Below are 253,927 nucleotides of genomic sequence, written 5' to 3'. Positions count from 1 at the left end.
GGAAGCTTTGCCTCCTGCATTGAAAAAAAGTGCCATAATAGATTTAAAAACATATGTCAATCCAGGCCAAAATAGCACAGATTAGATCTGAATTATTTGAGCCAGATTCACTGCTGGCATAAGAGGGCCTAATTCTATTCACTTCTTATGCCAACTGTGAATCTGGTCCCCAATGGCTTAATCTCTCATCAATACACATGAGGAATTTAAAATCAAAACTCACTATCTTTAACGCTCAGAATTCCAAACCTAAACTCCCAATGTGTGGCAGTACAGAGATTTTGAATTCTTGTGCAGGTACAATAATGTTTTCTTATCAAAACACTCAACCCTCTTTATCTTTCGGGGAGACAGTTGAGTAAGGATTTCAACATTTACACCTTTTCGTTGAAGAAACACATTCAAGAATAAACATCTTTGCTGTGACCAGAGCATAAACCTTACCATGGAGCTTCTCATCTGTGTTTCTGTGATAAAAATAGGGGTACTTTGTTGATCAAAATAACCAAAGAGTATAATGGGTTAGATATGCAAACTGCTGAGACAATGAGCTACTCAGCAGGGTTCAGAGAAAGCTAGTCCAGTAATGAAAGTATCGCTCATCATTCTGCTGCCTATCCCACCTATCTGATCTTCTTTCTCTTTGCCCAGAATATCAAGTCTGAACTTCTTGTCCCTACCTTTGAAGCCCTGCACAAATCAGTCCTCGGCTAGACTTCATCACTGAGCTTTTTTAATAGTGCCCTCTCTCCATCCCTTCCATTCACCAATGAAGCCAGTTTTGATGTCCCCTACACTTCTTTCCCTGGCTCATATCTTTGTGCCTGCGTAAGTGATGCCATATTTGTGTGGAACTTCCAATATGCCAGGCACATTCCATTTCCCTCCCAAAGTCTCACTTCTCCGACACTGCCCCCAAATACTAACCCATGCCATTTTCCTCAAATTAATCAGCAAAGAGAATCAGATGAAGAAACTGCAAGCAAAACAAGATCCTTTAAATCCCATACTCTTTGGTTTCTCAGGGATCCTTGTCTGAGCTATGTTATTCAGACTGCAAGCTCTGCAGGGCAGAGCTCACCCTTACATTTGTGTCCTATACAGCACAAAGCACATTGCTGGTGCTTACCTAAGTAACAACAAGCAACATACCCCACTCTAAACTGGTTGTTTATGAAAGAAAACTTGTCCACTACAAGGCTTTGAAGATTCCCTGAGGGCTTGTCTACACACGCTGTAGTGCATCTGGTGAAGATGCTCTCTATGCCGACAGGAGACAGGCTATCCCACCAATATAGTGCTGTCCATATGAGGGATATATGTCAGCATAACTTATGTTGCTCGGGGGCGGTTTATTCACACCCCTGAGCAACGTAATAATGCCAACATAAGCTGTAGTGTAGACATAGCCTAATCTTGTTGTGAAGATAGGGTCTGAATGCTAGAGTAACTGGGCAAACAAATTTGCAAAACCAAACATACAAAGTGAATGGCCAGTTAGATCCTTTGTACTGTTATTTTTTCAGCCTCGGCTATGTATGCAATACATACTAATCAGCTCTTTGCCTGCATTCTTGACTATCTAGGCTAATAAGTCTTCTGGTGCATATAGGAGAGTTCCAAATTCCTGTTGCTATTTAAAATACATTACTCAGGTTATAGGGGAAATAAGAATTTGGGGGTGGAGTGGGAGGAGGGCTACAGAGATATTTTAAAATACAAGTGTTCGTCCTTCACTGAAAACTGCTTACTTTATTAAATTTATGTCCTTTGTTCTCACACGCCTCTGAGCTTGGGCTCTCTTCCTCTCACAGGCTGTACTAGCCAAAGAGGCTTTCTGACATTGGACAATTGATATCAATGCCTCAATTTCCACATGCACAAGATAAGCACTATACTTACTTCATAAGGGAACCTGTGGACTCGCTGATGAGTTTATAGAATACTTAGATATTTCACTTCCGAAAAGCAGGGGTTAATCACACAACAGTCAAGTTATTAGCAGGTTCCTTAAGTTTTCATTTTCCCATTTGTTGATTCTGAGATGCCATTTTTCTGGCTTTGTCCCCTCTTCACTCTTCTCCCACCAGCATGCAGACCCACATCCACAGCTTAGGTTAAAGGCTCTCTCAAGAGGAACCTTAATATTCTGTAATCTGCACAGTGCTGGGATGGGACTGGTTTACAACTTGCCCTTTCTCAAAGTTTAGTCTGTGTACCATATTACAGGTGATGGCTTGACCTGGCTTTCAAGCTACAAGTCATTCTTGCTAGGGGTCACTCTCCCAAAGCAGTAATGTAACGTGTGACCTTCAGCAAGATTGTGTCTTTTTGCCTAGTTTCCCCATCTTACATCTGCTACTTTACATTTCTAAAGCACCAATATCTATGGATTAAAATTCCAAGTATGTTGTATGCTGGCTCCCATATGAATCTATCACACTGGAGTGAGCAAGTGCTCAGGACAGAATGCAGTATACTGGCTTTGCCCAAGGAGGACACAAGGGACCTACTCCTCCTCTCAACTCAGAGAGATCTCATTTAGACTCAGAGGTCTGTATTTGTGGATTTGGAAGCCCAGAGTTCTAGCCCCAGCTATTCAGGTGTGCGTCAACTGTGCTTGCATCACATCAATTCAAGCCAATGGTTGAGTCAGCCACCTAGGTAAAGTGCTGCTATCATTTCTTGAATCATGAGTTCCCTTCCCTCAAACTTATGTGGAGGGTGTAGATGGAGATGAAGGAGAGGGTTTGGTTACCCCAGGCCTTTTTGGGGGTTTCCAGAGCAGGAAGGAATACTTGCTGGACCTATCAGGTCTAAAGGATTGTGTATTTAATGAGATGCTAGAGGGGAAGCCCTGAGTGCATGTAGCTAAGAAACTGAAGTTTCAGGCAAAGATTCTGAAGTCTCATTCTTCGATGGAATGTATATATTGGAACAGAATTTTCTCACCTACTTTGACACCTGTAGACATTCAACCTTTTTTTAAATCCATCCATCAAAAAATAAATCGGGAAAATATTTAGGTGAATATAAGCAGATAGTAATTTAAGAACAGTATATGAAAAGTATGTGTAATAGAAAAATACACTTCAGGTTAAGTTATATCAGGATCATTATCTGTGTATTGTTGCCCCCCTGCCCAATTTATTTGTAAATGGTTGGAAATGTGCATGTACATAGAAGTGGCTTAATTTGGTGTATTGCAGTTCCTTGAAATAGTTCACTGACTTAAATGACAAAACTTGAAATGCCAGCATCCTGTCCACATCTCTAGTATACTGATTTTTTAAAAATGCATAGCACAGAGTTTTAATGTAAATGAATTCCTTGTACTATTTAATGTGGAAGCTATATAATATATGCAAATTATGTCCTTTTTTAAAATTAACGGTCAAGCTACATTAAGGCAAAGTGAAGTATAGATGCAGATTATATACTGTACAGTGTGTGTTACACTGTTAGAGAATGTCTTAGGAAATAACTTTGATTCAACAAAATGGACTAGTGGTTTGTTCACAGCAGGGCAGTATGAGCACTGATTGACTTTTCACAAGGTCTGCTAAGGACTATGGAGAAGATAAACTGGACACCATGCCTCCTTTTACTTTGTATATCTGTGCCACAGATGGTTAGTTTCACCATCATTTTCAAATGAAAGTTATTTAATAAGTGAAATTTATACTCTTTATGATATGGCATGTTAGACATTGGAACACAGATTTGCTTATCTATTCTGATGAAGGGATCTACCATAATAATCTTCTCACTATGATAATAAGCTCAAATCTGTTTGGACTGAATGGGGTCACAACATCAACATTTCTGTCTACCTTGCTTCTTACGGCCTTCTTCTCTTACGTGTAAATGAACGAAATTTTTGGTGGGAAACACGTTTACCTGCCCTTTTAGTTAAAACTGTTGTTCTTCGATATGTGGTTGTTCATGTCCATTTCAAAAGTAGGTGTGCGTGCGCTGTGTGCCAAGCTAGCCGGAAGATTTGCCCCTAGCAGCATCCGTGGGGTCACTCCCGTCCACTCCCAGTGCCAACTAAGGGACCCGCCGACCCTCCACCCTCCTCAGTTCCTTCTTGCCAGCAACTCAACAGAAGGCCAGGAGGGTGGCGTATTGGAAGGGACTATGAACCAATCTTAAGAACAACAGACTAAAAGGTGGTAACTGTTTTTTCTTCGAGTGGTTTGTTCCTGTCCATTCCAAGTCGGTAAAACTCACGAGCCCCTAACCTCTAGCGTGGCGAGGTGGATTCACTGCTGACTGGAATACTGCACCGGCCGAAGGCATTGTATCATCCCGTAGCCTGGATGCAGTTCAGATGGCGGTAGCTATGGGACGACGAGACGTGTGGATGGAGAGCACCACGATGGCCGCCTCTAACAATCTCTGATGTCGACAGATCTGAGCCAGGAACGCCACAGAGGGGCCTGGCCCCTAGTGAGTGGGCCGTGACCTGGAGCGATACGGGATCTTAGGCTGTGCGGTAAGCAATTCTCGGAAGCAGGTTGCGATCCATAAGAGATTCCCGCTGAGAGGAGACCGGGAAGCCCCTTCATCACTCCGCCACTGCCGTGAGAGAGCTGTCGTTTGAGCGTGCTTGAATGGCTTGGTTTGATGCTCACTGTAAAAACGCCAAGGCCCTGCGGACATCCAGGGACATGTAACCTCCGCTCCTCATTGGGAAGAGTGTGGTTTTGGGACTAATTTACACCGGGAAGAAAAAGTATCTTTTACCCCATGTGGAAAACTGTAGAGACGACCCTTGGGTAGAAAGCCCAGGTTGAGGGTCTTAAGTTGACGCTTGTCCTTATGTAGAAGACAGTATACGGGGGCTCGGATGTTAACGCCAGCTGAAGCTCTGACACCTCCTGGCCGAGGTGAATCGCCACCAGGAAGGCGGTACTTATATATCACAAGTTACAACAGGAGCAACGAAGTCACGAGGCTCAAAGGGAGGTCCCGAGAGGGCCGACGAGGACCAGATTCAAAAAAGGTCCCGCCAAGCAAAAAAGGGGGGCTCCCTATGGCTGCATGAACAAATGTGGAGAATATTAGCCTGTCCAATACCTTGAGGAAAACGCAAAAAGGTTACCGAAGCAGTGTGGGTTCGCAACACCAAGGTACCGGCCTGCTTCTCCCGCATGGCCTTCCGAGATGGCGCCAAGTGAACACGACTCGAGAGGAGATGGGAGAGGCCCAGTTGCTCTGAGGTGGAGCAATATAATCTAGGTGACAACGGGGTATTTTGGGATCTCCTGCGGGATTGTGACCTCGCGACCTCGACCATAACAGAAGAAGCGTTCATTGGCCAGGTAGGTTGGCCCTAGTATAACCGTTTTCCTACTACCAGAGCAGCAATTGTCTGACCTGCTGGGAGCACTGCATCTCCACCAGGTTCGCCATGGAGCATCCATGCTGTGAAATGAAGGGATTCCAGGTTTGGTGAGGGAGGAGCCCCGTCCTGCGTAGATCAGGTCCGGGATCGCAGGGGCAGCGTCAGGGCGTCTGAATACGGACATGTGCAGGAGTGATGTGTACCATGTCTGGCATGGCCACCGCTGGAGCTATCAGGAAGGACCCAAATGTGCATGGTCCCTGCTAATCTTCAAAATCACCCTGTGTGTCAGGGGGATCGGAGGAAAGGCGTAGAGCAGACCGACCCCTCCAAGACTGTAGGAGGGCGTCCGACAGTGACCCCTGACTGCGGCCCAGGAGGGAGCAGAACCGTCGGCACTTTCTGTTTTCCCTCAAGGTGAACAGGTCTAAGCGGGGAAAGCCCCAGAGCTGGAAAATTGAGCGTACCACATCCCACTGGAGTGACCACTTGTGACCCCGGAACGAGCGGCTGAAAGTGTCTGCCAAACCGTTCTGCTCCCCTGGAAGGTAGAACGCTGTCAGGTGGGTCGTATTGTGGACGCAGAAATCCCACAGCGCGAGTGCTTCCCTGCACAGGGGAAAGGAGCGTGCACCCCCGTTTGTTGATATAAAAGACTGCCGACGTGTTGTCCGAGAGGACTGAAACACATCTGCCGGCCAGGTGGGACCGGAAGGTCAAACAAGCCAGGCGAACTGCTCTCAGCTCCCTGACATCGATATGTAACTCGAGGTCCTCCGGCGACCATAAGCCCTGTGTCCTGAGGTGCCCCAGGTGCGCTCCCCAATCCCGATCTGAGGCATCTGTTACCAGGGAGAGGGAGGGTTGAGGGGCAGCGAAGGGGACACCCATGCACACTTTCTGCGGGTCGAGCCAACACCAGAGTGAGCTTAGCACCAAGTGGGGAATGGACACCACTGAGTCCAAGGGGTCCCTGGCCGGGCGATATACTGTCGCTAACCAGGACTGTAGCGGGCTAAGCTGGCGTCTGGCATGGTTTACCACATAGATGCATCCTGCCATATGACCCAACAGCCGGAGGCAGACTCGCGCCATGGTAATCGGGGCACGGTGCAGTCCAAGGATAAGCTCGGAAATCGCACGGAACCTGGATTCCGGCAGGTAAGCTCTGGTGGAGTCCAGAACTTCTCCTATGAACTCTATTCGTTGCGTCGGGTGGACTTGGCTTCATTCAAGAGGAGGCCGAGATTGAGAAAGGTCCGCCTGATGAACAACACCTGGGTCTCCACCTGCTCCTTAGAGTGGCCCTTTATGAGCCAGTCATCCAAGTAGGGGAATACCTGGATGCCCCGCCTGCCATGCACTTTGTGAAGACCCTTGGAGCAGCTGACAGGCCGAACGAGAGCACCGTGAACTGCAGATGGGCATTGGCCACGACAAACCTGAGGTACTGACGGTGTCAGGGAATTATGGCAATGTGGAAATAAGCGTCCTTTAAGTTGAGGGCGGCGTACCAATCTCCTGGATCCAGGGAGGGGATAATCGAGGAGAGGGAGACCATGCGGAACTTGAGCTTTCGTACAAACTTGTTCAGCCGCCACAAGTGTAGGATGGGCCTCAGGCCCCCTTTGGCCTTCAGTATTAGGAAATACCAGGAGTAGAAGCCTTTGCCCTCGAGCTCCCGAGGGACTTCCTCCACTGCCCCTGCCTCCATGAGGGACTTAACTTCTTGACTTTGAAGTTGCTTGTGAGATGGGTCCCTGAAGAGGGACGGGGAGCGGGCTGGTGGGTGGGAGGGAGGAGAACTGGATAGAATATCCCCTCTCTACCGTGCAGAGCACCCAGCTGTCTGACGGGATTCGGGACCAGGCACAGTAGAACGGGGACAGACGTGACCCAAAGGTAGGGGTAGAAGGATCCATAATCTCGATAGGTAGGCCGCCCTTGACCGTACCATCAAATAGGAGGTCTAGGCCCCAATGGTGGTCTCAATTGGCTGGACGCCTGGATGGAGGGGTGGCGTTGGTGACGCCTTCTGCCATTTCTGCCCTGCCTCCGCCCCAGCTCCTGGCGAGTCTGAGGCTGGTAGGGGCATGGGGCCGTCTGCAGCCTAAAGTGCCTGCGCTGGGTTGCAGGGGTATGCAAGCCCAGCAAGCGAAGCGTGGCCTGCGAGTCCTTTAGGCTATGCAGACGCTTGTCCGTCTTTTCTGAAAACAACATCTGCCCCTCGAAGGGGATGTCTTGAATGGTCTGCTGGACCTCATAGTGCAGGCCCGAGACCTGGAGCCAGGCTCCCCACTGCATGACCAGGCCCGTGGCCAGGGTGTGCAAGGCCGAGTCCGCTGCATCTAGGGCAGCCTGGAAAGAGGCTCGAGAGATCACCTTCCCCTCCTCCACCAGGGCCGAAAACTCTGACCTCGAGTCCTGGGGAAGGAGCTCCATAAACTTCGACATGGCTGAACATGTGTTATGACCATATTGGCTTACGATTGCCTGTTGCTTGGCAATATGGAGTTGTAGGCCTGCCGTGGAGTGCACTTTTCTGCCAAAGAGGTCAAGTCTTTTAGCGTCCCTGCTCTTTGGTGCTGATCCCTGAAACCCCTGCCACTCCCGTTGGTTGGCCGCATCCACCACCAGGGAGTCCGGGTGGGGGGTGGGGCGAGTGTACAAGTGTTCGTGCCCTTTAGAGGGGACGAAATAGCGCTGCTCCGTTCTCTTGGCAGTAGGGGCCAGTGAGGCTGGCGTTTGCCATAAGGTGCGGGATGTATCCGCTATGGTCTTTATTAGCGGGAGAGCCACCCTGGATGGCCCTGAGGGAGCCAGGATGTCTACTACAGGGTCCACGTCCACAATTTTCTCAGCTTGGATTGCGAGGCTCTGAGCTGCTCGCCGGAGCAGTTGTTGGAGGATTCGGGTGTCCTCCAGGGCCGGTGCCTCAGCCGTGCCTGAGACTGCTTCGTCCGGGGGGGAAGACGAGGAAATTACATGGATCAGCCCCTCCTCCGGTGTGTAGTGCACACACTACTTTGGTTGCGTGGCCGGTTCCATTCTAAATGCGGCACAGCGACCGGTACTGGGGTCGCCAGTGAATGGCTTGGCATATCAGGCGGTGCCTGCTGAGCCTGATCTGTAGCCGCTGTCGGTGCCACTGCCTGGATAGGGGGTGCTGAACTTGGATATGGCACACTCCTGCCCGGCGACGGTGCCGGTGGAGAAGGCAGCTGTGGTGGGGCCACCGACGCCGAGAAGACCGAGGCCGACCTTGATCGAGGACCAAACGCCTGGTGGTAGGCTCAGGGAGTCCAAAACGGCCACTGCGAGGGCGGGTGCCATTGCTGCTGCCACTGTGGGTAACGCTGGTGGCTCGCCCCCGAAACCGATCTCCTGCTCCGTGACCGGTTGGAACGGTAGGAGTCTGCCTCTGAGTCTGAAGTCTCTGAGTACAAGGACCTGGGGGAAGCAGCACCTGGTGCCATTGGAGAGCGATGCTGAGGCGGCGGGGAGTCTCTTATTTGGTCCTTTGCCACCTTAGCGGTGCGGTGCGGGGAGGGAGGCAACAGCATTGCTGGCTTGCCCCTCGATTGTACTGAGGGATGGGCTGTGGTAGGCAACTCCCTATGGGGCGGGGAGGCCAGCACCGGGAGTCCCATCAAGTCTGAGGCCGCCTCGAACGCCTCCAGCGTCGAAGGGAAGCGCAAGTCTCCGCTGAGGTCCGGGGATCTAGGCCGGTCTGGACCTGACCGCCCTCTCTGCGGTGCGGGAGTCGACGGAGCAGCCGAGGGCTGTAGCCCAGCCTGTTTGCTTGCACCTGCGGACGGCGTCGGCCTCGAGTCCTGGTGGGGTGACTGTTCCCTCACTGGCTCTCTCTTCTTAGTGGGCACCGGCGATGGTGAGCGGTGCCGCACTGAGGCTGACTTCCTATGACCTGACTCCGTCCGGTGCCGGGTTTTAGATGACTCGGGCTGGGCCCTAAGTCCTGATGCTGGTGCCTGGGCGCTCCGCACCGAGGAAGATGTGCTGGGCACCGCCTCGGCCTGTTCCGGGTCCGGGGGTGGCTGTAGGGCAGCCTCCATCAGGAGGACTCTAAGTCTTTGAGCTCTGTCTTTGAGAGTTCTCGGGCGGAAGCCCCTGCAGATAGAGCACCGGTCCTTTTGGTGGCTCTCTCCGAGGCACCTCAAACAAGCAGAGTGCGGGTCACTCTTGGGCATGAATTTCCTGCAGTCCTTGCAGAGTTTAAACCTGGGGAACCTGGGCATGCCCCAGCGGGCGACGAAACTTGGTGGGGGGGACCCCCCCAACTACCAAGAACAATATACAATGACCTATGTAAACTAACTATAACGTAACTATATACACGGACTATACACAAGGATAGGACACTGCTAACTTGCTATGCGCAAGAGAAGTTCCAGCTAGTCGTCACCAGCGGTAAGAAGGAACTGAGGGGGTGGAGGGTTGGCGGGCCCCTTTATAGGGCGCCGTAGTGGTGCCACTCCAGGGGGCGCCAGGACCGACCCTACGGACGCTGCTAGGGGAAAATCTTCCGGCTGGCATGCATGCAGCGCGCGCACACCTACTTTGAATGGACATGAACAACCACTTGAAGAAGAACTGTTACAGGACATGCTAAAGATGCTGAATTGCTCCCATGCTGAATGGATGAACAAAGCAGCCTTCTCTGAAGTTGTGATGAAACATTACAGCAAACCTCTAGGTGGAGATCAAGAGCAATTTAGATTAGATCCTTCTTCCCTCTAGGAAGGGAATCATTCCCTGCCCCCCATTACTGTTCCCTAAGGCTTAGCAGCAAATACCTAAGCACACTTTCCCACAGTACACTGAGTCAGATCCATGGGGTTGGCTTTAAAGCATTCTTTCAGCTATTTCATCACACAGAACAAGTATTTCTGATCCCAATTTAAATCTTTTAGAAATTGCATTTAAGATGGCATCCCTACCGTTAGACCTCTGCGGCAAAGATCCATTTGGAATTTCCCTGTAGATCTTCACTATAATATTCCCTCTTCACCTCTGAGTTTACTTTTGCTGTACATATATCCAAACTAAACTACAGCTGCAAGAGAGATTTAGTACTCTGAAACTGGAAAGAGTTTACCAAAAGAATAATCTGCATCTTATTTTATTTTTTAATATTTTCATTCATCTCGTCCTGAGATTTGTGGAAGGGTGATACAGTTGTTGGGCTCCTGAAAAGAAATTTCTACATACATTATGAACCACATTTTCTTTTAAACCATTTGGCTTTTTTTCCTTGCTCACATTTGCAATTAATAATGAAACAGTTTAATATATAAATAGAAAACTACCACTTTAAATGGTTTGGAATAGTTTCTAGAGCTACACAGATTTTAACATATACTTTTTTTATTAAATATGTAAAAAGATAAACGCAAGTCAAGTTATTCACATACTCAGAGACAGAAAAAAAAATCTAGTCTACCATGCAACAATTTGTGGGTAATGTAAAATGACTGATACATCTGAATAAGACTTTTTGCATCTATGATGTCATTACTTATCTATTTATAATTAACAATACATATGTTTACATTCCTTTCAGTTTACATTTAATATATAACCAAAGCTTTATGGTGTGCTATTTAGTAAAAGTAATTACAAATGCATATTAAAACCATAACGGAATAATGGTGTTACTCACCCGGGTGGGAGGACAACTCTATCCCCTTCCAGAGTATCACTCCTCAGCACATTTGAGGCTCTCTGGCTTGGGAAGGTAACTACCATTCCTGTGCCCTACATCAATCACTTCCTGCCTGATGCAAAGCAGTGAAAGGGTTATACTCCACGGACCAATTACAAGGCAGAGTAAGAAGAAAGGGAGGAAAGGACTGGTTGGCTTTTTTATACTTATAGCTGAAAGGGGTAGGGCAGAGTAGCCTTGTCAAGAACCACCTCGCAAGCAGAAAAATCTAACCATTGTGGAGCCTCGCAAAAGCACTTTTTAAGGAAGTGCTCTCCAGTGTCTGCTTGCCGATAAATTGAAAGATGATGGAATTGTATCAGGGATCACAATCTGGTGCTGATGCCAGCAGCAGGGTAGGGTCTGATCCTGAATTCCTTGCACCACCAGAACTTCTGCAGATGCTAATGGAAATTGTGGAGAGAAAATTAAGAACTAGGCCCTAAATGCTGATACTTCAGACAGAAAATATCCTGGATCTTCTATGGTGGATCATGGGAATATATTGTATATCCTTATAAAAAAAACTCCTCACTTTTTAATTCACTTTATGTATAGGATTTTAATTGAAACCAAGCAAATCAATTAAGCTAAAAATAGCAATGAAAGTGCTACATTGCAGGGTACAGCTCTTTCACTACCTATTACTGGATAGGAAGTGAGGTCAATGCTGGGGTCAGGGCCAGAAAACTCTTTCAACCCACAGGGACTGGATACTATGCTGCTGAGCTGAGGGAGCAATTGAGGAAATGGAAACACCTGTTCTAATGTTTAAAGGTATTTTATGTACTGGCTGTGGTATGAAACTCAGTAGGAGTAATTGCTCACATTTAACGAAAGTAGATTAACTTTGCTGCAAAAGATTTGAGAATTGAAGATTATTTTTTTTAATTAAAAAACCTTCTGCTTCAGTATAAATTTAGTACTGGAGCTTAATCAGTAAAGCAACTCCATAAAGATTTAAAAAGATACACCATTCAGAAGGTTTTATTGAGCTTTTCAGTGATGGTAGCCTGGGATGAGACTTTTCCTTGTGCCTGCCAAAAAATAACCAAAGTCATAAATTTAGAATTAAAAAATAACGTGATGGAAGCCAGGAACACCAAGTGTAAAAGAAAGGCAGAAATAGATCCAAAATGTGCAATTTTACGATTTTTTAAAAAATAAGGAATGCTTTTAAATGTATTTTATGCTATATTTCTGCCTATAAAATGCCATAATTTAGAACAGGATAACAAGGACCCTAATTAAGAAGGAACACCTGGCACAGAAGTCTCTAAATTCTGGTTCTGCACTGGGCCAACCTATCCAGTAGTAAGGTCAGTCAGCCTACAGAACTGTTTTTGTCCCTTGCAGGTGATCCCCTGCTAATGTGTTCTTTACCTCTAACAGGACTTCTGGCTGGTTCACTAAGCATGCAAACTGGCCTAAGCACCAATGGGGAAAATATCCTTCAATTAGTATTCAAATAATTTCATGTTTAAAAGGAGAATCTCTTAAGAGTTTCAGGACTGGTTCTGCAGCTGGCTTGCTGAAATCAACCTTGGACATGCCTAGCCCCAGTAAGGAAGTCTTCCTCTTCCATATGTGTATGGCCAAGGGGAGAGGAAGCAATAGGAAAAAGGAATGGCTGACCCACTTGATCCTCATTTGTAGGGGGTGGCAGGCAGAACACAAGATCAGAGATGGTATTCTGCAGATGTAGCTGCAAGAGAGAGGAGATTGTTGTCTTCTGAATCAGCACTGAGCTGGAGGCAGCGACAGAATTTCTAATAAATACAGGTCTTTCAAAAGAAAGCAGCAGGTAGAGCTTCTGTTGAAAAGTCAGGAAATTGAGAAGACTTTCCAACAGTTAAGCAGACATGTATCTTCCAGAAATAAAAACATATCATGCAGCTTTCTAACATGCTTTGGTGTAAAACACTCAGGGGGTTTTAAATCTTTATTAGGGAAACTGTTGCTTTGCTTTCTGTTTTGTGAATACAGGATAGGAACGATATGGGTCACATAAGCCTTTTCCCTCCACAACACACACCTCCTCATTATAGCTTGAGTATCACTTCTAATGTATCCCTTTGTTCCAATTGTTTGACCAAATTTATGTCCCAAGGCAGATGTACTTGAAAATACCAAAGCACCACCAAGTGACAAACACATCTGTGGTACAATACTTCTTGCCACAAGAGATGCCAATATAAACATTTTAGAACAAATTACAAATGTATCATACTTAAGACAAAAAGAAAAAATAAATATATATATTTTTTAAAAAGCAGAACAAATCTCAAGCAGCCAAGTGGTGAAGCTGCAGTGATGTACAGTAGGTGATGTAGCCCTACGATCTCTCAGGTAGACACATTGAAAGAAGACTTCTGCAAATGCATCTTGGCAAAATATGGGTACAGAATGCAGTGGTTTGCTGGCACTCGCTATGGTACATAAATGTTAATGGCAGACTGGGAGTGACTGGTTTCGAGTTTGAGGCCACACATGTTCCTTTCTCCAGAAGAAAGTTCCCACACAGAATGAAAACTGTCAAAGATGTTGGACAGGTCAGTATTCTTCCTGCTGCTGGGGCTGTTCATGAACCTGCTCCTCGCCTTCATGCTCATCTGCGTGGCTCTCCTGCATGTTTAAAAATAAAAAAAATAAAAGACTTCAACAGAACACACTCCTGATTTGATATATTACCATAGCACTTAACCTAGTCTATGTTTTTGCTTCTAATTTTCATTCAAGTATGAGGATAACAACAGGTAGCCATAATTTCAAGCCTATCAAGGCAAGACATCTCTGTTGGACACTCCCACGTCCCTTTTATTCTCAATATCCAAACTATTTTGCAAGTATGTCTGTTAAATGTAACGGGATGAACCTTTGGGACTAAGGGGTTAATATTTGAAGAATTTCATTTCCAGTACAAAAGACACTCATTCAGCGGAATAAATGTTGCATACTAGGTAACATGACTCATAACAGTTTTATGGAAAAATAAGTTTCAGAGCACTTTGGGAGAGCTTTTCTTTTTTTACTTAAAGACTCTGAAGACTGGGATAAGACCATGTTTAATACAGTCTGCTGCAGTGGCCTGTGGTATATGATTGTGGTAAACAAGTTAAAACTGCATAACTGCTCTTAGAGAACAATTTAGACAAATCCACTTGAACATGGGCTGCAGCCAATAGCTTGGGAAAGCACAGATTCATCATGGAATTACATTATAATTAGGGCTGTCAAACGATTAAAGAATTGCAATTAATCATTGTCATGGTATAATTCCCCACTCTGAACCTTAGCGTCCAAAAGATGGGGTACCAGCATGAATTCCTCTAAGCTCAATTACCAGCTTAGTACTTGTACCGCTGCCACCAACCAGGAATTCCAGTGCCTGGTACACTCTGGTCCCCCCAAAACCTTGCCCGGGGGAACCCCAAGACCCAGACCCCTCTGGATCTTAACACAAGGAAAGTAAACCCTTTCCCCACCGTTGCCTCTCCCAGGCTTCCCCTCCCTGGGTTACCCTGGAAGATACTGTGATTCAACTCCTTGAATCACAAAACAGAGAAGAAAATTCACCTTCCCTCCCTCCTTCTCTCTCCCCCTCCCAGACTCTCCCTGAGAGAGAAAGTAATCCTAACACAGAGAGAAAATTAACCTTCTCTCCCCCTTCCTCTCCTTTCTCCCACCAAGTCCTGGTGAAATCCAGACCCAGTCCCTGGGGTCTCACCAGAAAAAAAACAATCAGGTTCTTAAACAAGAAAAGCTTTTAATTAAAGAGAGAAAAACAGTAAAAATTATCTTTGTAAATTTAAGATGGATTAGGTACAGGGTTTTTTCAGCTATAGACACTGGGAATACCCTCCCAGCCTAAGTATACAAGTACAAATTAAAATCCTTTCAGCAAAATACAAAATTTGAACTCCTTCCAGCCAAATGCACATTTGCAAATAAAGAAAAACAAACATAAGCTAACTCGCCTTATCTACCTAGTACTTACTATTTTAAACTGAATAAGAGCCTGTATCGGAGAGATTGGAGAGAAACCTGGTTGCACGTCCTGGTCACTCTCAGAACCCAGAGAGAACAACAACCAAAAACTAACAGCACACACACAAAACTTCCCTCCCTCAAGATTTGAAAGTATCCTGTCCCCTGATTGGTCCTCTGGTCAGGTGACAGCCAGGCTTACTGAACTTGTTAACCCTTTACAGTCAAAAGAGATATAAAGTACTTCGGGTTCTATTAACTCCTTTCATTACAAATATTTGCACTGTAAAAAAATAAACAAAAACTGTTTTTATCAATTCATACTCATACAAGTACTGTAGAGTGCAATCTCTTTATTCGTTGAAAATGCACACTTACAAATGTAGGAATTATTATTTTTTATATAACACAAATTTAATTAACACATTATTCTTTCAATGAGCATCATAAGCATGTCATCTGGAATGGTGGCCAAAGCATCAAAGGGCATACTGTGAATGTTTAGCAAGTCTGGCATGTAAGCACCTTGCAATGCCAGCTAAAAAAGTGCCATGCAAATGCCAGTTCTCATTTTCTGTTGACGTAAATAAGAGGAGGGCAGCATTATTTCTTGTAAATGTAAACAAACTTATTTGTTTTAGCGATTGGCTGAACAAGAAGTAGGACTGAAGGGACTTGTATGAGATGAATTGAAAAATACTATTTATTTTGTTTATCTTTTTTTACACTGCAAATATTTGTAATAAAAATAATATAAAGTGAGCACTGTACACTTTGTAATCTGTGTTGTAACTAAAAATCAATATTTGAAAATGTAGAAAAACATCCAATATTGGTATTCTATTATTGTTTAACAGTGCTATTAAAATTGTGATTGTGTCTTTTAAAAATCTAGTTAATTTGTTTTATGTTAATTGCATGCATTAAGTGTGATAAATTGACAGCCCTAATTATAACAGATTAACCCATTTACTAGTTAACACATGAATTTTATTTTAACCAGTTTGTGCTTGACGGGAACTGGGATTATTCCTCCCAAAATGCTGTTGATTTGAACAGCATTAAGTGACATACTGTTCCTATGAATAGGCATTAAAGAATAGATAGTTTATCTGTAAGCTAGAGTTTGATAAGGGATGTGGCCAAGTAGCTAAATGAAGAGCTCCTGATACATATTCCCTGATTTGTCATTCACCTACACTGGTCAAGTCTCTTAAAATTCAATGGTAGCTCATAAGAGTCTGAGCAGTGTTGCCAACTCATGATTTTACTGCAAGTACCCCAATATTTGCTGTTTTTCATAAAGCTTCAGTTATATCATTACACGAGTACCTAGGCTTAGGCTGAAGGAAAAAAAAGTCTAGCCTTCATGGCTAGAAGCTTGAAAGGCTCAAAAGCCAGAAAGCGTATTTAAAAAGAACCCAACATTTAAAAAATTCTCATGATTTTTTGGGCCTGACTCATCACTTTTGAACATTTAGGGTTGGCAGTAATATTAACCAAACTGAGGAGAGAAAGGAAGCACCATACCCACAGGTGCAATACTCTCCGGGCACTGGGATCAGCACTGGCCAGAACAATATGTTACCTTTCGGAAGAATTTTCCCCAATGTAGCTCTGAGAATGCTTTGGGGGCAGCGCCTGTGGGGCTGGTTAGCACAGATGGCAGATCTAGTTTTTCTTCCTCCTTTCCCCTACAATACAGTATCGCTGCCTCTTGCAGAGGTGCACTAGGGAGCAGATTTTCTTGCCTTTCCCCAGCACAGCAAAACTAAGGGTATGTCTATACTATGAAATTAGGTCGATTTAATAGAAAATTTAATAGAAGTTGATTTTTTAGAAATTGATTTGATAGTCGACTGTGTGCGTCCTCACTAAGCGCATTAAGTCGGCGGTGTGTGTCCACAGTACTGAGGCTAGCAGCGACTTTCGGAGCATTGCACTGTGGTAGCTATCCCACAGTTCCCGCAGTCTAAGCATTATCACATAAGCATGATCTGCTAAATTACATTATAAAATGCACAAGGTTCAGAATGCTTTACAAATGAAGGAAATACAGTCTCGTGTTCAAAAACTGGATGCACTTCAGGAAACAGATATTTTTATTTTCCCTAGTTGTTTTAGTCACGATTCTGCTAACCTAAATCAAAGTTTAAAAGGATACCTAAACTTTGTTGGGAGTTTTAGTTAATCCACCAAATGCACCTTAAGAATAATTAAATAGAAAAAAGTATTTATCTTCTTTGAACAAATCTCAGTTTGGCATTCATTGATTTCACTGGCTGTTGTTAGTGACACTGTCTGACCTTTTTCGTGTTCCCATTGACTCTAGCACCATTACAAGCTATGCTTTGTCTCAGCAGATTTCATCATTCTGGAGAACGATTTTACTGAAAAGATCCTACACAGTTCATCCCTGCCCTACATTAGTGATAGCTAGCTGACTAAGCCTGGGGCAGGAGGGGGGGGCGACAACTCTGCTTAGCTGCCATTCAAGTTGCACCATCAATAATGCAATAGCTCTGCAGGACCTGCTATCTCCAGACAATTTTTATTAGACGTGATTGGTGTAAATAACTCTCCAGAACGGATATTGTTAATTTTCAAATTTAGAGGCTAGGGGGGAAAAAAGAGGGGAGGAGAGAGGGGAAGAGTCTGATGGAGAGAATTTGAGGCTTCTCAATTTAATTCAAAGCAGGCTATGCAATAAAGTGTTTCCATTTTAGCAGGTTAACTATAAGTTTCTAGAGGATAGGGGAGGCATAATAAGGCTTTTTACATTTGGTGTCAATGCCTAGTTGGTTTCCAAGAGCAAGAAAATTCCAAATTGAATAAACCGAATCATCCTTCATTTAGGAAGCTAAAGGAAAAGCAATTTTCAGGCAGATACCAGGTGTCGATCCAGAGAATTATAGCTTAACACTTCGGGACCCCTTGGGAGAAGTGGTCTTAATACATATATTATTGGTACATCAGGCCAAAATGGCTTTTAACATTAATATGAAATAGCCCATTGTCACAGACAGAATTTAAAGGGTTCGAGACTTATAAAACTTTAGGACTACATTAAGTAAAACTGGGCTGGGAGCTGTACATACGAGTTCCCGCAGTACAGAGACACAGCAGCCTCAACTTTCCCCATCTATCTACAGTTACACGAGACATCTCATGTAGGAATGGTCCTTTTCCGATGGGAAGTTAAACAAAATAAAAACAGAATGGTACACAAAAGTCAAAATATTACCACTGATGCTCCTAGTCTTGGGTGTTAAAGTGACCTCCCTGTGTGTTTGTCTGATAAGATGTGAGGGTAAATTAAAATCAATGATTTTTTTTTTAAAAATCAGCTTTCTTCATTATTTAAATTGGATTTTATTTAAGCTAAATACAGGGATGTGTTGTTTTTTTTAAATGCACCATTTAAAATTAAATTTGAAATTGACAACCTATGTTGAGGCCAAAACTTATTACAATCTTAAAATTATTTAATTTAAACATTAAAATATTAAGCAGTACATGTTTGCTGCCAAATTTTAAAGACGGTCAAAACCACTGTACTGGTAGATGTCACCTGAGTTTGTTGAAGTGCTAAACCAGTTTTTGATAGCGGTAGCCCTCTTTTGCTGGTAGAGACAGAATATCTTCTTCACTTCAGTTTATTCAACTAGTTCAGTTCAAAGACTAGTTTATTTCAAGTTAAGAAAGCAGATGGGAGTTAAAAAAAGCAGGAAAGCTTGTTTTTCCTTTATCAATCTGTGTATAAAAGCTAAACATGAGAGGATGAGATCTATAAATTCTAAAATCTTGAAGGACATAATGACCAGAAACAATTAGTTCAATTTACTAACTACAGACAATACAAGTTATAAATCGATTAGTTTTAAATACAAAACACGTTTTGATAAACTTTTTTGTCTTACATATCCAGCATATTTAAAGCAGTTTTATTTAATAAAAAAAAATGCTGGTTTTGTGCGTTTTTAATTGCATTTGAATTTCCATCCAAATAGAGCAGTGGTCCCAAACTATGGAGGGAGCACGGAGGGGGGGCACGGAGGAATGTTTGGGGATCGCATCACAGGGCTTGGCCAGCCCCCATGGGAGAGAGGGAGGGAGTGCCACCCAGCCCCCTCTGCCCCCAGCTCCACTCGCCGCCCCGCTGCTCTGCCCCAGCCCAGCTTCAATCCCAGCCGCTAGCTTCACTGCTGCCCCCAGCCCAAGCTCTGCCCTCATTCCCTCTTTGTTTCCCAGTTGCCAGCTCTGCCTCTAGCTCCAGCTCCTCCTCTGCAGCTCCAGCTCTGCCCCCGGTGCTCCACCTTCAGCCCAAGCTCATTCTAGCTGAGAAGCCTTGGCTAGTGCTGAAAAACGGAAGGCGGGAAAATGTGGACAGAGATCTGATTACTTGTTAAGATGGGGGGGTGTGACAGGAAGCAAGTTTTCGGGCACCAACTGAAAATAGAGCTTAACACAACAACCAAGCAAAAAATTAATGAATATAATTGCTTAAATAAAAATGTATAGGTATCCCCCTGAATAACACAAACACCAGATTTAATGTAAGGACTATATTGAGTTTTTTTTTTCAAATCAAGATGTTGTTAATGATTACCAAGCAACAGAAATCAACTTTCTTCAGGAAAAAGAAAGCTTATGTTAACAGTATAAACAACTTTATGAAAGCTTATGTTCAAATAAATTTGCTAGTCTCTAAGGTGCCACAAGTACTCTTGTTCTTTTTACAGATACAGACTAACACGGTTGCTACTCTGAAACCTTTCTTCAGGAAAATAACTAAGAAGTATGAATGTAAAACATGATTTAAATCACATTTCATGGCTGCTGATTTAAATCAAGATTAAAATCATTTATTTGAATACATTTGATATAAATCAATCCACCCTGACTTGCTGATTTTTATAAGAGGCACCAGTTAAAAAATACAGCATATTATTATAAACTTGTACATACTGATCTTGTACATGTGCTGGGGAAAGCCGCTAATCATGAGCTAAGAACTGGCTTGGGAACCTACTCTGGTGGTCTTCTGTCTGCCTGAGGAATGGTTTCCTTGGGCTGGAAATGGCAAATTCCCCCCGTGCCCTGGCCACTCCTGAAGAAGTTCTGAAATATGGGCATTAATTTCTCAGTTTAGACAGTCTGTACCTATACAAATGAAATAGGAAAGTCAGACTTTCACTATGCACAATCACTTTGGGACTGTATAGTCTATTTGAACAACACCCCTAAAAAGTATTTACTTGTAACTTATATCGTAGGATTGTGTCACCTCAGGCTTCCCTTAACAGAGATGATAGCTTTCCAGTTGTGAATAACCTCACTCTTCAATCTATCTGACTCATACAGTGAGCCATCTAACTGCTCAGGTGTGACTGCAGGCAAAGTCAGGTATTATGAAGCCCAACTACTTCAGAAGTGTCTCTTTCAATAGGAGTTTCTTTCTGAGGGACTGGAGCAGTAGGGTGCTAAAATTTACTAAGTTTAGACAAACTGCTAGAGAACCTTGAGCTGAGTGACTGACAGGGATAGATATGTACTAAAGTATTTAATAACAGCAAGCCTTTAGCTTCCATTGAATTGCAAGAGACTAGACTATTTAGGAGAGAAAACAGAAGCAGCAAATTTTTCACTACAAGCCAGAATTGCATGGCTCAGGGATTCATAACTGGATATGAAGCCTTTCACTCAGGATATGAATGAAGCCTTTCACCTTCTGGATTACAAGACTGAATTACCCCCCAGTTTCAAAAGTGACTGAAAGCTGTTAGGCTAAACAGACTATCAAATGTTTACTCTTGCTAACTGAAGTTCTCAGTTCAGTTCTCAGCAGATCCATGACATCAGCCAGGGGTAGGCAACCTATGGCACGTGATGTCTCGAAGGCGGCACGCGAGCCGATTTTGTCAGTTGGCACTTACACTGCCTGGGTCCTGGCCACTGGTCTAGGGGGCTCTGCATTTTAATTTAATTTAAAATGAAACTTCTAAACATCTCTGAAACCTTATTTAGTTGACATACAACAATAGTTCAGGTTATATATATATAGACTTCTAGAAAGAGACCTTCTAAAAAAGGTATAAAAATGTTTTACTGGCACACGAAACCTTTAAATGAGAGTGAATAAACGAAGACTCAGCACAAGCTGGAGCGCACTTCTGAAGAGGTTGCCGACCCCTGTCATAAGCAATACATTTACTAAAAAAATAAAAATAAATAAATAATAAAAAAAATGACCCAGTATCTGTCTTTCTTAAATGCTCCTGCGACTTCCTTGCTGAAGTCTTCGAAGTCTTTCCTCTCCTCAGCACTCTGCCTCCTCAGCTATCTTTATATCCAGCTTTGTTCTTAAAGACATAAATAAATGATTTTACTTGCTAATATTATTTACTTTTCTCTGGTGATCTGTTTGTATTCCCTTCAGGTCTTTTGTTATGCTGATAAGGATAAAATTCTTATAAACAAAGATTAAACAAACCAAAAGAGAAAAAACAACACTTTCTAAGTTGGTGCCTGTCTCATCAATCTCAGCAGAGAAAGTCCACAGACTGAAGAATGGAAGCTGCTTTATTCGTACCCTAAAATTATTATCTCCAATTCAGTACAGAGGCAAACATAATAGAAGCTGATAACGCCACTGACCACATTGTGCCTTATGGATTATTTATAGGGTTTCCAGGTCTGTCATGGAGGTCACGGAAGTCACAGATTCAGTGACTTTTCTGCAACCTCCGTGACTTCTGCAGGCAGCTAGTGTGGATGACCCCAGGGCCAACCAAGCAGCTGGCCCTGGGACAGCAGTTCGGGTGGTCACCAGCCAGACAAACATAAATGTTAGGCAAATTGTTAGGCAAAAAGTCAACAATTGTTAGGGCATAAAGAACATAAACTGCTAGGCAAAGTTAATATGGTTTTCTGTAAAGGGAATTCATGTCTTACTAAATCTATTAGAATTCTTTGAAGGGTCAACAAACATGTTGTCAAGGAGGATCCAGTGGACATAGTGTACTTATTTTCAGAAAACCTTTGAACAGGTCCCTCACCTAAATTGAGTTGTCATGGGATAAGAAGGAAGGTCCTTTTTTCATGGATTGGAAGAACTGGTTTTTAAAAAAGACAGGGAACAAAAGCTAGGAATAAATGATAAATTTTCAGATTGGCAAGGGGTAAACTAGTGGTGTCCCCCAACGGGTCAGTCTAAGACCAATCCTATTCCGCTATTCACAAATGATCTGGAGAAAGGGGTAACGCTACAGTGAGGTGGCAAAGTTTGCAGATGATACTTAACTGCTCAAGATAGTTAAGACCAAAGCAGACTCTGAAGAACTTCAAAAAAATCTCACAAAACTAAGTAACTGGGCACAACAAAGTGGAAAATGAAATTTAATGTGGATAAATGTAAAGTAATGCACATTGGAAAAAATAACCCCAACTACACATACAATATGATGGGGCTAATTTAGCTACAACTAATCAGGAAAGAGATCTTGGCGTCATCATGATAGTTCTCTGAAGATGTCCCATGGAGTGCGCAGCAGCAGTCAAAAAAGCAAACAGGATGTTAGGAATCATTAAAAAAATGGGATAGAGAATAGACAGTGAATATCTTACTGCTCTTATATAAATCCATGGCATGCCCACATCTTGAATACTGTGTACAGATGTGGTCTCTTTCATCTCAAAAAAGATATAATGGCATTAGAAAAGGTTCAGAGAAGGGCAATTTAAAAACGATTAGAGGTTTGAACAACATGAGAACATAAGAACGGCCCTACTGGGTCAGACCAAAGGTCCATCCAGAACCTCAGTATCCTGCTCTAGGACAGTAGACCAAAGCCAGGTGTCCCAGAGTGGAGTGAACCTAACAGGTAATGATCAAGTGATCTCTCTCCTGCCCTCCATCTCCACCCTCTGATCAAACAAGGCTAGGGACACCATTCCTTACCCATCCTGGGCTAATAGCCATTAATGGACTTGGGTCCCATATGAGGGAGAGATTAAAGAGGCAGGACTTTTTCAAGCTTTGGAAAGAGGCCATTTGAGGGGGGATATGATGGAGGGTATTATAAAATCATGAGTGGTGTGTGAGAAAGTGAATAAGGAAAAGTTATTTACTTGTTCCATAATATAAGAACTAGGGGCCACCAAATGAAATAATGGGCAGCACATTTAAAACAAATAAAAGGCAGTTCTCTTAACACAGACAGCGCACAGTCAATCTGTGGAACTCCTTGCCTGAGGCAGGTTGTGAAGGCTCGGACCGTATACACAAGGTTTAAAAAGAGAACTGGATTATTAATTTCATGGAGGTTAAGTCCATTAATAGCTATTAGCTAGGATGGGTAAGGAATGGTGTCCTCAGGAAGTGCTGGGGGGCAAGGGGGAGAAGTTGGTAAGCCCTAGGCCACCTGGGTGAGAGATGCTGGGGGAGGGGAGGAGAGCCTGGTGCCAGTGGGTGCTTTGCACCCACTAAATTTTCCCTGTGGGTGCTTCAGCCCCGGAGTACCCACCCATGGAGTCCGTGGCTATGACTGGGACAGCAGGTAAGAGCGGGTTGGCTCCCACACACACAGCACGTGCTGCAGTCTCCTTACTAGGCAGAAGGCAGGGGCCATATTCACAGAGCCAACCTAGGGGCATCAGTTGCCCTGGTATAGAGGCACCAGCATTCACAGAGCTGAATCAGCAGCATAGGGGCACCAGTTTAATAATACTGCATAGGGCCCCATAAATCCTAAGGATGGCCCTGCTTAGGGGGTAGCTGATCTGAGAGGTGAGCTCCAGTCTCCAATGCTGTCAATTCAGAATTTTTCACAAGAATTAAGTTTATTTTAAAAAAAGAGCTATTAAAAATAGGGATTTGTCAGTCCTGAATAAAAACAGTTGGCATGTCTGAATAGGGCATGCTCTCTAGAAAGAATACAATTATGCCTGTAAAATTACAGCTTAAATGAACCAGGGCATGTGAGTGCTACCAAAAGGTTACTGGAAATATGAACTGAAAACAAATTTAAGTCAACAATGATATTTCAAGCATGAGGCCTTTGCCAGGAATGATTTGTACAGTTTGTTCTAAGTATAATTTTTTGCTGAGGAGAGCCTCATGACTCTTGATATCTAAAATGCACCCTGAACACTAAGTTAACCCTTTCGCTTCACTGACAGCCCCTACACTCCAGCTCTTTCATTAGCAGTTTGGGACTTTCTGAGCCAGAGGTTAAACCAAAGCTGGATTTAGCAAGAACTCAGCAAGAAACCAGAAATGTTGGAGCTGCTTGTAGCTTTGGGAGTTGGGGCTCTCTTTCATTGGGGCTCAGGAAATCCTAACTGCTGTTACCAACGGATTAGCCTATAAAATGCTCGGTGATAGAAAGAAAATTTAACTTGGAGATGAGGAACAAATTCTGCACAGACAGAAATGGAACTCAAAGAACGCAAGGCAAGCCAAGGAAAAGAGAAGAAATTGCAAAAGAAAGAGTAGGCAAGCTATGCAAGTACCCTCTCCACTGTTAGCATCAGAGCACCTAGATCTTCGCTCTAAGTGCTAGTGCGCTGATGTCTTGCCTCAATAAACCAGCACTGAGCACCAAAGAGCTAAGGAGAAAAGACACCCAATAAAGCAAGGGGCTCAATTTTCCCATTGCAGAATATGAATAATTCTGTGGAAGTTATCTGTACCCAGATGTGGGAGAACAGGGCTGTAATAGTAAGATGAAACCCGCAGACTCCGCTTGGTCACAGACTTCAGGTGAGGATGCACTGTATATGCTAGATGTTTTTGTGCAGCTATTAGTTAATGACATTCTTAGTGGGGAGGATGGAAGGAACCAGACAAGGGGCTCAGAACTACGGTCTGAGGTAAGATGAATTTTGTGATGTGTTTTGCCAATAATGAAAACTAAAGAAAAGGGAGTCAACAAACATTCTTTAGCTGGGAAGTTGCTTAACAATTCGAGCCAAACAAACATACAGATGTGATATGGATATGAGGAGAAGGGATTTCTCCGGCATCCCTTTACAAATAAATTACTGTTCTTGCATCCAGACATTTCCTTTAACCACTATATATGTGCAGTTCCTATGACTTTGCTCAAATGTCTGGTCAAGTATTTTTTTTAAATGTTTGCTCCTATCACTATTGAAATAATGGTTTGTAAGGAAACCTCCATGTATCCCTCCCACTTCCAGTCACTTTTAGCTGTGTGTGGCCATCAAGATCATAATTACAATTTTCAAGTTCTTAATAGTGTTTTTAAAACTACATAAGGTAAATTACTCTAGCCTTCCTTTTAATGACCCAATAATCTTATCTCAAGACAACTAAACCAACTACTACTGAAATTATCATCTGAGAATAGCTACTAAATAAGGAAGTGACAACAAAACCATAGTACCAGTGAGAGTATGTTGATGCCAATACATTCTGGAACCAAAGCTACAGTCCACTGGAGACTGAGGGGTGGGATGAGTCCATCTGTCAATCTTCAGAGTAGTGTACACAGGGATTTAGCTAACATGAATGGGAAAAGTTCCAACTAATTTCTCATGGAGTCATTACCCCTGAATACATCTAAGGAATTTGGTCAGTATCCTTTGTCAGACCTCTTCTTCCCGCTCTATTAAATGTTTACAGTGCTATGTTTATAATACTAGTGAGATTCTTGCTTAATCGTCCAGATAAAATAATTCTGAAATACTGGAAGACTGAAAAGGACAAAAGATTATTGGGTTTTGTGCACTGAAGATTCTGCCTACAGCAACAGGACAAAAATGATAAATAAAAAAGCAAATATGTTCCTTGTACCAGAATTAATCACAGTGTATACAGTGTGCATGTGTGCAAACCTGTGAACGTGTCTATACGGTCTTCAATTTAATATTCTGAGATATTTAAGAACTTCTGTATTTCAGCATATTTATACAATCTGACTTTCAAGAAAATGTCAAGGTACAGGATTACAAAGCAGAGGCAGGAACAAGAATATATGAAAATACTTCAAAATGCTTATGACGTCCCTTTCTGTTTCAGATTAACATCTCAACAAAATTAGATCACATAAAATTTCACAACTGTGCTAAAAAGCTATCAGCCCCTTCAGTGCATTCACCAATAGCAAAAAACTATTGGTTTCTAGATGCAAAGTGTTTTTTTTAATTGACATTTGTTAAAAAGACTAGGTTGCAACAGGCTGTGCTGATCTACCTAGAGAACTTGACCCAATATAGTGCCAGTGATTCTTCAAATCAAATTAAGCCTGTTTGTTTTCATTATGGAAATGCACGAGAATAAAGAATATCTTGCACTTACATGTTCTTCTGAAGCATAAAGGACTTCCATTAGCCTTTGGACAAGGTCATTATTTTCTTGCCCATGTTCTTGGCAGAGAAGTTCAATCTCCCTTAATTTTCCAAAGTAGAAGTCCCTTTCCTTCTCCACACCTTCGAGTGTAAGTTTTAATGGTATGTACCTGTGAATACAAACTACATGTTCCATAACAGGGAACAGCAGTATGCCATCTGTGAGATTGATTATGTTGGTTTCCTACAGAACAAGACAGTGCACAACAGGCACACTCTTAATATACATAGCTTTTTTTTACAACTCTTTAAATATAGGTGCAGCTTTAGTATGTTGTTAAAGGGTGCCCAAGATTGTCTGAATAAAGATATCCTTGTTCACCAAGCAGTATAGCAAAGCAGTGTAAACTTCCCCATAATACCCACCAATGCACCTCAACCCTGACCCTAGAGGGACCATTTATTTACAGAATTTTCAGTGCTGGTGGTAATACATAGCAATAGCAACTACAATGACAGAGTGTGCTCTGGATCTATGAATAAAACCTGGCTCCTGTTAGACTGCTATTAGAAGTGCCATGCTGTGCCATTGTAATGGCACATTAACACAATATTCATATGGCTGCATTTCTACTTCAACTGAATAATGTACATTTGTTGGTATTGTTTATCCTAAAATTATTCTACGTCCTTAAAAATATTTAAGTTTTGTTTCCTGACATTTTTTTTTTTTTTTAGTGTTCTGTCATCCTGCCTTGGCAGAATAATAATTAGATGAGACCTAATCCATTTTTTTTTTTAATTTTTGAGCCCAAGTACTGTGGGGCTGCTTATCCTTTGTTTCTACTTGTTTAGACTGTCTTGGTGCTGGGTTTTCAGAATTTCTTACACTTGGCATAAAATGTCAGTGGTAGTTCTACATACCGCCTTTTCAGCTGGTTGATCGGTGCTCCGTTTGCATGCGGGGTTCTCACAACATGCTTTTCTGATGGCCGTGTAGTAGACGCACACTCAACTCGTGTGCTCGGTGGCCCACTCTAACAAGTTCTCTCCCTACACCTACTTATTTAACTTTAGGAAAAACAACAATATAGCTAGCGACATAATCATAGTCACCGTAATCATATGGCCCCTAATTTATTTAGGCCTGAGTTGGGTTTTTTGTTTTGGTGCGAAACTCACAACTCAATAAACTCATGCCAATTGTCTGCTATTTCTATCACCGGACTCTTACCACAGAATATGAATACAAGTGTCCATATTCTCGACTCCGTTCTCCTCTCTTGTGTGCTGTGCTAGGGTTTTTCTGGTGAGTTTCTTTAGTGGCTTTTTGGTCTTTTTTTATTAGACTTGCTAGCTCTTAAGTCTGCTTCCTTGTGAAAAGTGATTATTTGTGATGTTTTATATATAGAAGAGAGACTGCTAGCTAGCTGGGAGGCAAGTTGAAAGTGACATTGACGATACAAACATTACTTGCAAAGGATGAGTCTAATAAATCTGCCTAGTGGAGAGCTGGCGTGGACAAATCTAAGGAGCTGAGACCCTCTCGGACCTCTCCAGGATGAGGTTGAGGTAGGGCAGGGCATTGATCATGTGCGACTTGATGGCAGGTCACCGGCCAGTGTGAGCGCCAGGCCAGCACGCCACCAATGCAGTCTGGACGCCGCAGAGTTGCAGCTCCCGGGTACCCTCGGACTGCCTCCAGCAGCTTTACTGGAGGCCTGTGGTCTGCCCACCGCCAGAGGACCAAGTTGAAGCGGAAGCACCGAAGCGTTCCGCAGGTACAGTGGACCCCGGCATGTGGATAGGATAGCCTCTGGCATGTTGTACTCCAGAGTGGGGCAAGGGCCTGAAACCGCCTTCACCTAGCAGGCCTGTGGAGGTGCAATGAGCACATGCACTATTCTGCGCTCCCTCTCCCCCGCCCACCCCCAATACTGCGCCAGGAGTGTAGTGTGCCAATAAAGCCCATGATGCCACAATGATAGAAGAACGCTGAAAACTGCTTCAGTTTCAAGAGTAAACTTCTCTTATTTGACACCTGTAGAATGAGGACTCTACGCGTTTCAATTATACATCTTGGCAGCTTTGTTTCAACCACTATACCTGTTCATCATTTGGCTAAGCACTCATTTTTATGACGTTCATCCTGACTAGTATAGTTACAATAACAGATTCCTGTATACTACGAACAGAGCCTCAAATACTTTTTTGAAAGAATAACTTTATGTGAATGAAAGTCAGAGTATCAAATATTCTAGCTGCTGTATACTTAACTCTACAAATAAATGTTACCACTCCATTCGGTCATTGGGATAATTAAGGAAGATCTTAAGCAGTAGAATAGGCAAAGGTGAGGACCATTCAGGGTAGCAATTGCCAAATGGTAAATACACGGGTTTACCTTATCATATTCAATTCAGATGGTGAGAACATCAAAATTCTAAGTCAGTGGTTCTCAACCTTTTCCAGACTACTGTTTCCTTTCAGAGTCTGATTTGTCTTACACACCAAGTTTACCTCACTTAAACACTACTTGCTTACCAAAACTAGCATAAAAATACAGAAACGTCAGCAGCACATACTATTACTTGAAATTGCTTGCTTACCATTTTTCACCATCTAATTAAATAAATTTTGGATTGGGAATATAAATATTGTACTTATAGTTCAGTGTATAGTATATAGAGCAATATAAACAATTACATGTTTGTATGAAATTTTAGTTTGTACTGACTTTGCTAGTGCTTTCTAGGCAGCCTGTTGTAAAACTAGGCAAATATCTAGATGAGCTGCTGTACTCCCTGGGAGACCTCTGTGTACCCCAAGGGGTACATGTACCCCTGGTTGAAAACCACTGCTCTAAGTCAGCAGTTCCTGAGACTCAAGTTATCTCTATAATGAAAGAAACTAAATTAATATTTTCAATAACCTGACAACATGTCAGCTAGTAGAAAATTAGTGATGATGTACCAATAAGTTCCCTTTCGATAGCCCACCATACTAGAACACAAACCAGTTTATTTCCTCCACTAGTTAGTACCCCAAATAACAGAGCTGAAGCAATGACTACAGTCTAGCAAGTTCTGTTCACTCCATCTTATCATGGTTACATGGCTAGCTGCACCTTGACCCCTTTTCTAGCTTCTGTGTGCAATCCATTCAGGTATCAGGCCTCATGCCTGAACCCTTCTCAGTGTGGAAGGGGAACTGGGCACTTTTGAAAGTCAGGCCACTTATTTAGGCTCCTAACCACAGACTTCAGTGCCCAACTTCAGAGACCTATAAGCATGGATATGGTGCATAATGTTTGAGCCCTGTTCTACATTTTTCCTACATACAGCAATCTAGTAGAGATGATTTAGTTTATAGTTTGGTTCATTATAGACCTTTAAAAAAATATTTACAGAGGATCCAATCAGGATCCAGCCTCTGTTGTGTTTAGCCCTGTTCAAACAGGCACACAGTCTCTACTCTGAAGCACAAGGGGGAACAGCCTTTGTAATTCTGTCCTAGTTAGTAAAATTATAATTCAGGCCTGATTCTCATACCCACTAAGGGCCCTGTACACCATTTTAGTAGTGTGAAGAGACCTCAAAGCAGATGTAAATGGAATTTATGCCTAATTTAAGGCCTCTTTAAGGTCAAATAAGTGTAAAGAATCTTTTGTGGAAATAAAAATCAAGCTCTCTATTCTTAATATAAAAGTCTAATTTTTAAAAATCTTAGTTTAATCTTCAATAACATCCTGTAACAAAGTTCTATAGGTCACTGGTTCTCAACTCGGAGTACACATACACCTAGGTGTATGCAGAGGTTTTCATGGTACATCAACTTATCTAGATATTTGTCTAGTTTTACAACAGACTACATAAACAGCATAAAAAAGTCAGATCAAATTAAAATTTCATACAGAAAACTATTTGTTTATACTGCCTATATAGTGTTCACTGAAATGTAAGTACAACATTTATATTCCCATTGATTTTATAATTATATGATAAAAATGAAAAAGTAATCAATTTTTCAGTAATTATTCTGTGACACTCTTGTATTTTTATGTCTGATTTTGTAAGCAAGTAGTTTTTAAGTGAGGTGACACTTGAGGGTACACAAGACCAATCAGACTCCTGAAAGGGGCACTATAGTCTGGAAAGGTTGAGAGCCACTGCTATAGGTTAGTCAATCACTATGTAAAGATATATCCTTTTCTCAGTTGAAAAAGGTATTTTGCCTTTGTGTTGTCGTCCTTCCAGATAGCAAAGTATATTGACCACCACCAAACTTCCAATTCTACTACAGATCCATGGCACCCTACTATTAAACCTCTTTCCCTGGTGAAAAATGTTTTTTGGGTTTTTTTATTATTATTATTCCTCCTATCAGAAGCTTTAATCCATAAGGATAGACTTAACTCACAAAATGTTACTGGATTCTTCATAACAGGGCAAAATAATTACCAAGATACCCTTTAAACTCTAAATATATAAAATCCATCAATTCTTTCGTTCTTTCTAAATTCTCATGCAACATGTTGGAGGGACTAGAATTTTTCTTATAAACCATGCAGCTATGTATTCAAGTAAAACTGTAATATGCATATTCAAGTACAACTAGCTTTAAGGCAGCTCTCACACTGCAGTATGATTCACCCAAAATCATCCTTAGCATCTTTTTAAAATATGGGTACAACATTGGCCATCCTACTGCCATCTGCTAGAGGAGTATTTTTTAATGACATCACTTTTTTGTTCGTAGCTGAGCTATTCCATTTGTTAGATCCTTTACCATTGTGAAGTGAATATAATCCAGACTGAAATCGGAAGTTCATTTTTCAGTTGTTCAGTGTTTTGCTCTGTCTCAGTACAATCTTCAGTTTCATGACTTTTCATCTTTCCTAGTGCTTCTGATTACTATGGCCCTACCAAATTCACAGCCACGAAAAAATGCATCACTGATCGTGAAATCGGGTTTCTCCCTGTGAAATCTGGTCTTTTGTGTACTTTTACCCTATACTAAACAGATTTCACAGGGGAAACCAGCATTTCTCAAATGGGGTTTCCTGACCCAAAAGGGAGTTGCAGGGCAGTCACAACATTATTTTAGGGGGATCGTGGTATTCTTGCTCTTGTGCTGCCTTCAGAGCTGGGCGGCTGGAGCGCAATGGCTGTTGGCCGGGCTCCCAGCTCTAAAGGCAGCACCTCACCAGCAGCAGCGCAGAAGTAAGGCTGGCAATGCCACACCATGCCACCCTTACTTCTGCGCTGATGCTGGCAGGGGCTCTGGCTTCACAGCAGGGCTCTTGGACAGCAGCTGCTGCTCTCCAGCTGCCCAACTCTGAAGGCAATCACCGTCAGCAGCAGCACAGAAGTAAGGGTAGCATTACTGCAATCCCCCTACAATAACCTTGCAGACCCGCACCTCTGACAACTTCTTTTTGGTTCATGACCCTTACAATTACAGCATCTTGACATTTCAGATTTAAATAACTGAACTAATGAAATTTATTTTTAAAATCCTATGCCCGTGAAATTGACCAAAATGGACCATGAATTTGGTAGGTCCCTACTGATAACTAATTCTGTGGTTGAAGCAAAGTTACCTGTTCACTGAGTTGTATGACCTGTGTTTCCAAATCTTTATCTGATTTGGACGCTGAGCTGCTTGGTGTGGCTTTTTTTGCTGACGATGGACGAGAAGGTGTGGACCCTGGTTTAGAAACTGGACTGGATTTAGCAGCACCTGAAAGCACAAGAATAAAATTGTTTTGAGAACACACTTTTAAAAATCAGATTTAAGTATTTCTGTCCAGTGTAAGTATTATACTCCAAATAATTTTGAATTTTTACCTCTTCCAGATACAGAAAAAAAGCTATTTAATTTGTATATGACCATTAGTGCTGTTACTTCCCAGTTGTAAGTAGAAAGATGATCACTTTAGTGCAAAATATTAAAAAGGAAAGTAAATACCATAACAAGAATGTTACTTTCAGTTTAAAAGGACAAAATAGCTCACTGATACTCAAAGAAAGGTGAATAAATAATATAATTTCTTTAATTACTACTACTTAACAGTTTTAAAGATGACACGGCAACAACTAAATCATTTAGCTTAATATTTAATATTTCTTGATTTTAAAAATTTAGTGTAGAATGTCAAGTTAATTTAAATTTGTGGTGATTTTATTTGTAAGTCTATCTGCTTCTATGATTTAAAATGGAGAAGAAACTAACACCATTACTTGTACAATCACACTGAAATTCAGCAGATGCAAACAGAATTAAATCCATCAGTGAGCACTTGGTTGGTGCAGTGGCCAAAAGATCATGTTTCTGATCAGCTAAGGTGGTTTTTGGTACATCATGTGAAAAGCAAAGCTGATAATGTACCCAAATGTACAGCAACACTTTTGCCTACAGAAAACAGCACCCATACCAAGCACAGATAGGTACTCTACTTTCACAAGCATCAAGCACTCACAAACGCTTAAGTACACACACAAGAAAATGTTGTGCTAGTGCTATCTTTATATGCACTTAGGATTGACAACTGATATGGTGCTCTTCCCTTCTCCTCTCTTCTTTACGGTTTGAGTGATTATTAAAGTCCCATCTGGGCTCTGAGTTTACCATTTGTGGAAGGAGATGCCCACGCTTCATGTACTGTAATGAGCAGCACCAACTCCCAAAGCACAGGACATTCCACTCCAATTATTCTTCAGAAGAGACCACCCACTTAATGGTCTCTACCTAGCCTGCCATCCTAAACCGTCACTTATACCACATACTCCTAATTCCTGCCCTCCCTCTTTACATGCACATACATTGTGATGTGATTACATCAATGTGGCCTAAGGTTACCAGTTTTTAAAACAAAAATGCCTGAGCAGAATTAAAAAGCACAGAAATGAACTCCCTCGACCTCTCTGCCTACCTGAATTATACTTAAGGCTTGAGGAGGAAAAGTTAGGCTTGTTAGGTTGCCTATTTTCCTTCAAGGAATGGAGTAAAGAGTAAAAACCTAAGAAACTCAAATAATCCACAAATAAGCTTTGATGTAGCAACCCCCCACTCCCATTACCCCCCCCGCCCCGATCCCCACAAGATGCCCTCAGGCTCCTCAGTCAAGAAGCTCAAAAGCTGATTGGGAGGAATTGTAATGATTGGTGATTCAGTCCAGCTTGTTAGGTTCTTGTGATTTAGTCACAGACTGCACTGGCTATTGTACCAAGAGTTATCTTTTCTCATCACTTTATATTCTCCAGTGAATGCCCTGAGAGTATAAACAATTATACAGTTCATCTGCTTTTAGTGGACACCATTTTGGCTAAAATTCCACCATACTTTTTCATTTGTTACAAATAAAATTATTGATATATGCCAACAGAAAGTTAAAACTCCAATCCGGCCAAAATATAGCATCTTCCATCCTGAAGTCCTTAAAAGTTACATACATGGACCACATCACCCCTTGATAACAGAGTTCAGGTACAATATACAGAGTTTGTAAAGACGAAATTTACACTGTTCACATGCCTAAAATTACTTATTCTTTTGAAAGAGCACTTAGTATCTCGAACAATAAAATTTGGTTCATGAGGCTAACATGAATCAATACACACCAACGGTGCCCTACTGCTCTTATACAAACAAAGAAGTAAGTCTTTTTGGTAAAGTACTCTGACAATAGAGTCAGATCTTTAGTTGCCATTTTTTCCTTTGTCAGAAACCAGCAGATCTTTGTGTATAATCTTCACTAACATTTTCCCCAAGGGCCAGGACAATACTTTAAATACAGGTGAAATCACAACTCATTAAAACAAATCTTTTTTTAGGATACCAGCAGCCTTCTCTGACATTTAAGTGATCCCTGCATCCCAAATGACAATAAGCTTCATTTTTCATACAATACCTTTTATATACACATCGCCACCACATATTTCACATAGGTAGAATAGGAATGCTTTCATCAGCGTTTCTAAATCTTACTCTTCACTAGAGCCAGATAAATAATCTCCTCAGATACATGGTAAGTTTTGTAAAGTGGGAACAAAGGTGCATATTTTAAAAGCTAGGGCAAGGGCAGCCTGTTTCTTTTCCTTCCTGGCTTGTTTCCACTTAAGAGTTCAGCAAAAACTTCTTGAAGACCAAGGTGTTAAAACATAAAGAAGGGCCATATAAAGGAAACAAGCTGTGCAATTCTATCACTTGAGAGAGGTTCCAGACTAGAGGATAGAATGCCACCGTAAGCAGACTTTAACTAGGTGCAATCTCATTCTTCCTGTCAATGCCGTTCTGAGTGGGACTGCAGGCAACATAGCCAAGTGGGATCAGCCACAGTGCATTCAACTGGCTCAGATTGCCCAGACTTCTGAAAAGCTGCTAGTAAAAGCAGCCTTCATGGAACCTGGAGCTCTACCGCTGTGTCTGACTTCAAATGCACGTACCGAGCATATTTCTTACAGAAAGGGTTAGGCAAGGGGAAAAAAATCTTCTTCATTGTCCCTGGAAAGATATTAGACCCTTTGCAGGGAAGTTGACCCCCTTATTAACAAACACTGCTTCATCAAACTTGGTACAGTGACTCATAAAACTTAAAAACATAAAGAGAAAAAGTAACAGAAAAGAAAGATGAAGTTTCTAAGTTCTGAAAACAAGTCCAGTATGTATCTTTACAGACTAGTCAATCAGAGGACAGAAATGCAGCATGTGAAGACGACAGGCAAGGCGAGGATGATTTAGAGTCACAGGTTAAAGTGAACAAAGGTTTTGAAAAGATTTGAATAGCTTGGAAAGGAGGAGTTCCAGAAACTAGTCACTTTTTCACTTCTATAGTAGGGTACAATGCACAGAATAACTAATATGCAGCACTAGTGTAGAAATTAGGTGGATACATGGTCAGATGTATAGGAAGCAGTAAGTTCATGTCTGTTTAACCCAAGAGGGCATTTCTAAATTGCATTTACAGATGAACAGGAGACAGCAGAAGTGACAAGACAGTGCAATATGGACACACTTTGTCCAGTAATGTCTTGGGTTACAACATTCTAGACCAGAACACAATGAACGGAAGAAGCCACCCATTGAAAAAACAACACGCGCACACACACTTAGATAGCTGTTACCAGAAAATAACTGAATATGGCTTTTTATGCATATCAAGACCAAGGATCGAGGCTTATTATCTCCTACTGCAGCCTACAATGGCAAAAACTAATACCATTAGAATACCAACTTAAAAAATGGTGGTATAACTTTAGGAATTAGTAATAGGGTCTGGCTAGGGACATATCAAATTCATGGTCCATTTTGGTCAATTTCACAGTCATAGGATTTTTAAAATAATAAAATTTCATGATTTCAGCAATTTAAATCTTAAATGTCATGGTGTTGTAATTGTAGGGGTCCTGGCTAAAAAAAAAAAAAAAAAAAAGGGGGGGGGGGGGGGGGGCATTTCCACAAGGTTATTTTAGGAGTGGTTGCGGCACTGCTAATCTTACTTCTGTGCTGCTGCTTCTGGCGGTGCTGCTGCCTTCAGAGCTGGGCGGCTGGAGAGCAGCAGCTGCTGCTGGCTGGGAGCCCAGCTGTGAAGGCAGAGCCGCCGCCAGCAACAGCGCAGAAGTAAGGATGGCATGGTATAGTATTGCCACCTTTACCTCTGCAATGCTGCCTGCAGAGCTGGGCCCTCAGTCAGCAGCTGCCGCTCTCCAGCCACCCAGCTCTGAAGGCAGCACAGAAGCAAGCACAGGAATAACATAACCCCACTAAAATTACCTTGTGATCGCTCTGCAATTCCTTTTCGGGTCAGGACTCCCAATTTGGGAAACACTGGTCTCCCCTGTGAAATCTGTATAGGAAGGTAAGGGCCCGCAAAAGACCAGATTTCACCGGACACGGAGGACCATATTTCACAGTTCATGACGCGTTTATCATGGCCATGAATTTGGTAGGTCCCTAGGTATGGGATGTGAAACATGTAAATCACTGGACAGAGAATATGATGATATGACCAGAAGTTAACATCTGATGTTATATAGCCTGAGTCCACTTCATAAAACTTCTAATTATAAAATCGCATGTACTGAATATGAGCAGAGAGGACGAACTGAATAGGCACAGTCGTCTACCTACTCTCTCACCTCTAGATGTTCTCTTTCAATTGCAATTTGAGGCACCATAGTGGGGTATTCTGCGAAAGCTCAGACTGTTTCCTGCCTGTTGTTAGAGATCATTTGATAACACTGCTCTTGTTATGTATAACACTGCTATATGTTATGCTCATATAGCATCTTTCACAAGCATAAGAGTTATTAAAGGACTATGCTTTAAAATATTAAGTCTATGGCTTTTTTAATTCCTTATGCTGAATGACACTATGCACGTCAACCCCACTAAAGTCAGCTGGAGTTAGGTATGCGCCTTACTGCTCAGGATCAGGCCCTAAATGAACAGGATGTTCTGATATCCATAATCAGTAATGTAGTTTAAAAAAAGCTAAATAATCTGAATGCTCCAGATGGCACGAGCTAGAGACAGCTGAAAATGAAATTCGAATAGAATTTGCTGGGCATCCTCTGCTAACTGAAAATCTTTTGCATTAAAGTAAGTTTTATCTCCATGTCTATTCTTTTGGTTTGGCCTCAGGGAAAGCCCCTGGGAGGAAATGAATTTCCAACAGAACCGTAATTTTATAAAAAAGTGTAACCGCTCCAATCTGGAACGATGATTAAATGCAATATTTCAGCCCAGATCATTTTTAATCAGTTAAGTACCTGTAACTTGGGACTCACAATGGGAAACTTTGATAGACTTAATAGCTGCACAATTGAACACTAGGAGTGCAAATACTGCACTTATTTACACCACTGTAAATCTGGAATAGCTCCATTAATTCTGTGTGGAGAGGCGCTATATTTTCCATACACAAATAGCCAATATGTTCTTCCAGTCCAGATGACTTATTTTAGCATGAGGATTCCAAGCCAGAATCCCATGGTACTGAGTCTCTCAGATCCTCCATCTTGACCTGCTCTCAACACTCTTCCCACCTCCCTTCATTCTCCCAGCAGACTGGCAAAGTCCTTACGTTTAAAGATGCAGTACACAGAAAATAGGATAGTATCTCCTCAGAGCTGAATAGCAGCAGACTTTCTTATTTCTTATTGAGAAAAAGAGTATTTTACTTTCATTATTAATTTTTGTCTGTGCACTTAGTCCAGCCAATGTGATTTAATTATTATTTATTTGTATATTATGGAATCCAAGGGCACCAATCAGATATCAGGCCCACACTGTACTACATATTCTCTGGACAGATATGCAGCAAAGAGGACAGTCCCTGCCCCAAACAGCTTAACAAGATACATGCTCTGTGTATGTCTTTGTTCATTAATGTAGTTTTAATTGCCTCTGATCCCCAGTCTGCTCTGTGTCAGTATGTTGTCCATTTTAACTATACATTTATTCGTTTGGGTAACAGGGATATCTTGTTACCTGCAAAAGTACCAGACACTTTGCTAGTGCTATGGAAATAAATAGCAATATCTATTATACATTCCTGTCTAGGCAGAAATCCATGACAGTTTCAACTGTATTTTCAAAAGAATGATTCATGAAAACAATCAAATGACTCCCCTACATATCATGTCATGTAATAGTTCCTTTCAATCATCACTGGCATATGAGGCATTTCATTATCAACAGATGGGATGCTAACAGGCAGTCTCAACTCCCAGTCATACAGGGTTAACTTTAGATGTCCAAAACTGACAGTTTGTTATGATTTTATGTTAGTTCACAGCTCAATTTTAAATGTACCATGTCACTGAGCTTGTTAGCAGCATCACAGCTGCCTGAATTAACACTCAGTTCATTTTAGTTTGTACCTGGCCATACAACCCCCACCGGTGTAAGATCATTTAATATACTGTTTATAAAGACAGCAATTATTTTTATCTTGACAATGTAATATAAATTGGATAGAGCAGATATTAAAAACATTACAATTCTCAAGCAGTATATTAATGATGCCCTAAAAAACATGGGCATCATTCTCAAACTATCAGTCTCATTATGCCAAAGAATTTCCCACTACAACTTCTATTTTCTTTCCTTTTTGCTAAACAGGAGTTTTTATGTCCAGATTTAAAATGTTTACATTTTGTATAAACTGCTACAATCCCAAACTTTTCATTGCTGATTACAAAAATGTGGGATCAGAATGTCAGGTTACTTAATACTCTGAGTAGATGTATTCAAATTAAAGGGTACAGGATTCTGTCTAAATATGACTTCTGGGCTTTATTTGTAGTTCTACAGACAAAATACTCCAACTATTGACTGCCTCATGGGCAAATTGTCTCTGAAGCTATGTCAGTAATTAGTAACTTGCTTAATATTTGTGGAAAATGGTATGAAGTTCTGCTCATGCGACAACAACATGAATGCAGTGAGAAGGGCCACACCAAAACATTGTACTCTGCTTCATCATTCATGGTCATTGCTTGAGTGGAATCTGAGACTCACTCACATTAACTGCAGTATTTCTTCTGTCAAATTCACTAAAAAAAAAAAAAAAAAAAGGGCTAAAATAAGAAATTACACTGGTGACATGCTCCTGAGAAGAAAATCTTTCAGGAAGATTAAGCTTTAGACAAGGTCATTTGAATTAACAGCTTCCCTATGAACTAAATCATTACTGAGAGAATCTCTCTTTCCCACACATTTGTTTTAAAGACAAGGGAATTAGTGGTCATGCACGCTTCCCCTCACAGCTCAGTGGACATGCAGGAGCCTGCTCAATTGTGTGGCGGTTTGCGTGGGGTGGGGGGGATGACACCCTCCCATCCTCCCCGCTGAATGGGATCAGAGACTTAACGCATTTCATTTGTGACCCAAGACAAAAATCTAATCCTTGGTCTTCAGAAGAACTGTAACCCTACTGCATTGTTTAGGGCCCCTTTTTCACCCACTGACATCCTCAGACCAAACTTCTTAACTATTGCTAAAAAATTAAATTTTGTTTCTTAAGTCTGCCCCATATCTAAAGGAAATGAGCTTGTGTAACTCAAGGTCCGTCTATACTGCCTCACAGTTTGACCTAAAAGGGTATGAATAGCAGTATGCATCAAAATGATGTGCTGTATCTCTCCCATGTGGGTGCTGTAGGCAAGAATCATTCACTTCCACAGTGTCTGCATGGGAAAGTTACAGAGCAGAATTTTAGTGCACACTGCTATTCTCAGATCTGGAAACCTTTATATCAGGTTGGCGAAAGTGCAGCCTTTGTGCTAGACGTAGTCCACTGGAGGTCTCTTCGATCAAATTGGAGCACTATCTATGTAGATTGATAGTCTGATTTCCACCTTAGCATTAAAGAAGGGTGGCCACAATTTGCTTAATATTAGACAAATTAGATATGCTCCTAGGCTAGCAGCAAGCTGCCAAAGCAGCTTTAGCTGGGCAAAGTGTGACCACTCTGCTTAAAAGTGTATCATAAATGAGGCTCAGCATTTCACTCTTGAACGTTGGCCATGTCTCTGAATAACTCATTTATGTTCTATATTATAGACACTATGTAAGAGGCCTAGAGCTATATATAATTAACCACTTCAGCATGTGTATAATTAGAACGTAACATAATAAACATTAAGCCCCATATATTTTTTGCAATGCAGTTTCAACTCCTTTCATTAGATATTAATCAAAGAGCACATATGCTCTGCTTGCCACTTCAGGCAGTTTTTTTTTGCTGTTGTTGAAGCAGCTGAATCCATCAGGAATGTAAATTACAAGGCATCGTGGAGGGATTTGTTGGAAAAAAAAATATTGTTTCCAGTAAAACCTGTAACTTATCATTCAAAAAGTAGAAGGCATAAATGGAGGCAGCTGGTCTAAAACAAATGTTACATTCAAAGTAGTAAACCTTAACAACATACTGGTAAGTAATATGCTGAACTACCATGGTTGTACACTCCAGTAACTTAGCAGAGACTAAGGATCTTTTCTCCTCTGGATCATGTGAAAGTCAGATCAGTAATGGGATATAGATGTGGTTCTCAAACTTCCATATTGGTCAGAACTTAAGACAGGGAGGGTTCAGAGAACTTTTTCTCCCATCCCTTATCCATACCTTCCATTCCATGTGGTGGCTGGATGACTCAGTTACATTAAATAGTAGGACACTATTATAGAGACCAGTTGAAATAAACTTGCTTTAATGCAGTAGATTCAGCTGCTTGACGCTAGCTGTGCTATTTATTTCCTCTCCATGGGTGTAGGACTTAACATTAGTAACAAATCTCTTCACCTTGCCTTCAGCGCTCACTGCCCTTGGCCTCTTTGCAGTTTGAGTCTGCCCTCTGAATTTAATAAACCCACACTGACTGTGTTTGCCATGAAGCTGACAAAGAAAGTCTTTGTAAACAGACTCCAGCAACCTAACAGGACTACATACTGGAATATCTCCTTGTAATCCAATATATGCACAGTAAAAGATTTCTGGGATGGGGTGTGACTGATGGAGTTCAATTATACATACTTCCCCCTTGTGATGGAAGAGGCTCTGTAGACCACAATTTGAAAATGATTGGGAAGGCCATTTAGGAAGATATTACCACTAGAGCTAGCTGGAAAATGATTATTGCCCTGTGGAAAATTTTGACTTTTGATCCTACAACCAAAAATTCAATCATAAACCATAAGCTTTTCTGGTTTAGATTTTTCAAGGAAAAACCTGACATTTTTGAATGTCATGAAAAAATTGTTTAACTGAAAATCCAATTTTCCACCAGAAAAAACAGTTTTGATGGAAAACTTTCACCTGGCCTTAATTACCACCCGATGGCTTAGGTAAAATGGGTTCAACCACTTTGTAGCAGCAGAAGGAGCCATTTTAAATTGGTCATTATGTCTTGTAAACCGATATCTGTGGGGTTTTGTTTTTGTTTATATATTCAGAATTTAGCAATGTGCATCAATAAAGGGAAGTCTGAAAAAAAAACTGCCCAGAGGGAAAGAGAGTTTATTAACAAATTTTCTCAATTAGAACTACATTGACATACTGGAGATTAGAAAAAAGAGTAAGAGACCCAAGACTCATGTTAAATGCACAGTTTATAGCATCTTCATAGTGCCATATTTTTCTAGGTTTTCAGCCCAGTTTCTAGAACAGTAGTCCATGTCACCTTGGAACAAGCTTGCTGGCCCTCTAGTAGAGGGTATCACCAGTACAGACTATGCCCCCAAAGCATTCTACATCTTCTGCAACAATATAACATGAGAAAGGGTTAAAGAACTACATATTGAAATGAAAACAGATGTGATTATACAGTTGTGTCTGACCCATAGGAAGGGTGGCAACAGGGTTTGGTGGGGAAGGAAAGAGGAGAGAGAAAAGATGACAGAAATTAATTCTTTGAGTAATACCTGCTAACTCAAGTTTCCATGCTTGTCAGCATATCACTAACACCTACATTTAAGTTTTATTACACTAAGAATTAAAAAAGAAAAAATATTTTATCCAAAAATTAATTTACAGCACACCTTGCATTGTATGATGCTATAACCCATGCAAACAGATCTCACATATTTCTCTTTCCATACAGCATTATAAAAAACACCAGTTCTCCTTGCACAAAAGGCCTCAGATGGCTGTTTCATTCTCTGTAAACGTTCACGGACAAACAGTTAATTCTGCTCTGGTTATTTTCCCTGTCATAGATGTGCTTATTTTTAGCCATCATGTGATTCTCCAGTATTTTCCAGGCACTGCTTTAGCCATCCAATTCTCACAGGATACTTCAAAGCAAAAGGCAAAACATTCTTCAGACTGAAGAATCTTCTGGAATTTTAACCTAATAAAAAATTATTTCCATACTAAACTGTCTTTTGTCCACAAATTTTTGATGCTCCCCACCCCAAAAATATGGTGGCCTATTGAGGTGTGATTTACATTTGGGAATGCTTGCATAAGCTTCCTGAGCTGAAATCCCAACAACCTGATCAGACTATTTCATACAGGCAGAATTAAAATTGGCACAAACAACAAAAAAAAGTTGTATTTTAATCCCTCACAACAACTTTGAGCCTACATCTGTTGACCGTTTACTACACCATAAGGAAAAACAAGGTATAAGAGAATATTTAAAGGACCTGAGCAATATCGAGCTGGCAGATGGCACTATATATGAGGAACCTGTGGTGCTGGCGGCAAGCCTGTAATGGAGTATATACTGTTGGTACCAATCCTTATGAAAACAGGTATGTGTATTCCCCTTGTACAGTGGAATAGTATGTGATGAAGTGGGGCTTCTTATTCCAGAGAACTGCCACTTCATGTAGTCTGAAAGGTACAATTATCAAATTCCATACACAGATCATACTATATATCAGTTCTTTTTACAAATTGGCTCTGCCTTACCAAGGAATGAAGGCAACATGAGAGTGGCACAGAAGACTAGTCCCAGGGAACTATTTATGCTACAATTTCCAAGCTGCATTATCCTTGACCTGCCCTGACTTTTAAGAGTGACTGCTCTTTGAAGGTGTCAGAGAAAGCTCCTTGGAACACTCATTTTTGAAACAAAGTTAATATTTCTCCTTATTCTTAATTTTTACAAACAAAACAAACAAGTTGCTAAATGCAAGTTGGGGAGCAAACGCAGCATTTGCACAGATATGGATAAACATCTATTTACAGAAATGGTAAACAGATGCCAAACTCCATCTGGCTCTGAGGGTTTGGCATCAGATTAAGGCAGACTGAAAATAATTCTAGCTTGTTACAACTACCTTTTAGGGGTAAACATTCAAAGCAGCCTTTAGGGATTTAGCAGTTTAATTTTGTTAGTGAGAGATTCCCAGCTAAATCTTTTTGTACTTCTGAAAAAAGAGAACAAAATGTTAGGAAAAGCATTAACTAGTTAGGAATAATAATTAAAAGATTACATTATAAGTGTCTGATTAAAACACAAAATGTTATTTTGTGGAGCAAATCAATATTAACGTCTCTGCCAACTAGGCAGATATACATAATATTTCAATCTATCTATATAGATTTATTGGTGGCTAAATATTAGGACTGTCAAGTGATTTAAAAAATTAATCATGATTAATCGCACTGTTAAACAACAACAGAATGTCATATATTGAAATATTTTGGATGCTTTCTACATTTTAAAATATATTGTTTTCAATTACAACACAGAATACAAAGTGTACAGTACTTACTTTATGTTTATATTTGATTACAAGTATTTGCACTGTATAAAAACAAAAGAAATAATATTTTTCAATTCACCTAATAGAAGTACCGTAGTGCAATCTCTACCATGAAAGTTGAATTTACAAAAGTAGAATTATGTACAAAAAAACTGCATTCAAAAATAAAACAAACAATCTAAAATTTTAGAGCCTGCAAGTCCACTCAGTCCTACTTCTTGTTCAGCCAATCACTCAAACAAGTTTGTTTACATTTGCAGGAGATAATGCTGCCTGCTTACAATGTCACCTGAAAGTGAGAACAGGCATTCTCATGGCACTGTTGTAGCCAGCACTGCAAGATATTTACATGCCAGATGTGCTTAAGATTCATAGGTCTCTTCATGCTTCAACCACCATTCCAGAGGACATGTCCATGCTGATGATGGATTCTGCTTGATAACGACCCAAAGCAGTGCAGACCGACTCATGTTCATTTTAATTATCTGAGTCAGATGCCCCCAGCAGAAGACTGATTTTCTTTTTTAGTGGTTTGGTTTCTGTAGTTTCTGCATCAGAGCATTGCTCTTTTAAGACTTCTGAAAGCTTGCTCCACACCTCGTCCCTCTCAGATTTTGGAGGGCACTTCAGATTCTTAAACCTTGGCTCAAGTGCTGTAGCTATCTTTAGAAATCTCACATTTGTACCTTCTTTGCGTTTTGTCAAATCTGCAGCGAAAGTGTTCTTAAAATGAACAACATGTGCTGGGTAATCATTCGAGACTGTTATAACATGAAATATATGTGGCAGAATGCAGGTAAAATAGAGCAGGGGACATATAATTCTCCCCCAAGGAGTTCCGTCATAAATTTAATTAACATGTTTTTTTTTAAACAAGCGTCATCAGCATGGAAGCACGTCCTCTGGAATGATGGCCGAAACATGAAAGGGTATACAAATGATTAGCATATCTGGTACGTAAATACCTTGCAATGCCAGCTACAAAAAAATGCTAGGCAAATGCCTGTTCTCACTTTCTGGTGACACTGTAAATAAGAAGTGGGCAGCATTATCTCCTGTAAATGCAAACAAACTTGTTTGTCTTAGCGATTGGCTGAACAAGAAGCAGGATGGAGTGGCCTTTAGGCTCTGAAGTTTTACATAGTTCTGTTTTTGAGTGAAGTTATGTAACAAAAAAAAGCGACATTTGTAAGTGGCACTTTCACGACAAAGAGATTGCATTACAGTACTTGCATGAGGTGAACTGAAAAATATTTATTTTGTTTCTCATTTTACAGTGCAAATATTTGTAATAAACAATATACACTTTAATTTCAAATATAACACAGATTATTATATCAAAACGTAGAAAAACATCCAAAATATTTAATACATTTCAATTGGTATTCTACTGTTTAAGAGTGCAATTAAAACTGTGATTAATCACGGTTATTTTTTTAATTCTGATTAATTGTTTTGCATTAATCGCATTAGTTAACTGTGATTAATTGACAGCTCTACTAAATATATATTACTCACATTTCTTCGAATTATTTGACTAATTTATAAAGAATATTAGCCAGAATTAAAAGGAAACATACTTGTAAAATTTTTAAAAATTTAGTTTTAGTGTCCACACATCTATCCTGTTCTTGACACTCTAAGCATTATATATCGGCATTCACACACAGATCTGCATCCTCAGGACCCTCTCTGAACCAACATAATTCAAACTTTCAGAAGGGACCTTTTACACTGTATCCACAAAAGTTTTTGTATGTGCTTACCTGCACACTCATAGCTTGCAGAGTCTAATTAGCATTTTTGTACCAGATGTCACCTTCAGTTTTGTGAAATGCTGAAAATTTGAGATACTATAAAATCAATGTTTCTGCATCTACAGTGGTTATCTTGATTTGCAAACAGATAATCATACAAGTGCAGATATTACAGAACAATTTGAGAGCATTTTTGAAAATCTGACCAATGAAGTTTTCACACACATTTGGAGCAGTTTTAGTCCTGTAGAAGAGTGGGAGAATACTCATTGTATAATTTAGCATTTTGCTAGCAAACTAAAGTCAACAGTCAAAACGGCATCTGCTTTGTTTCTAAATGCTTTTAAAAGCAGCTTAATACAATGTACTATGCATGCAAAGAGCATTAAAGGTAGAGTTTTCAAAAGCACTCAGCACTGACCCAACTCTGCCCCCACTTAAGTAAATGGGAGTTTTACCACTGACTTCAACAGGAACAAAGTTAGACCAGTGCTGACTGCATCTGAATATCCCACAAAATTATTTGATTGCAGTGGACAGAATGCAGCTATTAATATTCATTCACACAACTACATCCTCAGGACAGTCCCTGCACTGACGTGATCCAAGAGATCACTCCGCTGCCTACCTACGTCAGGAGAGCATCAGAATGGGACCAAGAAGCTCTTGTAGCTTCTTTGCCAGGTCCTAGTATCTGCAATTTTAAGTTTCTCATCCTAGGTTTCATGGGCGGTGGGTGAAGCTTCTCCTTGGGGAGCTTAGCCTCTGCCCACCTTTTCCAGCTGAGGGCCTGGCCTTCCTGCCCCATGGCCCTGGCCGACCGGAGGGGGGTGGGAAGAAGGGTGAGAGCTCGACTGCGGTCAAGCTCTCTGCCCTGGCTAAAGAGCCGAGTCAGGAGTCCCTCCCCCTTCAACTGCAGCCCCAACCTATTCCATCCATCCATCCATGGGCCTGCCCCCATTCCAGTCTCATTCTGCCTCTTCACCTGTGAGGCTAGGCCCTCCATGAGCTCCCCCCTCACCACCTCTGTCATAAACAGATAGCTAAGGGTTAATGTTTCTTTTACCTGTAAAGGGTTAACAAAGGGAACCAAACACCTGACCAGAGAACCCATCAGAAACTCTGGATTTTTAAAAAGCTCAGCGAGGGGTGTGGGTTCTTTGTTCTGTCTGTGCTCCTTCGGCTATGAGAGTGATCTCTATCTCCAGGCTTTCTAAATCTCTGTTTCCAAGTTGTAAGTACAAAGGTAGAAAACAATAGCCTTATATTGGTTTTGTATTACGAGAGTAGTGCGAATGTTTAAATTGTATTTCTTTTTGAATAAGGCTGTTTGTTCATGTTTTCTTTTAAGAAATTGACCCTGTATATTGTCATCTTGATACAGAGACCATTTTATGTCTTTTCTTTCTTTTTATATAAAGCTTTCTTAAACCTGTGAGTTTTTTCTCTGGTTAAGGCTAAGGAACGAAGGGAGGGGAAATCCCTTTGTGTTAGATGGACTAAGCTTGAATTTGCATAGCCTCTGGGTGAGGGGGAGATACACAATCTCTCTGCGGTTTGTGTTTCAGGAATGGAAGCAGGGAAATCTCACTGTACCCAGGGCAGGAAAATCTGGGGGAGGTAAAGAGGAAGAAGGAAGTGGGTTTTTCCCTTTGTTGGAGACTCAGGGCATCGAGTCTTGGGGTCCCCAGGGAAGGTTTGGAGACCAGAGTGGACAGGCACGGATTCCTGTCTGGTGCAGCGCTATCAGATCCAAGCTGGTAATTAAGCTTGGAGGGTTCATGCAGGCACTCACATTTTGGACGCTAAGGTTCAGAATGGGCTTATGCTATGACATGACCGGCAGTGGTGGGGATACGACAAGAATCCAGAAACAGTAGGATAATTATTTTCTTTTCTCTGCTAGGCTTTTAAGCAGAGAGAAAGGTGTTTGAAAAGGAGCCAGAGAGAAATTTTTTTCTGTTCTCTCAGTATGCTCAGTTGCTTGCATATAAGCAAGGAACGATTAAGGTGACAAAGGGCTTTTGTTAAACAATTGTGAGTCAGTCCCCCCAGCAAAACAACATGAAAATAAGTGTTTTTTTTTTTTTGTTTAATTCCATTTCAAGGAAAAAAAATGGCTAGCAGTCTGCTAGCAGAACTCGAAAAAACAAGTTTGGTACTAAGCAACCCTAACTACACCCTGCGAAGCATTCCAGGCACTGAGCACAGAGGGCACCCAACACACAAAAGCAGGAACCATGAATTCAAGGAAAGCCTGAAACGGAACGACCCCAACAAGCCATAGACAGAAGATAAACATAGGAGACGGATAGAACTATAAGGCAGAACTAGCCAAAGAAGAGGCAGCCCACCAAAGAAAATACAGAAAAAGGTACCCCACAAAAGGAAAAACTACAAGAAGAAAAGAGGCAGCCCAAAAGAGAACACGCTGCCAAAGATGCAGCCTCCACAGGAGAGGGAGAAACACACCACAGAAATGAAAAACAACAAAAAGAAAGTGGACGAGAGGAAACAGAGAAAGCATGAACTGGAATAGAGCAGGCTAGGCGAAATGCTGCAGCCAATCCTAACACACCTTCGCCAATATCTTCCCACAGCACAAGAAATATTCCCACCTACAGGCAGGTGTGACACTGAGGCCTTCTTAGAAATTTGAAAGGGCGTGCCTTGGGTACACATCTCTGACGACCATTACGTGGTAGAGCTGAGGTCAAGCTCAGTGGACCCTTAGCAGAGGTGGCGGCTGAAATGCCAAAGGACAGAATGAACGATTATAAACTGTTTCAAACCAAGCCAGATTCAGAATGGGGATAACCCGGATCATGCCGGTCGGCGTTTCAGAACCCAAAAGTGAAATCAGATGTGTCATTTCCCAGACACGCCTACTACGTGGAAAGAATTATGAGGTCTGGATATCAGACCAATGTTAAATCCCTGACGAACGCACACTGCCCTCCTCATACAAATGGACCAGTTCTTGATGGTGTTCCTGAGGACATAACACGGTACATACAAGATGGAACCCCAAAAATCTCACCGGAGGCGGGGGAGATGGAGCCAAATGATGGAAGTGGCAGAAAAGCAAGAAAGCTACTGTCAAGGGGAATGAATACCCCAGGGGCCACACCGACAATAAACCATACAATGAGGGCAACCCAAGACCACCTACAACCCAGACACAAACACAACACCTATCCTTCACCTCACCAGTCTCCAGTAACTCCAACTCGACCAGTGACCCGTCAGCTGGAAGATGTTTTAAGTGTAATGAACTGGGACACATAAGGCCAACTCAAAGACCCACCCGGGAGCAAGTCATTACACCACCATCACACCAAAGATCCCAGGCCCAGATACCTCTCAAATTCTTGGATGTAAGGGAAAATTTGAAAGTAGGCGGAAATGAAGGTTACCGCGTGGAGAGACACGGGGCACAAGTGTCAGCTATCCTCCAATCCTCGTGGATCCCAAACTCATCAACCAAAGGCCAAGTACCATTTACCCCTTCATGTCAAAAGCTGTAGACTTGCTACAGCTGAACTACCTGTCCATACAAAGGCTGGCCAGGAATGTGGACTTTGCAGTCTATGACAATTATTCCATCCCCAATGCTACTGGGGAAGACTTGCCAACAGGTGAAGCAGCAAGAGAGTGGGAATGGTTACACGCAGCCAAGCAGGCAAGCTACCGACCCATTCCTGTTCCTGAGCCGTCCACAAGAACCCGTCTGTGTTACCCGAGACCAGACAGAGGTAGTGGACCCGGATTCCTGCCAACACGACGAACAGCCCAGCACTTCCAGTCCCAGCCCAGAACTTGAACAGCAACCAGCACAAGCACAGCAATGCAACCACGTCTTCAACCTAAACGCCAGAGGGCGCCAGCGGCCAGACTGGAGACAACAGACAACCATACCAAAGAGGCTCAGCCAGAGCTCAGCAAGCCTGAAATACACCAGTTGCACCAGCGAGAGGTGTTCACCAGCAACAAACAATCCCATACACCACACCTACATCGCTCCAGAGGACCAAGCCCAAGTCCACGTCTGAGGAAACACTGGTGGCCCCAACCCAAAGGAACAGTCAGATCAGGAACAGATGACAGCCTTCGAAAGCTTGCCGGCCAGCAGGACACCCACCACCTCTCTCTTTCTAACGATCCCGGTTTTTAGACCAAGGACTTTTATCAGAAATCTTTCGGGTGGACACCAGGAAGAATGGCAGACGCAAAACATTGGTGTTCCAACTAAGTACCGGGGAAAGCTCTTAAGCTTAGCCCACATCATCCCAGTGGCCATGCTGGAGGTAACAGAACCAAAACACAGGTGGAAGTCCTTCTACTGGAGGGGATGGGCAAGGACGTTGCCAGTATATCCGGTTCTGTGAGGTGTGCAAAGAGTGGAAAGCCCCAAGATCTGGACAAGCCCCTCTCCAGCCACTCCCCTATAATTGAGGTCCCATTTCAGCGAGTAGCTGTGGATATTCTGGTTCTTTCCAAGAAAGACACCCAGAAGGAAGCAGTATGTACTGACTCTGGGACTTTCTACCCGATGGCCGGAAGCAGTAGCTCTAAGGCAACACCAGGGCTAAAGCTGTGTACCAGCCCTAACAGACATTTTTTGCCAGGGTAGTGTGCCCTCCGATATCCTTACGACAGGATCTAATTTCCTGCAGGCACCATGAAAGACCTGTGGGAAACTCATGGGGGTGAATCACTTGGTTGCCACCCGTACCATCATCAAACCAATGGCCTGGTCGAAAGGTTTAATGAAACTTTGGGGGCCAATGATCCAGTATAATTCGTGAATGAACACCCAAGACGGGGACCCTAGTGTTGCAACAGTTGCTTTTGCCTACAAGGCTTGTACCACAGCCCAGTTATTAGGTTTTCACCATTTGAACTTCTGTATGGCCACGAGATTAAGGGGCCATTACAGTTGGTGAAACAGCAATGGGAGGGATTTACACCCTCTCCATTCCATCCATCCATGGGCCTGCCCCCATTCCAGCCTCATTCTGCCTCTTCACCTGTGACGCCAGGCCCTCCATGAGCTCCCCCCTCACCACCTCAAGATCAGAAAAGGCCTATGCCCCCACCGCAGCTCTGGAGCTGTAGTGGGGAGCAAGAGCCCTGGGGCTGTGATGGGGGGGAATTTTTCAGGGGGTCTTAAATCTTCCACTGTTCCCCCTCACCCGAATGGTGCAAGGTTTGCGAAGACTTAGCCTCCCCCTGCCTCCACTATGCACCACCTGTGCTAGGTTTCATTACTTCAAAATTTGAGATGTGCCAGCAATCAAATGATCAATCATTCAAACAAACATACTGGCACCTTGATTTTACTTTTCATTTAATTCTTTTATGTTTGGTTAATGAAAGTAAATATAAACCTAAATTAATATGACATTATGTTTGAAATTTTAAAGAGTTCATATTTCAGCATTCAAATTTTTACTCAGTGATGAAACGACTTAGGACCAAAAATTAGGAAATCCAAACTTTCTTTTCAATAGTAACTGTTATTTTGCCACATATACTGACCGGCAATTAATGTTAGTTACTTAATATAACTAGCTAAATCCTACTAATCTTACTCACACGAGCAGTCTCGTTTAAGTCAATGGGGTACAGTACTTGCATCAGTAATGCAGGTAGGATTTAGCTTGGGTGTGTAGTATTGTCAACTTACAGCTGCTACAGAAACTATAAACCTTGAATTTCCTGATTTTCATTGCATCTAAGACTAATCATAGTACATGAATGTATTATGTGTTTATATACCATCTACACACTGTTCAGAGGTATACATATACCTGATCTCTTATGATCGCTATCTTCAGTTGCCAAGAGAGTCATTGTTCATACCACTGTAACTTGCTTCCTAGTCCTCCTGATTTATGGAGATAACAGGTCAAAAAAGATCAGTCACAAAATGCATATATACTAGGGCTGTCGATTAATCACAGCTAACTCACACAATTAACTAAAAAAATTAATTGTGATTAATCGTACTGTTAAACAATAGAATACCAATTGAAATTTATAAAATATTTTGGATGTTTTTCTACATTTTCAAATATATTGATTTCAATTACAACATAGAATACAAAGTGTACACTGCTCACTTTATATTATTATTTATTACAAATATTTGCTCCATAAAAATAACAAACAAAATAAACTGTATTTTTCAGTTTACCTCATACAAGTACTTTAGTGCAATCTCTTTATCATGAAAGTGCAATTTACAAATGTAGATTTTATTTATTTATTTTTTTATAACTGCACTCAACAACAAAACAATGCAGAACTTTAGAGCCTAGAAGTCCGCTTCTTATTTACAATGTCACCAGAAAGTGAGAACAGGGGTTCACATGGCACTTTTGTTGCCGACATTGCTGCAAGGTATTTACATGCCAGATATGGTAAACATTCATATATCCCTTCATGCTTTGGCCACCATTCCAGAGGAGACGCTTCCATGCTGATGATGCTTGTTAAAAAAATAATGCGTTAGTTAAATTTGTGACTGAACACCTTGGAGGAGAATTGTATGTCTCCAGCTCTTTTACCCGCGTACTGCCATATATTTCATGTTACAGGAGTCTCGAATGATGACCCAGCATGTTGTTCATTTTAAGAACACTTTCACTGCAGATTTGACAAAACGCAAAGAAGGTACCAATGTGAGATTTCTAAAAGATAGCTACAGCACTCGAGCCAAGGTGTAAGAATCTGAAGTGCCCTCCAAAATCTGAGAGGGACGAGGTGTGGAGCAAGCTTTCAGAAGTCCTAAAAGAGCAACACTCTGATGGGGAAACTACAGAACCTGAACCAGAAAAAAAAAAAAAAAAAATCAACCTTCTGGTGGCATCTGACTCGAATGATGAAAATGCAAATGAGTCGGTCTGCACTGCTTTGGATTGTTATTGAGCAGAACCTGTCATCAGCATGGACGCATGTCCTCTGGATTGGTGGCTGAAGCATGAAGGGACACATGAATCTTTAGTGCATCTGGCATGTAAATATCGTGAGACGCCGGCCACAACAATGCCATGAGAACACCTGTTCTCACTTTCAGAAGACAAGAAGTGGGTGGCATTATCTCCTGCAAATGTAAAGAAACTTGTTTGTCTGAGCGACTGGCTGAACAAGAAATAGCACTGAGTGGACTTACAGGCTCTAAAGTTTTACATTGTTTTATTTTTTTAATGCAATTATTTTTTGTACAGAATTCTACATTTTTACATTCAACTTTCATGATAAAGAGATTGCACTACAGTACTTGTATTAGGTGAATTGAAAAATTCTATTTCTTTTGTTTTTTACAGTGCAAATATTTATAATAAAAATAAATATAAAATGAGCATTGTACACTTGGTATTCTGTGTTATAATTGAAATTAGTATATTTGAAAACGTAGAAAGTATCCAAAAATATTTAAATAAATGATATTCTATTATTGTTTAAAAGTGCGATCAATCGCACAATTTAATTGTGTGGTTAAAAAAAACATTTATGATTAATTTTTTTAACCGGTTGACTGCCCTAGTATATACATGCATGATAGATTCCTCTTGGGACTCTATTGGTAAGTGCAAGTATTCTCATCCAGTAAGAGACCTTATTCCTTTAGACAGTGCAATTTACATGAGTTAAGACATGACGTATTCGTGAAACTAAAATACACATTACTAAATGGGTTAAACCCACTCTCCAATGAACTACCAACACTTTTGACTAAACACAGAATCTTGTTCTAGATATAATGGACAACTGATGTTGAAGTATACAAAAATTCTCCATTTGGAATCTGGTAGAAAAAAATACCTAAACAGCTTTACAGATAAACACTAATTCCGGCCTAGATTTAAATTAATGGAAAGAAAATCAATGTACTTCCTGAGTCTTCAAAGCCTGTCTAGAAATTGTCAGAAGACCTTTATTTGTCCCAACCAGCACTTGAACTGGGGAAATGTCTTATGTGTCTCAGTTTTTCCTCCAGTGTCGCTTTTAATTTTTTTCTTCAAACTAGCAGCAGCCTGAAGACTGAGGATATGGCATTACCACCCACACCTCTCTTGCCCAGTTCAAATACTGAAAGCTATTCCATTTCTTCAGAATCTTCCAGCTATTAGCAACACTCACTAATTCCCTCTGCAGATGGTCTGATTTGCCATCCATGTTAAGCTTATACTTAATAAGTATTTTTAAAACCATTCACTTTAAATTAGCAATAGAGCTTAGCAATCTTCCTTTGTTGAAGGGGGTAGGGAACTACCACTCAGGGAAGTGCACACAGAGATGTCTATCAGGGTTGTTGCCCTGGGTGCTAAACCATTACCAGGGATGACCTGGGGTGTCTGTGCACCAAATCAGCGTTGTTTTTTTCGTTTAGCCGTTCAGGAAGCATCAAAAACATGTCCTACCTATGTGACAACACACCTATGGCCATCCCTAAGTACACAAAAGACACCAGCTCCTCAGAAATTCAGAACGAAAGGTTAAAAATATAGGAGGTACAAAACCAAAATGTGGCCGTGTTACAAACCCGGCATAAGAGGCTGGCAGTGTTTTCCTGAAACACTCCACTGCGCTAGCAGGCGTTGACCTTGCTGGGAAAGTGGATTAAGTGAGTGTTGCTAATTCATGGAGGTAGGTGGTTCAACCCCACATGGATATAAAGGAAAGTAGGGAGCAGCATGTTCCATCTCTTGGATCTAGGCTTTAGACTGAGGAAGGAACTATAGAAGCAGCCAAGCCTAGGGTAGAGTTTTGAACTGAACTTTATGTTATTGTTAATTTAAATGCTGAAGGCAAACTCCAGGAAAAGGTGAGTATTTGACTCTACACAACGTGTGGATTTTATTTGAGAGCAGGCTGGGAAAGGACTTACTCTCACCCCCAAAACAGTGAAAAACAGATTAAAGCAACGAGATTGCACTACATGCTTAGGGTTACTTTTAAGATGTTTCTGCTGCCCTCTTGTTCCCTGGTTTAGTAAAAGTGATAAAAAAAATCTGTTTTGTGATCCATACTCTCTATGGACAGTGTAGGAACAATTGAGAAATGGATCTTTGGTGCTTATTCCCATTTCAGATACATGCTGAGTAATAATAATAAAAAAAAAAAAAATCAATGATGCCTCTGAAGATATAGGACATTACTTCATGTGGTCCACTTAGAAGATTACTGTGTCTGAACGATCAGCACATTTAAAAATACAAATCAATCCATTTTCTGCTTTTGGGCCAGCACTTAGGATCTGGAAACATTCCAGATACCAGAAAACCGGACTATGCTATCAATTGTATGTGGGGGAACTATTTGTTATATTCTTGAGTAGTTTCTATCACCCAGGTTCAGCAGCAAAACAGTCAGTTGGCTTTGTCTCCAACATTAGGTACACTGGAATCATAGGATTTATCTCCCAGACCGTAAAATCTTCAGTAATAATGTGGCAGGTCAAAACACACCAACAAAATGAATGCCCGGAAAAAGTCCATTTATGTAATCTAGATGGTGAGCCCCAGATAGCGGGAAGTACAAACACAAAGAGCATGGTGGCTACATGTTGAAACCCCATTTCTAATTTGATCCCATATTTATATAAGCTATTTACAGCAGATTAAGACATTACTATACCATTATCTGTAAAATGGGAATGGAAATCTCCAAGATTTACAATACCTGCAGTGGGAGAGTTTGCATGATGGGACTTTTTTGGTAAGTTAAAGATCTGTTCACCGGGATCTGGTGGGGGAAGAGCATCTTGGCCTTGTCGAGCCATGACAGGATCATACTCTTTACCGTCATAGTTGGCATCAAAGAACTTCTTAAACCATTGGATAAAATCTAAGTTGTCTTGGAAGCGCCCTTTCACCAATTTCTCCACTGGAATCACCTATAAAATACAATGGTAAAAGGTTCCAGTAACACTGCATTGCCAGTACATACATAAATTGTTAGATAATCTGAGAAATAACTACCAATGTGATCTCTCCTGCATCATTCTGGATTTAGAGTGATATGATTTGTGCTTAGTTATATATAAAGCCCCTTTAAATACTCATTTTCTAGCACCATTTTACCATGAACAACATTAACTTAACCTCTCAATAGTGCATGTTCTTCTAAAAGGTAGAAGTACCAGTACTATGATACCATAGTACCGAGTCTTGCAACCTGACCCAAACCCCATGATGCCCCATCTCCAAGTGTCGGGTTCAGCTCAGGTCTGAAAACAATCCAACACATTTGGGCATGACTCGGGTAGTCTCTCATCATCTCCTCCTGCCCATGGTGAGGTAACATGGCAGAGGCTGCTAAGTGCCCTGCTCCTGCTGGCCATGGTTGTGCTGAGCTTTGTGCACCATGGAGCGAGCGTGCTAAGGAACTGTAACATCTATTATGCTGTAGAACGTACAGTGCAATGAGGTGGGGCAGTCAGCTGCACTGGTACATGTAGACACTGCTGTGACGACTCCACAAGCAGGAGGTGTATGGAGATGGATTGTGGGCGTGGGGAGCCCCCACCAGAACAAACCTTAAGGATGAGATGGCAGCAGTGTTGACACAGGTTGGAAAAGTGGGGAGGAGTGTCAGGTTTCGGTTGGGTCAGGTCTGAAAACAACTTGACACTCAAGTTGGATTTGGCCATGCGCTAGTCAAGTTTGGGACGGGCTTTAAAATTAGGCCTGTGCACACCTCTACCATTGTACATAAGCCTTTACAACTGTTCTTCTTCAGATACGCTCCTTTTAGCTTTGAGTGGTTGCATGTAGCCAGTCTGAAACTACTGTAATCTTTAACAACAAGTAACAGGGAGTCTGTTGGAGATTTTAGTTAACATATTTCATGAGATTAGATGTATGTCCTAAAAATGAATAATTTCTTCAAAAAGCAAAGGGTCAGATTCTGGCCTGCATGGAGTAGGTGTGCAAGGAGCTGTCGGAACACAGGAAATCCTCTTTCACACTTCCCTGTGTACGCATGGTGGGGAAACAGAATCTCAAGCGTTCTCATTAGACAAACTTATGTAAGCACCGTTAGTGCTAGTAGTGTCTGCCAAAGGCTCACAGAATCATAGAAGTGTAGGGCTGGAAGAGACCTCAAGGTATCATCTAATTGCTCCCCTGTCCTGAGGCAGGATTAAGTATACTTAAACCATCTCTGGCCGGTGTTTCTCTAACCTGTTCTTAAAAACCTCCAGTGATGAGGATTCCACAGCCCCTTGAAAACCTATTCCAGTTCTTAAAAGTTCTCCCTAATAGCTAATCTAAATCTCCCTTGCTGGACACTTATTCAATTACTTCCTGTTCTACTCCCAGTGGCCAGGAATACAATTGGTCATCATTCTCTTTATAATAACCTTTTTCATATCTGAAGACTTATATCGTCCTCCTTCAGCCTCTCTTCTCTAAACATGCCCAATTCTTTCAACTTTTCCTCATCATTATCTCCTGGAAATGTAAACAAACTTGTTTGTCTGAGTGATTGGCTAAATAAGAAATAGGACTGAGTGGACTTACAGGCTCTAAAGTATTACATTGTTTTTCATCATTCATGTTTTCTGAAAATTTTTTTTTTTTGGTGCTCCCCACTGGACTCTCTCCTATTTGTCCTCATCTTTCTTAAAGTGGGGTGCCCACGATACTGTACATCTCCAAAAGGGAAAGAAGCTGTTCCCTGGTGCACTCCCATAAAATCCTCAGAAGCATTCTGCTCACCTGTGTCCTACTCAAGAAGATTGTCACCAACCAATACTACTATGCCCTGGCACCCTTTACCCTGCCTCTGTAGTGAAGCAATGGATTTAAAAGCCACAATGGAGTTCAAACTTATCTATATTTTTGAAATACACACTCATTCTAATACTGAGGTACTAACCTGATCATTCCCACCCCACCTTCCCCACATGCTGTATACAGAATGGTTTGTTTACATGCAAGAGTTTGGGAAACTGCCCATGGAGTTTTAGTGAGCTATAATGGAGACTGTGAGGAAGTCTCTTCTGTATCAATATCTTGTGAATTCTTCACCAATGTGAAGACTCTAATGAAACTGATTAAATCCCAGTACTGCAGCATAATGATAGGGTTCTGCACTGCTCTCTGAAGATCAGGATTCAATTGCCATTCCCTGTTTCAGTGGGCAGATAAGGACTACTGTAGGAATGCTGGAAGTGCCACCTTGGCTTAGCAACAATTCACATTTTCTTCAACTGGAAAAGGGGTGCCTAGAGTCTCAGGTAGAATGGAAATTACAAGGCTAAGCCGACAACATAGTGTTTTAAAAAACCAAGAGCTAACCTGTACATCACAGATCATGTCACATTTTGTACAATATCCCCTCAGTCTATTGTGCTTGTATTTTTAATGATGCACTGCCAAACAATGAGTTTATTCCCTATAAAATAAGACATGACCGTCAACTTTATTAGGCTTTTCAGTGCTTTGCCAAAACAATCCATTTTAAATAGAAGCACCTACTGCATTATGGTAATAATGAATTAGTATTAAAAAGTCCTATAACATTCATTCAAAATATAGTGCTTTCTAAAACAGATTAAGATTCAGAATAAAGAGGTTAAAAGCAGGCATAAAACTATTTTTTTAAGCTAAACCTTTACAAATATAGATATTTTGTATGTGTAAAACTGAAACATGACAGCATTTTAAACGTATTCACTTTTATTCAGTTTAGTTTATGTTGTTACTGCTTACACAAACTGAGCAAATTCATGTTGAGAAACAGTTAATCTTATACCACTTCAAATTTAGTCTGAGTAAAATGTGTGATAGGAACCTATCTGCACACAGAATATACACCTGATTGTATCAAGGGGAAGTAGCCTGGGGAACACAGAGGATGGGTCAACATGATTGATTAAAGTCAGGGAAAGGAAAGGTAAAGACGTATTTAGCTTTACAGAACAAATAATGCACAACAGGTGAGAGACTAAACACCACAAAGAACAAACATTGAAAAAAAGCTTCATTTGTCAATGTGTATTTTGCTAGGAAAGTCGACCCGCTTGGACAAAATGCTGATTACATATTTTATAAGTTTTCTACATTTAAGACAGGCAGGGCATGGTTTGATTTGTTCACAGGTAATGTTCAAAGGTAAATTCTGGATAGATTGCATGGTTTCGTATGTTTTACGGCCAGAAGGGACTAGCAGGATCATCTTTTTAGAACTCCTTCATAACAGACCATAGAAGCATCAAGCCTATATCTTGTGGTTAGGTCTTCTGTTTATTTAAAGAAAGACATCCAATCTTGATTTAATGACTTACTAAGCAATATGGTTCAATCATTTGGAAAGTTGTTCCAATAGTTAAAAATGTACAACTCCTCATATCCTACCCTGAGTAATTAGTATTCGGAATGCTTATTGTTTACTTCTATTGGGAATTCTGGGTGTCACCACACATGATCTTGAGTTTTCCCCTCACCTTCTGAGGATCCCAGTATTTATTCATTTTAAGGATCTTCCAATGGACAGCATTTTATCATGAGGCCGTCTCGTGAACTTGGGGACCTAACGAGTGGCAATTTTTAAATTACTGACAACTAACTATTTTGGGCCCAGTTTTTCACCTTGAGCATTAAGGGTACCTGTTTGCACATTTTCTGCCTTTGTACCCAAATACCCATTTTAGATGTCAAAATGCCAGTGAGAGCATCTAAATACAGAACTGGGATCTCCAATTCAGGCTTTAGAATTTGAAAAACTGGGTCTGGTTACTTACCATTTTGGTTCTCAATGTCCATTGTACACTACCCAGTATAGAAAATTGTTTTGTAAAACATTACAATTATTTAAATATTAAAAACGTACCTTATCCACATTCATTCTTTTAAATGATGCTTGCAGAAGTTTGAAATTGTGAATGTACTCATGCTCCAGCTTTGCCTGAAATTTTACTTTCTTCAAGCTAATGCACCCTGGGAACAACATGTCCATGAACTGGCAGTAAGCTGCTCCTATAACAAGAAAATGCATTGACATTAATCTTGATGCACCCAGCTATAAATAAGTGGCATTTATAGTCAGAAAAGAAAGTAACCATGCTTAAGAGCTACTGCTGTAATTCATTTCTAGTGCCATGTACCCGGTGCCTATCTGTCCACTACAATGTTGAATAGTGTAAGTGGCCTATTTATATCTATATTATTTTCAGTCAGTCTGGATGCACCAAGCACTGTTGTGTAACAACTAAAAGATGACCATGACTGAGGCAAAGTAAATCATTCTTCCATTTACAAGTGGTGTTGTACTGAAGTAGAATCCCTATGCACAGCAGGGCTGCCTGTACAGCAAATAATACAGTCCCTAGGTGTCAGTTTAAATGGAAGCCACCTAATAAGTGTCTTCAGACCCCTACAGTTTCCCGAAGTTAAATCAAGGCAAAAGATTTTTGTTTCCTGGAACCAAAGAAATCAATGACATTGATATAAGGTAGCTTGCTCAGTTCGCAGCCAATCCTATTCAGTGCCCTCATCAATAGAGGCTGAAAATGAGAGAGCAGAAACCCAAAGTGACATGAATACAGGCTGGGAAAAAAAAGAGTTTCAGAATTATGGTATCTAAGGCCATTTCTCCCCTCCCCCCCTCCCGGCTCCCCCTTCCCCAAAACAAAATCCTGCAATTTTTCATCTCTAAAGCTCAAAACATAAATATTTGTATAAGGAGACACCCAGAGTCACCTCACTGCCAAAGCATTCAGATATTGGGCTTCTCTTATTGCTGCGAGTTTTAATTCTGTCACAAAACAGGGTTACTAAATTTAGCACGAGGGTTCAGTAAATTTAGATACCAGACACAGGGGATAAAAATGTGCAACTACACAAATGTGCAGGGAAATTTTACGAAAAGGTGAACTAGCTAGGAATATATAGGTAGCACTTTGTTACACCTAGTAACCTCTCTCTTAAAAGGTCCTTATGTCACACCAGCACCATCATTGGGGAAGGGGTAATCTTTACTATCGAGACATGAAAATGTCATGATATTTTGGTGAAGTGCTAAAAATGTGGGATGGGGAAATTAGGGTGGGGTGGAGGGCTTGAAGAGAAAACAACTCAGATTCTTTGTGGAACAATGATGTCCTTTACCTTGAGAGAGTATTCCACTGTATTAGCATATTTAAGGTCAATTTTCAGATGTGCATAAGCTCAACCACCTATATACCTGCATATGCAAGTCAGATAACTGCACATTAAAAACTATTTGCACAATAAGTTTTTAAACTTTTTGTGCTAATAGTATTTATCAAAAGGGCTGTTTTGTGCAATCAACTGATGTATGGGGCAGGTCTAACAGTCACAACTTGGGTGCCTGCTTTTGACAATTTGGCTCAGTGTCACACAAATAGTCTTTTTTAACCAAAGTTTTAGAAATCGTTAGTACTCTTACAAGGTGATAGATGTGTTGGATCCTAGATTATCCTCTATTTATCCACAGGACAGATATAGAACAGATAGCAACAGTTGAAACTCTACTGCACTTTTCTATCAATATGCCTCAAACATGTTCTGGAGGGCCCATTATTCTTTATACTCAGTCAACCATCATATGAAAGGAGGCAGAGGGTATCTTCCCAGAAAAGAAAAAATAAAACAGTCTGAGCTAGAGTCACAGGAAAACAAGTTACATAAGCTACAAATGACGCTTTCATGTGACTTATGTCAAGGCTGTGACAACAGCCAAGACTTTGTGCTAGAAACTGCTGCCATTTTTAATACCCTCTTTGCACAGCATTTCTTAGGAGGTATATTTACACTTACTGACTTTGTGGGTGGAGTTTATAAGAAAGATTTGAATTTCCAAAGAGATCTTTTATTTAGCTACTTGCAATAGCTTTGGTATGCTTAGGATGTAAAATAAAGAATCCCTGTAGAACAGGAGCCTTGTGGCAAGTTAAAAACCTCAGATAATGTATCATACAGAAAGCTTTGTAAAGCAAACTAATTGCACAGAGCCTACAATTATATCACATGGGAACTAGTAAATAAATGCCCAGCAATAGAAAGTATGTGAAATATTATTGCCAAAAAGGAAGATGGGTAGAGTGATACAGTATTGAATGGCTTGACTTGATTATACCATATTATTTATTACTATGTGGATTTATTTAGTATGCAGTGTTGTCCTAGCCATGTCAATCCCAGGATATTAGAGAGACAAGGTGGGTGAGGTAATTTTTTTTTTTACTGGTGAGAGAGAGATGCTTTTGAGCTACACAGAGCTCTTCTTCAGGTCTGGGAAATGTACTGAGAGCAACACAGCTAAATATTAGATTCAACAGATAGTTTAGCATAAGTAGTTAGCATGTATGCTAAGGGGCCATTCAAGGTGAAGTAGCCCACTAAAACCCCTGCAGTCATAGGACAAAAAAATGGGGAAGGGTCTAGTTGGTTACAGATTGTTGAAATAAAACCTAAGTCCAGTGTCTTTATTAACACCATGCTTTTTAGTGTCTAGCAAAGTTATGAATTTAAGCTCTTAGGTGCGTCCTTTGAAAGTGTTGTGCAGATTTCCTTTGAGGATGTGGACTGATAAGTCAGATATAAAGTGATCGCTTTGTTCAATCTACGGGGTCAATTGTGTAACTGATTCATGGTATAAAGGGAGTTTGCGCCAAACTTTCTCTCCCTACCTCTTCCCCACATATAAGCTTATACTCTAATATACCTAGGTAATTGCCAAGAATCCCTGAATACTCACTGCACAACCGCTTGTGTTAAAGATATTCACAGTGCTGAGGTTCTCACCATTTTATCTATAGCTGTCATTTTGTAAGTATATACGTGTTTGCAAAGTCATCTTTTATTGTTTCTGCTGGTAACAAATTCCTTGAAACCCTGGTGATGACACTCCTCGTGTTCTCCTTTCCCTCTCATGTTGGTAGTTGTTTTTCTTGTATTTCATATCAGCCAATAGGATGTTCTGGTTCCGTGCAATACCCGCATGCCAGAAACACTGAGTACATCCACTTTACAGTACTGACCTGAACTGTGATCTCTGATGGCAGCACAGTTTGCTGCCAGAACACTTCCTCTACAGTACGTTTCATTACAGTAACGAACATAAAAGTGCAGTGGGATGGGCCAAATTTGACATCAAAGACTAACTCACATCAAGTCACAATCACCAGCTGACGTATTTTAGGAACTCTAGAAAGGAGAGTGGTGTCTTAGCTCAAATATGTGTCAGGACAAGTGTCAAGAAGAAATTTCATACATAGCTAGCACGGTGAATGCTGCTATCTTGCCAGATAATACAGGAAGTAAGGATGCATCCTATGTTCCTTTGCTTCCCAGTGCAGTGTTGTACCAAAGATTAATATTTGGTCTTTTGTCCCTAGTTGGTTTAGTCACTTGCCCACAATGTTGGAGAGTTCTGGCACAGCCAGGGGCGAGAAATTAAAAAAACAAAATAAAATAAAAAAAAAAATCACAAAATATAGCAAGGGATACAGGTGCAGATAAAAGTTGTCAAGTATTAATTGACTAGTTTAAGTTAACTGTGTCCCTTCAATGCAACTGAAAATTCTAATAATGAAACTGTATTAAAAAAAATTATAGCTATTATGTAATTTACACGAACAAGGCTTCTGCAGCAGATTTACCACTCGTCATTTACTTTATTTTAAAACTTTACCTTCTCTGCTCTAGTTTACAAAGCAAAAAAGTGGATGTTGGAAACAGTACAGCAACAACCACAGTAGGACTGTCTCTCATGGCTAGTCTGTCTCTGTCCAGCCACAACCACATCAGACCTATCATCTCTCATGGTTAATCTGCCTCCAACTACCCCCTACTATATTTCCCTCCACATATTATTTTTTGAAAATATTACCAGGGACTCCACTTTTTTTTTAATTGAAATTATAATCAGTAGTATACCAATAGAGAGGTTACTGGATTTTGTAGATGCACCAGTGCTGGAACAGAATAAGAAAAAGTTTTTAACAATTATTAAAATCAGTTCTGAATTTCTATGTAAATCTTATATTTGTTTTTCTGGCATATTGATCTGGTCATTGACTTCTTTAATATTCTGAGGCTAGATCACAGAAAGTATTTGCAAGCATGGTTGTGCTGATTACACACGAACAGTCACTACTTTTGATCCAATTAGTATGTAGAAATTCTATACCCATTTTAAAATTAAGTGGCATAGCAACTAACTTTTTATACACAGCAGCATTGCCTACTTCTGTTGTTGTAAACAGCTGGCAGAAAGACACAAAGTTGATTTGTTTTAAGTATTTATATTTAGAAGAAAATAACTAGTTCCCCATATAGTGAAGTTACAATTGATGGTTTCTATAGTCCTGAATCAGGCTAACATGCCAAAGTATTACTGCTTCTGGCCCATGGGAGGCTTATGAATAATATTTTCCTTCCCTCCAAGAGAGAAGATTCCATTGTGATTAAGATCTAAAAGCTGAACATCACTAAGTCTTCATAACTTGGGTGTGGAAGTGTGTGCTGAGTTGCTCTGCCAGCAAGCCCTTTACACTGAAGGCTTTTTCTTGGTTTCCTGCATAGAGATTACTACACAGCATGCCTCAAAATGTAATTGACAAGACTACACGCACAATGCTAACTAGGATGACTACAACTGTAGTAGGGGAGGGAACTGGCAGTTATGGCAGAATAAAGGCATGGAAGAAGAAACTGCTAATTGTAAAAGTGTCAAATGATTAAATTTTAATTCAAATGTTTCAGTACATTGAATGTTAAGGCTGACATTTGTTGCTGATTGTACATTTCTTTAAAATCAGAACTACAGTTAAAATAGTAGTAAATGGTAGTTCTTAGTAATGTTTTCAAAGCTGCATACATTCATTTTCTTCATAACTCAAGTTTTCTTTGTCTTCAGCACAGTGCTTCCAGGTCCCCTCTTGCCCTTTCTCTTCTCCTGAGAAACCATCTGCACTCTTTCTGTTTAACACCTGGAGGCTGGGAGCCTTTTGATCTTTAATATGGCCCAGAATCTTGTGTCCTGGGATTTGTGGCCTTTCAAAGGGACAATGAATACATCACTTACTTTCACTAACACAACTGGACATGAGCTGCTGTTGTTTAATATGATTCACATACAACTTAGCCGCATTAGAGAGTGAAGCATTATCACCATGATATCCAAGCACTGAATGGGAGCCTTGGTGCACTTACTATTATTAGTATTATTATTAATTATTAAATAGTCAATATAAATCCAGAGTTTACAATGGAAACATTGAGAGATCGATTGCCAAAGGAGCAAGAACAGTGGAGAAATGGTTGAAAATGAGAACCATCTCCAGGAAGGAATTTCCAAAGTTGCTCATTTGTTTCCTAATGAAATGGCACCTTGCAACTTTACTGTTCAAAACTTTATGCAGCTCTCGGTTTGCTTCTCTAAATAATTCCAGGTGGAAGTGGAAATCGGTCATCTGACTCCTGCACAATTGTACAATAGTATTTATCATCAGGTTTGCACATGTGGAGACGATAGTTTTGTTGATAAAAAACAACCTAGTTATTTTTATACAAAATGTCCTTGATATAAGCCAAACATGTCCTGTCCATTTTTCATCGCCTGCAGCAGAAGCCAGGTCAACTCCTCTCCCCACTGAGAGACTCTTTACCTCATGTTGCGTATTAACAGGTTCTGCCCACCTCCTAATGACCCAATATTCTTATAATACTAGCTCACCTCCATGCATGGAACCCCTGCCAGCACTTGACTATCCCAGTGGTTCTGTCCTCCCAATACTGTTCCATCTCTCTTTTCAAGTTTCTAGCCTTAGAGGATTACAGGGGTTAAACAGGGCCTGGGACTCTGCTGCCCAGAGTTCTGATATGACAGCCAGAAATTCCTCCTCCTGACAACACTACTGACAGACTCTCACAAAATCCTTGGAAGTGGGATAACCACTGGGCATGAAACGCCTAGTAATACATGCAGTGTCCTGAAACTGAAAATGACGTGGTTGTAATGATTATGTTTATAATAAAGGCAAAGGACATTTCAAAGACAAAGCAGGCCCAAAAAGATAATGGAATATAGGAATAAGTATAAATTTGAGTGTCACGTGTTAGTTAAGCAAATAATATTGATTTTATTAATGAGACTGTGTACCTGAAGAAATTTCTTTTTAATGGACCTAGATATTTTTGATGATTGGGTCAGATAGCTGGTGATGGTTTGGAGATGATGGGGCTTGATGGATAGTTTTAAAAAGAGGTAAGTCTGGGTAGTGACGCAAAGAAGAGTTGATGAAGTCAGTTGTTACTGAAAACAAGACAGTTTTGCAACTCTTTTCACATATTAACTCCGTAGCACCAAGTTAAAAATTAGTCACTCCAGTGCAAACCTACTGAAGAAGTAGGCTTCCACAGATGTTACTCGGGGTATGATTTTGCCTGCAGAATCTCTATTACTAATGATGATTAGAGCCCTGCATGGATACAAAATTTGGATCCCCATCTGATCCACAAATATGGTCTGTGGATATCTGCATCCACAGATGTGGATATCCACAGATATAAAACTGATATCTGCATAATTGCAGGGCTCTAATGGTGATGTATAATATGCAGGAAACCTGCTTTACTTTTTAAGGTGCAGGATTGGCAGAGAAAACATCTTTTAAGTTTCATCCTGAGGACATCACAGCACCCCACAGTGTCTGTTTACAGTGTCACTTCTCAGACTAAAACAGCACTGCAGGGGAATGCAAAGAAGTTATTAACTGATGTCAAAACTATGGTGAAAGAAACTCGATCCTGAACTGGTAACTAAACAAATAAAGAAAGAACTGATTTGATTTGTTCTAAAATGTAGTTTAGAGGCAACATTTTTTAATGTGTTTAAGAGACTTCAGAGCCTAAGTCCCATTGATTTGCAGTGAGAGATAGGTTTCTAAGTCCTCTTGTGAATCTAGCCCTTAAGAACCTAACAGCCACTTTAGACTCCTAATTCTCAGAAGTAGATCCCACTTAAATCCATAAAATCTCCACTCGTCTGCCTCAATTAAATCAATTTGATTTAAATCAAATCCACCCTGCTCTCCTGGGAGTTGGACGACCTTTGATCCAGTCCCTCTGCTTCAATGAGTTTTTAAAATTATTTATCCACAGTGGGACAGCCTCAACAGGAGAGATTGAGGGATGCCCATATCAGAATAGCACATAGCCCACTTGTTAGGGCACTCACCTGAGAAGCATTAGATCCCAGTTCAAATCCCTTCGCCATCTCAGACAGAGGGGACCTGGACTAAGGGTTCCCACATCCCAGACGAATACCCTAAGCCCTGAACTGAAAATTATGAGGAAATTCTTCTCCCTCCTTGCTTCTTGCTAAAGAGAGGTAGGTGTCAAACTCCAAGAGAGGGTTTGCAGCTGAGAATTCCAAGCAGAGGGAGGCACTTAAGCACAGATCTCCCAAGAGAGACGTGGCTTAGGACACACCCTTCAGCGTGGCCTCCCTCAGGCTAGCTTAGGCGAGAAGCCACCCAGTGTGCTGGCTTTTTGAGAGTCCTGAGACACCCTTCCCTCCCCATTTATTGTAAAGAGAGCAAGGTACCTACCTCGAGCTTTGTGAATCCCAAAGATTTTTTGGGAACCTAAAAGTTAGTGTCACCACATCTAAGTGTCTTTGTCTGAAAATGGGACTTAGGCACTTTAGAAAACTTAGCCTTAAGGTCCAGATTTTTTAGAGGTCTTTAGGTGTTGCTGTGCCTAACTCATTTAAGATCCTAAACCTATTTTTAACAGATTTAGGCACTCAGGAGCCTTAAAACCCATTGACAGTTGATAGGATTTAGGCTCATATCTGCCTTAACCCATTCTGAAAAGAGACTGAGGCTTCTAAATCAGTTAGGTATTACAACACTGAGCATAGCAATGCCTACATGGCTTTAAAAACCTGTGCCTAAGTATCTCTACATATTCTACTAATAAATTGGATGCTTGAGGTTTTTTTCTTTAAAGATTTTTCAGATAATTCTTAAATTAAAAAAACCATGAAATTAGATGCAAACTCCTGAAAATTATATTAACAATGAAGTTGTGACAATCTGACCATGTAAATACAAAATTTAAGATTGATAATCCTCATGCTTTATTGGGAGAAGAAAATGGGCACTGAACACACAAAGTAATACATTAAAAATGAAAGCCCAGCATTAATTCTGTATATATTAGTCATTAAACACTTCAAGTCATAAAAATTATGGGTGTTAACATTGATGGGAAGGGACACACCTTGTCTGTTAACTGATGGGTCAAAAAGAAGCATCTTGTAATGAGCATGCATGACATCATAGTTTTGGTGAGAACAGAAAAAACTGCAGAGTACAGCAATGACTGTTATAGAGCTACATAGCACTTGAAGCTTAAGTTTCATATTTTTAGACTTCCTAGAATTGCTTCCTGGAACATGATTTTTATGTTCGTATTTTCAATGGCTACATTGCATGTTAGGTATTAACTTTCCATCTTTAGATAAGATTTAGTTACTAAGAATTTTGAGAACAAGCAAATGGTTTTTGTTTAGTTTTGTTTTGAAGAGGCTTAACGGAATATTTCATCTATTCCCATGCACCTTCATGCCGCTCTTATGATGCTTTTTAAAACATCTTTGGCACTAGTAGCATGGAAAAGTCATGCTAAATGTATCCATGTGTTTAGGAATTTATTATACTGCATGCAGTCCCCATGGAGTAATAGAAGTTATTAAATGCACATCAAAAGCACTTAAGTGACTTAGGAGCACAAGTCCCATTGCAAATTAATGAAACTTGTGCTTCTAAATCACATAGGTGCTTCTGAAAATCGAACTCCGTATGTCTAAAAGTTTGTGTGATGCAATCCAGGTATTCACTGAACACTTGAATGAAATAATGCATTCTGGATTGCAAGACCTCAAACTCTTCTTTCCTTGAATAATGTGTGCTAGCCTCAAGCAGTCAGTTAAAAAAAATCCTGCTGTTAGGCTTGCCAACTTTCTAATCCCACAAAATCAAACACCCTTGCCCCGCCTCCTGCCCTGAGGCTCGCCCGTGTCCCACCCCCACTCACTCCATCCCTCCACCCTCTGTCACTTGCTCTCCTCCACCCTCACTCATTCATTTTCACTGGGCTGAGGCAGGGGTGTGAGGGGGCTCAGGGTTGGGGGTGCAAGCTCTGGGAAGGAGTTTGGATGTAGGAGAGGGCTCAGGGCTGGGACAGGGTGTGGGAGGAGGTGTGGGGTGCAGGCTCTGGGAGGAAGTTTGGCTGCAGGAAGGGGCTCAGGGCTGGGGGTGCGGGCTCTGGGAGGGAGTTTAGATGTGATAGGGGGCTCAGGGCTGGGGCAGGGGGTTGGGGCGAGAGAGAGGGTGCGAGGAGCGGGCTCCAGGTAGCGCATACCTCAGGGGGTTCCCCAGAAGAGTGACATGTCCCTTGGTTCCTATGCGTAGGGGTGACCAGGTAACTCTAAACGATGTGCACTCCCTCTGCCTGCAGGCGCCACCCCCGCAGCTCCCAATGGTCACAGTTCTTGGTCAATGGGAGCTGCAAAGCCAGCACTCAGGGCAGGGACAGTGCGCGGAGCCCCCCCCCCCCCCCCCCCCTCAGCTGACCCTCCTCTTAGGAGCCAAGGGCCGTGTCGCCACTTCTGGGGAGCTGCATGAAGCCAGTGCGGCCCACCCCAGCCAAAAACCGGACACCGGGCAACACTGCCTGCTGTGCTTATTCAGTACTTCAGTATCAGTAACATTTATTCTGAATTCATTACATTAAATTTGTTTTTCTAAATCATCTCCTGTCTAAAAACTCATTTTAAGCATTTTGCTCTGGACATAATATGTTCCATGATAATTTTAAGCTAAAATTAATAAATAAAGGACAAGTAATGAATGTGGATAAAAGTCAATTTACCTTTAACAGTGACAGTTTGAGAAGAAACACAAGTAAATTTTAACAGAAATATGCAAGGTGGTTGTTTTCTTTTAAAATTATTATTCCTTGTGAGTTTTTGCTGAACTACTATTAATGCCCATGAAAGAAAATAACTGGTGTCTGTTTAGAGTTTACGAGTAGCTGCTTGGCAAGCTTCCTCATGAAGCTCAGCACATGGTCTTAAAAACTGATTGTCAACATCCACTGCACTCTAATGCTAAACATCATATGGAAGACATTAAGGAGTCACTTACACTGAGAGTCTCCTGTGTAGCAGGACCTCAATACAGCATGGTAGTGCCTTAAAACATGGTTCAGTTTCACAGCGCAGACAGGATCAACCTATGTTTTAATCATGTTTTCAAGTCACATTACAGCCTTGATTTTGCAGTGTGATTAGAGAACAATGCTGAAATATGTTTGAGTTCTGCCTGCACTGCCAACCAAATGTTTGGGAAGAACTAGTCTAAAAGGGTCCCACAGCACAGGCTTTCATAGCGTGTACACAGGAATCTTATTTATTTGGCTTAAAATAAACACATTAATCAATATGTACCCAAATATTTATGTATCCTTTTCCATCAATTAAAAGCAAAACAAGCACATTTCCCTCTTGTATACAACAACAAGACAGCAAAACACACTTCTTCCCACTTGTAGAATCCTCAAATAAACTTCACCTCAGCCTTGCTCATAAGGAGGGCCCTACCAAATACTCGGTCCATTTTGGTCAATTTCACGGTCATAGGATTTTAAAAATCATAAATGTCATGATTTCAGCTATTTAAATGTGAAATTTCATGGTGTTGTAATTGTAGGCATACTGACCCAAAAAGGGTGTGTGTGCGTGTGGGGGGGCAGTTTGCAAGGTTACTGTACGGGTGGTTTCAGTACTGCTACCCTTACTTCTGCTCTGCTGCTGGCGTCGGCTCTGCCTTCAGAGCTGGGTAGCTGGAGAGTGGTGGCTGCTGGCCAAGAGCCCAGCTCTGAAGGCAGAGCTGCTGCCAGCAGCAGTGCAGAAGTAAGGGTGGCATGCTATAGTATTGGCACCCTTACTTGTGTGCTGCTGTCTGCAGAGCTGGGCCCTCAATCAGCAGCCACCTCTCTCTGGCCACCCAGCTCTGAAAACAGCGCAGAAGTAAGGGTGGCAATACTGTGACCCCCCCTAAAATAACCTTGCAAACCCCCTGCAACTCTCTTTTGGGTCAGGACCCCCAATTTGAGAAATGCTGGTCTCTCCCATGAAATCTGTATAGTATAGGCTAAAAGCACACAAAAGACCAGATTTCACTTGGGGTGGGAGGGGAACCACACTAGATTTAACGGTCCGTAACGCATTTTTCATGATCGTGAATTTGGTAGGGCCCTACTCAAACATGGTCTTTAAAGCATGCTCTGAAGGTAAACAAATTTGTGTGGATCAGACCAAAGGAAGTATTAGGGGAGCAGATTCTAAAGTTGGTTTCCCCACAGAAAAGCCTGGCTGACACTTCCCTTTATGTTAACACTGAAGGATCTTTAGCTTAAGCACTTCCACTGATTTTCCATTGTGGCAAAATAACTTCCAGGGGAAAGCCTGTCTCAAGTAGTGTGGTTCCAGACACAAGGAGAATAACATTCAGCAGCACCCTGTGGACTGCATGAGAAATATGAAGCTGAGTATTATGCTGAAAACACTTGGTAATAGTTGGATGGATTGTCTGTGGCAAGAGACTTTCTTTGAACAGAGGACCAACATGTACTTCCTTTAAAACAACTGGCATCCTGCCCTACTCAAAGGAGATGGAGACAATCTTCACCAGCAAAGGATCCAGTACTTCCCCACTGGACTCCACAAGTCAGGAGAGACAAAAGATCCAAAGCACAGAATACAGCATGAAATTCTCCCAACACATCCCAAACCTCCAGCTGTAATGACCTAATTTTTGTCGTATTCAGATGTTACTCTGCATCCATGAACAAAGCAAACATTTTGAGTACCAACAATTTTATCTGCAATGTGACCAGAAATGTCCTCAGAGAGGAAGGGACTTTTTAAACAATAAAGCAAAGAAAACGCAGATTAACCAAGCTATTCATCACTTGAAATAAGTTTCCTGATCAAGACTTTGCAGATACCAGGGTGAAGACAAATGGCACGGTACAAAAATTCCAGAAGTCAAACTGTGTGTTTGTTTTACAATATGGACTGGCATTCATTAAAGACAAGGAAGAGAATTATTTATTTTATACACACACATATACATACATATATAACTCATTTATATACACGTCCTTTCTATTTTCATATAACCTTGCATGACTCATTTAGAACAAACATTCCAACACCACAGCAGTACATTCACAAGCGACCCTATAACAAAAAATTCAATCAACTGTGCATACACCATGGAGGAAAAACAATTTTAGTCAAGACAAATTAGTTACAAATCTTATTTAAAATCTATTTTTACTCATTACAAAATTAACTAGACCCTTGGGAAAAGTATGACAATGGAGTTTGCCTTCTGTCTGAAGTAATGTAACTTAGAAATAAGGCTGCTACGTTTAAGGATACCAATTCATTAAAGCCTGTTAAGTTGGTTTTTTGGTTTGATATACAGGAATGACAGTCTACAATGTTCTAGATCCTTAGGAGAACATTATGACAGTAGATTGACATGCTATACTGACACATGTACTTGAAGATACACATTTTCATATTCAACTCAACAATCAAATGCAAAACCAATTCAACCTTTTTGGCTAGACAACAAGAATGACAAAATACTGCCCCCGCCTCCAAAGTTAAGATTATTCCAATGCTTTTATATATTTGGAAAGTGTTCCTTGTCTATGTTGTCAAAACTAAATTATCAGGGCTGCAGACTAAATTTAGATTCTCCAGGGCTGAATTCATCCATAACCCAGTCCTTTTGGCACATCACTACTACAGCAGGCATTCTGAAAGCCCAGGGGACGCTATGCTGCACTCGACCTACTTAGCAAGGACAAAAACACATCCAAGACTCAAGATGAATACAAATACTATATAACTGTAAAAGCAGCCTCTTCCTTTGCTACTTCTCATCCTAGCTCTATTAATCTAACCAGCTACTGAGAAACAAGCTGGTCTCTCTATAGTACATACACTATTAATACCACTCCTTAACTACTTAATAGCAATGAAAAATGAAGACAGACTCCAGTGGCCTTAGCTGTTCTTCCTTCCATTAAAAATTGTCAATTGTCACCTGAAGCTTTTCACTGCAATATTTATTTAGAACTCAAAAACGTACCTAAAGGCACAGTGTCATTCTATTGTTTTCCTTTACACTCAAAATGTTTAAAACTGTTTCTGAAGCATGTGTTTTACTCCAGTGTATGCAGAACCTGAGTGCCATTATTTCAGCTGGCATCAGTGGGAGCCAAGGATGTTCATCATTCTACAAAATGAGGCCTTAGTGTTTTCCACTCAAACAGTAGATGATTTTTCCTTTTTTTTTTNATAACTAGACCCTTGGGAAAAGTATGACAATGGAGTTTGCCTTCTGTCTGAAGTAATGTAACTTAGAAATAAGGCTGCTACGTTTAAGGATACCAATTCATTAAAGCCTGTTAAGTTGGTTTTTTGGTTTGATATACAGGAATGACAGTCTACAATGTTCTAGATCCTTAGGAGAACATTATGACAGTAGATTGACATGCTATACTGACACATGTACTTGAAGATACACATTTTCATATTCAACTCAACAATCAAATGCAAAACCAATTCAACCTTTTTGGCTAGACAACAAGAATGACAAAATACTGCCCCCGCCTCCAAAGTTAAGATTATTCCAATGCTTTTATATATTTGGAAAGTGTTCCTTGTCTATGTTGTCAAAACTAAATTATCAGGGCTGCAGACTAAATTTAGATTCTCCAGGGCTGAATTCATCCATAACCCAGTCCTTTTGGCACATCACTACTACAGCAGGCATTCTGAAAGCCCAGGGGACGCTATGCTGCACTCGACCTACTTAGCAAGGACAAAAACACATCCAAGACTCAAGATGAATACAAATACTATATAACTGTAAAAGCAGCCTCTTCCTTTGCTACTTCTCATCCTAGCTCTATTAATCTAACCAGCTACTGAGAAACAAGCTGGTCTCTCTATAGTACATACACTATTAATACCACTCCTTAACTACTTAATAGCAATGAAAAATGAAGACAGACTCCAGTGGCCTTAGCTGTTCTTCCTTCCATTAAAAATTGTCAATTGTCACCTGAAGCTTTTCACTGCAATATTTATTTAGAACTCAAAAACGTACCTAAAGGCACAGTGTCATTCTATTGTTTTCCTTTACACTCAAAATGTTTAAAACTGTTTCTGAAGCATGTGTTTTACTCCAGTGTATGCAGAACCTGAGTGCCATTATTTCAGCTGGCATCAGTGGGAGCCAAGGATGTTCATCATTCTACAAAATGAGGCCTTAGTGTTTTCCACTCAAACAGTAGATGATTTTTCCTTTTTTTTTTTCTTTTATTTTTAATTTGACCCCAGCTTTTTCTGGCATTTGAATTGCTTCTTGTTGCCAAAAATGAGCACAAATTGAAAATGCATAAGACTGCATGACAAATCTTAATGCTTTTATTTTATTTTAAAGGAAGCAAAATGCCCATACAGTTTTATATTAGGCGATAAAATCGAGTTATGTTAGTCACTCTGTAGCTCACTATAATACTGTGAAATGCTTCCAAGTGTTACAAAGTTTCCCATATCCTCCTTCCCTTTGAAGTCTTCCAGAAATGCTCATATTTTATGGAAACTAACGCTAAGCTGCATGAAGGTTGCAAATGCATTAAGGAACGATGGCCAAAAGAATGTTAGAATGAATGAATTAGATCAGCCATTCTCAAACTGTGGTCCGTGCAGCCCTTGCTGGTGGTCCACAAACAGCTCGCTGGTCACAGGGTGCTAGCTTGCCTCCTTCCTTTCATCTGCTAAACTGCATTAAAAGACAACTAAAAAAATACAAGTGCTTCCTTAATATTACTTTGCCATGTAAACAAACACTGTAGCTGCCACAGGGGTTTTCTTTAATAACACAGGCGGAGGACGGGGGAGGGAGACGGGTCTGTGCAATCACAAATGGCAAGGGAAGTGGTCCATCAGACTGCTGTAGTCCACATTATGAGAATTGTTTGCGAGAACTTGAATCGGTGTCAATATTTCAGACATTGAGATCTTTTTGGACTGTAGAAACTTGGAACTCTCTCACACCAAAAAATGCAAGATTGAATCCTTGATTGGATTCTTACATGAGCATTTAGGCAGTAGAATAAGAACACCTCTGGAAAAAAATATAAAGCTAAAATCTCAAACTGAATTGGTAAATAAATGTAAAGCAATTTGGTCTATTAATATTTGAATATAAAAATAACATGGAGAATGGAAAAAATATACAAAGACAGAATCTGCAAGTTAATACAATCCTAGATTTCATTTAATACTAAGTACAGAAAAGGTGGGGATGAGAACTCTGATAAAGCAGCCTTGTTTCAGTTCCCCCCCGTGGTATACCCTAAAATCCTTCCCTGAAGACACAGAAAGAGTTCCTATGAGAACTTCGCATGGGTAATAAAAGAGGATAATGAATTCATGACATTTTTCCTGACAACTATGGACAATCCAGATTTAGAGATTTAAGATCTCTAACTTTCACTGCATTCTCCACATTTAAATTTTCTTCCATTCTAAATTATCAACTATTTTTATTTTTGGTTATGGAATTATATCATGAAAGCTTTTATTTAAATCTGCAAACATTCAAGATGATGGGGTGTTAGCTCTGAAGCTTAACTGCAGACATTTCAGAAGCATCTGAATGGCCATACAGGAACAAATCAATAGCTCATCCTGTCCATTATATTTCCTGTCTTAAACAGTGATAAACGCTGGAAGTTTTGGAATCAGGTGTCTATCCTTATGTACCTTGTTGTGTCAAATTATATGTTTAGATGCTAATACTTTGAAACAATTTGCCAAAAGCAATATTCAGACAAATGTATGAAACCTAATTAAAACACCAGCTAGATGTAGTGTTTTTGCTTCAACTATACACTCACAAAAAAAACCAACCCAAGAATATCTCGGTTCAGCAAAAATAACATGCTATGATGCGATATTTTTACCTACTCATCTTATGTTTGCAACTATATTAGTTACATTGACCTGCACTGTAGCAACACAACTTTCACAAGTCCTGTAGTGAAATTTGCTTATGTATGGAAAGTAGACAGATTTCTGCAAGGTTGTTCCTTCATATCAGTTTTTAATTGTTTGACTACTCTGTGGAGCTTATATTCAGATAATTTAGAATCACAGAAATGTAGGGCTGTAATCTCAAGAGGTCATCTTGTCTACACTCCCCCCTAACCCCCTGGCCCTGAGGCAGAACCATGTATACCTAGACCACCCTTGTTAGGCATTTGTATAACTTGTTCTTAAAAACCTTCAATGACGAAGCTTAACTAGCCTTATAGTTAGAAAGTTTCCTTAATATCTACCCTAAATCTCCCTTGCTACAAATCAAGCCAATTACTTCTTGTCCTACCTTCAGTATACATGAAGAGCAATTGATCACCATCCTCTTTGTAGCAGCCCTTAACATATTTGTAGATTTATCAGGTCCTCCTCAATCTTCTTTTCTCAGGACTAAACATGCTTAGTTTTTTAAGGTTTTCCTCATAGGTCATATTTTCTAACCTTTTACTTTTGTCACCCTCCCCCCCTCTGGATTCTCTCCAGTATGTCCACATCTTTCTTAAAGCGTGGTTCCCAGAACTGGACATAATACTCCAACTAAGGCCTCACCACTGCCAAAAAGAGTGGGACAGTTACCTCCCATGTCTCACACACAACCTTCCTAACAATACACTCCAGATCTATATTAGCTTTTTTCACAACTGCATCACACTGTTGATTCATTCAATTTGTGATCCACTGTAACATCAAGATTCTTTTCAAAGGTACCATTCCCTACACAGTTATTCCCCATTTTGTAGTTGGGGGGTTGATTTTTTTTCCTTATGTGTAGTTCTTCACACTTGTCTTCACTGAACTTTATCTTGTTGATTGCTGGACTAATACCATCCTACCAAGCGCTTGCAATGCCACTCAGGTTGGTGTCATTGGCAAATTTTACAACTATACTCTCCACTCCATCATCCAAGTCATTAAGGAAAATATTGACAAGTTCATGACCCAAGATAGACCTCTGCAGGACCCCATTAGATATCATCCTGGTTTGAGAGTGAACCCTTGATAATTACTCTTTAAGTATGTCAAGTATCAGACGAAGGTGCATCTGATGAAGTGGGTATTCACCCACAAAAGCTCATGCTCCAAAACGTCTGTTAGTCTATAAGGTGCCACAGGATTCTTTGCTGTCTTTAAGTATGGTCTTTCACTCAATTATGCAGCATCTTATAGTAATTTTATCTACATCACATTTCCTTACTTTGCTTCTGACAATGTCACGTGGGACTCTGTCAAAGCCTTACTAAAATCAAGCTATATCAAGCCTAGACCTTCTCCTCTCTGCCCCCATCCATTGGGCCAGTAAGAGGATCTTGACAAATCCATACTGGCTATTACTTATAATCCTATTATTCTCTAGATACTTACAAAATAATTGTTCAATAATTTGTTCCAGTACCCAGTAAGCTAGCATTTTGGAGGACATGATTTACCATATCTTTCATGAAAATCTGACTGAAATGGACATCTACACAAGAAGTGGTAAGTAAAAATCAAATATCTAAGATGGATCATCATTCTTACAATAAAATTTCACCTTGGTCAATGGATCTAATTTTTGATGAAGTGGTTACATGGATTCAGTTGTACTGCACCCTCAAAGCACTGTCTTAGCAGATATGAAGTCACAGCATGCCAGGTAAAGAGTTTGGAGCAATGATCTGAATAGATCTCCTTCACAGAAACACTTTTCATTTTGAAAAACTACAAACAGAAGCCATGATGCAATCTGACACTGCTCACTGTCCATAACTTCCACTTTCCTAGCTGCCATCTAGTTACAGAACCTGCTGTTTTACAGACAGCTTGCAACCTCCACTTTTATTAAATCATGGAATTCCTCAAAACATCTTCTCTATTCCTAGTTCTCATTGACTGCATTGCCTACAGCAAGGGTCTGTCATATATGCAGAGGAAATAAGCAGATGTGCCTGACACACTTCAGGAACATCTTGCAGCAGTTAAATGACGATTTCTTCAAACTCACTATGTCTCACTTCATTTCACATCGTCACTTATCTGTGATTTTTTTGTGTGCCCTCCAACAAGGATTTCAGGACACTTACCTCTAGTGAATAACTCTTAGAGTATTTCATTCATCTGGGTACCCACCATTCCATTAGTGTATAATGTTGCTTTCAGTAAGGTTGTCACTTTTCAGATAATATAATTCCCAGTTTTGTACCTATGTTTGAAAGTTACTTTCTTCAGTAATTGTACTATACTTTTTAATACAGAAATTCTCTATTGCATTCCTTTCCTTTGCTGCTTAAAATCTAGTAATAAATATGATTTATCTGCAGCTTTATCTAGACTCTTCGTGTTCTGCATTCATTTTGCTTCCTCAAACAACCTTATCCTTCCATAACTTATTTTTAACTCAGCTACATAAAACACATGGTTGGATATATTCTTCAGACTGTTTTCTCTCAAAACAGCTATCCTCTGACACAGACGGCATTAGAGATATACATTTTCATGAAATCAGATTTTTAGATTCAACAGTTTTTTTATGAATATACAGTATTTTAAAATATTATCTTACCTGAACAAAGCTGTTCGACTTTTGTGTAGTTTAAAGCTACTATGTCATTAACCCAAGCAATGATGTCATGTCTGCTCATAGTCTCTTGGGTTATAGAGGTAGAATACACGTTGACCGCCATTCCCCAACTAGAAAATAAAAGTTAAATAAATAAGTCTGCTTGGCATTTGAATGAACGTATTTGATAAACAAATATTTTAAAAAGAGCAAGTTTCATGTAATTTCAATCAGTGCTAGAGAAGGAAACAAAATTCCACAGTCTATAAGAAAGAGCCTGTATTAAACACACCTTTTCTCTGTTCTGGAGAAAGGAGGCTAACTCCACATAAATTTTATAACCCACTTTGGCAAGGGGTTATCTCCCAAAGGTCGTCTCCTATGCCAACTACAGCAGAAGGGCAAAGGGCAAACTTTAAAGAAGAGAATATCATACAAAAGTTTATGGCATTCAGTTAGGATGGTGACAATTCTTTTTAGTGTACATCTATTAGGAGCAAAGCTGAAGTGTAATTCAGACAAAGCATGGTCTAAAGGAGTTTGAACAGGACTAGGATCTGAAACTCTGAGGTTCTAGATCTGTTTGCCACTTACTGCTGTGTGACTCTGCAGTCATTTAATATCTCTGTAGCTGTTTCTCCAGCTAGAAGTTTCCTTATCTAGGTGCTGTGATTAGTTAATATACATAAAGCACTTTGAAGATGTATGATATTCTACAGGTGCTGCAGATTAATAAATATATTAAACTACAAAGATCATAATAGTTAAGAACATGACATCGGCTCAGGACAACTATTGTAAAATAAAACAGTCTGAATACTCTGGAATGTAATGGAAAACAAAAAATTGTAAAAAACATGCAAAGAAAGAAAAGCTATAAGCTTAAGTGTGGTTTTGTTTATGAAGGTGACTAAAATTAACACCTTTTTATTCAGTATGATAAATATTCCTCAAGCATATTTGGAGCTCAATCTGGTTGCTTTACTGACGAAAATAAGCTTTTCCTACTTTGACTCTGGTTAATTCTACAGACCCAATACAGTTAGCTACAGGGGACTGAGCCAAATTATTTTCTGATTCATGCATAAAATTTCTTTTAATTAAATGCAATATGTTTCCATCGCTGCTTTCGTGCTGAAAAACATATCAACTCAATATAAAGTTTGCCTCCAAATTCTGCGCTTTCTATTTGATACACTGCTGACATGCCTACACAATAGTCACTCGAAGTATTTGCTGAAAGAGGGCATGGTTTGGAGAAATATGGGAGGAGTCACAACCAAGCCTAAATACAATGTATGGTATGTTATCCTGCAAAAATCAAAATGATCTGTCACAGAAAACTGATAGTAAATTAAAAAAATCTCTAAGCAGCAGTAACCTGCCATCAGCAAAAATCCATGTAATAGTGTAGACAAATATATATATTTCCATGGATATCCAAACGGAGAAGCTGTCTGTAAATGGGGTGCACAGGCTTCCTCGCAGACTACAAGAGGACTGGAAAAGCTTGATATATATCCACACACTCTGGAACTTTACTACAGATTTTCCCATATTTGTAATTGTGCAGTGCTCCACATCTTTCCTAAAAGATTATTCATGGTTTAACACACTTTCAGATAAGTGAATGTATTGTAATGTGCCCAGGAGTCTATCAAACATAGTAACATCTAGTGGAAAACCCGAGATCAACGGACTGATGTTGGCTTGATTTGCCTAAAATGCTACCAAAGTAGCCACAGCAATAATGAGTTGAGCCATGAACTACAACTGTCTCGGGAAGAGTAGGACCAGGCCAGAGTTGCCCAGGAAATAGAAGATGGACTAGACTGGAACTAATGCATAATCTTTAACAGTTCCTGGGGATAGTGAGAGATGGTCAGGGCAATTTAGATAGATATCTTTGAGGAGATTGTACTAATGGGAATGCTGTTTGGGAAAGATAACAGAGATTCTGGGTTGGAAGGACCCTGACTTAAGTGATAAGTCACAAGGATCGTGTAAATTGGGAAGTACTTATATTTGAAGTCTAATATTCAATATACTTTAAGATGTTTACTGAGTAAAATGGTTTGTCCTGTTAATCACAAGAGTGGTTCTAGGAATTCTTGTTCTAAGTAAGGCTTGTAAGTTACCCTTTACCAAGAGAGAATGAATCAGCTCAAGATGACATGGGTAAAATTTGTAAAATTCCAGTTTATTTTCCATTTTTAAAGTCAATTTCAATCATTTGTGCATTTCTGAAAGAGCTGGCTATATTAATTGCTACACTACTGGAAACCTGAAGCATTTTCAGAACTGGAAGTTGTACTTAACATGGTTTGCGGGGGACCTACTGTTTAGGCCACAGTGATTCCTTATAGAAAATGCTCAAATTGCTAGTTTAACGGCCAGTCCTGAAATTCAGCCTTGGATCTGATAGTCAAGCTGAGTTCTCTCTCTAATAGTAAAAGTTCAATTTGCCAGATTATGCTCTCAGTGAAACCTGTGTAGTTCCATTATTGTGTTGACTGCACTGGTGCTGAGGGTTGTTCACTTGGTAAACATTAAAACAGGAACAATTTTTCAACATCTGGACTGAGTTGAGGAGCACTGACAAGGATTTAGCAAAAAGGAATGCCTGTTTACTTTTAAAGGGGGGAGGGATAGCTCAGTGGTTTGAGCATTGGCCTGCTAAACCCAGGATTGTGAGTTCAATCCTTGAGGGGGCCATTTGGGGAACTGGGGCAAAGAATCTGAGGATTGGTCCTGCTTTGAGCAGGGGGTTGGACTAGATGACCTCCTGAGGTCCCTTCCAACCCTGATATTCTATGAGTTCTATGAGTCTATTATGGCCTGTTAGAAACTTAACTCCCAAGGCCAGAACTGATGAGAGGTTGCGTAGGCATAAATCTGTGTCCATTACTGAAATTTGAACTTAATTTTTGCCAGCCCTGAGACATGTGGGATTCCTTTTCTCCTTTTTGAATTTAAGAAACATCAATAGAAGATTTTCATCACTGTGGTTTTAGTATTAAAGAATACAGTTGGCCTGTTCACTCTAAAAACAAATAGCCAAAGAAATCTTCAGTGATAATTTAATACGTTAAGCTACTCTTTTTTTAAAATGTGATTAGCTTTTCCAATTACCAGCAGTTTGGGGAGAGCAAATTTAGCCCATGAGAAATACAATTAGACAAACACAGATCTGTCAAGAAGGAAGAACGTAATAAACCCATCTTAGCACTCTTCCAAAAGCTAATACTGCAGAAAAACCCACAATGCTCATCTTCGGTGACAGTGGTAACATGAGCTACATGCTATACTACACAGAAAGCACAACTCCACATAAGGAAAATGTGCAAGGAAATGAACAACCTGAAATTTAAAAGAATGCCCTGGTGTAGCTCTGTAATATTCTTATTTGCATAATGTTGGTACAATTGTAATAAAATATTTTATTACAATCAGGGGTCAAACAATTTTTTTTAAGGTTAATGCTAAAGAGATGACAATTTTATATTTACAAATCTAGATGTATATTTTTGGCCATATCATGCCAGTTTTTAAATATGACCCATTTTAAAATAGAAATTTCCCATGAAGTCAATGAGGGAGAGGGACTGCCACTCAATCAAACACAAGGATAAAGCCTTTTATTTGCAATGGTTTATAGTGCATTCCTGAACCTTCCTTATTATCTTCTTTTGAAATAGTTTACAATGTACCACTAAATTCTTTGTACACCACCCTGGAGTTTATTCCAATGGAGGAGATTTTTTGTTTTTTAAATAAACAAAGGAAAGGCTTAGTTGTAAGATCACGTTTAAAGTAAGTGTGTTCTAAATTGGTGCTCATTTTCTGTATGGATGCTCACACAGACCATCTTCTTATAAATCAACAACTATAAAGGAAAAAACAATCCACTAATGTAGCACAGGCCAAATTTTCTGAAGAGCACAGTATCCAACATGCTAAGGTCTTTTGAGAGTCTGAACCAAATTTAAAATACATTCAGTAAAGTGCAACATAATGGCTAAGCAGGAAGAAAGCTGTGTTCACAACTACTGACCAAGCAACTAAGAACTTGCAGATTTTATAATGTTTGTTACTGTGACTCACCAACCCTTCCCATGCCCACTCATTTGCATTTTCAACCTGTTATGTTTGTCTTTTTAACTGTATGCTCTTTGGGACAGAGACTGTCATTCATTATGTGTCACGACCCAGTTCACTGGGACCCAATCTAACTGTAGCCTTTAGGCAAACCACAATATCAGTGTTCAGCAACAACTAGAGACAGGAGTTAGATCTGGAACTCCATCTTGGGCCTTCCACACCCCATATTTCATAAAAGTTCAGAGCAGAAATTTGCGGCTCACAGACCTCTAACAGCGAAGAGTTAGAAAATGTTGTAGTTAGGAAAAAAAAAGGTCACTTTTCAATTATGAAAACCTTAAACTGAAATCCATGTAATTGCTAATTAATATTTATCAGTTTTCACATTATATACATCCAAGCCCTGTTTCAGCAAGACACTTATGCATATGAGTAACTAAGCACTTGAGAGTCTCACTGACTTCTTCAGGTATGTCTACGCAGGGTTGGAAAAAGGCGGGATGGGGTCCTGAGCTCAGGCTCCAGCCCAAACCCAAATGTCTACACTGCAATTTTTAGCCCTACAACCCAATCCCGAGTCAGCTGACCCATGCCAGCTACAGTTGTGTCACGAATCTTATTCCAGAGTAGACGAACCAGGATTAACCAAGTGCTTAAAGTTATGCATATGCTTACAATAATCTGATGGATCAGGGTCTTACTGGTTTAGCGCATCCCTTGATAATACATACTCTGATCCAAAACAATGCCAGATTTTGTGTGTGGCACAACATACATTACAAGGTATGACAAAAGTGCTCCGGAAATGCTTATAGATAATTATGACTGATAAGAGAAATCATCATCCAGTTATATCTGGGGAGAACTTTTTGAATGTGAAACATTTACTTAGCAACTTTTTTATAATAAGCAAACAATTGCTGGCAGCAGAAGTTATTTCTGCCAAAAGCAGTAGTAGAAGCCAGATAAACGATTAAACAAGTGAGGAGTACTTCCAAATTAGTTTATCCATTTTACTCAATTTATGAAAATCATTTTTCAAAAAACAGAGGATTTTCATAGATACTAGAAGAAAGAGATATGTGGATAAATGGATAAAAAAAATTGTTAAAATGGGAAAATCTTGTTCTGATAATGTCAAGGGAAATCTCTCCAGAAGTTCTCCCCTGACAGTACCCAAGATACACATTTTGAATAAAAGGAAAGTTCTCACAACAAAGCTGTTGAAGCAAAAGATATGAATAGGCCAAGATATAGATGAGTGAGGCTGCCAGGTCTGTGTGAGAAGTCCATTTAAAATGAATAGCTTCTGCTAAAGAATAAAAACCCCAAAGCAGCAGAAAAAAGCAGAAGCTTATGATTCACATTGGCCATTTTTCTATGGGAGAAAAATTATTGAAGTCATCCTGAATTGGGGTGGGGGTGGGGCAAGAGGCTGTTTTAAGGTTAGACCTTTGTTGCTGTCTTAACATAGATTATGTACAGATACAATATTCAGTTTTGATCATTAGAGAGGCCAATTACTCCTCCTGGGGTTCACTGTATTGAAAACACTTTCTGGACACAATTTGTGCAAAAAGCTGCAGCACATCCTGGCAACATATGATGCACACCCCCCAATTTTCAAGCTACAACATATTCCTGTACCAAAAGCTACTGTAACAAAAAAACAACAAAAAAAACCCCAAAATCCAGAATTTTCTCATAGGTCACAGAACCAGTAACTGAAATGAATTATGTTGCAGGTATTACAAATTATCTAGTTTAGTCAATCACCATAAAAGCTGCAAAGATCAAAAACACCCTTCTTACTTGGTATACTTCTCTCCATACCCTAGCCAATACATCAAACCTTTAAAAATGGTGATAGTCAATCTCTGTGCATTGTACTCTCAAGTGTTACCAAACAGATTTGAAATAACATGTTAATTTTTGTATCAAAGCTATGATGTTCTGACCCTGAAAAAAATTAAGGTGTTTGGATTTCAGTGATTGTGTTGAGACCATATTTAATTAAGTACAGTAACTCCTCACTTAACGTTGTAGTTATGTTCCTGAAAAATGCAACTTTAAGTGAAACAGTGTTAAACGAATCCAATTGTCTCATAAAATTTAATGTAAACACGGGGGTTAGGTTCCAAGGAAATTTTTGGGGGGCAGACAAAAGACATTATATACTGTACTGTACTGTGGTTGGGAAGTGCCCCTGGCTTACCCCACACAGGCACAGCCTGCTGCAGGCAAGGATGCCAGGAAGCACCTTTGCAGCAGCAGCGGCAGCTTCCCTGGAGAACAGGCTTGGATTTTGCCAGGAATGCTCCAGGCCCACCTCTTCTTGTTCCCACTCCACTCCAGGCCCACCTCTTTCCACTCCCACTCCACCTCCTCTCCGAAGCACATCACATCCCTCCCTCCCCGCCCCTGCACCCTAAGCGCTGCCAAACAGATATTTGGTGGTGCTTAGGACATGCTGGGAGGGAGTGGGAGGAGCGGAGATGTAGCACTTCCCCACTTCTGCCCCTCCTTCCCAGAAAGTCCTAAGTGCGAAGTGCTGGGAGGGAGGGGGAGGAGCGGAGAAGCCCCCATCTCCACTTCTCCCCTTCCCTCCTAGAAAATCCTAGAGCGCCGCCAAACAGCTATTAGGATTTTCTGGGAGGGAGAGGGTGGATCAGAGAGACAGCGCTTCCCAGCTCCTGCCCCTCCCTCCCAGAAAGTCCTAAGTGCTGCCAAACAGCTGTTTAGTGGTGCTTAGGATTTTCTGGGAGGGAGGGGGAGAAGTGGAGATGTGGGGCTTCCCTGCTCTTCCCCTCCCTCCCAGCACTTCATGCTTAGGACTTTCTGGAAGGGAGGGGCAGAAGCGGGGAAGCCCTGGGAGGGGGAAGCACTGGGGGGGGGGGAGGAGGCGGAGAAGCAGAACTTGTGCAATGCTCCCTTGTAAAGTCGCTGCTCTGCCACAGAATCTTACAAGCAGGCAGCCAAACGACGTTATAAAGGAGCACTGCACAACTTTAAACGAACATGTTCCCTAATTGAGCAGGGATGTAACACTGAAACAACGTGAAGTGGGACGATGTTAAAAGGGGAGTTACTGTACTGTACTACACAAAGTGTAGCATTATACAATAGCAAACTGTTTGCTAGATAGAAAAATGCCATACCACTTTATTCAGACAAGTTTTCCAGGTCCCAAAAGCACACCCCAAAATGTTCAGTCAATACACACCACTGGGGCTTTGCAGCCAAAACCTTTAGAGTAACCCAGTAAATAGTACCTCATTATATTATTTTGCTATTGCTTGTAAGATATTTTTTACTTTAAGTTTGTTCACTGAGCCAATTGTGAAAATATAGTTAATTTGTAATAATGCAAAGAATTAAGTTACAAATTTCACACAAGCGATGAAGTTCTTAAAAACACTTTAGGGCACCTCAAAGAATACAAGCCATGTCCAATGGCTTAATTGAATTTTATATATTTTGCGTTTCCAGTCTCACCTCTGCCACAGATAAATGACAAAATTTTTTCATTCTTTGGCTACTTTCACTATATCTTTTCCTGTCATTTTTTACCACTACAGTATTTTACTGCAATTCAGTAAACTGTACAGACCAATCTGTATCAGACCCAGCTTATGCATAACTACAAACTGTGCTGTTTCTTAGTGTTCATGTCTTTACATATGCACTGCTTGTAGGTAAACAGTTAACAGACAATGGTATAACAAGATCCAATGGTTAGAAGTTGAAGCTAGGCAAATTCAGATTGGAAATAAAGTGTACATTTTTAACATTGGTATTCACCACTGGAACAATTTACCAAGGGTCGTGCTGGATTCTCCATCATTGGCAATTTTTAAATCAAAGTTGGATTTTTTTTTTTAAAGGTCTAGTTCACAAGTAGATATTTTGGGGGAGTTCTATGGCCTATGTCATCCAGGAGGTCAGACTAAATGATTGCAGTGGTCCTTTCTGGCCTTGGAATCTATGAATATGTTGTCATGTCTTTGGAACTAACATGGACTGAACATGTCTGCATTTGATCTGCATAGATAGCTTTGCATATTAACCTTCACGAATGTAGTTTCAGCTAAGTTTGGCTCGTGTAACGGTACTGGAAGACAGCTATTGGCAGTTTGCCCTGAATGGATGTGGGTCCTAATCTTTAGAGACAAGCATCAACTTTACGATAATTGATCCCCAACCCCATAGTGTCCATACTCTGATTAGTTGTGTGATGTAACCTGCAATAGAGCTCGTGCTCACAAACATGATTGGGCTTTGGAGAACCCAAGCATCTTTTTGTACTAGAGCTCACACATTTTATGAGGAGAACGGCAGAAGTGCACCAAAGAGACTCATCATTAAGACAGGAACAGAAAAGTCTAAGGAGATGTATATGTTTTTATATATCTGAGCAGCTTGGAACCAATAATTCACAATATACAATAAAAAACGGGGTCTTACAACGGTGGTTGGATCAATACCCAGTTGGATTTCTGAACTGGCCTTAAGGTAGGAATTTAATGTGGCAAAGCTTTAAGTGTCAATGAGGTAACACTTTCAAAACTGGCCAGACTTCATTTAAAATATTACTGCTGAGGCCTTCTTCAGCTCCAAAAAGTTACGCTTGAATTGCTCCATCGATGTTGTCCTCCAGGACGACGAGATTAAATCTATCAAATTTTCAATGAGCTAGGCATTGGCAATGGGGCTTGATTCCCCTCATTCCAGGGCTTTTCACATTATACATCTGTACATTACTCATTCTCTATGTTAAATTTAAGTTGTAAAATTTTAAAAATCTACATAAAATTTAGATAAGGACACTGAGGATGAGTTCTGATCATCTGTCACTGCAATGCTTTGAAAGAGAAGATTTATTAATCTGTGGTTGATCCCCAATGAAATAAGCTTGAACCCACCAAGAGAGACTTTGGATTTTAGATTGTCTTGGTAAAATTGTTCAACTGCTATTTAAAGAGCTGCTAGGCACACTTACGAAGACAATACAACTGTATATGTGGAGCAATTTACAAAAGGCAAAAGGTATCATGATATAAATACTTTGTTGCTTTATTAGACTCCTGGGTTAGATGCAGCAGACAGCAGATCAACCCATGAGTAGATTATCTGCTGTTCTAAGCAGGGATGATTAGCAGTTACACATCATGCTTTTCACCAGTATGGGACTCAGTTTTTGATGGAGGCTCATGAATTCAGCCTATTTATTTTTTTACCTAAATGTTTTAAGAGATTGTAAAGAGTTTAGGCCTTAACATATTTTATATTAAATTCTAATTTTAAACATGTTTATGTTTAGAAAGAAGAATTTATTATAATTTAAATAATCAAAAACAATCCCATTTTAAAATCCAAGGACTTAAATTAAAACACACCACCACCTTTTTAAAATTTTAATTTTTATCCATCCTGGTCCCAACATTAAAATTGATTCATTGTGCAGCCGCAACAAAGTAGGCTAAGAGAATATTAGCCTGTATAAAGAAGAATTTATTTATTACATAAATCAAATGATATTGAGCAAACAATTTTTACAATGGGCAGTTTATTCCACAAGGGAGCGTAGAGTCCTGTTTTGGCCACCCTATCTGAAGATAATTTGGAAGTTGTACAGTCTGTGCATTTGAAATGAAGAATATTGTTAGAACCAGTAATATCTCTACAACGGGAATGAATTGTTAAGTTTATATAGATATTACTAGTATGTTCTCTAACCAGAATCAGCTTTCCAAGTGCACCCACTGCAGGTGGAGAGAGTATAGCATAGGGCAGTGGTCCCCAACCTTTTCATCTGGCGGGCGCCAAACGAAGGACTGTGGCGATGGTGACGCTTCTCAATGACGCCGCTTGCTGCTGACAAGCGGTGTCATCGAGAGGCGTCGCTGCAGAATTTCGGCGGGTGCTCGACTGCCGGCCAGGACGCGGGTGCATTTAGATGCGCCTGCAGGCACCGCATTGGGAATCCCTGGCATAGCGCAACAAAAATGTGACGAGAGTGATGCGACTGTTTAGTCTTGCAAGGAAACAACTAAAGGTGAGATGACTGAAATATTAAACCCAGATATGACTTTTTATTAATATTGAGCTATTTGAGGTTGCACAGACCAAAAGTAGGAGTTATCAGAGCTAGATTAAGGCCTCCGCTCAGTCATATTATGTCAGAATCCAGGGTTTCATTTAATCATAATCATATATATATTTCTAGTTCTTATTTATATATATTTCTTGGGAGGGAAGGCTTGAAAACACAAACCTAACAGAAGACACATGGTGTGGGCTCTGTGCTGCCATCCCATTATAGCTCTGCTGAGATGGTGTTGGCAGGGACTGAAACTGAGGACTCTGTGGAATCCCCAGTTTTCAGGTGTCTGTGGTGTTGGAAGCCTGCCAAGCAGATGGTTGATCTGTGGGTAGCCCCTGCCACCAGTCCCCCAAGTGTCAGGGCCACAGTACAGAGGTAAAACATTTAGGTGGGGGCTCTGGATTGCTTTAATTTGGCTTTGGGTGGCATGACTATAATTTGAGAGATTATTCATGTAAGTAAAATCCAGAGGTACACCTCTACGCCGCTATAACATGACCTGATATAACATGGCTGCTGTGGGGAGCCCTGCCACTGCTACCCTGGGGCTGTGGCAGCAAGGCTTGCCAGCGATTTAAAGGGCCTGGGGCTCCAGCTGCTGTGGGGAGCCCTGGGACCTTTAAATCACTGCTGAGCCCTGCCGCCACTACCCCAGGGCTGTGGCAGAGGGGCTCGGGCAGTGCTTTAAAGGGTCCGGGACTCCGGCTGCTGCGGGGAGCCCGGAGCTCTTTAAATCACCACCGGAGCCCTGCTGCTGCTACCCCGGGGCTGCAGCACCGGGTCTCACCGGCGATTTAAAGGGCCTGGGGCTCTGGCTGCTGCAGGGAGCCCTGGGCCCTTTAAGCCACTGCTGGAGCCCTGCTGCCCCTACCCCGGGGCTGTGGTAGCAGGCTCCACTGGAGATTTAAAGGGCCTGAGGCTCCCCACAGCAGCTGGAGCCTAGAGCTCTCTAAATCACTGCCGGAGCTCTGCCGACACTACCCCGATATAATGGGGTTTCAGCTGTAACGTGGAAGGAATTTTTGGCTCCCCACGACCACTTTATAGTGGAGTAGAGATGTATATTAGAGAATGATGGATAGTTGGAATTAAATAACATTCATGTATTTAAACAAATATATTAGAAGACCATGTGAAACTACAATCAGAGGTTAATTAAAGATTATCTAATTAAAATTAGATTTGTCTTCGTTGATCATGCTCCTGCCTCCTCTAAGTATAACCCAAGAGTGGCTATGAAATACTTTGTATTGGAGTACTCTTGATCCTCGTCAGGCACAAACCATCTCCTGGTTCTTTATAAGTAGAAACTAAGAATAGAAAATATTTACTAGGATCATCTCTCTGCCAATGAAAGATTGTTCCTTATGAGGACACTTTCTAGTGTCCATCCTAGTTTCAGATGTCTCGAGCAATTTCCCTGGAGAGGCTATTCCATAATCTGATATATCGCACTGTTAGGAAGTTCTTCCCAATATTTAGCCTCAACTTTTGTGAATTTCATCCTGTTCCTTCTAGTCATTCCCTTTGTACCTCTCCAGGTAGTTTCCCTTCCTCCTTGATGCTTACACTCTCATTGAATCTTCACAAATTGTTCTGTTTGTCACTCCTGCTTAGTTATTGCTTGAACAAGCTATATATAGTTAGCTGTTGGCAAATATGTGAGGAGTTTGGAATCTGCTTAGGGCCTCAGTGAGGATGAGTATACAGTATTACAATACCTCATCTTGAAGCCCACATACACTGAGTAAGTGGTTAAGTAGGTCAGGGCTCTGAATATGCAGGTGAAAATTCTGCACAGGTCAAAAATTAAATTAGTTTGGTGATTTTATCCTACTACCTAGCTGAATCTTGTCCATCTGAAAACTACCTTGCAGTTAAACACTATTGGCAGTCTCTGAACTGGAATAGCAGAGTGAGAATTAAAGTTAGAACAGAGGGAAAGCCCGTGAAGTCCCAGTCCTTTTAGAGTGGCTATGTACCGCCAACATCAGTGAAAGCCAGAGACACTGGGAGGTGCTCAGCATCTCTGAAAACGTGGCCTTAGGCATCTCAAGTTTTAGGCACTCATAATTAAAGGCCAATTTTGAAAAGTGGCTGGTTTTCCATTGGTTAAATGGGGATAAAATCTTTATCTCTTTGTTAAAGCACTTTGAAATGCTTGTGCACACAAAGACAGACTCAGGGGGAAAAGACCTAATTTCTGAGTTCAAGCTTTATAAATACGGCATAATAGGTCATGTATTGTATTAAGGGCTTGATCCTCTGGGGGCCCTAGGGGTTGTGTTACTGGATGCAAGAGACCAGCAAAGTCATCACAGGCATTGGGACCTCCCCTCTGACTTCAGGAGACACCATCATGTATCTCATCAGGGTCATCCACTGAGCCCACCTGGATGGTCTCATACTCCTATTTTATAGCTTCTCCCTAGCTGAGCTCTGATTGGCTCAGCTCTCAAATTATGAATATTTATGACTCCACCCACTATGGAAACTTAATTTCCGGTTCATGGAAAAACACTGATTTGCCCAGTAACAACCAGCCCTTGCTTTCGGATCTGGGCACTTCAACTAAATGGCCTTGCTCTGTCCTTGCACATAAACGCAGCCAGATACAAACAGAATTAGTTTCTGAACTGCCCCCGCCCCTAAACAAACAAAATGTTGCAGTGCAAAAGGCACATGGGTTACATGAGCTGAAGTCTTGGATTATTGTTTGTTTTTCTAGTGGTAAGGGTAGGGGTAGGGCAGGAGAGTTAAGTAACAAGAGAGAAAGATCAGAGTATGCAACAAGGAGTAACACTGGTGTTAAGCAGGACAATGTGGGAAGTACGTACAACATTCTTCAGAGTGCAGTCGCTAACGTTTATTTCAACATTAGGGAACATGACAAAAAAACCCAAACCCTGCTCTGGCTGAAAGTTGTAAAATAAACCCTATTTGGGAGTATTTTCAAGAAGTTCCTGTACCTCCGAGTAAAAGAGGAACACGTGTCAAATGTAAACACTGCAAGAAAGAGTTGCAAGGGCTGGTTGTCAAAATGAAACAACATTATGAAAAATGCTCCTCAGAAGGCAATGACTTTGAAGATGATGATGTGGATAAGTCTGAACAATCTATATCAACTAATCAGTAAACTTACTTTTGCACCATTCGTATGGACTGCCTACCAAGTCTTATTATGCTAATAAATGTTAACTTAGATTATTACCATAAATTTATGTTTTGAGTGCATTACTTATGAATTTCAAAATGTTTGTGTTCAAAATATAATTGGTATGTTAGTTTGTTGTAGAAGTATGTCAATGTTTTATTGCTATCGTTGGACTTCTGAAGCGATTTCTTAATTGTTCAATATAATCAAATATAGGTGAAGATTTCCTGTTTAAAAGTAAAGTTTTACTAAGCATTTATTAATTTCAACATTTAAAAACGTTCCTTTTTCAAGCTGTTTGGTATGGTGCTAGAAATAAAGGTTTAACTAGATTTAGACAATCCTTATGCTTCATTATTTCCCCTATAAAACTAAGTTCAGAAAATAAGTTATATCATTGAAACAATGGTACAAGCAGTTGCAGTAGATGGAATCTTTCATTTACAATCTCATTTTTTAAAGCAGTGCACTTAGTAATATGCAGTGAGTGAGAGTGACTTTTTTCCTCATTTTCTTTCAGAGTCCACATTAGACATAAGGGGTTATGACTGTCCATCATCTGAAATGTCTACAACTTCAGAGACTTCTGCTGGTACCACCAACAGTGCTGTAATTAAACTTTTTGCATCAGACAAAAAAATTACTTATATTAAAAAAGACTTTCTTCATAATCCAGTAAAACTATGGATGAATTTATAATCAGGACCAGCAAATTCCATCAAAACTCCATAAATGAAAAGACTGCTCGGTTCCTTTATACAACAAATTCTTTCGTCTAGTTCAGAATAAAACATTTCTATTATATAATTCAATCTTAGGACCAGCATACACTCCTTCAGGCAGAGCAGACATTGCTGGAAGGCTGCTGGATACAGCATATGAGAAGGAAACTTGAACACAGAAAAAAAAAATTAATGAATTTTCCATCAATCTGAGTGTTGATGGGTGAGCATGTACACACTGATCCAGAATATATTCTTGTGTCACAACAGAAGATGGAGTTTCTGTCTTACAGAAATAATTGATACATCAGGAAATGCCCATACAGCAGACTGCTTAAGAGAAGTAGCAGTAAAAGCTATAACAAATTGCAAACAAATACTAAAGTATCAAGTGTATAGCTTTGTTACAGACAATGCTCAAAATGTAGCAAAGATGAGAAGAAATCTAGAAGAAGATAATGAAGAGAACCCGAAACTTGCAATATATGGGTGTAGTTCTCACTTGATGCATCTTTTAGCCAAAGATGCGAGCATAACTCCAGGGATAAAGGAAAATGTTGTTTAAATTGCAAAATACTTCTGTTACAGCTGCTTCAGCTTCACTGAAGAGAGCAGGAAATTAATTCTCTCCCAAGATGTACAATGGAATTCATTGGTTTACTGTTCTGTGCTATTTATTAAGAACTGGCCTATCTTGATGACAATTTGCAAAGAAATTCATGACAAAACAGATGAAACTATCAATGCAGCCAAAGTAGTCAGCATCGGACTAATGTGGAATATATGCTGAATATACTGAAACCTATTTCCATAGCACTGAAAAAAATGCAGAAAGATTGCTGTTGAAATTTGGAAAGAATTGAAGAGACACTGAGGAAATACTCACCAAAGCTAAATTCCAGGCAGTAAAGAGCGGACGGATCAAGCAGTTACTACACCTCATTTTCTTGCCAATATTCTCAACCCAAAGTACGACGATAGATGCCTAACTGCTAAAGAAGAAGATACTACTACAGAATGGGCATCTAATAATCACCCACCAGTCAAGCCAACCATAATACATTTCAGGACTGGAAGTGAACCATTCAAGCACTACGTGTTTGCTGATGATGTTTCACCACTGGTGGAAGTCACTAAATAAGCACCTGGAACTAGAGTTTGTTGAAATGCTAAATCAACTATTAACAGCAGTAAACTCTTCATTCAAATCTGAGAAACTGACTGGGAAACTGACTGGGATTTGAAAAAGCAGGAAAAACTTCTCTCTCTTCCAGTCTATGAATAAAAACGAGACAGGAGGGGATGAGATCAACTAGTTTTAAAAGTTTGAAGGACAACCTAAGCAATTTAGGAGATTCTCACATTTTCAAGAGACTTAAGCAAGTAGGAGCTTAAGTTCCAGTCACTTTCACTTGAGCATATTTGAAAAATTTTCCAGGCTGACTTGAAATAATCAGTTTAATTCACTGACTACAGATAATCCCCCTATTTATTTAAGAAATCAAATAAAGTCGGTAAATGTGAAACATGTTTTGATATGAAATGTTTATATATCCAAAACATCTAAGGTTTGTTTTCTTTAATAAAAATAAATGCTATATGCTGTTTTTTGTGTTTAAATTCCAGTTAACATCCTAGCACAGCTTGACATAAAGCATGACCAAAATTAATTATCTAGTAAACAAGCAATGTTGTTCATCATTTTCTAACATACTAAAAATGTACAATTTAAGAATCTGAAAATACTAAGCTACACCTCTACCCCGATATAACACTGTCCTCAGGAGCCAAAAAAATCTTACCGCATTATATAGAACTTGCTTTGATCTGCTGGAGCATGCAGCCCTGCCCCCCAGAGCACTGCTTTACCACGTTATATCCAAATTCGTGCTATATCGGGTCACGTTATATCGGGGTAGAGGTGTACATAATTGCTTAAATAAATGTATATAATTACAGTGTACCATTCTAGGTAGCAAAAAGATGTGCCAAATCTAGTATAAAGGCTCTATTTAGTTGTAAAGCAACATGTTTTAAAGGTTGCATCAACCAACGAGAATGCAACTTTCTTTAGAAAACTGAAGTAGAAACGGGAAAGTTGATTAAAATCAGTTATTTAAATCATGACTTTCCACTTGGTGATTTAAATAAAACTTTTTATATTGCCTTGATTTAATCAATCCCCCTCTGGCTGAAACTATCAATATCAGTGGTGGGCAACCTGTGGCCTGTCAAGCTAATCTGCTGGTGGGCCACGAGACAGTTTGTTTACATTGACGGTTTACAGGCACAGCAGCAGCAGCAGCTCCCAGGGGTCACGGAATGCCGTTCCCGGCCAATGGGACCTGTGGGAAGCTGCATGGGCCACAGGTTGCTCATCACTGATCACTATGATATGATATTTTTCCCCATATCGCATTTCCCCTACCACATTGGTCTCTGATGGAGCTCCTGCAGTTTTAAAATTATTAGACCATGTAAGTGAACACACAAACTAAAAAGAACCAGCTGTAGTTTGTCTGACAATCCCTCTTTTAGATTGTGCAATTGCCTTGATGCAACTGAATACCCAAGAACAGAATTACCAGTAGCCATTCAGACACACCTCTTATCTGAAAGGGCTAGCAAAGCTGTGCCCTAGTTCACCTTAAGCTAAGAGAAAGGTGGATGTACTGTTTAATAGAGTTTGGCCTTCCTTCATGGAATATTTTAAGGTTAAGTCCTAAAGTACATTCCCATGTGACACATGGTGACCCTGGTGATTTCAATCTCCACCATAAACATTGTAAATAACAAACAAGCAATTTAGTTGAAGACAAATGCATCATGCAACAAATAAACCTCAACATGCAGTAACCTATAGGCGCACTTGGTATGTAAGTTAAGTTACATATTTACAGTATGCATTTATTAAATCCTGGGACTGTCAAACAATCTGCTTACAAGGTCATGTGACAAAACAGGTTACTCTGTAGGCCTGTAAACTAGTCAGGCTCCTCTCCCTCCCCCCAACATTAATCCACGTGCAATAAGATGACATACATCACATGACATTTAGATTTAACGATGTGGCTGTGATCTTTATTGAATTTCTTTAAGGGTTAGAGTTTAAAAAGATAAAAAACTGAATTTTTTAAATCACCTCAAACAAATCCACTGAGTCCTACTTTTTGTTCAGCCAATCACTAAGACAAACAAGTCTGATTTCATTTATGGGACATAATGACAGCTTCTTCTTATTTAAAATGACACCGAAAAGCGAGAACAGTCACTCACATGGCACTGTTGTAGCCGGCACTGCAAGGTATTTACATGCCAGATATGCTAAATATTCGTATGCCCCTTCATATTTCGACTTGTAGGCTCTAAAGTTTTACCTTTTTTTTTTTTAAACATAGCTGCACTCAAAAACAAGAAGTAATTCTGCATTTGTAAGTTGCCCTTTCACTTTAAAGAGACTGCACTACAGTACGTGTATGAGGTTAATTGAAAATTATTTTTTACCTTTTTAAAATGCAAATATTTGTAATAAAAACAAAATAAAATGAGCACTGTACACTTGATATTGTGTTGTAAAATTGCAATTAATATATTTGAAAATGTAGAAAAACATCCAAAAGCATTTATAATAAATTTAAATATGTATTCTATTATTAACAGTGAGATTAAAACTGCAATTAATCATGGCTTTTTTAAAATCTCGTGATTAATTACAATTATTTTTTAAAAACCTTTTGACAGCCCTAAAGAAAAGCATTGTAAAATTTGATGTCATCAGATCATCCGTTGGCATCAAAACCCACTACTTAACTATTATGCAGAAACCCTATACTCCTCTCCCCTTTCCACTGCGCTATGAACTTGTGGTCATTTCTGTATGGTGATATTGTAAAAGAAATATTTCCCTATAATTTGCACACCACTGTCCTGCTGGATGAAATTCGGTGACAACACATTTCAGGAACAGAAGCATCCCTCTGGCACAGCACAAGCTGTCAAAAAAAAAAAAAAAGAACCAACCACTTTTTGGCACATTTACAAGAAGTTATTTACTAATGACATCTCCTGCAAATAATTTTATTCCTTGCAGGAAGGGAGATTGTATGAAACCTACATCTCTTTTCTAATTAGTTACCTTAAATAAGAAGGGTGGATTTCAATTTGGTAGCAGTAAGAGTAATTTGTGACTCTTCTTTTAACTTTTAAGTGTTCTGCTCATTTCATGACCTTAGCCAGGCCGACACAAAGCTTTGCTGGCCTAGGTATGTCTGTTAGGAGTCTGAAGGGAAAGGAAAAAAAAAAAAAAAAAAATCATCATCCCCCTAACAGACTATAGCTATACCAGCAAAGCCTTTGTAGTGAAGGCTAGCCCTTATATGCCTTGCTCTGAATCCAATTAATTTCTATCATTTTCTAACATTTAGTAATTCTTTGTCAGGAAATGGTGGAAGTGCTATTGGAAAGACACACCCCGCCTTTCAGAAAGTACCAATTTTAGCTAATAAACCTAATCCATGGCATGTGACCTAGAGACGACAGAAAGAGCACATAAAGAAGCTACGCTACTTTCAAAGGAGCATTTGGGCCTTTATTTAATGATAGGTGCTGGATAATGAGTAGTGCCAGGCAGTAATGCACAAAGATGTCTAATGGCTGTGCCATTTTGATTTTTGGGATGGAGCAATATGGCAACTGAGAACAATCTGTTTTCAGATTCTGAATCAGAATCTGCATGCATCTTGTGCAATATTTTGTAGGACATTCACAATTTTTAATATTGACAACTGGACAAAAAAGTGTTACAACAGGGCCTGACAAAAATAATTCAAATTTAGTAAAATTTAGTGACTTAATCTCATAGCACTCTCTGTGTACAAGATTCCAACAGAGTTCTGTTATTTATGAGCCAATGCTGTAGTTTCAGTATGACACATCCCTTTTATTTAACCAATTTTAATTTCACAGCCTCCATATTTCCAGCTCTCACTAATGATATTCTTTCTGTAAATGAAACTCCCCCAGGGGCTTCTCTCTCACTGGAGATATATACTCCACCTCCACATACCAAGCTATTACTCAGGATTTTTATAATGGTTTTAATGATAAACTACCCTTTATAAGCTACTGAATACTGTAACTCAAATATTTTAATGGGATATATATTATTTTAATGCATCTCAATCAGGCAGCTATCGCACTGGTTCCACAGGGATTAACCTTAAAAGGTTTTCCTCTTCACAATAATGTATAAACTTACCTGAGGCATATTTTTATTTTTTAGAACACAGTACTGTACTAATAGCCCTTCCGAGAATCCACACTCTGCATTCCAGAGTGACAAACAATAATTTGCATTCAAGTGCATCTCTGACTAAATGTAGCTTTTTAGGTAGCAAACTTGCACTGGACGAAAAGAAGCCCTGCTGTACGAGGAATGCTCATTTTACATACTTCTAATAATATATCTTCTCTGAAATGTCACTTATCAACTGCCCTTTGGACTGACCATCTCCTAGAGCTTTGCCAAGAAATGCAATACTGAAAAATGCATATCTAAAAAGCAGCTGAAATTACATTCACCGTACCTTCCCACACCATTACAAAACAAACAAACAAAGCGCGCACACACACACACACACACACACACACACACACACACAAGCACATATACATTCTTAATTGATTTTCTGCATCTCAGTGAAGTAAAATGATGGGCTGTTCCTTTCTTCAGCTGCGCAACACTGTACTATTGGTGCAGGACCCTGGTTATGCAGACAAAAATCTTGGCTAAAGGTTTTTCGTTTGAGAAACAGTTTCTTGGTCATTCCACTGGCTTTTAAAATATTATTCTACAGCACTCTTAAAACCACATTTACACAAGATCATTCTAATGATCTTTCCCTTCCTTTGCTATCCACGTATGTCCCAGATTCATAACATAGGATTCTTTTCTAACAAGGCAGTAGGTGAGAATTACCCCATTGATCTGAAACAAGTTAACCGGGGTAAAACTAGCATAAATAGGGGCAGGATCTGGCCCGCAGCCTGCACGGAACATTCCTCCCCCAGCAGCTCAATTTGGCACAGTTGTAGGATTTCCTATGAAAGCTACATCCTTAAGCCTCCCTTCACTGATTAATGTTTACATTTCCTCTTGATGAACCAATCCTTTTTGGACAGTGTGACAGAGAAACAGATTTAACTGAATCATAATTCAGTTAGTTTACAGCTATACATGAAAGGAGAATGAAATCAAATTGGTCAAGCCAGACCTTTAAAATACATATATGATTTTACCAGATGGTCCTAGCCTTCCCCATGGTTTGGTGCACACTAAGTGTTGGTCCACAAAACTTACTCTTCAGCAACGCTTCAATAATAAAAGCTTCACAGCCAGATTATTACATGCAGATAGTACATCCTCATTTTGAACTACATTGTATTCATTTTAGTATTAACAAGATCACCAGTTAATGGGATTGACAATATATGTGATGAAACTGCTCATTTTCTATCATGAAACCATCAAGAGGGTTGGTTGGAAAGTCTGCAGGGAGTAAAAAGCTGACACGTGCTAATCTGCTTCTTTACCAAGACTGAGCCATGGCTGCCTTAGAGTGGGAGGAAGAAAGGAGGATGAGTGCAGGAATTTTTCTCCAACAATTGTTACACATTTCAAAAATTCACTTGCATTTTGGAGTGAATAAGTGCTTCAAATATAGCTCTACACTATTTTACTTTTAATTCCCTATCCTCCAACCCATCGTTTACATGGGAAAGGTTACTGCCTGATCTAATTTCATTCACTGCCTCACATTTCACCATGAGTATGAGCATGCGCATGCATCTGGCATGGTTCCCAACCTCCTCCAGTCCCTGCTCTTTCTCCAGCAAGAGGGAGACTATGGTGTGCATTTATATAGGGTGCACCATACTGCAACCTGTCTTCCAGTTCCTCCAGAATCTCCTCCAAAGGTTATTGGCTGCCCTTTTCCCCCACACCTCCTGATCCAAGGACATTCTGTCTACGGCCCTACAAAGTCACAAGACCACCTCATCAGCCTGCTCCTGGCATTGGCCAAGACGGCCATCTATCATACCAGAAGAAGAAAGCTGGATGGTGGGTGCTCTATGACTGTGGGGCCTACTTTCGGTCCCTCATTAAGTCACATATCCAGGCGGAGTTCCTCTGGGAGGTGTCCACTGCCTCCATGGACACCTCTGAGGAGTAGTAGGCACTGTCCGGAGTCCTCTGCTCAGTGTCCTCCTCTGAATCCCGGACTTTATCCCTTTGACCTTCACTCCCATCTCTGTTTTCTTTTTTGTTGTTCCCCAAATTTAGCTGATGCCTGGGTTTGGTGGCTTCTCCCTCCCCTGATGCTGCAGGGGGGAGGGAGCTTTAGAAATGGCCAGGCTGACATTCACCAATCCCCAGTGCCTCAATGGGTCCATTACACTTCACAGAACCTAGGCCTGCACAGAGGGTTCTATTCTTATAGTCTAGTCCAAATGTGACAAGGCAGTTGGACCTCACTCTCTCTACCCACATAGCAAAGGAAAAAGGCCAATTAAGGTTTCTACTTTGCTTCTATCAATTTATTTACTACCTTTCTTCTTGGGTCCAAAACCATGCAGCTCCCCACACCTATGTCCCCCAAACTACCCAACCTTTTTTCCATATAAATTCTGTTAAGACATTTTTCACTGCCAGCTGCAGTGGCGGCAGGAAACGCTAACCGCACCAGCAGGAAAATACTTAGCAACAAGGTCTCCCCACAAGAGGACATGGCTGGGGCAATGCCAAAAAGGTTATTCCTAAAGGATACATCAGGTAAAATTTTCCAATATCTTAAATCTACTCTCCTTTTGCTAGCAGCCACACAACACTGGGCTGGTGATCATATTAATAAGCACCTCAACAAGCTGCACCTTTAAAATAAAACCCATCTAGCCACAGGATGCTTTATAGACCTACAAACACAGCATATATTTCAATTATACCCAAAGCACTTTAGTCAGACAGAACTGGCCTGCAGGCTAAGAAGAGGGTGGTATGTTGGAAAAAGTTTTAGTTTCACTTCCTTACATGACCTAATGCTAGACACTCTTGTAAGTCATAAAGAGATTCTCGTCAACAAGAATCTTAATTATAATCAGAATAGGATCACCAACAATTTCAGGCTGAGGAATATTTATATTTTGAAATGCCAGGGCAATGCTATTGCGCAAATGAGATCAGCCCCTTGCCCTACAGATCAGCTGTAGTGTTGAGTACACTCAGAATACTTGCTTTGCCAAAACAAGTTTTCTTTAAGTAAAGCTCCATGGTGTGCCACTCTAGCTCATTTTTATAAACAGGATCTCTCAAATGGGCTATAGCCACTGAAACAGTGTCTTCAATTTATCCCAGAATCAGAATTTGCTCACTCCAGCTTTTAAGGAGGAGAAAATTGCCTTAACACACACACACAAAACACAGTAGACTCTGTGGAAGGGAATTGGGATGAGAAAGGAATCCAACCTGTATGGGAATAAAGATAAACACAGAAGAAAATCTGTTGTCCAGACAGACAGACAACAGGCAAGAGGTAAGGAAAGATTCTTGCATCCCTCATACAAGTTACATTGGATACTAATTGCTTCCTTTAAGTTACCATTTAATACACACAGCACATTACCAAGGGTATTACCTTACCACAGTGGTAGTATTTTACTTCAGATGGTTGAAAGGCAAGAGGGGTTATCACTGAAGTCAAAGCTAAGACTCCCATAAACTGCAATGGGAGCAAGCAGATCAACACTGAGCACTTTCGAAAGTCTAACCTTTATATCTAATTTATAACAGCACTTGTCATGATTAGTATTTGAAATGTTCAGACTGAAGGGTGTGGTACTGAACTGCAATTCGTCAGCCTTACTTATCCAACCCCATAAAATGAGAGTACTTGTTAATTTAGTATTTTCTCCCATCATTCCTTGCAACAAGACTTTGAGCCCTATTGTACTTATTTCATCCTAGTAGCCTTATTTAAAGTCAATTGAACTATTTGCTGGAGTGTGGCCAACAAGAGTTTGTGCTCTGTCTACTCAAACTAAGATAATGCAATAAGTCCTTCTTAAATACTTAAGTAAAGAATACAGTTATTTTGTACCAAAAGGTAAATTCCACTGCTCTAGACATACAGAAGGAATAGACTTATTCACAGAGTAAAATATCAGTGGACGAAACTACTTTAACAATGCAGAAAAACCCTCTTGAGACATATACTACAGGTTTTCTTACGGATGAATGATTCATGGTCCAAAATTCTCAAGTAGAAAATCTGTCCAGGACTTAATGCAATAGAAACAAAAGAAAATACTGGTAATTAAAATGATGTGAAGTATGATTCTAGACTTCTGGGTCCTAAAACTGTTAACATTCTACCATTAATTTAACTCTAAATAAATTACCGTACCATCTGAAAATCCCTATACCCTGACACCAACTGAAACTCTGGACATATCCTGTCAAACTTTACAGTATTTGTAATCAGTGGATGAGGACACCACCACTTCTGTTCCATATTTGTTATTATGCACAGAAAAGCTACACATCAGCAGTGTAAATACCAGCTTCTCTTTATAAAGAGAGGACACTTACAGTAAGTAAATATTTATAACTAAACAAAGATATTGTGTCAGAAAATTATATATAATCTCTACTCAAGCTGTATGTACTAGCAAAAACCCTGAAAGAGTCCTGAAAACTTTAAATGATCATTCTTAAAAGCTTAGGATAGGGAAGTAAGTGATATGGCTAGTGGTCAAAAGGCCAATTAATAAATCTGATTTTCCAACTGCATGTGGATAAAACAAATTAAGAGTGGCATCCCATGAAAGAGGGTGTAAGACTCCACTATTTTAGTGAATTAAAAATTTTACTTCAGATTTGTAATATGAAACTTGACAAGTACTTTAAATATTTGTGTGTGGCTGGTGAACTGATTGAATTGCCTAGATCGTGGCATAGGGTGCTGTGGGCAGATACCTGTTTAAAAATGTCCCCATCCACCTCTGTCATTCCCGATTTGCTGCTTTACTGATTTACTCATATTTACCTAGAGCGGAGAACTGTAATTATAAGCAAATATGGGCTATTCTCTGGCGGGGGCCAAGATTGATTCTTGGCCATCAAAATTTATTACACCTTAGTTCCAAACCAAATTTACAGCCAAGCCTCCTGAATGAAATGTATCAAACTAACACCCTCTTGTCCTTTCATTCCATTCCAGAAACAGCATTTTAATAAACTAATATAGATTTAATATTTACAATTATTTATTGTAAGATGCAACATGATGTTATGGATTGAGCACAGAATTAGAAACCAGGAATTGCTTCAGAGTTTGAATAGTAGTTCTGTTATTGACTCTCTAGGTAACCTACTGCAAGCCACGTAACACTCTGTATATGTGTTCCCCTATCTGTAAAATGGGGATAATATCTACCTTACAAGGAAGTTGAAGACTATTACATGGCCTAGTGAATAAACCACTGTATTGGGACTCAGGTTCTATTATTTGGTCTGCTCCTGGAATGCTGGACAACCTTGGCCAAGTCACTTTCTTTCAGTTTCTCCATCTCCAAAATGGAGAGGATACTCCCTTCCTTTGAAAAGTGCACTGAGATTTACACACGAAAAGCACTGCACAAGAGTTAAATAATGCCTAACAATATTCTAAAAGCACTAATTTTTCACTAGATTAACAAATATACTTTTGCTTATTATGACCAACTTAATCATTTTCTTTGTTTAAATTAAGATGTGTTTACATAAAAGCATCTAAGGTATATTATGGAGGATAACTTGAGATGGTGTCTAACATTGTAGGAGAAAGAGACACTATTTGCTTTTCATGAAAACATAGTAGGCACAGTCTAACTTGGTCAAACTTGATTGTGAGCAGAATATTTGTGTTTTTTTTTTTTTAACACAAGATTTGCCCAACAATTGACTTCTACTTCTTGTTTTAGGATTTTTTTTAAGAGTACAATTAATCCATATTTCTAAATATTGATGGAACCAACTAACCATCAGAGTCATGCCAGCTTGGGGTATGATTTTATGAGATGTTTGTTCTGGTCACTATTTGAATACGAAAGCTATAAGGAAAATGCTATACAACAAATTGGACAGAATTTTATACAAGGTGCATTTTCTCCCCTCAAATTAACTGAACTAGTACTCCAGCATGATCTTAGTGGATGTAATGCTGCCTTTCAGATTAAACATAATTTACTCGTGTATAAGGACTTTCATCCTACTAGAACTCAGGGTACATCAGAGGCCTAAACCAACTGAGTCTTTAAAGATTTCATGGCAGTTTCAGCAAAATTAAGAATGTGATCTTGTGTCATGATGAAATCCCAATTTAGCTATTTAACTAAATATTTCCTGTAAGTTTCAGTTAAGTAGTGTTCACTTATAGAGCACTTTTCATCTATAGGTCTCAGAACACTTTATGTAAGTATCATTACCCCCATTTGATATATAGGGAAACTGGCACAGACAGGTAAAATGACTTGCCCCAGGTCACAAGGATGTTGTTAGCAGAGCCAAGAACACATTCCAGATCTCTTGAATCCCAGTCTAGTGCTTATTCACTAAATAAAGATGCCATTCTAGCATGCATTTAATTGGATTATTCATTTAAGTATCCTAAAATGATGTATAGTGTTAGTGTTGACAGGTAATGTGCTATATTCCATTCTCACAGGTGGGTGAATGATAAAAAGGCTTTAAAACATCTTGAGGCCTGGATAGTCTCTGGGTAAAAGGCTAAATGTGAGCAATTTTCATGTGAAGTATTATTCAATTGATATATTCATTTCCACCATAATGTTTCCAGTAGTCTTAATACAGCAATTTTTCAAAAATTCAATTTTTAGATTTAGCCTTGTTGATGTGAATATCATTCCAACATGCATTACTGTCAGTCAAGAAAATTGATTATTTTGTTGGTAGGTGCAGAAGTACTAAATGTAAACAGTGATTCCTCTCTGGAGCAATAGTGCTATGGGAGGATCTTATTGAACAAAGGGTTTCAACAAACACTGAAGACAGTGCTATTTTTTGTAAGTCAAACTGGAATGCCTAAAATTAAACTTACTTCTATCAAAAGATTGTTACCAGAGTACAGCCCAACTGCAAAGATGCAGCAAAATGCTTCCATTTAGCCATGTGGTCAAAATCCAGCTGTCCTCTAAAACAAAACTATGCTACATGACAGGAATTTAAATCTACGAAACAAGAGCTTCAGTCTTCCTGCCAGTAGGAATGACTCTACAAAAGGTGAAAAACCTATTGGAAGTTTAATAATGTTGCTTTAAAACTAAGCCCAGTGAACATAAAGGAAATGCCTGTAGAGATCTGAAGGCCTCAGGGAAGCAATAAGATTCTAAGAAAGTGCAGGCTAAATTTGTGTGTGGCATTCAGGGTAGAGTAAGCACTTGGATTCCACAAGTATGTCACCTCACCACATTAATTTGAGTGATAAGCCATGAGATTTTGGGGAACTGTATGGATTCAGCCAAGATTTACTTACAAAGTTAATATTGGCATAACTGAGTTATTAGGGCCAGGTTATTCCTAATAAAAAAATAAACTGAAATACTTTGATTTTCTTTGGCTAACTGAGCAAAACACTCACATTTATTTTGATCCAGTTCTATGTGCAATCAGATAATATACATTACCTAAACATTTAGCTAACATTTTAAGGATAGCATCATTTCCTGTTTCTGGTTTGAGAATATGAGCTTAGAAAGATGTGTGTTCTCTGAAAAGGCACAGCTTGCTGTCATCAAGGCAGCATTTAAAATAACTGCATCTTAACTTTAGAGGAGATACAACTGACCATATTATCACCCTTCAAGTCTCCAGCTCAGAGCACATAAAACTAGTTGCACTCAAGGCTACATTGTTATCTTTATCAAAAAATGCCAACAATTTAATTAGCTTATCTACTGGACCATATTGTCAGATATGTTAATGTAAAAATGGTGCCAACAATACATGCCAAACCATCAATCAAAAATACTTACAACTGCAACAAAGAACACAGCCACCATCCTCAAACCATATACTCAAAAATGTAATGCAATTGCCTCCCTACTGGAAAGAAGGGCTGTGTTCCCTGCAACACACCAGAATCAAAGAAAAGGCATGGGATACGCAGTGTCTTGTAGAAACGGCTACAGTCCACCGTGTCTTTAACAAACCCTCGGTTTCGAGGAGGAAATTTTAGTGAATGCGTGACACCGTGACCTCTGCTGTCAAGCCTTCCACCAATCAGGGAGCAGAATTCTTACAAAGCTCCATCAATCTGGCGCTTTAACATCATCATCACAGACTGCAGTTTAATCTAGAGGATTCCATTTTTCCTGCATGCACACACCAGGGCAGGCACAAGCCGTTTTTACTCCATCCCTTCGCCTTAGCTTTCACGCACAGATGCCCGGCGACCCTGGCACAGCAAGAAATTCGGCGCTGCAACCCGGTTCTCTTTGGAAGACCGCACAGATCTCTCTCGCTTGCATTTTTTATCAATACGCAAGGAAGGAGGGGTCTGTGGGGCTTGGGGGGGAGAGCCCCTACAGGCAGCAAGTCTACTCACAAAATGTTTTCCAGCTGGACAATGCAAACGCTATTTCCAAGAACCAGGCTTCCATGCAGGCGAGGCAGGACCCCAGCTAATAGGTCCCAGCTTATTTTTAACACGCTACTGAGAGCACGGTGTTTTGTTATGTAATCCCCCTGCCTGTCCCTTCGCTGCAATGCCCGCAGCAGCCCCCACCCCAGTCACGCGCGCACGCAGCAGGGCGATCCCTGCAAGCCGGCGCGGGTTACCTGTAGGAACGCTCCCCGCGCACCGTGTGCTTCCTGAAGGGGATGATGGTGCCGTTATCCTGCAGGATGTCGTTGTTGTTCTCGCCATTTGGGGACAGCGTTTGAGTAGGTCCCGGCATTGGCGCGCGCTCCCACCTCCACACGGCTGGCTGCCTGGCTCGCTCGCGCGCGCGCGCGCGGAAGGTCGGCGGAGAGGCTACGCCGGGGCTGCTCTGCTGCTGTGCCACAGCGGCTCGCTCCTCGCGCTCGCTCTCCCCTTGCCTGCCTGCTGACGTCAAACCGCCTGGAGCAGCACCCTGCCCACGTGACACGACCCCCTCACCATGGCAACCAGCTAACTCATCAGATCTGCTCGGTTCGCACAAGGGCTCCGGCGTGGCCGCGCCAGTGCAGCCGAAGAGGCGGGGATGGGGGCGGCCTACATCTGGCTTGCAGCGCTCCAGCGCCCCCCCGCCTCCAAAGCCAGCCCTTCCTCTAACCATTTCCTTTCGGTCCCCTGCGCGGAGCGCAGCTGTGTACACAAAGAGCCCGGCCCGGGCGGGGGGCCGCCCTGGAACCTCCTCGGGGCTGGCGCGTCCCCACCCAGCGGGTGCTTCCATTTCAGCTCCAGCCAGAGAACCGGCCCGGGAGCGGGCGGGCTGCACGCGGGCCGACCCCACGGCTCGCAGAGTCATTGCGAGGCAGAAAATGCAGCGAGCCCCAGCTGCAGTCAGCGGTGGGGTTTTACAAGGAGGCTGCTGCACACAGCCCTTGAGAACACACTGCAGGGAGCCGCCGGGACTTGGGAAAGGAAGGGGACGAGCTGGGATGACTCACGGTCTTTTCCACAGTAGCTTTAACTTTGCCCCCTATGAAAGCCCAATTCTTTTCTGATGGTTGGTGGAGAAGGGAGGGCTTGGCAAAAAGCCATTTTCACGACACAGAGCGCTCTGGAGACGCAGAGATGCAACACGTCTTTTGAGCCCTGCTTCATGTGACTAGGGGAGTCACCAGTGTTTCGACCTACATTTATGAGGGAACAAAACAAGCGTTTCTGAAAGATCATAATCCACCGTCATCTCTTCCCAGTAATAACGCAGTTATTTTTGGTCTCAGGCTTCTGGAATTAGCATGGAAGCCTCACAATAGTCGCACACGATGCCCAGCTGGTAGTGATAAAATCCAAACGTGAAAACAGCGCGCACACGCTCACACATCCACCTTATTTCCCCCCAGTATTTTTCTATTTTAATATGCATGCAATATTTGATCTGCAGTAACGCGAATATTTCCTCTTTCTTCTCCCCATTTAAAACGTTGCCGCTTTTGAGGTTTTTTTGTTTGTTTTAAATAGAAAGTAGATCTGACCCTTATTGGAAAGGGGCTGCATTTAAATGTATGTTATTATGTAATTGCATATCAGAATTGAGCCCCACTCTATAAAGTATTATAAAGGTCTTAAGTTTAATACCTTCCCAGTACCCAGACCTGTAGTTGCTTTCCTCTCCTCTCCGCTACTCAGTCTGGATTTCCCCCTAAACTTGTAACAGGTTTGAGACCCTATCCACTATTTTGTGTCCTGTAGCTTCATCTGAGACCATGCTTAAATGAACATTTTAAGCTTAATTTTTAAGTTTCCAAATTTCTCCCAATATTAGAGTATGTACTAAAACCATTTGATAGCTTCCCTTTTAAAAAAAATCTTGTTGGGGGAGGGTAAAAAAGGGGAAATGGTGCCAACATATGGTGAGAGACTACTGAATAACTAGCATTGCTAATAGAATTAGCAGTTATGCAAATAGCCATGTTAAGTACCTCTTCCTTCCCTTCCACCCCACAGTTCAGAAACAGTTCCCTATCCCCCAGGCTCTTTTGTCCCTTAAACTACTCTGCATATTCACAGATAGTTAAAACTTCCCTGCATATTTTCACATTTCTAAGGTAGTAAGGAAAATGAGCTTTGACTTTAAATAATATGTATTTTAACAAGTAGTATTAATTTCTATACAAGTGGATTAAAAGCTTAATTGAGCACCCACCATTATGAGAGGTTGAACCATGATGGTTCACAGATATGTTAACCAAAATCAAACCATTTAAATGAGTTTCTCTGGCTCTTCTCTAAAATGCACATAAGCAAAAGTGTGCATTGAACTGTGTGGGAGGACAGTCTCTTTTAATTAGGTCTATGGAAACTCAAGGCTGGGAGTTAGAAAAGAGTAATGAGTAATTGGGCAGATACCTCATGATATTTTTGGCTTCAAAATTAAACAAAACACTTACATTTACCCTTTAAAAATCAAGTGTTTGATCAAGTGGAAATCATGAGATATTTGTAAGTGATTAGATCTCAGTGACAGAAGATTTAATAAAAACCTCACAGCTTTCTCAGCTATCATAAAGACAGATTCTGATCAGATTTATATTTTCTGACAGGGTTAGCAATTTCCCCTTCTCTCTCAAAGTAAAATTCATGCACTGATTAAATATAGTTGATTTGTGACCTTTCAGATGGATTTGATGCTTAGGGGAAAAGTTACCTTAGTTTATAGAGTTGCACCTATTGTATAAAGTGAGATTTTTAAAAAAAATCCAGAGAAGTTCAAGTATAGCTAATTTGGCAGGAGCTCAACCACAGAACAAAACAACCGGCTGTGCTGAAGGGAAGCTTACTCAAGTTATGGTGGTGAATTTTGTAATGTGGGCATCTATCTCTGAGGAACTCAGCTGAGACCACCGACTCCTTGCAGGCCACTGAACCGACAGATGGGAACTTTCACTATGGATTCACACTGGATTTGAACTGGAAACAGAAGTGGAAGACTTTTCAATCACCAGTCCAAGGATATACCCAGTTACCTTATGTCCCCACACTTGATTGAAGAATATCCCCGTTGTTAAATTGGTAATGGACTTGAAATAACACGGGAAAGACCAACACATTCATAGTTAGCATTGTAACATTTTTCTGTGCCTTTTTTTAAAGCAAATAAATGCTGCTAAACAGCTCACAGGTGCCTTAGAAGTACATGAGATAATGCAGATGCAAAAGCTGCTATATAGTGATAGACAATATAAAAATAATTTGTAGCAGGTCTTTGGCTGCCAGACATTCCTGTCTGATCCATCAAACCAGAAAGCAGTAAAACATTCAGCCACCTCTAACTTGTAAAAGCATTTTTATTTCTTCACCAACAGCAAAGAACAGAGGCTGCTTTATTGAGGTCACCAAAATAGCTTAAAACATGCACTGACAAAGCTACAGCACAGAGAAGAGCAGATGAAGACAACATTACAGCATTATTTCTCTCTCTTAAGTGTGTTCTCATTAGGATTCCAGTTCAATTCAAATGGCTAGAGAGATCTAGTTTCCCTTTGCAGGCTGTGCCAGGTCTGGACAGGACTACGGTTTTTAATTTGTTTACAGAACAGTGTTTCTACATCTTATCCAATGCAATCGGGGAAACATGTGGGGAGTGATTTGAGTCCTATATGCATGACAGTCCTTCAGCCTGGCTGGCTAAGTCTCCATTTGGAAACACCGCATGTGCTACAAATATAACTCATTTTGTAGGTACAGCAAGCTAACCACTACAAGTGCAGTAAATCATCTTGTAGGTTTCCTCCTCCCACATCCATAGTTCTCTGCAAAGAATTCCCTAGATCTAGACTGACAGGGAACAAAGCTAGTAAGCCATAGGAGTTATGAAATGGCTGTACCATTCCTTGCTGATTTTATTTATAGCTTTCACATTCAGTAAACACACAAACAGAAATGCAGCTTTAAGAATGTAGGTCAAGTCAAAAATCCTACATTTCTATCATCACCAACACAGATGCTGGAACTAGGGGTGCTGCTGCACTCAGTGGCTTGAAGTGGATTCCATTATATAGAGGGTTTACAGCACCCCCACTATAAAAATTGTTCCAGCACCCCTAATCACCAATGAAGATCCAAATGCACTTTTTAATTAAAATGAAAAACCTGGTACTATTGCCACTAATTAAGCAAAGCAAAAGAACCTGGAAAGCCTGATTAATGCTCAAGCTTTTCCTTCTACCACCATCCCTATGTACTGCATCCTTGGAGATTCCACTCCACGTCCCTCTTAACTCCCGCCACAAGGGACTACATTACTTCCGAGTAGAGATTGGGATGCAAGTCCAATCATACTACATTTTAACCAGCCAGCAAGTCACTAAAGCCAATACAAGTCTCTTGTCAGCATTCTACATTCTTACCAATACCAGCATAGGGACTGAGTGCGTGAATGGTAATTGAAACCCAGCTCTCCTGCCTAGCAGCAAAGAGCACAACAAGCAAGACTTAATATTTTTCAAAACACTATTTGCTTCTTTCTACTCAGAACTTTCAGCTCCATTCTAGTTAGTGCTCTTTATCTCATTACTACTATCAAAAGCCCACAGTGTGGATGGGTAAACAACAAAACCAAACCAAAAAAACCCCCCAAAACAAAAAAAAATGTGATATTAAGCCCTTAAAAAACAGGTTTTGGTTTTAGAAATACCTCAAACATACTTTAATCAAGGCTTTAGATCAGAGGTGGGCAAACTATGGCCCGCGGATCACATTCGACCTGCAGGACCATCCTGCCAAGCCTCTGAGCTCCTGGCCTGGGAGGCTACCCTGGCCCCTCCGCTGCAGCCTCAGCTCGCTCCACCGCCGGCGGAATGCTCTGGGCGGTGGGGCTGTGAGCTCCTGGGGCAGCGCAGCTGCAGAGCTGGCCCTGACCTAGTGCTTTGTGCTGAGTGGGGGTGGTGGCGGCGGAGGTGGCAGCGTGCCCCAGCTCCAGCCGGCCGCTGTAGCTGTAGCGCCGCCAGCCACCGGTGCTCCAGGCAGCGCGGTAAGGGGGCAGGGAGCATGGGGTTGGATAGAGGGCAGGGGAGTTTGAGGTGGTGGTCAGGGAGCAGGGGTGTGGATAGGGGTCAGGGTGGGAAACAGGGTTGAATAGGGGCAGGGGTCCCGGGGGGGGGGCAGTCAGGAAGGAGGGGGGTTGGATGGGGCAGCAGAGGGCAGTCAGAGGTGGGAGTTCCAGGGGCTGGGGTCCCAGAGGGGCCATCAGGGAATGTGGGGGTTGGATGGAGCAGGAAGTCCTGGGGGGGGGGGGGGCGGGCAGATAGGAGGTGGGGGCCAGCCACAACTCCCTCCTCTAACCGCGTCCTCCATGACAATGTTACAAAACCAATCGGCCCTTCAGCCAAAATAGATTTGGCCTGCCCTGCTTTAGACCATTTTATTAATGAGAAACAAGACAGGCGCTACACAAGAAAAACTGCCAGTGTCAAGCAGTACATTGCTACAGGGTGATTTTTGGGCAGACATTTATATGCTAACCTGGTATAGATGAAGTGATACTGGCAAAAAAGGTACTTTTGTGAATATAGCTTAAGTGAGGAACTATAAGCTATGTAGGCAGCAGACTTTTTTGTTGCTCTGTGGACTAGGAGGGGTTGCCACTGCTGTATAGCATATACCAGCAAAAAAATTCCCTAAAGTAGACCTGCTTACATCATCTAGTTTATCATACAGATTTGATAATAAGAACGTCCATACTGGGCAGACCAGAAGGTCATCAGTCCATATCTTGTCTTCGTAACAGTGGCCAGAGGTCAGGTCCCCAGAGGGAATGAACCAAACAGGTAATCATAGAGCTTCAAGCAATTAAAAAAATTAATTTGATTAATAATAGAATACGTATTTAATATAATATATTTTGGGATGTTTTTCCACATTTTCAAATATATTCGATTTCAATTACAACACAGAATACGAATAGTGTACATGCTCACTTGTATATAGATGATTTTATTTATAAGATATTTGCACGGTAAAAATTAGTATTTTTCAATTCACTGTACACAAGTACTTTAGTGGCAATCTCTTATATCCATGAAAGTTGAATTACAAATGTAGAGTTATTGTACAAAAATAACTGCATTCAAAATTAAAAATGTTAAAACTTCAGAGCCCACAAGTCCACTCAGTCTTACTTCTTTGTTAAAAGAGTAATGCATTTAATGAATTTGTGGACTAACGTCCTTCGGACAGATTGTATGTCTCCTGCTCTGATGTTTATCCGACATTCTGCCATTATATTTCAAGCTTATACAGGCTTGATGATGGCCCCGCATGGTTTGTCTTAAAATGAAACACTTTCACTGCAAATCTGACAAAAGATGCAAAAGGTACCAAAGTGAGATTTCTGAAAGATAGCGACGAGCACTCAACCCCAAGACTTTGAGAATCTGAAGTGCCTTCCAAAATTCGAGAGGGCATGAGTGTGACACATGCCTTACAGAAAGTCTTAAACACGAGCAAACACTCCAATTGGTGGAAACTTCAAAACCTGAACCTGCAAAAAGAAAATCAATCTTCTGCTAGTGAACATCTGACTCAGATGATGAAAGATAACATGCGTTTGGTCTTGCAACTGCCTTGGTATTATTCAAGCAGAAGCCAATCATCCGCTCAATGGACGCAAGTTCTCTGGAATGGTGGCCAAAGCGTTGGAAATGGCTGATGAATCTTAATAGCATATCTGGCAAGTAATATACCTTGCAATGCCAGCAACAAAAAGTGCCATGGAAGGTTCTGTTCTCACGTTAGGTGGACACTGTAAAATAAGAAGCAGCAGACATTATTTTCCGTAAATGATAAACAAACGTGTTTCTCTTAACAATTGGCTGCCCACAAGAAGTAGAGACTGAGTGGACTTGTAGGCTCTAAAGTTTTACTTTGTTTTGTTTGAGTGCAGTTATGTAACAAAAACAAAACAAAAAATCTACATTTGTAAGCTGCACTTTCATGATAAAGAGATTGCACTATGGTATTGTACTTGTATGAGGTGAATTGAAAAATACTATTTCTTTTATCATTTTTACAGCGCAAACACTATACACTTTGTATTCTGTGTTGTAACTGAAATCAATATATTTGAAAATGTAGAAAAACATCCAAAATATTTAATACATTTCAATTGGTATTCTATTGTTTAACAATGGGATTAAAACTGTGATTAGTCACAATTAAATTTATTTTGAGTTAATCGGATGAGTTAACTATGATTAATCGACAGTCATAGTAATCAAATGATCCATCCCCTATCACGCATTCCCAGCTTCGGGCACAACAGAGGCTAGGGACACCATCCCTGCCCATCTTGGATAATAACCATTGATGGACCTATCCTCCATGAATTTATCTAGTTCTTTTTTGAATCTTGTTATAGTCTTGGCCTTCACAACACCCTCTGGCAAAGAGTTTCACAGGTTGATTGTGCATTGTATGAAGAAATACCTCTTTTTATTTGTTTGAAACCTGCTACCTATTAATTTCATTTTTTTTGTGACTCCTAGTTCTTGTGTTATGAAAGGGAGTAAATAACACTTCCTTACTTATGTTCTGCACACCAGTAATGATTTTATAGACCTCTACTATATCCTCCCTTAGTCGTCTCTTTTCCAAGCTGAAAAGTCCCAATCTTATTAATCTCTCATGACATGGAAGCTGTTCCATACCCCTAAACATTTCTGTTGTCCTCTTCTGAACCTTTTCCAATTCCAATATATCTTTAATGAGATGGGGCACATCTGCATGCAGTATTCAATATGTGGGAATACCATGGATTTATATAGAGGCACTATGATATTTTCTGTTTTATTATCTCTTTCTTGATGATTCCCAACATTCTGTTTGCTTTTTTGACTGCTGCTGCACATTGACTGGATGTTTTCAGAGAACTATCCACAATGACTCCAAGATCTCTTTCTTGAGTGGCAACAGCTAATTTAGACCCCATAATTATATATGTATAGTTGGGATTATGTTTTCCAGTGTGCATTTATCAACACTGAATTTCATGTGCCATTTTGTTGCCCAGTCATCCAGTTTTCCAACATTTCTTTGTAACTCCTAACAATCTGCTTTGGACTTCAATATTTTGAGTAGTTCTGTATCATCTGCAAATTTTGCCACCTCACTGTTTACCCCTTTTTCTAGATTATTTATGAATGTTGAATAGAACTGTCCTAGTACAGACCCCTGAGGGATACCTCTCTCCACCAGGGGTGGCTCCAGGCACCAGCACAACAAGCGCGTGCCTGGGCAGCAAGCTGTGGGGGGTGGCCTGCCGGTCACTCTGAGGGCAGCAATCAGGGAGCCTTTGATGGCGTTTCTGCGGGAGGTCCACCGGTCCCACGGTTTCAGCAATAATTCGGTGGCAAGTACGCTGAAGGCGTGGGACTGGCAGATCAACCGCAGAACTGCCACCAAATCCGCATAACTGGCGGACCCCCCACAGAAACGCCACCGAAGGCTGCCTGACTGCCGTGCATAGAGCAGCAAAGAAACACAGAGCTGCCCCTGCTCTCCACTGTGAAAACTGACCAATTATTCCTACACTTTGTTTATCATCTTTTAACCTGTTACCAATCCATGAGAGAATCTTCCCGCTTATCCCATGACAGCTTACTTTGCTTAAGAGCCTTTGGTGAGAGTCCTTGTCAAAGGCTTTTTGAAAATCTAAGTACAATGTATCCACTGGATCCACTTTGTCCACATGCTTAATCCCATCAAAAAATTCTGGTAGATTGGTGACGCAACATTTCCCTTTACAAAACCTATGTTGACTGTTCCCCAGCAAATTGTGTTAATCTGATAATTCTGTTCTTTACTCTAGTTTCAACCCATTTGCTTGGTACTGAAGTTAGGCTTACCAGCCTGTAATTGCTGGAATCGCCTCAAGAGCCTTTTAAAAAAAACTGGCAACACATTAGGTATCCTCCAGTCATCTGGTAAAGAAGGATCTAAAAGGACAGGTTATTTTCCAAAGTTAGTAGTTCTGCAACTTCACATTTGAGTTCCTTCAGAACTCTTGGGTGAATACCATCTGGTCCTGGTGACTTATTACTGTTTAGTTTATCAATTTGTTCCAAAACCTCCTCTAATGACATATCCGTCTGGGATAGTTCCTCAGATTTGCCACCTAAAAATAATGGCTCAGGTTTGGGGATCTCCCTCACATCCTCAGCCTTGAGTCCTTTTTTACCTTCTCGATTCTCCAGTAGCCCCACTGGTTGTTTATCAGGCTTCTTGTTTCTGACGTACTTAAAAAAATTTTACTATTACTTTTTGAGTCTTTAGCTAGCTGTTCTTCAAATTCTTTTTTGGCCTTCCTAATTATATTTTTACTCTTCACTTGCCAGAGTTTATGCTCCTTTCTATTTTCCTCACTTGGATTTAACTTCTACTTTTTAAAGGATGTCTTTTTGCCTCTCGCAGCTTATTTTACTGTGTTGTTTAGCCATGGTGGCAGTTTTTTAGTTCTCCATGTTTTTTAATTTGGGGGTATACATTTAAGTTAAGCCTCTATTATGGTGTCTTTAAAAGGTAAGGACATCAGAGTATAAACTTTCCTGTACCATCTTCATAATGTGCCTCAACTCCAGCCTGTAGAACTCACCACTAATCACTAGAGATCAAACTCTAGCTACATACCCATTCAATCTTTGGCTCTCTGCTAAGGCTACCAAAGGTGCCAGTTAGTGCTAGGTTTTATGACCAATGTTGTGATATGGACAATTGCCCACTGGGAAGTGGAGTGAGATCAAGATCATTTCATATGAAGTGTTAGATGGTAATATCTCAGTCACTTGTAAAGCAACAATGCACTGAACTTCCAATCAATGCAATTTCCTTAGTTCATTCAACAGTCATTCTTGTTTTCTTTGAATTCACTACAAGGGAATGAACAGTTATGTGAAGAAAAACCAACTGAGACATTTTAAAGCAAAATGAAAGTTCAGAAAATTATTTTTAAAATGATCTTTTAGCACCCTCGTGTTGGGTATTTTTCAAACCTATAGAGATGCTCCTGCTTGAAAGAGCTTACACACTAAATACATGTAAAAAAGGAGTGATAAATGGAAAAGAGAAGGTTTAGGACAAGATTACAATAATAAAATCATGGTTACTCAGTAAGGCATGGACACATCTTAACTGTTCAGCTACACCTGATAAGCTACTTAGGCATATATTTCATTTTAAGTACATGAGTAGTTCCACTAACCTTAGTAGAACTATTCACTTATAATACATATTTAAAGTTAGGCTGAATCAGGATGTATATTTTCTTTCCAAATATCCATTTAGAATGTAAAATTTCTGTTGATGTTTTCTGTTTACTAAATAGTTAAAGAAAATTGTTATTTTGTTAGGGAGCCCACAATAAGATGTCACCTAACTGAAGTGTGAAATAGACAAATGTGATTGTACATCTGTATTATGGGGCATAGATTTGTGCCAGATTACAATAGATTAGAATACTGTACTGATTTAATGACATACATTACACATAAGTGCATAAGTTACATAAATGCTTACTTTAAAGGAATAAATAGCAGTTGACAATAGTGTTACCAACATACTGAGCACACCAAATCAGATGTGACATACTGTGTCGCTTAAATTCATGCTAAACTAGGTTATGCAGAGAGAACTACTCAGCTCTCATTTTTCCATGACGTGTGACCAGCATCACTCTGATTAACTCAAAGGGACAATCCAGTGGTGATGTTAAAGTGGTTGGAGTGAAAATTCAGATCCTAGACCTTTTATGAACTTTATTGGCTTGCAGAGTACTGATAAAATCCCCTTGGGTACTTGCTCTGTTCCTTAATGTTTATGTCACATTAGGTTTAAACACTACCATACCAAAATGGTAAATGCTATTTCTGGCATTATGCAGAAAAATAAATATAGCATGCGATTTACTAAACAGTTCCTTATCCCTCCAGCTATCTTGTAGATAAGAAAGGAGGCCCCCTATTGCCACTTCAGGATAGACCTTAATTATTTGTTTGCTCTGGAGAAAGCAGGCTGCCAAGGACACCATGTGCATGGACTACATTACTATGAGGGAATCAATCTCTATTTTTTGTAAAGATGGGGCATACTGAAATTCCAGGGGTCAGGTTTCGTATTTTAAAAAAGTGTTCTGTGTCTGTAAGGAAAAGTAACAGGAAAGACTCAGCTGCTTGCCACTTAAAGCTGGCTTTTCAAATGTGCTCAGCTGATGATCTGACCCATAGTAGGGAATTCATATACATGCTAATGCTCTTCTCCCTAGCCTGTGGGAACCTATGCTTTTTAACAGCAGCCATCCTTTAGTTACTGCAAAAATCAGTGGATCCAAACATGAACAGATCCAAACATTTTGGACACAGACAGTTACAGAAAACGGTCAACATTAAAAGCATTTTTAAACTAAGTTATTACATTCTGGAGATACTCCCCCGAACTAGAACTATTTACTCAGATTATTAGCAGCAGAAGGTAAATGCATCACCATACAATGGATCACAAGGTAAAACACTATGCTTCAATTAACATGGCTGAAACAAACAAGTTATGGAAAAGATTATGTTTAATTAGACATTCACCAAGCCAACTTGAGCACCACTGTGCCATAAATCCAAAAAGTCCTTTAGCTAAAAAACACCCTCAGATATGGTCTAGAAAGATACAACCTTCAGTGTACACTAAACCTCTCCTGCTTATCCAATTATAAGAAGTCTGCACCAAATGTCCAGTGTATTATTATGAATAAACACTTCACCAGCTACTTAAGAACATAATAAAGCCATCAGCTGAAAGCACTATACAGTACAGCAGAACACACCCAGTGAAGGAAAGTTCAGTCTGATAAATTAAAAAGGATTCTCTTACTTGCATTACCTCCAGACATAGCAACAATCAATGGAATTCTTACAGGGGCATATTACACCTGTGTTCAGTGGTATGCATTTGATTTCAGTTGAATTCTAGGTACAATTTTAAAAGTACTGATTTTGACCTATAAAGTCATAAATGGGCTGAGATCAACTGAGGCAGTAACTTTCCCTCTGTCCCTCACTGTAAATGGAAAAGGACTGGACACAGGACCCTGATTCCCATCTAATTTATACCAGTTTTACTCCAGTGCAAAATCCAGAGTTGCTCCACATTTATGTTGCCATAATAAAGAGCGGAGTCCAGCCCAGTGTGTTTGCAGGGAGGAGTCCTTTACACTGGAACTAGCTTCCTCACTTTGGTTTACCAGTGTCCAAAATTTGAGGATGGTACTCAACATGAAGGGTACATCTACACTGCAATAAAACACCTATAGCTGGCTCAGGCTCACAGGGCTTGGGTTGTAAAATTGGAGGATAGATGTTAAGGATCAGGCTGAAGCCCAGGCTCTGGGACTTTTCTCTCTATGGGTGTTTTACTGCAGTGTAGACATACCTGAAGACCACCTTTAGGGGTGGGAGGGTAACTCAGGTAATCTAGATTCCCAGGCTTTTTCTGGGGATGAGAAGAGCTTGATTGGGTGGGAGGCAGATGGGATGTTCTAGAGAGAGGTTCTTGTTTTGAGCTTTGGTCCAATTTTTAGGTTGTACAGATTTTATTCATTTCTACAGAAATCTACATTTGACAAAATAAAACGAATCTATAAAATAAACGTGGCATCAGGTTGGAAGCCTGAGGGAACAGCAGAGAATATCTGGCAGGGGGAGAAGGTAAAGTATAAAAAGGACTCATGATGGACTTCAAAAACTGTTAAGGAATTTTAGAGCTGCTCTCCACTTCCTAAACACTCAATTTTATCCTTAAGTGGCCCAAGTTGGAGCTGGAAAAGTGCAAAAGGAAAAAAATCAGAACAGATAAGTGGCATGGGTCTTCTGATTTAAGAAACTTCATGAAGTCAAGTCTTGTGTTCTTCAATGGGAGATAAACATGTTCTCTGAGAGCCTTTTAAGCCAACTGGCACTTTTACCAGGCAATGGTTTAAAAAAAGTTAGTTAGCTTTGTGTGACAAAGAAGGGAGCACTTTTCCAAAATGTGAGTCTGGCATCCCTACACCTCACTTGCCCTGGGCCGCCCGGGGGAGGGGCAAGTGGGGCAATTTGCCCCAGGCCCTGGGCCCCACAAGCCCCGCCCCCCACGAGAATATAGTATTCTATGGTATTGCAACTTTTTTTTACGGAAGGGGCCCCTGAAATTGCTTTGCCCCAGGCCTCCTGAATCCTGTGGGTGGCCCTGCACTTGCCTGCCAAAAAGGTAACATACACCAAGTAATCATCTTAATGCTGTAACTCACTTGTTGAATTGAAATAATGAGTTGGCCCTTATGTTACACAATGGATTCCAAAAAAGTGAATGCTGTCTCTTGGGATTGGTAATTCTCTGTTCCTAGTACATTGCAAGATTCTGATTGTGAAATGTTTTGCAGTCAATGGCCATTTCATTTATGCACACAGTAAAAGAAATTTAATCCCTCACACAAATACCTGTTGCACGTGCACAAAGTCTACATAAGGAGCAGAGAACATATAAACACTTTGGAATGTTCAATAAAACTGTTAAATGCATCTCTGAATAAAATTCGACCATTAGAAGCTGGCCCAGCATACAATACTAACATGCCTAGAGTCAGTGGCAGGACTCTGTGAGTTAGAGTTGCACAGGAATTGTAACCTAACACAATAAGCATTACATTTGCCAACCCCTGTCAAGAAGCTGTAACATCACTGCTCAAGAAAAACGAAGCTAGAAGGCTGGCACTTTAAGCAGTGATTACTTCCTTACTGTGAACAAAGAATTCCATGAACAGTTTTCTTATGTTGTTAATACAACAAGCATTTGTCAGAGTCACAAGGTCTGGTCTATGTCTCAGCCTGTACCCAGTCTCCTGGAAGTGACTCCTTTAATGTGGTGGGCCCCAAAAACCCACACAATTCCACAGACCCAAACCCATAGCCTCCAAGACTCAGAGATTGGGCCTTCGGCACCAGCAATCCCTGTCTCTCAGAGAGAACCAGAATCCTATGGGAGGCTGTTACTGTCCCCCTTCAGGGCACAGTGCTCTCAGTGAGTATTGACGGTGACAGTCTTTTTCACAACAAGTTAACCATTTTTAGTCACCTGGCACACAGAATCTGAAAGTCTTTAGGTTAGCAGAGAGGGGTGAACTGAAGCCAGCCCATCCTGGCCAAGCCAATGTCATGATGAGCCAGCCAAGCTATGGCGGACTCCATCTCTGGCTCTCTCCCCATGTCCCCTCATGGCTGGGTTCCTGAGTCCCTCCAAAATATCAGCTCCTTCTTCTAGTCACCTGACACCTTGTTCTCCAGCTCAGTTCACAAGACCTATCTGCTGTGGCTTCCTGTTAGATTTTGATTGTTCAGTCATTGGGGTGTCTGTCTTGCTGAACCCTCTGTTGATTTGAGTTGGTTTGAGCCAGTTCTTTAATTACTATTCATTTTACACAGACAGGGAGGTGACACTGTCTCCCGCACTGTTCCAGGAGCAGTGTTAACCCTTTGGCACCCCCTGGGTAGCCATGCAACATACAGAGGGAAACCGAGGCATACCTAGGATTCAAACAATATTACAGACAATTTCCACTTCCATAAGTCACAGTATTACATATTCTCCCAGAAGAAAAAGGAATCTACAGCAAGTGTTCCACTCCATGGATCTCACTAAATTACACTATCAAGAAATTACACAACATTGTTGTGCAATTTTTTTTAGTGCTTTCATCTTTAGTACTTTACAAAGAATAATGAACTTCACCTCAACACCCCTTGGGCAGTTATCTTCATTTTACAGATGTGAAAACAAACATAGATGTTAATGACCTGGTTCTCTGAGCAACTACGGCGCCTATTAAAGCCCTATGCCTCTCAGGTCACAAGGACTTGCTGATAATCACAAAGCAAACTTGTGCATAGCCAGGGGTAAACCCCAGGTCTCCTGACTCCCAGTTCTGTGTTACAAGTCTAACATTCCTACCACAGAACAGCCACATGAACAACAAAAGGATATAACATGCTTATTAAAAGCAAGTATCAATAATACACTTCAATCTGCTAATATAACCAAAAAAAATCATGATTACTAACCTTTCTGTAACTGTTCTTCAAGAGGTGTTGTACATGTCCATTCCAAAGCAGGGGTTCACATCCTGAGCACAGTTGCTGGAGTTTTTTCCCTTAGTGGTGTCCATCGGGTCGGCTCCAGCATTCTCTGGTGCCGCACACTCACAGAACCCAGATAAAGGGCCTTGCTGACCCTGTGCCCCCTCAGTTTATTCTTACCAGCTGACTCTGATAATACATCTCAAAGAATAACAGTTACAGAAAGGTTAATAACAGTTTTTTCTTCTTTGAGTGCTTGCAGATGTCCATTCCAGTGTAGGTGACTCTCAAGAATCTGCATAGGAGGTGGACATAGAGTTCAAGAACAAGCTGACTGCATGACCAAAATCAGCATTATATCTGGCCTGCTGAGTGATGGCACAGGGCATTGAGAACATGTGGACCAAAGGACCAGGTTGCTGCCCTACAGATGTCTTGAATAGGAAGGAGGGGGGAGGAATAGCTCAGTGGTTTGAGCATTGGCCTGCTAAACCGAGAGTTCAAACCTTGAGGGGGCAATTTGAGGCAAAAATCTGTCTGGGGATTCGTCCTGCTTTGAGCAGGGGGTTAGACTAGATGACCTCCTGAGGTTCCTTCCAACCCTGATATTCTATGCTATTTTTTCTACGAAACTTGTGCTAGGAATACAGTGGAGGAGGCCTCCAATCTTGTAGAATAAGCAGTTAGGTTAGCTGGAGGCAGAATGCCAACCAGCTTGCAATGTGCACAGTGTAATCCAAGACGAGATTCTCAAGGCGGAGGTGGGAAGGCCTTTCATCCTGTTTGCTATTGCTATGAACAGCTGGGTTGATCTGTGAAATGGCTTGATTCTTTGTAAATAGACATGCCCTGGCATTCTAACATCCAAGGAGGGTAGACATTGCTCCTCCCTGTTTGCATGTGGCTTCAGGAAGAAAACCGGTAGAAAGATCGCTTGACTGCAATGGAATTGTGAAACCACTTTTGGGAGGAATGCCAGGTACGGATGCAGCACCTTATCTTTAATGATGATCATATATGGGGGCTCTGATATGAGGGCACAGATCTCAAACCCTTCTGACTGAGGGGATGGCCACTAAGAAGGCCACTGTCCAGGAGAGGTGCACCAATGAACATGTTGCCAGTGGCTCAAACGGGGGAAAAGACAGATCAGTTGTTGACCCAGGGTTGGAAGGCTGAGATTGCTGCTAGGTGGACCTTGACTGAAGAAATAGCCAAACCCTGTTGTTTCTGATGCAAAAAGTACTCCAATATGAGTTGCAACAGGGATTGCGTGGGTGGAACTCTGCGTTGGGAGGACAAGATGGAGAATCACTTCCAGTTTCAAAGGTAAGTGGTCCTAGTAGAGGGTTTTCTACTACCTAGCAGAACTCTATGGAGCTGCTCCAAGCAAGCTTGCTCCTGAGGATTCATCCATGGAGCTTCCAAGCCATCAGATGAAGAGAGCTGGGGTTCAGATGGAGCAACTGACCATGGTCTCGGGAGATGAAGTCTGGGTATAGCAGAAGCAGGAGCAGGGTTTCCATTGAGAGGCCTAACAGGGTGGTAAACCAATGCTGCTTGGACCATCCTGGGCCTATGAGAATGATCGGTGCCCGATCCCGCTTGATTTTCATCAGAACCTTGTGTATCATCAGGGTAGGAAGAAATGCATAATACAGGTGATCTACTCATGATAGCAGAAAGGTGACCATAAAGATCCTGAGCTGTGGCCTCACAGGGAATAGAAGTGGTGGTATTTACTGATGTCGCAGGTAGCAAACAAGTCTATAAGGAGAATCCCCCACTGCTGGAAAATGTCTCTTCCGGCGTCTGGCCAAGGGGACCATTCATGGTGAGAGTAAGACTTGCTGAGGTGAGCCACCAGCTGGTTCTGTGCTCCCAGAAGGTCCAACACTTCGAGATGGATTGAATGGGTTATGCAGAATCCCACAGCTGGATTGCTTTCTGACATGGGGCAGGGAGGAGTGAGCTCCGCCCTGCCTGTTGATGTTGAGCACGGTAGTTGCACTGTCTGAGAACCCAAACGACTTTGTTCGTAATATGGGGCAGGAATAGTTGGCAGGCTAGGTGGACCAGCCTGAGCTCTCTGACACCGAGATGGAGAGAGCGCTCTTCTGGGGACAACAGACCTTGAGTCTTGAGGGACCCTAAGTGGGCTTCCCAGCCCAGTGCTGATGTGTGAGACTAGAGACATTGATGGTTGGGACCATGAAAAGATCACTCTCACTGAGGCCATGGCTACACTGGTGCTTTACAACGCTGCAACTTTCTCGCTCAGGGGTGTGAAAAAAACACCCCCCTGAGTGCTGCAAGGCGCCAGTGTAAACAGTGCCGCAGCGCTGGGAGCGCGGCTCCCAGCATGCAAGCTAATCCCCACGAGGATGTGGAGTACGTGCAGCACTGGGACAGCTCTCTCCCACTTCTGGTGCTATGAACACACTCACACTTCAAAGCGCTGCATGGCAGCGCTCTCGCGGCAGCGCTTTGAAGTTGAGTGTAGCTATACCCACGGACCATGTGTTAGTTCAGCCACCGAGTCAGTAAATCGAGGACTTGAGCAGGCACAGTGAGCACTGAATCCAGATGCCGTGAATGTGAATACACCATGGCCAGCCATGTTTTGAAAGGTCTGAGACACAGCCTTACATGTTACACTACGCAAATGCATATGCCATGTGGCCCAGAAAACAGACATTTTCAAGCAGTCTTGACTGGATGGGTCTGGATGGGATTAATCAAGACTGGCTCCAGAGGGCGCTGGAGCTCTCCCTATGGATACTACTAAGGGAAAGAATTCCAGCAACTGTGCATGAGCCGTGCACACACCTGCATTGGACTGGTCATATGCAAGCACTTAAGAAGAATACAGTACTAGACTATTGGGAACCATGAAACACTGTTAATCTACTTGGTTGAATCACTTCACCATGCTGTATCTAGAGGTTAGATTTTATCATGGATTCTCTTACTGTTAGGTACTTTTTAAAAAAGCATTTCAGGCTACTTATTTGCTTACATCTAATCTGAATTGCATGTCTAGTTCTTTAATATCAGTTAATTTTAAAATCTGTAATCTCCTACCTTGCTGCTTATAGTGTTTACCAATCTGTTATGGCTCAGAGTGCTAGCTGATTAATATTTTGTAAGCCCCAGAGTACACAAGCACTTCCATTATACAAAGCCTTCCACCAAAGAACCTAAAAGCACTTCACAAGCTAGTGAATTAAGCCTCAAAAATACCTCTTAGCTGTTAAAATATCTATAAGGTTTGCCCTCTGAAAGGTTAAAGAAGGCTGCAAAAATAGCACAGAAACAAGACTGCATAGCTTAGCACACTGAAGACTGGTCTGAAAGCCAGGAATTAGAGTTCTAACCACAATTCTACCACTGACCAGTTAAGTCATGCAACCAATGTCTTAGTTTTCCTAACATCTATATAAGATGAAAGTAGTACTTTCCCTTTTCACATGATTGATGAGGATTAATGTTTGAACAACACTAAGATACTGAATAAATGCTAAGTGTTATTAATGAGAAAATTTCAAATGAACAGAAAACAACATTACGGATGAAGAACTTCAGCTCTGTAGTGAAACATTTATGTTAGCACACTGATCAAGACAATGAAAAGGGAAAGTGGGTCATTGGTTAATGAAAGGAAGTAAATCCAGCTATCTTCCCAATAAGATGTATGTACTTTCGGTAGGCTCCTGTCTACTCGAAATGTAGGCACTTACAATACAAAGCTCATCTCTCTCCCCAAAAAGATAGAACTCCATTAAAAGGGGAGTCCCGGGGGTCAGTCAGGGAGCAGGGGGAGGGTTGTATGGGTTGGGAGTTCTGGGGGTCCTGTCAGGGAGCAGTTGGATGGGGTGGGGGAGTCCCAGGGGTCTGTCTGGGGGCGGGGGTGTGGATAAGGGTTGGGGCAGTCAGGGGACAAGGAGCAGGGAAGCTTAGGTAGGGGGTGGGGTTCGGGGGGGCAGTTAGGGGCAGGGGTCCCAGGAGGGGGCAGTCCGGGGACAAGGAGCGGGGGGGGGGTTTGGAGGTTCTGATAGGGCATTTGGGGTGGGAATTGGGAGGGAGTGGATGGGGGCAAGGGCAAGGGCAGGGCTCTCCCCTCCTTTTTGATTGTTGGAATATGGTAACCGTAAGCAAGGAGGGAGCTGGGGAGCGCATGGGGGCTGATGCCCACATACATCCACTGCAGCCTGCAGGAGCCCCCGGGGGGGGGGGCGGCGTCGGGCCGTCGCTGCTCCTTGCTAGCGGTGCCGTTGCCTTTGCAGGGCTGCTGCCCCCCTGCACCGTGCCAGCTGCTCCGTGGCTGGGGCTCGCTGCTGCTGCAAGTGGGACGCTCTGGCTCTCCTGTGCCTCTGGAACGCAGCTTCTCCCTGCCGAGCTGCTGCAGTGGCCCAAGCCCAGCAAAGCCAGTGAGTGGACTCGGAGCAGAGGCCACTGGGGTGGGGTGGGGAGGGCTCGTGGGGGGGGGCTGTGCACCCTCCAGGGGAGTTCAGGGGGAAGGGATGGGGGAACCTGGTCTGGGGAGCAGCCCCTGGGCATGGTTGGCCCCTGGGGTCTATAAAGGCTCATTGGGATTTGCCCCTCAATGAACTGATGTGCGGGAGGGGGAGGGGGGACGCAAGGTAGAAGTTTCCCCTAGGGCACAAAATATCCTTGCGCCGGCCCTGCGCCAGGGCTGCGTGCACCCCAGGTTAAGAACCACTGCACTAAACTGATAAGATCTGCATTTTAATTTAATTTTAAATGAAACTTCTTAAACATTTTACAAAACTTGTTTACTTTACATACAACAATAGTTTATTGACTTATAGAGAGAGAACTTCTAAAAACATTACAATGTATTACCAGCACGCAAAACCTTAAATTAGGTGAATAAATGAAGACTCGGCACATCATGTCTGAAAGGTTGCTGACCCCTGGATTAGACAATTAAAGAGAATGAGCCAAATTGGACCATAATATAAATGGGTAGTACTCCAATGGAAGCCAATTTGCAATCTTAACTAGTAGGCACTATCAGGGTCCTGCTGCAATAAGTTTATAGGGAGTAAAATGATTTTTTTTGGGTAGTTTAGGAATCAAATTACAACCATGCCACTTAAGTTATATAATCTTTTGGAGGGGGATTTTTAAAGTCAAAGAGTACTTTAGGTATCCTGTTCCTATTGAAACATAAAAGGCACTTTGAATATCTACTCCTTTATCTTTGCTTTGCTTTATACCATCTTCTATTGCAATAAAAATTGTAGCCCACATGATAGTGGCTTAGTCACACTATTAGTTATGACAGAACAACTCTATGTAGGCTGAGCAGGTGATTATTATACACAGCATTTAACTTTTTATACATGAAGACAACATTTAGCGTTAACATTAGGTGAGAAATTTGTCACATCCACCTTACCCCAGTGATCCCAACACTTGAGATTTTATTGCGAGTCTCATAATATTGGTGATTTTCTCAAGCCCCCAGCTCCTGGAATGATGTAATTACATGAGAATCTAACCTTTCATTTAATAAAAACAAGCTGCTAACCCTCCTGCCTGCAGAGAACAGTGTGGACCCAAGTGGACCTTTAAAGATTCCAAAACCAAAAAGTCAAATAAAAAGATCCCAAAATGCATTTATCTCATGGTTTGAGGAGCCTGAATCATGATTTCTGAATGTGGGGACTGGCAACACTGAAGTGCTTAATATTCAGTTGCCTGATGCAATTAAATATTGCTCCCTCAACATTCATGCTATTCCCTGGGCATTCTACATTCTTAGTACAGGCAAGCTTCAGTTGCACTGCGGTAATGTTATTTTCTTGCAAGGCAAAACTGGAAATGTTAAAGGCAACTACTATACTTTAGAAGACTCTCCATCTGATGTTCCCTCTACATGTCTTAAAGAATTCATGTAAGAAAGATGATGACTAAAGCAGACTGTCAAACATTCTGTGGAAGGGATTGAACTCCATTTCTAATTATGGTCCTGTGGCAGGAGCACACATTTAGGACTATGTGCTTCCTTCGTTCCACACCTGATCTCCCACAGATGTCAATGAGAAATTTGCACAAAGGGAGGAACAGAAGATAGCCCTTATACAGTAGCTAAATTTTTAGTTACATGTCAAGGTCTTTGTCACACTCATCAAAATCACTTGGGGGGAAAATATGCTCACCTTTAGGACAACTGCTATTTCAGCCCTTTGTTTCTCTTCCTTCCCCATGTTTCTTTCATTTCTCTTCCTATTCCCTTTGTCCCTTCTTTCTTCCCTCTGCATATCCTTCCCTGCAGCAGCTCCCAAAAATCACCCATCACTCCCCTTCCATCTGCTAAAATGATCAACAATTAAATAGTTGATGATATTTTAAGTATCACTAGTATGTTTTGTACCCTCGTACAGTTTTGGGCAACCTACAGCCCGTCAGGGTAATCCGCTGGCAGGCCATGAGACAGTTTGTTTACATTGACCATCTGCAGGCACAGCCTCCTGCAGCTCCTAGTGGCTGTGATTCACCATTCCTATCCAATGGAAGCTGCGGGAAGCAGTGTGGGCCTTAGGGCTGTGCTGGCCGCTACTTCCCGCAGTTCCCATTGGCCAGGAATGGTGAACCATAGCCACTGGGAGCTATGGATGGCTGTGCCTGCAGACGGTCAATGTAAACAAACTGTCTCACGGCCTGCCAGCGGATTACCCTGATGGGCTGCGTTCAGCCTGAGGGCCACAGGTTGCCCACCACTGCTCTAGTAAGATTAATGGGGTTAGTTTGGGGAAAATACTACCCCAGTCTTGTTTCAGGCTGCCTGCAGACTGAGGAAGAAAGCATTGCTTTGGATTAGACTCTGCTCACATTTGGAAGGTTCTCTAAGAGGTAGAAACTTTTTCTAAAATGAAAACTTGTTTCTGCAAAATCTGAGTGTGCCATATTGAGTCACAAATATTTCCAGTGAGCCAGCTCCGGCAAGCAGGTTGGGTTTCTTAAACTCCTGAATCACAGAAGCAGAGCAATCGAAGATTTCTCTACTCAGACTGCAAGAGCACTTAGTCATTGCTTGAAGTATCTTTAATACAGGAATACATTGTTGAAATGGACAAAATGCAATACACTATATTCCAGCTAGAATCTGGCATCCATCTACCAAAAACCCATAAAATGATATAATCCTTACTTTACTGTCCATTTATTTTATGCATATTTTTGAATAGCAACAAAGTAACAAAATTCAATAACCTGAAATGGGTCTTATTACTATGAATTTAGGTTGTTCCATTGTAAAAAGCCCACCTTTTAAGTATTTTAAACACAAAAATATAGCAATGATATTATAATAATATATTTTGTTCACAGTGTTAGAAAATTATGTGCTGATTTTATTTAATGCAAGGTAACTAAAACCCATATATTTAATAGTTATGAGTTATAGTTAACATTGATAGCTTGGCCATCGGAATGGACTGTCATTAACTTTGAACAAAAACATACATATGTTGCATTTAAAAAACAATACTGTGGTGTTTTGTTTTGTTTTTTAAACGAGTCAGTTGCATTGATAAACTCCTGTGGGATAGTTCCTGGTATTAGGACAGTGGGGAAAAAAAGTCACCCTATGGTTCAGAACATTTTCAGACAAGACCATAAAAGGATATTTAGGTTGTTCAATTACTAAGTAAGGCAGGGAAAGGATACTGGTTAGCATGAAGCTATAAACAAACATTCCATTCAAGTTAACTTTGTCCTTTAGGTTCAAAATTTAGATCCAAACTACAGCTCTCTTCTCATGTTAAATCAAAATTGACCATATAATAATTGTGTCTTCATGCAGTTGTGACTGTCATAGGATGTTACCCTGCACTGACTTTTGGGAGACCTAATCAATCAGTTTCCAGAGGATGTAAATGCTGTGAAAGTGATGCATTTAGCCAAAGGAGTAAAGTGACTTGTTTTAGTGACACCCTCTGGCTAATAATGAAGATGCAAAAGAAGCAGAGGAACTTTTTTCCCCTGCCTTGAAGGAAAGACCGTGTTCCTCTACTTTTCCTGCTTTCAAGTAACTATGCATAACTTTTCTACATGCAAGCAGCAGAGCAAATAATGAAAGCCTCTTGTCAAATAAATTTAGAAAGTTTTAGCTTTAGTGAAGCAAAGAAAACTTGCCAGGAGACTGAAATTGTTTTATTGTGTTCCTTTCCTGAACAAATTCTTTTTTCTAATCCATACTGAGATGCGTTTGGCTGCCTGTACTGCTAGCCAGAAAATACTGAATAACTTCAAGTTAACATGTACTCTAAAGCACCATAGAAACATCAATGTTTTTTGTTGTTAGGATGCATTCTAAATGTATTCTTTTAAAATTCCTTGTTTAATGCATTGTATGTTTAACTGCCAATGAAAACTTTTTCTACATATCCTGGGGGAGTATTCTAAATGAAAGTTGTAAAACTGCCTGGATAGTTGAACTTCCTTCCCTATATTGCTATCCCTACAACTTTAACAATTAAACAAAAAACCCACAAACCATCACTGAGATGTCAAAGGAAGCATGAAAGTGCATCAAAATTCCATTGCATATTGATATGTGAAACCTGGATTTGGTCCATGTTCAGCTACAGTGCAGCTACCTTTATAGTAATATGATGAACCTCTGGTATTAAAAAGTTGGCAGCTGGGATTTTATTTTGATATTCAGTGTGCTACAAAGTTCCAGGAATTTTGGGAGGAAAGACTACAGAGTAGGCAGAGACCAGAGGGAATACTCTGGAAAGCTGCCGGTTGGTTGAGGGTGGGACTATTCACTCCAGGAAATCTGTATGTCCAAGATAAGTTTTATTAGGCAATGTGTAGTCACAAGCAGACTTTTGTAAAGTAGACTATATATCCCGGTTGCCTCTACACTAGTAGTTTTCTTCAGATTTCCTACTGTTTCACAACCACCTATGGGAATACTAGTATAATCAGACTGATTGCAGCTGTGAGTGTTTTAACAGTGTCATCCAGACATGTTTTGAGCAGGGTTAGAAAATACGTGATTAAAATGCTATGGTCACTCTACATAGGCACTTCCAGTGGTGCAGTCCTACCACTGTTAAAAACAAGATGCAGGTGGAGGAAATCCATTAGAATTTCTACAGCTTTGAGTCTCAGCTTCTTCATGGGGCCCAGATCCTTTGTTTCATCTTTGACTCATTCCAGGCCTCTTTCAGCTTCTTTTGTGCTATAGCAATTATCCACTGGTCTTAATATGAAAACTCCCAGCTTAAATATACTGCATCTCTCTTCTGGTTCCTCAAATTATCTCAGCTCTCACCACTTCATTCTCACATAGCTTTTAAAGTCTGCAGTTATCCCCTTACAGCTCTCCCTAGCATGGTTTCAGTCTTCTTTTTATAGAAGAATCATAGAAGATTAGGGTTGGAAGGGACCTCAAAAAGGTTATCTAGTCCAACCCCCTGCTCAAAGCAGGACCAATCCCCAGACAGATTTTTACCCCAGTTCTCTAAATGGCCCCCTCAAGGACTGAACTAACAACCCTGGGTTTAACAGGTCACTGCTCAAACCACTGAGCTATCCCTCCCCCCTTTCTCCCTCTCCCCAGCCCCCTGTTAAACAAAGCTCAGCTCCAATTCTTCATTTACCAGGAACTGTTCTAATCCTAACCTATCAACATATCCCAATTCTCTGCAAACATTCAGGTCTCCCCTCCTATTGCTTCGAAAAAACCATTGCCTGCATCTGTAGCACTTTTTTTTTTTTTTTTACAAATATGTCTGAGTGTTTCAAGATATTCAAAACCCGTAATCAACAGCTGAACCATCTCCCTAGTTCCCTTGTGAAACAAGCCTTAACATTGTTTAGAGAGTACAGGAAAAACATGGCTCATCTTTGCTTAAATATACAACAAATAAAATATTCTAGCAAGTGAAACAAGCCCTATGCCCCCATCAAAGTCAGACCTTATAAATGGTAACACTGACAGACTTTCAAGCATTGGCAGGTGGGTTCTAAACTAAAAGTTTCTGAACAGGGATATGTCATTTTATGTATATATTAAGTGCATACCTACATAAAATATAACGTGTTACAAGATATAATGCCATACAGTGAACTGTACTCTCTGTACCTTGCCAAGAGAGACTGCATGTGTGCATATACTTTTGACAGCACCACACCGCATGCTAGAAGATGTTCTTATTTTTATTTTACTTAAAAAAAAAACACTATAATAGTGTAGGTATATAATAGTCTTCCTTTTGGGGAAAGTTTAGAATTCAGGATGTGCAACAAGACAGACACTTGGCAACCATGATACAAAGAGACAGTTAATATGTGACAATGTTTCTTTTATCAACAGCAGCTTGTGTGTTCATCATTTTAAAGACTTTCAAAACATTGCCATCTTGTGGACCTACCTCTAATTGTATCATTGTTCTCTGCTGTTCCTACAGGTGAGTCAAATAATGACTGCAAATTGCAAACATGACAAATTGAGAGCTGGACAGATTAACCTAGCGTCCAATACACAAATAACTGAAAATTTACAAAGAGTTCTTCCTTATTGGATATGCATTATTAACCATGTACAGTAACATTTGGTCTAGCTCTCTTTTCCTCCATTTAAAATTGGGAAGGCTGCCTTATTTAACTGGTAGAGCTGATTACTCAGTGAAGTAAATGAGCATTGAAGAGAGAGCATCAGACAGTTTTCCACCCAGAGTTCCTGAACCAGGAGAGAAGGAGAGACAAGGAATAGGAGAGAGAGAAAAAGATTCCTCTCCCACCTTTGGCTTCCCTCTTTATTAACCCCCTGCCCTTATTCCCTACACATTTGCAATATTTTTTCTGGAAGCAATTTTCATTGGTGCTGCTAGCTGTGAATATGTTACCATTAATTTGTATTGCATGGATAGTACCATTTAAAAAAGGCAACTTATTCTGACTTGTACCTATATATTCTTGCATGCTGGATCGTGCTGCAAAGGAATCTCAGTAACTACCGTATACTGAATGTCACCCAACTGTTGCTTTGATTTTGTTTATATTTTTAAAGAGCAAGTCAACCTTGAAGTCAATACCTCATTACTTTTAGTCAGTCACAACATACTGTACATTTTATCACACCCCACAGAGAGAAATAAAACACTTACTTTGAGCATCCAAGCACTTTCTCTGGTTGCCGGAATGAAGTATTCCTTGCAGCAATTTGGAACTAGAAGGAAAACATGACAACAATTAGCTCAGCAAGGAAATAGGAAAAAATAATGAATAGTCTTTGTCTATATGGGATGTGCAGCAATGCAACAACCATGCCTGTTCTAAAAACGAAACAAGAGCAGAAACCTTTCCTCACAATATCCTAATTCAGCTGAGTTCACACAATAGCACAGTGTCTGATATAACTGCACAACAGTCATATGTGCCTCCTAGATGATAGGAAATCTGTTAGGTCTCTTGCACTGCCACATTCAGAGTTTATTCAGAGTTGCACGTCATATTTCTGCCCCCTTGATTTTGCCAGTCTTTTCTGAGCAAGAACATAATCACAGTAAATTTATGAGCATTCCACCAAACTGATCTTCCTGGCTATGACCCACTTTAAAAAAAAAAAAAATCTACTATTGAGAAGCAGGGCCGGCAACAGCATTCCAAGCAGGTGCTTGGGGCAGCAATCTGCAAGGGGCGGCAGTCTGTGCGTTTTTGCCCCCAAGCAGCGCGCCAAATTGCCGCCGCGGATGGCGGGGACAGTCTGCGTGCTGTTAGGGCAGCATGCGCATTTCCACAGCAGTGGCAATTCGGCAGCAGCTTCTGTCTTCAGCTGGAAGACAGAAGCTGCGCCGCCGCGGACAGCTGAACATAGAAGCTGCCGCCGCATTGCTGCCGCTGCGGAAATGCACATGCCGCCCTAATGGCACACGGACTGCCCCCACTATCCGTGGTGGCAATTTGGCACGCTGCTTGGGGTGGCAAAAACAGTAGAGTCGACCCTGTTGAAAAACATGTGTAATGCAGATAGGTAAAGCTATATTCTTGCTAATGTTACATTACGATGAAGTGGCGTCCCTTAAAAGCTTTCCAGTTTTACCTTACGCAGCTACACATCATTACCTCAGCTTATGTAAATATTTCCTATAATATACTTCCCTATACACAAAGAAGGCAATATCTATGCTATACTGAAAATACGGATATAACATTATTTAATTATCTAAGGCAACTGAGCATCTTTTGAAGGGGACCATTGTATGATTAAATTTTTCATGTAATCCAAGAACACCTTACAAAAACAGTTAAGTTGCACTCTTATAACTCAAAGTGGACTTTAAAAATTATTTCATTTTCTCTTCATAAACTAAAAGCATGAGCGTTGCCTGTTTAATGGCATGTGCTGTTGAACACCACCAGCACGCTAACCATTATAAATGAAGAATGCATTCTATAAAGATTTTTTTGTAATTGTATAAATCAACAATCCCAAATTTTCTGCTCTCTGGACTGCAGACTTTCACTAAGTAGTCCAGTGCAGGTATTTTATGAGATGGGGACCTGTTTTGTAAATCATTTGCCTATTAAGGCACCTACCTATATTAACTCCTTCTACTCTGGCAAGCATGTGGGGGAGACTAACAAATGACTAGAGGGTGGAGAGGAAGCAGGGACATAATCAAGAAGAAGGGAAAGCAAGAGAACTCGCAACAGGAGATGGATGCTTTTCTATCTAGTTCAATTTTCATTTTGTTAATTTAAGAATTTCAGAAAAGCATCTGCAATGAAAAGGGCTGGCTTTAGGAAGCGCGGGGCCCAATTCGAACAGTTTCGATGGGGCTCCGGCAGGGGTGACTTAAAAAAACCAACCTCCCCACCCACCCCCCAAAACCCAAAAACACGTGGGGCTTGTACTCACCGGGTGGTGCTCCGAGTCTTCGGCAGCACTTCGGCAGCGGGTCCTTCACTCACTCCAGGTCTTCGGTGGCACTGAAGGACCCGCTGCCAAAGTGCTGCTTAAGACCCAGAGCGAGCGAAGTACTCGCCATCGAAGTGCCGCCGAAGTCTCGGAGCGCCGCCGGGTGAGTAAAAATTAAAAAGGCACCTCTAGCCAGGGAAGGGATTCTCACTGGGTGCGGGGCCCTCTTAGGCGCGGGGCCCGATTCGGGGGAATTGGTGGAATAGGCCTAAAGCCGGCCCTGGCAATGAACCAAGCGTGTAAGAAAAATGGTCAGGTTAGAAACTCTTGAAGGCAGGAACTGTCTTATTTAACATTTTGTGAAGTACTGCATACACATATTGGGCTTTATAAGAACTTATTGCATTTTTAAAGTATTCCTGAAAAAAAATCCAATAATTTTTTCAAAAAAAAAAAAAAAGTGAAAAAAGGAATAGAATGAAGGGATAAGAAGGCAGGATAGACAAAAGGAGGAAAGTCAAGAAAAGGAAACAGAAGAGAGGCAGAGAACACAATATACTGTACCTTGTGGTTCTATATCCCCTACATTTCACTACATTGCTGTGTTCCACAGCTGTTCATTAGGGGGCTGAGAGGTGAGGTTATGCAGAATGCTGTTAACCAAAGCTGGGTGAATAATGGACTTTTTGGTTTGGTAGCATTCAAAAAAAATAGTGTTTGATGCTGTGTTGAATCGAAACCAACATTTTCCAAATTTTTCAGCCAATTGAAGAGTCAGAAAACACAGAGGGGCCAAACAAAATACTTTTTTTTGACTAAACTCAAAATTGTGCTTCAATTTTGGGCATTTTAATAAAAGCAAAGGACCACAAGGGCTTGTCTATATGAACAGTTAGTGCACTAAAGCTGGGGTGTAAGTTTATCTCACACTAGCCTGCTGCGCACTAACTGTCCATATGGACCCTGTTGCCATGCGCTATAAGATCACTAGTGTGCTTTGATCTATTCCCATTTCAAAGCAGAGTAGATCAAAATGCACTACGGAACTTTTAGTGTGGACTGTTCGTGTGCATCAGGCTAACGCGAGGTAAATTTACACCCTAACTGTTCACATAGACAAGCCTTAGATTCACAAAACAGAAGGGAAGGTGCTTCTCTCTTCTGGTGAACCAATTCCACGTTGCATCAATAGTTACTCATTGGAGCAGGGATTTAAACTTGGGTCTCCCAGATAAGTGCCCTATCACTAGGCTACAGAGTCACGTCTCACGCTTTCCTGGCCAAGTGACTATTCATTGTCATCAGGAATGACTAAATTATTCATGAATTCATTGCCATTCATAAATTCAACCAAAACTGCATTTTTCAGAAAAATAAGCTATTTGCCAAAAAATTTCCCCTAGCTCTACTGTTGATGCAATTCGAATCAGAAGGCATCTTTTACATTTCGGCATGTATTTTTTAAGAATTTAATGACTCAGGAATAGGTATTTTCTTTTGAGTTTCGATCCCTGTGTTCTGCATCTGTGCCTCAGGGGACTGGACACTTCCCATCCTATTAAGCAGATTTTTTTCCCCAAGCACTGAGAATTTAATGCTACATGATGCAATTCTTACAACAAATTGTAATGTGAAAAAGACAGAAGCTCTGCATGCTAGAAAGTTTCCTCTCCTGGCTTTGAATGTCTTCTCCTCTTTTTGCAAAAAGTGGAGAAGACATTCAAAGCCAGGAGAGGAAACAGGATATAAATACAACTTTTAGAAATTGCAAGGGAATTTAAAGGGGCCAAAAGTGTCAGACAGTCACTTTTTGCACAATGAATGAATGACTACCCCAGCCACAACAGGTTGCAGAAATGGATAAATTCAGGGTATGTCTCACTTTAACAAAGAGATGTGATTGTGGCATGTGTAGATATACCTGAATAAGCTGTGATCTTCAGTAGAACCTCAGAGTTACAAACACCAGAGTTACGAACAGAGGCGGCTCCATGTTTTTTGCCACCTCAAGCACAGCAGTCAGCAGCCTTCGGTGGCATTTCTGCGGGTGATCTACCGGTCCCACGCCTTCGGCGTACCCACCACCAAATTGCTGCCGAAGCCGTGGGACCGGCAGACCTCCCACAGAAACACCAGCAAAGGCTGCCTGACTGCCCCCCTCACGACAACCAGCATGCTGCCCCCCTCCCGGCTTGCCGCCCCAGGCATGTGCTTGCTGTGCTGGTGCCTGGAGCCGTCCCTGTTTACAAACTGACCGGTTAACTACCCACCTCATTTGGAACCAGAAGTATACAAGCAGCAACAGCAGAGCCAAAAATACAAATACAATACTATGTTAAATGGAAACTACTAAAAAAAAAATGAAGGGAAAGTTTTAAAAAAAGATTTGACAAGGTCAGGAAACTGTTTCTGTGCTTGTTTCATTTAAATTAAGATGGTTAAAAGCAGAATTTTTGTTCTGCATAGTAAAGTTTCAAAGCTGTATTTAGTCAGTGTTCAGTTGTAAACTTTTGAAAGAACAAACATAACATTTTGTTCAGAGTTACAAATATTTCAGAGTTCTGAATAACCTCCATTCCTGAGGTGTTCATGACTCTGAGATTTTATGTAATTAGCTAGCTAAAGTAACAATAGCAGCGAAGCTGCAGCAGCATCTGCAGCTGCATTGGCTACAGCTGCTTGTCAAGGTACCCTGGTTACATACTTGAGCAGCCACTACCTGTCTTGACGTGGCTTCACTGCTATTGTTACTGAAGGTGTCTTTGATGAAAGCTAGCATGAGTATGTCTATATGCAGGGCTGGCGCAACCATTTAGGCGGACTAGGTGGTTGCCTAGGGCCCCGAGATTTGGGTGCGCCAAAAAGCACCCCCAAATTTTTTTTTAAAATGGTTGAGCAGCCCTGCTCAACCAGGACAGAGAGGGAGTCTGAGCTGCCGGCAGCAGCCGGCAGCCCAAGGTGTCCCCTGGGTCAGGGTGTCGCCGCGGCAGCTGGCAGCCCAGGATGTCCCCTGGGTCAGGGAAACCCTGGGCTGCTGGCTGCCGCGGAGGCGCTCTGACCCTGGGTCAGGGCGCTGCCGCGGCAGCCGGCAGCCCAGGGCGTCCCCTGGGTCAGGGCGCCACTGGAGGGGGCAGCAGGCAGCTCCTATGGAGCTGCCGCACTGGTGCCTGCAGGCGGTCCGCTGGTCTGCGGCTCGGATGGAGCTGCTGCAGTCGTGTCTGCGGGCGGACGGTCGGCTGCTCGCACGGCTCCGGTGGACCGCCTGCAGGCACACCAGACCCTCCGCAGGCACCACTGCGGCAGCTCCACCGGAGCAGTGGGACGGCAAAATTGCCGTCCGCCTAGGGCGCTCAAAACCCTAGCGCCGGTCCTGTCTATATGTGCTGCAATCATACTTTCGACAGCAGTGTGGACACACCCTCGGTCATAGCCATGAAGTGTGAACTAGTAAACATACTGCTGCATGGGATCATTTTGCTGGCTACAAGATAAACTGGTGAAGATTAATTGGACTATCTCAAAACTACAAATAGTATGGGAGCAGGGTTCTGCACAGGTAGGATAGCACTAGCAGTTGTAGGAATGGAGCTGAATTCAGTGTTGCCTTCAATTCCAAAAAGCCCACAAAAGGTATCCCTGTTGACTCAGATCAATTCACAGGAGAGACACTGACAGAGTACACATCTGAAAATTCCAACAAGCATGTGGCAGATTTTTCATGCCTCTTTCTGCCTTAGTAATTTAAAACACATTTTTGATCCAAATCGTTTGATTCTTTTCCCAAGCCTTGATTTCACATTGAACATTGGCATGAATAAAGGCTATAGGCTGCTAAAAAGTTTTCCTCCCCTTGTTTACAAAGCCACCAATAAATCTTCTGAGTGATCAAAAAGAAAAAAGTGTTACACTCTTAAATTCAGTCTTGTCCTGCTGAACGACTTAATAGGCATAGAAGGACAAACATGCACTGTTCCTCACAAGTGGCTAGGGTACGCTCATAGCCCTTACCTCTAAGAAGCATCAGATTTCATCCTCACAGAGCAGCCAGCCAGCTCTAACCCTTGAAATAGAATTCCCTTTTGCTGAGCTCCTCCAAGATGGAGATACATATAGAGATGATACATGGATCCAAGACCTTGGCAATTATGAATGAAGATCCCATCTGCGCTCTCATGAAGACCTAATTCCCCTCCAACGCTTTATAAGCTTCCTATCGCTTTCTGTAAAGGCTTAATGACACCATAACTATCTTCTAACTGGGAGGGTGCCATAGAACTGGCTTCAGAGTCAGTTAATGTAATTTCTGTTACTACTAGTATGACAAGTATTGCCAGCCAATACACTAAGTATCTATGTAAATAGTAGGCCTAATAGTAATTGGGTAAATGAGATTTACAAAGTGTGTCCATTTTGCATTATTGTTAATTTCTAATTTGGTAGCACAGGCTGCCACACTTTCTGCAACTGTTATTTCTTCCAGAGGTTTCTTCCCTTTGCCACTTTAGCAGGCAATGCTACTTTTTGGATCATGAGAACAAGTCTCTCCTTTCTTTTTGTTTGGTACAAAGAAGTAGAAAATGTCTGCGTTTCAGTTTCTCCTGTCACAGTGATTAAAGTCTTTCCTACTTGCATTTTCAATGTGTCTGATATCTGCTGGCTTCTACACCTTGCATGTGATCACTGGATGAGTATGTTAAGCATCTGTCTGTAAGTCTGCTAGTCTGGTACTCCTGCACAGAGGTTATACCAATGGAACATGTTTTGATCTGTTTTTACCAGTAGGCTGTCTGCTATTTTTAGAGTTGGGTCTTGTAGCGGAGTAGTCACCCTGCTCCTGCCTGAAGGGGATAAAGCAGCCCTGGAGAGGGCTGCAGCAGGGAAAGCTAGGCTGATGGGGAAAAGCAGCCACAGCTGTGGTCAGCTTAATCAGGGTCCAGCTGTTCCTTATAAGAGGGCTGTGGGCCAGAAGAACAACAGACTCTCTCTCTAGCTTTGTGAGAGAGAAGGACCTGGCTGCCTGGGAAGCTGAGGAGGGTACCTAGGGTGGAGCAGTGCTGGGGAGGGGCAGAGGGAGCTGGGGAGCTCCAGCCTAGCTAAGCCCCAGGCTGCAGGCCGAGTTAATGGCTCACAAAAGGGTACTAGGGCTGCAGAGGGGCAGCCCAGAAATAGGCAGATGATGAGTGGTTTACAAACTGCAGTCTGCCCCAGGGAGCAGGGGTTAGATGATGACTGGCAGTAGCCACTGAGGCAAGGAGGGGATAGGGGGTTCCCCCTGGAAGGGGAGACCCACATTGAGGGGGTACTGCGGTAGGCAGAACCCCTGGGCAAAGGGCCCTGGGATCCAGGAGGGACACAGGGCCAGCGGCAGGCGAGACACTGGCCTGCAGAGGGCACTCTGGGCTGGAAAGAGTTAATTCCCTGGATGACCAGCAGGAGGCGCTGCACTGGAGAGTCACTGCACTGCCACAGGTCTAGTAATCTGAATATGAATGAAGTTGACCAGATTTCTGGGTCATGCATTAGTGCTGCTTACCAACTTCACGTATTACTTCAGAACCTAAGCGCCTGTCATCACACCATGCTGGTGTTCCATGAGTCGAACAATGAGGCAAAAAGAGTGGGATCTGAACCCACATCTTCCATTGAGGAGTGCACTGAGCTACTACCTTGAGGCTGAACTGAAGTTATATTTTAAACTCAAAACCAAAATTTACTAGATTTAATCATTCCACATTAGACTGTTAGACGTGTTATAATTTGGAAAAGTAACCATGACCATTGCACAGGACAGGACCTGGAGATTAGTGACAAGGTGGGTTAAGGGCATGAGGCATGTCAGTAACTAGGAAATTACCTGCACTTTTATTAGAGGATGGCTGGCAGTAACTGCTATATCTAAGGATACTATTTCCATTATACGCCCCTTTGCACATACTCAGCTTTACAGCACAGCTTTGCTTCTGAAATTTCTCAAGCTCTCTGTGCCATAAGTAGCTTTTTTAAAAAAAAATGGAGTATAAGCAAAATTCTGTAGGTTTTTAGTTTGGCAGAGGTAAAAAAAATAAAAAACTCAGTCTTTCCCATTTAAGAAATTCTACCGACAGTCTAAGTCACAACTATTGCAAAACCTACCACAGTTAGAAACTTAACATGAGGAGAGTCCAATGAGAATTAGCAATTAAAGGCTTTGATGTTACCAAAGTTATATCCTTCAGAAATCAGTTGCTGAATATTGAATGATGGAAAATCTTGTTCAAAGATGTGCTGTATTCTTGGAGATGCACACTATCTGCTGTGAATTAATTTACAATGCAACTTTCAAAATAATTTTGATAGATTTAATATTCCTATCTTTAGAATTACTAGCCTTATTGAAGCAAATCAGTTTGGTAGACTTAAAGGCAGTTATTTAAGTATTTGTAAGCAATTCCTTGAGTCACCTTGACTCATACACTTCCAAATATATCATAACATGCATAGATTAGGAACATGCATAGGTTTAGTTTGTAATTTTAAGATACCAGGCCAATTTTTCACCAATGGTTGCATATTAAGATTACAAGTATGTAGTTTACTGGTAACAGTGAAAAGCACTAATTGGCTTTGGCTGTCTGGTGTGTTATGGAACTGGGGACTTGTTTCATTAACTAATTTTTTAAAATTCTTCAAAATATTAGGGTTGCATAGTTAAGCACTTATGGTCCTAAAGACTGACTATATAAAAATGCCGTCATTGTACTTCAGAGAGCTGCCCACTATCTGCATCTGGAATCATCTTCCCTACCCAGTAGATGGTCTTGTCTTGAGTATTAGTCTAGTGCCTTAACCACATCTGGATTCTATTGCCACCTCTGCCTCAGTCTTCCTGGGTAACCTCTGTGCCTCAGTTTCTCCAGCCAAAAATGGGACTACTTCCCTACCTCACATGGATATTGTGAAGATAATTAAATTAATGTTTGTGGGATGCTGAGATCTCAGGTAAGAGCTATAGAAAATAAACTTGTATTACTCTTGGTAGCACTGCTGAGATAACAGCAGAGTATGAGCAGGATACGAAGAATTAGTTACTTAATTGCAAACAATTACACATGTACAAAGCCACTGAAGACAGACACTACAGATATCAGAGGACTGAATTTGAAGGCCGTAAGTTTGCACAGGTGTGACTGAGCTCATAGAATCGACCAGTAGTTAGAGCGCTCACCTGACACTGGGTGACCTGCCTTTGCCACAAACTTCCTGTGTGACCTTGGGAAAGCCATTTAATCTCTTTGTGCCTCAGTTCCCCATCTGAGGCACATGGCAGGGGGCTGGAAGGGATATACCCTGTTCCACCCCTTCCCCAAGGCCCCGTCTCTACTTCTTTTCTGCTCCCTGTCCCTACCTCTTTTCTGCTCCTCTACAGAGCTGCGTGCACGCTGCCGCTCTTCCCCCTCCCCCTCACTAGGACCATCAGCTGATTGGCGCAGGGAAGGAGAGGGGAGGGGCAGGAAAGCACCACACTGGGGGAACAAGCGGGGGAGGGAGGTAGCTTGGCTGCTGCAAGACCAAGCTTCTGCTTCCTGCCCCCGCAGGGGAGAGCAGTGGGCAAAGGGGCTGAGGGCCAGAACCGCGGCAGCGTACCGCACAAAATCGGCTTGCGTGCCATGTTTGGCATGTGTGCCATAAGTTGCCAACCCCTGGTCTAGATAATACTTAGTCCTATCATGAGTGCAGGGGACTGCACTAGAGAACCTCTCAAGGTACCTTCCAGTCCTTCGATTTTATGATTGCTTGATTCAAATTTTGCTTAGTCTGTAAAGTTAAAATATAAACACCAGTCTAAATTCTATTTCTTAGGTAACCAACTTTTATCTCTATGCCTGCTACTTAAAATAACTGAAAATCTATCTTTCTGTAGTTAATAAATAGGTTTTATATTTTACTTCGAACAGCGTGCTTTGGTTAAATTGCTAAGGCAATCTCAGCTCAGATTACAATGGCTGATGCATGTCCACTTTCCTCTGAAGAAGAGCCCAAGTAAGTAATGAGCTTACACTGGCCAGGCTTCTGACCATTGCAAAGATGGTACAGTTCTGGGGTGCAGGGCTGGAGTTGGGGAGGATTGGCTGAAGCCTCTCTATTGATGGTTCATGAATGGCTGGGAGATCACTCATGTAATTCAGTTGGGTGTGTCCCTGCCTGTGGATGTCTTTGTAAGTGCAGTGCCTGCCAGAGGCTTGTAGCTTGACATCGGCATCACCGTGAGAGAGCCAGCCCAGGTTGGTGGGTTTGGAGCACTCAGTGGTCCTGCAGTCCAAGTTGCATCCTGGGAACCCCATCACATACATGTACCACAGTTTGGGAACCACTGCTCTAGAACATGCAGCCATATTTTTTTCTTGACTGGTAATGCTTATCAAACAAGCTGCAAATGCCTTATACATATCAGTGCCATCATTTTGCCTCAACATGTCAGTCTATTCCTCCTCAACAGAAACCGTCAGTTTCAACACTTCACTACTAAAACATTTAAGGTTTGTTAGTATTCACCTCTCCAGTTCACATGACAAAAAAACATGTGAACTTGAATTTCCAGGATACAAAAAATCCGCTACGTTAAAATTTTGAATGATAAGATACCTAAATTATCCCAGAATAGGAAAGGATATATGCAGTCCCAGAAGACTTATTTCTAATACACAATAACTTACCTTAAAAAAAAAAAAAGCATGTTCTTTTAATTCACATAAATGCTACTATTCCTTCTCTTCCATCAGTAAAATAGAGACCCAGGTTTTAATATGATCATTCTAACAGTGTCACTATTTGCAGAGAGTTAGATCCTCTTTCCCGCTGCCCTCCAGTAACGTGGCACATATGAAATACACATTGATATAAAAGTAGTTCTCTGATAGCAGTGGAAAAAGTCCAATAAATTTAGGAATTTAAGTTGATGATTCTCCTTTTAAAAATTGATTCTGTACATTTGGAAACCCAAGCCACACAGATATTCAGTACTAGAGTGGAGAGTCTGTTCCAGAACATGAACATCTATCTCAGGGGTGGGCAAACTACAGCCCAGGGGCTGCATCCAGCCCTTCAGACATTTTAATCTGGTCCTTGAACTCCTGTCAGGGAGTGGGATCCAGGGCTTGCCCCACTCCGTTGCTCCAGCCAGGGAGTGGAGTTGGGAGCTTACCTCGCTCCATGCATGCTGTTGCTCCACGCAGCTCCTGAAAGCAGCGGCATGTCTCTTCTCTGGCTCCTATGCAAAGGGGCAGCCAGGGGGCTCCACACACTGCCCCCACAGTTCCCATTGGCTAGGAACCATGGCCAATGGGAGCTGCAGGGGCAACGCCTGCGGACAGGGCAGCATGCAGAGCTGCCTGGCCACATTGCTGCATAGGAGCCAAAGAAGGGACATGCCGCTGCTTCCAGGAACTACTTGAGGTAAGCGCCACTAGGAGCCTGCACCCCGACCCCCTCCTGTGCCCCAACCCCCTGCTCCAGCCCAGATCCCCCTCCCGCCCTCTGAACCCCTTGGTCTCAGCCCGGAGTACACTCTTGTACCCACAACCCCTCATCTTCAGCCCCACCCCAGAGCCCACACCCCCTGCCCCATCCTGGAGCCTCCCCCCCCCCAACATCCTGAACTCCTTATTTCTGGCCCTAGTCCACAGCCCACACCCCCAGCCAGAGCCCGCACCCCAACCCCCAATTTCATGAGCATTCATGGCCCGTCATACAGTGTCCATACCCAGATATGGCCCTTGGGACAAAAAGTTTGCCCAGCCCGGTCTATCTGGTAACATGCATGAAGCACAGATATCAGGTGATACCAAAGTAAGAAGATCCATCTCTGGAAACCACATTTATGTTCATATATTTTCACCCATTTTGTTTTGTTAGTTTTCAGAGCACAGGAATATATGCATTATAAAATGCTATAAAAACTGTGTCCACTGGTCTTTAATAGCTCTCCATGCCATGATATGTTGCTTCTCATCTTCAAAACACTTCACCAGCACTCAGCTTGGCTGAGCTCTCATCTCCCATTGATTTCATTGGAAATTGGGTTAAGTCCCTACATGATTTGCTCAACACCATGTGCAAATTAGCTTTAAGGCTGGGATTAGGATTCAGTCCCTCTTTCAGGCTCTTGCTTTGAGCACACCTTTCCTAGGACTTCAATTTTTATAATGTGGTTATTAACTATTAGTGTGCCAACATAACTAAAAGATTTGTAGATATAAAATCTACTATGTATATAGCAAGTGGATTGGGGTCTCCATCTCATTGTCTACATGCATCTGGTAAGATACCCTTTTTGTAATTCTGCCAGTTTGGTTGCAAAACTATTATGAAGCATTTTTCTTTAATTTGTGTAAAACCTCTGATAAAGACAGACAATCACTGAATAATATATTTCTCTTCACAGGTGTTATTCTGTAAATGAATATATGTTTAAGCCTCATGGGGTTATCCATCCACTAATGGGGTGAAACAGTGAGGTAAACAGTGACAATAGCAACTAGGTCTGAAAGAATTTTATAAGGTTTGCTTTATTAAAAAAGTGAGACCTAAACGTAAAGTGTTCCTTTAAATAAAGTTTTCTTGCATAATATATAATACTCACTTATTTCTGAGAGTTTTTATATGGTGCTCATCACCATAGTTCCAAAGCACTTAATTATGGCAAATTATCCTCTTATTCATGGTTAATAAGAGAACCTGAAGGACTCTTGGCAAAGAACTTTCAGAAACTGTTGTGTTTTCCTCAGAAATACTGAAATATTGGAAGAGCCTATTGTATTCAGGCTTCCAAGGACTTGCCACCAAACAGTCGATGTAGTTAAAATGTGATCATGTCATCATTTTTCAGTGAGAAACAGCACAATAATTGAATCATGTTACGTGCTAGAATATGAAGAAGGTGAATGCACAGAACAAAAATATGACTGATTAATATAATTCCAGGGAATTAGAAGAGTACAACCATACCTATGAAAAAGAAGGGACTGCTGAGATACTTGAAAAGTATTAAGGTTTCTAGGTATATTATTTGATACTCAGCTTTTTGTACAGTCCATGCAATTTCTTCCGCCCTGCTTTTCCAAAATCCTCAAATAAGCCACTACATTGAAAGTTAGAACTATTAGGAGATCTAGTCTATCCCACTGCCAGTGGAAGAAAATTGTTTCTCTGAAACAAAGGCTGCAAGCCCAGCAGTCACGATCAGGAGCCACCCAACAACAAACCAGTCAATGTGAGAGCCATGACGAAAAAGAAATGTTCATAACAGATTCCAGCTTCAATGGGATATCAGACATTAAGGGACAGTTTCTGATGCTGTCTGTCAGAAAGAGTAACAGGCTCCAATGATACTAACTGAGCAATAAGGTCCTAAACACTGTGAGCAAGGGTATCACAATCTAGCCCCAAGCTAAAAGGAGTTTAAAATATCCTGAGAGAGTCCCTTAAAGGACCCCCGCAGTACAGGGTAATTAAAAATCAAACTCCACCAGGCAACAGTTTCAAATGACCATTACATTTATGAAATACTCTGATCAGTCTGTTTCTCATGTAAACCAGCTTGCATAACAAGTCATACCAAGTCTACAAGTGACAGAGGTTGCAAATAGACATTAACATCTTAGGTTGGAAACTACTTCTAATAAAAAAATTCCTTATCTGAGCTCTCAGTTCCTAGACAGGATATGAGGAGGAAAAGTTAACATAAGAGATATTTCTCAAGGCTATACCGTAAGGTCAAGAACTAATCTTTGCATTTTTATTTCCTCCATTGAATTAAGTGGAACATAGTACGTCTACGATTCAAGAAGCAAACACTCTAGGAGGTGGTTAGAGTTTTTCTAACTCATTCATAGGGAACACTGTGAGAGATCAGGACTCCTTCCAGCCCTTCTGTGTGACTTATTGTTTTGACCGACAAAAAGCGGTACCAGTAGCTACTAGATCCTTTCAAATAAAGACAAATGATAAAGCTACCATCAATGAGACAAACATTTCTTGTTGCCCAGCAAATCCTCAATTCCATAAGCCACATAATAAGTTCCCTGTCACTGGAGAACTGCATTATAGTATTTCTCTGTCTGACCATGTTCATGTGTCACTTGTAGTCCCTGAACCACAATGAAGAGTTTTACTGCAACAGAGATGATACATCATTCCAAATATTAATTTGCATGCGATACTAGTCACAACACAACCTTTCACTAATGTGGCCTTCAGATTTTTGACAAATACTCTTCATAGGTGTCTCTTGTTAAGCAACATTTCACCAGAGAGCTGGGTGACTGGCTGGCATATCCATTTTTAGAAATTTTTATCCAGTGATATTCAGAGTGGTACTAAATATTTTATAGCCTTGTTTAACAGTGTTGACACCTGCTTTCCATAAGATGCTACAAGGCTGAACTTAAGGATTCTGCTTTGTGATAGGAATATTGGCTTATTTGCATGGCTAGGAGATGGGGAAAAAACGATACTGTCACCAGAATTAAAGTTTTAAAAAAATCCCAATTCTAGTGGCAGTCTGCAACGCCACAAGAGACGGGGGGAGATTGGCTGACATGTTAATCTGGCACCAATCTCCATAAATTTCTATGACTGTCTCAAACACTTCTTCAGGGAGAATAAGAATGTCTTCTCAGTTTTTCTGTTGCTGTTCTCTGAGGGATACTCTTAGGTATCTTTGGTTAGATACACAGGACTCTGAAGTGAGAGCACATCATAAAGTAAAAGCCTCACCAATAGAATGACTGGTCCAATGATGTGACCAGGGAAAATGCAAGAGTCCTCTTCTCATGCAAGTTGTGGGTGAAATAGTAGCACAGTGATAGGACCCTTATATGCTTCAAACACAGCAGGCTTGAAGCACATGGAAAAAGCTATTATTTTAGGAGAGGTCAGTGATATGAAGTAAGCTTTGCTCAAGGTTGAATCCAGAGCTGGCATTAGGATCTGTAAAGTTTCCCTGATTTCGGGACCTAGAAATTTGAAGGACCTTAGATTTCATTAAAAAGGAGAATCAGTATTTTTCAGCTTGGGTGCCTACATTTAAGCAGCCAAATTTTCAGAGGTGTTGCATACTTGCAGCTCCCATTGAAGTCAGCTCAGCACTTCTGAATATAAGGCTACTATATTTAGGTGTGGAAATGTGGATTTAGATTGTGCTCTCATTGGAAAATATTAAGCTAAATTTCTAGTCCTCTTCCTTAGGAAAACAGGGTTGAAAATGTAAAAACAAATGTAAAATATTCACAAGGGTCAGAATTTCACCTCTATTTTCCCCCCCAGAAGATCACAGCATATGAAAAGTCCCTTGTGCAGATGTCAACAAGTCTCTTGATTGCTTTGAGGAATGCAGATCAGCTCAGTCAATGAGAGAGATGGAAAAACCACCCATTTCCACCAAAGGCACTACAGTGATGCAAGCTCTTCCCCTCCTCCGCCCCAAGCTTCATGAAGCTGAGCCAGGTCCTATGCTACATATTAATGTTAGTGACTTTGTCCACAAGGAGAGGCTCCTAAATAGCATGCAAGGCAGTGTGATCTAGTGGACTAAATACAGAAATGAGAGCATGGTACTCCTGTGTTCTAATCTCACTTCTAACACTGGCTTCCACTGTGAGCTTAATCAAATCATTTAATGAGTGTCTCCATTTCTTTAATTCAAAAAATGGGGATAATATCTACCTCTGGGGTGGTTGTGACAATGTGAGACACTTTAGAGATGAAGTTCACCAAAATGCACACAAAGCCCTCCTGTGCTAAGGACCTGGTGTACTCCAGATCTCCAGTTTATTTGGGCAATTGTCCCTCAGAATTGCTTTAACCATTGTCAACCATGCATCGACTCCAGCAAAAGCAGCTGGGCTCCACTTCTGCAGCTGGGGGCTTTGGTAGGAGGAGTATTAACACACACTTCATAAACATGAATCAAACACATTTGGGGTCCAGTCCCAGAGATTCTCATTAACCTTTTCTAAAATCTACAGATTGGCCCTGAACACAGCAGTGTGATCATGATGGACAGAAGTCTCCTTCAATGAAATGGGAGTGGGGGAGGGAAGAAAGAAAAATTGGCTTAAGGGTCCATCCAAAAACACTAAAGCCAGCTCTCCTTGCTTGGATCTTCTGATAGCAAATATTATTATTATTAATATATATTATTATTAAAACATTATTTTAATGTGAAGAGCAGGGTAAATATTAGTATGCAATGTGATTTATTGGGGATAGTCCAGATTGCAAGGTCATTCTTTCAAATTTAATTGTTGTCCTTTGATAGTGCACATGCAATAAGTCATTGTAATCTAAGTTGTCCGGGCTCTTTTTTTCACATTTATTAGTTGGCAAACCAACAGAACAGTTCTCTTGGGCTTTCCTATAATTACCTTGGAGGCTTTTTAGCATCCTCATGAGAAAGAATCATTCAAACATGAAAGTTGTGTACACATTATATAAATATATTTTCAAAAAAATATTTAGGGAAAATATATTATATATATATAAATAAATAAAATTTCACAAAACATGCACCCTAAAGGTGCCAACAAGGCATTCAAGATTTTGAAAAAGATAGACAAGCTTTTATAGTTAGACCTCTTGGGAAACCCTCTTCAGCTCGTTGAAGGCTGCTATCAAATCCCTCCTCATTCTTCTCTTCTGCAGACAAAATAACCCCAGTTCCCTCAGCCTCTCCTTGTAAGTCATGTGCCCCAGCCCCCTCATCATTTTTGTTGCCCTCTGCTGTACTCTCTCCAATTTGTCCACATCCCTTCTGTAGTGGGGAACCCAAAACTGGACGCAATACTACAGATGTGGCCTCACCGGTGCCAAATAGAGGGGAATAATCACTTCCCTCAATCTGCTGGCAATGCTCCTACTAATACAGCCCAAAATGGCGTAAGCCTTCTTGGCAACAAGGGCACAGTGTTGACTCATAGCCAGCTTCTTGTCCACTGTAATCCCCTGGTCCTTTTCTTCAGAACTGCCGCTTAGCCAGTCGGTCCCCAGCCTGTAGCAGTGCATGGGATTCTTCCGTCCTAAGTGCAGAACTCTGCACTTGTCCTTGTTGAACCTCATCAGATTTATTTTGGCCCAATCCTCCAATTTGTCTAGGTCACTCTGGACCCTATCCTTACCCTTCAGTATATGTACCTCTCCCCCAGCTTAATGTCATCTGTGAACATATTGAGGGTGCAAGCCATCCCATCATCCAGATCATTAATTAAGATGTTGAACAAAACCAGCCCTGCGACTGACCCCTGGGGCACTCCGCTTGAAGATCAAGCTGAGCATCCAAAAAGCAGAGGCACCCCAAGTTAACTTGTCACTGTTGAAAATTTAGTGCTATATCAATTTATAGAGCATGTATTGGAAAGCATCTAAGCACTGACTAAAATCAAATACCAGGCAATTAAAAGTGCCCACAACCAACCTAACTGCATTGTCCAAAAGTATCAAGACAGCTGGTACAAGAACAAGCCAACAGAGCTCATCTGCATGGGACTGTTATGCTATTAGACTGATAGTCTACCTTCTCAGCTATTGACATTTTATTACGACAACATTGTGCATCAGCCCTCAGAATAAATCACATATATTAATATTGATGGTAGGGGACAATACTGGCCACATAACTGAAGATAAACACACTAAAAGTTTAATGATGGCATAGTTGGGAAAACAAAAGCAGCACCAGTAAGGTGGATAATGACCTCACTGCAAGGTGAGAGCTGTTGTCTGGCTTGTTGGAAAAGGTGTGTTCCCCTTTAAGGGCTAGAGAGTGACATGCTGCAGCAGCTTCATACCCCTCAGCATGGGGATGCTGACCCATCCCCGCCAGGGGTGATCAGAAAACAGAGGAGACTATTTAGGTCCATGCTCGTGCAAGAAAAGCCCTTTTACCTGGCCCATGCAGAGCAGCACCCTCCCTCTCAGGTTTGTCATGCTCTGCTGAAGGTATTACAATAGTCAGTCCTTTAAGAGGGTGGGGAGGGGGGAGCTAGCAAGGAATTTCCCCTTCACTGACAGATTGGCCAAGGTGAGGTTTTTTCCCTGTCTTCTCCACAGAAAGTTGGGGGCTTAGTGGGGCCAGACATGAAATGGGGGTAGGCTATGATGTTGCCACTCATTACATAAGCACAGGGTGGTTTCCAGGGCACGTGCTCCACAGGAAAGGGACAGGGTGATCAGATAAATTGGATTGGTAGAGGATTTAAAGGAGGTTTTTTTTAAAGGCACAGATAGAAACGGAGGAGTCAGGGCTCCTATGACTGGTATAACAGAGAGTCAACACCCTGCTCCTTTATAGCTCCCCCTTAACCCTCATTAGGGGGGAGGGGTGGGAAGATCTCAGCAGCAGGACTAGGATGGGTAAAGAGGGAGAGCTGACACCAGTCTCTCCACCCCCAGGGTAAATGTAAATGATTATGAAATTATCTTCACTGTACAATTCTATCCATCAGGTACTCCCAGACATTTAGGAATAAAGTTGTGGCCTAATCAAACCACATCCAGTGTCTCCTGTCCTTCCAGCATAGCCAGACAAATATGTTAGTTCAATTATTGCAGTAAAGAAGTGTGCTTGTTTTCTCAAATCCACACCAGCTAAAAACCTGTCAGTCAATGCCACCAAACCACAGCATCTGAGTTTGTAAAGAGGACTTATGGTCTTTAGAACTAACTACACCAATTCATAGATCTATCTACACTTTGAAAATGGCTATCCTATCTTCATGGATAACCACCAAATATTTAAAAAACCCTTCTGTTTATTTTTCTAATGCCCAATAATATGCTAGGAACATAGTAAAACAAGTAAAAGACAGTTCTATTTGCTAAAATGCTTACAATATAGATTTCAGAATTATACAAACCAGGGTAATGACTGACATACAAAAACTACTTCTACTTCTTCCAAAGCAGCAACTAGCAAATGGAAAGAAATATATAATAATTTATTAGTCTCAGAGCCTGTCACCTATTTAAAAAAGAGCACACTACAAGCAAACCCACTGCAAATGTTAGTGAGGCAAATGTTCAGATATGCGTGTTAACTTTTCTTCCAAAAGTATCTGTGGTATAAATATTCTATGTAATGACGGGCAATGGAATACCAGTGAGGTGACCAAACTTTCCTAGAAAAAGCCAAGACATTTCTAAATATTCATAGATTCACACTTCGGGCTGGGACACATAATTCCCATCTTGAGGAGACATACCCATTCTAGCTTGCTAAAAGCAAGAGTGTAGTTACAGCAACAGGAGCCGTGGGAGGGGTTAGCTGTCCCAAGCCTGTGTCTGAGACTCTAGGCATATACTCAAGCTGCCCCCTCCCACTGCTGGTGCCACCACAGCTACTCTCTGTTTTTAGCACACTAGCTTGATGAATGCGGGTATGTCTCCCTTGAGCTGGGAATTATAGCCCCAGCCTGAAGAGTAGAGATACCCCTAGATAATAAAACCAGAAGGGACCAATGTGATCATCTATTCTGACCTTCTGTAAAGCACAGGACACAGGGCTTCTCCAAAATACATCCTGTTTGAATTAGAACATATATTTTGGAAAAGCAACCAGTCTTGATTTAAAAATTAGAATAATAATTGGAGATATACCAATCACCTAGAACTGGAAGGGACCTTGAAAGTCATCAAGTCCAGCCCCCTGCCTTCACTAGCAGGACCAAGTACTGATTTTTACCCCAGATCCCTAAATGGTCCCCTCAAAGATTGAACTCACAACCCTGGGTTTAGCAGGCTAATGCTCAAGCCACTGAACTATCCCTCCCCCCAGTAATTACTAGTAATAAAGAAACCACCACTGTAGGAGCAGGATTTTACATTGGACTATGAGAATTAATGTATGATTTGATTTCATCCTGACAGCCACCCTTTTTTAATAGCAGAACGGAATGACAGACCAGAACAATCCTTATGACTGATTATGGTCGCTCTTTTGTTTTAGGATAAGTTATAATGTCTGCTATGGTTTCCTATATGTATTACAAATTAGGCACTCTAGTTAAATATACATTTCTTTGTTTTAAGGTTTAGAAAGTAAGAAACAGGATCTTGTATTGTGTCTACGTTAAGGAGATCAGAGGAACGCCGAGGGCCTGAAGCCCCAGTGTGAATGTTTTAGTTACAAGATTTAGCAAGGCTTGATTTACAGTGTATTCTGCTGAACATAAAATACTGCTGTCTGTATATCTTTCAAGGTTTCTGTAAGAGATTGTTTGTGTGAATGAGGAATGCATGCATCAGGAAAAGATAAGGTGTGAAAGCCATCACAAATGTCCAGATGGTCAAGAAAAAGAGAGAGACTTGGAAAAACCAGGAGACAATCAGAAAACATCCATTGTATCCAATGCTAAACATGTTAGCAGCATTGACGACCTCAGAGGTGAGGCAGGCACCCCTGAAGGTGAGACAACAAACAGAAGATAACAATGGGAAGCCCGACAATAACCATCAAATGATAACAGCAGAAAACCCCAAGATTAACACCATTTAAGGACTAACGATTATAGGATGACATTTCAAAATGCATGGACTCAAATGGGAATTTACAACTATAAAGCTGAGGTGTTTTGCCATGGAACTCTGAGTTCAGTCCTGCAAAGCCTCAAAGTATCGGAATGCGACTGACAGAGCCCAGCTCCACGCTCCTGCTCAATCTAACTGGCCATTAGATTGACTCAAGCTGCAACAGACTGGTAACTATAAACATCAAATGGCAGGACTCTGTGTGTGTGTATGTGACTGAAAAGCATATGCTAACTGTTGTATTTTCAATAAATGTGGCGTATTTGCCTTTTCCCTCTGAAAAGATTCCGTGTGCTTTGTATAGCATAACACCACAACCTTTGGTAAATTATACTCATTGTTAAAAAGTTGCATCTTACTTCCAGCCTGAATTTGGTTCGCTTCAGCTTTCAGCCACTGGGTCATTAGAAACTTCATCTGCTAGACTGAATAGCCCGTTATCATACTGCTACTTACAGACTAATCAAGTCACCCCTTCCCTTTTGTCATGGGCAAAGCAGAAGGCTTTGGCATCTAGGAGAGAGTTGTTTCTGGTAGCTGAGCAGCATAAGGGGTTCTGCAACTGAAGCCCAGACTTGTTCGGGGAGCGGGCAAAAACGTTCTCTAGCTAGAATGAGGAAAGATGCTTTTTGGCCAGGTTCTGTCATCTTAAGAGGAAACGTTGCTTGTCACTGGTTGCAGGAAGATTTGTAAGCTGGGGCAATGGTTGGGGTACTCGTCAGTGAGGTGTCTGGGAAATGCTTAGTAGTGCTTGTCACTGATGAGTGGATGTAGAAGGATTTATCAGCTAGAGGAGGTCAAGTTGAGAGTATTTATGTGGAGATTGCAGGAAAGTTTTGCAGTTCAGAGCTGGGTAGGAGCATTTTTCACTGGCAGATACAGGTGAAGTCAGGACTAGGAGAAGGACAGGAGCAGACCGCATAACTCTTGCAATGTGTGGAAAGTTTTAGCAGCTGCAAGAAGCTGAAGAAAGGGTTGTTTGCCAAGATCTGTGTGTAGGAAGAAGTGGTGTGAGCATAAGGGTTACATGGGATGCCCTGACAACTAAGTATATAACTGGGAAACAGTGGTCACGGGGGTGGGGGGGGTGCCTGTCCATTCATCCTGCTCTCACAAGCAACCGCTGGCATTTTACCCTATGCCAGGAGCAGTGGAAACCTCCTAGAAGTGGGGGTCCACAGATGCCCAAACTGTGGCCCTGCCCCTTCTCCCTCAAGACTACCCCCCTTCTCACTCCCCTCCACCCCCAACCCCCATTTCTCATCCTTCCAGCCAGTAAAAAGTGGAGGAACCATGGTCCCCAGGCCCCCGCTGTTCCAGCACCCCTGCATGATACAATATTTATATAGTTAGTGAGTAGCAGAGCCACCATGTAACATCCTAGTCAAGTTTTATATACACAACAAAAATGGTACTTTGTATTATGGGGCACTCTAAACAGGGCAAAATGAGCATTCCATGATATACAGGAATAGTTTTGTTTTACAGGTGGCTGTATCAGGAGAGGGTAGAATAGTACCACAGCTCAATTCAGAAGCAGCTGAGTCACCAAATTACTGTAAGATAGGTAGAGCAAAGTACTAAAGAGCTCACAAGCACCCCCTTTTCCACCCACAGAGACTCCCATTTCCATTAGCTGCCCCTTACAGCACTTGATCTCTGATAAACAATTTATTTCTTTGACTAAGGGGCCAAGTCACAAACTATTGTATGTAGAAGTACACAAAAATACCGTGGTACACTCCAGGCCAAAAGTTATCAGACAGCTCCAGGGAAGGATTAAAGAGCACTGACTAAGCTACAATTATGTAATTAGACACAAGACAGATGGAGAAATTACGACTGGAGTATCTCAAGTGTAACAGTCAACAAAGCCACATTAAACTATCTTGATCACATGAGGAGGGTGTTGTGAATTAACCTGCATTCATCCCAGATATTCAGGCAGGGCTTGTGGAAAGTAGAACCCACTTGCAAGTTTATTATGTTAAGGGTTTGGGTTGTTTTTTTTTTTGTTTTGTTTTTTTAAAAAAAAGCTTAAGTTTTGCCCTGAGTTAGCTTTATAGAGAGCAAGGGCTATGGAGAACAAAACTCAAATTCAGGTGGCAGAGAAAATAGAGAGCCTTTAATATATTGTAGAAGGAAAGCCAAGTTGTATTTACTTTTAAAAGACCTGAGGGCAGGGCAATTATTTTATATAAAAAGGGAATGAGAAGCAGTAAAGCAAGCTCCATGACTTACCTTGCATTGCTGACTATTTGAGTTACCTGGGGTGGGGTGAATGAATGAATGAATGTATAAATGTATAGTTTACAGTTACTTGTACTGTGTGCGCTCATGGGGGCAATTTGGGAAGTAATATTAGTTTTGAGGACTGACTATTTTGCAAAAATCAAGAAGTTTAGGGCTAAACTGTAGTTGTGGCTATGGTTATCTCTAGCAGGTTTTATTGTTTTACAGTCTAACTTTTTATGCGCTTTTAAAGAAGCACACTACACGGATCACTTAATGCATCTGTTTGCTTTGTGGTGCTCCACGGTCAACCTCACTCAGCACAGTGTGAAAAAGATCCTCATTAATAAGCTTTTATCTCTATAGCCTGTGATATAAGCAAAATCACTGATATATGCTGCTGAATCATTGCACTGAGCTACTTTGGGAGAAACTTCACCAAGATGGCTATTTTCAGTGGCTTTCTAGTCTAGTGTAACCATATTTCATCAATAATAATATCATCTATCTTTTCAGGACATCTAGTCACCACCACTGTAGTCTTAAATTATCTTCTGTATTCATAGCCCTTTATTTTGACTATTAGTTTATGCTTCTATTAAATAAATGAGGTCATCCTGATACTGCTGCAGGAGATCTGGTGTGAAATCTGAGTCCTTGAGCTGCCTGGCAGGATTCTAGCCATGCTTCCAGAGTGTTTGTGACTATCATCTGGTATGCTTTCAAGGGAGCGATTAGGTGATTATGCACTTGTTAACAGGATCTGAACAACTAATGGCTGTTACAACAGTCAACATTTCTGATCTTTCCTTCTTTGTGTGAAGAAATGAGTTTTGTTTCTGAATTAGTAACACAGTCAGCTCTCTCCAAATTCTTTAGAATTTTTTTTTAAATAAAGCTAGGCTATATATTTTTCTTTCAATCCCTTTCTCAGCAAAAGGACACTGATCATTTCTCTGTAAATGTTAAATTGGCCTTTACAAGTTAATGAAAATTCCAATATGCATTTTTAGGATCAGAGCACTCAACTTAGTGCCCTGCCCTCCCTCCCTCTGAAAGAGCTCTGACTTGAAATGTCAGTTGAAAAAAGAAGAAATCTTCGTGACAACAGGAAGCTCTGCTATGGTGCTAACTTTCACTATCTCTACTGCAGGGTTTCTACAGCAATGAAAAAGTGATGTCAAATACTTTTTTGAATTTAAACCTAATTTCTTATAACACATTCAGCATAGATGATCCACATCTCTCTTTGTGACTGAACGCTCATAATTCGGCCTTCTTTGGTGTCTAAATTATTAAATTCAGCAGAGTTTAACTGTGCTATAAAAGCAGTTCACTTTGTTTAGAGATTGCTTGTTGCTGAATGCTAATTTGGGGGAGGAGACCACATTCTATTGCGCTGTCCCCTGCCAGAAACCGAGCACAGCGTAAGGAGGAAGAAAATGAGTATATAAATTCAAAGGCAGCTTCCCAGATTGCTCTGCAGAGCTATGTACGCTGCCAGTTATGAAACCTTGTTTCAGTAATTTCTTCTTAGTGCTAATGTTTTGAGTTAAATTTGATAAAAGGAAGGCTGATCTAGTGGTTAGGACACTAGCCTGGCATTTGAGACTCTGGCTTGATTCCCTGCTCCACCACATATTTTCTGTGTGATCTTGGCCAAGTCACTTAAACCCAGATCCTCAGAAGCATTTAGGCACCTAACTCCCACTGAAGTCAATAAGAGCTACATGGCAAAATACATTTTAACTAGGTGGGCTCTACCCTCTGTGTGGGTTAGTTTCCAGTCTGTTATCATTATGGGGATGATAGTATTTCCTTACCTCACAGGGGTGTTGTGAAGATAAATATATTAAAATAGTGAAGCAAAGGTAGATAAATACTTTACATACATGTCTGAGTACTGGTGCATTGTGAGAAATATACAAGTTCTTTTGTTTGCCATGGATTTAAGGTTTTCTGACAATGGAGTTGTAGTCCTGGGGCAAGCTTCTTCCCTAGATTTCCCTTTGGAGAACAGATGTTTTTGTTCTGTGTTAGTGCAGGACCTAGCACAATGGGGTACTGATCCATGATTGGTGCTGTGATAGTACAAATAATATGGTGCTGCTGATGTGGGTCAAATTCTGTATAATCAGTGGAATTCCCATTTATTTTTAGTTGCTGTTCTTTCCCAGTGATAGTAGGGGAACCAAATGGGGGTATTTATAGGATTGGGGGAGACATGTTGTGGGAGGAAGGCAAAGTTAAAAGTGAGATGTGGTATAAATATCAATTTTGTTTTTGAGGATAAAATTGTGCACTGTTATGTCTGTTGCTACTACACTATGTAATTGAGGCCCATGCTGTTTGAAATACTAGGCTGGGGAGATCCCGGAACAAATTAGACCTTAATTTGTAATGAATCAACTATTTCTGTTGCTAAAAGCCATACTTACCTTCCATATTTAATGTTTTTAGAGTCATCTTTGGAGACTTTTATAACCTTGATCTTGATGCTAAGGCCAAGTCTTCACTATAAACTTCTATAAATGTTTATTAGGATGATTTTAATGTCACTTTTATAGTGGCAAAACCCCTAGTTTAGATGCTGTTATTTGAGCAAAAGAGTCATGTTGTCGGTATGGCTTATTTCCTTTGAAGACTTGGTAAAGCATTTTTTGTCAGTAGAAGCTGCATCTGTATTAGAAAGCATTTATTGGTACAGCTATAGGCACAAACTTTTTTAGTGTTGACTAAGTCTGAGAATGCATGACAGTAAAATTTAGCATGGAATTCTATTGAAATCAATTTGATTTCTGCTAGCTATCCCATTCAGAGTCCATAGGATTAAGTACAAAACTTCCAGGAGCAGACTAACATTGTAAGAGGATTTAAATACCATCAGAACATTGACCCCATTCGGGACTGTGACAGTGTTTAATAATTAAACTGTAGAACCAACCTAGTACCAAGAGTCTCTATGCCATGTGGAAGATCTAGATTAAATTTCTACTTCCAACCTCCTGCTCCATGGGCCAGTAGGACCTGGAGTGATATGACAGCAATGTGCTTAACTCCTGAATTGGGTAAAGCAGAGCATCCACATGAGTAAACTCCTTGGCCAAGGAGTAGTACTGACAGGTTCCATACCCAGAGGTAGAGTGGGGCCAGGTTGAAAACCCATGCTGTAACCTGAGTGCTCCTTTGTGTGTCTGTTTCCTCATCTGGCAACATGTTCAGGCAAAGCAGCAAGTGCTGATTACCAAGCTGCGCACTAATGGCATGTGCAGGACTATGTGCTGACTAGAAGAAATTGAAGATGGAACTAACTGTGCTGGAAAAGTCACTTTTGAAGTGTTCAAGCAAAGACAGAATTACGAGCAGGAAACTACAGAAGGGAGGTACAGATTGAGGAGGCAAGCTGGAGGGATCCACAGGGAACGATCCATCGGGTGGGATGGGATCAGAGGACTAAATTGTCTCTGGCTCAGAAATGCTGATCTCTAGCTCTCTTTCTGGGGTTTGTCCCTGGATCCCTGAGGTCTAAGCATCATCCTCATGACTAGAGCTCACCCCCCCCCAAACAACTGATAAAACATTTTTCTACTGGAAAAAATGCTGTTGTGCCAAAATCAAAACATTTAGTGGAAACATACCTGTTCAACATTTCATTGGGTTTTGCAGGCCCAGGATATTTGGGAGGGAGGGCTGGAAGAAAGGAAAGACTCTACAGCCTGATGGTTAAGGCATTGGATTGTGCTGTAGGAGACCCAGGTGCAAGTCCTTGTTCTCCCTGACTGAAAAACTCTGCTCTGAAGCAGGGACATGAACTTTGGTTTCCCATTCACAGGCCAATGTCGTCATCCTGGGGATATGGAGCAATTTGGGATGGGGGAAGGGGATGTCCCATTTTTTTCCCCACAAAATATTTAAAGGTCTTATTTTTGTTCTGCACTGGAACAAAAACCATTTTCAAAACCTTGACAAGGTTCACAGAATGGAATTTTCTGGCCAGCCCTAATCACAATCACTTATTTGAACACTGTGACTAGTGCTCCTGTACTTCCAAACTTACTGCTTTCTGCAATGAGTGCAGTCCAGAAAGATTATGGTTGCTGAAGAAGGGCACTGGCAATGTGAGGTGTGATGTGGGTGAAGGGATCCTGGGAACTGGAGAATGCTGAGTCGCAGAGGGGAAAATATCTGATTCTCTTTCTTATGATGACTTTAAAAAGTTACCAAAATTCATACTGATCAAGATCTGACTCACCACAATCAATATCTGGGTTAAAGCTCAAGTTATACAACCTTCTCAAACAAATGAAACCCTTAACTAAAGCAGGTCATCAAACAAATCCTATACTCTTCATCAGTGCCTTGTATATCAATCTTTAAAAATATTTTAAACTATCATTTAGCTTTAACATAGCCCTACCACTTTAATCTATCGATCAGCAATGCCTTGGCCATTAAACCAGCTAGAAAGATTCCGATGCTTATGATGCTATTCAGAGTATTGAGTGCCAGGAGAAGTTATCTTGTTGGAGCAGTCTGGTAACTTGAGTTCCTGTTTCAGCAGTAAGCCTGATAAGGTAGGAGCTCTGAATTAAAAATATCCCCTGTATGCCTACTCTTTTTACGGAGCCTCTGGTTTGGTATCTCCTTGATGGGTTAATTCAGCTCCCATTAACATTAATGGTGGCTGTAGACATGCCCATAATGTTTCCAATTTATTTAGAAAGAAAAGGCACTTACGTGCATACGGTCATGGTGATAGTAGGGAAGTGTATTTATTTGCCCCTTCCTCCCTCCCTCCCTCCCCCCAAAAGTACCCCACAACAAACTTTTGCCACCATAAACAATTTTGTATTTGAGCCTATAGCTGAAAGTAGTCATCTTGTTAACAGATGTTATCTCTGACACTGACAGTTCAGGAATCCAATGGAAAACTAGAGCAGTTTTAAATAATAAATACCTGTTTCACCCCTAAAATGTGAATAATTTATTACTAGTATTGTCAACGTTGAAGCACATTGGGAATCAGTTTAAAATCTCTCCTAGTGGTGTTGCACTGCTGCTGTAATAAATATTAGTTCCTCTGCATGATTTCCAAGACTAAATTTCACATCTACCATCATGAAGCTAGATTCACTGACTCGTATTAATATTTATTCTGAACTTTTAAGCTACTGAGCTGAGCAAAATGGATGCTGTTTTCCTTCTCAGTCTGATTTTAAGTTGTCCCGAGTATTTTTTAGTATCAGCATTGAACACAGTAATCTATGACCACAGAAGGTCAAGGAGCAAGCAAGTCAGTCTTAATAAACCAATCACTGCTCTCCACAATGACAGAACTCATTCTTTTAATGGTATATATTTAACTGCTAGATAAAAGGCTTTTCAGGTGTATGTTTTAAGCTGGGATTTGAATCCACGGGTGGTAATAAACAAGACTGAGATAGTTTCTAACCTAAGGAGTGGTAAGAAGGAAGGCAAGGAGACTAGAATATGGAAACATGCACAGAGAATAGTTAGAAAGGAATCTTGTGCAGAGTACTCTGGGAGAATTCTGTGCATGTGCAGAATTAGTTTCCTGCAGATTTCTTTGCTTCTCTGCAGAAAAATGATTTTCTGACAGGGAAGCAACAAGAGCGGTCATGCAGCCTTTTCCAGCAGTATGTTTCACGTGCCCAGGGTAGCTGGCAGAGAGGTAAATCACTATGGGACAGGGGAAGACCCAGCTGGTGGCTCCTACCCTGTGCCAGGCTCAGCTGCTAGTCCTGGCTGGATGGGGGAGGACAGGATTGCCTCTTCCACTGCATGGGATCTGGGGCTGTGTCAGACTCCCCTCCAGATTTCTCCATTGGCTGTAGGAAGCTCTGGAAACTCCTCCCCCTGCAGCTGAGGAGCAATGGATTCAGGAAGCACGGGGGGCGGGGGGAGGCAGGGGATTACTGTACAGGGAACTGCTCCCCCATCTACCCAACCCTCATGCATCCAGTCTCTCTCATACCCAGGCCCTCCCACTGAGCCTCGTGCCCCCCCCCCACCATGAGCCCATCTCCTCCTGCATCTTAACTACCCCAACAAGCCACCCAAACCTGGATACCCACCCTACTGACCTTCACCAGCTGTTCCTGGATCCCCACCCCACTGAGTCCCACTCCCCCAGCATCTGGACCCCCTAAGCTCCCCATACCCCCCCTTCATCCTCTCACTGAGCCCCAACCACATTCACCTGGACCCCCTGCAAAGTCCCATTACGGTTGCACCCAGAACCCCCTTTCCCACAAGCCCCTGTGCAGCTCCCCTGCATCTGGCTCCCACACTGAGTTACCCGCACCCAGATTTCCCCAGAGAGAACCCTCTCAACCCACACCTAACCCATTCACACTTGGATCCTGCCTTGCTGAGCCCACCTGCCCACACTGGTGCACCTAGCACAGGGGCGGGGGGGTAGGGTTGGTCCTTGTGCTGTGCCAGGTTTGGGAGTAGCCAGTCACCGCAGAGTGTGTCCTGGAGGTGAGGGAGGGGAGCTGCACAGTGATCTCCCACCTCTGTGCAGCCAGACATCTGTCCCTCCAATGCCATGCTGGAACCTCCACATTTGACAAAATTTGCAGAATTGTATAATACTGGGCGCTGAATGTCTAATTTTTGGCACAGAACGCCCTCAACAGTAGCAGAGTAAATAAAGCGAGATGGGGGAATAGAAGGAAACAGTTGCAGAGATATAAGTAGGAACATAGTGTTTGCCTGGACTTGAAGGCTGAGGAAGGGTAGAGTTACCCCCACCTCTCAGATGGGGAAAGCTGAGGTACAGTGAAATGTGACACTGCTTTCCAAGGGTCACCCTGTCTGTCACAACCAGGAACAGATCCCACATTTTCTGACTTCCAGTCAGTCCTATCTGTGAAACTACCCTCCCTCTTATAAATAAATTGGAGTGCAATTTAAGTGAAAGATGGCTATTACACAAAGGCATGTTCTGGATAAGATTCCAGTGGAAGAAAGAGTAGGTCTACAAATCATTATGGTACGCTTTCACTGCCATTTCATATTACACTTTCCAAGTGTTGCACAACTGTAGGAATATGTACTGAGATCAAAGGCAGGTGGTTCTTTTTTTTTTTTTTTTTTTTTTAAAGGGTTTCATGTCTAAGTCCATAAATGGATTTACTTAGCTAGAACAGTTCAGATGTCTAAGGCTCATCTCTGACCACCTTAAGTGTAACACATTCTTCTCACCCCTCAGCTCTGTGCAGGGAATCCTCTTTCACAGCAGTTTACCAATGTTATGTGGTGTTTTCCATGGTAATGGTAAGGTGATAACCAGTACAACTGAATTTGGCACAAACTGAATGCTTGTAATTTCTGTATGTTCTGTACTATTGAGGACTAAAACATTTTTCATGCCTACATTTTTATCCCTTACAGTCTGAATGGAACATTGGTTATAACAGGCTTTTGGACCCTCTAAAATTTATAACACTTACCCAGGAACTAGTTATTTAAAAAAAATTAGCTTCTGCTTAAGCTGCAGAAACTTGAGATAGTCTGCCCATCACATCAGCAGTAGCTGAAGAAGCTGACTTCCCATGAAATACTGACTCTTATAAAATCTGCATCTGAATTCTAAAATTGCAGAATCCTAAAGCAGAAGCCACTTATGCCCCCAACCCACGTGAAAATGGACAAATGCACATTATCCCCATTGCTTAAGGAAAAAAAAAAAAATCAACTCCAACTGAAGTCATAAGAGTCCATGCACTCAGAATAATTGGGCCAGGGCATAGATATGAATGGCTGTCCTCATGGAAAGTATCATGAAACTTTTAATAAGCTAGTAGTCAAGATCTCAGGTAAGCCTCACCCAGAGACAAAACATGTGCCACCACGCCACAGTAGGGCACTGATTCATTAATGACTCCAAGGGAACAGTGCTACCTACAGAATCATCAACACTACCTTTGAGCAACATTTGCATTTTTCTTAGCTGTCTCCTACAAAAACTGACCCAGCCCAATTCTTATGAGACAACTGGAAGCTTAATATGATATAGCATCATTTCCCACTGAATAGCTTGACAAGTTGTTTCTATTTCTTTTAAAGAACTTCAAGCAATGTTGAGGGATTTGACTGTATGGGAGTCACAAGGGAGGAAGTTTCAAACATGTAATTGCCTCCATTTAAGAAGAGGGGGAAGTCTAGAGCACTGGTTACTTTAAAGACAAATACAGCATGAATGACATTTTGTAGCTAAAATTACATTGAGTTTGAAGACCTTTTAAAAGTGACTGATCAAGGTTAAAATTGGAATATGTTTCAGTGGTAGTGAATTCTGTTTCCTGCCCAGAAACTTAACTAGTGATTGGGGAAGCTCAATTAAAGTTGCAGCTGAACTCAGGGACTGGAAGCACTGGCCAGAAGAGACAGATAAGCAGTGGAGATTGTTTGGAATTGTAACAGTCAAGATGAAAAATGAAAGCATGACTCAGAGTTTTAGCTCCAGGTAGAGTCAGATTTAAAGTTTGAAATATTAAACAAATCTGGCAACTAAACACCATCTGGCAAGAGCACTAATGAGAAGCAAAGGCATTACAGAAGACTCCTGTTCCTTATCACTGAAATAGACATAATGCAGGAAGAATTAACCTTGAAAGAACAAATCACCAGACAGATGGTCAATTGCCAAAACCTTAAAAAGAAAAAAGAAAAGACAAGACAGAACTGCAGTTTAATCATATTCAGCATCAAAAAGTTCCAGTCCAGTCAGTTAGAGCTGTTTGCCAAACTATGTCAAATTAAGTCATGGCACACCGCATAAAGTGAGGTCATAGAAAAATACCCACACATCTCAGGTGTCTTTCAACTTAGAGGTACGTAGGTAAGTCATAAACAGGCACCTAGCCATGTTGAATCCAATGCTACAAGGCACAGATGGTGAGTTATATGGGCCCATGGTGCCTGGGCACCAGGAATATTCCTGGCCTGGAGCCCAGCTCCAGCAATGCTTGAGGCTGGGTCTCTCCCTTGGCCCCACCTTCTGCCCCTGGGTGTTCCCCTCCCCCACCCCTTGTGTCCCCCAGGCCATTTATACTGTTATTTAAGCCCATGTGTCTATTTTTACACCCCACAATTTGAAGAGAGGCAGGTAAAAGGAAATATCAGTCCAGAGAACAAGTTTTCATATTTTCACCATTCACCACAAACAATGAGGTCTTCTCTGCATTATTAAAAGAGATCTGTGAATGAAACAAACAGATGAGCAGTGGCAAAATATAGTTAGCAAATGGGAGGAACTATTTTACAAACATCTGATACTCTAATTGCATGTATACTTTGCAGCTTCCATGGGTGTTAATACCCCTACTGTTATTATTGTAACTTTCTATGCTGTGATGGCTAAATGCCTCATCACTGAATGCAACATGCTGATTCATCAGGCTCTCTTAGTTGTATTCCCTGTAATAAGATTTACCTGTCACTGATCTTTCCTATTAATTAGCATTCTGAAGGTTTCCTTTTATACTTCTCTTACCTGAAGTGCAGAAACCTGCCTTGGACAGTAATTATAGAGTTAGCAGCAATGCTCAAATGGATATATACTGCAGTAACTTAAAATTAAATTAATGCAGAAGGAACTAGTCCTCTTTAATGGCACAGCAATGTGAAACCCTTTGAGCCACAGTAAGGAACTAATCATAGACTCACCCAAAATGTTTCCTGTATCATACCAATGGCAGCAACCTTCTCTTAAATGACAAAACTCTTATTTGAATTTCCATGCACCCTGAAACTCAATACCTATGTAACATTCACTATACATTACAATATTTGCCAAATTGCTAGCTTAAATAAACCGCACAGGTTACTGGATAGAGCACTGGACTTGGAGTCAAGTCCAGGAGTGGGGAATTCTGGCTCTTGTAATGATCTATCATGTGTCACAGGATCATTTAGCCTCTGTGCCTCAGTTTCCTCAACTATAATAATACTTACACATCCTTTGTAGAGTCCTTTCAGACCTACAGATAAAGGCTGTGTCTAGATTTTTTAAAAGAGATCTCCCACCACTGCACTAGCAGCATTTTTACCACAGTACTATTTAACCCTGCTTGGAGCAGATCTAGCTACCACAGTGGTAAAAACTAAGTGACCACTTGAGCTCTGTCTACAGTAGCACTCCCACCATTGCTAGCATCAGTGGATGAGCACCAGTCAAAATGGAAGAGTCAGAGGTTTCCCAAAATATTATAATGTAGATAAGGCAGAAAACTACTACGGAAGAGCTCTGATTAGGTTGTTATATGTATAATTACCTTGTGACAAGATGTTCAAGGTCTCAAATCAGATGTTTTATTTTTATTTATTTAAGGACATGAAAGCAATATCAGGGCTCTTTAAATAACCATAGGCAGTTATATTAATCTGCTTGTTTGTTTCCAAGACTACATACCTTTTTTAGAAAGGCCAAAATAGGAGCATAAGAGATCTCAAGCAACCCAGTGATGGTAAAAACTAAATCAAAGCTGAGTCTTTCTGATACCCATATCAGTAGAAGTTACTCTTGTATGCATACCCCATGCTAATGAACATATTGTAAGCCTTCTTTTTAAGTCTAGTATACTCTGCAACATGTGCTGTAGCTGAGTTATTTTTGGACTCACACTTACTCTAAAGAAATGTTCCAGCAACAGTACCCTGCTTACACTAGACAGCCCTAGTACTGTCATCATTGCTATCATTGGTGGGGTGCAGTAGCAGCAGTTGAACAGTGGAGTACTTCCTGAAGAAGTCTAGTCTATACAGACACAGGCTGGGAGAGCAGCAGGGAAGAAGACATCAGCTGTTTCAGCACACAAGGGAATTATGGATGTTAACTAGCTGGTGAGGTCACATCAGTTAATGTTCAAACAGCTGTGTGCTTTATCCACTGAATCTTTTATTACACTCTCTCTCTCTTTGAATGATAAAATCTGGCCACAAATAAAAGCCTTTGCAGGAAACTGACTTCAAACTCAAATAATCCCAACTACTCCTGGGATGCACCTTAGCTCAATACAGCGAAAGATTTGTTTCCCTATCCAGCAGAGCCCTTGATACACAAAGCGTGGCTCTAGCAGCTTAAGTACTGGAATACACAGCAGAAAACTATTTCGGTGCTGCAGCCGCCTACAAGCATTTAGCTGACACATGGGGTCTACTTCCTACCCCGCTTTAGCTGTTACGGGGACTTCCCCGAAACCAGACCGGTTTGAAGAAGTGATCTTTTCCTGTACGCTTGACATTAGCTGAAAACCTCCCTCCCTTCTATATCCTTCTTCAAATCAAGCGGAAACCTCCACACATGGGCGATGAATGTACTTGCTAGACTTGCTCTCCAAACTGAGCGCTCATCTTAAGACAGATAAACTATGGCAAACAAACCCGTGTGCCCCGTGAAACTGCACAGCACTCAGGGCAGGTTAAGGAGCTGCTTGGCAGAGGTACAGGGGATGCATGTGAGACGAAGACTCCGAACATTTCGCCTCCTCCAGGGACCCCCTGCTCCCTGAACGCCTATAAAGAAAGCAAAGCTATGGGCGCTGCAAAAAGGGGGGAACAAGCCACCGCCTGCCAAGCGCGCTTTGTACCTTCGCCGCCTCTTGACAGCTCAGCCCAGTGCAACTCACGTGTCTCCCACTCCGGTCCCTACCAGTGCGGCTGGGCAGAGCCCGCCCCGCCCGCGCGGCTTGCCCAGCCGCAAACACCCTGCTGGGCGAGGCACTTTGTGCAGCAGGGATCGTTCTGCCAGCCGCCCTCCCCCCAAACCCCTTCTTCCCCGGGGGCGAGCACTGGGGAGCTGTCCTGTGACTCCCTCCACCTCGCGCTCTGCCAGCGTGGCAGCACCTCTTCCCCTCACAGCCCACAGCACCTTCACCCTGGTGCGGAGGAGACTGCGAGCTGGTCTCTTGCTGCCAGATGGCAAGGGGTTAAATCGGGGCGGCAGTCCGCACGGCGACCCTAGGCAAAGGCAACTTCTTGCACCCTCCAGCCACTGCGCCTGGCCATACACCCCTCACAGCCCGCCCAGGCGCCTGTATGGCTTTAAATGCACTTGACTCACCTCACCTGCCTCCTCCTGGGCCGCCGCCGCAGCTTTCCCTCTCCCTGGCCGCTGACAGCTGGGCTTTGTTGTCTCCACCCACCCTCTGCGCTTCGCCAGCCGCTCCACCCCGAGAGCCACGTGAACCAACCGGGCAAGCCCCTGGCTGCCGCTGGGCTCTGGATCGCTCCGGGGATGGGAGGAGAGCGGAGCGCGGGGGCAGAGGAAGTGGGGAGGAGGGAGGAGTGTGCGTGCCGGCGAGTGGCGGAGGAATGGCTTTGTCACAGCTGTGAGCAGCCAGCCGCCCTCCCTGCCTTATCTCCCGGCACATTGTCGGCGACGGGGGAGCCCGGGAAGCCTGATGTTTTCTTTTTCTCCGTAACGCTGGCCCTGGGTTGCTGTGTTACAAGGCTTGGATGGAAGGGCAGCTAAATGGAAACGTCTCAGCCGTGGCAGCTCGAGAAAGCCAGGAAAAATATGCACCTAGCTCCCAACCCCCGCTCCCGCCAACGGAACATCGTGCCAGCGGATTGGGACATCTTCATTCACAGGAAAAACATCCCCAAATGAACAATTTGCCACGGTTCCAAACAGAGCGGCCGTATTTCCCTTCCTTCTCTAGTATCGAGCTGTAGTAGCAAGCCTAAGCTTAAGCCCTTTACTGTGAGACAACAAGGTCCCTGACCTCAGGATCTCACAATCTAGGTAAGACCCTACAGTCTAAGGACAGGAGCGTGCAAAAAGTGACGCTCAAAAATCAAGTTACTCCTGCACAGAGTCCCACTGTTGGCATTCCGCCAGGGGGGCCATTCTCTCCAGTTATGATTTTTATAGCAGAGGCCTGTCTCCATGGTATCCAAGTGCTGTGGTAACTACTAGGCTATACTTCTAGGCCTGGCTGTTTGCAGGATGAGGCCCTATTATATCTCCCTTGTTTTCTCCCTGAAGTTGCACACTGCACACTAACCCATAACCCTTTAGCTTGTGTTCTACCATGGGCTCTTAATACCTAAATAGGGGAAGGAGTTTGTTTTTTCTATAAAAATCTTAGAAATCACACGTTTTTTTTCCAAAATCATCTAGCTTCTTCTCAAGAAATGAGATTCCCTTATGAAGCTGTCAACCCCATGTCTTTAATACATTGCTTCACAGATGGACCATTAGTGATGTTCTGCCCACATAGGATCTACATTTTGTGTCTTTTGGTTTTAAGCTCTCATGTCAATATACTTGTAAATTAAACATTGAGGATAGGTGATCGTCTCTGTACATTTTCCCCCTGGTTTTCTTGTCTTTGTAAAAGCAACACATAACACTATAAGTAAGGGTTTGAAGTAGGAAAAAATAGTGAGGGAATTAGTTATGTCCCATTACCTGTGTGGTCCCCACTCTGTGCCTTCTCCCTTTTCATAACTTCTGTTGTCTTTTTTCCTCCGTTCCCTGAAAGTTCACTTTGTGCATGGGTTATAACTAGATGAAATTAAGAAAAAATAAAATGTAAGAAAACAATCCCTTCCTATCCTGAAGTTATGGTAGCCCCGTTGCTTGACTCATTTAAGACTAGACTGGATAAAGCACTAGAAATATTATAGAGAATAATACTGTATGCTGTAGAACTGTCCTGTATTGACAGGGGGATGGACTGTATGACCACATTAGTCTTATATAATAATCAGTCAATATCTATCATCTGTAATATCCCATCATACTGAGTAAGCATGTTAGCTACCTTTTCCTGCTAAAATGATCAACAGTGAAATAATTAAGTGTTGACATTCAAATTGTTATACTTAGGTATCAGAGTTAATACCCTATTGAGATGAATTAGGGAAGTTCACACCTCTCAGAGTTATGGTTTTAGCTTATTTGACTGCAGATTTAGGGTATGTCTACACTTGGAGCTGGGCATGTAATTCCCACCTGAGGAGATATACCCACACTAGCTCTAATTCCTTCTGCAAAGGCAGGGGCCCCATTGGACAGAAGGTCCTGTTCATTTTCTGGATCAGAGAGAAGGCCCTGAGTGAGTATAAACTCAGGCTTTTTATATCAAAACCATTTTTTGTCTGTTGATCTCTGGAAAGCCAAGATTGACCCAGTATATGCAAGCCTTCCCAATGGATGATACGTCTCAGGAGGTGTTTACAACCAAAGTGATTTGCCTTAATCCTCCCTCCCTCCCCACACATACACACACTGATTTTGGTTCCTGGAGGAACTGTTATAACCTTTCCCCTATCCCCCCTGAGTTCCATGCAATCCTTTGCCCAAAATGATACATAGACTTGATACAATATAGTCACCAAAGATAATGCATTGGATTTCAATGTCTGTCACATCACTCATATTCTTGAAACAGCCTTCCATCCATATCTTTCCTCAGATGAGTTGTTCCACAAGGCTATTCTGTGCTAATGACCACACGGCACACACTACTCAGGTGTCCAAGACTGGTATTATTTTGAGAGTATGACGTCGTTCCAGTTTTCATTTGGATATTATAATGAGTGTAAATAACCATGTAATTCTATGGCTAATTAACATTGTCAATTAATTATGTTTCTGTTCAGCAAGTTAGAGAAGCTTCCACCTCTCTGATGTACAAATCTCTAACTTGCTGAGCAGGAACATGGGTAATTAGCTATGTTAGTTTGATTTGATTTTGCTTATGGCATTATCCTTGCAAAAACAAACAATACAGCAGTAGGGAAAAGTGTATAACTGCTCAAACATCTCAGATAATTTATAGTTATATGTTAGTCCTGGTTTTGGGAACTGAACAGACTATAACTAGAGCTGGGAAAATACTGCACAAAATCGTTCTCCAGTGAACATTAGTTTGAATTTTTTAGTGAATGTATTTTAACTGTGCTCATTCTCCGTTTGTATTCTTTCCAAGAATACACTAGCAAATGAGTTTGCTGGTAAGAATGTTCATGGAAACTTTGCAGAAAGCAACATCTAAATTTGTAAATGGAGGTGTGGGGGACGGCAGTAATAGCAAATCCCAACTGAGGATAAGAAGTGTGTGCTGTCTTTGGGGGATTGGTACTACTTGTTACTCCTGATGGATTTTTTTTCCCCTTTCTCAACAGTTAACATACTGTTTTCAAAGAGGAAAAACAAATAAAACAAAGCTAAAGAGACACATAACCAAGATTCCAGGTACAACAGTTAAAAAAGGGAGCAGCCAAATAAATCCTTAACAAAACTGATATTTAGGATCACAGGTTCTGATTTTTAAAAATCCATGAAAAACTGCCAGATTTATTTCTACTTTGTCACCTCACATGCTAGTGGCAATAACTTCCTCCCTTAAAAAAGAGTCCTATCACCTCTGCAAGCCTCATTTGATAGACCTGGCTAAGCAGCAGTTCTGCGGAAAAGGACCTGGGGATTACAGTGGACGAGAAGCTGGATATGAGTCAGCAGTGTGCACTTGTTGCCGAGAAGGTTAATGGCATATTGGGCTGCATTAGTAAGAGCATTGCCAGCAGATCGAGGGAAGTGATTATTCCCCTCTATTTCGCACTGGTGAGGCCACACCTGGAGTTAGGGTGACCAGATGTCCCGATTTTATAGGAACAGTCCCGATTTTTGGGTCTTTTTCTTATATAGGCTCCTATTACCCTCCACCCCCATCCCGATTTTTAAATACTTGCTTTCTGGTCACCCTACCTGGAGTATTGTGTCCAGTTTTGGTCCCCCCACTACAGAAGGAATGTGGACAAATTGGAAAGTGTCCAGCGGAGGGCAATGAAAATGCTTAGGGTACTGGGGCACATAACTTATGAGGAGAGGCTGAGGGAACTGGGGTTATTTAGTCTGCAGAAGAGAAGAGTGAGGGGGGATTTGATAGCATCCTTCAACTACCTGAAGGGAGGTTCCACAGAGGATGGAGCTCAGCTATTCTCAGTGGTGGCAGATGACAGAACAAGAAGCAACGGTCTCAAGTTGCAGTGGGGGAGGTCTAGGTTGGATATTAGGAAAAACTATTTCACGAGGGGGGTGGTGAAGCACTGGACTGGGTTACCTAGGGAGGTGGTGGAATTTTCATTGTGATGGGGCAAGGCCAGATGGCTACAGTAAAGTACCGAGAAACAGGTATGTTAGCCCCAGGCTAAACAAATCCCTAGGACCCTGGTAACTAAATGGCAGTTGCACCAGGTTAATCAAGGCACCTGGGGCCAATTAAGATCTTTCTAGAAGGCAATGGAGATAGCTACTTTAATTAGAACACCTGCAGCCAATCAAGGCAGGCTAATCAAACCTCCCAACTCCTGATCAGACACAGGAGGAGCTGACCCAGGCTGTGGGTTCCACAAGAGGGGAAGATTAGTGAGGTGAGCAAATTCGCCAATAAACGCAGGACCCACCAAGGTAGAGGAGGAACTTTGTCACACCATCCATAGAGGTTTTTAAGGCCCGGCTTGACAAAGCCTTGGCTGGGATGATTTAGTTAGTGTTGGTCCTGCTTTGAGCCGGGGGTTGGACTAGATGACATCATGAGGTCTCTTCCAACCCTAATATTCTATGGTAATATTTTAGTTCCTCAGATACATCAGTGAGTTTGTCCTCACACCTTGCCTATGAGATAGGGACGTATCAAGTGCAACCTTGACAAATTGGAGAACTGGTCTGAAATCCACAAGATTAAATTCAATAAAGACAAGTGCAAAGTACACACTTATGAAGGGAAAAAAATCAAAAGCACAACTACAAAATAAGGAATAACTGGCTAGATTGTAGTATTACAGAAAAGGATCTGGGGGGTTGTAGTGGATCACAAATTGAATATGAATCAACAATATGATGCAGCTGCAAAAGAAACTATTATTATTAATCTGGGGTGTATTAACAGGAATGTTGTATGTAAAACACAGGAGGTAATTGTTCCATGCTACTCAGCACTGATGAGGCTCAGCTGGAGTACTGTATCCAGTTTGGGCTTTAAGAAAGATGTGGACAAACTGGAAAAAGTCCATAGGAGAGCAACAAAAATGATAAAAGGTATAGAAAAACTGACCCTAGGAGGAAAGGTTAAAAAACTGATCCTGTTTAGTCACAAAAGAAGACTGAGGGGGGAGCTGATAACAGTCTTCAAATTTGTAAGGATTATCATAAAGAGGATGGTGATCAGTTGTTCTCCATGTCCACTATAAGTAGGACAAAAAGTAATCAGCTTAATCTTCAGCAAGGGAGTTTTAGGTTAGATATTAGAATATTTTGGATAACAACCAAACATATATTATGAGCTGGAATGTTAGATCCCTATTTACTCCAGGCCAGACTGAGCTAGTAGCAGGAGGGGGTAAAGAAGTTACATATTTCTGTTTCTGCCACACAAGACACAAACTAGCTGTGTACAAGAGAGTTCACAGCTTAAAATTATTCTTTCCTTTATTCTGGAAATTCAAGTGGACAAGCAAAGTATAAGGATGCCGTTGCTTTAGCAGTGGACAAGAGAACAGATACTTCAGTGAAGAGCTGGAAACTGGTGTCTGAGCAGATTGTCATAGCAAGGTTTACTACTGCCTACTATGCACAACTGTAACTGGCTGTGATGCACCAACAGAAGACGCAGAAGAGGAAGATGACAGCTGGATAGCACTGTAGACAAGATTCCTGGTCATGATACAATTTTCATGAGAGAGATACAGATACAAAGTTGGTAGTGGGCATGGTGAGCTAATGAATAGTATTGGACCACACAGCACTGGGACAGCAAACAATAATGTGGAACGGTTATGAACTTACTGTGAGATGCACAAAGTGATATTTGGTTTCCTCACAAAAATATGCCAAAGATTATATGGAACTGACCAGATGGTCAAACCATAAACTATATTGACCACATTATTATCAGTAAAAAGCATAAATGGTCACTGTTGGACGTTGGAGTCTATAGAAGTGCCAAGTGTGGCATGAACTACTAATGGGAAAGATTAAGTTAAAGTCCAAAAAGAAGATGGGTGCAACTGAAGCCAAATTTGATCTTGATAAGTTAAAGCATAGCTCTGTGAGGGAATATACAAGATGACACTTTCAAGGCATTTCAGGCCATTAAAATGCAACAATGAAGAAATCTCACTCAAGACTGAATGGGAAATATTCAAGGAAGGGATAAAAAATGCAATGGAGAAGTTATTGGAAAGCGTAAGCAAACATGGAAAAGCTGGACAAGCAATGAAACAAAAACACGATGATAAAGTGTAAACTGCTGGGAAAGTGAAAGAATTAAAAAGCACTGTGAAGAAATAACAAGGATTGGACTAGCAAAAGTTCTGGAAAGAAAAAGCTCAACAAATAGAGGAGGAGTCAAGAAAACAAGATATGAAAATTATATGGAAAGAAGTTAAGTTGTATGGAAACACAATCAGGCCAACAATTCAAGCAATAAGAGGCTACATGTGAACTGACAACAAATGCAGAAGAGGTGCTGGAAGTATGGAGGGAGCATTTTAACAAAATGCTGAACCTGAAGTTCATCCAGATACAAAGCTTTTAGAAATGCTAGATGAACAGGTCCCCTTGCAAGGCAGAAAGGTTACCAGCACTGAACCACCATAAGAAGAAGAAATAGAAAGAGCAGCAAAGGAGTTAAAAATTGGGAAAGCTGCAGGAACAGACAATTTATCCGCTGATTTTTAAAAACCCAGAAGGACAAGTGCTGTCAAAGCATTAGGAAGAATATATAAGAAGGCATGGGAGCAACAGGAGGTACTAGATGATTAGATAAAGGCAACAGTTGTACCAATCCTGAAGAAAGGAAAGCCTGCCAATACATATAATTATAGGGGAATAAGCTTATCAGTACTGGGAAAAATAATGAGGAAAGTAACTGTCAACAGATTAAGGGCAGTTTTAAAGGAAGTAGTAGGCAAGCAACAGTGCAGCTTCAGACCGGACCGAAGTTGTACTGATCATATATTCATACTCCAACAGTTGATGGAGGGAAAAAAAGCGAGAACGGGAATTAAAGATGTTTGCTTTTGGCATCGACTTCATGAAGGCATTTGATTTTTGGTTTGGAGGGAAACATTATGGAAAGTAGTAAAATCTTAAGGAGTTGCAGATAAGATAACTACAATTATAACAGTTATGTAGGAAGACTCCTGTAAGAATTGGTGGAAAATTAAGCAACTAGTTCAAGTCAACGTTTGGTGTAGTCAACTTGGACTTACAAATAATTGCCAAGAAGACAAAGTGGTTGCATCTTGGAAAAGGGACAATAAATAAAGTGTTTAAATACAGCAGCAGTGAAGTTGTAGAAGAAATAAAATCTTGTGTGTTTCTTGGAAACTTGATAAATTCCAACAATTGCATTAAAGATGAGGCTAAAAGGAGATGTGCTTTAACGATAACTGTTGCACGGAAGTTGATGAAATTATGGACTGAGGAAAACATTATGTTTGGTGCCAAAGAGAAAATTTTTCATACCACTGTATTACGAGTACTACTCTATGGTCTGGAAGCAGCCGCATTAAACGGAACAGTCATCAGAAGGCTGGAAGTAGTAGTGATGAGAGTTTTTCAGAAGGTGGCAGGTGTAAAGTAGAATGATTTTAAGACAAATGAAGAAATTAGAAGTCAATTAGGATGTGAAGTCAGGGTATGGGATTGGCTGTCCACACCACATTGAAAGGGAATTGACCAGGGACAAGGAGGTGATCCCAGGAGGAGAATAAGCACTGAAGTCCTGCCCCAGACTAGGGAATTTGACAAGAGCCTGAGAGGGGAGAAGTAGCCACAGGGAGTGGAGGAAGCTCCAGGGGTAAATCCACAAACAGGCAAAGAAATAGGGATGTAGAGATGGAGGGAGCCCAAGGAAACAGCAACAGTATCTGAGACTGAGCAAACCTAAGCTGCTAATCATGGGATCTAGCTGAGAGACCCTAAAGTAGTGGCCAGGCCTGGGTTCCCCTACCAGTAACTGGCACAGGACCAGGAGTTGGAACGTCTGCTATCTCAGGCAGTCTTCTGGACAGCTTGTCTGATGGGACTTTGTTACCCCGGAGTAGGGGGACTATATAGTGACCTGTCTGGAGAGCTGAGACACGAAGAGGGAGTACCCTGAGTCATGGAGAGAGAGAGAGAGAGAGAGAGAGAGAGAGAGAGGGGCCACAGCATGGGCAACCACCAGAAGGGGATGCCAGACATGATTAAAGCTAATTCCCAGACCCAACCGTAATGAGGTACACCTGAAGTGAGTGAACCCTTTACAGGCTGCAATCAAAAAGATTACGGATGGTGGGAATGCTGCTGAAGACAAACAGATGATAGGATGCCAAAGAAAATGATGCAAAAAGAGACAAGGTCAGTTGGACCTAGAGACAGACCAATGACTAGATGGTGAGACATTATATGCAAGGGCATGACCAGGCTGTGCTTAATTGAGAAACAAACCCTGGACATGAATGAATGGGGGTGATGCTGTACCACTCCCTGTGTCTGTAAATAGCTTTGAGATGAGACAAGATTAAGAAATCCTTTCTAACTATAAGGATAGTTAAGTACTGGAATAGGCTGCTAACGGAAGCTGAGGAATCCATGTAACTGGAGGCTTTTAGGAACAGATTAGATCAGTGGTGGCCAACCTGCAGCCCGCAGCTGCACATGGCTCATCAGGGTAATCCACTGGCAGGCCGCCAGATTGTTTGTTTACATTGCATGGCCGCCCACAGCTCCCAGTGGTTGGGAACAGCGAACTGCGGCCACTAGGAGCTGTGGGCGGCCGTACAAATGTAAACAAACAATCTGTGGCCCGCCAGTGGATTACCCTGATGGGCTGCTTGTGGCCCACGGGCCACAGGTTACCCACCGCTGCCATATGCACGAGTGTTCACATGAGTTCATTCATCAGGACACTACCTCCTAAATTCAGGTGCCCGTTTAGCATTTAAAAACACAGAAAACTGCAGCAAATCTGCAAAGAAAAAGGAAAAACAAGGATCAAAATTTGAAACTTAGTTTTTCTAAACATAGAATGAGTACCTAAGGAAGGACATATTATACACCTAGGGACACAGCAGCAGTTGGTTCAAGACTGAACTTGAAACACAAAGGACCATTGCATTATAGAAGGTCCTCCATATGATCAGTCATTGTATATCGTTAGGTGTGCTTGCTTATCTTTGGGCACTCAACCCTTGTGGTGAGAAACCATTATAGATATTTTTAAAGAGCTCTTTACACTTGCTGTACAGTCATAAATGGAATAGCAGCAATTAAGCAATGGAAGATGCTCAGCCTAATTTATTACTGAACACTTTGTGCCAAATCCTGCCATCTTTTACATGCATGAAGCCTCACTGAAGTCAATGCATTTGCAGGAGTGTAACTAAGGGCCAGGGCCAGCGCTTCCATTAGGCGACCCTAGGCAGTTGCCTAGGGCACCAGGATTCGGGGGGTGGCATTTTGTGCACTCCCCACGGGGCGCACGGGAGCTTCCGGTTCCACTCCCGTCGTGCCGCCGAAGGAGGACCTTCTGCCGACGTGCCGTGGAAAACAGCGGCAGGCAATTGAGCAGCTCAGTGACTGCCACTGTTGCCTGCGGCATTTCGGCAGAGGGTCCTTCTTCGGCGGCATGATGGGAGTGGAACCAGAAGCTCCTGTGCGCCCCATGGGGAGCGCACAAAATGCCTCCTCCCGAATCCTGCCTAAGGAGCCAGAAATCCTGACACCGCTCCTGCTAAGCGCAAAACGTGGCCCTCTGACTCACATTAATTCATTACTGTATTTAAATTCTCTAAACCTACTTTGTTACTGAGTTTAAAATATCTTGTGGGTTTTCCATTGGGAAAGTGAGAAGCAAAGGGTAAGTTATCCTGTGTAGTGCATAACAGAGCAGTACTTTGTGAGTATACGAGGAGGTACCCAAAGTACCAAACCCATAAATATAGTGCACAGTTTGTCATATTACTAAAGACTTACACCTTGCAAAGCCATCTGAATTTAAAGCCAGCATTTATGGCTTCAGTTGTTTCTCTACTCCTTCATGAACTCCCTCATTAATTGTAGGAGTTGGATGCAGTAGTATTATTCTTTTACCTTTACAGTGCCCCAAAATGTGCTGCGTTCATAAGATCTGATCTAATTCCCATTAAAGTCATTAAGAGTCCTTCAATTGACTTTAATAGGTATTGAACTGGGCCCATAGTAACAAAACAACAAAATTAAGCTTCCTAGAAAAAATATAGTGCCTAATTAAAGGTGAACAGTACAAGGAATTATTAAATTTCCCTCAACTTTAGCTGAATGCCACCAATAGTCTGATTAAAAGCAGCATTCAGTACAGCTAGTTGGAAAATGTTATTTTTGTCCATGGGAAATTTTGATTGTTCATTGAAAACTCAAAAACCAAAATGTTTTTAGCCTAAAATAAAAGCAAAACAAAACATATTTTGACAAAAAAGTCACATTCCACAAAAAGCAGAGTTTTCACAAAAATTCATTTAGTCAAAATCCCTATTTTTCCAAAAACAGTTTTGACAGAAAACTTTCAACCAGCTCTAGCATTCAGCACATTATTGGCTTTGAAATTTTGTTTCTTTTTGGATCCCAGGACCCCGCTGCTTTCATGCTCCATCGTGCAATATAGGAAATTTGAGGTAAATAGGAGCTGAGTGCTCAGCTCCTAGAAAGATTAAGCTCTAAGTCGGTACTTATCGAGTATGGAATTCCAGTGTAAGAAGCTTCCAGTCAAGAGAAGGTCACGTAATTGCAATCCCTATTACGTTTTTTTTTGTTGTTGCAAAATTTTAAATATTTTTATGTTCAAACGGGTATGAAACATGAAAGATTAAATAATATATTAAAGAATAAACACCTTTAGTGGAGGTGCAACTCCTCCCGTCTTCTCATTCCTTATGTGAGATATAGTATGAAAATGGCAATAGTATAGCTTGAAGAGAGAAAGTAGCTTAGATATGTTCATAACACTTTGTTTTGAGATATACTTTGTAAAATATATTTAAGTACGTTCTTCATTTTTCTGCAATGTCTTCAGAAAGAAACTCACAAGTGCTAGATGGGAGAGTAGAACTGTTTGGAGGAATGCACACAGCCTGTCCTGTATGGTGTGTCTACAGTTGAAGTAGTACAGCCTGTCCAGTTTACCTCTTACTGTTGTGCACTGAAGTATAAATTGTCAGAGATACATCCTGAGACACCCGTAGGCAAAGGCAATGTAATTAATCATTGGAAATGTTCCACTGCAGCAAGCTAGGCTGAACTACAACAATTCTGAAGGAATATTCTTTAGGATATGGTCACTTGTTTTTGTTGCTATCCTAAATACACTGGGAATATTATTTCTGCTCACTTAGAATCTGAATGATTCTTTTAACTTTTAAGAATGCATTAAGTTAAAGGGATACTATCAGTAGGGTCAAATATGACCCATGGTGAAATATGACCTACTTAAAAATGATTTTCTAGAGAAAAATCTTTTCCTGATTCAAATAGTCACCATTTTGGTGACAAGAAATAATATTTAGTTCCTTACTCCACCAACCCCCTCCCAAAAAAACAAAAAAACCCACAACCACACACACACACGATACCATTTTAAAATAATGCACACTATGGGTGAGCTCTTTCTGCTCACTCTGCAGGCAGCAGCTAACCAAAGTCCAAATTAAGCACATGTATTGGTGCTTTCTTGAGTAGGGATGCTTTCTTGAATCAGGGCCCAACTAATCTTATTCCTAAAGTGATGCAGTCATCTTGGATAATCTGTTTTTGGTTCATTGTAGGCCATGAAGCTGAAGGGTTTGGGCAGACTCTTACTATGGAGTTAGTGCAGGTTATCAAGGGCAAGCGTCTGTTAGCTGAGTTTGCCTTCCCGTTGACACTGTTATCGTGGCTTAACCTATTAGCGTTTGTCAACCTCAATGGCTCTTTGTCAGGCTTCTGGCTGCTGCCTCACTAGCCATGAGATTTCTGGATCAGATAATCATGATGCAGATGGTGTAACCAAGGAAAGAAACAAAAACACTCAGATTAATTTCAGCTTCATTAGCAACAGAAGAAAAATATTTGTCAAACAGAAATAGGTGAAACAGGGAACGAATTGCATTTTTAAACTTTAATGGTGGTTACAATTAAAGAAAAGTAACAGTCTTCTTTTTATGGCCATATAGCCATCTCCATGAATATACCTGTAAGGTGATAATGATAGGGAGTGCATATGGAAAGAGGGAAACACTGACTCAGTGACATGTTCCTTTCCCTGTAACCTGTGGAAACTAGGGGTGCATGGAACTGAGGTATGTGAGAGCCAGAGGTGGGGCAGGCACAGGCACTATCCATGGCCTATCTGATTAGGCGTGGATACTGTCCTAGCATTATTAACTCTGGCTCAGAACTGCCACTGCTGAACAGCCACAGGGAAAGTAGCAAAGGATAGATTAAATGGCTATTACTGGAAACGTTCTCATTAGAGAGGTATTGGCCTGAGCAGCCTTGCAAATGCTTAACAATTGTCCCAAGAGCCGTGCAGAACATGGACATCTGCTGGTGCAAGGAGTCAGGCCTTGCCTGTATTATAATTGGGACAAATCCTTCCCGTGATGAAATGATTTGAAGGAAACTGAGTTGAAACTCATGGAGATACCTGCTCTTTACAGTTTTTCCCCTAATATAGGACAGTCTGGCTCAGAAGTTAAAATTCTTTAAAAAATAAATTTTCTTGAAGTTTATTTGTGCTTCTCACTGTCACTAATGTTGGAAAGAGCTGTATTCTTTTCTCAACGACCCTCAGTAATAGAAGAAATGAAATAACAGGATAAGGCAAATGGAATTGTCTAATCTGAAAAACAATGACATTTTCCCTCTATTGTGACACAGAAATCATTTCAGATTTTCATACCAGCTGGGATCACTTCCATCCTCAGACATAAATTAATTCACATGATTAACACCACAGGCTCATGAGGTTCAGTCTATGGCATCTGACATGAAAATCCCTGAATTAGCAAGTACAGGTAATGAAAGAACCCCTGCTTTAATATCTCAGAAGAAAGCCAACCACCGTGAAAAGCAGATGAACTGTGTTTAGGAAGCTGGATCAGGACTTGTGTAAATGAATCTACAAGGAATAAAACTAACAATGGTGGAAGAGTCTTGGGGACTGAATATCACCAGTCAATAGAGCTTTGGAAAAAAAAACAAAAAAACCCCTAACATTGGTTGTCATGCTACCATGTGTTTCTTTGTTCTCTCAGAGAATTAATTCTGTACACCACCCATGAATGCACATTTGGCTTCATCTCATAACAGAGAGAGTAACAATAAGAGAATAAAAAATAACATTTTCCAATTGGATTGCAGGTTTTATGTAAGCAGTTCACATCACTACCAGTCTTTTTGTACTAAAGTTTGTTTTATTAAACTTTATATTTGAAAATACATTCAAGTCAATAACTATTCAGTCATTACAAAGAGCAATATGGAAACTAATAATAAATGACAAATCCTCTCTCATAGAACAATACAATTTACACCAGCAATACCCAACTTCACACAGGACTTTCCATTCTTCAGTTAGAGTAGATTTTTAGGCTAAATGTGATGAGCAAGGAACACTTCCTACAGCAATAAAAGGGAAATAACAATCCACAGAACTGGCTAAGCTAGTTTATGGGAGATGGTGACAGCAGGGATGTGTGCTAAATTAAGCTTCTCTCTCAGATATAGGGGCCTAAGTCTGGGCACCTATCTCTGCTTGTGATCCATGAATGGGAACCTGCTACTTGGAAAGTCAGTCAACTTATGCACCTAAGCTGCTTCTTGGGGGAACGAGTTAGGCCTCATGCTGCACAAAACAACAAGGAGGAGGAGGTCTTACAACTTTTAGCCTAGGGCAGTGGTTTCCAAACTTTAACAACCTGTGAACCCCTTTCACTAAAATGTCAAGTCTTGCGAACCCCCTCCTAAATATGAATATTTCCAGACAGGGCCGGCTCCAAGGTTTTTGCCACCTCAAGCAGCAAAAAGAAGAAAAAAAAAAGCCGCCATAGAGATCTGCAGCTCTACCACCACCACGTCAGTCTTCGGCTGCAATTTGGCAGCTGGTCCTTCGCTCCGAGAGGGAGTGAGGGACCCGCCGCTGAATTGCCGCCAAAGACCCGGACGTGCAGCCCCTCACTGTTGGCCGCCCCAAGCAACTGCTTGCTGGGCTGGTGCCTGGAGTTGGCCCTGTTTCCAGGGATTTTCTCCTTTATCTGGGTATAAATTATAAAAGCAGTGATCTTGGAAATATAAAATTTGTTTTTATGACATGCTTATTACACACTATTTATTATTAATTATTAATCATTACAGTATTTTTATTACATTATGAAAACGGCAACACTCTTCCAAGATCTCACTTTTGTAGCTTGTATCACTTTGAATAAGCCTGTTATAAGACAAGGCTCCAATGTTTCATCAAGGAGTATCAGATATGAAACAGCATGAAGGTATTTAAGAAGTCAACTCAAAGAGTTCCTCCTACATAAGCATTCAGGTTTTGAGCAGTCCAGGAAAACAACATGCGTTACAACAAAGCTTAAACTTGTTCTTCATAATAATTTTAAAAACAATACTAGCTGTCTATTTAATTTTAAAAACAGAAAAAAAAATATCCACCTCTCTTTCCATTTCTTAAAAGAAATCTTGAAGTTTAAATCTCATCAGTGTGATAGATATGCTTGCTTTGATCTGCCTAGCTCTTGGAAGTCCAGGGTATCGGGGCTGCTGGCCTTGTGCTGCCCGGGGTTCCTAGGGACAGCTCTGTCTGCCATTAGGGATTTTTTTCCCCCCGAGGACCCTCGGTAACATTTTGCAAACCCCAGTTTGGGAACCACTGGCCTAGGGGTTAGAGTACCAAGTCCCAGGTTCACTTCCCCCTTCTCTACTAGAGGGGAGAAAGGATCTGAGCAGGTGTTTCCCACCCCTCAGGAGAGCATGCTAACAGAGCTATGGGACATTCTGATGTGAGGATCCCTCAGTAATTTTTAGGCTAAAGGTCATGTGCAAGAAATACTTTCTAGGGCAATAAAAGGGAAATAACATGCACCTGAATAAAATAATGAACTGCAGGATAGCTTCTAAACAGGGGCGGAAGGGCCTACCCAAAAGTGGGGGTCAGGGGCCCCACCTTCCAGAGGCCCTGCGCCTGCCCCTCCTCTTTCCCTGAGGCCCCTCCTCTTCCCCCAGAGGCCCCACTCCCAGCCAAACCAGAAGCCAGATCAGGGAGGGGAGGGCCAAAAGCAGTCCCCAGCCTGTGTCCCCACCTCCCAGGTCCCCAGCCCCAGACAGGTAGAGGGAACCAAGCTCCCCACAACTGCCTGCATGGCTCTTACCCCAACCCGACTCTAGCCGGGAGGTGGGGCCTCAGAACAGCAGTCTGGCCATGGTAAGAGCCGCATGGGAAGCTGTGGGAAGCTGCAGTGCAGACCTTCTGCATGCCCTGGGCAGGGGACCAGGGGCAGAGACACAAGCTGAGGGCTGCTTTTGGGCCCCCCACACCACTGGCAGGTGGAAGGTCTGCCACAGCATCCCCCTGGCTCTTCCGGTTCTGGCACCACTGGCCTGGGCCCTGCCAAGAGCTGCAGCAGAGTGTGTCAGGAAGGAGTCTGGGGGTGGCATGTGGGAGGGGCCATGCAGGCAGTTTGGGTAGGCTGAGCCTTCCCCTGCCTTTGATACCCACAGCCCATGCGGGAGGGTGATTTGGATTGGGCTTACCCAATAAAGTTCTGTTTAACAGCCCTGAATGGGGAGGAAAAGAGCCAGCATAAAACAGAAATAATGGAGTGGTTTTCAAACTAGCGAATGCAGGATGAAAACTAAAATGCCAAGCAAGTAAAGATTTATCAAGTGATGTGGTTGAGAATGTTTGGCAGGTAAATCATGCCATGAAGATTGTCTCACTTGCCTAATTTAAAGTCAAAATGTAACTGTCTAGCTAGAGTTAAGGAAAAGGAATGTTGTAGCTACATGTCTGTCAGTAATGTAATCTCACACTCGTTCTAGGGCTCCATGTATAGAAATCCTTACACAAGAACCATTAATCTGTTTGAAGGGGCTGCAAAGCCTACATCTTCCAGGCAAATTGTATGTGAATAACATTAATATATATATGTTGCTCCCTATGTATTGGTGCTGCCAAGTCCCATGATGTTATAATGAGTTTCATAATATTTGGTGTCTTTCTTAAAGTCTGATCTCCTGGAGTGAAATGCTTACAAAAGAATCTCAGCTTTCCTTGAAAAACAACAAAAGAAAAGAAAACTATCTTTCTAGCCCTCATGGTTGTACAAACATGAGGGCTAGAAATCTAGATTTTTGTGTCCTGACTAGTGACTGGGGTTGACAATATTGACTAATGAAACACACATCTGATATGTAGAGGAACAGAGGAAATGGTGAAATAAGCAAGTTACTTCTGTTAACATTTTTTTGAGATGCTGGAAGCACAGAATACTGGACTGTTGCTTTGTTTAACTTAGGTAAAAAATAGCCCAGATTTTTGGAAATGTCTTTTGCAGCATTACAAAACAATATATTTTTTCTACCTATTTTCCCTCTCAAGAATGCTAAAAGTGCTTGAAGCCCCTTAATGGTTTATTTTATATTTTAAATAGGCTTGGGGTTTCCTCTGCTAACTTTCACATATGTATTTTACAAGACCTAAAATATGTTTTTAATGTTGCCTTATATGAATCAAACAAAAATGTTCTGAGAAAAAGACAGAGAATCTCATTTACACAGTGGCAACTTCATTGATATCAACAGAGTAACAGTGAAGTAAAACAGAATCAATTTGTGAGTGTGGCCCACAACATTGTATTGTACATAGCTTATTTCTCCCTGCCCCCATCTGTCTTTTGAAGTTCTGATTAATAAGTCATATTCCCAGGAGGAAAAAAAAATATATTGTTCAAAATTAACAGACTGTATGGAAAACAGATCTAAGCATCTCTTTGATTATCTCCCTTGGTCAGGATGAGCTATGATCAGCAGTTCATGGCTTGTTCCTCTTAGTTAGCGAGGTGGAAATGCAGCGTAATGAAAATAGATCAATAGAACATACTTAATTACAAAAATATGAGTGAAGACATCACTTCTGAAGAAGATGAAAATTAACAGGGCCTATCTATACTTTTTTTTTTTATAACAGTGAATGGGTAGGTGCAGGACAGACCACCACTGGGTGGAGAGCTCCATGGGACACCTACATTTGAATCTTAAATTTTTAGGTGAAGAGTCATAAAAAAAAACTCAAAATGAAAAAAATAGCATAAAATCACTTTACTACTCTTACATGCTCTTGTTGCTTGTCAGATGGCACTACTTTGGAAAATGAAGAATGGTTCTGTGGTTAAGGAACAAGCCTAGGAAGTGAGACTTGAGTTCAGTTTTCTAGCTCTAGCAAAGACTTTTTCTTGACAAAGGACAAGTCCCTTAATTTCTCTATGCCTCAGCTTCATCTTCTCTAAAATGGGGATAATAGCACCTATCTTGGAGAGCGTGTGTGGTAATTAATTCATGTGTAATGAATGCTTTGAGTTCCTTGGGTAGCAGGTGCTATAACAATGTGAAATACGGTTATTATTTTTAAATAAGTTAATTCCCTCTCATCTCAGACACAGGCCTCTTATGTGTTCATGAAAATGTTCTCATCTCAACAGACTTATTTCAACCCTCCTCCTGTTTATAAAGCCTCAGTCTTCCACAGGGTGAAAGTAACTTAGAGGACTTACCGATACGCTGGAGTCCTAAGCAGGGGTGCAGGGCCTCAACCAAAAGGGGTGTGCCTCAACTGGAAGAGGTGGGGCCTTTAAATCCCCGGGCCATTTAAATCAAGATTTAAAGGGCCCAGGGCTCCATTGCGGTAGCGGCACCTGGAGCCCCTGGCCCTTTAAATCACCGCCGGAGCCCAGCTACCGCTATTCTCGGGGCACTGGCAGCAGGGCTCGGGCAGTGATTTAAAGGGCCCGGGGCAATAGTGGCGGCTGGAGCTCCAGGCCTTTTAAATCACTGCCAGAGCCCCGGCTGCCGCCGCTACCAAGGAGCTCCGGCAACAGGACTACAGTGGTGATTTAAAGGGCCTGGGGCTCCAGCCACTGCTACTGCCCTGAGCTCTTTTAATCACTGCCTCCCGGCAGCGTGGCTCCAGCAGTGATTTAAAGGGCTGGGGGCTGGCCCAGTGGCCGAGGCCCCAGGCCCTTTAAATCACTGACCTGGGGAAGCTGTTCTGGTCCAGTGTACTGACTCTTGACCGTATGCCAGAATGGACCGGCTTACTTTCACCTCTGGTCTTCCAATAGGGAAGGAGAAACAGTATCTTTTGATGTAGGTGAGCAATCACAGTACAAACAGCAAATCACAGCAATAGTCACATAGAGTTTGAGAGCAGTTCATCGGCTGAAATGTGTTCATATAAAGCATTCGTTAAAGAATTTTGAATAGTAAACCATAACCACTGATGTCTGTTCACAGATAATTCAAACAGAAAAAGGGTTAAATTTGCAGAATAAATATTCACTGCAAATAGTTTATCCAGCTCCATTTACTTTAATTCCACTTTACTGTGTGCTCAACTCCAACATCATTTAAAAAAAAAAGTTGAAAAATGTTAGATTTGGTGATAGGGACAATTCCTGCCCCATTGACTCTAAGCATCTAGAGATGGTTTACCATACTTTACAGTGGTGTCAACAGACTCCCACACATAAATATGGGACTCTTGGCTTCTATGATCCTATATTTCACAAGGCCTCCTAATCACATGCAGCATAGTGATCCATGGGAAATCCAGGCCCTAACCCCACCAATCTGATCACATCCCTGCAGAGAGCCAGTCTATCTCTATACCATATCCTGCCCTGCCATCCTCATGTCAGCACAGATGTCTCTGTGACTATGCTAGCATTGATCCATAACTATGCACTACTTCCAACTGATGGCATAGAAGCTGTGCATCAGAAATTAATACTGCAATAAGTAAGAATTATACATGTGATATGCAAGTGTCTTTAATAGGTACAACCTTGGCATGCTTAGCATCACCACTGTGTGATCCTTCCACTTCTGCCAGTATGGGGAGTCCAACACTTTGTGTCATGGGGCTATTCCTCGGTGCTGTACCCTGCAGCAAACTACTGATCATACCAGAAGTATTCTAATGTTGGAAATATGGCATCGAGGGGCTGTTAGGCCTCAGGAGAAGAAGGTATGCATGCCACACTGTCTCCACTCCCTTCTGTGATTTACAGCTATATATGGCTGGTTTTACTGATCATTTGCTCCCTTACACAATAGAGATCAGGGGCCTTGCTATTGCCTGGTTCATCAGAATACACCAAAGAACAGATAACTAATACATCTAGGTGTGGAGGAATGAATTTAGATTATGTATAAGCAAGTGAAACTCCCCATGGGAACTGCCCCTGTTTATGACAGAGATATAATCCTTGGGCTGTTCCTTTCTTTCACATTGATGTACCTGTCAAAATGGAATCCAGCTAGGAACCAAAGGATTAATGGGGATGACCCAACCTCCTCCATTTTCTAGTTTGTTTTCAAATCTATGAACAGCAGGAGGCTCTGCCAATAATACATTTTTAACAGTGCTCATGTGCCTCTTCATTTCAGCTGGAGTAGGCCATTGTATGGTCTCAGAGCTATTTTGCCAGCTAAAACAAGCTGATTTTACATGTAAAATAATTTGTTTCTATTTTCGGCAGAGAGCTGATAATTCCTTCTTCTGATACATTGCAGAATGTAGTGGGAGAAAGTAAAGGGCTAAAATACCACAATGCAAGCGATTCACCAGCAGGCAGGTATGTACCCACTGGGCTATGTTTTATAAAAAGGCCTCCATATTTGGATGCACAAAATTGTGCACACATACACACCTCCCAAATTTTACAAGTGCAAACACTAGCACACAGGATTCAAAATTTCTAACATGTGAACATACACTTGAAATCATCCAACTAATATACACAACTGATAAAATCTGTATCCTTAAAACCCACTGAAACAATTGAAAGGGTCAAGCAAGTGTTTATATAGTTTTGCAGATGATCATAGGTCCTGATCCAATGCCCATTGCAGTCAATAGGAACCCTTCTATTCACTGCAATGGGCAATGGATCAGGCCAAAACAGACAGCCAGGACTGAAAATGCATTCCACAGTACCTTAGCCTTGGAAAGTCCCTGACATATGGTAAGTTGTAAAAGAGCTCTCCCTGCTGAAATAAAGCTGTGTGTTGGATTGGCTGAATGCATGCCAACATGTTAATATAGTATATTGTTTACAGACTTACAAGCTGGGTCAAGGCAAATCTTCAGATATTGGGACACCATGTACTGAAACAGTTTTTTCTACTTGGAAGCCTCCCTGCAGATTCTCACTGTACGTAGGGTCACTGCTGCATTTACTCATCATTTGTTATGTGTCTGAGATTAAGATACAGCCCTGCTTTTTCAGAGGCAACAGTTTCCTGGTGACAGAGGTAAGGTGCTACTTCCAGTACTCACTCACTGTGGAAGAGGAGGGATCAGTGCAGTGGCATCAATTCAGATAGTTCTTGGGAGGGCCAGTTCCAGTCCATGCTCAATCCCTCATCCTCCTGCAGGGACCCTGGACTTCCTTCCCTGGCCAGGGAGTCTCCACTCTCTCTCTTACCCACACAGTGCATGAGCAGGTGCCTCCAGGAGTCAAGTTCTCAGCCGGCTCCCCTGTTCAGGAACAGACTGCTGTACACCAGCTTATGGCACCACTTGTCCTGGCTGCCCCTCAATCTGGATGGAGGGATGCCAGGCCAAATTTGAGTAGTGTTGTTACCCTGTGTGCTAGGTTGCAAAGCCACTCACTGAAATTTGGCCCAGCTCCCCTCTGGCTGAATGGAAGGCTGAAGGGTCAAATTTCAGTGGTATTGTAACCACGCTGCTGGAGCAACACTCCAGACTGCTCTGGAAGCAGCTGTACTGATTTAGTATAGGACTACTGCTTAAAAGTGGTTCTTTGGAGCAAGTGCAAAGACATGCATATTGTGATACCACTGCAGACCTTAGTCAAGTTTGGCATCCCATTGTGCTAGGTGCAGGACAAACATATACCTAATTAGCTTAGAGTTCTAAATTGCTGCTCATTGCCATAGTATATGAACACCTTCCACCTAAAATCAATAGCAACAGCAGAATCCCTAGTGGACTTCATGGAGTCTCTGGCACTTCTCCCTTTACAGGGTAAAAACTAGACACCGTGCCAATTCCATGTTTAATTTTAGAGCTCTGTAGTTTTACGGTTGTTGGGGCAAGTCAAGATTGAAGCAGAGGAGAATTGGAGTAAGGGCAGGGACAGGGAAATTTAAAAGGGAAAGGAGCAAAGGAAGGGGAAACATAGTGGCAGAGAGGCCTTATAGAATGCATATTATTTATTAAATATTTGACCCACCTTCTAAATAGACAAGACAGGCAAAGGATGGAAGAAAGTATTATTGCCTCATTTTACAGGGGGGTGACAAAGAGAGATTAAGTGATTTGCCCAAGGTCAGACAGAAAGTCCATGGAAGATCTAGGAACTAACCTAGGTCTTCTGAGTCCCAGTCCAGTACCTGAACTGCAAAGCATCATGATGATTTTACAATTTATTTAACTTCTTAAAATTAATATAGTTACCATTATTCCCCAAACTCCTAGTGGTGACAATGGAAGAGCCATGTGACTGGTTATACATGGCTGGTCAGACAGGTATTATGTTGCTAGTAAGGGTGATACTATGAAAATGAAGTAATGTTAATATAGGAGTGACTATGCTAATACCCGTGTTAAGCCTCTGAGCATGCCTAGCGTGTTTGTAGAATTCTGAGCAAACTCACACTGAGTTGAGTGCTTATGCAATCAAATAAATACTGAGCTTTCTCTTCTGATTAACCTGACTCCTGCTTTAAAAACATTACAATAGCAATTATCCCATACAGAAGTCAGAGGGTGAAATCCTGGTCCTATTGAAATCAGTAGAAAAATTCTTATTTGGTGGGGCCAGGATCTCACCCAGAATGTTTAGCTAAAAGCGTCTGACTATTTCTGGGAGCTTTACATGATCAGTATTTGCTCCTTCTAACTGCAGTACCAGCACCCTGATGCTTTACACACAGGATCTGAACTTTGAAGTTTCAGTTAATTTCAGCTAAAAGTTAAGGTTGAAGAGGTGTTTCGACTGAATGCTGTTAACACTCCCAATGAATTACACCTTTTGTCCAAAATCTTTACACTTCTTAAAAACCCCAAAGGTAAAAAAGTCTGGAAATGAACAATGAAGGCCAGACCTACACTATCACTTACTTCGATATAACTTATGTCGCTCAGGGATGTGAATAAGCCACCCACCTGACAAATGTAAGTTACATCGACCTAAGCACAAGTGTGGACATTGCTATGGCTGTGAGAGAGCTTTTCCCACTGCCATAGCTACCACCTCTCATGGAGGTGGATTTGTTATGCTGACAGGAGAGCTGCCTCCCATTGGCATAGAGCGTTTTCACCAAAGGCACTACAGAGGTGCCAATATAGCCCTTCTAGTGTAGATCCAGCCACTTCCTCACTGCCACATAATTAGCAGGGCTTCCGAAGAGCTGTGGAGCCGGAAGCCCTGACATGCCTGGTCCTAGGGCATTCCTCATGGTGAATTCAACAAATCAGCATTTTCCAATGAAAACTTGGCTCACCAGAAAATTCCCACCCAGCTCTACTCATCACTAGAGTATCTGATTGTTCCACAAATACGAATAAATTTATCTTCACAACACTCTACTGAGGTGAAGGGCCATTATTATTCTGATTTTACAGAGAGGGAACAGAAGCACAGAGAGATTAAGGTTAAAAGTATCCACTAATTTTGGGTGCCCAATTTCAGACACCTTGAACCTAATTTTTTAGAGTTCTTACCATTATACAGCACTTTACATGTTCAAAGCACAGCTCCCACTGACTTCAGTTGCAACTGAGAGTGTCCAGCACTTCTGCTAATCAGACCCCAGACCTCAATAGTCAGACACTCAGAAAATGAGGAACACATAGTGGCTGACTACTGGCAAAAAAAATTATTTAAGAGACATATGAACTCCGTGGCAGAGATACGGCTAGAATGCATTTCTCCATAGTGACATTCAACTGCCTTAACCTTGAGAGTATCCTCTCTCTTCCTGCAACCCCTGCATACCTTCAGATTTAAGGCAACAGTTTCCTATGCTACAGAACCCTTGCTCATCCTCAGAGCAGGTTCATTCTCTACACTGAATGACGCAGGGGTCCTGTGAAAAATAGAATACGATCATGTAATTAGAGACTGTCATAATGTATCTGCACAAAGGGGCTAAATGATGGTTGCACTGGCCCTTGTAATTCTGCCATTTCCTAAATTTAAAGTGCTTGACTTTTTGCCCCTATTGTTCTTTTAACATAGTTTTAAAATATGGCATCGTATTAACACCTACATGGGTCAACAGCAGGGTTAGAATCTTTAGATCTACCACATGGACTGTGCTTGAGCTAACAGAGTAACTGGCAGCAATAGTAGTTAACACCTTCTGTGTGGGTCATTGGGTTTCACAGATCTGTGCTGTTGTCAGGGAATGGTGAGGCTCAGGAATCTTAGGTTCCATTCCAGACTTTGGAGGGGAATGTGCTCTCTTGGGCACAGGCTCTTCTGCCTATTCTCCCTTCTGCTCCAACCCATCCCAGTCACTATGTTACAAACACATGCAAGTGGATTTCCCTGTAAGGACAAGGCCACATGGCTAAAATGAGCACCAAAGCATCTGAAAGTAACATTTCATGTTTTATGTTATATTTTATTCATAAAATAAACTAAGATGACACGAGATATCAGGCAGATATTTGCACACAAGCAAACATTCTGCCCTATATTGGGCTAGAGTGCTATGGGCAAAGACAGCACAGGCAGCTTTTCTCATCCTCTTCCCCCTGAAAGCACAAATAGGGCAGGAGGTGGGCCTGGCTAATGCACCAGCCTACTCACCACATTCCTACAGGACCATGACGTCTGCACGGCTTAGGGCTTGGCTACACTGGCACTTTACAGTGCTGCAACTTTCACGCTCAGGGGTGTGAAAAAACACCCCACTGAGTGCTGCAAGATGCAGCGCTGTAAAGCCTCAGTGTAATCAGTGTGGCAGCGCTAGGAGCTGTGGCGCTACACAAGTAGAGGATGTGGTTTACGTGCAGCGCTGGGAGAGCTCTCCCAGCCCTGGCATTCCGACCACACTCACACTTCAAAGCTCTGCCACGGCAGAGCTCCGAAATTTCAAGTGTAGCCATACCCTTAGAGGACATGCCTAGACCCCAAGGCATAAGAGCAGCCATACTGGGCAATGGCTAATGCCAGATGCTTCAGAGAGAGTGAACAGAACAGGTAATCATCAAGTGATCCATCCCCTGTCACCCATTCCCAGCTTCTGGCAAACACTGCTGCAGTCAGCATTTAGCTAACAGAAACGGACTCACAGAGGAGGACTCAAAGGAACAGCACAGTGAACACCACAGAACAGCATCACTGCTTAGCTAGAACAGGATTTGGCCTCAACATTTTTAAAGCAATTTGGGCCAGCAAGTTGACACATGTGGACTGATTTGCACATTATCTCCTGTTTGTGGGTGTCAGCAAAGGAGGGATTAGGATAACAATACTAACAAACTTTCCAAGTCAGTGTCCACATATGTAAACAGGACAATAGCATAAAGTAGTAAAATGAGAGTAGTGAGGAAAAAAATGGTTGCTGCCATTTCCCCACCCCCTCAGGGGAACAATACAGATAATTAGAAACATCTTGTATATTCATCTACTGTGATGTTCAACAAGAATCAGCCTAGAACATTAAGCTATTGACTTTACAGCAAAACTATGACATAGAACTAGCAGTTTAACAGTGTTTGTGAGTTGCAACCTCTATCCCAAATTGGCCATTATTTACATACATGCAGCTCATACTGATTTCTGAAATGCACACCATTGATAGCAGTAACCGTGGCTATTAACTCACTCCTTATAGCATTGGCTACATACCTCTTGCTGTAGGTTTTATATCACTCCTGATTGCAGCAGGTATTCCCAAGTCTGTGGAATCAGCCTGAGTTGCTGCGGATGGGAAGCTGCTGTGATAGAAAACAAGTCAGGGATTTCTCTCCTGTGCTGCAGAAAACCATACAGGTGTGAGGCAGAGACTAGGTGCTCACCGACTCCCCTCTCAATTGCAGTAGCCCAGTGTTCTCTCTGCATTGATGGGTTAGGAGATGGGGTGGTGTGAGATACTGGAGAACAGTAACACTTGGCATTCATCTGTTTTTAGGTGGCTGGTAGTTCAGGAGGGGAGGTTGGAGCAGTGCACTGGAAATGCTGGGAAAGAGGCTCTCTCCCTCGAGGGCTTTAGTAAGTGCAAGAGGTCACTCCGGTCCTCTCTTCAAAGGAATAGTGGAAATCAGGAGGAGCTGATGGGGACTATGATAGCTGGAAGGAGTTGGGCAGGCTGTGCTTTGCTCAAGGAGGATGCAGTACTGCCAGGCCCACAGGTTCAAACAATCATGAGTCAGCTCTCTCCCCAGTCATGATATTGGCTTTAAAAACCATGAAGGTTTTTTGAGTCTTTTACAGCTTTACACAGAGGAACAGCTCCGACTGAGAGCAAACAGTTGGATGTAGGAGACAGTGGTTCAAAGCCCTGCTCCTAGTTATGTGGAGTAAGCAACTAGAACCTGAGTTTCTTGCAGCTGTGCTGTGTGCCCTAACCAGCAGGCTAGGGGTGAGCTGCTGTTTTTTCTTGTTTTAATGCTAAATGGTCTCAGGTTTGTCCCCAGGTAGAATGGGAAAAGCATTTCCCACCATGCCTGAGTACTAGACTGTGTATGTGAGTATAGGATTGTGCCACTCTTCCCAATGTTTGCTGAGCACTGAAAGCATCCATTCACAAAAACCAAGCACAGATTTTACAAGTTTATATCTGGGTGATGGAAGGGAGCTTTCCCTTAACTAATTTTCTTCCCTGGGGTGCGTAATGATTTCTCAGAGGAAAAACTATCTAACTTTTCCTGACAGATGCTGTCATACCAATACCCACACTTAGATTCCTTATCAACCAACCAGATTCATACTTTTATAAAGCCCCTGGTTTAAACTGATATAATCATTTTATCTGATGGATGTGGCGTACAATAGATTGACAGTTGCTTGTTATGCTCATTACTTACCTGTTATAGTCTGATTGATTTAGCAAAAACAGATTTACTATGTACTTTAGTCAATTAGAAACCAGAGTACATGTAACAGAACAGTTATCTGACAATTATGCCTTGTATTTTTATAAATAAACTGGTTTATATTTTGTGTGATTTAATAATGGGGAGATATCAAAGGCTTTGGCTGGCACAAATTCCATTTGGCATTGTATACAATACGTTCTGTAGGATTTGCAACTTTATTTTAGAGAGTATATTACAGGAAAGAGTTTATTATGACATGCTGTCAGCAGACATCAAAATGGGATGGCTTAGAGCAATTCATCAAGCTGGTGCTTTTCCCTGGGAGTTTCGGGCTGTGGTCTGGAATCTATTTATTTTTAAATTAAATTAAGCCTCTATCCTTTATGTGTATGAAAAAAAACTTCCAATGTGAACTGGATGTAAGTCAATAGCTTGAAACAATTGCTCAGAGCAGTGTGAACTGCCTCATTCATCTCAATGGGTATAAGTTCTAGTGATGATAATATAAAGGTCAATGTCACTAACTATTTCACTCTGATCAAACCATGTAAGACAGACGCGAGATGATCTTAGTTCAATGAGTTGCACCATCTTTTTTGTAGCCTAAGTGGATGGAGCTGCAATTGTGGGCTGAGTTTGAAAGACAACCATCACTTTCATTTTTTCCCCAGTTTGTCCTGCTGGCTAGGAGAGGATTCCTAACTACTAGATAAGACACTTTGGGTCATAGCCATAACATGTGTAAGTTGTCATAGCTTTATGGAGTTAATGGAGCTATGACAATTTGCTCCATCTGAGAAAATGCCCCTTTGTTGCACTTTGCTGCTGTTCACAGCAAACAAAGTAGTTGCTTGGGGTCCAAACTTTTCCCCCTGAAAAGCATACCCCTTGGTACACAGGCCAGTGCATTAGTGAATCTTCTTTCCTCCTGCCTCAATGGCCATTATGGAGAGAGCCTTTCCTGCTACTTCCATAAGGGAAGAGCTTCTATGGCCTCCTTCCTGTAAGAGCTGTGTGAATTTTTTTTAAGGAATAGTTTATTTGCCAAAAAATGTAGTTTTGGTCAATGAAAACTCTTTGTGAATTCTATATGAATTTGCTGACTAGTTTTAGTGCCCCCCCCCCCAAAAAAAAAACCTGGGAAGGAGGTGCACTAAATTCACAGAGGGCATGAAGGAGGTAGTGGTAGTGTCCTGTATAGTCTTGTGGCTAAAGTAGTCACATAAAACATAGAAGACCTGTGTTCTGCCTTATTCAGAGTAGGGGATTTGAACTTGAGTCTCTTACATTACAGGTCAGAAACTTAAATGGAATTATAGAGCATTCTGGAGTGGGGCTCTCCCAATTTCTCTTGTTGAAGATTATCTCCTTTGTATAACCAATTATTAATTGGAACAGAGACAATAACCTGAGCTTCTCAAGTGAATGCCCTAAGTGTCCAACTAGCATGGCTCACTGGCCCCCAAAGAAGTCTGATCTAAAGAAGTTTGATCTGTACAACACAGGCCTCTCACCCAGTAATTCCTACATCAAGCTCACAACTCTTGGTGAGCTAGAGCATATCTTTTATTCTAAAATAGAAGATGGTAGAATGAGTTTCATAGTTCATACCTATGCTATTTCAGGGCCTAGATGCTTATTTTTTTAAAGATATCGAAAGAATGATCCAAAAACATTGCCACAAGTGCAGCATTAACATCGCAAAAAAAACCAAAACAGCTGAAAGGTATTTTTGCTTCAGAAGTTGTAATAAGCCTCTGTCCCAAATCTGGACCTTAGCGTCCTAAATCTGGGTGCTTAGCATGAAACTCCCCCAGCTATTACCGCTTAGATCTGATATCGCTGCCACCAGCAGGATTGAGTATCTGGATCAACTCCTGGTCTCCCCAAACTTTTCTTGGGGACTCCCAAGCTCAGAACCTGAGTTCTCACCCCAAAGAGGAGAAACAACCTCCTCCCCTTGTCTCCTTTTATCTCCATCCAGCTCTTCCCTCCTGGGTTATCTTGGGCTGTTTACTGTACTTAAACTTTCTTGATGCAAAACAGAGGTGGGCAATTTTACTTGCCCCCCTCCTTCTCCCCTGAGGCTATGCATTCAAACCTAGTCAAAGCTAACACAAAAGATTTTCCCCTCCCTTCGTTCCGTTAGTCTTAACCAGATAAAACCTTCAAACGGGGTTTTTAAAAGAAAAACTTTTATATAAAAGAAAGAAAAAGACATTAAGAATATAAAACTCTGCATTAAGATAACATAATACAGGGTATTGCTTACAAAATATGAATAAACAGTTCTTGAGTTTTAAAAGATATCAATTTTAAATCATTCCAGCAAACTCCACACATTGTAAATACAAAGCAAAACATTTTCACAGCCTATTGCTTTGCTTACCATTTATGTACTTTACAACTGGGGACTGAAGTTTAGGAAGCTTGAGATAGAAAAAAAAAGGTCTTCCCTCATAGCGAGGAAACAAAATGCATGAACAAACCAAAACCAGAAGATTCCCTCCCTCACTTGAAAAAAAAATCCGGTTTCCGATTGGTCCTCTGCGTCAGGTGTTTGGTTCCTTTGTTAACCCCTTTCAGGTAATAAGAATACTTTACCCTTAGCTATCTTATTTTATGACAGAAGTTGTCTTGAGATATTACACAACAGAACAAATACTTGTGCTAACATTGACTACACATTACCATAGCAGAGAGCTAATATAATGTTGAACGTAAAAGATAAAGTGTTTACCAGATAGTGTAACGTATGTTTGCAGTCTATATGTGTTTATTAAAATATGGTAATAACGTGAATATAAATTGTTAAGTGAAATATGTTTCATGCAATAAGGTCTCTTGTAGTATCTTACAAGGCGTTATAATCTTAGCTGAGTGTGATCATCTTATTTGTATAATGTACCACTCCTTGTCATCTGGGAGGACTAGAAAACATGAATTAAGTCTGAGGGCCTATTGTAATTTGAAAGTGTTGGGCTATTATATGGTGGTTTGGAATTCTTAATTGCTCCATTAACCAGGACAATTGACTGGGCTCTGTTTGCAAGCAGGCCTTCTGGTGAGTACGGCTGTGGAGGAATGAGGTTGGGGTCTTACCGTGACATTAGTGTCAATGTCATTGAACTGGAAGATTCATCTTTAAACTGGCTGCTTTTCCAGTGAGGCGAGGTGGAAACCGAGAGAGAAAGGATCCTTTGACGCATGCAAAAGATATGTATAAAGGGGTGGAATAGAAACAAAAGGAGGAGAGCCACCATGAAAAATCCTCTAGCTACCACCTGAGCTGGAACAATGAGCTTGTCCAAGGAAAGAATTGTGCCCAGGCTGGACATGTCCAGTCTGGGAAAAACCTTACTGAAGATCTATGGAGGTTGAGATTATCTGTATTCGTTTGATTAGACTTAGATTTGCGTTATTTTATTTTATTTTGCTTGGTGACTTACTTTTGTTTCTGTCTGTTTACTACTTGGAACCCACTTAGATTCCTTACTTTCTTATTTAATAAAATCACCTTTTTACTTATTAATTAACCAGATATGTATTAATACCTGGGGAGCCAAACAACTGTGCATATCTATCTATCAGTGTTACAGAGGAAAAACAATTTATGAGTTTACCCTGCATAAGCTTTATACAGGGTAAAATGGATTTATTTGGGTTTAGACCCCATTGGGAGTTGGGCATCTGAGTGTTAAAGACAAGCACACTTCTGTGAGCTGCTTTCAGGTAAACCTGCAGCTTTGGGGCAAGTAACTCTGACCTTGGATCTGTGTTGGAGCAGACAGGAGTGTCTGGCTGAGCAAGACAGGGTGCTGGAGTCCTGAGCTGGCAGGGAAATAGTCTTGGCACATCAGTTGGAAGGGGGTTTCTATGATCCAACCCGACACAGACAGTATTTATATTAAAGAATCATGTGTATATATTGAACCTAAGATACCAGCTGTTGAATTTATGGAGAAATGCATGCATGCGTGTGTGTAAGTAACTTCCCTTACCAATAATGACTTGGAACTCAACTTCTCTAGAGGATTCAGGACCTTCTATTTAATCTTAGTGGATTTACAGATAGTTTATTGACAGGGAGTTATGAGAAAAGTGAAGAGAGATTTCTACTGAAAATGAGATGAATAGGTGTGTAAAAGTAGGGTGGGGAGGAACGCAGTTTCAGAAAGAGACCTGTTGATCGGCAGGTTGTTGCACTGTGTTTCCTGGATGATCTGTGCAATCAAAATAGGGATGTAAAAGAAATGAAGGATACCTGACAGAAAACAAAATATATTGCAAGTTAGTGTACAAAAGTAGGGATGGTGGAAATGAAAACTCATGTATAGCGTATTTGACTCTGGAAGGATGTTTGATTAAATTACTCACCAAATACTATATGACCATCTAGCAAGCTGGTCAGATAAATAAAAACATTATTTGTGATGGATTCCTGAACAAGCCCTCCTCCCCAACATTCACTGAGTAAATTGTAGTAACTTAATTGGATCTAATACATAGTAATCAATCAGACAGATCAAAATAAAGTTGTCAGCATGTTAGCTTTTGTTGGATTTTGTATCTTCCTACAGCAGTCCCCAATTTTTTAAAAAAACTCCCTTTTTGGTCCACCAATAACAACTCTGTAGAACAAACAGAACAGGTCAGTGCTTTCCTCAGCCTGGGTAGCCCTTTGGAACTAGGAAATCTCTGCAGGGGGATTGCTCTGCAGCATGGATTACTGTATACTTGTGTTTCCATCAGTGGCAGATTAGCCACTAGGCCAACAGGACAGTGCCTAGGGGACCTGGCCAATTGGGGGGTCCTGGAAAAATGGGTGACGCTGTGGCCTGATTTGCTCTGCCTGCCCAGCGCTCCTGCTGGGGAGAAGGGGAAGCCCCTGCGCCCCAACCTCGCTCCCTGGCTGGAGCGCTGGGTGGGCAGATGGAGTGGGGCAAGCCCCTGTGCCGCGACTCTGCTCCTCAGCTGGAGCACTGAACGAGCAGGGCAAGTCCCTGATCCCAGACCCCATTTTCCTGGCAGGAGTGTGGTGGGAGAAGGGCAGGGGCGGTTGCAGGCGGAAGAGGTGGCATGGAGCTCTCACTTGCCGTGGCCCAGGAGCTCCACAAAACCCTAATCCACCCTGGCTTCCACCAGCAAAAACAGTCAACAGTATGATATACAAGGGAGCATCCAGAGTGGGGAGATTTAAAACCTTGTGGGAAATATTTTTGGTTTATTTTTTAAAAAAAAACCCAAGGATTATGAAAACCCTCTGATGCTACCATAGTCATAAGCAAATATTTGAGAGGATTGAGATTTTGTGTTTTGCAAGGAAGACACAAAAATCCACATCTGTCAGACTGATTTAGTTATTTTTGTATTCATTTATTTCCTTTTCCTACAGACACCAGCAGAAACTCTTGTGCTTTGATCAGTGCCATGGTAAAGACTGCAAGGCTTTAACCCTTGGAGCTTGCCTTTGATCAGATCTGCTGTTTGAAGTCTCAGCATGGTTAATCTCCTCTCTGGTGCTGAGGGGTGGAGCTGAGTTGAGCTAAGCGGGGAGACTTGGTATAATGAGTCACTTTTTCAATCAGGAGCCATCTTGAAATCAAAGGTAAAGCTGAACCTGGAAGGAAAACCTCTCACTGAGGCAGCTAACTGGAGAGTTTTGGAAGGAGTTTAGAGAGCGAGTGATTTTCTTCCCAGTTCAGGTCTATGTATGATTTCAAGGTGGCCAGTAATGGAGCAGTAGTGGTGACCTGCAATGGTTGTGTGATATTTTCTTTCCTGCCTGAAGCCAGAAGGGACTTCCTGGGCACGAAGTGCCAGCTGGTGGTTGTGCTGAAGATTCCTGGATTGGAGGGGCAGGTAGAGATGCTACTGAGAATCAGAGAAGCTGATTTGTTCCTAGACAGCCAGATTAAAAAACATCAGTATCCCAGGTTTGAGTAAGGAAGCAGCTTGCCATCAGAAGTTGGGGGGATAGAGGATGTCAGAGAGAAGGCCTGGCAGTTCATAACCAGCAGAGGTCAGAGGTCACAGTCTAAGTTCCCTCTAAGTTGCGTGGCCTCGCAGCAGCCTATTAAGCACCAGCACAGGGCTGCGGTGGGGACAGACGCCTCTCCCACCGCCCTGGGCCTACTGCAGTGGGGAGAAGTGCCCCTCTCTGACCCCAACCTTGCCCAGTCCCAGACCTGCCACAGCTGGGGGAGAGTTGCTTCTCCCTCAGTCCCAGCCTGGCCCAGGAAGAGGCACTCTTCCCCTGGCCCCAAGCCAGCCCAGCCCAGCCCCGGAGCTTCCACGGCAGGGAGAGATACCTCTTCCCCATCCAGCCCAGGTGCTGCTGTGGGGAGAGAGAGCTGGGGAGAGTCCTCTCTACCCGCCTTAGCCTCAGGGCAGCCTGCACCCCAAACCCCTCACCGCCCCCCAGAGCCTGCACCCCCAGCCGGAGCCTGTATCCCCACCCCCAGCCCAACCCTCTGCCCCAGCCCTGAGCCCCTTATCCCCAACCCCATCCCAGAGCCTGCACCCACAGCCGGAGTCCTAACCCCCTACACCCCAACCCTCTGCCCTAGCCCTGAGCCCCTCCCACACTCCAATCCCCTCAGCCCGATACCCACCACATTAATTTTGTTATGTGCACCAATAAGGAGGTGATGTGTCACACATCACCTCCATATTGGTGCATATAACAAAATTCATTGTACACATGCATGGGAAAAATGAGATGGAAGACTGGACACAGCAGCAATCTACATTGCTGAAGATAGATGAGAATGGGCAGGCTGTGGTCACCTGAGAGAAGAGGACAAGGAGGAGTTCCTCACAGTTAGACGTTTCCAATTGATACCAGGTCCTCAAAGTATAAACTGTGGAAGATAACTCTCAAGATCCAGGGATCTAAAGAACTAGAGGGATGTTTGAGACACACTTGTGGATGGCAGCTCAGCCCATGTTGTAAGAAAATCAAACTTGTCCACAAAGAGTTCTCTGTATATCCCAGGAACTGTCCAATCCTTGTTGGGAGTTCGATACTCGAAAGGATCAAAAGAATGTTCTGCAAGGGACAGATGGAGAACATGATGGTATGCTACCTTCTCAGAGCCAAGATATGAGATGTCATTCTCAGTTTGGATAGACTTTTGAAGTTAACAGGGGAGGATCCATTGGTGATGGTTCATATAGGCACTAATGACAATGTCTCGTGGGATATCTCACATATAGCAGATGACTTCAGGGAATTTGGAAGCATGCTGATGAAGAATGGCAGGTAGAAGATTCTGGAAGTGACTAGATAAATAATGTAAGATGAACGGTTTTAGTTTTGTGGAACAATGGTCCACCTTTTATGGGGAGAGGGAGCTGTAAAATTTTGGAGGACTTTTCACATTAGTAGAAGGGCAACCAATTTCGTCAGGAACAGGGTGGCAAGAGTAGTCAAGGGGACATTAAACTAATAGCAAAAGGGAGAGTAAAAAAGGAAGGATATGAGCATTCAATGAGCACAAAGTCGAAATGCTGAAAACAAAATGAATCAAGGAATCAAAGGACATGTAGAGAATAAATTCTTTAATTACCTACACACCAATGCTAGGAGCCTGGGTAACAAACAAGAGGACCTGGAATTACTTATTTATGTGCATATATTTGATCTTGCTTATATTACTGAAACCTGGTGGGATAATTTGCATGAATGAAATGTTCTAATTAATGGTTATAATCTACTTAGGAGGATTGAGTGGGCAAAATGGGAAGGGGAGAGCACCCTATGTCAAAAATGGCATTACCTGCTTCTATCACAGATAACTCAGAAGAAAGTGAGCTTGAATGCTTACAGATCAATGTCCCAAAAAGATAAAGAACAAGATGGGATATTAGTTTTATACAGACCACCAAATCATACAGGGAACAGGACAGCCGGCTCCTTATGCACCTATCTATAACCTATAGGGAAAAAAGCTACATAATCATGGAGGAATTTCAATTTAAGTGACATAAGCCATAGGTCTCATGCTGCCAGTACTAAACCATCATTGGAATTTCTAAATATTATAGATGACAATTTCTTAACTCAAAAAGTATTGCATCCAACATGGAGCAATTCTATATTAGACCTCATCTTGGCAGATGAAAAGAAACTGATCACAGAACTAAAAATTAATGATAACTTAGGTAGAAGTGATCACATTTGTAATGTGTAAAATCATAAAGTCCAGATCAGTGATATGTATACCTGGTGCTTTAAAAGGTTAATTTTCACAAAGCTGAAAACAATTAAGCCAAATCAGCTGGGAGGAAAAATTTAATCAGAAAAATATGAATGATAATTCAGAATTATTTAAGAACACTTTATTAGATTCTCCAAAAGTCACAATCAAGGAAGAATTCTGATTGGTTTAAAAAAATCACATGTTTTAAAGGGAAAGTAAAGGCAACTATAAAAATAATATATAACAAATGGAAGAAGAGGGAAGTTGATAATAATTAGGATAAATCAGAAGGCAGGAATGGTCAAAAATTGATAAGAGAAGTAAAGAGAAATATATGGCCAGCAGAGTTAAGAACAATAAAAGGAGTTTTTTAAGTATATTTGAAATGAAAAAAATCCTAACAATGCTGTTAGTCCATTACTAAATGCAAATGGCAGAATTATAAATAACAATGCAGAAAAGGCAGAAGTGTTCAATAAATAATTCTGTTCTGTATCTGGGGCCAAAACAAATAACGCTCTTTCCATTCCACTAGTATCTCAGGAGGATGTTAAACAGCAGTTACTAAAATCAGACATTTTTAAATCCTCAGGTCCAGATAACTTGCATCCTAAAGTTTTAAACGAGCTGGATGAGAGCTCACTGGACCATTAATGTTGATTTTCAATAAGTCTTAGAACACCAGGGAAGTTCCAGAAGACTGGAAGAGAGCTAATGTTGTGCCAATAGTTGAAAAGGGTAAATAGGATACTTTATTACATATTATTATAATTATAGGGCTGTTAGTCTGATATTAATCCCCAACATGATAATGGAACAGCTGATATGGGATTCAATTAATAAAGAATTAAAGGGGGATAATATAATTAATGCTAGTCAACATGGGTGTATAGAAAGTAGATCCCGTCAAACTAAACTGATATTTTTTATGAGATTACAAATTTGGTCGATAAAGGTAATAGTTAATATAGTATACATAGAGTCCTACAAGGCATTTGACTTGATCACACATGATAATTTAATGAGAAAACTAGAAAGAAATAAAATTAACATGGCACATATTACATGGACTAAAAGCTGGCTCACTGATAGTTTTCAAAGTGTAACAGTAAACAAGGAATCATTGTCAAGCGGATGTGTTTCTAGTGGGGTTCCGTGTGACTTGGTTCATGGCCCTACTCTATTTAACGTCTTTATCGGTGACCTGGAAGAAAACAAAACGATCACTGAAATAGTTTACAGATGACACAAGAATTGGGAGCATGGTAAATAATGAAGAAGGTATGTTACTAATACAGAGTAATCTCTATTGCTTGGTAAGCAAACTATGTGTTTTCAATACAGCTAACTGTAAAGATTTTGTTACCAGATTTGCCTGTTACTTTGTGGTATGCTCATTTATTAGGGTTACTCTTCTGGGGGTGTTCTGTAATTCTGTCAATGTACTGCTTTGTCACTTGTGTTCTCATATGGAGATTTACTTCTCCCTTCTTCAAGTTCCCTTCCAATGGAGCTATCCTGCAGGACCAAGGTTCCCCAGGGCCCTCCCCCACACACAGAGCATCTGAGAGGACTGGGTTAATCAGCACTCCCAAGCTGAACCCTTATATATCCCTGCACTCAGTAGGCTGGATTGAGCAGAACTTCCAAGCTGTCACCATCATAGGCCATGGGCACTGCACCGGAATAGAGTATATCTAAGCAGGCTGTGTCGAGCAGCACTTTCAAGCTGCCACCTTCATATGCCCCAGGTTCAGCATGTCCTTATCCCACTTTCATGTTACAATTGTTTTGGTAGCAACCCACTTGAGGAGTAAACCCCACAGGATTTTTGGGTGCTGCAGGGATCTTTAGCTTAGGTACGAGGAGCATTGCTGCAGAGCTAATGGGGAAGCCAAAAAAACACCCATTAGGGTGGGTGCGTGGGGAGAGAGAAGCAATCAGCTTAATCATGCAAGTTATTTATTGCCAGGTAATAAACATACAAGGGAAGCCAAACAAACAAAACAATTATAATATTAAATCTAACTTAAATTTGATTATAAAAGTCAGGTTTAGAAAACTATAACTGATCACATAAGTCAGGGTCAGAAGGCTATACAAAGAGAGAGAGAGAGAGGGAGAGATGGGTTCTCACCACTCCGTGAAGCTTGAATTGATCGGAGTTCCCAGGAGGTGGTGGTAGCTGAGGGTCCAGAGTGCTGGAGACAGGCAGAGCCCCCAGTACGATCAGTCAGGAGAAGATGAAGTCCCAATGGAACTGATGCTGATTTTGGATCTAGGCATCAGAGCACTTACTTGAGCATGGGTGGGGGTTTTTGTAGGAAAAGAACAGTGGTTCAAGGGAGAACACTAGATTTGTTTATGAGTAAACTGATGGCTCAAGGAGTATATCAAAGTTGTTTTATTCAGGCTAGACAATAGGAACTGATTATTCCTGGCTATGGGTGGGGTTCCTTCGAGGGAGCTCACAATGCAGTTAGGCAGCTTCAGTATTTTGGATACCAATAAAGAACTGGTCTGATAACTGCTGAGGTGGGTGTGTGCAGGCATGGGTTCATTAACATCTGGAGCAGAGATCCCCCATCATGCAGTGCTTCCCTGCTTTTCTGGTGCCAGAGTTCCGTGCGGTTCTTGCGTTAGAATCTCTGTTCTCCATTCTGTATGCTAATAGAGATGCCTCTCTGTCTCATCCTTGATGCAAATGAGGCTAGGGGAGTTTCCTTAATTCTGTCACCCTGGTCCCGAGGGGTTTAGGTGTGTCTCCCACTGCCTTTTCATTGCTTTTTGTAAGTCTTTCTTCTGATCAGCTTTGGTTCAAGCAGAGGCTGGGGAGGGAGGGGAAAGGTCTTTCGTGAGTCAGACAGGTTGAGCACTGCGCTCTGGTTCCCCAAGAACACAGAGCTGATAGGTAACAAGTTACACCTAGTATAACTTACACTCTTTGTTCCTAACAGGATGAGGGACTGTTTCTTGGGAAGCAGTGACTTTGAAAACGATTTCAGTGTTGTGGTGGATAATCAGCTGAACATAAGCTCCCTGTGCAATACTGTGGCCAAAAAGGCTAGTGTGATCCTTGGATGTATAAACTGCAGACTCTCAAGTAGAAGTAGAGAGGTTATTTTACCTCTGTATTTGGCACTGGTGCGAATGCTGCTGTCCAGTTCTGGTGTCCACAATTCAAGAAGGATGTTGATAAATTAGAGATGGTTTAGAGAGGACGATTAAAGTACTAGAAAACAGGCCTCTATAGTGATAGACTCAGGGAGCTCAATCTACTTAGCTTAACAAAAGAGAAGGTTAAGGAGTGACTTGATTCTAGCCTATAAATACTAATGTGGTAAACAAATATTTAATAATGGGCTCTTCAATCTAGCAGAGATAGTTTAACATGATCCAATGGCTGGAAACTGAAGCTAGACAAAATTCAGTCTGGGAATAAGGTGTAAATTTTTTTAACAGTGAGAGTAATTAATTATCAGAACAATTTACCAGGGTTGTGGTGGATTCTCCATCATTGACAATAATTCAAGCAAGATTGGATGCTTTTCTAAAAGATACGCTCAAGGAATTATTTTGGGGAAGTTCTGTGGCCTGTGCTTTACCGAAGGTTAGACGAGATGATCACACTGATCTTCAGTCCTTGGAATCTATGACTCTACGGAAAGGTGTTCTGCATTGCAGCATTATGCATTTTGTGTCTTTAAGATGCCCCCCTTTTGCTCTGCAATTAGAAAATGACAAAAGGATTAAATCTGAGAGCAACTTGGTTTTGTAAATCAGAGCCTTGAAAAGAAAGTATGTTCGAAGTATGGAGTATGTTCAAAGTGACTATCACAAAATAACCCCATTACTATATAGGCCCACTCCTTATTTAAATGGAAATTTTGCCTCCAGGCTCAGGCTTTCTTTATACAATTTTTTTTAGTGTGTTTTTTTTTAGGTATCTTTAGACACATCTCTTTGGAAACCTACTGAATGTGCATACTCTTTATAGTTTAATTAGGTGTAAAGAGAGGCAAATAAGCACAATCTGTTTATGCCTGCACTTAACCAGAAATATAGGGGCACATTCTCTTTAATTACACTCATACAACCTGTTAGCTCCATTGCAGATGTAGAGCGCTATGGGTTAAACTAGCCTTCAGAGAGCGCACCAGGGAAAGCGCTCCGATCTGTCCATACTGACAGCTGCAAGCGCACTGGTATGGCTACATTCGCGGCACTTGAAGCGGCATTTGGAGCAGTGCATTATGGTCAGCTATCCCACAGAGCACCTCTTCCCATTCTGGCACTGTGGCTTGTGGGAAGAGGGCATGGGGCGCAGGGCATTCTGGATCCTTTCCCAATGCCCCGTGATGGATTGCTTTGCATCCCAGCAATCCCTGTGTTTCCGTCCACATTTGGTGCCATCTTTCAACGATTTCTGTGCAGAGGGCGCTTTGTCTTCCCTTTTGGTCTGCGGAAATGGAGTCCAAACTACTGCGGAACATGCTGACGAGTCTCGCCAGCAGATCTCATTTGGCAGTCGAGTTACTGCTTAAGATCCAAAGTGACAGTGAGGGAATCCGACGATGATATTGAGTCACATAACTCATATGACACGAAATTGCTTGTCTCATTCACGGACATGCTCTCCACTGTGGAACGCTGCTTTTGGGCTTGGGAAACAAGCACAATGTGGTGAGATCACATCGTCCTGCAAGTCTGGGCTGATGAGCAGTGGCTGAAGAACTTTTAGATGAGAAAAGCCACTTTCATGGGACTGTGTGCTGAGCTTCCCCTCACCCTGTGGCACAAGGACACAAGATTGAAGCTGCGCTGATGGTGGAGAAGCAGGTGGCTATTGCAATCTGGAAGCTGGCAACTGCAGACAGCTACCGATCGGTCGCTAACCAGTTTGAAGTGGGCAAGTCGACAGTTGGAATTGTGTTGATGCAAGTTTGCAGGGCCATTAATTGCATCTGGCTCAGAAGAACGGTGACTCTGGATAAGATGCATGACATTGTGGCTGGCTTTGAACAAATGGGTTTCCCTAACTGTGGAGGGGCAATTGATGGGATGCGTATTCCTATTCTGGCACCAGCCCACCTAGCCTCCAAGTATGTTAACCAAAAAGGGTATTTCTCCATGGTTCTCCAGGTGCTTGTGGATCACTGTGGTCATTTCATTGACATTAACACAGGCTGACCCAGAAGGGTGCATGGCGCATGCATCTTTCGGAACACTGGCCTGTTTGAGAAGCTGTAAGCCAGGCCTTGCAAGCCCAGACCAGAGGATTACCGTAGGGGAAATTGAAATGCCTTTTGTGATCCTTGGAGACCCCACGTACCCGTTAATGCAGTGGCTCATGAAACCCTATACAGGGAACCTGGACAGCAGCCAGGAACGGTTCAACTACAGGCTGCGCTGGTGCCGAATGACTGTGGAATGTGCTTTTGGCCGTTTGAAAGGCCGCTGGCGCTCTCTTTATGGGAAGCTGGACTTGCCTGAAGACAGCATCCCTGCGGTTATATCAGCGTGCTGTACCCTCTATATTTGTGAAGGGAAGGGTGAAAGCTTCACTCAGGCATGGGCCTCGGAGGTTCAACACCTGGAGGCTGAATTTGCACAGCCAGAGAGCAGGGCTATTAGAGGGGCCCAGCATGGGACTGCAAGGATTAGGGATGCCTTGAGGTTGAAATTTGAGACTGAAAGCCACCAGTAATGTCTGGTGCTCTGCACAGGAGTTAAGTGCAGTGGCTGTGTTTGGTACCCTGACTTGCAATGCTTGTTGCTTTCCTGGGCTAAGGTATATTTTGCTTTATGCACTAATAAAGTGTTTTCAAAATAAAAAATCTCCATTTATTGAAAAGAAAATTCATTTATTGAAAAACAACAACAACAAAGCAACACATAAATACCAAAAGGGCAAGGGGGTGGGGTGGGGACCGGTTCACTAATAGGCTTGAGTATGTCCTGATTTCATACTCTCAAATCCTGTCTGGAGTGCTATGCGCTGAGTGCTGCACTTCAGGATGGTGATAAGGCATATCGAGGGGGGTTGAGTGTAGTGGATAAGGGTCATAGTTTTCGTGGGTGGGTGGTGAAGCTACGGGTGTAGAAGGCAGCTGGGGGTGGTAAGAACCTGGATGTTGGGGAAAGTGGGTTGAAGGGGACATAAGGGGAAGAGTTTTGGGAAAAGGGCTGCGGAGGAGGGAGGCGACCGTGGTAGTGTTCTGCCTGCATGGTGACGAGCCCCTGGATAGAGTCCGCTTGGAGCTCCATTATGCTAATCAGCTGTTCCGTGCTTTGCTGCCGGTGCGTTGCATTTTCCTGGTGGATCCTCCTTTCGCTCTCCCTCCGCTTCTGTGCCTTTTGATTCTCGTTTACAGACTGCTGCATGTCTTTGCCTTTATGCGGCCTCTTCCTGAGTCTTCTCAGTCTGTTGGCCAGTGATAAGAATGACGGCTGAGATCTCAAGGTTGCACCTAGACAGGCAAAATGCAACACTTAACAGAGGCAGCATTGTACACACCAGACAGAGCAATTATTCCCCCGCACTTAAGGAGGGCAATCACAAAAACCGTACTTTGCCTGTCCTAAAGCGAATGCACATAACCCACGGGAGCCCCAGAAATGGTGAGTAAGCACAGGGTCCATGGGGACTGATTGTTTCAAGGCTGTACTGTCCTCTGGGTTTCTGTGCCTTGTGGAGAGCACCTACACTGACCACGGTTCAACATTCTCCACAGGAGTTTGTCCTGGAAGATATCTCGCTGCTGAGGGTGACCAGGGAAGCAAGGGAGGGTATCTTCTACAATGCGGCTTCTGTCCTGGCCCATACACAGCTTGCCTGTGTGCAGCAGTGGTTCCCCCCTCCTCGCCCAAAAAGCCCATACTAAAAACTTCCTTCCCAAAAAGAAAGCTGCTTACCAGGAACCTCTTCTGTTGTTTGTCCTTCCCCAAGCACCAGACGCCTTGATTGGCTGCCTTCCTCCTGGCTCGAGAAGAGCTCCTGGCTGCATGGATCTAGGGATTCCAGAGTGTCTTCCCCTGCCTCAGCACCATCGCTTGTGCTTTCCTCCTCTTCCTCCTCCCACCCTCTCACTGTGCTGGGCTTGGAAGTGTCCGTGGTGGTCATTGCAGTGGAGGTAGGATTGCCCCCAAGTATCGCGTCCAGCTCTTTGTAGAATTTGCAGGTCGCGGGGGCAGCACTGGAGCGTCCGTTTGCCTCGCGGGCTTTGTGGTAGGCATTCCGCAGCTCCTTTATTTTAACCCGACACTGCACCGCATCCTGGTCATAGCCCATGTCCATCATGGCCCTTGATATGTGCCCGAAGGTATCGTAATCCCTATGGCTGGAGTGCAGCTGGGACTGCACAGCTTCCTGCTCCCAAATACTGATGAGGTCCAGGACCTCGCCATCGCTCCATACTAGGGATCGCCTGGCGCGTAGAGACATGGCTACCTGGAAAGATGTGCTGAGAGCACTCTACACCTGGCTGAGCAAACAGAAAGGGGATTTTCAAAATCCTCAGGGAATTTAAAGGTCAGGTCTGACACTTGGTCACATGAGGACAGGGCAGCAGAGTTCAAAAGTGATGACCAGAGTGTCTCGAACAGGCATTGTGGGACACTTCCAGAGGCCAATCAGAGCCAATCAGAGTGCATTAGGTGACCACACTGGCGCCACGGCGTTCCATCAAGAGCGCAACCAATGTTATTCCTCTCGGGGAGGTGGAGTAACAGGAGCGCTCCAGCCGCAGAGTCAGAGCACGCTATGTGCCTTGCCAGTGTGGATGGGGCTTTTGGTGACGTTATTGTGCTATAACGCACAAGTGCAACCAAGGCCAAAGTGGAGAACTTGGCTTGTAGCATTTCAGTGGAGAGTTAACCACTTTTAATGGACAGTTAAAATATTTTACAAGTAATTATGTGAATATTTGCAGCTGAAGGAAATGTTGTATATTAAACTTCGATTTGCAATTTGTTTGTGTAATTTATAAAAATGAAACCATTACAGACTCTAGAGCTAGCTGGTGCTTTTTGTCTCTCTCTGTGGGTTTTTTTTTTCTTTAAGTGGTTGTAGTATCTCATTGACTGAGAAATTCTTTTTTATATGTGTTGTTTGGACTGTTGTGCTGAAGTAATTTTCTGATATATACAGAATAATTTTATACACCACATTTTAGAAAAATCTTACATTCCTCCTGTATGTTTGGAAAGTAGGAAAAAGCCCCTTAATTAATGTCAGGATAGTGAAAACTCCCAGTAGGGAAAATGATAAATATTTAGAGTAAAAGTATGTCACATTAAAATACATTTAAAAGGTGATCTGTAAAGGTTTTTTTTAAAAAGTCGTGTAGTGCGTTTTTAAATCATCCCTGGCATCCATTTAAAAAGAGTTGAAGAGGTTTTGTTTTTTTTTTAAAAAAAACCCTGCTTGTATCTGGTCTTCTCTACAATTGCAGGAAATGATCTCCTGGGAATCCCAGCTGTCACAGCTTTTCTTGCAGAGACTAGGTACTTGACCTTTATCAAAGGCATTCTCCAAAATGTTTATTTGTTAGTGCACCTATCATAAGCATCTTTCCCAAATCTGGACCTTAGCGTCCAAAAATCTGGGTGCCTGCATGAACCCCTCTAAGCTTAATTATCAGCTTAGATCTGATCTCGCTACCACTAGCCAAAAATTCCAGGGTTTTGGCTCCCTCTGGTCTCCCCAAAACCTTCCCTGGGGGACCCCAAGAACCTAAATCCCTTGGATTCTTAAAACAAGGAGAAATAAACCATTTCCCTTCCTGCTCTTTACTTCCTCCCAGATTTTCCCGCCCTGGGTATACTAGGAGATTTCCCTGCTTCAATCCCTTGAAACACAAAACCGAGAGGACAATTTACCTTCCCCCTCCTTCTTTTCCCCCCTCCCAGTCTTTCCCTGAGAGAGACAGTAATCCTGGCACGAGATTCCTATCCCCTTGCCTAACTAGAAAAAGAAAAGTCAACAGCTTTTTAAAAATAGGAAAGCTTTATATAAAAAGAAAGAAAAAGACAAAAAAATTTAATCTCTGTATTAAAGTGACAACACGGCTATTGCTTAAAAGAAAAATATGGAATAAACAGCCTTATTCACAAGAGAATACAATTTAAACAACTCCAGCACTACACACATGTAAATACAAAAAAAACAATAACAGTCTATTGTTTTTTTCTTACCTTTGTATCACAAACTTTGAAACTGAAGTCTAGAGCTTACAGATAGAAAAGATCCCCTCTCATAGCTGAGAGCCAGACAAAGAACAGAGCCAAACATTCCCTCCCTCTGCAGCTTTGAAAAATCCGGTTTCCTGATTGGTCCTCTGGTCAGGTGTTTGGTTCCCTTTGTTAACCCTTTACAGGTAAAAGAAACATTAACCCTTAGCTATCTATTTATGACAGCACCTAAATCAGTATTAACCAAAAAAAACTAGGGGCCCATTTCTCATTTATGCTAAGGCTCCTTTACACGTCTCTGGCAGTGTAAAAGGAACTTAAATTGGTCATAAATTATTTACACCATCATCACATCAGGCCCCAGGAGTTTTGAACAGTCTGACTTATGTGAAGTCATGAGTTCACTAGATTTTTAGTCACTAGAGAGCTTTTGAAGCTAGACAAGACCTAAATGTGTAATGTTGAAATCAGGGAAGAACAGTTTTGAGGAAACCCTCACCACCACTCCAAACCTCTAGGCCTTTTTTATATATACTATAAATAGCAAAAAGTCCAAAAACCAAATCTCTTTCCTTCTCAGGTCACATTTAATGTCCTCCAGATCTGGCTTAATGCTAGGCTGTGTTCTTTCCAGTTGTCAGGCTAAAGTCAAGCCTGCTCAGTACATAGATTGAAGACCTTGTTGGATGGGAAGCCTACTTGTAGTTGAAAGCAGCAAGAATGGTAATTCAGATTGGGACAGATACGGTCAGAGGTTGAACAAGGTAAATTATTTTTGCAGTGATTTGTTGGCTGCATTATAGATAAAATGCAGGGAAGTAAGTGGTGGTCTGAAAATATGAAGCCTGGACAAGGATACTGAACACCGGGGATGGAGAAAAATGGGCTGGTTGTTGGAGACATCACAGAGGGAAAAGGGTAAGATTTGGCAACGGGACTGACAAGGGAGAAGGAGCAAGAGAAGTAAAATAGTGGGACCAAAGCTGTGATGTATAAATTCCCAATCACAATCAGGAAAACTTTCCGTGACTCACAAATATAAAGAAAAGGCTCCTGGACTCTGCTGTGTCCCTCAGTCCAAAGTTACAGATTACTCATCCTAATGAGTTAATGATGCTTAGCCAAGCAAAATACAGGGACATTCTTCTTATTCAAAATAGCCTCAACATGCTGTTTGTTAATTCCAGGTCTCATTCACCACTGCTCTATAGATACAGTATTTCTAGTGAAAACCTGAAGGAACATGACTCAGATAAAGGGCTCAGCTTTCTGAACCAAATCGTACCTTAGCTGTAACTGCTGGGAGAACGGGAGGAGAGTATGTGTGAGGACTGTACCATGTTCTAGGGAACTGGCTCACAAAACACTGGGGCCATTGTCTCTAAATGCAACAGAAAGGGCTGTTCAAAAACCCACAATGCCAAAATCTTCTAATGCCAAAAATCTGTGCTTGTCATTTTCTGTGCACTTGCCATTAAAATGTTTCATTGCTTTTCCGTTCCTGCAATTATTTATCGCTACAGAAAAGTCCTCAATGTCAGTAAATAAGAACAGTGTTTTCAGTTTATATTATTTTTTGGATTTTTTTTTTTTTAAATTCTCCGTCTGTGCCTTTGTCATGGAGCTGCCTTTGTATAAGTAGCTGCTCACTGCTGGGAGATAGTGAGTGACAGTGCAGCAGGCTTCCCTAGATCAGAGATTTGCCAGTGGTTACTTAGTGTTTGTGCATAAAAGGACTATATACGTATTTACGTTTTCATGCCCATTCTGTTATTATTGGAATGGAGTTTCTGTTCCCTAGGTTGTGGAGGTGCAGTTTGCACTGGGCTGCCAGCTCTCTCAGCAGGGGTAAAACTAAATCCCTTTAGGATCTATAGCCTCTTCTTTGTCAAACACAGATGCAGCTGACTTTTTGTGACTTGTCTAGAACTTAGCCAACCAAAACCTGTGGTCTGAAGGAAGCTGCCACTGTTGTTCAGTCAGCACCCTGCACCATCTCCTCAGTGGGAATGACTGTGTGATTCAATGGTGAATGTTGAGGTTTAGGGCTGGATTATCAGATTGCCATGAAAGGAGCTTGTCCTGCACCCAGTGGTGCTTCACATAGTGGCACTACATGGGTTCCACTGTCAAGCAAGTAGAAAAGAGCTGGATTTTCCCCTATGTGAGACTGGCTGCAATGGTTACAGCCTCACTCTAGCCTTTTCAAAGGATAATGTGCTGTAGCAGGGACCAGTTGCTAGTTCCCATCTGTGCAAGAATGGCCTCTGCTAAGGACCCCATGGATTTGTGGATCTCATGAAATGATTTCCTGCAAGGGCCTTCCTGCCTTTTAGCAGTACTCACACATTTTTACACTCTATAGTAAAAAAAATCCAAACCATTAAGTCCTAATCTAGCAAAGAAGTTAAGCATCTGCTTAAAGTTAATTGTGCTACCCACATGCATAAAGTTAAGCACATGCTTTAGTGCTTTGCTAGATCAGGACTATTCTGAGCAAAAAGTGCTCAATGCTTAAATAGGACTTTTCTACTCCATTACACACGGTTGCCCAGTTGTGCACGCTCTTGCCAGGGAGTACAGTGCTGAAGAAGGGCCATCAACTATTAGGTATTATAAGAATGGCTATTTTATCTGCTTGGTAGCTTTTTGATCATGGTTCACTACATTCTGGTCTCTCAGTCTTATGACATCCATGCTGCACAGAACTAGTACAGACTTTTCGGAGCATCATATAGGGGCTGATCCTGCACCACTGAAAAGAAAGTGAGTTTTGCCATCAACTTCAATGGGAATTGGATCAGGCCAATACTCGATTACGAGAAATGGCGTGTGTTAGTCATCTTTTCTAATATTAATTTTTGTCACGCAATCATGGTATTGGCTCACTATCAATAAGGGCATTTGTGACAGACAGAAAAGTTTAACCTCTGTTAACGAACTCACCAAGTAATATAACTACAGTTGAATTCTTTGCTAGCTAACAATCCTTATTCCCAATTTATTTTGTTTAGAGGTTCACTTGGTGTTTGGTATTGTAATGTGTATATGCAGGAATTTAGGAAGCAAATATTGGGGCTTCCCTATCAAATGTAGTTCCCTATGTTTCCTTTTCCCAGTTGATGTCAGATCTTCATGGGTTGTAATTTGTTTCAGACCTCATTGATGTGCCATGTGATTTCAGGCAGTCAGTGAAACAGAGGAAGCAATGTATGAATTAGAATAGACCGGGTTGTTATCTTTAATTCTGGTAATCTGACTTCATTTTCAAAGGCTGCCAATATCTCCTTGAAAACAGATGTTCCTAGAACAATAATTCTGCAGCTGCGGAGGGGAAAACCACCACATTTTCAATGAATGTTGAGTCACAGAAAATATGACATACCTGGATAGTTATTTTTAGGGTATATAGTATGGAAAACTTTTGGTTAATAAACCTTCGCATTATACTAAAAATTAACCCATGCACTGGCGATTTATTTGTGTCAGTTCTGCCCATTTCAAATGTGGTTATAGTAAAATGGAATCTCTAAAAATGATATCTGTCATACTGCTAATGAGCCCCAAGTCAAATGTACTGAGGCCAGATTTTTAAAGGTGTATAGATGTAGCTGTGCTCAATGTTGCAGCACTTAACAGATTTATCTCATAAATCAGATAAGCATTGCAATGCTGATGCAGCGATGCCTAAATATTGTTAGAACTCTGCACCTGGGTTTGTAAACCTTACCAAGTTTTTTTTCGAGCTGCTGGCTCAATTTTAGATGAAATATATCAGTTTTAGATTTCACGGAATCATACCATAACTGGAGAGCCCCAGTAACTGTGGGAATTGTAGTGGGAATTTTGTTATCACCACCTTGCCACTCAGTGGCTACCATGGTGTCTAAGGAAGGGGAATGAGGAGATGAGAGAAGTTTTGTTTTTTGCTAACTGAAAATTACAGTGCAATATAACCTAGTGTAAAACTTCATCATGGAATTAGTTTAAGTCATGCTTTCCTCAATCTGTAGTTTGTTTCTCATTCTACCTGTTAGGTGACTGAGAATGAAAATCATTCCCTATTATTAATAGTATCAGCTGTGGAGGAAAGCAGTTATTCAGCAAGTTTTCATTACAGGGTTGAATAAATGCAGTCCAGCTATCAACTGAAGAGCAGTACTAGGGCAAACTCCTCCTTGTTGTAAATCCGCTGTAGCTGATGGTATTACAGTAGGGATGAACCTGATTCCTAATCTCTAGGAAAACCACTGCTGTTCAGACAATGTTAGAATAGCAGAGTGTAGGGATCAATTGCATACCATGTAATGTGAATGAAAAATGATTTCACCAGGAAGGTTGTAGCTGGCCAGTGAATATCTAGTTTAACATTGATCTGATGTGTTTTGTTTTAAGCCACTCCAGTCTTGCTTCCTTTGGGATGCACAATCCACAACGGAGTGTAACATCTTGTGTATCAAAAATAACATTGAGAGCTGTGGTAAAAAGAAAACCTTCCTGCATATGTTTCTCCTAACTGCAAATCTAAAAAATAATTCTGCAGTCTTTTGTTATTCTGAAATTGGTGCATTTGTAGAACTGAGACCTGAAGTATAATTTAAGAATGTGTCTTTTTAAATGCTTAGTTTTCCTCAAAGAAACGTATGTGGCGAGTGAGAAGTGAGGAGATGATTCCCTAGAAGCAGAGGCCCTGGAGTGTTAATTATTCTATGCACCAGCGCTAATATGAGCCTTTCAACAAAAACAAACAAGACTTTCAAAGCCTCAGTCTGCTCAGGGACTTCAAGCTGCCTGACGGGTTGGGCTGTGAAAGCAAATTAGCAGAGAGCAAACACACCCTTGTTTGTGGCACAATTAAAACTGGTATAGCGTGTATAAGGTGAGTGCTATTAATAAATCGTATTTTGCTGCTCTGCAGCGATTGCGATGGGGAGGTATCTTCAATTCTAAGTGTAGCCCACTCTGTATATGTCCGGTTGTCAAACTGCAATGGCACCCACTCGAAGTACAGAAGTGCACAGTGCTGAGAGCTGATTTTTCTGAAATTCAGCAGGTCCTTGTCTCTAGCTTTAGTAGCACTGTACTGCAAGGCAGATTTGGAGAGTGTACAGAGCACAAAAATTAAGTGGTTTCAGGAACCAAGCTAATAGGCAATACTTAAAGAACAAAAAGTACTGGTGTAGCTTGACCAAACAGCAGTGTGAGGGGAGGTGGGTGAACCAATAAACAACTTTCTGTAAGTATTTTGAAGTGTGTGAACTCAAAGGAGGACACAGAATTGTCAGGATTATGGCTTACCAATCAAAGTGGGACAGGCTCTGGATAATTGTGGGAGGCAACTCAAAAATTCAAGTGTTGAAATTCCATGTGAAATTTCTCACACTTTCAGATTATAAAGCATTTAAAACCAAATTCATTCTTTGTCTTGTAGTAGCACCCAGAGATTCCAATTTGCTACCAAGCACCATTGTGCCGGGCACTGGCAACACACCCGAAACGAAAGGATGGCCCCTGCCTCAAAGAATACACAATCTAAGTATCTGATGAGACACAAACAGTGGATACACCAAACAGACAGGGAAGCACAAGGTAACAGTAAGACTGTCATGGTTAGCAATTAGCATAACGTGCAGCTATCCCAACATACCAGCTGCCTAGCCATTGTCAAGTGTTGTGTTTAAAAAAAGAAAAGCAAGTCTTCTGGGAATTTAACTGGAATTTTATCAGAATAATTTTGAGTGATAAATTATGTTATATAAAATTAGCAAACAGCACACTAACATTGAGCCCCAGATGCAGAGGACCACAGAAGCCCTCATGTATTTCTCTCCCAGATACACAAAAACAAATATTTTCTCTCCTCATTTATGGTTTTCAATCTTTCTTTCTCCCTCATGCTTTATCACCTTGATTCCAAGCTTACATACCACACCACTACAATCTGCTCACTACTTTCTCTGTATAAACTCACTCTCCTTCCTGTTGAGACATTTGATTTATCTACCCAGTCCGTACTTTCTCCAGTTCCTTTCCTCGCTTTTTGTTTCATACAATCCAATTTCTGGTTCTGCCCTCCCACCCCAAATCTAATCTCTGCCCCCCCCCACCCTACTGTACAGCTCTTCTCCCCTGACAATCACTTCATCAATTCTCAACCCCTCATTCCTCTAATTCACCAATTCTTAATCCTTGTCCCCAAATGAATCAATTCTAGGCTCTTCCTCCCCCAGACAGTTCAATCCTTGCCCCCTTTTCTAATCTAATACTTCAGTGCTCTGGCCCCCTGCCCTTCATTTCTCAGCCTCCCTTCAGTTCAGTGCCATACAAAATATCCTCCAACACATCATGCCCTCCTCCAAACCTCTGTAGCTCAGCTCATGTGCCAGTTCAATATTATTCCAATCCCGCACTTTCCCATTTCATTACAATCTCCCTCTTCAGCCGTTCCATTCTCAGGTCCTTTCTGTCAGTTCTTAGACTCCTCCTCATGCTCCACCAACTCATCAAATTTTGGCCTCCTCTCTCATGTGACAATTCATGTCTGGGATCTTCATACCTCTGAACAGTCTTCTCCTTCACTGCTTCATGGTTGCCCACACTCAGCTTCTCCTAGACTAGGTCAGACACCACCTCAGGACCCAGCTCTAACTTCCTGAGGTATCGGAGGCTATCGTGATAAGGAAGTTGCTTCTCTCTTGCTCCATGGCAACTGTCCTCTTGGTCCCAAGGCAGGAGAAGGGCTGAGGAAGAGGCGAGCCCCCTGCCAATCAGACTTCGCCAGTGCACTAGCATTCTACCTTCTTAGCAGAAAGAAGGGTGACTGAAAAGAGTGACTGGGGAGGGAGGAAAGGAGCAGTGAGTGGGAGGGGGACTCTGAGGGGCAGTGAGTGGGAAGGAGCAGGAGCATGAGAGGATGATGTGAGGTGCGGGAAGGCTCAGTAAGAAGCAGGCCAACAGTGGGGGAGGCGGTGGGAGGCAGGACTCCAGAGGGAGGCACTGGTCTTTGCTGATCAGTCTTTTACACTGCGCAAATAGCTATTTTAGCCAGAATTTCTTTGCAGATCCATCCCCTATGGAGAAAAAAAAATCAATCCAACATAAGGGGAAGCAGCTCAGGGGGGCTAAGTGCCGGATGATGCTTAGTATGTGCACTTGGTTCACAATATGTTATGCTCAATTGTGGCTTCTTTTCCCCATCTACATCACACAGGATGCAAGACTAGAGCGGCTTAAAACATTTTTTTAAAATGAAAAACAGACTGACTAACTAATGTGACACAAAAAGTAACTAACGCAGAAGAAAAAAAAAATCACGCAGGAAGCCGAGCGGACACTGCGTAAGCACAGTCTGCACTGCACCTTGTGTAGTCACATGGAAATAAAAGGAGGTTGGGGCCTTGGACCGTTGCATGAAGGGACAGCAGTTTCCAATGGACACTGCGAGAGATAAGGTTCCAAATTCCAGGGCCAGAAAACATGCATATCCAAGAGTGGGACACCATCTGGACAATTCTCAAAGGAGTACCCTTAGTTTCTGATTCTCCCATAACACAAATGGGAAGCAGGAATCTGAATGCCTATGGCTTTCTCTGTTGCAAACCACTTGAACAGTTATGTTGTGATTGCTAAGCCCCACATGACCAATGCATGGCAGTTATTAATAAAAAGACAAGGGAAGACTTTAATCTATGGATTATCTGGGCATTTGGCTAAATACATAAAACTCTTCAGTTCCTGCTTCTGACTGGAACAATAAAGGAGGGTTTTTTTCAAACCTTTTGGGGTACAAACAGTCTCTGCGATATGCTGGTTGTTCCTGTCTCTGTGGTAATCTCATTGTGCTCAAACACTTCACATAGAGTGCCAATGCCTGTGTTTCAAATGAAATATGGACCTGCTAAGTAACAAGCCTCTGAAGTAAATTAGAAGCACGGCAATAGATTTGTAGGCTGCTGAATGTACTCCAACGTACCATCCAGAAGCTTCTAGATATTTTCAGTCACATCATACAGGACTGCCCTAAGGAAGGTACCTACTTCCACGGAATAAAAGGAGACTCAATTTGTGTTTGCAGTTGGGATTGATTTATTGTTACCAGTACAAATTTGGCCTTCCTTTTGGGAGGATGTGTGTGGGAGATTGAGAGGTGTGGTGCCAGGAGTGCCCAACTTGTAGCCAGAGGCTATTTACTGTATTTGCTTCTCAAATTGAAATGGTCCAAATGTATCCCATGAGGAAAAAATAGTAGAATTGATACCAATGTGGAATTATACCTGAGGTGTCACATGAGGTCTAGCATCTGCTTTGCATAATTCAGCTAGGGTGACCAGATGTCCCAATTTTATAGGGACAGTCCCAATTTTTGGGTCTTTTTCTTATATAGGCTCCTATTACCCCTCACCCCCTGTCCCGATTTTTCACACTTCCTGTCTGGTCACCCTAAATTCAGCAGCTCTAACAAATTTACAATGTAAAGTGATTGCCTTTGTTTGAAGAACATTTCCAAGGAGCCCTGGGAGTTAAGGGCAAATCAACTTTAGAGCTTAGCAGTTAGTGTTGCCACAGCAGTCAAGACTCCAATCTACTACTTCCCTTCTAGTATCTAGTCTCCTGAAACTATATGATAGCAAGTACAGGCTATCCCTGATGCTATGCCACTGCATTCCATTCGAGTAGCCTCACCAAATATAATCAATTGCCTATTTAGCAACATCCAGTGAACCAGTGTGAATACTGCTGAGTGTCTAATAAGTGCCATTTTGCAATGGCTAGATGTGTAGTTGATTCCTCTGAAGATACGCTGCTGTTTTGTAACAATCAAATGCAAACTCTCAATAGATTGAATTGCGGACTTGTTTTATCACAGGCTATTCCACAAGCAGCAAAAGCCTCATTGTTGCATCCCTGTGTTGTTTGCCTAATGCCTAGTTCCTGTGTGGAGGGACTAGTATAGTAGCTAAGATGTTCACTTGGTGGGGAGAAAGGAAAATTGCCTTTCGCAGGACATAAATAGGCCTCTGAATATTAGCAGCTTTAGATCGTGCATACCCTACAACATACATGCAAAAGTGTTGCTTTTTGGGAAAAAATAATTTCTGTTTTAAATTAGAATTTCTTTAGGTTAGTGAACATTAGAAAGCACCAGCAGATGACATGGGGCTGCAGAGAGATGTCATCTTAAAACACTAAATGGAAAATGGTACCTTTATATCCATTTGAAGTGCAAGATCATGTGTGAATTGTATATACAGTGCAGCCATTAAAAGGGTAGTCGTTGGCAGTTAGTGGTTCAGTTTCTCATCTTTAAAATGAGGACTATACTTACTTTCTCCTGCTCTAGCAGATCTTGTCTATATGCTTGTAAGCTCGTTGGGGCCAGGGACTGTCTTATCATGTATCTGTACAGTTCCTAGCACAAGAGAAACAAAATAGGACATCTAGATGCTAACTATTAAAAATAATTGCATTTTATTGAAGTAAAATACCTTGAAAATACCTGTTATAGGAATCATACACTGAGTTAACTGGTGGTAAAGAGTTGAGCTTCTTCCTTCTAAGAAGTTAGGAGGTGGGGGGAAATAATGGAACATTTCATTCCCACCAAGCAGTGAGAGGGAGGGGATATGGGTTGAGGCAGGGTTTGCTTCAACCAGAGGCAATGGAGCTACTCATCATGCAAGCAACCAGAATGGGGAGAACGAAAGGAACTGCCTAGATCACTGCAGAAATCAGTGACATTTTTGAAGCATGAGGGAAGCTGGTGTGAAGGATTCTGTAATGTGGAGTCACAATTTAGAAAAGCAATGAATTTTTGGTTGTGGGAAAGAAAGAGGTGAAGATCACTGACCCAGACAATGCTGCTTTCCTTTATCCCAGAAGAAAGCCCCACGCTAGCTTCAGGAAACAGACATGCTAATACCAAAATAAAGCCCAAACATGAGTCTTGGTAAATTATTTTTAAAAATCCTTTTTAATGAAGAAATAATTCCATTCCAAAATATAGACACACAATTAAATAGTTTAGTCACTTCAAAATATAACATGTCCCCAGTAGGTTCCAACACACACACACAAAACAATACTTAACAGCAATACAAAAAGCCCACACAATAGTAGTTCTGTTACAATACTAATGAATAGTGTGAAATCTTGAGTGTCTCTACATCTGTCTCAAGTGGTGTCAAGTACAGTAGTTTAAAAATGTCTTACAGTTCTTAGCCTCAAGATGTAACTCTTCATACATTTTTGGTTCAAAGATAAAAATGCCCTCTCTCTCTTCAGGACACAGTGGAGTGCTTGTTGTTCATGGCTCCTTCTGCTGAATTGAACCAATGTGCTTGCAGCAACCTGAGGTTGCATTATTTACAAGGTCTATCTACAATAATTGCCAAGAATTAATAAGGCTGGGAGAAGATGACTAAAAGTAAAGGCAGACACCTGTGCTAAATAATGATTCAACAATTTGGCTCATGCATATAAGAAAATACATATATCACAACAAAGGCCACACACCTTATTATGCAGGTTAGTTAACATTACTACTTACAGATAACCTATTCTCCCCTCAACTTTCAACATTCAAGAACCCTATTTATCTTTACATCCCTGTGTCCTGATTGCAAAGTACTGAGTAGTCCTTCCCTCCGGTGACTGTCAATCGCTCAGGGAGTTTTGACTGCTGTGGTTGGGCATTTGTAGTTAGAAACGGCTACTACTGGGGACCATTTCTGTAACTTTGTCACAACCAAAATAATATCTGACAAACAGTCAAAGACCAACCGTGTAAAAAGTACCCAGCTTTACCACAGGTGGAAAAAAACAACAAAAGCTTAAATTAGAGATTCGGAGAGCCAACTAAAAAGTGCTTCATCTCAGAGCTCTAAAGTAGAAGAGGTCACCTAGAACTCTCTCTGGGATTGCCTTGCTAACACCAGCCTGAGAGAAAACTGGTTGGTTTGTCAACATTTTTCATATTAATCCTGGAGCCCTGGCAATGGATTTACACTATTGCACTTACTTTTAGCATGATGATGATGATGATGATGATGTGTACACAGACATGGGAGTTACGTAAAGTAGCTAATCTAGATGCCGTTAAATGTAACATAGGTTGTTGAATTAGTCAGCCATGGCACGTAGTTGTGTGCTAGCTCACTTTGTCTGTGTTCAGGAAATGCTTAACTTGAATCCTGAGCTGACAGCATTGGCTGTAACTTCACTGTAGTAGTTTTCAGGGTTGAGTGCTAGGCACTAGTGGAAGGCTCACCCATTCCTGAGAAGAGGCTGTAGGAGACACATGCCATCATAGGTATGGTGCCTACCTTTTCAGGCTGGCCTATACCACAGAAGCAAAGACCAGTGATTGGAAGGAGTGGGGGGAAAGCCTACGTGAAGATAGCTGGTTGCAGGAGTGTCAATCTGGGTATCTGAGACCAGGCTCAGATATACAAGGAGATGTGGGCAAGGGGGGTCTGTATCAGCAATAATACTGCATGAAAGTAAAAAAACCAGCAGTAACTCTTTCATACAGATGTACATTCCCTGACACTCAATGTCAGTGAAACAGCCATGTGACTAAAGATTGTGTACAGACATATAGTGAGTGAATTTATTGGGACAAGCTATGGAGCAATCCAGGACACATTCTAAAATGTTACCACGAAAGAAAGGTTAGACAGACATGCTTTAACCTGTTTTACATCAGTACCTCATCAGTCACTGAAGACCGACTGCGCCAGGTGTGGTCTATCTGTATGAAAACCTAGAATTTTCAGGGCTGCTAGACAGTGTCACTTCATTCCTAGGTAATGTCCTAGGTGAGATATTACCAGCTATTTCACTTCAAACTCTGGTCAGAACTACATTTAGGATAACAGTAAGGGCAAGGCAAGCACTATACAACTAACATTTTCAATTTATTAACCTGCATGATCGAAAAGGCCCACTTTCTCTCATAATTCTCCCCTGGGTAAGATAAAAAGTTAAGAGTTACTAGCAGAAACAATACTCTAGTTCTGTAACCCTCTGCCTATTCTTTCAAAAACAACAACTCTCTTTTCCTTGTGTATTTCACTGATTGCAAGTCTCCATTCAGCTCCACGAGTCTCACTACATATTTTCAAGAATGCATGCAGAACATCTGGTGGCTGGCTAAGGCAATACACATTTGGAAATGAAAGGAAACAATCGAAAGCGCACTTTAAGCCTATATATTTAAAGCTGAAGGCCTCAAAAATAACATGATGGAGAAGGGAAAAAATGGAAAGAGCCGATTTGTTGAACACATGTTTACTAAAGCTAAAACATCAATGAAACAATACCATGGAAGATTATACATAACTTCAGTCAGTTTAGGGATCTTATGGCACCTGTGGTTTATAAACAGCTTTAGTAACGAGTATTTCAAAACATAGTTCACAGTTTTAAGAAGATCTGTGTTGATTTAAAAACTAGATTCTATATAATTTGAATGTTGCCTTTTGTATATGATATCTATTTGGAAAAAAAATATTTACACTAACTTCTATGGCTGATTTGTTAGATTACTTCGAAAGAAAACATTCTTAAGTTACACGTTAGCCCTAAATTAGAGGGTTTTTTTAGTGCATTTTGTACAAGTCTTTTATGTAAAAGACTTTTAAACAAATTGCAAACATAGTCTGGTACTTTGCTTTTGGGCTACTAAATATATACACTCAGGAGTATAATCATTCAGTGTTAAATGCATAATTGCAGCTTTTTTATTTCTTCTCTGAAAGAAAAATTTACAGTGTATAGTAAACTGTTCTACTAAAATCTTGAAGTATTCAGAAATCAAATTGAAATCTATAAACAGTATTGTCATTGTAAACTGAATAGGTTCAACATCATGTGCAAAGGGTTTACATGTTTTGTTGAGACTGCTATTATTTGTAACAGCAGCACACATTTCAGCCTGCTTTCTTCATCGGTAATGAGCCATGTTACAGAAGATGTAGCTAATATAAGTTAGCTTTAAACAAAAGTCTTTTTCTCAAAACACACACCTACAAACTAGAACTCTTAGAACAAAAGTACTGTGCTACAGTCCTCGGAAATTAGTTAGTCATTTGATTTTTTTGTCAAGAGATGCTGCACTTGTTGTTTCCATTCTTCTGTGAAGTTTGCAGCCAGGTTTTCTTCATCATCGGTTCGAATGCAGCTCTCCTCATCGTCAGTTCTTACATAGCTTTCGTTGTCTGTCTGATTGCAGCTTGCCTGTTAAACAACGTTTAGGAGAACTTTTAAAAGGGAAAGTTGTCTTAAAACACACACATGCAAACATTTCAAACAAACTCTTCACATGCTGCATTATCAAGAAAACAAAAAGCCACCCAATTCTCTTGGTTACAACTTAGGTATTAAAGGTGAAACCCACTATATCTATGTAAACCTCAACTATTCAAGCTCTATGCAGGGGAAATTACAGAAGAGTTGGAATCGACTCCCACAAAACAGGGGCAGAATTTAGGACTGCTCTGCACTCTTCCAGCTCTGGTGGTTATGAGTAGTGGCCTGAAACCTTCTGTGCTATTTATACAGGGTACTGGGGCAACTGGAATTGCATAAACACAGATCTCTTGATGCTCCCATTTCCTGCTCCAAGGTGTAGCCCTCCATGCTGGCTGGGCTGGTGTGGAGATAATTTCTACTGTGTGCAGGAGGTGCAGATACTCATGTGTAGCCACTCTGCTAGCAGCACCCACCCTGACAGCCCCCACATGGGAATTTAAGCAGGGTGGAGCACCTCGCACTGAACCTACACTCTCAGGTTAATTTCATCTTATGGGTGTAAAAGTTGATCTGCCGAAAATGTAACTAGCTCAAAAATAATGCTGGATTGTACCTCTCAAGCAGGATGCTCCTCTTTGATGAGTGCTTTCTTATCCCGCGCAATTAATGGCATCATGTGTTTCTAGAATTGAACCCTTCCAAGTTTTATTCAGTGATGGAAAACTTCTGATGTTCCAAGGTGTATCTGAGGAACTAGTTTTGGGCAACACCGGGAACACGTTCTTTTGATATATTCCTCCTGGGGAGCATAGTTCTCTCCTCCTCTTTATACCTCCCCACTTCAAAGTTAAAGGGATTATGGTTTATCTTATCCTCTTTCCCTGAACTATTTAGTACAGTCAAATTACCTGCAGTACTGCTGCTGGTAACATATGGGATGGCAATATATGGCCAATGGATCCTTTTCTATTCTATAAGGCTAAAAGTTGGAGTGGAAGAGGGCAGGTATCTGAATTTGTTTAAACATCAAAGATTCAATTTGCAGTTTAAGTTGGTTCTTATTTAGGCTCATAGTTTTTGATGGCATCATTATAATCCACAAGAGCAAAGTATGAGGGATGTGTGAGGCGGCCAGAACATTACTGTACACACACTATGCTTTAGATGAATATTTGTGGGTGTGAGAAGGGGTTATTATAGATTTCCAGGATGCTTCTTTTTGTTCCAGACCTGGCATTGGGATGAAGAGATGGTTGTATACAAGAAATGAGTGCCACTGAATTACAGAATTATATATACACTGAAGGGTTCTACTGATGATATAATCAATCACAAGTTGAAGCTCAAGTGATTAGTAATAGCGGAGTCCCCTCCCCCCCAGTATTTATAACTTCATCCACAGTTTATTTCCTGTTGTAGTATAATTTATTGATTAAAAAATCCTAGTATTCATGCAGCATTAAAGTTGAAAAATCATGCACTGAACGTTAAGGTCGCTCGCTCCTCCAAAGTTAATTTGGCCACAGTGCATATCTAACATTTCTATGTTATAAACTACTAACAAAGAATAATACATTAAGAGTCATATTAAAGAGGAAAAATAAAATATTACACATGTGGTCTGTAGCTCAGTTAATATAGCAGGATGGGAATAACCTAACTTTTGAACTTTATTACATAGTGAGAGCTTGATTTTTTTTCAAACTTAATGTTCCATGTAATGCTATTTTTATATTAATGTGCCTTTTTAGAATAATATGTAAGCCTTGAACTATTTGGCTTTGGGATCCTACAAGTTTTGCCAGCAGAACACATATGTAAAGCTAAATGCAATTTTTTTTGGCAAGTATTAAAGTTGCTGAGAGAGTTACATTCTTTAGGGCCCCAAAACTATTTGCAAGTTTGGGTCAAATTTGACATAGTTCTGGCTGAAAAAAATCTGAAAACAAACATTTCAAAAATGCCAAAATAAACCATTCTGATATTTTTTTTTCAAATCGACATTTCCTTTGGCAATGTCATTTATGTTGATTCAAATCAACATTTGAAATGTTGTATTCAATTGGTTTTTGTTTTTCTTTGTTTGGATGAGAAAAACTAAATTTTTCAGTTTGGTTCAGAGCAACCATCCATCCCCCCCCATTTTCAACCCCTTGGTCAGGGGCGGCTCCAGACACCAGCACGCCAAGCGCGTGCTTGCGGCGGCAAGCCACTAAGGGCGCTCTGCCGGTTGCTGCGAGGGCAGCATGCCTGCAGAGGGTCCGCTGGTCCTGCAGCTTTGGTGGACCCTCCGCAGGCATGCCACCAAAGGCAGCCTGCCAGCTGTGCTTGGGGAGGCAAAATGCCTAGAGCCGCCCCTCCCCCTGGTTCAGGCACTTAACCAAAAAAATCACTTATTTGCTCAGTTCTGCATGTAAGTTTATTGGTTCTGGACCCATGCTTAGGACTCCCTAGCACAGTGGCATTCTCATCCATAGACAAGTGTGGCAGACACACTTAAAATGCACAGAGGAAGAGAGAAGTTTCCTAATCTTGGTGTCTTTAAATAGAGCTGACTTAATTGTACACGTCCTTTCATGATTTTTTTTCTTCATAGGATTCATAGATTCTAAGGCCAGAGGGAACCATTAAGATTGTCTACTCTGACTCCTGTATAACCCAGGCCATAGGACTTCGCTGAATTAATTCCTGTGTGAACTAGAGCACATTTTTTAGAGAAACATCAAATCTTGATTTCAAATGGAGAATCCACCACAATCCTTGGTATATTGTGCCAATGGCTAATTATCCTCTGTTCAGAATTTGTGCCTTAGGTCCAGTCTGAATTTGTGTAGCTTCAACTTCAAGCCATCAGATGTTGTTATGCTTTTATTTACTAGACAGAAGAGCTCTCTATTATCAAATTTCTGTTCCCCGGGTAGGCACTTATAGCCTGTGATCAAGTTACCCTTTAACCGTCTCTTTGATAACCTTAATAGAGTGACTCCCTGAGTCTATTGCTGTCACTGTACCTATTACGTTTGTGGGTCTAAAGCTACTTGGCTTGTGGAGCTTAGAAGCTCTATTGAGTTCCAGTAGACTAAGGTGTCCTAAACAAATATACTGATAACCAAAACATCATTACAATGGATCTGAAAAAAATGTATACAAAACAATCTAGTGTGCATGTGTGATGTTTCTGACTTTAAACATTCATAAAATAAAACTTCTGAACTTTCTTCCCACTTCTCTTGCTTTAAAGTCTCTCAGAGATCTAAAAGCAAGACATGTTTGGCATTTCTAGCTTCACTCCTTTTCTGAGTTGAGTGTAATATGCCTGGGTGGAACATAGGGGCAAACTGTTCCTTTCACATTCATAATTTAGGGCCTGATTTAAGCCCATTGAAGTCAAAGGAAAATACTCCCATTGGCATCAATAGGTGTTGGATTTGGCTCTCAACTACAGCAGAGAACTAAAATGCAAATAAAAATAATTTAAAGTGAGACTTAATAAAGAATCCCCTTCTCTCTATACTCTCCTACATGCTAGTACCTTAACCATGGCTTTCAGGAGCTTTACACACCTTACAATTGTTTTAAAAACAATAAGCATTAATTGAAAAATGAACTGGATTTGACTGAGTAAATGTCGCCATGGCATCACAACCAAAGATATTGCTTTAAAGAGTACAATAAGCTGAAGTTCACATGGGACCACACTCACGCCACAACTTACCCCTCTTTAATATGTCACACCTGCATTCAGTAGTGGCCTGCTTCTGTTCCCATTGATGTAATTGGCAAAAGTCCACTGGCAGCTATGGGAACCAGATTAGGCCTAAACTCTATTTTAAGTAAAATAACTTAAAAATGTTTATGCTCAGACAATTTCAAGTTCTATTTTTAGTTTCATCTAGTGAAAGCTGAAACCACTTTTCACCTTGTGCTTAGACAATGTTAGTCTGTTGCTCCATTTATATATATATATACACACACACCTACACATACACACACACACATGGTATATAAAAATAATCGCCACTTATTTTAGTATGAAAATCTTAAATTGAAAACATGATTAAATGATATTTTATATGTTACAAGAACCCACTTGCTCTCTTGAGACTGCATTTGTTATATTTATATCAGATGTTTTCAGGATCACTTCCAGAGACTCTCCTGTAGCATTATTCCAAAATGTAAATAGGATATAATAATTTTAAATAATGATGATGAAGTGTATAGCTTTATAAATCAGAAAACAAATGGAGTTCTGTCTGTCAATCATATAATTGTATTCATGTCTATAATGCACTGTTCTGACTTGTCCTCTCATTCTTCTTAATAAACTTTATTTTATAAGAGCAGTTCCAGGGGATTATTGTTTTGGGGTAGAAAAACCACTTGGCCTTTCACCTAACACCTGTGCAATACAATGCTGATAGTATTTCTATACAGAATTTGTTGATCTCTAAAAATAACTGCTTTTTATAGTCAACAGCAGGGGTTCCCAAGAAATAGAAATACAGATCTGACAGCCCCTTGCTATAGTTACGCAGTTGGCAGGACTCAAGCTAGTGCTTTAACCACTGCAGCCTGTATAAATTGTTTGGAGTTTCTCTTTCCAAAGTGATGAAATATTAATAACAAATAAAGTACAAAAGATATATTGTTTTTTCCTGAAGTAAATGGGCTTGTGTACTATGGATTCTATCCACTACTTGAGTGGGCTATTTTAAATTGTATCACACAATCCTGTGCAGATGTTGCATCGATAAAACACAGGTTGCTGTCTTAGGCTAAAAATATAGGGTGAAATCCTGACTTCGTGAAGTCAGCGGTAGTTTTGCCGTCGCTTTCATTGAGGCCAAGTTTTCCCTTAGAGGATAGAATTTTCTAAATGCTCAGTGTTGGCCTAACTGCTCCCACTGAGGTCAACAGGTGTTTTACCGCAGACTGCAACAGAAGTAGAGTTAAGTCAACACAGAGCGCTTTCAGAAATCCCACCCATCATGTGCTGTGCTAACTTCAAATGTTTCAGAAAAGAGCCAAGAGATGAGATGCTAACTGAACCTTCCGAGCCCACCAACCAGGGCGGGGATGCAGATTTTCAGATAATCTGTACTTTTGTGTAACTTGGCTTTTCTTACAACAATATCTTAGCCTTGACGTTTCTAGCTGGAAGCAGAAAGTGCAGAGGTTTGCTAAAGTTAAAATATTAGAAGAAGTTACCTGAACTTTTTTAAACAAACATAAACAAATAATTAAGATAAAAAAAAAAAGTTTTACCTGAATTTGGGAAGGGTTTCAGATAATTTTTTACTTTATCAGCATTTCACCCACTGTAATTTTAATTTATAATAATGTATATAAAAGCATATGCTACATGAATATTTGAACTCTCTATACTTCTATAGACATTCATTATTGCAGCACGATCTGTTTTCATAACCTAGTAACTTGACTGGTAACTAACAATTCTAGTATGTTGAAAGAAGAAAATGTGTTTCTATAGCTGCTCACTTTCCAGGCACATACCAAGGCTGCTGAGGAGGTGAGTATAACCTGATGGGGGTATGGAAATAGGAACATGTGTCATGGTGTATACTTATTCAGTTGTGATATTTTGTCGGATTGCTGTTTGTTTTTTGTCCCACTGATGGCTTTCAACTATTATTTGAGAGAGGGCTTTAAAAAAAATAAATAGCAGCTTTTAATTCCCATCCCCCAAAGTGCTTTACAAACAAAGGCCCAAATTCTAGCATCAGTTACAGGCATATCACTCCTAATAAACTCACTGGACATTGCACACCAGTAGCAGAGGGCCAAATTTTGCCATCACACTGACATAAACAAGAAGTACTTTGCCAATTACTAAAATGCAGCCTCCTCTTAGATGAAACACGGCAGCCACTTAACAGTGCACATCAACACTACTTGGAACCGAAAGAGAAGATGATCCCATATAGATTTGAAACTCTAGATGGGATTTAAATAGTGGAAATTTATTTCATTGTGTTAGAACTTGTCGAGGAAGCCTAGTTTCATAACTTAAACTCCTGCTAGAGGTGGCATGGTCATTGGTTTTACTTCTCATCTGCAAAGTGCTCCTTAATGCCATACTGGGGCACTGGCTAAGCTCAAAAGTGACAAACTGTACTTCATTAGAGATGATGGGTACTTAGTGATAGTTGTGGGTAATGGCATTTGATACATGAGTACTATCCATCTTAAGCATTTATATGGCACCATAGGTGCGCCAACTCCATGGGTGCTCCAGGCTGGTGCACCCATGAAAAAAAATAGTGGGCGCTCAGCACCTGGTGGGCCCGCTTCTGCTCCCCCCATTGCCTCCCGCTCACCAGCGATCAGGTGTTCAGTGGTATGCAGGAGGCACTGGGGGGGAGGGGAAGAGAAGGAGCAGGGGCAGGAAGAGGCAGAGCAAGGGTGGGGCTGGGCAATGCGTCGGGGGGACATGCCCAGATGCCAGGGAGTGGAAGGGATGGGGGTGGGGGCATGCAGGAGCAAAAGTGGTGGGATCAGCCCCTTCTGGCCGCTGGGACATTGCTCTGCAGTGTGGTGGGCTGGCGGCTGCCTAAGTCAGCCTGGCTGGGGAGGCAGCTTCTGGTCCCCATCTGGGCTCAGGTGCTAGGAAGCAGAGCAAGTTGGAGTCCCCACAATCCCCGGGACACTTCTGGCTTGTTCAGCCGCAGTCCCCAGCAGCCGAGCCTGGGCAGGGAGTTGAAGCTGCCTCCCCAGCCAGGCTCTCTCAGCCAGCTGCTGGGCTGCAGAGCAGTAATCGGGAGGGGCCGGTGTTAGAAGCGGCTCTCTCCTGCTCCCCACTATGGCTTCCTTCTTCCTGGCCAGGGAGAGTGCCAGAATGTGCCGGGGGGCCAGGCGCAGGTAACATGCAGCGGGGACAGCGTGGTGGCCCTGGGATGGCATGGTGGGGGGGTTGGCGTGGGGAGAGGAACATGTGACGGGTCATGTGACCTCCCCTTTACATAGTGCCCCCTCAGTATGGGGAGTACCAGTCGTCTATGGTGGGGCACGTTCGAGGGAGGGGGCAGAACAGGGTGGGAAGAGGTGGGGCCTTGGGAGAAGGAGTGGGGTCAGGGTAGGGCACTCACCTGGGAAATCAGAAAGTTGGCACCGGTGTATGGTACCCATTCCTGAAGTACCTCACAATTTGTAATCTATTTATCTGTACAACACCCCAGTGAGTCAGGGAAGTACACAAGGGGAACTGACGCATAGAGCAGGGAATTGAACCCCTGTCTCCTGAAGTCCAAACTAGCGTCGTAATCACTGGATCATTCTCTCTCTCTCATGGCCACTTAATGCATTGCCATTAATAGCTAAGAAGACCATTTGCCCTTCTGCGTAACAGAGTAAGGTAATAAAATAAAAGAGTGTGTGGGAATGATCCTCGGCACTTTGACCACACTTTTGATGGCTTATTAGGCATGGTTTAGAGATAATTCATGCTTGGATGTCTGGAAATAAGCAAGGGAGGAAACAGCATCATCATGCGTGCACATGAAGTAGAAGGCGCAGTGTATCTGAATTACAAGTTTTCAGTTGAAAAGATTCTCCTATATTAAGGTAATACTTACTTGAGAGGAGAGTGATAGAAGGATATTGCACTCAACCTTGCAAACTGACCTGTAGATAACAAAGGACATAAAACAAGAAGATGACAAGTTAAGCCAGTGAGCAGCCAGGCCAGTGTATTATTTGGAATAAAGCCATGCACAAGAGAGGAAATAAGAGAGAACAATAATGAAGACAGGAAATAAGACTAAGGAAAACTGTCTCTTACAATACATTCAGCAAGAAACTATAACAAGACCATATCTGCTAACTGACATGGGAGTGTAAGCGCTGTTAGCGTTTAGGTTTGTGCATTAAGTGTGTCCCTCCTGATAACACTTGTTATTTGCTACATGCTTAAGAGGAAGCGGAAAAAGATGATGCTTTTGAGGCTTCTTATCACAGGCTCTTTTGTACCATGAAGTTTGCTGCTGCCACATAGCAGAAAAGCACTCTCTTTGCGGACAGTCTGGTTCCATTTAAACGCTAGTGTCTCAGAGTTTCATTTGCAAAAGCTTGCTTGAAGGTCACACAGACCAAAAACACTCGGTATTGTGCCGTCATCTCTTATGCAATAATAAGTCTACCTGTCCATCTAAAAGTACTGCTTTTACATATAGCGAGACAGAGAAATACATGTAATATCATTCTTGAACCAACAAAGGATACTGTAAGCCTAGTAGCAGTAATTTTCTTATCAGATTTTTTCAGTTGACAGTTGTATTATGACAGCAACTACAGCCATCCTTTGTTTTAGGCTATCTAATCAAATGGGAAATTTTTATGAATATGAACAGTAAGAAATACCATATTAAATTCTAGAGGCTGGATTCAAACTACACAATTCTTCCTATCACCATTCCCTGGAACATTTGAAAAATAAATGTACTCGCTTTTTCTTCTTTCTTTAAAAATATAGATAAAGCTAGCTCTATGTTCTTTGACTTTAAAGACTATCCAGGGATATCAGTGGAAAAAGATCTTGAATAATGAAATAGTATGCATTAATCCCAAATCAGAGAAGAAAGCCAAGGCCACATCAGATGTTCTAGTGACTCAAAAAGACATAATCTTGCTAACTCTCATTCATTCTAGCAGCTCTTACTCAAGTACTCCCAATGGCACCATTCATGTTAGTACTAACACAATTGAAGGTTTGCATACTAGGAGCCATGGTCATCACTTGAAAATGTTTTCTAGTAAACAAATGTTTTCTGTTATCAAATAATTTCTGAGTAGAACTCTACAGCTTAGAGGCAAAGTGTTAAGTTTCCTCAGGAAAAGTTTACAGACTGAACTCTTCTTTTGGGATGAGCATTTCCTATCATCCAATTTAATCATTTTTTAAAAAGTTAGTTCTTTTCTGGTTTTAATTTCTATTTTTTTCCCAAGCGGAAACAAGACAGGTTTAATATTCACCCTTCGTGAAATTTGCCCCAATGAAGTTTTCCATTGACTTCAATGGGGACAGGATTTAACGCGTTGTCTTTCTGGGACTATTTTGGACTACAGCATAAAAGCCAATTTTGAGGAAGCAACAATACTGGAAGGTATCTGACAAAATTTCTCTCTCCCACCTCACAAATAATGGCTGTAATTCTGCAGGCTCTCCCCCACCCTCTTAATTTTATGCATTTGCGTAATCCCATTGTAATTAGTGTGACTATTCATGCAAGTTTAAAAACATGTATTTGTTAATGGAGCTGCGCTGCAAGGTACGAATATTGGCCAGATCAGTACACTGTTCCCTTTATTGAAAAAATTGAGTGTCAGTAGAAGTAGAGAAATTAATGCCATAATGCTTGGCCGATGTCATTGTTAAGGTGTTCCTGCTACATAATAAAATCATTGCTTTCCATGTTCTAACTCAGCAGCAGCAGTTCCACTTACTCAGCAGAAACGTAAGGACTGCCTCCTTTTATCATTTGTTATCTTGGGTAAAAACACTGGCAGAACATTGAGGTGTTGCCCATTGTTGCCATATTGAGACGTTGCATAGCAAGGATGAGGACGAAATGTCATTGTGTCCTCAAAGACCATCACAATGAAATTACTTTCTGTGAGCTACGTAGTCTTGTACAGCAGATTTATGTAAAAACTATGAAATTCAAAACCAATGGCAACCCTGATGTGAGCCAATAGACATTTTAAAATCTGGCTCACTCTGATTTTTACATCTGGATGATCAGAGGAGGAGTAACTTAAAACAGGCACTGATCTCTTCCACCATGCAAACGTGCACATCATTTACTAGACAGGCAAGATATGTTGAGAGTCCAAACGTGCAGGGCCAGTTGGCTTGAAACCCCTTGCGGCTCTTGAAGCTACAGGTGCACTTTCCTAATCACCAGGTCACTTATTCACAAGCCAGGTCCCCCAGGCTGAGCCCTCACTGCCCTATTTCACCAGATGCAGCAGCTGGACCTTTGAAATATCATGTGACTCACTCCAGACCCTTTCCCCCATCCTAGATTATGACAAAAACATCTTATTTTAAAAGGACTGGTTCAGTGGCTCTAGTCCCCTAAAATGGAGAGAACATCATAGATGCTTTATGTTATTAAACAAAAAACTGAGCTCAACATGCATACAGTCTCTACAATACAAAGCATTCTTGTGTGAGAGGCTTGGTCGAAATTGATTGGCAGTGGCAATTATGAAGGATTAGCTAATGACCTTGTGAAGGTTAATGTCAGCCTTAAGCAAGTCAACTGATGAGCTCTTTCTGAGCACTCTGTGTGTGCGTTTGTGTGTGTAAGATCTATCTATCTATCTATCTATCTATCTAGGGGAGGCAAGAGAGGAGAGAGTTTTGAGAATAATATATTTTTAAAATCTGGAAGCACCAGCCACTGACAAGAAATTGCAGATAGTTGCCTACTGCAGCACAATATCCTTTCTAAGCCAGGGGACTATTTGGTGGGTTCCTTTCTTACCTGGTAGGCTTCATCCTGCAGCTTTTGTTTCAGATATTCCTCCATCTTGAGCTCATTTTCCAGCTGGCGGACAGAGTCGTTTTCATAGTTATCATCATCTGCTCTAACATAGGGGTCTCCATCTTCTGTAACCCTAAAGACAATTATTAATAAATAGCCTCCTAAGATGAATTATATTCAATATTAAAAGAACTTCCCTATTTTAATGAAAACAGAGAGAAAAGCAGGATCTATGTTTTCAACTCCATGTACATTTTCTTGAAGTTATTTTTATTTTTGCAGCCCTTCCTCAAGTTCCACCTCTGCAGTGATTTAGCACCCATGAAAGAGATTAAGGGACATGCCCTACTAAACGTGCATTCACAGTCCAATCATGCTCCCATTGAAGTCAATGACAAACGTTCTCAAAAGCTTCCTTGAGAGTAAGATTTGGCTCTATAGATCTGCACTGAAGCTAATGGAGTCAATGGAAAGACTCCCATTGACTTCAGTCGATTTTGGAACGGGCCTTAAATTAGAGTTCATTGAAAAGTTTCTGATGAAACATGCCATTTCACTGACAGCAAAACATTTCTTGAAGACATACTGATTTCAGTGAAGGTTTAGATGGGATAGTCCAGGGTGGGTGAGACAGAAAAAGAGAGACTCTTTTGATCTGAAAATGGAAGTTTCAATACAACTCTAACTTGTGAAAACCTTTGAAAGGCTTTATTTTCATTCCACAGTGCAACAAAAACAAATTTTGAAATCTTGAAAGTTGTTGTAAAACAGAATTGTCATCTTTCAGCCAGCTCTATGTTAAACCATTAAAATTTGCCAACTGTACTCTAGCAAAACTTCACAAATAAAAAGGCTCAGCTGCTGAATTTCCTAATGGAAATCCAATAAGGTCGCTTCTTATTATGGGCTCACAAAAGTCTCAGATTGGAATCAAGAGTATCAACTGATCACTTCTTGCCGTGACTCCTTTAGCTTAGAGAGCTCATTATTATTGTATAGGCAAAGAGCATCTCCCCAGTTAGATTTAGTTATGTTACTGGGAGAAATATCATAATTTCAATACAAAATGAATTAAAAAAATAGAGAAGGTACCCACATGTCACTGCGAATGGTGCCAGTGGCAGCTGCACTGTGAATATATCCTGGCTTCCGGGCATTGATTTGTGCAAGGAAAGCCTTTTCAGAAGTCGGTGATGGAACAAGATCATCAAAATGAGTCCGTCCAAACTCAGAATCCACGTTACTCTCCGTCTCGCTGCCCATCTCTGTGAGCCACAAAAGGTGATTATGGCTACATTTACTTCTCACATGTGCTGGTAGGCTTGGTTCATTTCTCTAAATATTCTCCTGTTTCTCCAACTTAGAATTCCAATATCTCTCAACTGTGAATACACTAGTATGTTTCAGGCAACATGGATGCTGGGGCCATATGTTCTCTCTCTATTTACAGAGTCACCTCTTGTTTCTGTGGTGGCACAGCATAATAGAGCATCTGCAGACATTTGCATATGATGCGAAAAAGGACACCACAGTATATGCCATTTGGCACAGCTAGAAGTCTAGACTCAGGAGAACTTGGACATTGCACATCAGGATACAGGTGCATTGTTGTGCTACTGACACCTTTTTAAAAATAATTAAGATGCACCAAAATGTTATTTTCTGAAAAAACAAATATCGAAGCTTTAATTGCATCTGGGTGTCTGTAGCTTTCAAAATTACCACTTCTAGGTTTTCTTTCCATAAAATACAAAAATATCCAGAACTCCATTTAGGTGTTTTTTCCTCAGCTCCCTTTTATTTATTTTTAAATATATGTTAAATGATTGTACCGTGATAATGCTCTTAAGCCTCACGCACCTGAGTTTAGCTCTTTCACCAGAGAAGACATGGTATTGGTAATCGAATCTGCTGCTACTAGTAAGTCATTTCTTAAATTTCGCCTTGTGCCTGAGGCAGGAAAAAGAAAAACCCCCCACAAAGTTAAGATTTTTCTCAAAGGACAAATTATGGCTTTGTGTATGAAGTAGTTTTAACGTTATCCTAAGTTGCCAACATAATAATTTCAAGGATTCAAGTCCTTCCAAAGGGACACAAGCAAAACTTATATGCAGAACAGCTTCACTTTCTTACACTGCATGCAGCAGCAGCTCAGTATCAGGCTTCATTAATTCACAATGCCAGAAACTTAGAAGTTATTAATAACAATCAAACTCACATTTGTGTGGTGACACTAGCAGACCAGGGCTAAGAGATGAAATGTCTGGGGGAAGTGGACTGAAGTTATTTCTCCCTAAGTTTCCATGGGTTTAATGACTGTTATTGTATACATATGGTCGATGTTGAAGAAACATGGTTGATTTCATTAGGCCTTATATGGATTTTCCTTTCCCACCCCATTCATGGTATCTTTTGGAGCTTAGGAATCTGCTTGTATTTTCCATAACTGACTCCCATTTTAAAAAACAACAACCCAGCAGGGTGGGTGGAACTAGGGTGGGCTGGGAGGGACAACAGTGGGAGTCAGCATGGAAATATCAGTGGGGATTCTGCCCCCCCCAACTCCTTTACACCTGGGGATGGAGGTGAGAGGGGGACTCAGAGGGGCTACAGCAGCTGCTGAGCAGGTAGGAACCACCAGGACCCCACTTCCCTCCCTGGAGCTGGCTGCCCCCCCAGCCAAGACTGAGTAGCTCCCTTTGCTCCCTCTCCTACCCCCTATTCACAGCAAACTTCTGCCTACCCTGAAAGCCACTACCCCCACCATCAATAGCCCTTTGCTGCTGAGACCCTCTTTCCAATACAGGAGGGTCTAGATGTTGTTTCCTGCAGAACTCCTCAGTACCGCCTTAAGCATCAATCAGGGAAGGTTATTAGAGAGCAAAGTGCAATCCTTCAGCCTCAGGGCTGACACGGTTGGTATAGTGTGCTCCCAGCCTATGCTATCACAGAGTCCCAAACTCATATCCTAGTGTAGTTGAACAAACTATATATAAATAGACCCAACCCTTAAAATCCTAGCTAACTTCAGAGGGGATGATGCATAGAAACTAGCAGGATTTGGCGTCTGGAATGTCTTTTAAACTGACAGCCCTTAAAATTGTTGATCTCAAGTCATAAATTCTCCTGAAGAAAATGACTGCAGGAAAGTAACTCAAAGACTCTCTCTCTCTTTCTCTCTCCCTCTCTCTCTCTCTCTCACACACACACATTTCTGAGAAGAGTTGTAATGCCTTCTCAGCTTCACATCTATACAGACTTTTACATCTATTCTCTAAGGGTATGTCTACACTACAGAATTATTCTGATTTTACAGAAACCGGTTTTTGGAAACAGATTGTATAAAGTCGAGTGCACGCGGCCACACTAAGCACATTAATTCAGCGGTGTGTGTCCATGTATTGAGGCTAGCGTCGATTTCCGGAGCGTTGCACTGTGGGTAGCTATCCCATAGCTATCCCATAGTTCCTGCAGTCACCCTCGCCCACTGGAATTCTGGATTGAGATCCCAATGCACGATGGTGCAAAAAAAGTGTCACGGGTGATTCTGGGTAAATGTCGTCAGTCAATCCTCCCTCCATGAAATCATGCCAGCAGACAATATTTTGCGCCTTTTCCCCGGATTGCCGTGAGACCCTAAGCAGGCAACCATGGAGCCAATCAGCTTTGTTCCACCCGTCACCATATGGTACTGAGGCTGCTAAAGACCCGAGGTACTGCAGCGCTACACAAGCAGCCTCCCCTTGCCTTTTGCAATTAGCAACGAGGGTTACCAGCCCTACTGATACCGTCTGCTGCGTTGCCAAGTTTTGACAATGCTGGTTACCAGTGCATAGACTGTAAACGTCTGCATGCATGTGGGTGCCCTGGCGCTCGTGAGGTCGGTCCGGGGCGCTAATGGACATAAATGTGAAATGACTCCCAGGTCATCTCTTCTTCTTAATTTGTCTAAGTGGAGAGTCAGTCTGCCCAGAATATCATAGCCAGCCTACTAAAGAACCAGAGAGGCCAAACGGCCGCTCTGGAGTTCAGAAGCCCGCAGAACATTTCCCCATCAGAAATGATTGAGACCCTGCATGGGCATTTGCTAGGGTGTTCCACCCTGCAACAATGCCAACCGTTGCTTCCTCTCTACCCCATGGCCTTCCTGGTCGACTACGTGTCAGTATCCCCCTACCCATTTGTGATGAAGTAATAAAGAATGCGAGGAATAAGAAACAACACGGACTTTTATTGGCCTCTTGCAGCAGAGATCAAAGGGAGACGGCAGGGAATGCCTCTAGCTGCTACGATATTCCAGGCAGGAGATAGTGAATCGCCATTAGACCAAACCTTAAGAAGAGATGACCTGGGTAGTCATCCCCCATTTTTGCCCACGGCACCCTCCAGCTGACCCTCACCTAAGGTCAGCCAGGAGCATTCATGGGACAACAATGAATGGATAGTCAGTTCCTATCTGTACCGCATTCTTTGCCGCCTGGCGTCGCTAAGGCAAGGGAAGGGCAAGGGATGTGGCTAAGTGTAGCGCTGGCCAGCACCAAGATACGTTGCCCTCCAGCGGCAAGATCCAAGTAATAATATCGGGTGACGTTGGAAAACAACGGGCAATAAGATAATAAACAAAAAGAAAACAAAAAAAGTTTAAAAAATAAATAAAAAAAGAAATAAAAAAATAATAAAAAAAAAAAAATAGACACAAAAAATAAAATTAAGGTTTTTTTTTTTCCCTTGGGCCTTCACGAGGTGAGTGGGGGGCAGACGAGAATATTACCTTTCTGCTGATAAAACGCACCTGCCCGTACAGATGTTTTTGACCCCACCTAGCGCCTTTGGGAGCTCAGCCAAGAACTTCAAATAGGTTCGAGAGTGGGGGGCGGGAAAATCCCCCATGAAGCAACAGCAAGCAATCATTTTGCGCCCTTTTCCTGGATGCCCGGGCAGACACCATAGCAGGGCAACATGGAGCCCAATCAGCCTGTTTCCACTTCACCATATGTCTACTGGATGCTGCTAACAGACGATGGTACTGCAGCGCTACCAAGCAGCCATCCCCTTGCCGTTTGCAGTTAAGCAAAGGGCCGTTACCAGCCTACTGTACCGTCTGCTGCTTTGCAGTTGACAATGACGGTTACCAGTCATACTGTACCGGTCTGTCTTGTCATGGTGCTCCTGGGCCGATTCTCAGGAGACTGCATTGTTACCTGATGAGCTCTGCGTGGTCACTTCTGCTGTGAGCGCTCCATGCTGGGCGAACAGGAAATGAAATTCAAAAGTTCTCAGGGCTTTTCCTGTCTACCTGGCCAGCGCATCCAAGTTCAGACTGCTGTCCAGAGCGGTCACAATGGTGCACTGTGGGATAGCTCCTGGAGGCCAATATCGTCGAATTGTGGCCACACTAACCCTAATTCGAAATGGAAACACTGTTTTCAGCGCTACACCCCTCGTCGGGGTGGAGTACGGATATTGATATTAAGAGCCCTTTATATCGAAATAAAGGGCTTCGTTGTGTGAACGGGTGCAGGATTAATTCAGTTTAATGCTGCTAAATTCGAGATAAACTCGTAGTGTAGACCAGGCCTATGAGGAGAAAATATAGGAGAACTAGTGCTCTATTCTATGCAGTGCCTTCACTATGGGCAACTTAAAAGGACTCTGACTGTACAACTGTTGCTTAAAAACGGCCCAGATTTGCCTTATACAACTAGAATAAGATAAATACTGAGGATAAATTCTGTATATACCAAAGGTAGTTGTTTCTAAGAGTGATTGCTATACATATGAGAATATACTTGGACATTGCCGTTTCACTTGAGCAGAATACATTGCTGTAACTAAAAGCAGTTGCCTGAGGCAGCCCATGTATTTTATTGTAGCTAAGTATTTAAATTATCTCTCTTTGTCCAAGTTCTGAAAGAAACCACTCTTTAAGAGAGTGGTCTATGTCTGTACATCTCTCTCATTTTTTTTTAGGCTGGAAGAAGAAAATTTCACACTGTGTGTTCATTTCTCACAGAATACACGTTGAACAACCTGGTGCCATGGGACAAGGAACAGCTGAACAGGGTTTAATATGAGAATTAACTAGTTCTTTAAAGAAAAAACCTTGATTGCACTTAGGGCTCACTCTTGTCATCAAATTCATAGATGTAATTCCCACTGAAATGAATGGAAGTTGCAAGGGTGGGCAGAATTGAGCCCAGGAGGGAAAATTATGTTCTTAGCTACAGCAGAATATATCCGGGGGACTCCACTGACATTCCAATTTTCAACGGTGTAACTGAGAGAAAAATTTGGCCCTTTGTGTTCAAGGAAAAGAAAAAAGGAAATTGAGGGATGCAAGCATTTGGGAGAATAATTCCGTGGGCGGGGGGGATATTTCCATGTTCAGGTCACACAAACTATTTACTTTCTTTTATATTTAGCCTATTATTTAGTCTGTGATTTTAGAACTTCAAAGCAAACAATCAGTGAGCAAAGGATGGACCTTCCATCCTTTTGCAATTTGCCTAAACACCATGGAAGGAGAACGAAAAGTGCACAGCAGCCGATGGCAATGCTCTGGTAAACATCATTAGACACAGTGGAAAAGTCCATCAGTTCTTAGGAGAAGCAGCACCATATTCCCCGCCTCTCACATCACCTTTCCATCCCCCCAAAGCCCTGCTTGTTGAACCAACTTGCAATGGTCAATAACAAGTCTTTATTTTATGGCCAACGGATTGAGTTGCAATGGATAGAGCACTGGAATAGGACTCAGGAGATCTGGATTCTGTTCCTGGCTCGGTCACTGGACATCTGGGTGATCTTGTGCCTCCCTGTGTCTCAGTTCCTCACCTGACACTTGCATACGCTCTCTGAGTAACTAATAATAACTTAACAATGCAACTTACTTTGCGCAAAAGCTTCTTGCACGTCTCCTCCCACACCTGTCAGAGAGTCCTGAGGTGTATGGGTTGGGGTGGAGCAGGCAGACGCAGACCTGACTGGCATAGGAATAGGTCGGCTGATAGTGTGACTGGGTGACGATCGAGGGGAGCCTGCTCCTTGAGTCTGGAAAATAAGAACAAGTGGTTAAATAGGTCTTTACAAGAAAAAACACTCAGCGGTTGTCATCTTCATTCCATTCCTTAACTTGGCTGAGTGAAACCTCAGCTGGTATCATGCAGTTATGCAGAAAAATCGGGTAATATTAAGTCAGTTGATGGAAACCTATTGCACCCAACTTCTTGTTAGGAAACAGCTATGGCAACCCATGGTAAAGATGTAGTATGTAGGAAAGGTATATTAGAAGGTGATCCCGAAACATGGCAGGCTGGGTTGGATATAAAAATTTAAAGAAGATATTTCTTGTCTTTAAATCTAAGGTCTGGGACTTTTTTCCGTGAAAGAATTAACAGTGTTGGCAATATTCAGACATTCTTAGGAAGACAACTCTTGCAGTCTGTAGGAAGTGGAAGGATGCTGGCACTAAGACAACTTTCAGTCTGGTAAAGGAGTTGAAGCTACTCCTGGGGATGTAATATTTCCATGTTACCTAATCAAGTTCATGCTCATACACCTCAACCACTGTTACAAGAAGGCATCCATGCAATCAAGTTTTGGAATGTAAATTAAACCTATTAGTGAAATAAAATCTTACCTTCCCAACAAATAGTACAGATTTGTGCTTTTCTTCTTGATTTGTGAGCTATTTAGCCACCACTAAATCATTCACTATCAAATTGTTCACTCCACAGGATATACTCAGCCTCTCCCAAAGTACTGTTCAGACACGCAATTTAAATTCCTGTTATGGGTCCAGTGGATGGAAGTTAAGATGTTTTAACATCAGTCATATAAAATGTCATGCTGTTAGCACCTGAGAGTTAGTATCATTTAACTGAAATTCAGGCATAAGTTGAAGAACAATAATTTTTAAAAGTGGAGCTGTGTGAGTGATACCAGGGGACACAGTGAATTAATGCATTTTTCCTTTACTGCCTGACAGTTCCTGGGAATATATGTCAATATAAGAAAAACAACCAAACAAACCACACACTATTTAGCATTATTAGGAATTGGGGTTCAGCAGAGGCCTATGACTAAGATAACATGAGTGCCACTAAACAGGAACCAGTGCTCATGTGTGTTAATTTTCACTGAAAACTTACATTATCTCTAGTGAGATCCCCCTCCCTGCCCCCAATTTATTTGGGCTAGCACTAACAATCAATTAAAAAAAAATCAGTTGGATTCCTTAGCACCTTCAGTGCCATATACCTTCAATGTTCTGATGACTGTTTCCTCAGAGATGAAGATCAGATATTGCTAACTGCATGCCAAAAAAGGCAGCAACAACCATTTATAAAATTGGTCTACTTTTCTTCTTCTAGATTTGTAAGCCAACTTCTATTTTCTAGATTTTGGCCCTAATCACGCCTACCTTGCACCTACTGCAATAGGTCTGATCAGAAAAGAAGCAGCATTGTTATTGCCGGTTAATCTCCAACAAATTGATCAGGATACTTTTTTTTAAAGGGACATTGCAACTGCTGAAAAACAATGCTATGGAAGTTGACACTACAGTGAGCTTGGCAGAAGTTACCTGAGAGGTTTGAAGCAGGACTTTGCAAGGGAAAGTTACCTTTATGTGAGACACTCATTTCTGATAAGAGATGACAAGTATAATTTTAATATTTTCTTTCGGAGTGAAAACTTTTAGGACACTTAAATAATAGTGATGGGAAATCTGAACACATAGGGACCAACGCTCTCCTGCTTTCTGGCCCCTTCTGTCTCATTCTTGTAGTGCAAAAATAGCTGGATCTGGCCAGCTGAGAATTCTGCCAGACCAGGGGAGTTTTCAGCTGGTGCAGACTTGGCATAACCAGTCCCTGGGGACTGTTACCAGCTGGCAAAATTTAGAGTAGCCTGGTGGTTCTCTAAACTCCACTGGGGCCATGCCCAGAGCAGACTGGACAAAACACCAGAGAGCAGCGAACTGCCTCCCTGTTGCCTCCACTCCACCCATGCACTCTTAATTAGACACTGCAAAGTAGTATTTGTGGGCCTGCACTTATGCAGAACACCCCGTACTCCAAATGAGGGGATATAGGGAGATATAGTAAGCCCACTGCCACTCAGTTCCTTCTCAGCCACGAAGCCAGAGACTTCATAGCAAAGGGGAAGGAGAGTGAGAGGTGAAGCACCCATAAGGACAAAAGCATCATGAGTAATTCAAGTTACTATAAGGCAAGTTACCCCTCCTCCTTCTTCGAGCACATGTCCCTGTAGGTGCTTTACCACAGGAAGTAATTCCCAAAAAGTAATTCCCAAGCAGTAATTCACAGAGGAAGTGGGTACTGGGGAGGTAAATCAAGACACCGTTTGTAGAACTGCATCACCAGAGGAAGTGTCATCTCTAGAGGCAGGTAAGATGGCATAATGCTTGCCAAATGTATGACTAGAAGACCAAGTCACAGTCCTGCAGATTTCTGCTATCGAAATGTCTTTTAGTAGAGCCACAGATATGGATTCAACTCTAGTGGAATGTGCTGTCACTGTGTATCCAGTTCTTCCATAACAGTTCAAAATACAATCTGAAACTCACTGGTGGCTGGTACTGGTGGCTGCCTGTAATTTCCTCTTGGCATCTTATAAAACTGGTCATCAAACTGACTCCAAGGATGCCATTGGGAGGGATAGTGAATGGGTCCCTACTAGTCATAGTCCCTGGGACTGGCAGATTTTCTACAATCCTCCTCAGCAGAGGGACTCCTGGGAGCTGGATGGTACGGTACTGGGATGGATTCCTGTACCAAGATCTCAGAGTCTGATCATTTGTTTCCTAAGCTAAGTGCCTGAGGCATCATGACCAGTGAGGGGGCAGCTTTCAGTCTGCAGGTGCCTTGGCAGTACCACTGAGGGGGCTCTGACAGATCTATGGTACAACAGAGATTCAGGCCCATCTGAAACGATGGGAGCTTCAGATGACAGAAACCTGGAAGGAGCTGGAGGGCTGTGACAGCCTATAGTCGAGGCTTGAGTCACTACCAGAGGTGAAATTGTGGACCAGTGAGATGGAGACTGCTGCAGGACTGAAGCAAGGTCCTGTCTTACTTGAGTAAGAAGTCAGTACCGAGGGATGCAGAGTGGCCCTATGTGTATCATGGTGCCATGGAGGATCAGGCCGTGCTGCTGCATTAGATTGTCTGGTAGAGTGCTTATCCAGACAAGGCTTCTTACATGGGACCGACACTTTGGTACCAGACTAAGCTGGAGCCCCTACAGTGCTCTTTAAGGGATGGGAGGTCTCCTGAGTGTGGGTCTTTATGGGGTGATCTACCCTTATTCTTCATTTCTCTGGTGGGGTAGGTGTGCTTCTTCCTTTTTGAGGTCTTCATGTCCATGGTCACAGATGAACCTGGACGGGTGACTGAAATGGCCTGTGATGTTGAGGCCAATGAATAGGGGACTCCATTGGAGCTAGGGAACATTCCATTAAAAGAAGTTTTAGTTTAGCCTCCCTATCTCTTTTGGATCTGCCTTTAAATCCCAGACAGACCTTGCACTTTGAGGGGATTTGGGAGTTCCTCAAACATTACAGACAACTTGAATATTCATCACTGTGGGGAAAAGGCCTGTGGCAAATCTGGCAGAGTCTAAACACTGGGGTCTTAGGAATAACAAATTGTGCTCCAGCACAAACAAAGGTACAGAAGTAGAAGGTGGCAAACTCTCCTCCGGGAGCTCAAAAATAAAATAAAATAAATATCTAAAAACCAAAAATAATGAAGAAAGACTTTCACAAGGTGAAAGAAAGGTGGGAAGCTGAAACAGCTAACAGCAAAGGCTCTGTCTTGATCCACAGGTGGTCGAGAAAGGACTGAGTGGCAGCAGCCTGGTGCCTGCCTATATCCCCTTGCGTGGAGCATGGCGTGTTGTTCTGCTCAGGAGCACTACTTCGCAGTCTCTGATCAAGAGTGCATGCACATCTTACGGTGGAGCACTCATAGGGACATATACTCAAAGAAGAACTATACACTAGTGCTCAACATTTTTAAGTACATACACTTCTACCCCTTTATAATGCCACCTGTTATAACACGAATTCGTATATAACGCAGTAAAGCAGTGCTTGGGGGGGCAGGGCTGTGCACTCCAGCAGATCAATCAAGTTCGAAATAATGAGGTTTCACCTATAACACGGTAAGATTTTTTGGCTCCCCAGGACAGCGTTATATCGAGGTAGAGGTGTACTATAATTGCTATACTGATCTGGTATGCATGGTAAATAATGGACTGTTAACTGTAACTTTCACTTTCTGGAACAAGACCTTTGCAAGGCATGAGAAACTTTAGGTATTTGGGTTTTTTTTTCTTTTAACAATTTGGGTAATATTGGACAAAATCAACCCACTGAAAGTTAAACCCACAGAGACTGTATGGTTTAAAAGACTGCAGCTATTTTTTATATTCTACTTTGCTAGATCAAATTCGCCCAGAGCCGTGGCAACTGAATGTTGTTACCATTGGATGTCTGTCTAGTGGCATATGTGAAATGCGGTTAGTGGTCTTAGTCTAGTTCGCGAGAGACAGATGGTAAATGTCTGAAAAACTATGCTTAAAACTGACGCTAAGTGACTGACTTGCTTGTAGTCTCAGCATAAAAGCCAAGGACTGAACTTCTTTTAATCCCTAGTTAGACCCACAAGATCAGGACTGAGGCATGTTGACAGGGGAGTTTGTGGAAAGCTGCCACTATCACTGAGGTGACAGAAGGCTTCAGCCTTCATTTGTTAACTGATTGCAGCTGTCAGCATCCAAGTGCCTTTTATGAGACCTTCATGTACCTGATTTAGCTCATCATACTTAGATCAAAGTGATAAGGATTTTAATTATCCCTTGTTAGACTGGAAAATGGTTTGTTACCTAGTGTCATGCATAACTCAGTATAATAGATTTGAAGTGAACACTGTTTTTATTGAATCTGTAGTCCATTGCTCCCTCTGCTGGAGCTGAAACTAGCTCACATAGCACGAAAGTCTGCCCAGGAAAATACTATTACATTATAACATGACAACTAAGAAAACAATACATATGTGATCACTTCATTACCCTTCTGGGAGGAAGCGTCATTGCGGCAATATAGAAATGGAAAGTACATAAGCACTAGAAACTTATCTAGACCATTAATTCCAACGGAGTTACTCCAGCGATGAGTTTAGCCCTACATCTGTAAATAGCCTATGAAAGAGATCAATGGGGAACATTTTATGGAAATGATGAGAACTAGTGTAAATAAATAAATAATTAGCATAATCACCTGCCATTCTGATAAAAGGACCTAGGTATTACACTGTAGAAAGCAAAAACATATTGTCATATCCTCAACATATATTTTTATTAAACACAATAAAAACACTATTTTTGTAAGATGCTTTTTTTTAAAAAAAAAAACCCTGTTCACTTTTAGGGCATCTAATTTACACAGAACAGCCATTAACTTTATTAGGCAAAATTAAAAAGCAATAGACCTACTTAGAGGGGTCTTCTGATAGGTCTTCCCCTCCAGACTACAATCAGCACTGTCTTGCTGCAACAGATTCATTCTCTGTCCCAAAATGTAGCAAAACTGTTAGTTTAACAAGGGTGAGCACCAGAAATAAACAAACTGGTGCATGGCCAACCCTCCTACCATAGCCAGTGCGCAGACTGTTTGTTGAAATTGAGGGGCTCAACGTTATTGTGTTACAATGAAATATTCCTCATTACACTCCCCTTTTAAATAGGATTGCTGTCTGGGCAGATCAGGTATATTTTTTAACTTAATAACCTCGACAGTGTCCATTTTAATTCTAGAAAAGGCTACAAAACAATTTAATTTTCCAAAAGTCAATACTGTTAATATAGACCAGGGGTCAGCAACCTTTCAGAAGTGGTGTGCCGAGTCTTCATTTATTCACATCAATTTAAGATTTCCCATGCCAGTAATATATTTTAATGTTTTTAGAAGGTCTCTTTCTAGAAATTTATAATATATAAACTAAACTATTGCTGTATGTAAAGTAAATAAGGTTTTTAAAATGTTTAAGAAGCTTCATTTAAAATTAAATTAAAATGCAGAGCCCCCCGGACCGGTGACCAAGACCCGGGCAGTATGAGTGCCACTGAAAATCAGCTTGCATGCAGCCTTCGGCCCACGTGCCATACGCTGCCTACCCCTGATATAGACTCTTGCACTGCTTTGAAAGTGAAGTTATTGTTCTGACTGGCACTTGGCTGCTGCTGCCAGTGCCATCTTTTGAAGATGTAAAACCAAGATCTGGACTGCTTGTGGACAGGAAAAGTCCCCTGGCACTTTCTGAATGACTAGAGACTCCAAATCCATTATCCAAGGTAAATTACAACTCAGGTAATTATATTTTGCTTACTGAACTTACCTTGGTAGTTTCAAATGGCTACGAATGGTGGTGGTGTTCTTCACTCCCTGTTCTAAGTTGTGGTGTACTATAGTTGTATATAGTTAAACAGTTGCTGCTTTTCACCCCTAAAGCAGCCTCATCTACGCTATGTCTACACTACAAGTTAAGGGCATGATTTCCAGATAGCATGGGCAGCGCTGGCACAGGCTAGCTGTCCGGAGTACGTACTCATGGGGTTCAGTCAGGTTTGTACTTGGGGTGGCTAGCCCATGCTGCCATTATCACTGCCCCCATTACCACAGCTTCACTGCTATTTTTAGGGTGCTAGCTCAGATGAGAGCTAGTGCATGTATGTCTGTGTGAACTGGGAATCACACTTCTAGTTCATAGCGTAGATGCAGCTTTACAGGAGTGAGAAAAAGATTCTATCAAGCCATTTTTTACTTCCCAGTGGGGACTGTGAGGTTTAACCGTGTAAAGTGCTTTGAAATGGTCAGATAAAACATGCTAAAGAAGTGCAACACATTATCATTATCCTCAGTCCAAGGCATGAGCACACATTTCAAGCAGAAGGAATAATATAAACAATGGAATCGTAGCCCCATCGAAGAGTTAGTGACACCTACAATAAGGTAAATAACTTACTCCCTGTTTCAGTTCTTCTTCCTAAAGAAAAATTGGATCACCAGAGTTAGATTAGCCAGGATTTAAGTGAAGAAGAGAAAAATAAATGCAAACTTGGGAACAAGGTTAGAAGTCCTGGATTAACTAATATGGCCTGGTGCACTTGGACAGAGCCCTGATCATTGGGGAAACCCTACACCCCAAAGAGCCCACAGGCAGAAAGGGGGCAAGGCGATGTGTCATGGGGGGCGGGTCCCTCTGCATGCTGTGGTGAGAGCCAATGGGTCAGAGCAGAGAGCTGGGTCAGCCCCATGAACAGGAACCACTTTAGGATGAGTGAGTGATGGGCTCACTCTCCAACAGCCCCTGGGGCCCTCGGCCCCCAGGGGCAGGACCTGACCTCCCACTCAGGGCCTCTCAGCCCTCAGGGACAGGACCCCACCTCCCTGGGGGTCAGGGAATGTTGGGGAGCCATCAATTACCATAGTCCCCAAAAACTTTCCAGATTGTCTCCAATGAAGCACTTTGGGGTCATACTCTATTTAGAGTGGCTAGTCATCCTCCCCATTCTAATTATAGTACAACTTTGTACCTGAAAAAATGCACTGAGGCTGACCACCCTCATAACTCAAGACAGAGCATGATCCTTGCACCAAAACTCAGTTCTAGACAACCATATTACTAATACTTCAGTGCAAAGGGCATCCGTACTGGAAGCTGTACATTCCACGCCAGTTCCTCTCCTCCTCCCTGCCCATTCCCTTCCACAAAAGTTTGTGTTTTTCTTGAAGAAGGAAATATACGTCTAAAGTATCCCCAGCTGAAGGGAAAACTCCACCATTTTGAGGGGACTTATTTCCCTGCTGGGAGGGCCCATTTTCAATAGCGTGCTAGCTCTGTTGGGCCATGCACGATTTAAAGGGCCAGAAGTATAATGCACAGCTGAGGCCCCTTTTGCAAGTTGGGAAGGTAAAAAGGCATTTTCCAGCTTTCCTTTCTAGTCTTAGAAATACACTTGTATATTGGGGTCACTTGCTGGTGGATTCTCTACAGCTTGAGGGTTTCAAACCACAATTTGAAGACTTCAATAACTTAGACATAGGTTAGGGGTTTGTTATAGAAGTGGATGGGTAGGATTCTGTGGCCTGCTTTGTGCAGGAGGTCAGACTAGATGATCATACTGGTCCCTTCTGACCTATGAGTCTATGAGTCTATTGCTATTTGCATTTTTGAAATGGGATCCTTCAGGAAAGTGCTTTCTTTCTTTTAGTGTATTTTACACAGGATTTTTTTTCTTTTTTAGTGAACAGGAACAAGTACTGTTAAGAAGATCCTTCCAAAGTCCTATAGTCAGAGGGGCTGCGTTGTCAAATTGCTTCATCTGATAGAATGACTAATGAAAGGAACAAAGCTAAAGGAACTAGAAAAACTAGCTCGGTACCATCAGTCAGGATAGGAGGCTATACACTGTACAGTGTTGGCATAGCTATTTACCATTGGGGATTAATTATTTTGTTGCCTTCTGTACATCCACCTTTTCTATATTCAATATGTTTTCAGTGGAGCAAACTATAAATAAACCAGAAACCGAACATGTCTTGAAAACCTTTGTTGTAATGATCTTTGTATGGCTGCTCCAGAACCTGATCGACCAGCATTGCTGGATCTCTTCTCACTAACTAGCAAGGTAGTACTGCACCACAGTGGGCTTTGTTTGCATATTCAAGTGAATTTCAATTATTTGTCAGTAATACTTAGTCTACTACACTGCTTTTAAGTGTTGTCCAATTCATTTAGTGATAGTATGACAACAAAGATATGGTGTTAATACAGGAACTGTATCATGTGGGTACATTATTGATCCTGAAAACCTATGTATTAGAGTGGCAAAAGCTAAGAGAGAAAATTGATGGGAAACAAAGCTTTTGTAGGAGGAAATATTCAAGTTCTGTAGTATTTTATTAATATAATGAATCTCTCTTTCCTATGTGACACTACTTGACTGGCCCCTGTCCATTTCCTTTGACTTTCAAGTGGAGCACCTTACCTTCAGTAGTTTCATGAGGCCTTCCAACTGTACCATCAGCTCTCTCCGACTTTCCTGGAGAGCAGACATCCTCTGTTCGAGCTCATCCTTCCGCTGTCTGAAAAATAAGTTAGGATCAGAGCTAATACTTCACAGAGTCAGCTTTACAATTTCTGAACTGTCATTTTTTCAGGTCAACTGTGGAGAGTATGTTAGGCTACTGCAAAGTGAACACATGCGTTGAATTTAATATAATGCCCAGAAATCAGGGGAGATTGAGAAACTAGGAAGTTCCTTGAAGTTAAGAATGTACAAAGGGCTCAATATGCTGATTGGGGTAAAGTAAGTACTGACATTCTCTCCCCAAACACCAAATGAAGAAGAATTTTTCAGATTCACACACATAAGCTTACATTTGGAAGAATGTTAGGAGATTACTTCAGAACACGAGAGTCTGGCAGGATTATTGACACTGGACAAGTAGAGATGGGAAAGCCAAAGAGAATTCAGAAATTCAGCCAGAACAGCAGAGAGATGTGGCTTTTCAGAGGCTAGAGTTCAAGCTATTATATGTTTTCAGTTTTAAGTCTTTTGAAAATAGCTTTCGATGCTGCAAGCCAAATTCTATGCTCATTTGTGACCATGTAAATCCTGAGTAACTCCATGCATGTTGGTGAGGTTACTCCAGCCTTAAGCCCATGTAAAATGGAGCAGATTTTGATTCTGTACAAGTACAACTTATGGTTATCTAAGCAGGAGAATTTGGTATAATTCTGCCTTCAACTATACAAGTCCAACTCTCACTGACGGCTGTGGGAGTTACACCCATATAACAGAGGGTTGAATCAGGCCTATGCGATATACATAATCAGATTTGGGGAGGTCACTATCATATTTAACCTGGAGCTGCTGCCCCCTGAAAATTACAATATTATTGATAATATTTTTAAAAGTCATGTTTTAGATTAGGTGAGATTTTATACATTCTTTCTACTATATTTTTATATCATATCTATATATATAAAACATAATGAAAGATGGTATTTGATGCATCCTGTAATGCCTGTAAATTGGTGTTTTTGTTCTACTTCTCCAAAATTGAGGAAGGTAGAAGTCAGCAATATTAAATATATTTCCTGGCTATTAAAAGCCAGACTGTGAGCACTTTAACCACAATAAAGGAGTTACTCACACAAACAGCATCACTGACTTCTATGGGACTACTCACATGAGTTATTGCTCACCAATATGAGTAGATTTGGCCCTAACATACCAAGGCTTTGTTTATTCTTCTAGAAGACTCAAATATTTTCTACTTGAAATTTCCTGTGCTTAGATTTTCCCCTGAGTATCTAATGGTTGGAAAAGCTGTGAATTGCGGAAAGGGAAGTGGGTTTAAGAAATTACAAACAAAAACAAGAGAAGTCATCTACCCAATTCAGACTCGCATATCCTAGAAAAGGTCTCAGTGTTTACTCATGTTGTCTTTTAGATTCATTGCACAGGGAGAGAAGCATTACGCTATCACTTGACATACCACTTTTCATGTTCATTTCATCAACTGCACTCTGGAGCTGTGCTTAGAAATGAAGTTAATTCTATATTTTTGTAAATGCCAGCATATATATCCTATATCCTGTCATGAGAAGGTGGATTATATGCAAGTCCCATATTGAGGCATCTGAATAAATTAAACAGTGCCAACCCTAACTGGGCATGAGTTTTGGTGTGTAGGGAGAAGAACTTCCATTCTTAGTGAACTGATCTATATTTTCTGCTCTTTGTGCTATTTTGTAGATTGTAAGGGCTACATTTTCATAATTCATTGCTTCAGGAACACCTGCATTGCAGTTAACTGTGTTTGTATGCATATTTTATGGGCACACCTCAGGATATATGTCTACACTAAACTTTTTATACCTAGAGTTGGTTGATTGCCAGTTATCTTGAGTTACTTTTGTGCAGGCTAATGCAATTACTCCCCACATGGTACTGCCAGTTAATAAGCTGGGGAGGGTCCATGCTGGCATTTACAAAAGTGTTAAGCACCTCAAGTAACTGGCAATCAATTAACTCCAGATAAAAGAAATCTAGTGCAGACATTTCCTCAGTTTTGAAACTTTATCCTCACAATTTACTAATAGACAGAAATAAATGATTAAGGGTCAAATTCTGCTCTCATTTATACCAGCAGAAATTGAGAATTCCTCAAAACCAGAAAAGACTCTGATGCTAAATATTCTGGAGAATAGTTTCTTGAAAAATTGAGGGTCATGTAAAATTTAGCTGTGGGTAAACAGACAGGTGGCCAGAGATGTGTCTGAAGTGTGGAGATCAAATGCAAGAAGTATAAACATAAGGCAGAAAATCACTGCAAGGGATGTTAGATGTGTTCTACAGATCTGCAAAACTCCAACATTTCTTGATGTTATAAGACTCAAATTGTCCTACACTATAATTGCTCCAAGTTCTGAAGTCAATGGGCTACATCCCTAGTTGGAGTAAATCACTGTGGCTCCACTGACTATCTTGCAGTTTGCTGATTTATACTAGCTAAAGGTCTCACCCAATATCTTGTTTAATGTACAGGAATTTGGGATTTTGCCAAAATTGCATGAACAGTTAAAGGAAACCCTTTTTACTCTTAACTGATAAGCATTAATCTGGACACATGCGAAGCAGTACTGACACACAGATTTAAAGTTATCTGATTACTCTGACACAATATATGAAAACAGGAAAGATATCTCAGTTGACAGAACCCAGTATTGGTGCCTTAAGGCCACCCAGTGTCAGGAAATTTAAACTAGGCTATTATGTTTTTAATCTTGCTGCAAAATTCAATAGAATTAATCTGCTAGTTCTACATCAATCTCTGGATTTAAAAAAAAATTAAAATGAACTTGATTTGTCAACTGAATAGGACATTAATATTCAGTAATATTTACTAATAATGTAAACATGTTTACAATAGATTTTAGTCATGATGCACAGGAGCTACATGAATAGTCTATTCTGTGATGTGTATTTTGATGACATTCAATTCTTATTTCTGAAGCTGGTGCTGAATGTCACTTGCCCAGTAGCAGAAGGTAATTCTCTATGCTACTGCACTAGGTATCTAGAGTCATTAAAGAGGCAAATCAGTCATAAGAAGAAAGCATTTCTGTTTCCAACTAGTTTATCTTAAGATCATATTGCAAATGTAATTATTAGCAAAACAAAGATTTATTTTTAGGGGAAAAGAGGCTAAAAATTAAAATCATATAGCATTTGTAAACAAAGATTTTTCTGCACAGTTTCAGCCTAAGACTTCCTTCAGATATCAGGTGGCTGTCTAATGGTACCAGCAACAGGTTCTTGCATGAAAGAAAGCTGCAAAGAAGTCCTCTCTTATCTTGTGGGCTCTAAAATCTACTCTATTGAAAAGTTAATATGAAAGTTTTAACTGGAGAGGAAGCATTTATACACATTCTATTCTCTGTATACAGCAACTAATTTTAAATTATTCTGATCTGATGTTCAGTCTGGCTCTCACGCTGCTCTTCAGGACTGGTACATTCACTTTGGATGGCGTTTATACTGAAGCTGACCACTATGACAATCTGGTCAACTGTCCTTGT

General features: G+C 41.5%; 2 protein-coding genes across 24 annotated transcripts in view; both read right to left on the bottom strand.

Annotated features, from left to right (window-relative positions):
- Positions 1-10,474: 10,474 nt before the first annotated feature.
- Positions 10,475-167,065, bottom strand: MAPRE2 (microtubule associated protein RP/EB family member 2). Of its 5 annotated transcripts, XR_012655347.1 has the most exons (9): positions 166,846-166,913; positions 166,167-166,298; positions 132,211-132,272; positions 78,129-78,256; positions 59,195-59,340; positions 55,040-55,253; positions 31,975-32,114; positions 26,383-26,542; positions 10,475-13,697 (listed from the first exon to the last, which is right to left on the bottom strand). XR_012655347.1 is itself a non-coding variant. In XM_032806260.2 (7 exons), exons 1-7 carry the CDS (start codon positions 106,213-106,215, stop codon positions 13,626-13,628), a joined length of 978 nt encoding a protein of 325 aa, XP_032662151.1. In that variant the 5' UTR covers positions 106,216-106,364; the 3' UTR covers positions 10,475-13,625. The 5 variants fall into 5 exon arrangements, 1 of the variants encoding a protein (XP_032662151.1); XR_004377288.2 differs by lacking the exon at positions 166,167-166,298 and having other exon boundaries at positions 166,851-167,065; XR_004377287.2 differs by lacking the exon at positions 166,167-166,298 and having other exon boundaries at positions 166,846-167,019.
- Positions 167,066-220,980: 53,915 nt separating this feature from the next.
- The window catches only part of DTNA (dystrobrevin alpha), a 319,437-nt gene continuing 286,490 nt past the window's right edge, over positions 220,981-253,927 (bottom strand). For 11 of the 19 annotated variants that reach the window (XM_075062987.1, XM_075062988.1, XM_075062992.1 and 8 more), the window contains 7 exons: positions 250,326-250,422; positions 248,300-248,320; positions 241,142-241,301; positions 236,112-236,201; positions 235,348-235,516; positions 234,252-234,384; positions 220,981-223,731 (listed from right to left, as the gene is read on the bottom strand). In XM_075062987.1, the coding sequence (XP_074919088.1) occupies positions 223,573-223,731; positions 234,252-234,384; positions 235,348-235,516; positions 236,112-236,201; positions 241,142-241,301; positions 248,300-248,320; positions 250,326-250,422 (829 nt within the window). In that variant the 3' untranslated portion in view covers positions 220,981-223,572. Of the gene's footprint in view, positions 223,732-231,338; positions 231,388-234,251; positions 234,385-235,347; positions 235,517-236,111; positions 236,202-241,141; positions 241,302-248,299; positions 248,321-250,325; positions 250,423-253,927 lie in introns of all 19 variants that reach the window. The other 8 variants (XM_075062989.1, XM_075063001.1, XM_075063003.1 and 5 more) reach the window with 2 other exon arrangements.

This window comes from Chelonoidis abingdonii, chromosome 2, assembly GCF_003597395.2.
Source record: "Chelonoidis abingdonii isolate Lonesome George chromosome 2, CheloAbing_2.0, whole genome shotgun sequence".
In the NCBI taxonomy this organism is placed as follows: domain Eukaryota; kingdom Metazoa; phylum Chordata; order Testudines; family Testudinidae; genus Chelonoidis; species Chelonoidis abingdonii.
Note: the sequence above shows the minus strand (reverse complement) of the source record. Positions and strands in the feature narration are given on the sequence as shown.

Bases quoted from the DNA above. Each gene is read 5' to 3' on its own strand.
- MAPRE2 (XM_032806260.2), bottom strand. From the start codon at position 106,215: ATGCCGGGACCTACTCAAACGCTGTCCCCAAATGGCGAGAACAACAAC. The intron at 59,341-78,128 runs GTAAGATAATAT...TTCTTGTTATAG, and splicing joins AGTCGAACAGCTTTGTTCAG to GAGCAGCTTACTGCCAGTTC. The intron at 55,254-59,194 runs GTACGTTTTTAA...TGTATTTTATAG, and splicing joins AAAGAATGAATGTGGATAAG to GTGATTCCAGTGGAGAAATT.